At 37.9% G+C, this 288358-nt stretch overlaps 4 protein-coding genes and 3 pseudogenes across 4 annotated transcripts; 3 read left to right on the forward strand and 4 right to left on the reverse strand.

Annotated features, from left to right (window-relative positions):
- Positions 1 to 81238: 81238 nt before the first annotated feature.
- Positions 81239 to 88152, forward strand: LOC134476857 (cytochrome P450 2A13-like). Its single transcript, XM_063252792.1, has 9 exons — positions 81239 to 81488; positions 81769 to 81931; positions 82976 to 83125; positions 83375 to 83535; positions 84724 to 84900; positions 85840 to 85981; positions 86396 to 86583; positions 87071 to 87212; positions 87706 to 88152. Exons 1-9 carry the CDS (start codon positions 81258 to 81260, stop codon positions 87885 to 87887), a joined length of 1536 nt encoding a protein of 511 aa, XP_063108862.1. The 5' UTR covers positions 81239 to 81257; the 3' UTR covers positions 87888 to 88152.
- A 2745-nt stretch (positions 88153 to 90897) lies between these two features.
- On the reverse strand, positions 90898 to 153520 carry LOC134477076 (putative protein FAM10A4; annotated as a pseudogene).
- A 3123-nt stretch (positions 153521 to 156643) lies between these two features.
- On the forward strand, positions 156644 to 163202 carry LOC100718540 (cytochrome P450 2A13-like). Its single transcript, XM_063252791.1, has 9 exons — positions 156644 to 156889; positions 157162 to 157327; positions 158185 to 158334; positions 158583 to 158743; positions 159801 to 159977; positions 160882 to 161023; positions 161441 to 161628; positions 162121 to 162262; positions 162756 to 163202. The coding sequence occupies exons 1-9, from the start codon at positions 156659 to 156661 to the stop codon at positions 162935 to 162937; spliced, it is 1539 nt and encodes a 512-aa protein (XP_063108861.1). The 5' UTR covers positions 156644 to 156658; the 3' UTR covers positions 162938 to 163202.
- Positions 163203 to 165962: 2760 nt separating this feature from the next.
- LOC100718813 (putative protein FAM10A4) lies at positions 165963 to 197113 on the reverse strand (annotated as a pseudogene).
- A 1996-nt stretch (positions 197114 to 199109) lies between these two features.
- Positions 199110 to 209922, forward strand: LOC100719089 (hsc70-interacting protein-like; annotated as a pseudogene).
- Positions 209923 to 216245: 6323 nt separating this feature from the next.
- On the reverse strand, positions 216246 to 225546 carry LOC100728095 (cytochrome P450 2A13-like). The gene is given in 10 exon segments (XM_063252794.1): positions 216246 to 216688; positions 217216 to 217357; positions 217853 to 218040; positions 218455 to 218596; positions 219576 to 219752; positions 220815 to 220975; positions 221225 to 221244; positions 223919 to 224051; positions 224901 to 225063; positions 225330 to 225546. Coding segments are annotated over 10 exon segments (1488 nt in total). The 5' UTR covers positions 225510 to 225546; the 3' UTR covers positions 216246 to 216506.
- A 28044-nt stretch (positions 225547 to 253590) lies between these two features.
- On the reverse strand, positions 253591 to 261045 carry LOC100719371 (cytochrome P450 2A13). The gene is made up of 9 exons (XM_013159452.3): positions 260822 to 261045; positions 260419 to 260581; positions 259502 to 259651; positions 259130 to 259290; positions 258110 to 258286; positions 256982 to 257123; positions 256352 to 256539; positions 255864 to 256005; positions 253591 to 255315 (listed from the first exon to the last, which is right to left on the reverse strand). The coding sequence occupies exons 1-9, from the start codon at positions 260999 to 261001 to the stop codon at positions 255134 to 255136; spliced, it is 1485 nt and encodes a 494-aa protein (XP_013014906.3). The 5' UTR covers positions 261002 to 261045; the 3' UTR covers positions 253591 to 255133.
- Positions 261046 to 288358: the final 27313 nt, after the last annotated feature.

Below are 288358 nucleotides of genomic sequence, written 5' to 3' on the forward strand. Positions count from 1 at the left end.
CTCACAGTGTTCCCTCTTTCTTTTTTATAAATTTTACTTTAAGGAGGGTAAAACTAAGCATAACAAAGCTGATAAGAAAACCATGTAAGTTACACAAATTTCAATCAAGACAACATGAGATCATCTGTGGCTATCATATTGTCTCTTGTTTTCTTTTTTTTAAATTTTATTTAAGGAGTAAAAATCAAAAAACAGAAAAAGGGTACAAGTTATACAGAATTTCAGAAAAAGTAAACAGTAGGAAATCACTAGTAAATTACATATTGTCACCTTAGAAATAGTTGTTGAAGTTACAAAACTAAAGCATATAGAGGGCACTTTCAAACAGTGAGACTGCAAACAGTTTTGTTTAATGGTCCAACAAAATGCAGTAATATGGTTATCCTATACACTTAAATATATATGCAGTTATATCTTTTAGAGAACTTTCTTTTCCTTTCTTTTATACAATGACAATTACACATTTTGGGTTTTATTACTCCCATAGTTCTTACTATGTTTTTTTAAAAGAAAATAAAACCGAATGTGACATACCAGGACAGAGTCAGTCAAATCAAAAGGATGGACATAATACATAATGTAAAAACAAAATACAAGGTGATCAACAATGGTTACCATAATGCCTCTTGCTATCTTAAAAAGAATTGCCTATATCTTCAGTTATAATAAAATTGTACAAAACAGTAAAGAATAAGATCAATAAAACCAAACATTGGAGACATTAGAGGACTTCAAAAGAAGATAGTAGTCAACCAGAATGGGTGTCACAATGAAGCTTATTGTCTTCATAGTTGTTGCCTATACTTTCAAACTTGGTACTATCAAGCATAACAGAATAGAGGAAAATCAGTCAGAACAAGATGGTGAGAGCAATACAGAGTTTCAAATCAAGTTAATAGGAAATCAAAGTGGGTTACTATAATATATCCTACTATTTTTTATTTATTTTTCCCTTAATTAAATGGATAAACATGAAAAAGTAGACGAGAAAAAGGAGATTGAGATAAAAAAAGAGCATAACAACAAAACAGTGCAAGTCAAAACATAGCCCTTTGAGCAAAATAGTGTTTCACCACAAGATAATCTCGACATAATAGTAGTTACCATAGTGTCTCTTCCCTTAAAATCTTTGGGTATAACTTCGTATACTGTAGCATCAAACTTATCAAGACAATGTAAAACTGTTCAAGAGAATGACAGTATTACAGGGTATTTAGAATCAACTAACAGAAAATGAACAATGGTTTCTGTATAATCTCTTTGTCTATAAAAGTTTTTGTTTATATTATCACATATAATAAAATCCAATAAGATACCACTCGTTAAAACTGATGGAGACAGAAGAACAAAAGCTTGATGAGACTTCAAAACAAGAGGATATTAAATCAGCACTACCTATAATGGTCTCTTGTTTTCTCCAAAATGGCTGTTCCTACCATCCAACCTTCTCTGCCTCATTTCTGTTGAGCTCTTTTTCTGTCATTAGTTGTCAGTTTGTCCTCTTCATTTTGCTTTCTGCTCCATTCATTGTGGCTGCTCTGCCACTGTTTCTGGAATCTTGGTATTTTTCATTTTTAGAATATCCTGCAGTAATCTCAGTAGAGTTGAATTGCTGGTTTCAAATTCCCCTAGTTCCTCTTTATCCTGGAAGCACCTTGTTTTTCCATCAATTTCTAGGGAGAGTTGTGCAGGATATATCAATCTTGGCTGGAGGTTATTATCTTTCAAAGCTTGAATTATTTTCCCCCACGCTCTTCATGATTTGATGGTTTGTGCCAAGAAGTCTGCTGTAATTCTGCTGGGTGTTCCCTTGTAAGTGATCTGTTTCTTGTCTCTGACGGCTTTTAATATTCTGTTCTTATATTGGATTTCTGGAATTTTGATTTTATATGCCTGGGTGTAGCTCTGTTTGTGTTGTAGGTGGCTGGGGTCCTGTATGCCTCAGACATCTGAGTATCTTTACCTTTTGCTAAATTAGGAAAATTCTCCTGGATTATTTCTGTGAATAGCTTTTGTAGTTCATTTGTTTGAGTCCCTACTTCTTCTTTTATGTTCTTAATTCTTAAGTTATAGATCCTCTTATCATCTTCTAGTCTTTATATTATTGTTGTTTGTTTTCTTGTTATTTTATAGAAGTTTTTCATTTCATGCTCCCACCTTACAAAACTGTTCTCCAGTTCTGATAATCTATCATTAGTTTCTGTCAAGCTGTTATGCCAGCTTTCAATACAGTTTTTTGTTTCCTGGTAATCTCTTTGAACCTGCTTCATGTATTCTACGTTTTCTCTATTTTCTCCATCAAACAATTCTCACCTTTTTTTTCTATTCTTCCATTCCACCATCTGTTTTTTCTTGGGTGGTGCTTAGCATTTCTCTAATTATTATACTTATTTCTTGCTTTATTTCATTAAATACTTCATTTTTGAACTGGTCTATGAGGCTCCGGAAATACTGCTTTATGTCTGTTGATGCCCTGTTGGATATTGCATGTTTTCTGTCTTCATTCTCTTTTGCATTTACCTTTCCTGGGTCAGTGTTCTCAGGACTGGGGATTGAGGACCCTTTCTTGTTGCTCCCTTTTCCCATACCTTTTGTTCCTTCCATACAAGCATATGTAGGGGGCCCAGTTTTTTTTCTCTTTGTCTGCTACAGGTTGTTTGAATTCACTGGCTAGGTGCTCCCACCCACTGCAGTGTACTAGGGAGACACAGACCTGGGAAGCCTCTGCTGGGCCTGCCCCTCCAGGTAAACCTACTGAATGCTTCACTGCTAGGGTGCACCACCCGGCACAGGGGCCTGATTTGGGCTAGCCTACTGGATCTTAGTTCATGGTGTCACCAGGCCAAGTGCTCCCCACCACTCCCACTTGAGAGGGTAATATGCCACTAAAGTCATTGCAGGGCCGTGTTCTGGCTAGTCTGCTTGTTCCCACAATGTCCTCTGTTGGAGCCTCCTAGTCTATGAAAGGTCTCCATTTCTCTCACTCACCGCAGGTCGATGCAGGGCTCCCTGCCAGTCCCACTCTTAATGCCATTTGGTTTGCTGATTCCAGCTCTCAGAGCTTCATGTATCTCTCTCCCTGCCCCGTGGATTGGGATGCATTAGCGGCAGCAGGAAATTCAAATCATGGCTTCCAATGGTGTGGGATCCAGCTTCCGTACTGAGATTTTTTCTGTTCTTGTTATAGCATCAGGATTGCATTTCCAGTTGGTTTCTCTCAGCTTAGTTCATTCCTGGGTTGGCAGGGTACATCTCCCCTCGTGTAGGACTCCTCACACGGCATCGCTCTGGATTCTAAACTGGTAATCTCAGAGAGCCTCCATGACTGCTGTTATTTGTCCTCCCAGAACTCTAGACAAGTTTTGATGCCATGGTTATGAGGGACGCCAGCACCCTGTCCTGAAGATTTTTCACAATGTACGCTTTCACTAATCCTTTAATGTAAGGTTGTCTTCTTCCCATCTGGACTGGGGGTTGCTACCTTTCTTGTTCCTCGCTGAATTCCCAGTGCCTTGGATGGTGGTGCAACTTGCTCTATGTCACCCTGGTTGCTCCCTGCCTGGGGGTGGAAAGGAAGGAGGGAGGATGAGGAATGGGAGTCGGTCTCAGAAAACAGCTGCAGTACAACGACTCTGGAGCTGTCTCTTGTTTTCTTGTAAATAGTTTTCTGTATCTTCACACACAATGAATTCATTCAAAACAAAATAGTAATAAACTGATCAGAAAAGAATGATGAAGGCATTTTAGGTCTTCAAAATCAGACAATATGGGGGGGGCAATAAAGATGGTGGATAGATAACAACTGGCTACAGAAGTTCCTGGATATAGTCAACTTAGAATTCAACATAAGACAGAGTGAGGAGCCCCAAACAGACAGAGATGAATTCTCTCATCCCAAGAAGAAATTAAGGTGACTTGCCGACCATCTGAGGTCCTGCCGTGACTGGCCAACGCTGTTAGTTGCTGAGAGGTTCTGCCATGACTTGCCTTGAGATCCTGCCGTGACTGGCTGGGGTCCTGCCACAACTGCCTAAAGCCCCACCACGACTGGCTGGGGTCCCACTGTGACTGGCCAGGGTCCCACCACAACTTGCCAAGCCATCTGAGGTCCTACTGCTTCAACTCACTGGAGTCACAGTTAATTGACTTCAGGGGTCAGCAAGCCAAATGGAGAGCTTAGTTGGTGGGGAGCCTACATCGACCTGTGGTGAGCAATGGGTGAGCAATAGGTGTGAAGTCATTCCATAAATAGGGGGGCCCTGGAAGACAACATTCTGGGATTGGGCAGAACTGGTAAGTGCAAAGGGAAGCAGTGACTTCAGTCAATTGTTCCCTTCACGAAGTGGGATTGGTTGAGTGAGCTAGGCCTGGGTTATGTGACCTGGCTGAGACCCAATAGGTTATCCGAGGTCAAGCCCCCACAGCAGTGGTGCACACTAACCACACTGGCCCAGTGGGGCCTCAGAGGTTCGGCTGGTCTGGAGGGAGGTGGCAAAAATAATACAGTAGTGGAGGCCACAGTAGCTTGACTGATCTGGAAGGGAGTGGCCAGTGTATGCTGTTCCTGTCTGCAACTCACTAACACAGTGCAGTATGAAAGGTCATCTAGATAGCGCACTTAAGAAGAATTGTAACCAACAAAGAAAGAAACTGGGGCCTCCTGGAAGAAGCAAAAAAGATGGGAAGAGGCAGCAACAACAAAACATCCCCAGGCCCCAACCCTGAGAACACTGACCCAGGACAGGTAAATAAATACAAAGGAGAATGAGAACAGAAAACAAGCAATATCAGACACAGTGCCAATGAACATAAAGAGATATATTCAGAACCTCATAGATGAGTTCAAAAGTGAGATATTTAGCCAAATAAAGAAAGATATAAGAATATTAATAAAAGAGATTCTAAGCACCCCTCAAGCAGACACAGATGGAAGAAGGGAGGAACTCAAACACAGGAGAGAACCATTTGGTGAAGAATATAAAAAAATATAGAATACATGAAGCAGATTCAGAGATCACCAGGAAATTAAGAACTATATGGAAAGATGGCAAATCAGCTTGAAAGAAACTAAGGATAGATTATCAAAACTGCAGGACAATTTTGCAGTGTGGGAATATGAAAGGGAAAATTTTTTTAAAAAAAAACAAGGAAACAAGCATTAATAATGCAAGAGCTACAAGATGACAAAAGGATCTATAACTTGAGAATAAAGAATGTAAATGAAGAAGCTGGGATACAAACAAAGGAACTACATAAGGTATTCACAGAAATAATTAAGGAAAACTTCCCAAACATGGGAAAAGGAAATGATATTCCAATATATGAGGCCTACAGAACTCCAGTCACTTACAACCAAAACAGAGCTACCCCCAGGCATATAATAATAAACTTCCAGAAATTCAATATAAAAACAGAATATTAAAAGCTATTAGAGACAAGAAACAGATAAGCTACAGAGGAAGGCCCATCAGAATAATGGCAGACTTCTCGACACAAACCATCAAGTCAAGAAGGGCCTGGAGCAAAATAGTCTAAGCCCTGAAAGAAAATAACCTCCATTCCAGATTGATATACCCTGCTAAACTGTCTCTAGAAATTAATGGAGAAACAAGATGCTTCCAAGACAAAGAGGAACTTGGGAAATTTGCAACCACCAATCCAACTCTACAGAGAATACTGCAGGGCATTGTAGAGAGAGAGAGAAAAGTACTAGGATTCCAGGAACAGTGGCAGAGAAGCCTCAATGAATGGAGCAGAAAACAGAATGAAGAAGATAAGCAGACAACTGACAGCAAAAAAGAGCATAACAGAAATGAGGCAGAGAAGATTTTATTCAAAACTGATATGATTGATAGTATCAAGTCTGAGAGTATAGGCAACTACACTGAAGATGACAAGACTCAACGATACACATTCTGCTTTGATAACTGCCGGTTTTTGAAGTTCTATACTATATACAATGTTGTGTTTTTATTATTACTGTTATGTACTGACATATTCAATTATACTATGTCTGATGATATAGCCAATTCTATTGTAGATAACAAGAGACAACACAGAAACTATTGTAGAACGATTTGTACAATGGTCTTATATGTTTATTTCATTTCATGTACTTATAGGAATATGTTTTGTTTTGTCTTGCTTTATTTTGTTTCTCCCTCTAATATAGAAAGGATAGAAATACATGTTAAGACTCATGCATGTGTAGAATCTATAAACAGTTTATGAGAACTGATCATATGACACATGATGAAGTGAACAGATACTTTGAAGAAAAAGAGATGCTAAAATACTGAGTGCTGATCCTGGAGTGTCATAATGTGAAACCCAGCAATAGTATTATTCTTTGTTCAGAGTGATATTAGCCTTCTTGGGTTTATTCAATCTCAACATAATTGAAGATATGGATAATTGCATGTATGTTTAAGTGTATTTGATTGATAACCATATTTCTAAGTTTTTGTTGGATAGTTGAACAGAACTGGTTGCAATCTTACTGTTTGAAACCCACTTTATAAGCTCCACTTTTGTATCTTGAATAAGTTTTTGTAAGGAGACAATCTGTAATCATCAACTAGTGATTTCTGACTGATTATTTATTCTTTGAAATTATGTATTATTTCTACCCATTTTCTGCTTTGTTTAATCTTTCTTTAAATTAAATTTAAAAAAAGACACTACAGTACCCATTTGTGAACATGGAGTATCATAATGTGAAATCCAGCAATACTATTATTCTTTGTGCAAAATGATTTTAAGCTGCTTTAGTTTGTTTAATCTAAACATAAATGAAGCCATGGATAACTGCATGTATGTTCAAGTGTATAGGATTGACAACCATGTTACTAAGTTTTTGTTGGACAGTTGAACAGAACTGTTTGTGATCTCACTGTTTGAATTCCCACTTTACATGTTTCAGTTTTGTTTCTTGAACAACTATTTGTAAAATGACAATATGTAAATATCAACTAGTGATTTCTAACTGTTTATTTTTCTCTGAATGTATTATTTCTACCTATTTTCTGCTTCATTTAGTCTTTCTTTAAATAAAATAAAAAAACAGACAATATGGAAATCAACAATGGATGCCATAATGTCTCTCATTCTCTTCCAAATAGCTGTCCATACTTTCATGTATGTTGAAATTAAACAATACAAAATGGAATAAAATTACTCTGAACAAAGAATAATAGTACTGCTGGATTTCATAGCATCACATTATGGAATCAGCACTGGATACCACTGTACCTTTTTTTCCTCACAGTAGCTATTCATTTCATCATGCATTGTATAATCAGTTCTCATAAACTGTTTAGCAGAAGTTCTATGCACATATGAGTCTCTACATGTATAACTATCCTTTCTGTATTAGGGGAAATACAAAGCAAATCAAAACAAATTCTTAGAAAGCACAAAACAAAAAAGAGAAATAAATAATAATAGCAAAGAATCCAAAACACTGACAATATAGGCCTTCAAGGTGGTAGGCACATATCTAGGGTTAATATTTTACATAATGATCTTCAAGAGCTCCTCAGATCGTCATACAATAATGTTCACAATTGTTCCAATCCTTTGAATGTTAACTTTTTGTTTCAGGAACTTATGTAGAATTTGTAGCACAATCATCTTAGGTATCCTGTATGTTTACATTATTTTTGATACGTTTTCTTTTCCCCTCTTTTTCCTTTTTCCTCATTTTTCCTGTGGTTATTTTTTCTCTTTAAGCAGATTCTTATCTTTTCACTGTATTTATTGGTTATTTTGTATCTTATGTACTCTTACTATTTCTTATACTAGAAAAAGTATACAGTATTTACACATGTGAGTTTGATTTATTTCACTTGTGAGTATGGTCTTGAGTTGCATTCATTTACTTATAAATATCTCAATTTGTACAGCCTATGGTTGGATCTGGTTTCTTGATCCATTTTGCTAGCCTGTTTCTTTAATTGGTGAATTGAGGCCATTTACACTAATGGTTACAACTGATATATATTGGTTTACTTTTGATGTGTTATCTTTCTGTTGTTAATTCTTTACCTTTTCATTCTATTTAATTGTTTGCCTTGCTTAGTGGTTTTTCCCTATGTCTATCTAGATTGTCTTTCAGTATTTTTTGCAGGGTTGATTTGGTGGTCATGAAGCTCTTCAGCTGTTTCTTGTTGTGGAAGTATCTTATCTCTCCACCCATTTGCAAGGACAGTTTTTAAAGGTACATCAGTCTGGGTTGGAAGTTATTTACCTTAGGATCTGAAATACTTCACTTCATTGTTTGTGTTGAGAAGTCTGCTGTAATTCTGATAGTCTTTCCTTTATAGGTGATCTGTCTCTTCTCTCTAGCAGCTTTTAATATTCTGTTCTTATGTTGGATTTCTGGGAGGTTGATTATTATTTGTCTGGGTGTAGTTTTATTTTGGTTATGGTTATTTGGAGTTCTATATGTTTCACTGATCTGTATGTCAGTTTCCATTCTCATGTTTGGGAAATTTTCAGCTATTACTTCTGTGAATAGCCTCTTGATATCATTTGCATTGTCACCTTCTTTTTCATTTATACCTATCATGTTGTTTTTATATACCTATTATGTTGTTTTTCTTTGCATCACCTTTCAGCTGTTGAATTGTTATTTCCTGATTATTTGTTATTTTTAAAAGATCTTTCTTTACTGTTCACTAGCTGCAATTTTTTTTTTGAGGTCTGAAATTTTGTCTTCATTTTTGTTGAGGTGGTTTTTCCAATTTGAGATGGAATTTTTATTTCCTGTATATCTCTTTGAATCTGCTTCATAAATTCTGTTTCTTGTATTGTTCATTCAGGGTTTCCATCTTTTTCATTGTTCCTCTAATTTTTTAACTATGTCTTCTTTAGATGTGTTCAGCATTTATTTCATTACTTTAATCATTTCTTCTTTTATCTGGGAGATTATTTCTGATTTGAATTCTTTTGTACCTTCCCAGCATTGTTTCTTTACTTCAGTTGTTATCATTTCAGGAATTTCAGGTGTATGGCTTACATTTTCTTCTATGTTAATGTCTCCTCGGTTTGCTAGGGTTGGGCTGGAAATTTGAGATTTCATTTTGCCCTTTCCTTTTGTCATTTTCCTATGTTTTCAGGCTTCAAACAATGTTCCAAAGCTCCCCCCATGTGCTGGGAATCATCTGGCCCACTTTTGGCTCCAGGGAAGGCTGCTACCTGGAAACTGCTACCTGCTTGGAGTTCTGTGGCATGGCTGAGTTATTCCTGCTGTGACCCCCTGTGCATCCTCTAGTGATTTGGGATACTGGGCATGGTCTTATTGGCTGTGACTGATGTTGCAAACATTCCCCCAAGTACTGGGAATTATCTTGCATACATTCAGCTGATGAGACTGGATTCAGGTCCATGGTAGCTGCTTGGAAGTCACTGGGCACAGCCCAGATTGATTCCTGGCAACCTGTTGTGCATCTTCTGGTGATTTGGGATACTGGGACTGGTCTTATTGGCTGGGAACAATGTTCCAAAGCTTCTCTTGTTTGCTGAGAATCAACTCATGTATGTCTGGCTCCTGAAATTCAGTGCCCACTCTTTCAGTGAGAAGTCAACTGGAACAGGGGGGCACCATAGTGGTGAAGATCACTGCTGCTCAGCTACTGCTGTGTTAATTACTCAGCTCCATTCCTCAAGGCATTAGACATTCCACTGGACTATGTAATTGTGGAGCAATCTGCTTTCTCTTTCTAAATAGTTCTGGTACTAGGTTTAAGTCATTGGGTTTCTCCTTCATGACATCCTGTGTTTTCATCTGCTTCTCCCTTCGCTCCATTTCCAAGCATCTGTACTTCCCAGTACACATATGCTGACCTTTCTGCCTGTGTCATTGCCTCTAGTCCCTGTGATTAAATTGGCTGACATCAGAGTGTAACCCCAAAATGTAATGAGATATGATATTTAGACTGAGTAAATAGAACATAAAATTAAAGAATTATACTATCAATAAATGCTCTTTTGCTATGTTTCTCAAAACACAAAGCTTACACATGGTAGTGTAATGTATTTTTGATGGGAAATTAACAATGGTTATTATATTGCATACTGTTATTATCAATAAAGTAGCTCAGCTTACCAGAAATAGCAGGTAAAACTGATCAAACAACATAAGCAATAACTGTTCCTTTCAATGACCTAATACAATTAGTAGTATGATTATTTTAGCTATCTTTAGCTATGATTATTTTAGCTACCTAATATATATAAGTATATATATGTATATTCTGTGCATGGGATAATTTGAATTCTTTTTCATTTACTGAAGCTTGTTCTATGTGCTGGAATGTGGTCTATTTTAGACAACATCCCATGCACAGCTGAGAATGTGTATTCTGATGTTGGGTGGAATACTGTCTAACCATTTAGTAAGCCTAGTTGTTCATAATTTTGGTTCAGTCTAATTTTTTTGCTGATTTTTTTTTACTTGATCTATGTGACAATGGGGCCTTATGTTTCTCCATTACAATGCTGGTATTATTTATTTTACTTTTCATGCGTATTTATGTTTCTCTTACATAGTTGAGTGCTTGCAAATTTGGTGCATATATATCTATGATTGTTTTCTCTTTATCTTGAATTCTTCTCCTAACAAGTATGTAGTGAACTTCTTCATCTCCTTTGATCATTCTTGGTTTAAAATTTACAATGTCTACAAACAGAATAGCTACCCCTGCTTTTTTTTCTGGGTTCCTGTCACATGGAATATTATTTTCCATACTTTAACTTTTCAGTCTATGAATTTTTTAAGTTAAATGTTTCTTGTGTACAGCATATTGTTGGAACTTGTTTCTTAATTTACTTTGCCAATTTTTTTATTGGTGAATTGAGGTCATAACTGACATGCCTTGGCTTATCCTTGTTATGTTATATTCCTGCTGTTGGTTCCCTGTTTTGCCTCTCTGTTTAATTGCTTTCTTTTTCTCGTGGTTTCTTTCTATTGCTATTTTTGGAATTGTGGTCATAATTATGTCTGCCTAAAATATTTTTTAATACCTTTTATAGGATTTGTTTGGTGGTCATGAATGTATTCAGTTATTCATTGTCAGGAAAGTATCCTATTTCTTCACTAATTTTTAAAGTTAATTTTGCAGCGTACCCCAAACTGGATTGAAAGTTGTTTTCTTTTAGGACTGGAAATACTTCACAACAAGGTCTTCTTGACTTGAGGGTTTCTAGTGAAAAGTCTGCCATGATTCAGATGAGCTTTCTATTACAGGCAATCCATTTCTTTTCTCTGACAGCTTTTACTATTCTTTTCTTGTGCTAAGTTTCTGAGATCTAATTGTATGTTAGGGTATATATTTATTTGGATCATCACTACCTGGAGTTCTACATGCATCACTTATCTGTATATCAAATTCTTAGTCAATGTTCGGGAAATTTTCTAGTATTAATTCTGCAAGTAGTCTTTTTTATGTCATTTATGTTGACCAGTGCTTTTTCATTGACACAAATCAAACTTACATTGTTTTACTTTGCATCATTTTTTAGCTATTGAATTGTTTTTTACTGATTCCTTGTTATTTTTTTTAGACATCTTTGCTTTTGTGATTGCTATCTATGATACTTCAAGGTCTGGAAGTCTATGTTCAGTTTCATTCAAGCTGTTTTGCCAGCTTTCAATGGAATTTTTAGTTTCCTGGATATCTCTTTGAATCTCTTTTATACATTCTAATTGTTTCCTATATTGTTCATTCAAGGTTTCCATAATTTTCCTATGCTTCTTTACTTCTTTCTGTGTCTTCTTTAGATATGCTCAGTAATTCTTTCATTTAAAAAGTGAAATTTCATTTTTTTTACCTCAGAGATTATTTTTGATCTGATTTCCTCTGGATCCTCTGTTTCTTTACTTCAGTTACTATTATTTTAGAAATTTCAGGTATGTGACTTCCAATTTATTTGATGTCAGTATCTCCTGGAGTTTTTCTGGGTGGGCAGAAGATATGAGATTACACTTTGCTCATTCATCTTGAAATTTTCTATTTCACATATTTTTTCATCCTTGTTAGTGTTGGTGGTAGGTAGCAGTATCGCTAGTATCAGGGCCTCTCAAGGAAACACCTGTTCTTCAGGAATATCTTCCGTGTGTAGGAATTTCTTGGTTTGTGTCTGTCCTAAGATCCTACCTTCTCAGTTAATTGAGAGTGGAATGTTGGTTTGTGTTTAGCTCAAGCTTGGTCTTTTGGTTTAGGGTTGTGATGGGGTTATTATCCCAGAGCTTCCCAATATTGTTACACAAGGAGAACAACTGATTACAACAGATGCGATATCCTAGGCTACAGTAGTAAAATTAAGAACAATGATAGCATCAAGCATGGTTTAAAAATTGACAAACTGATAACTATTGATTTTGGACCTTAGACCACAGCAATAAATTAGGAGTTTGCATGCAATGTGCTTCCCCTTGTTAGATTATTACCCTGGGTTCCTCATGATGAACTGATGGCCAAGTCCCTGGCACTTCATGCACTGGAAGACCATCCCACTGTGTAGGGGAATGGGCCAGACTCCTAAGTTCCTCCAGAACACAGTGAGATTCCTGGGGGTAGAGGATGAATTTTTATTAATTAATTTTTGGGTGACAGATGGTTTACATATAGAACCACAACAGATTTTGTCTGTGGTGCTTGAAATCTACAATTTTATTGAACTTCCTCATTAGTGCTTTCAATTGCTTTCAGGTTAATGCTTTAAATTTTTTCACCTATATTTTAAACTGGAAGACTTTCTTTTTTCTTCTCTAAATGTTCTGGGTAGACCTTCCAGAACTATGAGAAGTAGCATTGGAAAAAGCACATATTTTTATTTTTAGCTTTCTGGTCTTAAGGTTGAAACTTCCAGTGTGTTGCCACTGCAAGGTGTGTGTAATGTTTGTGTGTTGTAAGAAACATGTTTTTTTTTTTTTTCCGGCTTGAGGAAGCTCCTGTCTATGACTAGTATTCTGACTGTTTTTATCATAAAAGTGTGTTGAATTTTGTAAAATGCCTTGGCTGAATAAATTAAGATACTGTGTAGTTTTTTCTTCTTTTTTCTTTTGGTATATCATACTGAGGTATTATTTGTTTTTGTTTCAGTACTGGGGATCAAGCCCAGGACTCTAAAAATTGTGCTGAATTCCAAGTTTTGTTTTTGTTTTGAGATAACATCTTGCTGAATTGCCTTGACAGAACTCAAAATTGTAATCTACAACTTCTGTCTATCAAAGTGCTGGAACTATAGCATGCACCAACATGTCCCACGATGATGCTGAATCACTTCGCATTACATGGTTGAAACACTTTGTTGAATCTCTTTGAATTATAAGATTATTTCACATAGTCATTGTGCTTACCTTTTCTTTTTTTATTTTTATTTTGAAAAGTATAAAACCAAATGAGAAAAAAAAAAAAACAAAAAAGGGGTCATTCAAAACAAAAGGATGGACATACTGCATAATTTCAAACCACAATATAAAGTGTTCTACAATGATTATCATGGTGTCTTTTGTTATCTTCAATAGAATTGCCCGTGTCATCAGGTACAATAAAATTGAACATAGCGCTATGAAACAAAATCAATAAGAACAAAACGCTGGAGGGAGAAGCCGCCAGCACACCTGAGCCACCTTGGACTGCTGCTGCTGGCCCGCTCATCATCTGGGAACTCTGGTAAAGCCCTCTGCATGCCTGAACTCCCTAGAAATGCTGCTGCTGGGCCTGCCCCATGGTTGGGAACACGTGGGACTACCCTGGCAACCTGAGTCACCTCGGATCAACACTGCATGTCCACCCTTTCGGAATCAGACTGCCTCCTAGATCTAGTACTGCAGTTGATCTTTGCATCCAACCCCTTCTCCCAGAATCTTGGACTACTGTGGATTGCTGTGCTGGCTAGAAGGGAGACTCAGGAACCCTTTACCCAAATAGAAGACCTCAGCAGGATCTAGTCAGTGTTGTGAGTTTACCCCTAAATAGTGGTCTGCATTGGTTAAATAGGAGTGGAGGTGAAACTCCCTCCAACTGTAATACTTTGGCAAACCTTGCAAGAGAGTGTTTAATCCCCTCCTTCACACTGAGAACATCAGACAAGTTGAGGAGTGTGCCAATGACACCACACCCAACATGGAAAAAGTTAAGAGTTTATGAGACCCTCAGTGACACAATAGGGCCTCAGCTGACACAAACACTATAGACAGGGAGATCTGGTGACCTGTAACAACCTGAAGACATAGAAACAGCAGGAACTAAGGGTTGATCTACATCAATACTTCTAGGCTAGTTAGCCCAGAAAGAATGTAAGACTCACTCAGTATCAGATGCCTTATAGGAGGAATTCATGAGGCTGGCTCTTCTCTTCATTGTGGTACCCAGCAATTGGAAAAATATCAACCACACAGTAGGACCCTAAACTAAAGACAGTTGAGACTGTTGGGATTTAAAAACCAAATGTTTACCAAAAAGGTGAAAATGACAAAATGAAAAGGCAAAATGCAATCTCAAAATTCTAGTCCATCAGAAGCAAATATAAGTGACATTGAAATAGGGGACTTTAAAAGTCATACACCAGAGATCTGGGGTGCCCTCACTGGCCTCTCTGCGTGTCTGGAGGACTCTGGATTTCTGCGCCCAGACTGCTGGAGTTCCCTCAGGCTTCCAGGTGCAGTGAAGGAGAGAGGTGGGTTTGAGGCTTCCACATCAGCCTCCCCATTCCCGGCTTCATTTGGAGACCTGCTGAGCTCCCGATAGGTGGGCTGGCCCACACTACCAGCCTAGCCCAGCCTGTTTAGCTGCCGCGCCTGGCCATAGGTCTGCAGAGGAGGAGCTGGGCAGATCTGGGGTGCCCTCACTGGCCTCTCTGCATGTCTGGAGGACTCTGGATATCTGCGCCCAGTCTGCTGGAGTTCCCTCAGGCTTCCAGGTGCAGTGAAGGGGAGAGGTGGGTTTGAGGCTTCCACATCAGCCTCCCCATTCCTGGCTTCATTTGGAGACCTGCTGAGCTCCCGATAGGTGGGCTGGCCCACACTACCAGCCTAGCCCAGCCTGTTTAGCTGCCGCGCCTGGCCATAGGTCTGCAGAGGAGGAGCTGGGCAGATCTGGGGTGCCCTCACCGGCCTCTCTGCGTGTCTGGAGGACTGTGGATATCTCTGCAACCAGGGAGGGTCCACAGGTTCCTGAAGCACTGCGGCCTGTGGTGAGTACCCTAACCCGGCTGCGATTGAAGAACTGTGGAGCTTCCAAGGGGCAGGTGGGCGCACAGTGTCCCTGAGGCCCAGCTTGTCTGGAACTGCGGAGTTCTGAGCAGGCAGAGGAGGGCCACTGGTTCTGTAGGCCTAATGGCTTGGAGTAGCGCAGCGCCAGAGTCCCAGTAGCTCCAAACATAGAAGGGGATTTTCAACAGATCCTGAGGAAGCTTTCAAATAACACTTGAAACACAGAAATATAGGAAAATGACAAAACGAAAGACCAAATTACAACCTCAAACCTCCAACCCATCTCAAGAAACCCTAGGAGCGATGTAAATAGAAGAAAATATATCCCATTCACCTCATATATCGGACACAATAGCCACTGAAATTGACAAGCAAATCCAGGAAGCTTTAAAGAAATTCAAACTTGAAATAATCTCCCAGATAAAAGAAGAAATGATAAAAGAAATGAAAGAGATTCTAAATATATCTAAAGAAAACACAGATAAAAAATTGGAGGAACTAAACAAAAAGATAGAATCCCTAGACGAGCAATATAAGGAACAAAGAGAATACATAATGCAGATGCACAGAGATATACAGGAAATAAAAAACTCCACTGAAAGTTGTAAAAACCGCCTTAATGAAAGTGAAGATAGAATTTCAGACCTTGAAGACAGGATTGCAGCTAGTGAACAGGAAAGGAAAGATCTTTTGAAAATAACAAGGAACCAGGAAACAACAATTCAACAACTGCAAGACGATGCAAAGAAGAATAACATAAGAATGATAGGGATTAATGAAAGAGAGGGAGACAACATGAAGGATGTCAGGAGGATATTTAGAGAAGTAATAGCTGAAAATTTCCCAAGCATGAGATCAGAAACTGACATCAGGATCAGTGAAGCATATAGAACTCCAAACAGTCATAACCAAAATAAAACTACACCCAGACATATAATAGTCACCATCCCAGAAATCCAACACAAGAATAGATTATTAAAAGCTGTCAGAGAGAAAAGACAAATCACTTATAAAGGAAAACCTATCAGAATCACAGCAGACTTCTCAGCACAAACGATAAAGTCAAGAAGAGCATGGAGTGAAGTATTCCAGATCCTAAAGCAAAATGATTTCCAACCAAGACTGATATATCCTGCAAAACTATCATTCAAAATAGATGGTGCAATACGATACTTCCATGAAAAAGAACAGCTGAAGAACTTCATGAACACCAAACCAACCCTGCAAAAAATATTGAAAGACAGTTTAGATACACAAAGGAAAAAACCACTAAGCAAAGCAAATAATTAAACAGAACAGAAAGATAAAGATGCAACAGCAGAGAGATAACATTCCTACAATTAACCAGCATTTAACAGTAATAACCATTAATGTAAATGGTCTCAATGCACCAATCAAAAGAAACAGACTAGCAGAATGGATCAAGAAACAAAATCCAACCATATGCTGTTTACAGGAAACCCATCTAACCCAGAAAGATACTCACAGACTGAAAGTCAAAGGATGGAAAACAATTCTTCATGCAGCAGGAATCCAAAAAAAGGCAGGAGTAGCCATTCTGTTTGCAGACAACGTGAACTTTAAACCAACAATGACCATAAAGGACAAAGAAGGTCACTACATATTTGTAAGGGGAAAACTCCAAGAGGAAGAGATAACTATCTTAAATATATACGCACCAAACTCCAGAGCACCCAGTTATATAAAACAATTATTAACAGAAATGAAAACTCAAATTATCAGTAACACAATTGTAACAGGAGACCTTAATACACCACTGACACCAAGGGACAGATCAACCAGACAGAAAATGAGCAAAGAAATAACAGAACTGAATCACACCTGTGAACAAATGGGTTTGATAGACATATACAGAATGTTCCACCCAACAACATCAGAATACACATTCTTCTCAGCAGTACATGGATCATTTTCTAAAATAGACCATATATTAGCTCACAGAACATATTTAAGCAAATGCAAAAGAGTTGAAATCATCCCTTGCATATTATCGGATCATAGCGCTCTGAAATTAGAAATTAATGACAAAGGATACTGCAAAAATTCCGCAAACACATGGAAACTAAATAACACACTCTTGAGTAATCAGTGGGTCACAGAAGAAATTAAAGAAGAAATTAAACAATACCTAAAAGAAAATAAAAATGCAGATACAACTTACCGGAATCTGTGGGATGCAATCAAAGCCGTTCTGAGAGGAAAATTTATTGCACTGAGTTCCCACATCAGGAAAACAGAACGAATACAAATAAATAACTTGATGCTATACCTCAAACAGCTAGAAAAAGAAGAGCAAGTCAAGCCCAAAGCCAAAAGAAGAGAGGAAATTATAAAAATCAGAGCAGAAATCAATGCAATAGAGACTAAGAAAACAATCCAAAGAATCAATGAATCAAAGAGTTGGTTCTTTGAAAGAATAAATAAAATTGATAAGCCCCTAGCCAACCTTATTAAAAAAAGGAAAGAAAAAGCTCAAATTCATGCAATAAGAAATGAAAAAGGAGAAATCACTACAGACCCAATAAAAATACAGAGGATCATCAACACCTATTTCGAAAACCTCTACTCTCAAAAGTTTGATAACACAGAAGAAATAGACAGATTCTTAGAAGCATATGAAGTACCAAAGCTAGATCAAGAGGATATAAAACTGTTGAATAACCCAATCTCTGCTAATGAAATTGAGAATGTAATTGGGTCCTTGCCCACCAAGAAGAGCCCAGGCCCAGATGGATTCACTGCAGAATTCTACAAGAAATATAAAGAAGACCTAATGACGACACTCCTCAAACTATTCAATGAAATTGAAAGGGAAGCAATCCTTCCTAAGTCATTCCTGGAAGCAAATATTACTCTAGTACCAAAACCTGAGAAAGACCCAACTATAAAAGAGAACTATAGACCGATCTCCCTAATGAACACAGATGCAAAAATCCTCAATAAAATATTGGCAAATAGGATCCAGCAAATCATCAAGAAGATTATACACCATGACCAGGTGGGATTCATCCCAGGAATGCAAGGATGGTTCAACATACGCAAATCAATAAATGTAATCCACCATATCAATAAAGCCAAAAATAAGAATCACATGATCATCTCTATAGATGCAGAAAAAGCCTTCGATAAGGTCCAACACTTATTCATGATAAGAACTTTACAGAAAATTGGAATAAATGGTCTTTACCTCAATATAATAAAGGCCATTTATGACAAACCAACAGCCAGCATCATACTAAATGGCCAAAAATTGAAAGCCTTTACTTTAAAGTCGGGTACAAGACAAGGATGTCCTTTATCACCACTCCTATTTAATATAGTACTAGAAGTACTAGCCAGAGCAATTTGGCAAGAAAGAGAAATAAAAGGGGTAAAGATAGGAAAAGAAGAAGTTAAATTATCATTGTTTGCAGATGACATGATACTCTACATAGAAGACCCCCTAAACTCCATTGAAATACTCTTAGATACAATAAATAAATTCAGTAATGTGGCTGGATACAAAATCAATACTCAGAAATCAATAGCATTCCTATACACGAACAACAAAATTACAGAGAGGGAAATAAGAGAAACTGGACTATTCACATTAGCAAGCAAAAAAATGAAATATTTAGGAATTACTCTTACAAAAGAAGTGAAAGACTTATACAGTGAAAATTATAATACACTGAAAAAGGAAATTGAAGATGATCTCAGAAAATGGAAAGACATCCCTTGCTCATGGATAGGAAGAACAAACATTGTGAAAATGGCCATTCTCCCAAAACTGTTATACAGATTCAATGCAATCCCAATAGAAATACCATCAACATACCTTATAGATCTAGAGAAATCACTCCTAAATTTCATCTGGAACCAGAAGAGACCTAGAATCGCAAAGGCAATTCTAAGCAGCAAAGACAAAGCAGGAGGCATCACAATCCCTGACTTGAAGTTATACTACAAAGCAACAGTAGTAAAATCAACATGGTATTGGAATCAAAACAGAGCTGAAGATCAGTGGAATAGATTAGAAGATACAACCACAACTACGAACACACTCAACCACCTTATTTTTGATAAAGGAGCCAAGCAGGTTCACTGGAAGAATGACAGTCTCTTTAATAAATGGTGCTGGAAAAACTGGCTCTCCATTTGCTGAAAACTAAAGCTAGACCCATGTCTATCACCATGTACTAAATTAAAATGTAAATGGGTCAAAGATCTGAATATTAAAACAGAAACACTAAATCTATTGGAAGACAAAATAGGTAGAAACCTTGGAGACATAGGAGTAGGTAAAGAATTCATGAACAGGACTCAAACCGCACGGGAAATACTTCCCAGAATCAATAACTGGGACCACTTCTTATTAAAAAGTTTCTGCATGTCAAAAGAAATCTCCAGCATAGTGAAAAGAAAACCCACAAACTGGGAAAAGATTTTAGTGAACTCTCTCTCAGACAAGGGCCTCTTGTCTAAAACATACAAAGAATTAAAAAAACTCAGACCTCCGAAATTCAAAGATCCAATCCAAAAATGGGCATCTGTCATGAATATGCAATTCTCAGATGAAGAAATGCAAATGGAAAATAAATACATGAAAAAATGCTCATCATCATTGGTCATTAGAGAAATGCAAATTAAAACCACACTGAGATACCATCTCACTCCTGAAAGAATGGCCAGGATCAAGAAAACCGACAACAAATGCTGGAGAGGCTGTGGGGAAAAAGGAACTCTCCTGCACTGCTGGTGGGAGTGTAGACTGGTACAGCCTTTGTGGAGATCTGTTTGGAGATTTCTCAAAAAGTTGGGACTGGAAATCCCATTTATTCCAGCTATTCCACTTCTAGGCATATTCCCAGAAGAACTGAAAGCATCATACCACAGTGATATATGTGCACCTATGTTTATAGCAGCACAATTTGTAATCACCAGATCTTGGAAACAACCCAAGTGCCCATCAACTGAGGAATGGATAAAAAAGTTGTGGTATTTCTATACAATGGAGTATTATTCAGCTATAAAGAAGGATCACATTGAGATATTTATCAATAAATGGGCACAGCTTGAGACCATACTCATAAGTGAAATAAATCAATCTCGCATGTGTGAATACCGAATAGTTTCCCTAATGTAAGTAATGATTGAAATATATAAAAATATGTGGTAATCATGATTCCCCATTAGGTGGCCTTGAAGCCTTATAAAGTTTTCACTCATTAATTAGAAAGGCTTTATTCTGGGCTTCTTGATATGAAAATATTTGAAGCTAGAGTATATGAAGTTTTACCCAAATATTTCAAGGAAAAAGACACTATGGTAACTACTATTAAGTCAGGTTATAAGGTGGTGAAGTAGTAGGTTATTGAAACAGTCATGCTGTGACCTCTATTGTTATATTGTTATGTACTGTTTTATCTCAATCTCCCCCTTATTGTTTCAAAAAAAATTATTTAGTCATTTCTTATGTTTGTCTTAATTAAATAAAAAATTCAAAAAAATTAGGATATATAAATAGTAACTCTTTTCGATTTCCTATTAACTTGTTTTGAAGTCCTGTAGTACTCCCACGATCTTGTTTTGACTGATTAGACTCTGTTCCATTCTATATGATAGTATCAAGTTTGAAGACATAGGCAACTACTTTGAAGACAATAAGATTCACTAAGATACCCATTCTGGTTTGACTATTGTCTTCTTTGGAAGTCCTGTAATGCTACAATGCCTAAGTTTTATTGGTCTTGTTCTCTACTGTTTTGTCCAACTTTATAATATCTAATAAGATAGACAATTCTTTTTAAGGAAACAAGGGACAACGTTGATAACCATTGTTGATAAACTTGTACTCTGTTCTACACCATGTGCTATGTCTATCCTTGGTATTGACTGACAGCTTTGTTTTGCCATATTTGACTGTATTCTCCCCCCCCCCCCCAAAGAAAGTAATAAGTGATCTGGCCTGCAGATCAACAAGTTCGGAACTCCTGGAGGAGAAACGGGGATTAAACAAAAGACATGGGGGAGACAAAAAAGAGACGAATGCAAGTTGATGTTAACCCAATCAAGCCTCCGGTTTATTGAGAAAATAATCACACCTTTTGTAGGCTAAGGGCGGGAGCTGGGACAGGAAGAGGTTAAACAGATGAATACAACAGGGTTACCATCACATCCGGATAAGTGACGTAAGCAGAAGAGGATTATGGTTAATGTAGGCAGACGCAGTGCCCATAGGAGAGAGAGATCTAGGCAGCAATGCCTGTCACTCGGCTCCCTACATCTCCTCCCTTTTTATATTATTTAATTAAGAGTATGGCAGGCCCTGTGAGGACAGCGTCTGTCTTAGGTCAAGGACCTCATTGTATGAACCCAACCAGGCCTTACCCGTCATGGGCTTGTAGAACAGCAGTTGGTCCTGTGCCTGTCTTAGGTGGCCGTTGGAATTAACATGCATGTCCTTGTTGCCCGTCTCTGACTGCCTGTCCATTGCCCCAGGGCAGTCAGGCTGCATCATCATATGGGCCACTCGTGGGAATTCCTTCCCTGTAGGTTTGTTGATCTGCCAACTCCAGCTGATGATAGTGTGCCTGAATGGGCTTTGCCATAAATACGTCTATCCAGTTATTAATGAACATCATAATCCTCTGAAAAATACAAGACTCACAGAAATGAGAAACAATAGGTCAACTAGGGGACCCAAAAGTGGGACTAGGTAAGGGAAAAACTCCCCCCCCCCCAAATCAAGGAGAAGGGGTTGACAGTCATTTGTTGGTGTCTCTGTATGAAGTCATTCTCCTGTGTCTTGGAGCATGCCTTGTATAACACTGGATGTAGTCTATTTGGCTGGCGTATGTTCTTCCAGATCGAGAAGAGCCTCTTCCACAGTCATGGGGTTCTGTGCATGGCTGTCAGCAGTTGCAGTCTGTTTGGCAGGGGTCAAAATCCACCATGGGTGTGGTGTGGCCCAAGAAGGCTGGTTAAGCAGCATAAGGCTCCAGGGAGATGTGTCACCTGTAAGAGAACACAGGGGATTGTGCCTCAGGAAATAACATTATTCCTGGGCGTTACATGGGGTCTTTGAAGAACTGTCTACTTGCTTTACGAGGCGTTCAGGTAGCCATCTAGCTTCTCTATCTTGTTGAGAGTAAACACACACTGAACCTCGTCCCCAGATAAGGACTGGATCAGGGCCATTCCACACATTGGTTAGTGGGTCTCTCCATAAAACAGATGCAAACCATGTTTGAGTCTGAGTATGCCAAAACCGAGATGCTGCGGAGCAGCCTGAAGCATCCAGGGTCAGAAAATTTAAAATAAAAAGAGCATGTGAAAGGACATTTCTAGGGGACCCCTGGGTGGGGTACCATGTCTCCCTTTTTATTTTATCTATGGTGAATTTAAGAGAACGATGTGTACGTTCAACAATGTCTTGTCCCTGAGGATTGTAAGGTATACCTGTAGTGTGGAGGATATTAAGGCTTTTACAAAATTGAGCAAAGGAGGTGTTGGTATAGCCAGGGCCATTATCGGTCTTAAGCTGTTGAGGACATCCCAGAACTGAGAAGGCTGATAGCATATGGGCTATAATGTGTTTAGCAGCTTCTCCAGTCTGGAGAGTGGCAAAAATGAAGCCACTATAAGTGTCAATGATGACATGTACATATTTTAGATTGCCAAACTCATTGAAATGGGTAACATTCATTTGCCATAAGGCATTAGGAATTAAACCTCTAGGGTTGACTCCTAGGTGTTGAACAGGTGAGTGGATAGCACAAGATGGGCAATTTTTTATAATTTGTCTGGCTTGCTCACGGGTAATTTTGTAGAGAAGGCGGAGGGTGTGAGCATTGAGGTGATGTAGCTGGTGGGCTTGTTGAGCCTCAGACACCTTGGAGTCCTGAGCCATAAAAACCTGTGCTCGTACAGCAACATCAGCCAAATGATTTCCTTGGGCAAGAGGCCCTGGGAGGTTGGAATGAGCTCGCAGATGACCAATAAAGAACTTATGACAGCGAAGCCGTATGAAGCATTGTAATTGTTTGAACAGATTTGCAGCTGGGGAAGCATGACATATAATAGCAACAGTCTCTAATAATGGAACAGACTGAGCAAGGTAAGCACTGTCAGTATACAAATTAAATGGTTGGTCAGAGTAAGCAGCAAAAGCCGCAAGAATAGCTTCTAACTCTGCTAATTGTGCAGAGGAAGTATCTGCCTGGAGGGTAGAAACATTGTCTTGAGATACATAAGCAGCTCTTCCAGAGGATGAGCCATCAGTGAATAAAACCAGGGCACCCGGAAGGGGTTGTGAAGCTGTGACTTTAGGGAATATAAATGAGTGACGATTAGCAAAGTCAACTAGCTTATTTGGAGGGTAATGATTGTCAATAGTCCCTGAATAGGAAGTTAAGGCAATAGGCCACACTTCAGTACTCTGAAGTAGCTAATCTATTTGGTCTTTTGTAAAAGGTTGAATGATAATGTCTGGTTCTTTGCCAAAGTAACATTTTCCCTGCTTTCTACCCTGGATTATTAGGTCTGAGACAGCTTGGAAATAAGGCAAAAGTGTTCTTTTTGGAGAGACTGGTAAATGGACCCACATGAGGGGAGCTTGTTGCCAGAACACTGCTGTAGGGCAAAGCTTTGTATTAAAAATGAGAAACTGTAAAGGCTCATTGTAGTCCATAAAGGAAACAGTTTGTTGAGCAATAGCCTCTTCTACTTTACTGAGCGCTCTCCTGGCATCAGGTGTAAGCTCTCGGGGGGAAGTTGGATCTATGTCTCCCCGAAGCAGTGCATAAAGGGGCTGTAAATCATGTTTAGTTAGTTTTAAAAATGGTATGAGCCAATTAATATCTCCCAATAGTTTTTGGAAGTCATGAAGTGTAAAGGAATAGAGAATAAGCAATCTTTAAGATCTATGACAATTTTAAAAAATCCCAAAGGAATGGCACTGAGTGAGGGGAGGCCTGGCTGTAGGGGCCCCATTAAGACCATTGTCTTATTTATCGCCCTAAGGTCTTGTAGCAGCCTCCACTTTCCTGACCTTTTTCAGATAACAAAGATAGGTGTGTTTTAAGGGGAATTACTAGGAACAATGTGGCCTGCATCTAACTGGTTCTGCACCAGCTGCCTTGCGGCTGCAAGCTTTTCAGAGTTAAGGTTGTTTTTAAAGGCTTATATGAATCCCCAATTTGCCATGGAGGTACACGGAGTGGCGGGCTGCCATCCTGGGACCTGCTGATCACGTCAACAGGTGGAAGTGGTGGCAGATCACCATGTATGAGGACCTCTAACAGGCCATCATTCTCTGCATCTGAGAAATCAGAGGCTTCAGATTTTTCTGAGGACGGTTTTGAGGTAGATTTAAGGGAGTCGCGCAAGGCAGCCTCACCCAGTGCAACTGTCTCCTCAACCTGAGGGTCTGCATGCCTCTGAGCAAGCAGCTCAGAAATTAAATTCCAATATGTAAAGGTGGTCACAGGAACCTTTTCTGGACTGAAAACTCTATAATAATCTTTTAAAACATCTCTTACTGTATTCCACCTCTTGGTATCTATAGAACCCTCTAGGGCAAACCTTATGAATAAATTGAAAATACTGTAATAATTCTTTTTTTTTCAACCCTTATCTCTCTTGTCTTTAATGCCTTTATAAGGCCTCCGACGAACACTTCGTGTTCGCTCAATACTTGACCCATGTCGGGAAAGGGAAATGGGGTTGCCGTTCATTCACCGTGACTCGGGCAGGACGTCGAGTAGTCGTCTGCGCAGGTCTCGGCACTTGACTTAATGTCCTGTTGCTTTAAACTTTAATCCTTGATTCAGTTTACTCATTCCTCGGCCGAGGTCTCTGGTTCAATTTGCTTTCACTTTCGGTTTAAGCCGGCTGTCTCTCGAACGGCTCCCTCGTTAACTTCTCCGTGCCAGGGGCCCCACGTTGGGCGCCACTTGATCCGGCCTGCAGATCAACAAGTTCGGAACTCCTGGAGGAGAAACGGGGATTAAACAAAAGACATGGGGGAGACAAAAAAGAGACGAAGGCAAGTTGATGTTAACCCAATCAAGCCTCCGGTTTATTGAGAAAATAATCACACCTTTTATAGGCTAAGGGCGGGAGCTGGGACAGGAAGAGGTTAAACAGATGAATACAACAGGGTTACCATCACATCCGGATAAGTGACGTAAACAGAAGAGGATTATGGTTAATGTAGGCAGACGCAGTGCCCATAGGAGAAAGAGAGAGAGAGATCTAGGCAGCAATGCCTGTCACTCGGCTCCCTACAAATAAGCACTAAGGAGTAATAAAATCCAAGATGTGTAAATTTTGTTGTAAAAAAGAGAGGGGAAAAAAAAAAGAAAAAGAGCTCTAACGGATATAACAGCAAGTGTGTTTGGGGGTGTTAAATAGCTGACTTTATCAATGTTTTTGGAACATTGAACACAGCTGTTTGCAGTCTCCCTGTTTGAATGTCCACCTTGTGTTCTTTGATACTGTGATTTGAGGAACTATTTTCAAGAAAATAGTGTGTAATCTACTAGCAGGTAATTTCTTACTGTTATGGTTTTTTGTTTTGTTTTGTTCTGTTTTGTTTTGTAGTTCTGTATTGCGTGTACCCTTACGCTGCTTTGGTTTGTTTTGTGTTTTTCTCTTTTTCCTCTTAAAAAAGAAAAAAAGTCATACACCAGAAATCTCTGAAAAGATAGCAAATGAATTAAAAAATCCATGAGACTGTGGAGGAACTCAAATAAAAATATTTTTTTTACATAAAGACAGAAATAACAACCTTAGTAAATAAGACATAGCTAGAGAAGAAATAGATAAAAAATTACAGAAGCATGGGAATTGATTGAAACTTTGAATGAACAATGAAGAAAACAAGCAGAATCCATGAAACAAATTCAAAGGGATATCTAAGAACAACAAATTGTATTGAATTTTGGTAAAATTGTTAAATTGAAGCTGAGGGTAGAATTTCAGATCTTGAGGCCAGGATCACAGATAGAGATCATGAAAGGGTAGAACTTATGAAAACAACAAGAAGCACCAAATGACAATCCAGTAGCTTCAAGATGATGTCAAGAGAAACAAGGTAAATAGACATCAGTGAGGATGCAGGTGAAAGCACAAAGGACATAACTAAGCTGTTCACAGAACAATGGCAGATAATTCCCAATCATGGGGAAAATCTGATACACAAATAAGTGAGGCATCTATAATGCCAAACAGTGATAACCAATATATATTTACACCCAGAAATATAATAATTAAGATCCCAGACATACAGCATAAATAAAATGCTAAAAGCTGTTAGAGAAAAAACAAACTCACTTATCAAGAGTGATATTAGAATCATGGCAGAGTTTTCAGCACAAACCCTCAAGTTAAGATGAACTTCGAGTGAAGTATTGCAACCCCTAAAAGAAAAAACTGTCAATCCAGACTAGTGTACCTAGCAAAACTGTCTTTCATATTTAATGGAGAAACAAGATACTTCTGTGTCAATGAAAACTGAAGAAATTTGTGTCCACCAAACCAACCCAAGAAAGAGTCCTGAAAGACATGCTAGATAGAAATAACATGATCACAATCTCTAGAACTACAAGAGAAAAAACTGCTGGCTGGACAAGAAAATAAACAAGGGAAAAAGCAGGAAACCAATATTAGGAGCACAACATGGCACAATCAAGTGAATACGTATCAGTGATATCCATATATGTAAATGGGCTCAATTCACCTATTAAAAAACACATTGACAGAATGGATCAAGAAATGGGATCCCACAATATCCTGATTACAAGAAACACATTTGAGTATAAAAGAAAATCATAGATTAAAAGTTAAAGGATGAAAAACAGTATTCCATGCAACAAGAACAAACCAAAAAGTAGGATTAGCTATTCCATTTGCAGACAATGTGAACTTCAAACCTAAAAGGATTAAAAGCAAAAAAGAAGGACACTACATACTTGTAAGTGGAAAACTACAAGAGGAAGAACTAACAATTATGAATATATATGCACCAAATACAGGAGCACCCAACTATATAAGAAAAATACTAATGGACATGAAAAATCAATATACAAGAACACAATTGTAATAGGAGACTTTAACACCCCACAGTCACAAAGAGATAGATGAACTAGACAAAAAGTCAGCAAAGAAATAACAGAACTGAATCATACCTGTGAGCAAATGGATTTAGTGGATGTTTCTAGAGTGTTCCACCCAATCACATCAGAATATGTATTCTTCTCAGTTGCACATGGCACATTATCCAAAATAGACCATATATTAAACCATAAAGCATTCTTAACTAAATGCAAAGGTATTGAAATCATCCAATGCATAATATCTGATCATAGTGCACTAAAATTGTAAATCAATGAAAAATACCCTGAAAAACCTGCATAAATGCATGGAAATTAAACAACAACCTTCTGAATAACCTGTGGGTTACAGATGAAATTAAAGAAGAAACAAAACAATAGTTACAATACAATGAAAATGCAGATAAAACATACTGTAACCTATAGGATGCAATGAAAGCAGTCCTAAGAGGGAAATAATAGTAGTGAATAGTCACAGTAAGAAAACTGAATGATATAAATAACTTAATGCTACATCTCAAGCTTCTACAAAAGTAAGAGCAAGTCAATACCAAAGCTCATAGAAGAGAGGAAATTGTAAAGATTAGAGCAGAAACTAATGCAATTGAAACCAAAAAACAATACAAAGAATTAATGAATCAGAGTTCTTGTTTTTTGAGAGAACAAACAAAATTGAAAAACCTTTTGCCAAAATTATCAAGAAAAAGAAAGAAAAACATCAAACCCATGCATTAAGGACTGAAAGATGGAAATTACTACAGATCCTATGGAAATTCAAAAGATCATGAACACGTACTTTGAAAATCTCTACTCATAAGGGGTGGAAAACACAGAACATATGGACATATTTCTAGGAACATATGAGCTACCAAAGCTCAATCACGAAGATTTAACAATTTTCAATAACCCAATATCAGCCACTGAAATAGAAAACATGATTAAAAACTTACCAACAAAGAAAAGCTCAGGTCCTGATGGATTCACAGATGAATTCTATAAAAAATTTAGAGAATATTTAACTCCAATAATCCTTAAAACTCTTCAATGAAATTGAAAGAGAAGCATCCCTCCCTAACTCATTCATGGAGGCAAGTGTCACTGTGATACCAAAACCAGAGAAAGACCCAACCAAAAAGGCGAACTATATACCAATCTCATTAATGAATATTGATGCAAAGATTCACAATAAAACATTGGCAAATAGAATGGAGCAAATCATTAAGAATATTATAAACCACGACCAAATGAGGTTTATTCCAGGAATGCAGGGATGGTTCCACATACGCAAATCAATAAATCTAATACACCACATCAACAGAGTAAAAAATAAGAATCACATGACTGTCTTAGTAGATGCAGAAAAAGTTTTCAATAAACTCCAACACACTTTCATGATAAAAAAAATCTACATAAACTCAGAATAGACAGTATGTACCTACCTAAATCTCATAAAGACCATCTATGATAAGCCAATGGCCAACATTATACTAAATGGACAAAAACAGAAAGCCTTCACTCTAAAATCAGGAACAAGACAAGGATTTCCACTATTACCACTCCTATTCAATATAGTTCTGGAAATATTAGCCAGAAAAATCAGACAACATGGAGAAATGAAAGGAATAAAAATAGGAGAGAAATAAGTTAAATTATCACTATTTGCAGATGACATGATAGTCTACATACAAGACCCCAAAACTCCATTAAAAGACTACTAAAAGTAATAAACAAATTCAGCAGCATCGCTGGATACAAAGTCAACACTCACAAATCAGTAGCATTCCTGTACTCAAAAATTTCACTAAGAGAGAAATTATGGAAATATTGTCTTTCACAATAGCATCTTAAAAAATGAAATACCTAAGAATCAACCTAACCAACAATAGAAACTTATAGTGCTCTAAAAAAAGAGATTGAAGAGGATATTAGAAAATGGGAGGATGTTCCTTGCTCTTGGTTAGGAAGAACCAACAATGTGAAAATTGCCATACTCCCAAAACTGTTATACAGCTTCAGTGCAATCCCAATCAAAATACCATTAACATATCTTACAGATCTAGAAAAAAATATTGCTAAAATTCATCTGGAAACAGAAGAAAGCTACAATAGCAAAGGCAATTTTGGGCAACAAAGGCAAGGGAGGAAGCATCTCAATTCATGACTTGAAATTATACTACAAAGCCACAGTAATAAAATCAGCATGTTACTGGCAAAGAAATAGACCTCAGGATCAATGGAACAGATTAGAGGATGCAAGCACTACTACAAAGACACTCAGCCACCTGATATTTGACAAAGGGGCTAAACATGTTCACTGGAAAAAATAGCCTCTTTAATAAGTGGGGTTGGAAAAACTGGCTTTCCAGATGTAAAAGAGCGAAAATAGACCTATGCCTATCACCATACACTAAACTAAAGTCAAAATGGATCAAGGATCTAAATATTAAACAGAAACACTGAATCTACTGAGAGACAAAGTAGGCAAAAATCTTGGAGACATAAGAGTAGGGAGAAAATTCATGAATGAAATGCAAATTGCCTAGGAAATACTTCAAAGCATCAACAACTGGGATCTCTTATCTATTAATAAAAATTTTTTGCACTTCAAAAGAAATCACCAAAACAGTGAAAAGAAAACCCAAAGAATGGGAAAGAATTTTAGCCAATAATCCCTCAAACAAAGGACTTATATCCAGAACACATAAAGAATTTTAAAAAATCAGATCCCCCAAATTCAAAGACTGTCTTCAAAAGCGGCCACTGAGGACACACAGTTCTCAAATGAAGATATACAAATGGCAAATAAATACACGAAGAAATGTCCACCATCACTGGTCATTTAAGAAATTCAAATTAGAACAGCATTGAGATTTCATCTCACCCTGGAAAGAATGGCTGTTACCAACAATACTGACAACAGATGTTGTTGAGGCTGCAGGAAAAAAGGAAAAGTGAACACTTCACTGTTGGTGGGAGTGCAGACTGGTGCAACCACTTTGGAAATCAATATAGAGATATCTCCAATTCTAGGATTGGAACTTCCATTCAATCCAGCTATTCCCCTCCTGGGTGTTTTCCCAGAAAAATTGAATAAATCATGTCACAGTGATATATGTGCACCCGTGTTCATAGCAGCACAATTTGTGATAGCTAAAGTTTGGAAACAACCAAAATTCACATCAACAGCATATTGGATGAAAAGATGTGGTATTTTTATACAGTGGAATAGTATTCAGCTATTCTTGGGGCCTTTATAAGTAAATGGAGGCAACTTGTGAATGTCTTCATTAGTGAAATAAAGAAGACTCACAGTAGTAAATATCACATTGTGTCTCTAGTGTAAAAAATAATAACTAACAGAATAATGGTATCAAAAGTATGATAGATATAAAAGTATAATAGTTATAATAGAGATTGTAAAAATGGAAGTGAAGTGCTCTAACAGATATAACAGTAAATATAGTTTGCAAGATGACCATATTACTGAGTTTTTGTTAGATCATTGAACAGAAGAGTTTGCATTGTGGATGTTTGAGTTTCTAACCACTTTTTTTGCTTTCATTTTGTAATATTACCAAATATTCTTATGATGACAGTATGTAATGTATCAACTAGCAATTTTATGATGTTAATTTTTTAAAAATTATGCATTATACTTTTTTATTTTTTCTATTTTGTTTTTAAAAAAATTTCTTTTCTTTCTTTCTTTAAATAAAATAAAAAAGTTTTAAAAATCCAATGGAGACATTATAGGGTTTCAAAAGAGGGTAATAGTCAAACCAGAATGAGTATCATAGTGAATCTGATTGTCTTCAGAGTAGTTGCCTATACTCTTAGACTTGTACTATCAAACATAACAGATTCGAATAAAATCAGTCAAGACAAGGAAGTGATTGGACAAGACAAATTCAAATAACATTAGTCAAAACAAGGCAGTGAAAGCAATATAGGGTTTCAGATTAATTTAATAGGAATTAAATTTAAATTAAATTTTTAAATTTAATAGGAATAAAATATTTACTGTAGTATATCCTACTATCTTTGGGATTGCTGTTTATGCCCTTAAATCTAGTACAAGTAGACAAACTGGAAAAAAATATAACCAAACTACACAGAGCAATGAAAGCATTATGAGTCTCAAATCATGATACAAGATTAACAATGTCCACTGCCTTGCCTTTTTAGACAATTCCTCCCCTTTCACTTTCCCAGGGTGCACTGTAAATTTTGTATCTCACTAACTCTTCAAGTTTTTAGATTAGGGAGGCAATCTGTAATTACTTACATGGTTCTGAACCTTTTTACCCCTGAGCTTGATCTCAAGTTGTATCCATTTATCTACAAGAGCCTCAAGGTTTTTCTTCTGCATAGCTGAGTAGTTCTCCATTGTATAAAAGTGTTATGTCTTTCCAACCAACTGCAGCTGATGGGTGAGTTACTGCCACTTTTTTATGGTTCCCTTTCACAAAAAGCATTATTTTCTTATCTTTGACTTTCAGTCCATAAACCTTCTTTCAGGTTAAATATATTTCTTATATAGAGCATCTCAGGACCCTATCTCCTGTTCCACCCTGTCTGTGTTTCTTTTTATAATTGTATCCAGGTCATCCATGTTAGTGACTATGGCCAAGCTTCTCTGCCTCATCTCTGGCATGCTATTTTTCTGCCACTGGTTGTCTACTTTCCCCCTTTATTTCACTGTCTGCACTATTCAGAAAGTCTCCTCTATTGCTGTTCTTGAAACCATGGTCTTTTTCTGTCTCTCTCTCGAAGGTTGTTCAGTATTTTTTTGTAGGGTTGGATTGGAGGTCATGAACTCCCCCAGCTCCTCTTTGTCATGGAAGCATCTTGTTTCTCCATTAATTTTGAGAGATAGTTTTTCAGGGTCCATCAATATGGCTTGGAGGTAAATTTCTTTCAGGGCTTGGAATACTTCATTTCAACCTCTTCTTGATTTGATGATTTGTGTTGAGAAGTCTGTTATTATTCTGATGGGTTTTCCTTTATAGTTGACCTGTTTCTTTTCTCTTACAGATTTTAATATTCTGTTCTCATGTTGGGTTCCTGGGATCTTGATTATTATATGTCTATACCCAAAATAGACCTATTTTGGTTATAGCTGTCTAGAGGTCTGTATGCCTCAAATGTCTGTATATAATTGCCTTTTCCTATGCTTGGGAAGTTTGCTTCTATTATTTCTGTAAATAGCCTTTGTATTTCATTTGTATTTACCCTTGATTCTTTACTCACATTTTTTATTCTTAATTTATAGGTTTTCTTGTCATCTTGTAGCCTTTGTATTGTAACTTCTTGGTTCCTTGTTATTTTTCAGAGATATTTCTTTTTTGTGATTACACATTGCCAACTTGTCTTCAAAGTTTGATAGTCTATCTTTAGATTCTTTCAAGCAGTTTTGCCAGCTTTCAATGGAGTTTTTAGTTTCCTGGTAGTCATTCAATCCATTTTGCCATCTTTCTATATAATTTTTAAATTTTCTGTATATCTCTTTGAATTTCTTTCAAGAATTATACTTCTTTTCTATATTGTTCATTCAAGCATTCCATCATTTTCTCTTCCCCCTGTACTTGTTTATATATGTCTTCTCTAGCTATGCTTAGTAACCCCTTTATGAAGGTTGTCATTTTTTCCTTTATGTGAGAGATTATTTCTAATCTGATTTCCTCTGTAGCCTCTTGGACTAACTTATTTATTGCACTTGTTATGTTTTCAGAAACTTCAGGTGTATTACTTTTAATGTTCTCTGTTTCAGTGTCTCCTATACTTAATCCTGGTGGAATGGATGTTTGAGATTGCATTTTACTTTTTCATTTTGTTATTTTCATCTTTTCAATCACATGAGTCTCAAGTGTCAGTAGTGTGTGACTTTGGGTCCTACTCTGCAGGTGATGTTTGTCTAATTGTTTGGTCCCTCAATGAAGGAGAGGGGCAATTTACCTGGATTTTTACTGCAGGTCCTGTTGCGTGAGTCTTATATTTTTCTTAGGCTCTTTAGCCTAGGAGTATTGATGTAAGTCAGCCCTTAGTTTCTATTGTTATTATGATTTCAGGCTATTCCAGGCCACCAGACCTACCTGGCTATAGTGTGCACCACACCTGGAACCCTACTACATCACTGGTAGCCCTTTTGAATACCTCTGATTTGGGACAGGCTTTGTTAGCCCTGTCCTGAACCCACCTGGAGCTCTCTCTGTGCAAGAATGACTCACCCACTCTCTTGTCAGGCTCACCAATGTCCTACATCTGTGGGGGATTTCATTGCCACTCCTGTTTATCCACTGAAGCCCTCTATTTAAAGGAGAATCTCACAGTACTGTTATAAGCTCACTGAAATCCTCTGTCTGGGTGAGGGGTTGCTGATGCTCCCACCAGCCCACCAAAGTTCTGCAGGTGATAGATGGGGTCAATGATTGTCTATGGACTGCTGTGGTCTTTTGGGTCAGTGAGGGAGGGTGATCAATGATCCTGCTGGAACTTAGGTCAGTGGAGTGAGGAGGAAGGGAAGCCAATTATCCCACCTACCCCATAGGTCTATGGGGCAAGGAGCAGAAATCTAACTTTTACCAGCATAGTATTTGACCATAGTACAATGACATTGGAAATTCATGACAAAATAAACCACAAAAACTCCATAAATACATAGAAATTAAATAATACCTTCCTGATCAACCAATGGGACACAGATGAAATTAAGGAAGAAACTAAACAATATCTACAATTAAATGAAAATACGGATACAACATGGTGCAACCTGTGGGACACAATGAAAGAAGTCCTAAGAAGGAAATTTATAACAGTGAATTCTCATATCAGGAACACAGAAAGAAAGCAAATAAACATAATATTGCACCTCAGGCTTTTAGAAAAGGAAGAGCAAATCATGCCCAAAGCCCACAAAATGGAGGAAATTATTAAGGGCAGAGCAGAAATTAATGCAATTGCAACTAATAAAACAATACTATGAGTCAATGAATAGAAGAGGTGATTTTTTGAAAAATTAAGGAAAATCAGTAAAGCCTTAGTCAACCTTATTTAAAAAGGGTAAAAAAGAATCACATTTTTGATATCAGAAATGAAAAATGTCAAATCAGTAAGGATATTGTGAGACTCAGAAATCATCAATATCTTTTTTTCAGAATAGAACAATTTAAGCAACATAGTGTTCACCACAAGATAACCCGACATAACAGTACTTATCATAGTGTCTCTTTCCTTGAAATATCTGAGTATACCTTCATATACTATAGCATCAAACATAAAAAGACACTGTAAAACCATTCAAGAAAATGAAAGTATTGCAGGGTATTTAGATAACTAACAGAAAATGAACAATGGTTTCTGTATAATCTCCTTGTCTATAAAAAATTTTGTATATACTATCACATATAATAAAACCCAATAAGATACAACATGATAAAACTGATGGAGACAGAAGAATGAAAGCTTGATGGGACTTCAAAACAAGATGATATTATATGATCACTAGCTGTTATAATGTCTTGTTTTCTTCAAAATAACTTCTCATACCATCACAGACAATAAAATAAAAAAACCTGGGAAAAAAGCATTCCAAATAGTGAATGAAAACATAAATCTTCAAAGCAATATAATGGGGAATCATGATTTTCACATACTTTTATGTATGTATTCTTACCATTTCTTATACTAGATAAACTATTCAGCATTTATACATGTGAATTTGAATTATTTCACTTATGAGTGTGGTCTCAAGCTGCATCAAATTATTTATAAATATCTCAATATGATCATTCTTTATAGCTGAGTAGTACTCCATTATATAAAAATACCACAGCTTTTTAATCCATTCCTCAGTTGATGGACACGGGTTGTTTCTAAGATCTGGTGATTACAAATTGTGCTGCTATAAACATGGATGCACATATACGTCATTTCAGGACGTTTTCAGTTCTTCTGGGAATATGCCTAGAATTGGGATAGCTTGAACAAATGGGAGTTTCAATTCCAGCTTTTTGAGAAATCTCCAGACTGATTTCCACATTGGTTACACCAGTCCACACTCCCACCAACAGTGCAGGAGAGTTCCTTTTCCCCCACAGCCTCTCTGGCATTTGTTGTTGTTGTTTTTCTTGATCCTGGCCATTAATTCAGGAGTGAGAGGAAATCTCAGTGTGGTTTTAATTTGCATTTCTCCAATGAGTAATGATGATGAACATTTTTTCATGTATTTATTTGCCATTTGGATTTCTTCATCTGAGAAGTGTGTATTCATCTCAGATGCCCATTTTTGGATTGGATCCTTGAATTTTGGGGGTCTGATTTTTCAAAGTTCTTTACATGTTTTAGACAGAAGTCCTTTGTCTGAGAGAAAGTTCACTAAGATTTTTTCCCCAGTTTGTGGGCTTTCTTTTCACTATGATGGAGATTGCTTTTGACGTGCAGAAACTTTTTTTTAAAAATTTTATTTAAAAGGAAAAAGAGAAAAACACAAAACAAAACAAAGCAGTGTTAGGGTTCAAGTAATACAGAACTACAAAAAAAAAAAAAAACAAACTAGTAAGAAATCACCAGTTAATAGATTACATATTATCATCTTAGAGATAGTTGCTCAAATCACAGTATCAAAGCATACAAAGTGGACATTCAAACAGTGAGACTGCAAACACTTGTGTTCAATGATCCAACCAAAAACATTAATATGGTCAGCTATTTAACACCCCTAAACACACTTGCTGTTGTATCCTTTAGAGCTCTTTTTTTCCCTCTCTTTTTACAACAAAATTTACACATTTTGGGTTTTATTATTCCTTAGTTCTTATTACTTTTTTGGGGGAGAGAATAAAGTCAAATATGGCAAAACAGAGCTGTCAGTCAAAACCAAGGATAGACATAGCACATGATGTAAAACAGAGTACAAGGTTATCGACAATGGTTATCAACAATGTCTCTTGTTTCCTTAAAAAGAATTGTCTATCTCATTAGATATTATAAAGTTGAACAAAACAATAGAGAACAAGACCAATAAAACTTAAGCATTGTAAACATTACAGGACTTCCAAAGGAGACAATAGTCAAACCAGAATGAGCATCTTAGTGAATCTTATTGGCTTCAAAGTAGTTGCCTATACCCTCAAACTTGATAGTATCATACAGAATGGAACAGAGTCTAATCAGTCAAAACAAGATAGTGGGAGTATTACAGGACTTCAAAACAAGTTAATAGGAAATCAAAAAAAGTTACTATTATATATCCTGCTAATTTTTTAAATTTTTCCCCTTAATTAAAACAAATATAAGAAATAACTAAATAATTTTTTTAAAGAATAAGGGAGAGATTGAGATAAAACAGGACATAACAATATAACAATACAGGTCAAAGCATAACTGTTTCAGCCACCCAGTGGTTCACCACCAAATAACCCAACTTAATAGTAGTTACCATAGTGTCTATCTTTTTCCTTGAAATATTTGAATAAAATTTCATATACTATAGCTTCAAATATTTCCATATCAAGAAGCCCAGAATATAGCCTTTCCAATTAATAAGTGAAAACTTTATAAGGCTTCAAGGCCACATAATGGGGAATCATGATTACCACATATTTTTATATATTTGAATCATTACTTACATTAGGGAAACTATTCAGTATTCACACATGTGAGATTGGTTTATTTCACTTATGAGTATGGTCTCAAGCTGCGCCCATTTATTGATAAATATCTCAATGTGATCCTTCTGTATAGCTGAATAATACTCCATTGTATAGAAATACCACAACTTTTTTATCCATTCCTCAGTTGATGGACACTTGGGTTGTTTCCGAGATCTGGCAATTACAAATTGTGCTGCTATAAACATAGGTTCACATATATCACTGTGGTATGATGCTTTCAATTCTTCTGGGAATATGCCTAAAGTGGAATAGCTGGAAACAAATGGGACTTCCAATCCCAGGTTTTTGAGAAATCTCCAGACTGACCTCCACAAAGGCTGCACCAGTCTACACTCCCACCAACAGTGTAGGAAAGTTCCTTTTTCCCCACAGCCTCTCTGGCATTTGTTGTTGTTGTTTTTCTTGATCCTGGCCATTAATTCAGGAGTGAGATGAAATCTCAGTGTGGTTTTAATTTGCATTTCTCCAATGAGTAATGATGATGAACATTTTTTCATGTATTTATTTGCCATTTGGATTTCTTCATCTGAGAAGTGTGTACTCATCTCAGATGCCCATTTTTGGATTGGATCCTTGAATTTTGGGGGTCTGATTTTTCAAAGTTCTTTACATGTTTTAGACAGAAGTCCTTTGTCTGAGAGAAAGTTCACTAAGATTTTTTCCCCAGTTTGTGGGCTTTCTTTTCACTATGATGGAGATTGCTTTTGTTGTTGTTGGTTTTCCTGATCCTGGCCATTCTTTCAGGAGTGAGATGGTATCTCAGTGTGGTTTTAATTTGCATTGCTTTAATGAGTAATGATGATGAACATTTTTTCATGTATTTATTTGCCATTTGCATTTCTTCATCTGAGAATTATAAAGACCATCTATTCCAATTTTATGTAAAGTTCTTATCATGAATAAATGTTGGACCTTATCGAAGGCTTTTTCTGCATCTATAGAAATGATGATGTGATTCTTACTTTTGGCTTTATTGATATGGTGGATTACATTTATTGATTTGCGTATGTTGAACCATCCTTGCATTCCTTGGATGAATCCCACTTGGTCATGGTGTATAATCTTCTTGATGATTTGCTGCATCCTATTTGCCAATATATTGAGGATTTTTGCATCTGTGTTCATTAGGGAGATCGGTCTATAGTTCTCTTTTATAGTTGGGTCTTTCTCAGGTTTTGGTACTAGAGTAATATTTGCTTCCAGGAATGACTTAGGAAGGATTGCTTCCCTTTGAATTTCATTGAATAGTTTGAGGAGTGTCGGCATTAGGTCTCCTTTGTATTTCTTGTAGAATTCTGCAGTGAATCCATCTGGGCCTGGGCTCTTCTTTGTGGGTAAGGACTTAATTACATTTTCAATTTAATTAACAGAGACTGGGTTATTCAACAGTTTTACATCCTCTTGATCTAGCTTTGGTACTTTGTATGTTTCTAAGAATCTGTCTATTTCTTCTGTGTTGTCAAACTTTTGAGAGTAGAGGTTTTCGAAATAGGTGTTGATGATCTGTATTTCTATTGGGTCTGTAGTGATTTCACCTTTTCCATTTCTTATTGCATGAATTTGAGCTTTTTCTTCCCTTTTTAAAATAAGGCTGGCTAGGGGCTTATCGATTTTATTCATTCTTTCAAAGAACCAACTCTTTGATTCGTTGATTCGTTGGATTGTTTTCTTAGTCTCTATTGCATTTATTTCTGCTCTGATTTTTATAATTTCCCCTCTTCTTTTGGCTTTGGGCTTGACTTGCTCTTCTTTTTCTAGCCGTTTGAGGTGTAGCATCAAATTATTTATTTGTATTCGTTCTGTTTTCCTGATGTGGGAACTCAGTGCTATAAATTTTCCTCTGAGGAGGGCTTTCATTGCACCCCACAAATTCCGCTAAGTTTTATCTGCATTTTCATTTTCTTGTAGGTATTTAATTTATTCTTCAATCACTTCTGTGACCCACTGATTACTCAAGACTGTGTTATTTAGTTTCCATGTGTTTGTGGGATTTTTGCAGTATCTTTTATCATTAATTTCTAATTTCAGAGCGCTATGATCCGATAACATGCAAGGGATGATTTCAACTCTTATGCATTTGTTTAAATATGTTCTGTGAGCTAATATATGGTCTATTTTAGAGAATGATCCATGTACTGCTGAGATGAATGTGTATTCTGCTGTTGTTGGTTGGAACATTCTGTATATGTCTATCAAACCCATTTGTTCACAGGTGTGATACAGTTCTGTTATTTCTTCACTCATTTTCTGTCTGGTTGATCTGTCCTTTGGTGTCAATGGCGTAATAAGATCTCCTGTTAAAATTGTGTTACTGATAATTTGAGTTTTCATTTCTGTTAATAGTTGTCTTATATAACTGCGTGCTCTGGAGTTTGGTGCGTATATATTTAGGATCGTTTTCTCTTCCTCTTGGAGTTTTCCCCTAACGAGTATGTAGTGACCTTCTTTGTCCTTTATGGTCATTGTTGGTTTAAAGTTCACGTTGTCTGCCAACAGAATGGCTACTCCTGCCTTTTTTTGGATTCCTGCTGCATGAAGAATTGTTTTCCATCCTTTGACTTTCAGTCTGTGAGTATCCTTCTGGGCTAGATGGGTTTCCTGTAAACAGCATATGGATGGATTTTGTTTCCAGATCCATTCTGCTAGTCTGTTTCTTTTGATTGGTGCATTGAGACCATTTACATTAATGGTTATTACTGTTAAATGCTGCTTTATAGTTGACATGTTATCTCTCTGCTGTTGCATCTTTATCCTTCTCTTCTGTTTAATTATTTGTTTTACTTAGTGTTTTTTTCCTTTGTGTATCTAAACTGTCTTTCAATGTTTTTTGCAGGGTTGGTTTGGTGTTCATGAAGTTCTTCAGCTGTTCTTTGTCGTGGAAGTATCGTATTTCACCATCAATTTTGAATGATAGTTTTGCAGGATATATCAGTCTAGGTTGGAAATCATTTTGCTTTAGGATCTGGAATACTTCACTCCATGCTCTTCTTGACTTTATTGTTTGGGCTGAGAAGTCTGCTGTGATTCTGATAGCTTTTCCTTTATCAGTGATCTGTCTTTTCTCTCTGACAGGTTTTAATAATCTATTCTTGTGCTGGATTTCTGGGATGGTGATTATTATATGTCTGGGTGTAGTTTTATTTTGGTTATGACTGTTTGGAGTTCTATATGCTTCACTGATCCTGATGTCAGTTTCTGATCTCATGCTTGGGAAATTTTCAGCTATTACTTCTCTAAATATCCTCTTGACATCCTTTATGTTGTCTCCTTCTTTTTCATTAATCCCTATCATTCTTATGTTATTCTTCTTTGCATCATCTTGTAGTTGTTGAATTGTTGTTTCCTGATTCCTTGTTATTTTTAAAAGATCTTTCCTTTCCTGTTCACTAGCTGCAATCCTGTCTTGAAGGTCTGGAATTCTATCTTCACTTTCATTAAGGCAGTTTTTACAACTTTCAGTGGAGTTTTTTATTTCCGGTATATCTCTGTGCATCTGCATTATGTATTCTCTTTGTTTCTTATAGTTCTCGTCTACGGATTCTATCTTTTTGTTTAGTTCCTCCAATTTTTTATCTGTGTTTTATTTAGATATATTTAGAATCTCTTTCATTTCTTTTATCATTTCTTCTTTTATCTGGGAGATTATTTCAAGTTTGAATTTCTTTAAAGCTTCCTGGAGTTGCTTGTCAATTTCAGTAGGTATTTTGTCTGATATTTGAGGTGGATGGCATATATTTTATTCTTTATACATTGCTCCTAGGGTTTCTTGAGATGGGCTTGAGGTTTGAGGTTGTAATTTGGTCTTTCATTTTGTCATTTTCCTATATTTCTGTGTTTCAAGTGTTATTTAAAAGCTTCCTCAGGATCTGTTGAAAATCCCCTTCTATGTTTGCAGCTACTGAGACTCTGGCACCACAGTACCCCAAGCCACTGGGCCTGCCGAACCAATGGCCCTCTCTGCCTGCTTAGAACTCTGCAGTTCCAGACAAGCTGGGCCTCAGGGACACTGTGCACCCACCTGCCCCTTGGAAGCTCCACAGCTCTCCAATTGCAGCCGGGTTATGTTACTCACCACAGGCCGCAGTGCCTCAGGAACCTGTGATCCCTCCCTGCTTGCAGAGATATCCACAGTCCTCCAGACACATGGAGAGGTCGATGCAGGCACCCCAGATCCGCCCAGCCCCTCCTCTGCACACGGATGGCTGGGCGCGGCATTGAAACAGGCTGGGCTCTGGGGATAGTGTTTGCCCGCCCACCCGTTGGAAGCTCAGCAGTTCTCCAAGTGCAGCCGGGATGGGGAGGCGGATGTAGAGGCCTCAAACCCACTTCTCCAGTTCACTGCACCCGGAAGCCTGGAGGGTCCGAAACAGTCTGAGATTTGGGGAGAGTGTGCTGAGCACTCACCACAGGCTGCGGTGCCTCAGGAACTTGCAATCCCTCCCTGCTTGCAGAGATATCCACAGTCCTCCAGACACATGGAGAGGCCGATGCAGGCCCAGTTATGGTTCTAAAAACAAAGCATGTGTCACCCAAGAATGAATTGATAGAGATTCAACCCTCCACCCTCAGTACTCTCAGTGTGCTCTGGAGGAATCTAGGTGTCTGGCCCATTCTCCTACACACTGGGATGATCCACCAGTGCATGAATTTCCAGTTACTTGGTCATCAGCTCTTCCACATGAATCCAACATAAATATACTATAACAAGAGGAAGCACTTTTCATGAAAACTACTAATTTGTGACTATGGTCTAAAGTACAAAATCAGTAGTTATCAGTTTGTCAGTTTCTAAACTATGCCTAATGCTATCATTGTTGCTAAATGTACTCCTGTAGCTAGGATATCACATCTGTTGTAATCAGTTCTTCCCCTTTGTGTAACAATATTGGGAAGCTCCACACCAAAAGAGATACCAACATTTCACTCTCAGTTAACTGAGAAGGTAGGTAGGATCTTGGGACAGACACAGACCAAGAAACTCCTACTCACAGAAGATATCCCTAAAGAACAGTCTTTTCCGTGAGAGGGTTTGATACTAGTGATACTGCTACCTACCACTAAAACTCACAAGGATAATAAAAATTTTTGAAATAGAAAATGTCAAGGCAAGGGAGTGAAATGCAATTCCTTTTTTGCATCGTTTTAAAAAATTTTATTTTATTTTAAAGAGATTAAGACAAAACAGGACATAACAAAGCAGATCAGAACAGAACAATGTAAGCAACACAGAATTTCACTAGAAGACAACCTATAATTAACAGTAACTACCACAATGTCTCTTTGAAATAGTTGAGTATAACTTCATATACAATAGTAACAAACATAACAAAACAGTATAAAACCATTCAAGAGAATGAGAGTATCACAGGGCATTCAGAACCAAATAACAGAAAAATACAATGGCTACTATATTATCTCATTTTCCATAGAAAATTTGTTTGTTTATACTTTCACATGTAATACAATCCAATAAGGTACAACATGATAGAGCCAAAGTAAACAGAAGAGCAAAAACATGGTAGGACTTCATAGTATGATGATATTATACCAGTACTGGCTGTTATAATGACTTGTTTCCCTCAAATTAGCTGTTCATACCATCACAGTTAGTAAAATCAAACAAACAAGGACAAACCCATTGCAACTAACCAATGCTATCATTATAAGGTTTCAGAACAATGTAATGAGGAATCATGATTACCATAAACTCTTATGTACTCTTACTATTTCTTACACTAGGGAGAATATATGGTGTTTATACATGTGAGTTTGATTTATTTCACTTATGAGTATGGTATAAATTTGCATCCATTTATTAGTAAATATCTCAATGTGATCATTATTTAAGGCTGAGTAGTACTCCATTGTATAAAAATACTACAGCTTTTTTATCCATTCCTCAGCTGATGGATACTTAGGTTATTTCCAAGATCTGGCTGTTACAAATTGTGCTGCTATAAACATGGGTACACATATATCACTGTGATATGATAGTTTCAGTTCTTCTGGGAATATGCCCCAAAGTGGAATAGTTCAGTCAAATGGGGCCTCCAATCCTAGATTTTTGAGAAATCTCCAGACTGACCTCCACAATGGTTGCACCAGTCTACACTCCCACCAACAGTGCAGGAGAGTTCCTTTTTCCCGACTGACTCTCCAGCATTTGTTGTTGGTAGTTTTCTTGATCCTGGCCATTCTTTTAGGAGTGAGATGGAATCTCAGTGTTGTTTTAGTTTGCATTGCTTTAATGAGTAATGATGATGAACACTTTTTCATGTATTTATCTGCCATTTGTATTTCTTCATCTGAGAACTGTGTATTCATCTCAGATGCCCATTTTTAGATAGGGTCTTTGAATTTTGGGGATCTGATTTTTAAAAATTCTTTATACATTTTGGACAGAAATCCTTTGTCTGAGGGAGACTTCACTAAGATCTTTTCCCAGTTTGTGGGTTTTCTTTTCAGTATGCTGGAGATTTCTTTTGACATGCAGAAACTTTTTTATAGGATGTGATTCCAGTTATTGATTCTGGGAAGTAGTTCCCATGCAGTTTGACTCCTGTTCATGAATTCTCTACCTTCCCCAGTATCTTCAAGATGTTTACCTATTTTGTGTCCCAACAGATTTTGTGTTTTGGTTTTAATATTGAGATCCGTGTTCCATTTAGATTTTAGTTTAGTATATGGTGATAGGAATGGTTCTAGTTTTAGTTTTTGGCATGTTGAGAGCCAGTTTTTCCAACACCATTTATTATAGAGACTTTCATTTTTCCCGTGAACATGTTTGGCCTTTCTACATCAAAGATAAGGTGGTTGAGTGTGTTGGTAGTTGTGGGTGTATTTTCGTCTATTCAATTGATCTTCACCTCTGTTTTATTCCAGTAACATGTTGATTTTATTACAGTAGCTTTGTGGTATAACTTCAAATCAGGGATTGTGATGCCTCCTGCCTTGCCTTTGCTGCTTAGAATTGCCTTTGCTCTTCTAGGTCTCTTCTGGTTCCAGAAGAATTTACGAGTGATTTCTCTTGGTATATGAGGTATGTGGATGGTATTTTTATTGGGATTGCATTGAATCTGTGTAACAGTTTTGGGAGAATGTCCATTTTCACAATATTTATTCTCCCTGTCCGTGAACAAGGGATGTTTTATATTTTCTGAGATTATCTTCAATTTCTTTTTTCAGTGTGTTATAGTTTTCTCTGTATAGAGCTTTTACTTCTTTCATGAGATTAATTCCTAAGTATTTCATTTTTTGGATGCTAGTATGAAGAGTGTTGCTTCTTTTATTTGTCTCTCTGTAATTTTGTTGTTAGTGTATAGAAATGCAATTGATTTTTGAACATTGATTTTATACCCAGCCACATTACTGAATTTATTTATTATATCCAGGAGTCTTTTAATGGAATTTTGGGGGTCTTCTGTGTAGAGTAACATGCCATCTGCAGATAATGATAATTTAACTTCCTCTTTTCCTATCCTTGCCCTTTTTATTTCTCTCTCTTATCTAATTGCTCTAGATAGTATTTCCAGTAGTATATTGCATAGGAGATGTGATAAGGGACATCCTTGTCTTGTGCCTGATTTTAAGGTAAAGGCTTTCAGTTTTTGGCCATTTAATATGATGCTGGCTGTTGGTTTGTCATAGATGGCCTTTATCATATTGAGGAAAAGACCATTTATTCCAATTTTCCGTAAGGTTCTTATCATAAATGAGTGTTGGACCTTATCAAAAGCTTTTTCTGCATCTATGGAAATGATCATGTGATTCTTCATTTTGGCTTTATTGATATGGTGGATTACATTTATTGATTTACATATGTTGAACCATCCTTGCATGCCTGGGATGAATCTCACTTGGATGTGGTGTATAATCCTCTTGATGATTTGCTGCATCCTGTTTGTAAGTATTTTATTGAGGATTTTTGCATCTGTGTTCATTAGGGAGATTGGCCTGCAGTTCACTTTTTTATATGAGTCTTTTTCATGTTTTGGTACTAGAGTTATATTTGCATCCAGCAATGACTTAGGAAGAATTGCTTCTCTTTCTACTTCATTGAAAGTTTTGAGGAGTGTCAGTATTAAATCTTCTTTGTATTTCTTATAAAATTCCACAGTGAATCCATCTGGGCCTGGCCTTTCTTTGTAGCTAAGGACTTAATTACATTTTCAATTTCATTAATATAAATTGGGTTATTCAGCAGTTTTACATCTTCTTGACCCAGCTTTGGTACTTTATGTGTTTCTAGGAATCTTTCCATTTTTTCTGTGTTATAAAACCTAGGGGAGTAGAGGTTTTTGAAACAGGTGTTGATGATGTTCTCTATTTCCATAGAGTCTGTAGTGATTTCACCTTTTTTAGTACTTATTGCATGAATTTGAGCTTATTCTTTCCTTTTTAATTAGGTTGACTAGAGGCTTATCAATTATACTTATTCTTTCAAAGAACCAACTCTTGGATTCATTGATTGTTTGGATTGTTTTCTTAGTCTCTATTTCATTGATTTCTGCTCTGATTTTTATAATTTCCTCCCTTGTTTTGGCTTTGGACTTGTCTTGCTATTCTTTTTGTAGATGTTTGAGGTGTAGTATCAGGTTGTTTATTTGTATTCATTCTGTTTTCCTAATGTGGGAACTCAGTGCAATAAGTTTTCCTTTGAGGACACTTTTCAATGCATCCCACAAATTCTGGTAAGTTGTATTTGTATTTTCATTTTTTTGTAGGTGTTGTTTAAATCCTTTTTAAATTTCTGCTGTAATCCACTGATTGTCAAAGAGTGTATCATTCAATTTCCATGTTTTTGAGGGGTTTTTCCATTTACTTTTATCATTAATTTCTAGTTTCATGGTGCTATGATCCAGTAACATGCATGGGATAGTTTCAACTCTTTTGCATTTATTTAAATACATTCTGTGGGGGGCTGGGTATTTAGCTCAGCAGCATAAGCGCCTGCCTTGCAAGCAGGCAGTCATGTGTTCGATCCCCGCTACTGATAAAAAGGAAAAAGACAAAAAAAATGTTCTGTGAGGTAGTATGTGGTGTATTTTAGAGAATATCCCATGTACAGCTGAGAACAATGTGTATTCTTATGTTGTTGGATGGAACACGCTACATATGCCTATCAAGTCCATTTGTTCACAAGTATGATTCAGTTCTGTTATTTCTTTGCTGATTTTCTGTCTGGTTGATCCTTCCCTTGATTTCAATGGTGTGTTAAGGTTTCCTGTTATAATTGTGGTATCGTTTATGTGATTTTTCATTTTTTTTATTTTTTTTTAATTTAAGAGGAAAAAGAGAAAAACACAAAACAAAACAAAGCAGTGTAAGGTTACACATAATACAGAACTACAAAAAAAAACATAACAGTAAGAAATCACCTGTTAATAGATTACATATTATCATCTTGGAAATAGTTGCTCAAATCACAGTATCAAAGAATACAAAGTAGACATTCAAACAGAGAGACTGCAAACAGCTGTGTTGTTTTGAAGTCCTGTAATACTCCCAAGATCTTGTTTTGACTGATTAGACTCTGTTCCATTCTGTGCGATAGTAGCAAGTCTGAGGGCATAGGCAACTAATTTGAAGGCAATAAGATTCACAAAGATGCCCATTCTGGTTTGACTATTGTCTCCTTTGGAAGTCCTGTAATGTTCACAATGCCTAAGTTTTATTGGTCTTGTTCTCCACTGTTTTGTCCAACTTTATAATATCTAATGAGATAGACAATTCTTTTTAAGGAAACAAGAGACAATGTTGATAACCATTGTTAATAACCTTGTACTCTGTTCTACATCATGTGCTATGTCTATCCTTGGTTTTTACTGACAGCTTTGTTTTGCCATATTTGACTTTATTCTCCCCCCCCCAAAGTAATAAGAACTAAGGAGTGATTTTTCATTTTTATTAATACTTGCTTTGTATAACTGAATGCTCTGGAATATGGTACAAATATGTTTAAGATTGTTATCTCTTCCTCTTTTTAAAAAATTTTATTTAAGGAGAAAAAGAAAAAAAAGCAGAAAAAGGGTACAAGTTATACAGATTTACAGAAAAAAATAAACAGTAGGAAAGCACTAGTTTAATGGATTATATATTGTCATCTTAGAAATAGTTGTTCAAGATACAAAATTAAAGCTTATAAAGTGGACATTCCAACAGTGAGACTACAATCAGTTCTGTTCAATGGTTCAACAAAACTCAGTAATATCATTATCTGTCTTATACATTTAAATATACATGCAGTTCTATCGTTTAGAGCATTTTCTTTTCCCCTCTTTTGTACAATGACAATTACATATTTTGGGTTTTGTTGTTCCCACAGTTCTTATTACTTTTTTGGAAGAGAGTAAAACCAAATGTGACATGACAGAACAGAGTCAGTCAAATCAAAAGGGTGCACATAATAGATAATGTAAAAGCATAATACAAGGTGATCAACAATGGTTACCATAATGCCTCCTGCTATCTCTAATAGAATTGCCTAGATCATCAGTTATAATAAAATTGAGCAAAACAGTAAGAATGAAACCAACAAAACCAAAACATTGGAGACATTATAGGTCTTCAAAAGTAGATAATAGTCAACCAGAATGGGTGTCATAATGAATCCCACTATCTTCACAGCTGTTGCCTAAACTTTTGAACCTGGTACTATCAAGCAAAACAGAATAGAGGAACATCAGTGAAAACAAGATGATGAGAGCAATACAGGGCTTCAAATCAAGATAATGGAAAGTCAAAGTGGGTTACTATAATATATTCTGCTTTTTAAAATTTGTTTTTCCCTTAATTAAAAGGATAAAAATAAAAAAAGTAAATAACAAAATGGAGATTGAGATAAAAGAGGGCATAACAGCAAAACAGTGCAGATCAAAACATAACCATTTAAGCAAAATAGTGTTTCACCACAAGATAATCCCGACATAAAAGTAGTTACCATATTGTCTCTTTCCTTGAAATCTATGAGTATAACTTGGTACACTGTAGCATCAAATATATCAAAACAATGTAAAACCATTTAAGAGAATGACAGTATTACAGGGTATTTAGAATCAACTAACGGAAAATAAACAATGGTTCCTGTATAATCTCCTTGTCTATAAAAGTTTTTGTTTATACTATCACATATAATAAAATCCAATAAGATACAACCTGTTTAGACCAATGGAGACAGAAGAACAAAAGCTTGATGTGACTTCAACGCAAGGTGATACTAAATCAGTGCTACCTCTTAAGATGTCATTTTCTCCAAAATAGCTGTTCCTATCATCCAATCTTCTCTGCCTCATTTCTGTTGAGCTCTTTTTCTGTCATTAGTTGTCAGTGTGTCTTTTTCATTTTGTTTTCTGCTCCATTCATTATGGCCTCTTTGCCACTATTTCTGGATTCTTCATATTTTTCTTTTTTAGAATATCCTGCAGTATTCTCTGTAGAGTTGAATTGGTGGTTGCATATTCCCCTAGTTCCTCTTTATCCTGAAAGCATCTTGTTTTTCCATCATTTTCCAGGGATAGTTGTGTAGGATATATCAATCTTGGCTGGAAGTTATTATCTTTCAAAACTTGAATTATTTCCTCCCATGCTCTTCGTGATTTGGTTAGTGACGAGAAGTCTGCTGTAACTCTGTTGGGTGTTCCCTTGTAAGTGATCTGTTTCTTGTCTCTTTTAATATTCTGTTCTTGTATTGGATCTAGAATTTTGATTATTATATGCCTGGGTGTAGCTCTGTTTGGGTTGTAGGTGGCTGGCATCCTGTATGCTTCATACAACTGAGTATCTTTAGCTTTTGCTAAATTAGGAAAATTCTCCTGGATTATTTCTGTGAGTAGCTTTTGTAGTTCATTTGTTTGTGTCCCTACTTCTTCTTTTATGTTCTTAATTCTTAAGTTGTAGACCCTCTTATCATCTTCTAGTCTTTGTATTATTGCTGTTTGTTTCTTTGTTATTTTTAAGAAGTTTTCATTTCATGCTCCCGTATTACAAATCTGCCCTCCAGTTCAGATAATCTGTCCTTAGTTTCTTTCAAGTTGTTATGCCAGTTTTTGATAGAGTTTTTAGTTTCCTGGTAACCTCTGTGAACCTGCTTCACGTATTCTATGCTTTCTCTATTTTCTCCATCAAACAATTCTCCCCTCGTTTTCTGTTCTTCCATTCCACCATCTGTTTTTTCTTGGGTGGTTATTAGCATTTCTCTAACCATTCTGCTTATGTCTAGCTTCAGGTCATTAGTAACTTCATTCCTGAACTTGTCTATGAAGCTCTGGAGATAGCACTTTACATCTATTAGTGCTGTGTCTGGTATTGCCTCTTTCTCAGGATTGGGGGCCGAGGAGCCTTTCTTGTTGCTGCCTCTTCCCATATTCTTTGTTCCTTATATATGCAAGCGTATATAGGAGGCCCGGCTTGCTTCCTTGTCAGCCACAGTCTGATTGAATTGCGCCAGCTAGGTGTTCCCGCCCACTGCAGTGCACCAGGAAGTTGCAGACTGGGTAGCCTATCTGGGGCCTGACCCTCCAGGTCGACTACCTTCAGGCACTGGGACCTGGGTTGTGCTTGCCTACTGGCTCTCAGCCAGCAGCATCATGTAGGCTAGGCACTGCTCACCAATCCCGCTTGAGAGGGGGATACGTGACTGAAGTCACTACAGCGCCCTGTTCCTGCAATTCTGCCCAGTCCCAGAATGTCCTCTGTTGGAGTCTCCTAGACCATGGAAGAGTCCCAGTTTCTCTCACTCACCGCAGGTTGGTGCACAGCTCCCCGCCCGTCCTGCTTTCAACTCTGTTCACCAATTCCCGTTCTTAGAGCTTTCACGCATCTCTCTCCCTGCCGAGCTGATGCAGACGCTGCAGCAGTGGCGGGAAACCCAATTCATGGCTTTCAATGGTGCAGGCTCCAGCTTCCACACTGAGGCTTTTCTGTTCCTGTTATAGCACCAGGATTGCATTCCCAATTGGTTTCTTTCAGCCCAGTTCATTCTTGGGTCAGCAGGGCATATCTCTTCTTGCTTATGATTCCTTACTCTGCACCATTCCTGAATTCTAAGCTGGGTCTTTCAGAGAGCCTCCGTAGCTGCTGCTATTGGTCCGCCATGTTCTCCGAAGTCCATCTCTTCCTCTTGAAGTTTTCCCCTAACGAGTAGTTAGTGACTTTCTTTATCTCTTAGGATCATTCTTGGTTTGAAGTTCACATTGTCTGCTAACAGAATAGCTACCTCTGCTTTTTTTGGGGTCCCTGTTGCATGTAGTATAGTTTTCCATCCTTTGACTTTCAGCCTGTGAGTTTCCTTTTGTTTTAGATGGTTTTTTTGTATAGAACATATGGTTTGGTATTGTTTCTTGATCCATTCTGCCAGTCTGTTTCTTTTAATTGAGACCATTTACATTAATGGTTATTATTGTTATATATTGTTTTATTTTTGACGTTATTTTTTTTTTTTTTTGCTGTTGCATCTTTATCTTTCCATTCTGTTTAACTGTCTACCTTGTTTAGTGGTTTTTTTCCAATGTGTATCTAAACTGTCTTTCAGTATTTTTTGCAGGGTTGACTTGGTGAACATGAAGTTCTTCAGCTGTTCTTTGTCATGGAAGTATCTTATTTCTCCGTTGATTTTGAAGGAAAGTTTTTCAGAGTACATCAATCTAGGTTGGAAATCATTTTCCTTTAGGATCTGAAATAGTTCACTCTATGCTCTTTTTGACTTCATTGTTTGTGCTAAGTGTGCTGTGATTCTGAAAAGCTTTTCTCTATAGGTGATCTGTCTTTGCTCTCTAACAGCTTTTAACATTCTATTTTTAAGTTGGATTTCTGGGATGGTGACTATTATATGTCTGGGTATATATTTGTTTTGGTTATGACTATTCAGAGTTCTATATGCTTCACTAATCCTAATGTCAGTTTCCATTCTAATGTTTGGGAAATTTTCATCTATTACTTTTGTGAATAGCCTCTTGATGTCATTTGTGTTTTCCCCTTCTTTTTCATTTATCCTTATCAATCTTATGTTGTTTTTCTTTGAGTCATCTTGCAGCTCTTGGATTATTTCCTGATTCCTTATTATTTTTAAGAGATCTTTCCTTTCTTGTTCAGCAGGTTCAGTCTTGTCTTTGGCATCTGAAATTCTGTCTTCCCTTTCCTTGAGGCATTTTTTTTGTCTTTTTCCTTTTTATTGGTACTGGGGATCGAACTCACGACTGCCTGCTTACAAGGCAGGCACTTATGCCACTGAGCTAAATCCCCAGCCCCCTTGAGGCAGTTTTTACAACTTTCAATGAAATTTTTGATTTCCTGTATATCTCTTTGAATCTGCTTTATGTATTCTTTTTTTTTCTTATATTGTTCATCCAGGGACTCTATCTTTTTTTTTGTTCCTCTAATTTTTTAACTGTGTCTTCTTTAGATGTGTTCAGCATTTCTGTCATTACTTTTTATCATTTCTTCTGTTACCTGGAAAATTATTTCTCATTTGAATTCCTTTAAAGCTTCTTGTAGTTGCTACTTTTCTTCAGTTACTATTATTTTAGGATTTTCAGGCATATGGCCTATATTTTCTGCTATGTACATGACTCCTAGGTTTTCTTGGGATGGGATGGATGTCTGAGATTACATTTTGGTTTTTCATTTTGTCATTTTCCCATATTCCCGTGTTTCAAGTGTTGTTCCAACGCTTCCCCTGGGTGTGCTGGAAATTGTCTCTTATATCCTGGGCTTCTGATATTCCTCTGATAGCTTAGCTCCTTTCTTGGGAAGTGAGGTCCCCAGATTAAAAGAACATTACCAGGGGAGCCATAGGCAGGGCTAAAGCCTCCTCAAGCTCTGCAGCTCTCCATTCCAGCAGCAAAGCTTCCTTCACTGAAAGAAGGCCACCAGACAAGGTCTAAGCAGGCCAGAATTCTGCCAACCTAATGTAGTGTGGCTGTAAGCTGGGCAGGTCCCCCATCACCAAGAGCAAGGATCTCACACTCTCCCAGGGATCAGATGTTGTGCAGGCATCCAGCTCCTAGGTGGCAAAGCTCCCTGTGCTAAAAAATGTCACTTGCCTGGCCTAGATAGGCCCCAAACCTTCTCCACAGTACAGCTCCCTCCTCCAGACAGCAGCAGTGGCTGCAGCACCCCCCAGATCCAGAGATGGTTGCTTACAAGGCCCAAGCAGGCCTCGCAGGGAAGCTCCCTCCTCCCGACACTGGCTGGGGTAGTGGCAATGCTCACTGGACTGAGTCATGGTCACTGGCAAGGCCCGACCAGGTCTCAAAGGGCAGTTCCCTCCTTTCGATGCTGGCTGCAGTGGTGATGTTTCCTGGACAGAGACATGCTCTCTGGCCGAAATGCAATCTCATATCTTCAGGTGGCCCAGAAAAAGTCCAGGAGAGATATTTATATTCAATAAGTTGGAAGTCACACACCTGAAATTTCTTTTTTTAAAAATTTTATTTAAAAGGAAAAAGAGAAAAAAACAAAACAAAACAAAGCAGTGTAAGGGTACAAGTAATACAGAACTATATAAAAAAACAGTAAGAAATCACCAGTTAATAGATTACACATTATCATCTTAGAGATAGTTGCTAAAGTCACAGTATCAAAGCATACAAAGTGGACATTCAAACAGTGAAACTGTAAACAGTTGTGTTCAATGATCCAACCAAAAACATTAAGATGGTCATCTATTTAACACCCCTAAACACACTTGCAGTTGTATCCTTTAGAGCACTTTTTTTTCATTTCTTTTTTACAACGAAATCTACACATTTTGGGTTTATTACTCCTTAGTTCTTATTACTTTTTTTTGGAAGGGAATAAAGTCAAATATGGCAAAACAAAGCTGTCAGTCAAAACCAAGGACAGACATAGCACAAAATGATAGCAACTGAAGAAACAATGCCATGAGGCTCCAGAGGAAATCAGATCAGAAATATTGTTTCAGATAAGAAAAGAAATGACAAAATTTCTCTTTTTTAAAAGAAAGAATTGCTGAGCATATCTAAAGAAGACACAAAAAATAGACGAGCATAAAAAATCATGGAAACCTTGAATGAACAATACAGGCACGAATTAGAATGCATGAAAGAGATTAAAAGAGATATCCAGGAAATTAAAAATTCCATTGAAAGCTTGCGAAACAGCTTGAACGAAACTGAACATAGACTTCCAGACCTTGAATTATAATGGACAGCAGTCACAAAAGGAAAGGGAAAGATGTCTTAAAAATAACAAGGGATCAGCAGAAAGAATTTCAACAGCTGCAAAATGATGCAAAGGAAAACAATGTAAGTTTGATTTGTGTCAATGAAAAAGCAAAGGTCAACATAGATGGCATAAAAAGACAACTTGCAAAATAATACTAGAAAATTTACAAAGCATCGACAAAGAATCTGATATACAAATAAGTGATGCATGAAGAACTCCATGTAGTGATGATCCAAATAAATCTATACCTAGACATATGGTAAGATCTCAGAAATTCAGCATAAGAAAAGAATACTAAAAGCTGTTAGAGAAAAGAAATGAATTGCTTGTAAAAGAAAACTCATTTGAATAATGAATCACCACAAACTCTCAAGTCAAGAAGACCTTGGAGTGAAGCACTTCCTGTCTGAAAAGAAAACAACTTTCAATCCAATTGGCGTACCCTGCAAAATTAACTTTAAAAATTAGTGGAGATATAGGACACTTTTCTGACAAAGAATAACTGAAGAAATTCGTGACCACCAAAAAAATCCTATAAAAAATACTGAAAGGTATTATAGATAGAGATAACTATGAGCACAATTCCAAATATAGTGATAGAAAGAAACGACAAGACAGGGAAAGCAATTAAACAGAGAGGGAAAACAGGGAACCAACAGCCAGAATATAACATAAAAAGAATAAGCCAAAACGTGTCAGCTGTAACCATTAATATAAATGGCCTCAATTCACCAATAAAAAAAACTGGCAGAGAAGTTTAAGAAACAAAGTCCAACAATATGCTGTACACAAGAAACACATTTAACTCAAAAGGAAATTTGCAGACTTAAAGTCAAAGGATGGAAAACAATATTCCATGTGACAAGAACCCAGAAAAAAAAGTAGAGGTAGCTATTATGTTTGCAGACAATGTAAATTTCAAACCAAGAATGATCAAAAGAGATAAAGAAATTCACTGCATACTTCTTAGAAGAAGAATTCGAGAGAAAGATAACAATCATAAATATATATACATCAAATTTGGGAGCACCGAATTATATAACAGAAATATAAATATACATGACAAATATAATAAGCAATATCAGAAGTGTAATGAGGGAACTTAAGGTCCCATTGTCACAAATAGAAAGAACAAATAGAAAAAAAGGCAGTGAAGAATTAACACAACAGCACCAAAATTTATGAATAACTAGGCTTAAGTAGATGGTTACACAGTGTTCCACCCAACATCAGAATACACATTCTCAGCTGCACATGGTAAGTTCTCAAAAATAGATAGTATTCTGGTCCAAAGAACAGCTTAAGTAAATACAAAGGAATTGAAATTATCCCATGAAAATTACACACACACACACACACACACACACACACACACACACACACGCTAGCTAAAATAATCATACCAGTAATTCTATTAGTTCATTGGGAGGAGAAAACTCAGCATATGTCACTGGGAAGTACAGATACTTGGAAATGGAGAGTAGGGACAAATAGACAAAAACACAGGATGCCAATGTGAAGGAGAAACCCACCAAATTAAACCCAGTATCAGAACTATTTAGAAAGAGAAGCCAGATTGTTCCACAGTTCAGTTAACACAGCAGTAGCTGAGCAGCAGTTATATGCACCACTGGCCATGCCAACCTGTTCCCATGTGTTAATTTCTCACTGAAAAAGGGGGCACTTCGAGTGAAATATTCACAACCAGGGAATTAGAGAAACATAAATCCAGAGAATTAAGCACTGGGATGTGACTGAGAAAGGAGTGGTAGGCTCTTGGGAAAATGAAAAACGAGGACACTATCCTGACTAAGAACCTGAATCCAGACACAGAGAAAGCCAAGGCTCATTGTGTCACAGAGACAAGGAACAGTTTCAATCATTGGAGTCTGTGGGAGGATAAAAGACGTCTGGAGCAGTGCCAAATCAAGTAAATACCCATTGATCTACCAAACACTGGCAAGTTCTGCACCCAGCTTGTATATTGCCTGCTGCCAGCCCTTTGTTACCAGCATAGGAAGCCTCCCACTCCCAGTGAAAAGCTGCTGAATGCCACGAGCTCTAGTCATCACTGAGTTTGTAAACTGAATAGTGATTTTTTGTGGAATGTAGTCAGAGTGTGGGGTACAGGTAGCGAACCAGAGAGGAGTGGCCAGAGAGAGTTGAACAGGACACTCAGTAGAAATGATCTACAAAGAGCATATCTGAACTGCTGCAATGGTGATTATCACAGAAGAAAGGGGGCAGAGACTGAGGTGTTTCCTTCAGAAATCAGCAGAAGAACCAGTGCTTCATCAGCCACACTGCTCTCCCTAGATGATATCATTTATAAGACTGAGGTGGGAAAAAATTAGCTACCATATCCACAGAAAACAAAGCAGAACACTGCCTGCGGATGCAACCTGAAAGTTCACTACCCTGGACCTCTTTGACCTAAGTTAAAGTTTCTCCACTTAACGAATGAAGGGGAGAGCACACTGTTCCAATTCTGACTGTTGTATGAATAGGACTGAGAGAGCTGGACTTTTGCATTTTTATATGTGTGGTTGTTTTGATTCTTTCTCTCTTTCCTCCTTTGATATGTATGGAAGATGCTCATAAATGTGAGAAGGTAGAAAAGAATTAGTGCTTTAGTTTAAACAGTATTTTTCATGGATATGACAGGTTAATACTTCCAAAAATAATGTATATAGACACTGTCGATGCAAGTTTTCTATCAGCATATATCAATATTCCAATCTTCACGCAGCTTTCTTCCTTCACCAATTATACTTTCATCTATTGTCATCCTTTTTCCTATCCCTGAAAATATACTCTCTCTATATATAATAAATACACCAGACCAGGTGGGCAGGTAAACAGAAAGGGAAAGGGTCAGCAATAGGAAATTAAGAATTTGAGCCAAAAAGATACAAAAATCAATGAATTCAAGAAATGGTTGCTTGAAACAGAAAAGACAGTCAATCATACCTAAAAAAACAAAGACTCAAATTAGCATGTAAAAATGAAATAACAATGGTTACTAGTGAAATCCAGATTATTAGTAACTTCTTTTGTTATGGACAACAGACCAAACATAGAAAGAAACAGCACCTAGGAGGTTTAGGAGGCAGTTTATTATGCTAGTGGTCCTGACTGGGATTTCTCCCCAAAGAGTCGGAGCCCTTTCTGGTAGGCTTTTGAAAATTGTATGGGGAAATGCAAGGAGGAGGTACAGAGGCAGCTTCAGTGCATTATGATTGAAGGTTTGGATGACATCTTTGAATTGCTAAGGGAGTTTAAGCATTTCAGGTTGTATCCTAGGGCCACCAGCATGGGTTAAATAGAGCAGGAAATGTCCTGTTACATTTTAAGTTACATCTCAAGGCCACCAGTTAGATAAGCTAACACAAAGAAAGGAGTGTCCTATCATCAGGCTTGTCCATGCATGGATATGTCTGCCTGTTCCCAGTGGGCATCTTTGGCAGGCTTCATTTAAATATTTTAATTACCCTTCACTTTCAAAACCCCAAATCCAATAAATTGGAGAATTCAGAAGAAGTGGATAGGTTCATACTTATAAAATGAATTACAAAAATTGAACTAAGAAGATGTAAGATTATTTATCCAAATACAGGCTCCCTATGGAACATGGCTCAGGTGGTGACCATGAATACCAAGTTTTAACACTTTCTCTTCCCTTAAGTGTTAGCCTGAACTGCCCTTAGGGACCTCCAGAAACTCCCTGGAAGACAAAACTGCATCTCCATTGGGAGCCTCCAGTTCCGATTCTCACTTCCTCAACCAAAACAATTTTTCAACCACTATATTCTTTTAGCCTTCCCACTCAGACTGTTTGCTCCTTGTGTCTCCTCCAGACTTGGTACTTCAGTGGGTTCAACTCCATTTTCAAAAACTTTTATGTCACTCAGAACATGGGAACTTCCAAGTATCCGCAACGGTTTTCCTTTGTGACATGTGAGAGGCACATCCTTCAAACTACTGCATTAAGAGAAGGAGCCTATGTCACGTGAACATTTTTTTTCTCAGAGAATACAAACCCCCATATCCACCAGAGTTTTGTCTAAAGGTAGGTAGCTCTCGTTTTCCCAATTTTTCTGTATCAGAGCCATGAACTTCAAAACCTCCAGAACTTCTTTTGTAGAGGACATCATATCCTATGTCTACTATGTAGAAAAATTGTCTCTAAACTCAGGTCATTCTACTTGTGATAACACTGATGTACTTTTAGTACACATAGCTGACAGGGCAATGAAGTGTTTCCTACGCTGCAGTCTGTGTAGAGAGAACTTGTTATAGTTTGTGTCTAGGTGTCTGTGCAAAGTAATGCTCCCAGGTAGTGGTTTTCAGAGCTGTCTGGGTACAGATTGTGGGATGTGGGATTAATTCATGGTGCATTGGTAGGATCAAGGGCCCTAGCATTAAGAGTGTGGGTGTACCTGCACTAAAATAGGCTGGATAAAATTTGAGGTAGAAAGAAACTGTAGGCATCCCTTGTTGCTTTCATTGTCTTCTGGAAGCCATGAATTATTTCTCCTATGTGATTCCTGTCTTCCACCCACCCTGCTTGGAGCCTGTTGACTAAGGATTGTAGTCTATAAATTGTGAACTAAATAAATTTTTCCTCCTTTCCTTTGAGTTTTGAGCATTTTATCTCAGCAATGAAAAAAGTAACTATGACAGAATTTGGTATTGAGAATGGAGCCATTGTTGCAAACTGTACCTGATCATGTAGAAAAAGAGGAGAGTCAGAAAAGATTTAGAAGTGCCAGTTGGAAAGGTAGAGCTAGAACCCTGGACACTACTTGATGGGAGATTCTGTGCAAGGTCCAGGAGCCAAGGACCGCATTTTCTTTATCCATTCATCTGGGACAGGTAACCTGTTTGCATACTTTATTTTATTTTATTTAAAGAAAAGGAAACGAAAAAAAATACATGGAGATAAAAAAAAAAGGGTAGAAATAATACAAAATTACAGACAAACAAAAGGTAAGAAATTGCCGGTTGATAAGTTACACATTGTCATCTTCGAAATAGCTGTTCAGGTTATAGAATTAAAGTATTTAGAATGACATTCAAAAAGTGACCCTACAAACCATTCTGCTTTATGATCGAACAAAAGCTCCGTAATATGATTATCAGTCCTACACATTTGTTTTACATCTCAAAGAGGGTAAGATTAAACATATCAAAACAGAACAGAACATTTAAAAAAAATAAACAATTTAAAGAAATACAGATTTCAAAGCAAGTCCACTGGAGATCTTCATTATCTAACTGTCTCTAGCTTCTTACAAATAGTTGTCCCTATCTTCACCCACTTTATATACTTATTGCATATTATAGAACTAATCAAATCATTACAGGATGATGAAGTCTTTTTAGGTCCTCAAGTTCCAAATTAGGGAAGACAATAGTAACTACCATCGCATCTCTCATTCTCTTTGTGATAGCCGTCCCCGTCTCTGCATATGCTGAAGTTGAACTCAAGAAACCAGTCCAATGTCATTCTAATCAGCAAACAGTAGATTGCTAGAATTTATATTATAATGCTACAAAATAAGCCTCGGGTTTCTCAGCGTCTCTTCCTCAGAGATGCTATCTGTTACTTACATCTTGCTTTATATAATCTGTTCCCGTAAATAATTAAAAAAAAACAACCCATGTGTGAATTTCTACCTATATATCTATCCTCTCTGTATTATAGGGAAAACCAAGTCATAGCAAGACAGCAAAACAATTTCCTAGAAAAACATGCAATGGATAAGACATATAAGACTACAATATAAATGATCTTCCATAGCTACTATGTTTTCTCTTGTTATTTTCAATAGATTTGTCCACAACACTGGCTTATTATAGTTAAACATACTATCACCTATTTTTATAAAAACTTAACTTTGACAGCATTGTAGGATTTGAGAGCTGTTACTAATTCATACCAGTATGGATATCCTTTACATCTTGTCATGCTCAGAGTAGTTTCCTCTACTTTTAGGGTTGATACTAACAAGCATACCAATTTCAAATAGAATCAGCCAAGGCCAACCTTGGCTTATGATTCAGATACAATTAAGATCAGTCATAGTAAGACAATGTAAGTAATACAGGATTTCATTTTAAGTTAATAGGAAAGTAAGGATAATTACCATGGTATAACCTGCTATTTTTGGTTCTAGAGGTCTGTGTCCTCAAATCAGACATGAGTGGACAGACCAGAACAAATTAAATTCAATCTAAATATGGCACTAGGACTACTGTGTCTTTTAAATCATTATACACCATTAGCAATGACCTCTCCTTTTTTTAAAATATAGTTTCAGAGCTGTCTATACTAAAGACTATAGCTTACCATCTCTGCCTCATGTCTGCTATAATTTGTCCACCTTATTCTCTCATTCCATTGTCTGCCCCGTTCACTGAGGCCTCTCTGCCACTGTTGCTGGAATCCTGGTATCTCTTCCTCTCTTTCTCTGTAATGTCCTTCAGCGCTCTCTGTAGAGTTGGATTGGTGGCCACGAACTCCCACAGTTCCTCCTTGTCTTGAAAGTATCCTATTTCTTCATTAATTTTGAGAGAGAGTTTTGATGGGTATATGAACTTTGGTTGCATATTTTTTTCTTTCAGGACTTGGAGTATTTCTCCCCACTCCCTTCTTGACTTAAGAGTTTGTGTTGATAAGTCTGCTGTTATTTTGATACTTTTCCCTTTATAGGTAACCTGCATCTTTTCTCTGGCTGCTTTTAATATTCTGTTCTTTTGGTGGATTTCTGGGATCTCGATTATTATATGTCTAGGCATAGATCTGTTTTGGTTGTAGGTAGCTGGTGTTCTGTATGCTTCTTTTATCTGGATATCATTTCTTTTTGCTATACATGGGAAATTTTGCTTTAATATATCTGTGAATATTTTTTGTATTTCATTTTTGGATGCTCCTGCTTCCTCACTCACATTCTTTATTCTTAGGTTATGTATCTTTTTGTCATCCTCCAGTTTTTGAATTGCTTCTTTCTGGTTCCTTGTTATTTTTAAGAGGCTTTTTCTTTCACGTTCATATGCCCTAAATCTCTCTTCAAGTTTCAGAAGGCTGTCTTTAGTTTCTGTCAAGGCATTTTGCCAGTGTTCAATGGAGTTTTTAGTTTCCTGGTATTCTCTTTGGATCTGTTTCATGTATTCTAAGTTATGTTTAAATTCTTCTTCAGATGCTTCTCTTTCTTTTCTGATTTCCTCAGTTCTTCCATCTGTGTTCTCTTGGGCGGGGCTTGTCATTTCTTTAATTAATCTCTTTATATCTTGCCTTACTTGGATCAGGAGTACAGCTTTAAATTCCTCTATGAGATCATGTAGGTACTTTTTAATTTTGGCTGATGCTGTGTCGAGTAATGGATGGTTACTATGCTTGGTCTCTTCAGTGTTTAGTTCTCCTGGGCTTATTTTCTCCTGTTGGGCAGCTAGAGATTTTTTTTTTTATCTCTTGTCATGTTTCTGGTTTCTTTCAGACTGTCCTGGAGTTCTCTGTCCCTCTCCGAATTGCTTAGGGCCTTTCAGAAGCATGCTGGCTTGAGTTTTTGCTGTCCTCCCCAATTTACTGTTATCTGGGGTAGGCTTGGATGCAGGGGCGGTACAGGCTAGTCTCTAGCCTCTGTGCCAGTTAATTCATAAATTAGGCTGTACTTTCTGGTTGTCACTGAGTTGTGACTATTTTGTATCCGCTTATTGGGCCCCAAGCAGAGGCTTGGTTTAGCCCCAGGAGCTCCTGCTAGTTCTCTTTGTACCAGAAGCAGCTGAGTAATGTCACTATGGCACAGGGTTCTGCCCAAATCCCAGCCATTCTCTTCCAAACCTCTCTGTGACAGGAGCACCAGAAAAGCAGATCTGCCCAAAACCAAGATGTCTCCCACTAAGTTTTCTGTGTGGAGCTGAAGCCAGCACGTAATCAGGGTCTGCCAGTTTTCAAGATGTCTTCCACCAGCCCTTCCTACAGGGGGACCTGGTGATGTCACCGCGCTGCAGTTTCTGCTGCCAGGCTAAAATGTCTGCTGCCAGACTCTGTGTTATTGATTTCCCCGTGGTGGCGGGCCAGGTGTTCTCTGGCCAACTCCAGCAGCCTCGGGGTTCCAGGTACTCACCAGAGTCCAGCGCAGGTCCTCATTCTTGGACCACCACACACGTAGTTGCCCATCTTTCCCCCACTCCTGGCACAGTGCGGAATGGTGCACAGCGTGCGCTCCCGGCACAGCGCAGAACGGTCAGATATCTGTGCACCGTTTAGATTTGAAACGCCAGATCCTTGTACATCTCCTTTGGTGCAGCGGTGCAGTCCTGGCTGCTACTCGGAATCCCGGGTCTCAGTTTCCCGCAGTCACCAAAAGCAACACAGCTTTTCCTGCTGGGTCCACGGGTCAGTTTGTTGATTTAAAGGCCTGGGATTTGCAGCCTCTCGTTATCAGCGTTCACGGTCTCAGCACAACTTTAAATCCTCCAGCTGTACTGTCTTGGTTAAGAAGAATCGCTGTCGATTTGTCTGGCCCTCTCCATGTTGTCATTTTTTAGCTTCTAGTATGAATTCTCTGAAGAGACTCTTCGCTTGATCCCCTAGCAAGCCGCCATTTTTTTCCCCTCGTGACTACTGTTTTTAACAGGCTTGAATTTTGCTCTGGCACTTCAGAGGACTCCAAATGCTTTGGAATGTCCCTTATCTCACCTTCCTGTTCACATGTCTTTCCCCATTCCACAACCCAAGTACTGGCTGGTGACCTCAGATTTAGCATCCAGCACAGGCTCCCTAGAGCCAGACCCCTCCATGGCACTAGTCCAGGGTAACTGCACGGACTTTAGCCTCCATACTTTATTGAGTTGCAAATTTTGCTACTACAATCATGGTTATGCACATGCCATAATAGTATGTCATCTTTTACTCCTTCAGGAAAGTACCCAGGAGAGTGTGACTATGTGAAATGCAGTTTCTATTTTTAGTTTAGCTGTTTGTGTGTGTGTAACCATCCTGATTTTCACATGGCTGCACTAGTTTAGATCCCACCAACAATGCTAAGTGACTCCTTTTCCCATCACATTCTTACCAGCATTTGGTTTTTTTCCCTGTTTTTTTTATCATACTCTGACTGAAGTAAGTAGACTTTTAAGATAGACTTGTTTTGATTTTCGTTTCCCCAGTGGTTAAAATACTGAACGTGTATCGACTTTTGATCCTATTACAGGTGGCATTGGGAATCTGTTCAGAAAGTCCTTGCTTATGTCTCCAGCTTCAACGGTCTTCTTAATTTTCTGACCCATCATTTCCACTGTTTTTGTTTATAAATAATTATTCAATCCACTCTGATTTGATTTTAGTATGTTGACAAATACATATGTAATTTTCATTCTTTTGCACTTATAGAACCAGTTTACCTAACACCATTTGTCTTTTCTCCAGCATTTGTTTCTATTATCTTTGTCTACAATTTTTAACAGTTTCTTATAATACTCTGGAATCTGATAGTATCCATTATAATTTCATTTTTAAAATTTCTAATTATGTTGATACTCATTTTTTAATGTTCTTTTTTCTAAGTTTGCCTAAGAGTTTGTCTATCTTATTAATCTTTTTGTTTGTCGGTTTTGGTTTGATTTTTTGAGACAGTGTCTTGCTATGTAGTCCAGGCTAACCTTGAACTTACTATGTAGCAGGGCAGGCCTCAAACTTGTGATCCTCCTCCTCAGCCTCCCAAGTGCTAAGATTATAGGTGTATGCCACACACCTGGCCTGTTTATCATTTTGAAGAACCAGTCATTTAAATCATTAACAATGTGAACATTTTACTTCTCATTTAATTAATTTCTGCTCTGATCTTTATAATATTTTCATTAAACTCATGCCAGGTTTGGATTGCTCATGTTTTTCTAAGGCCATGAGATTCACCACTAGGTTATTTATTTAAGACGGTTGGACTTTTTTAATATGTGTATTCACACCTAAAAATTTGTCATAGAAGTCACTTGATTGTGTCCTACAGGTTTTAGTGTGTTGTAAATTTATTGTCACTTTAGGAATGTTTTAATTTTTCTGTGACCCACTGACTAATAATATATTAATCTCCACCTTCTTGCTTAGTTTCTGTTGTTTCTCTTCCTGTTTATTTCTAGTTTCACTGCAATAAAATCTGACTATATTTCTTTTTTTAAATTTTATTTAAGGAGAAAAAAGAAAAAAACAGAAAAAAGGTACAAGTTATACAGAATTTCACAAAAAATAAACAGTAGGAAATCACTAGTTAATTACATATTGTCATCTTAGAAATAGTTGTTCAAGTTACAAAATTAAAGCATATAGAGGGGGCTACTGAACAGTGAGATTGCAAACAGTTTTGTTCAGTGATCCAACAAAACTCAGTAATATGGCTATCTATCTTATACACTTAAATATGTATGCACTTATATCTTTTAGAGAACTTTCTTTTCCTTTCTTTTGTACAATGACAAGTACGCATTTTGGGTTTTATTACTCCCACAGTTCTTATTACTTTTTTTTTGAAGAAAGTAAAACCAAATTTGACATACCAGGACAGAGTCAGTCAAATCAAAAGGATGGACATAATACATAATGTAAAAACAAAATACAAGGTGATCAACAATGGTTACCATAATGCCTCTTGTTATCTTAAAAAGAATTGCGTATATCATTAGTTATAATAAAATTGAACAAAACAGTAAAGAATAAGACCAATAAAACCAAAACATTGGAGACATTAGAGGACTTCAAAAGAAGATAATAGTCAACCAGAATGGACTTCACAATATATCTTATTGTCTTCATAGTTGTTGCCTATATTTTCAAACTTGGTACTATCAAGCATAAGAGAATAGAGAAAAATCAGTCACAACAAGATGGTGAGAGCAATACAGAGTTTCAAATCAAGTTAATAGGAAATCAAAGTGGGTTACTATAATATATTCTGCTATTTTTTATTTATTTTTCCCTTAATGAAAAGGATAAACATGAAAAAGTAGATAATAAAAAGGAGATTGAGTTAAAAAAGAGGGCATAACAACAAAACAGCACAGGTCAAAACATAGCCCTCTAAGCAAAATAGTGTTTCACCACAAGATAATCTCGATATGATAGTAGTTACCATAGTGTCTCTTCCCTTAAAATCTTTAGGTATAACTTCGTATACTGTAGCATTAAACATATCAAGACAATGTAAAACCATTCAAGAGAATGACAGTATTACAGGGTATTTAGAATCAACTAACAGAAAATGAACAATGGTTTCTGTATAATCTCCTTGTCTGTAAAAGTTTTTGTTTATATTATCACATATAATAAAATCCAATAACATACAATATGTTAAAACCGATGGAGACAGAAGAACAAAAGCTTGATGGGACTTCAAAACAAGAGGATATTAAATCAGCACTACCTATTATGATGTCTTGTTTTCTGCAAAATGGCTGTTCCTACCATCCAACCTTCTCTGCCTCATTTCTGTTGAGCTCTTTTCTGTCATTAGTTGTCAGTTTGTCCTCTTGATCTCGCTTTCTGCTCCATTCATTGTGGCCTCTCTGCCACTGTTTCTGGAATCTTGGTATTTTTCATTTTTAGAATATCCTGTAGTAATCTCTGTAGAGTTGAATTGGTGGTTTCAAATTCCCCTAGTTCCTCTTTATCCTGGAAGCACCTTGTTTTTCCATCAATTTCTAGGGAGAGTTGTGCAGGATATATCAATCTTGGCTGTAGGTTATTATCTTTCAAAGCTTGAATTATTTCCCCCCATGCTCTTCGTGATTTGATGGTTTGTGCTGAGAAGTCTGCTGTAATTCTGATGGGTGTTCCCTTGTAAGTGATCTGTTTCTTGTCTCTGATGGCTTTTAATATTCTGTTCTTATATTGGATTTCTGGAATTTTGATTATTATGTGTCTGGGTGTAGCTCTGTTTGGGTTGTAGGTGGCTGGGGTCCTCTATGCCTCATACATCTGAGTACCTTTACCTTTTGCTAAATTAGGGAAATTCTCCTGGATTATTTCTGTGAATAGCTTTTGTATTTCATTTGTTTGAGTCCCTACTTCTTCTTTTATGTTCTTAATTCTTAAGTTATAGATCCTCTTATCATCTTCTAGCCTTTGTACTATTGCTGTTTGTTTTCTTGTTATTTTAAAGAAGTGTTTCATTTCATGCTCCCACCTTACAAATCTGTCCTCCAGTTCTGATAATCTATCCTTAGTTTCTTTCTTTCAAGCTGTTATGCCAGCTTTCAATAGAGTTTTTAGTTTCCTGGTAATCTCTTTGAACCTGTTTGTACGTATTCTATGTTTTTTCAATTTTCTCCATCAAACAATTCTCCCCTTTTTTTCCGTTCTTCCATTCCACCATCTGTTTTTTTCTTGTGCAGTGCTTAGCATTTCTCTAACTATTCTACTTATTTCTTGCTTTATTTCATGTAATACTTCATTTTTGAACTCGTCTATGAGGCTCCTGAGACACGGCTTTATGTCTGTTGGTGCCGTGTCTGATATTGCATGTTTTCTGTGTTCATTCTCTTTTGCATTTACCTTTCCTGGATCAGTGTTCTCAGGATTGTGGACTGAAGACCCTTTCTTGTTGCTCCTTTTTCCCATACTTTTTGTTCCTTCCATACCAGCGTATGTAGGAGGCCCAGTTTTTTTTTCTCTTAATCTGACTATATTTTGATTCTTCTCTATTCATTTAAATATGGCTTATGGCCTAAAATATGATCTATTTTGATTAAAATTCCATGTGATGCTGAGAAAAAGGCACATTTTTGTTGTTGGATGAAACACTCTGTAGATACCTGGTAACTTCACTATTTGGATGGAATGGTTAACTCTGAGATTTCTTTGTTTTGATATTTTGCTTGGTACATCTGTCTATTTGTGAGATTTGGATATTGAAATCTCCCACAATGAATGTGTTTGTTTCTATCTGTCCTTTTAAAGCCAGAAGTTTATTTTTATGAGTCTGAATGCACTGACATTAGTGCATATATATTTGTAATTGTTATCTCCCATTGTTGAATTTTTTTCTTTCTAGCCTGTTGTGACAATTTTTATCTCTGTTGATTAGTTTTGGTTTGAAATCTGTAGCATCTGAAAATAAGATATCTATTATGCTTGCTTTTGGGGCTCTGATTGTACAGATAACAATTCCTATCTTTTCACCTAATTAATTTTCTGTGGATGTGTTCTGACTCTTTTTTTTAGTCTTTTTAAAAAATTTTATTTAAAGAAAGACTAAAAATCAGAAAATAGTTAGAAATAATACATACATTCACAGAAAAAATAAACAGCAAGAAATTACTAGTTAGGGGTTTGGAATTTAGCTCAGTGGCATAAGCCCCTGCCTTGCAAGCAGGTGGTTTTGAGTTTGATCCCTGGTACTGATAAAAATAAAAGAAATTACTAGTTGATGTTTACATATTATCATTTTACAAATAGTTGTTCAAGATACAAAAGCATAACATGTAAAGTGGGAATTCAAACAGCGAGACTGCAAACAGTTCTGTTTAACTGTCCAACAAAAGCTTAGTAACATGGTTGTCAATCCTATACACTTAAACTCATTCTGTTCGTAGTAGCTGTCTTTATCTTTATCTTTATGTATGCTGAAATTAACATAAGAAACTAGACTAATATCACTCTGAACAGTGAATAATAGTTTTGCTAGATTTTATATCATAATGTTACAAAATTAGCACTGTGTTTCTTAGTCTCTTCTTCTTCAGAGTATCTGTTCATTAGGTCATGCATTATGTAATCTGTTCCTGTAAACTGTTTAGAAATTCTCCCCATGTGTGAATCTCTAGATATATATCTATCCTTTCTGTATTATAGGGGAAAACAGATCATAACAAGACAAAAAACCAAATTCTTAGGAAAACCTGAAATGAAAAAGCCATATAAAACCACATCTTTAGGGGATCTACAGTAGTACTGTGCTTTCTCTTGTTATTTTCAAGAGTTGTCCACATCATCAGACATATAATAATTGAACATAGCATTACATAGCTATTTTAATAAAAACACAACTTTGAAGACATTGTAGGACTTCAAAATCAGTTAACAATCAAACCAGAGTAGGTATGCTATTACATCTTGTCATCTCCAGAGTGGTTGCCTCCACTCTTAGACTCAATATTATCAAGCATACCAAATTTGCATAAAATCAGCCAAGGCAAAACAGCAGTTTAACAAACCAGCTTCAGTAAGATCAGTCACAGTAAGACAATTTAAGTAATAGAGGGCTTCAGTTTAAGTTAATAGGAAATTAAGGATAGTCATTGTGGTGCTAACCTGCTATTTTTGGGTCAGCTGTTTGTGCCCTCAAATCTCAGATGAGTAGACAGGCTGGAACAAAATGTAATCAAACTAAACAGAGTGATATGACTACTGTGGCTTTTAAATCCTGATACACTTTTAACAATGTCCTCTCCCTTCCTTTTTTAGGCAATTCCTTACCTTTACCCATATCAGGATGATTTGTGTATTTTGGGTTCCACTAGCTTTTTTAGTTTTTAGACTAGGGGGTCAACTTTTTATCTGTCTGAGTGGTGCTGATGCGTTATACCCCTGAGTTTGATCTTGAGATATACTCTTTTACTTACTAAAGCCACAAGGTTTTCCTTGCTTCTAGCTTTGTAGTTCTACACTGTGCAAAAGTGTCATAACTTTCCAGCCTATCTGTGGCTGCTGGACAAGTTGTCCCTATTTCTCTCTGGTTCCTTGTCACCTAGAGCTTTGTTTTCTCATCTTTGACTTTCACTTTATTAACCTTCTTTCAAGTTGAGTATATTTCCTATTCAGAGCATCTTGATGGATCCTCCTTCCTAATCTACTCTGCCTGTGTTTCTTTTTGTTAGCATATCTAGGCTATCCATGTTAAAAATTATAGCCCACCTTCTCTGTCTCAACTCTGCTATTCTATTTTTCTGCTATTATTTGTCCATGTTTTCTCTTTCATTCCACTGTCCTCCTTGTTCACTGAGGCCTCTCTGCCACTGTTGCTGGAATCCTGGTATTTTCTCTCTCTCTCTCTCTCTCTCTCTCTCTCTCTCTCTCTGTCTCTCTCTCTGTCTCTCTTTCTCTTTCTCTCGAATATCCTTCAGTATTTTCTGTAGGTTTGTGTTGGTGGCCATGAACTCCCACAGTTCCTCTTTGTCTTGGAAACATCTTGTTTCTCCATTAATTTTGTGACAGAGATTTTCTGAGTACATTAATTTTGGTTGGAGGTTATTTTCCTTCAGGGCTTGGACTATTTTCCCCCAGGCTCTTCTTGATTTAATAGTTTGTGTTGATAAGCCTGTCATTATTTTGATGATTTGTCCTTTGTAGGTGACCTGCTTCTTTTCTCTGGTCACTTTTAATATTCTGTTCTTGTGGTGGATTTCTGGAATCTTGATTATCATATGTCTGGGTGTAGATCTGTTTTGGTTGTGGTTTGCTGGAGTTCTGTATGTGTCATTCATCTGGAAATCCTTTCTTTTTCCTATACTTCAGAAGTTTTCCTTAATTATTTCTGTGAATAGACTTTGTAATTCATTTGTGGTTAATCCTGATTCTTTGCTTACATTTTTTATTCTTAAGTTATAGATCCTCTTGTCATCTTCTAGTCTTTGAATTGTTATTTCTCAGTTCCTTGTTATTTTTAATAGATCTTTTCTTTCACAATCACACATTGTAAATCTCTCTCCAAATTTCAAAGGGCTAACTTTTGTTTCTGTCAAGGCATTTTCCCAGCTTTCAGTGGAGTTTTTAGTTTCCTGGTAGTCTCTTTGGATCTGTTTCATGTATTCTAGATTTTGTTTACATTCCTCACCAAAGGTTTCTCTTCCTTTTCTGGGTTTCTCCCTTCTTCCCTCTGTGTTTTCTTGAGAGGGGCTTAGCATTTCTTTAATTAACTTTTTTATTTCTTGTCTCACTTGGGTTAGAATTTCAGTTTTAAGTTCATCTATGAAGTCATGAATGTATTTCTTCATGTCTGCTGATGTTGTGGCTAGCATTGCATGGTTTCTGGACTGGTTCTCTTCCATATCTACCTCTCCTGGGCTTATTTTCCCAGAGTCAGTGGTTGGAGGTTTTGTCTTATCTTTTGCTCTTGTCATGTTTATGGATTCTTTCAGACAGTTGTGTGGAGGAGGTCTCAGGCCATGTCTGTATTACTTACAGTTTTTCTAAAGCATGCTGGCTGGGGGCTTGCTGCTCTCTCCAGTTGGCTGATATCTGAGGTGGTGCACAGGGACACTGTGGGTTGGCCCCTCCCCTCTGAGGCAGTCAACTTGCAAGTGCCCTTAGCACTTTATGCTGTGCTGTGGCAGAAGTCACAGGGTCAGAACAACCAATAATCCCTGGCCATTGGTTCCCAACCAGCAGCATGGTTCAGCCCAAGGTGTCCCCACCAATCCTCTCTGGGCTAGAGGTGGTTGACTGATGTCAGTGTGGTGCTAGGCTCTGCCCTACTCCAAGATGTCTTCCAGTCAGCCTCCCATGCCACGGGACCCAATTTCCATCTCTCACCAAGAGCCAATAAAGCTCTCTACCTTGGCTCCACTCCACACTGTGCCGCCAAGGGCCCAGGGCCCAGGACTCACTAACTCCATTATCGGTAGCCATGGCATTGGTGTGGCCTTGAATCGTCCAACTCCATGGTGCACTCAGCACAGCATGAAATGGGTCTCAGTGAGCGTGTCGGGCTTCAGCCCTCCACCTGCACTTTTCCTACCTTTTCCTAATTTTATTTATCTTTCCGTTTCCTCCTGGGTTAGTGAGAATTGTTCTCCAATCATCTGGCCCTCTCCATGTTGTCAGATTCTAGCATCTGGGCTGTTTTCCCCGGAGAGGTTCTCTATCCAACTTCCTAGCAAGCCACCATTTTTTCCCCTGCATCTCTATCTTTGATTTTAAGCATCATTTCTTTTGCACTTGAGAATTTTTTTTCTGTATACCCTTTTGCACTTGTGTTTTCACTTCTGTTGTTATAATTCCACTGTCTGACTTTCAATTTCATCTGTCTCGTTAAGTTTTGGGTTTGTCCTGAGTGAGCTAGCAGACTAGGGTTGCATTTTGCTTCTGCATCGTGTCATTTTTTATTTTCTCCTTTTTATTTTAGTTTGTTTTCTGTGTTGGTGCTTGCCAATTTCTTATCATAGATAGCTTTAGCATTAAAATTTAGGCTTCTCTAGGAAATGTCTATTCTTCAGGGATGTCCTCTAGGTCTAGGTAGTTCTTTAAAGCTATCCCAAGAAGCTTCCTTTCCAATTTAAAGGATACAAAGTTGCTCTTTAGATCAACATTCAATGACTTGCTACTGGATTCTGGTGGTGTTTATGATCCCATGCAAGTACAGTGTTATCATACAGGGGAGAAAAACTGATTATAACATATGTGACATTCTGGCTAAAGTAGTATAATTAGTAATAACAGTTTGAAGTAAGTTTAACTATTGAACAACTTTTGGTAACAATTAACCTGCTACCTTTCACCCAGGAGCAATCTCCAAAGTTATATAACAAAATCACATCTAAACTATGTACTTGCATACAGTGGAGTAAGTTTACCCTTCTTTGGGAGTTAGAAGTTAAGATAGGTAGGGGACAGAATGAGTGAGGTCAAATATGGTAGGGTCAAAGCTGGAAGCCAAAGAATGGTCAGCATTGTTTTGAGAAACTGGAGGATGAAGGAGGGAGAAAATGAAATAGAATGTGAAGGAATAATCACAAAAATTTTCAACAATGTTTATGCACTTGAAAGTTTAAATTCAAGAAATAGTTGACAGAGAAAGAGTAGCAATAGAAGAAAATTAAAAACAAAGATAAGAAACCTCTAGACATTAATAAAAAAGTAGGAAGAAACAGAAAGATAAGGAAAATGAAAAGAAGAAAAGAAAGGCAAAAAAAGAGACCAGAGAAAGCGAGAACAAAAGCCCCCAAAATAAACATAGCCACGAAATACAACACCAAACAAGACAACACCCGACCTGAAGGAAAGTGATAGCCAATCAGACAAACAAGGAAAAACAAAAGTAGCAAAATACCTCTAATGTGTACAGTTCTGTGATAGGGTCCATGATGGACCTCAGAAATGTGCTGGGTATGGAGCTGACCGTAGCCTCTGGATGGGGGCCCTAGGACTGGTCTTCCATTGGTGGAGTTCTCCAGAGTCCCTTGCTGGCTCTTCACTGCTGCTGCAGACACTTCCATGTTGCTGGTCTCACTGGTTACTCCACCCTCCAAAGGCAGTGCACCCACATGCCCAGGCTTGGTTGTCCTGGGTCTCTGGCTACGGTGAGGGGGAGTTGGTGAGTGTGCCTATCAAAGGCATGTGTGTGCCTGCACGTCCAGGCCTGCAATCCTCCAGATCCCAGTACTGAGGCACAGAAAAAGAAGAAATACAAGGCTTGAAAAACATCAATTCTCCTTTAAGGACTCCTCCTTATTTCTAACATGTTTATTCCATTGTTCTTGCCACTGTCTGAAGCAGTTCTGGAAGTTCTCTTTCTCTTTTTTTTTTTATTTAAGAGGAAAAAGAGAAAAACACAAAACAAACCAAAGCGGCGTAAGGGTACATGCAATACAGAACTACAAAACAAAACAAAACAAAACAAAAAACCATAACAGTAAGAAATTACCTGCTAGTAGATTACACACTATTTTCTTGAAAATAGTTCCTCAAATCACAGTATCAAAGAACACAAGGTGGACATTCAAACAGGGAGACTGCAAACAGCTGTGTTCAATGTTCCAAAAACATTGATAAAGTCAGCTATTTAACACCCCCAAACACACTTGCTGTTATATCCGTTAGAGCTCCTTTTCTTTTTTTTTTTTCCCTCTCTTTTTTACAACAAAATTTACACATCTTGGATTTTATTACTCCTTAGTGCTTATTACTTTCTTTGGGGGGGGAAGAATACAGTCAAATATGGCAAAACAAAGCTGTCAGTCAATACCAAGGATAGACGTAGCACATGGTGTAGAACAGAGTACAAGTTTATCAACAATGGTTATCAACGTTGTCCCTTGTTTCCTTAAAAAGAATTGTCTATCTTATTAGATATTATAAAGTTGGACAAAACAGTAGAGAACAAGACCAATAAAACTTAGGCATTGTAAACATTACAGGACTTCCAAAGAAGACAATAGTCAAACCAGAATGGGTATCTTAGTGAATCTTATTGTCTTCAAAGTAGTTGCCTATGTCTTCAAACTTGATACTATCATATAGAATGGAACAGAGTCTAATCAGTCAAAACAAGATCGTGGGAGTACTACAGGACTTCAAAACAAGTTAATAGGAAATCGAAAAGAGTTACTATTTATATATCCTAATTTTTTTGAATTTTTTCTTTAATTAAGACAAACATAAGAAATGACTAAATAATTTTTTTTTGAAACAATAAGGGGGAGATTGAGATAAAACAGGACATAACAATATAACAATAGAGGTCACAGCATGACTGTTTCAATAACCTAGTACTTCACCACCATATAACCTGACTTAATAGTAGTTACCATGGTGTCTTTTTCCTTGAAATATTTGGGTAAAACTTCATATACTCTAGCTTCAAATATTTTCATATCAAGAAGCCCAGAATAAAGCCTTTCTAATTAATGAGTGAAAACTTTATAAGGCTTCAAGGCCACCTAATGGGGAATCATGATTACCACATATTTTTATATATTTGAATCATTACTTACATTAGGGAAACTATTCGGTATTCACACATGCGAGATTGATTTATTTCACTTATGAGTATGGTCTCAAGCTGTGCCCATTTATTGATAAATATCTCAATGTGATCCTTCTTTATAGCTGAATAATACTCCATTGTATAGAAATACCACAACTTTTTTATCCATTCCTCAGTTGATGGGCACTTGGGTTGTTTCCAAGATCTGGCGATTACAAATTGTGCTGCTATAAACATAGGTGCACATATATCACTGTGGTATGATGCTTTCAGTTCTTCTGGGAATATGCCTAGAAGTGGAATAGCTGGAATAAATGGGATTTCCAGTCCCAACTTTTTGAGAAATCTCCAGACAGGTCTCCACAAAGGCTGTACCAGTCTACACTCCCACCAGCAGTGCAGGAGAGTTCCTTTTTCCCCACAGCCTCTCCAGCATTTGTTGTCGGTTTTCTTGATCCTGGCCATTCTTTCAGGAGTGAGATGGTATCTCAGTGTGGTTTTAATTTGCATTTCTCTAATGACCAATGATGATGAACATTTTTTCATGTATTTATTTGCCATTTGCATTTCTTCATCTGAGAATTGCATATTCATCTCAGATGCCCATTTTTGGATTGGATCTTTGAATTTCGGAGGTCTGAGTTTCTTTAATTCTTTGTATGTTTTAGACAAGAGGCCCTTGTCTGAGAGAGAGTTCACTAAAATCTTTTCCCAGTTTTTGGGTTTTCTTTTCACTATGCTGGAGATTTCTTTTGACATGCAGAAACTTTTTAATAAGAAGTGGTCCCAGTTATTGATTCTGGGAAGTATTTCCCGTGCGGTTTGAGTCCTGTTCATGAATTCTTTACCTACTCCTATGTCTCCAAGGTTTCTACCTATTTTGTCTTCCAATAGATTTAGTGTTTCTGTTTTAATATTCAGATCTTTGACCCATTTAGATTTTAATTTAGTACATGGTGATAGACATGGGTCTAGCTTTAGTTTTCGGCAAATGGAGAGCCAGTTTTTCCAGCACCATTTATTAAAGAGACTGTCGTTCTTCCAGTGAACCTGCTTGGCTCCTTTATCAAAAATTAGGTGGTTGAGTGTGTTCGTAGTTGTGGTTGTATCTTCTAATCTATTCCACTGATCTTCAGCTCTGTTTTGATTCCAATACCATGTTGATTTTACTACTGTTGCTTTGTAGTATAACTTCAAGTCAGGGATTGTGATGCCTCCTGCTTTGTCTTTGCTGCTTAGAATTGCCTTTGCGATTCTAGGTCTCTTCTGGTTCCAGATGAAATTTAGGAGTGATTTCTCTAGATCTATAAGGTATGTTGATGGTATTTCTATTGGGATTGCATTGAATCTGTATAACAGTTTTGGGAGAATGGCCATTTTCACAATGTTTGTTCTTCCTATCCATGAGCAAGGGATGTCTTTCCATTTTCTGAGATCATCTTCAATTTCCTTTTTCAGTGTATTATAATTTTCACTGTATAAGTCTTTCACTTCTTTCGTAAGAGTAATTCCTAAATATTTCATTTTTTTGCTTGCTAATGTGAATAGTCCAGTTTCTCTTATTTCCCTCTCTGTAATTTTGTTGTTCGTGTATAGGAATGCTATTGATTTCTGAGTATTGATTTTGTATCCAGCCACATTACTGAATTTATTTATTGTATCTAAGAGTATTTCAATGGAGTTTAGGGGGTCTTCTATGTAGAGTATCATGTCATCTGCAAACAATGATAATTTAACTTCTTCTTTTCCTATCTTTACCCCTTTTATTTCTCTTTCTTGCCTAATTGCTCTGGCTAGTACTTCCAGTACTATATTAAATAGGAGTGGTGATAAAGGACATCCTTGTCTTGTACCCGATTTTAAAGTAAAGGCTTTCAATTTTTGGCCATTTAGTATGATGCTGGCTGTTGGTTTGTCATAAATGGCCTTTATTATATTGAGGTAAAGACCATTTATTCCAATTTTCTGTAAAGTTCTTATCATGAATAAGTGTTGGACCTTATCGAAGGCTTTTTCTGCATCTATAGAGATGATCATGTGATTCTTATTTTTGGCTTTATTGATATGGTGGATTACATTTATTGATTTGCGTATGTTGAACCATCCTTGCATTCCTGGGATGAATCCCACCTGGTCATGGTGTATAATCTTCTTGATGATTTGCTGGATCCTATTTGCCAATATTTTATTGAGGATTTTTGCATCTGTGTTCATTAGGGAGATCGGTCTATAGTTCTCTTTTATAGTTGGGTCTTTCTCAGGTTTTGGTACTAGAGTAATATTTGCTTCCAGGAATGACTTAGGAAGGATTGCTTCCCTTTCAATTTCATTGAAGAGTTTGAGGAGTGTCGTCATTAGGTCTTCTTTGTATTTCTTGTAGAATTCTGCAGTGAATCCATCTGGGCCTGGGTTCTTCTTGGTGGGCAAGGACCCAATTACATTCTCAATTTCATTAGCAGAGATTGGGTTATTCAACAGTTTTATATCCTCTTGATCTAGCTTTGGTACTTCATATGCTTCTAAGAATCTGTCTATTTCTTCTGTGTTATCAAACTTTTGAGAGTAGAGGTTTTCGAAATAGGTGTTGATGATCCTCTGTATTTCTATTGGGTCTGTAGTGATTTCTCCTTTTTCATTTATATTGCATGAATTTGAGCTTTTTCTTTCCTTTTTTAAATAAGGTTGGCTAGGGGCTTATCGATTTTATGTATTCTTTCAAAGAACCAACTCTTTGATTCGTTGATTCTTTGGATTGTTTTCTTAGTCTCTATTGCATTGATTTCTGCTCTGATTCTTATAATTTCCTCTCTTCTTTTGGCTTTGGGCTTGACTTGCTCTTCTTTTTCTAGCTGTTTGAGGTGTAGCATCAAGTTATTTACTTGTATTCGTTCTGTTTTCCTGATGTGGGAACTCAGTGCAATAAATTTTCCTCTCAGAACGGCTTTCATTGCATCCCACAGATTCCGGTAAGTTGTATCTGCATTTTTATTTTCTTTTAGGTATTGTTTAATTTCTTCTTTAATTTCTTCTGTGACCCACTGATTACTCAAGAGTGTGTTATTTAGTTTCCATGTGTTTGCGGAATTTTTGCAGTATCCTTTGTCATTAATTTCTAATTTCAGAGCGCTATGATCCGATAATATGCAAGGGATGATTTCAACTCTTTTGCATTTGCTTAAATATGTTCTGTGAGCTAATATATGGTCTATTTTAGAAAATGATCCATGTACTGCTGAGAAGAATGTGTATTCTGATGTTGTTGGGTGGAACATTCTGTATATGTCTATCAAACCCATTTGTTCACAGGTGTGATTCAGTTCTGTTATTTCTTTGCTCATTTTCTGTCTGGTTGATCTGTCCCTTGGTGTCAGTGGTGTATTAAGGTCTCCTGTTACAATTGTGTTACTGATAATTTGAGTTTTCATTTCTGTTAATAATTGTTTTATATAACTGGGTGCTCTGGAGTTTGGTGCGTATATATTTAAGATAGTTATCTCTTCCTCTTGGAGTTTTCCCCTTACGAGTATGTAGTGACCTTCTTTGTCCTTTATGGTCATTGTTGGTTTAAAGTTCACGTTGTCTGCAAACAGAATGGCTACTCCTGCCTTTTTTTGGATTCCTGCTGCATGAAGAATTGTTTTCCATCCTTTGACTTTCAGTCTGTGAGTATCTTTCTGGGTTAGATGGGTTTCCTGTAAACAGCATATGGTTGGATTTTGTTTCTTGATCCATTCTGCTAGTCTGTTTCTTTTGATTGGTGCATTGAGACCATTTACATTAATGGTTATTACTGTTAAATGCTGGTTAATTGTAGGAATGTTATCTCTCTGCTGTTGCATCTTTATCTTTCGGTTCTGTTTAATTATTTGCTTTGCTTAGTGGTTTTTTCCTTTGTGTATCTAAACTGTTTTTCAATATTTTTTGCAGGGTTGGTTTGGTGTTCATGAAGTTCTTCAGCTGTTCTTTGTCATGGAAGTATTGTATTGCACCATCTATTTTGAATGATAGTTTTGCAGGATATATCAGTCTTGGTTGGAAATCATTTTGCTTTAGGATCTGGAATACTTCACTCCATGCTCTTCTTGACTTTATCGTTTGTGCTGAGAAGTCTGCTGTGATTCTGATAGGTTTTCCTTTATAAGTGATCTGTCTTTTCTCTCTGACAGCTTTTAATAATCTATTCTTGTGTTGGATTTCTGGGATGGTGACTATTATATGCCTGGGTGTAGTTTTATTTTGGTTATGACTGTTTGGAGTTCTATATGCTTCACTGATCCTGATGTCAGTTTCTGATCTCATGCTTGGGAAATTTTCAGCTATTACTTCTCTAAATATCCTCCTGACATCCTTCATGTTGTCTCCCTCTCTTTCATTAATCCCTATCATTCTTATGTTATTCTTCTTTGCATCGTCTTGCAGTTGTTGAATTGTTGTTTCCTGGTTCCTTGTTATTTTCAAAAGATCTTTCCTTTCCTGTTCACTAGCTGCAATCCTGTCTTCAAGGTCTGAAATTCTATCTTCACTTTCATTAAGGCGGTTTTTACAACTTTCAGTGGAGTTTTTTATTTCCTGTATATCTCTGTGCATCTGCATTATGTATTCTGTTTGTTTCTTATATTGCTCGTCTAGGGATTCTATCTTTTTGTTTAGTTCCTCCAATTTTTTATCTGTGTTTTCTTTAGATATATTTAGAATCTCTTTCATTTCTTTTATCATTTCTTCTTTTATCTGGGAGATTATTTCGAGTTTGAATTTCTTTAAAGCTTCCTGGAGTTGCTTGTCAATTTCAGTGGCTATTGTGTCCGATATATGAGGTGGATGGGATATATTTTCTTCTATATACATCGCTCCTAGGGTTTCTTGAGATGGGCTGGAGGTTTGAGGTTGTAATTTGGTCTTTCGTTTTGTCATTTTCCTATATTTCTGTGTTTCAAGTGTTACTTGAAAGCTTCCTCAGGATCTGTTGAAAATCCCCTTCTATGTTTGGAGCTACTGGGACTCTGGCGCCGCGCTACTCCAAGCCATTAGGCCTACAGAACCAGTGGCCCTCCTCTGCCTGCTCAGAACTCCGCAGTTCCAGACAAGCTGGGCCTCAGGGACACTGTGCGCCCACCTGCCCCTTGGAAGCTCCACAGTTCTTCAATCGCAGCCGGGTTAGGGTACTCACCACAGGCCGCAGTGCTTCAGGAACCTGTGGACCCTCCCTGGTTGCAGAGATATCCACAGTCCTCCAGACACGCAGAGAGGCCAGTGAGGGCACCCCAGATCTGCCCAGCTCCTCCTCTGCAGACCTGTGGCCAGGCGCGGCAGCTAAACAGGCTGGGCTAGGCTGGTAGTGTGGGCCAGCCCACCTATCGGGAGCTCAGCAGGTCTCCAAATGAAGCCGGGAATGGGGAGGCTGATGTGGAAGCCTTAAACCCACCTCTCTCCTTCACTGTACCTGGAAGCCTGAGGGAACTCCAGCAGTCTGGGTGCAGAAATCCAGAGTCCTCCAGACACGTAGAGAGGCCAGTCAGTTCTCTTTCTCTTCCTTAGTTGCATTGTCAGGACTGCCTTGATGCACTGACACAGTTCAAAACAGTTACTGTTCATGGTCATTTCCACTCCGAGGAATGTCCAGAAGTCACACAATGCCAGGTAAAGTAAATAAGGTAGACAATGATACACTGTAATGTTTATAGGAGCCCTCCTATCAATTAATAGCATTTGGCTACAGCATTCACTGTAATTTTAGTCATATCTCAGAAAGACATTTATTAAAGGGGGCTGTCAATTCCTCGAGAACATAAGCATTGCATTGTGCATCATCTAAGAAAAAAAAAGAAAGTGAACTTCCAGAATTTCTTTAGAAAGTGGCAAGAATGAGGAGACAAGTGTGTTTAAAGGGAGGCAGAGTGTGTTGAAGGGAAGTAATGACCAAATGACTTTTATTGCAATAATTTTAACAATATAAAGTCATTGCGTATTTGAGCACCCTTTGTCTTCTTGGATTCTCCACTAGATCTGTTTAGAGTCTTGTCTACAGCTACAGCTCTTTGGCACATGTCCCTCTGTGTAACTAGAGATACAGATCTCCCATTCCAGGTTTCAGAGAGTAAGAAAGGCCCAACATACAGACCTTGTGCATCTGCAGTACTATTCCATGCTAACCTGCTCAGTCCTACCCTGGATAACTCAAGTCGCTTGTCTGACTATTCACTGCATTTCCTGGGTCCTCATTCATTCAGAAATAAACTGTCTACACTGCCATATCTTTCTTTTTCAGTCATAAAGAAGAACCCTTGCTTGCAGTAAGCCCTGAGATAAGATGTAATTAGCATCAGGTGATTTTATATTTGGTGATCTTGTTCTAACCCTCCTGTCCACCTCTTCTGTGTTCCAAATCAACAAAAATAACTCCTTTCTCAGCTTTATGCTCTGTCCTTTGTTTCCATCCTGAGATTCCAACCTAGATTACTTTCATCAAAAATGTCAGTCCAGAAAGGGCTAAACTTGACCACATCCACTTGCCCAAATATTACATATTCAAGGCAGGTAGTATCTATGGCTGACGATCAAAGCTTACCCAATCTCTATCTGGTGCCCTTGTCGAAGTGTACCTGAGAGCTATTTCAGGGCCCTAAATTTCCTGCTTACATTCTACCTAATGTTCATGTCAAAATCAGCTGTAGTGAACCTCATAGCCTATACCAAACCACATTTAGATGCTCTTGAAAGCAACCTCAATGATAGCTTGCTCCATGCTCTGAGTGAGCTTGGCACAGAGGTGGATCTAATAATATATTTTTGGTATAAACCACAGTTACTGCTTGCCTACTTTGGGGTCATCTTCGCGCTATACTGTTGCCCCTCATTCTCAGGGTCCACCAGATACTGAAAGCACCATAAGGCTATTGTCTGTGCCTACTGTTCATGTCAGTCTCAGCATTCATAGGCAGCTAGTGTTGGTCTCAATGTGAACTAGGGTGTAATGGGCCAGGAAATGAAAGGAGAAAGGAAATGAGTTCCAACTCCAACTCCATTGCTGGCTACCTTAGTGACCAGAGTGAGGCTAATGATTTACAAACCCCTTCAGATAAAGTCTCAAAGATTATGTGTGCATTCACTTGTTCTTCCTGGAACATCAGAAACTCTAGGAGGGTAATAGTTACTATTATTAAAGGAAAATTTCAAGGACAGGAAGATGAAAGGGTCACTCTTCCATTCTCTGCTCCCAACCTCAGCATCCCAGGTTCAATTTTGGTTCCTTACCCTGGAGTTTACCTATGTCTTTCCTGCTGGAGTGGATTTCCTATAACTTTTCATTAGAGTCCTGAAGACCCCTGAAGAAAAATAAATACCCTGAAATATGACACCACATTTCCAAATGCTGCTTACTTATGTAGGAAAACAAAGCCCATAATGAGGAAACAGCAAACGTGGAGTAGAATAGATAGGAGTTTAAGCACTTTAGCTTAAAGTCTTCTGATGTACTTACTCCATGTCCAGCCTCAGTGTTCTGTCCTAAGTACATTAATAACAAAATTAGCTAAGTGCCTGGGTCAAAATCTAGTGGAGCTTTTTATAACTTAGTATCTTTGGGAAAGCTAGAACTGTCCACAATATGTGTGATAGTTAAGAGCATTTCACAAGACCTGGTCAGTCCTTTTGCAAACTGTGATCACAGTGATATTCTCATCTTATCTTGATCCCAGTCTCACAAGGGCAGTGGATATTTAGACTCTTAAGGGATCCATTCTGGATGCACTTTGAAGATTCCACAAAGGATTCTAGGTGTTAATAGATAGTATGGGGCCAAACTCAAGCAGGTCAACCTCTAGACTCAGATGTTGACTCTAGGATTTGGCTGGAATTTTCATATACTTGTACAAACTACACATCCACAGTTCTGAGCCTTCTCACTCAAGACCCTCAAATAACTAATCATGAAATCCTCCTTCTAGAATCCTCTAATTTTATACCCATGTGCACCAACAATCGTAAATCTACAGCCACATGCATGTCACATCCAATGAAATCCAATGCTTTTTCTTTATCATAGTTCTCAAAATTGACATTTGTAAAGGCCCTTCCCAAAATGGATTTAAACCTCCAGAGCTCAACTACCTAACTGTGAAATATTCCAATGTTTTCAATTCTTGAGCAAATTTCTTACCCCTATTTATCTTCATTTCTCAAATTGTTCCTCTTCCAGGGTAAATATTTACAGTAAAGACACTATTTGTGAATCTGCTCAAATATCCCACCCCAATCTAGCTGCAGGTAGCACAAACTAGGCTGGGTGCATGTTGGGGGTGTGGTTGGGAGGTGAAAGGAAATGATTAAATAAAGAAGAACAAAGTCCACACTTCCTTGTCAAGGAGTATAAATGAAAAAGCCTCTCAGCCATCACCATATGATTGTGAATCTCACTGCAAATATGCTGGCCTCAGGGATACTCTTGTTGATTCTGCTAACTTGCTTGGGTGTAGTGGCCTTGATGTCTGTCTGGAAACAGAGAACGGTCTGGGGGAAGCTGCCTCCTGGACCCACTCCACTGCCTCTCATTGGAAACTACTTGCAGTTGGACACAAAGAAGATGTACAGCTGCCTCATGAAGGTATCTTCAGGCTAGGGGATGCATGGAATGTGACGGTCATTGGAGTTTGTGTATTTTGGCTGAGACTTGGGGGAAGCTTACTTAACAGAATAAGTCAGCTTAGGGTGGGGGAATTTTGAAGGTTAAGCAACTAAATGCTCGCCAGGAAAAAAATGTATCTTGGGGTGTTTGGTGCCTTGGCTGTCAGAGGCTGGGAGAAACGCATCGTAGGATCCAGTTCTGCGTACTTGTCCTATTCAGAGAATAACTCATCTAATCATTCTCACTCATTTCCCACCAGATGAGCAAGCTCTATGGCCCAGTGTTCACCATCTATCTGGGATTTCGCCGGGTGGTGGTGCTGTGTGGATATGACGCAATAAAGGAGGCTCTGGTGGACCAGGCTGAGGACTTTAGTGGGAGAGGCGAACATGTCACCTTCAACAGGCTCATCCAAGGCTATGGTGAGGGGGACATCAAGAGGGTAAAAGTGGCCCAATAGATTTGGTGTGCCTAGTTTCCCCTGCCTTCTCAGCTGAACCACCTGTGCACACAGTGTTGTGCACATATTTTTCTGGCGGCCTTCTCCACATGTTATCTCTCCCTGTGTCATTCCTCAACTTGTTTGTTGTTGTTGTTTATCGGTACTAGGGATCGAACTCACCACTGCCTGCTTGCAAGGCAGTTGCTTATGCCGCTGAGCTAAATCCCCAGCCTCCATCTCCAACTTGTTTTAACCTTCTCTGTCTTAATCTCTCCCCTGTCTCTCTGTCCCTGTCTCCCTGTTCTCTCTCAGGACACGTTGTCTCCTTCTCTGGATAATTTCTCTCCTTTTTTTTTCTTTTCTTTTTTATTGGTACTGAGGATGGAATGCACACTTGCAAGTTAGGCACTTATGCCACTGAGCTAAATCCCCAGCCCCGATATATTGATTTCTTAGAATGTCTTCTGATTTTTATAATGGAATCCTGTTTCTCTAATTGTGTCTGACATCTTTTTTCCTTTAGCTTTTGTTTTTTCCCATGATTGTTTCTGTCTTCCTCTCCCACTTCTTCCACTGCTGGAATCTTATACCATGTCTGCTTCAAGGTTGTGTTGTTTTTAGGGCAACACTTTCTCATTTCAGAAGGTTTCTGTTTCTCATTTGCTGTTTTCTGTCTTATCCAGCTCAGTTTACAATTTTTCACAATTTTGTATCAACCTACAGGTACAAAAATAACCTCACTCTGCTGCTTCTGTCCCTCTCTCCCTTTGCTCTTTATTTCTTCCACCCAATGAAACATCTAGTCACTGTTTCTCTACACCAACCTTGCCTCTCCATGCCTTCCTTCGGATTATCTTCTTCCAAAAAATATCTTTCTTTCCATATATGTCTGATTCTGGCTCTGGGTTTGTACTTGATCTGTATTCATCCCAGTCCTTTCCTATTAGGAACCCCCTTCATGAGTGGTTTGTGGCCTTCCCAGTCTTTCTCTGACCTCTTCTTAACTTTCCAATCACCTCCACAGGCGTGACATTCAGCAACGGGGAGAGGTCCAAGCAACTTCGACGTTTCTCCATTTCTACACTGAGAGACTTTGGTGTGGGCAAACGTGGCATTGAGGAGAGAATCAAGGAAGAAGCAGAATACCTCCTCCAGGCCATTCAGGGCACACGTGGTAAGCAGGGACCCTAATGTGCTTGGAAAGGAGAAGGAAACACCTGACAAGAAGGACCTGTGCTGTGTGCAGTGGGATGGTGACATACCTGGGGGAAGACTCCTGGTTTTGCAGACCTGGGGTCCAATGATAACTATGTATATTTGGTTCAATGCTGCAGCACCTCCTCAAATGGTCAGCCTGGCATCACTCCATCCAATTGGCTCATTCCCAATTCCTGACTCTTTCTGATTCTACACCATTCTGCAGGTGCCTTCATCGATCCCAACTACTACCTGAGAAAATCGGTCTCCAATGTCATGAATTCCATTGTCTTTGGAGATCGCTTTGACTATGAGGATGAAGAGTTCCTTTCACTGCTACAAATGACAATGGGAATCAACAGATTTTTAGCCTCACCTGTGGGACAGGTAACATTCCAGCCTTGCCTTCCACCTGCAGTCTACTTGTCAATAACATCCAGAGGGCAACAGATGTCCCAAGCATCCACCCTCTTGCAAAGTCCTCTCCAGGCCAGCCCCACTGTTGGACTACTCACAAGCTGCACCAGGCTTGGATAGAGGCCTACTACCCATCTCTATGGATTCCTGGATATCTCAACAGAGCATTCCCAAACAACCTGGAAGGGTGATATTTATCCTCCTCTCAGCTGAGCAGGTGGTCACATCGAACTTACCTGCTTATCTTGAGCAGATGTTCCCTATTTAGTCCTTCTGAATATTTTAACATCTGATTTAACCACTTAAGTTATTTCTGAATACCAGAAACTTGATGCTACAAATTTCAGGTTACCAAAATAATTTGAGTTCTATACACCTATAACAAACCAGCCCACTGGTATATCTATACAAGTGTCTGATACTCATCACACTTAACTACACAAAGGACTGCACAGGTACCAGAGCCAAGATAACTAAACATGTAAGTATTTGGCCATGTTACTGCCTCTAGCACTTAATCTTTGCTCTCCAACCAGCTCACTCACTCACCTTATACAGGTGCCCCTACACAGTCCAGTGGAATATCTAAAAATAAGAATAGATATCCCCTATTTGAGCACCTAAATTACAGGCCCATAATGCCTGCATACCAGAAAATCAGCACCCAATTTAAATAAAAGAGTCCTACTAGATAACTGACTACAACTTAGCCAGTCTTAAGGCCTGAACACCTAAGTAGGTGATCCACAGTTACAATCCCACCTGAATTCCTCAAGACCTGGATTTCTCCATTCCCAAACTATTGAAATTTCTTAACCTGTGTGCCTCAAACCATCTCACTTTAACTTTTTTTTTGTCTTTTTCTTTTTTATCGGTACCAGGGATCGAACTCACAACTGCCTGCTTGCAAGCCAGGCGCTTATGCCGCTGAGCTAAATCCCCAGCCTGTCACTTAACTTTTTGCACAATGATCCCCACAACTTAACTCACATGTAAAATTTCATATCCCCCCTCCCACAATGGGCCTAAAATAAATATGTAAATATTGTATAGGTTCCTGCCCCCAAAGATTTCCTTGCCCTGAGACAGTTCCCATTCCCACTGGCTACTGACAACTGATGGCTGTCTCTTTGTTGTATTCTTTTTTTCCACTTCCAGCTCTATGAGATATTTTATTCAGTGATGAAACACTTGCCAGGACCACAGCAAGAAGCCTTCAAGAACATGCAGGGATTGGAGAACTTTATGATCAAGAAGGTGGAGCAGAACCAGCGCACACTGGATCCCAATGCCCCACGAAACCTCATTGACTCCTTTCTCATTCGCATGCAGGAGGTACATGCAACAGTCAGGGTGGAAAGGTTCAAAGCTGGGTAGAGGGCAAATCAAGGTAGTGAGGAAGGAAGAACTGAAGGACATTCAAATTGGCTCCCCATCATAATAAATGTCTCAATCTCAATCATAATCGAACTTTGTGTCTTATCTCCTGAGCCCTTATTCAATGCAGAAGAAGTACAAGGAAATCATAATAACAACCATGTCTACAAGAGTACCATGTGCCAGGCAGTGCTTTATAAAAGTTCCATGATATTTACCTATTAATAATCATACAGTTCTTGAGCAATGTTATTTTACTGCACCATTTTACACATGCGTAAACTGCAGCCAAGAGTGTAAGTAGCTCTCCTGAAACCACAGCAAAAAGTGGTAGACTCTAGCTCTGACTGTAAGCTGGTGTTTTTTGTTACCCTGCCCTAAATTTTGCTGCCTTGATTATTAGATAAACCTGTGTGGACAGGTGTCCTGGCTTTACTATATGATCTTGAAAGGGAACCACAGCCATCTGGATATCAGTCTTCATCCTTTCAAGAAAGGGAAATTTTTTCAAAGGATCTAAACTATGGAATCTGAACGTCAAAGAATCAATGCAGGGAAATCTTCCATATGAATATTCAGGATATTTTGGGAAAGAATAGGACACTGCCATCCAAAATTTTGTACCGTGTTCTCAGAATATTTGACCTTAAATCACTTGAGACATGTCTTCTTGATATTTCTGACCCTCCTTTTCTATAAGTGTCCCAACCATTGAAAAAGCTGATGATTAAAGAACAGATAGTCATGTGGGAAAAGAACATGCCAAGAATATTTTGGGCAGACCAGGTAGCCTGGATAAAGGCTTGGAAACTTAGACAAGTATGTCCAAGGAAAAACTCCAGAAGGTCCTCAAGGGTATAATAAATGGTCTCAGACTGATGATCTCTCTTGCTGCAGGAGAAGAAGAACCCCAACACAGAATTCCACATGAAGAACCTGGTGATGACCATACTGAGCCTATTCTTTGCAGGCACAGAGACTGTCAGCTCAACTCTGCGTTTTGGCTTCCTGCTGTTCATGAAGTACCCAGAAGTGGAGGGTACGACCAAGGGAATATGGAGGTGTGGGACACAGATTCTCCAAACTCACCTGAGCTTGCAGTAGCTATTTCACCTCTCCAGATTCTGGGTCCTCTTACACACCCTGATGTGCAAAGATGGGCAGCTATCAAATTACTGAGATTGTCGAAATGATTTGTAAAGTCTCCTCTGCTGAGACCACTTTGTGCCAAGTCCCCTCTACCAAGGGCTACCCTGAATATTTTTCTCTTCTGTTTCCTCTAAAGTTCTTGCACAAACATAGTATAGAGTTGGTCGGGTAATAAGATGGGCATCTTTTTTGAAAGTCCTACATGCACACATAGATAATTGTCATATATATAGTTCTATATATTTGAACTGTTGTCCTGATGTGATACCCCTGGATGCCAAAATATATTCCATTCCTCCTGCAGCCAAGGTCCATGAGGAGATTGACCGAGTGATTGGAAAGAACCGACAACCCCAGTTCGAGGACCGAATGAAGATGCCCTATATGGAGGCAGTGATACATGAGATCCAAAGATTTGCAAACTTTACCCCCATGGGTATATCTCGCAGGATCACGAAAAACACCATATTTCAGGACTTCTTTCTTCCCAAGGTGCTGCCTTGCCAACTCTAGAGGAATATCCAATCATTCCCTGGAATATCAATACCCCATCTCCATTAGAAGATTTCCAGCTCACACCCACTTCTGTGATCCAAGGACTCTTTAACTACTATGCCCCTTTAACCTTTCCACAAGTAATTTCCTAATTTCTGTGTCTTCTCCAATCTTAAAACCTCAAGGGACTTAGCTTCAATATCCCCAAGGTCCCTATACAAGTATATGGAAGCCTCCAAATTCTCCCAAACTCCTTCTTTGACAATCATGACCTATGTACTCCTCAATCATCAGAAATGAGAAACCTGTTTCATTTAAACATCTTTCCTCAAGGAATATGAACACGTAAAATTATTCTCTCAGAAAACACCAACTGCATTTATCCTAAAACTTCTCCTAGGTCACTCTAATTCCCCCTCCTAACAATTTTATGCTTTCTCCTATCTCAGCCCTGCTTATCAATATTCTTTCTCTTCCCTGACAGGGCACTGAAGTGTTCCCTATGCTGGGTTCTGTGCTGACAGATTCTAATTTCTTCTCCAACCCAGAAGATTTCAATCCTCAGCATTTTCTGGATGATAAGGGCCAGTTTAAAAAGAATGATGGTTTTATACCCTTTTCCCTTGGTAAGAGAACAGTGTTTGCTTCCAGGCCATCACTAAAAGCAAGAGGAGCAGCTTATTACTGGTTTCCTCTATCAGGTGCAGCCTAGTATGCTTATCAAGCTGGGAAGTTACTGTGCAGTATACCTCTCAACCAACGAAGTATGGGCCCTCAAACCCGTATTATCAAATATGTGTATCAAATCAAGGAGTGAGTTTATCAAAGCCCTTTCAGGCTTGTGGACAGGAAATGCTAGCACTACACCCATGTCGAGAGTCTATTTGGGAAGAATGGGCATCTAAACTTCCATTTGCTACAATCGGGCATGGATCAATTGCACGAGCATCACCTAATGTACAAGGGAAACAGGCTCAGACAGGATGAAAACCACCCCAAGATCTCTCACACCAAATTGTTTGAAATACCTCCCTGGGAGGACATAGCATGGTGGTGTTACAGAGCATGTTATAAATGAATGCTCATTTCATCTGTATCTCTCCCTCCTCTGCTCTTCAGGAAAGAGGAACTGTTTTGGGGAAGGCCTCGCTAGAATGGAGCTCTTTCTCTTCTTTACCATCATTATGCAGAATTTCCGGTTCAAGTCCCCACAAGCACCTGAAGATATCTATGTGTCTCCAAAACCTGTGGGATTTACCAGGATCATGACATCTTTCACCATGAGCTTCCTTCCCCGCTGATCCAGGAGTGAGGCAGGGATGGGCAAGTTGATAGGGCAAGGGGAAAAGGGAGGGACAAAGGGTGCGCCTAAAGGTAGGGGCGTGGCCAAGGAACCTGACTAATATTACATAGAAATGAAGGGCCAAGAGGGATACAGCAAGGAGAACAGGCTTCTTGCTTTGCCAAAGGCAGAGTCTTCCAACTGGATGAAGTGAAAAGCATATATTGTGCTATGCATGATTATAATAATAATTATGATAATAAATTACAGCTATTATTCATTGAGCAGTATTCTGTGTTTGCTCTGTGGTAAAAGCATCCCATGATGTCCTCATGTATTGTCCTCAAATACATCCAAGGAGAAACATTGTTTATGCTATTTTTACAGCTGAAATCACTAAGAGAAAGTTTAATTCATTAGCTCAGTTCCCAAAGAACAATGCTGTACAGCAAATTACTGAACACATATCTAGGTGTTCAGCACAGACCTGTAGGAAACAGTTTGGAAAGCCACCCCAAAGCTCCCTTCCCAGGGGACCTTGCAGAGCCCTGGCAGGCCATTACTCTGGTTTCACCCCTCACTTATTGACATTCTTGCTCATTCACACACTGCTTGCACAGAAGAGCATCACATTCTGTGCTCCTCACCTAGTAAGACCACTGTGTCTGAGTCAGACTCAGCCAGGGATGTAGGAATTTGACCTCTTAATTATATGTGTGTAAGGAAAAAAAAAATTTTCATACAAGGCCAGGAGAACTTTGGACCAACGCATAGCTATGACTATTTTATTTTTACCCTTTTTTTTCTTTTTATCGGTACCAGGGATCAAACTCACGACTGCCTGCTTGCAAGGCAGGTGCTTATGCCAGTGAGTTATATCCCAGACCCTATAGCTATGACTATTATGCATTCATATGCACAGTAGTGCACCCAAGTGTGCGATTCCATATTCTCCTCAGGAAAGGCCTGAATACCTATGCTGCCATGGCATTCTCTCCTCTTTTCAATTAAAAAAAATAGAATAATAAAATTTCAAAACAAGGTAGGAGGTCGATAATAACAATTAATATATTATGCATTGTTATCTTCAAAGTAGTTGCTCATATTACAAGATATAGGCATGAAAATCTGATGAAAATAATATAAAAGAAATCTGTCTGTTCAGTGAACTAATTGAAGTTAGTACTATAACTATCTATAACTATAACTGTAACTATTCCCCATAGTGGAAATAAGATGAAACATTTATTTGGTATTTTGGACAAGAACAGATCTAAAAAACCCAACTGCACTGTGGCTTAGAAGAAAGATCATCCCTTCAGCACATTGTAAGGTTTAAAGGAAAACTGCACAAGGCTACATATTACATAAAACATTGTATAAAACTGCCGTTGCCTTTCTGGTATCAGTCCCTGCCCAGATTATATTCCAACACTGGTATTCCCAATAGTTACACTGAATATATCATGTTTAAAAAAAAGAAAGAAAAGTAAAACCTTTAAAAAGCCACATCAAAGTGACTTAGTAACTATATATCCAACTCAAACTTTATCTTCTTAAATGAGATTTGCTGCCCACAAAAAAGAAAAACAGAACTTTATTTCACTCAGATTGGAATCATAAATCTTCAAACTTAAGCATCTTTCTTGCCCAATAATTCAAAGGAAAAATCTAAAATGATTAATAGAGATAAATGTAGAAATTTACAGACATTTTAAATTTGTTTTAAATGTTTTGTAAAGTTTAAAAAGTAGGCTTTGTAATTCCTAGTAGGAAAACATTATCTGAATAAATACCCTAATGGCAAACCATTGTAAAGCACTTCAGCTCCATTTTGTGCAGAGGGGAAGGATTATCTTAGAAGCACCCCACCTCCCTTGATGAGTAGGTCAGAGGTACACTGATTTGTATCATTGTGACATCCATTAAGTAATCTAGGTTGCTTTTCTTTTAGTAAGGGCTTTTTCAGAGGAGCATTATGCTTGACCTCCAAAGTTGGCTGACAATTTACCGATGAGATTCATAACCTTTGGATTACAGTGGCATTTTGACATACATAAAGTATTCTGAGCCACATCCTGGAAGGCCACCATAACATCTGGATCCTGCATGTTACAAGTACCTCTGGATCCCTATGAATCTCACTGAGCCCAGACATTCCTGCCATGCCTGCTCCCATTCCAGATATCCCTCCTGGGAAATTACAAGGCATTTCCCAAGGAAAACTGCTGTACACTGCAAAAAAACAGCTTCCTCATCCTGTGCTATGTTTGCCAAAGCCCAAGTTATATGACCAAATTACCTGTCAATTCCCTTTGCAAACACAACTATTTTCTACAACCGGACACCCTGGGGCACAGACTGCACTGTTGTAAAGTAACTGTAGAGCTGTCATACTGTTCTGTATGCGCCATATTCCTGGGTGACCTGATTGATATGTTAACCACTGTTCCCCTCTGAAAGGGACAGATATTATCTAAAAATTAAATGCTGAAATTAGCTGACAAAAGACTATAAATTCCTTGGGAATCTTCTCTGTCCTCAAGCAAAGGGAAACAAAGGTCTTCCTCATTCCTTAGCTGACCAAGGATGGTAAATTCCTGCGAAATTTCTCTGTCTTCAAGCAAAGGGGAACAAAGGATTTTTTCATTCTTGTTCCACACCCATCATTTACTTTGTAATAGTTCTTTCCATAATTTCCTCATTCCTGTTCCCTATAAATCATTTACTTTGTAGTTGTTCTTTCTATAGAAGTCTGTCAAAATTTTAACCCAGTTACATAGCTTTGCAAACTCTAACTGCACTGTGTTGCTGGTGCTGGCCTAAATAAAAGTGCTCTTTTTCCTTCAAAAAGACATCTTGCCCCATTTTTAGGACAACATTTTGGTGTCTCATTTTTGGGGTACAACAAAAACCACCTGGAAAAGAGCCAATCTAAGTTCCTGATTGTCATCTGGCTTCTTCCTCCTTCTGAGCCTTCCCATGCTCTTCTCCAGCCTTCTTAACCTTTCTGTTATTTCTTTGATCTTTCATTCTTCACGTGTTCACTCATACCTTGTTCAATATTCAGCAATTTTCTGGTCCCTTGGCTGAACTTCTTTTAGCATTGCACTTGCATCCTCATCATAATCCAGTTTACAAGCAAGGGCAAGGTCATGGGCTGCTTCTTCCCAATGGCCCAGAAGTCTGTGTTCTTTCCCTTGCCACTTGTACAGTTGGGCTGAATCAGGTTTTATTTCTGTCACAATCTTGAAGGACAGCATTTGTCTTGTGCAATTTGGTGAGGACACTGGCTCTTTTGGCACACAGAATGGCCAAGCGAGGAGTGAGCTTGATGGGATCTGTGAGCAAGTCAATGGCTTTCTGTAGTTCACCATTTTTCAAAACATCAATGGCTTCCTTTCTTTTCCTTGCTTGATCAATCTCAGTTATCTCTACATTTTCATCTTCCATTTTTTTGAGGGGGTATCAGTTTCTGGTTCAATTACACATTCATGGTCGATCTCTAGATCACTCTCCTCACTGACGGCTCATCTGTCTCTATGTTTTTCTCCATCTTATTGTTTTTAGATTGGTGATATTATCTTCTGATTTAGCTTTATGAGTAGCAGGTGTTATTTTACCCCCACAAGCTCTCCACCCTCTCAGGAAGCTCGTCTCCTCACTGTATAGGATGCTCCAACCTTACCCAGTATCATTGTTAGGGCCGACGCCGCAGGGAAAGAGACCCCAAGGACTCAACTCTTGGTGAGGGAAAAAAGTTTATTTCCATGCGCATGGGGTCCTCCAGGCAAATGAGTGCGGAGGGCCTCGAGGGGAATTTGTGCAGGGTTTTTAAGGGCACAAGCAGGAAGTAAGCAGGTTTACAGAAGCAGATAGCATTGGTTAATTTTGAACGGTGCAGGACTTGGCAGATGCTGATTCGAGGGGTCTGGGGCTGAGTAACCATGGAGACTGAGGGCCCTGGTCTGATCTCAGAGTGCCAGGTACAACTCGGTCTCGTTTGAATAGCACCTTTATCTTTACAGAGGACAGATCACCTTGTGGTTAATGACTAGCAGATGCATTCCTTCCTGTCCTGCCCCGATATCTCAAGGAGGAATTAGGGAGTGGAACATTCCTTACTGCTCTGTTCTATAGCTCGGGGGGGTTATATTACAAACGGGGAGTCGATTGTCTCATTCCCCCCTTTTTCTTGTGGATGACCTCTAATCTTAGAGGTATGTTGTAGCTAGGGGTTCATATTGTTGACCTATGACCATTACTTTGACCTGAGAAACTTGTCCCCTTATGAATTGGGTAATCCAGTTAATGAGGCAAGGGACAATGGCTAGGATTAGGATTAAGGCCACTAATGGTCCTATCAAGGGAAGGAGATAGGGGAGAATTCCGTTTTACATTTTTCAAAGGGGGCTCCCAAACAAAGATCTTTAATAATTGTTTTTTTGCTTACAGGGGGACCAAAGCCGCCGTGCAAGGTCGGCATCAATGTTATTAAAATCAAAACAAGCAAGCTAAAAACAGTTCATGACCTGCATAATCTAACTATGCTTTAGTCAATTTTTAACTTTAAGGGTTACCAGTCTGTTGTGTAGTCCACTGAGTATGTCCCTCGTTGTCTGCTGTTTCCAGTGGCTTTACATGAGTGTAGTAAATCCACGCAGTTTTTCCTGCTACCTTGATGGCAGTGGGGGTACTGAGCACCACGGTGAAAGGTCCTTCTCAGTGGGGTTCAAGGGAGTCACGGTGGTGACATCAAACCAAGACTGGAGTCCTTGGGGCCTTGGTCTCTGAAGGCGGGTCCAAGTGTTTTTGTCTAAACAGCTGGTGGATCCAGGCCAACACAGGTTGGAGTGTCTGTAGGGACTTAAGATCTCGATTAGTAATTTCAGCTAATTTGTCTTCTGACAATCTTGGAACCAGTGGTGGGGGCCTCCCAAACATGGCTTTAAAGGGGGAAGTTTTAGAAACATATGGGGTATATCTAGCTCTTAACAGTGCAAAGGGAAGAAGGCTCATCCAATTATCGCCAGTTTTTGAAAACAGCTTAGCTAAAATGTCCTTGAGACTTTGGTTCATACGTTCTACTTGCCCTGAACTTTGTGGCTGATAGACACAGTGGAGTTTTAATTAATCTTTAATGCCTGGGCTAACTTTTGGGTGACTAGGGCTATGAAAGCCAGGCCATTATCGGACCCCATTGATAGTGGGAGGCCAAATCAAGGTATGATCTCATGCGATAGCCTTTTAACTACCACTAAGGCTGACTCAGACTTAGTAGGGAAAGCCTCTACCCAGCCAGTAAAAATGTTTATTAATACCAAGAGATAGCGGTGTCCCTGTAAATTAAGTTTTACCATGTCCATGAAGTCTATTTTCCAATGTTCTCCTGGAACAATTCCTTGATGTCAGGTGGTCTCCAGTGCAGAGCTCTTGGCTGAGTTGACTAACAAGCACTGTGGGCATCTAGAGCTCGAAGAGGTGGTCAGTTTGTAGAGTTTTGGAATAAAATACTGAGTTCTGGACAAATCCACAAGTTTAGTTTTTTTTTTAAACGAGTAGTCTGGCGAGCCTGGTATAACAGCTCCTGCCCTAGTGTCTCCGGTAACTGTACTTGTATATCAGGTAACTGGTATTAGCCCCTTGGGGTGGGAGACTTTACTCCAAGTTGAGATGCCAACTGTAGGTCTTTCTTTGTGTAGACTGGTTCTGACAAGATCAGAGGACTAGTATCAGAGCAGTTACTTTCTTGGTTGACCCCCTCTGATGTGGTTGCCATTTTTCCAGCGGCTTGGTCTGCCAAACTGTTTGACAGTGTCATCTCCTGTCTGGTGAGCCTTGTAATGAATAGCAACCCATTGAGGCAGCCAGAGAGCTGCCAGCAAGTCTAGAATCTGTGGAGCATTTTTAGATGGCTTCCACGTATATGTACAGTAGCAAAGGGATATCTTCAGTAAAAAAAAAAATGTTTACCCTCTTTTCCGTGGCTAGTTTTAGCCTCTCAGTCAAAGCAACAAGCTCCGCCTTTTGGGCAGAAGTGCCAGGCTCTACCCGCTTAACCCAGAGTACCTACTTTTCGGTGGTCACTGCTGCCTCGGCCACTCGTTTGCCGTTTTGGATGAGGCTGCTTTCATCGAACAGTTGTCGGCATTTCCCAAAAGCTGGTCAGTAAGATCAGCCTGTAGGTTCTGCTGCAGTTCGAGGATGTCAGCACACTCATGGAGAGAGGTGTCCTTTGTTCCTCCGGGTCATCATCAGGCATAAGGGTGGCTGGGTTTAAAGCTGAAGAAGTCTTGAATATCATTGACTCTGGGTCTAGAAGCAGGGCTTGACAGTAGAATTCTGGTGTTTGAGAGCCTTTTTTCAGGAGGGGTTTTGATAAGAGTCTCTAAACTGTGAGAGGTTACCACAGAAATCACTTGCCCAAAGTGTGTTTCTTCGCTTCCTTAAGTAACATTGTCACAGTAGCTAGTATTTTAAGGCAGGGGGCCATACTCCTGTTACTGAATCAAGTCTTTTGGAGAGGTAGGCTATAGGCCTCTTTCAAGGGCCAATGTCCTGAGTTAGGACTCTTTTGGCAATGTCCCTGAGTTTATCTATGAACAAGATGAAAGGCTTGGTAATGTCAGGGAGTCCCAGGGCTGGGGCCTCTGTCAAGGCCCGCTTGAGCTGCTGGAAGGCCTGTTCACATTCATCAGTACAGTTCAGCAAATTTTGAGTTTCTCCCTTATGGGAGTCATATAGAGGCAAGCTTTTCAGTAAAATTTAGCCTACAGTATCCAACTGTCTCCAGAAAGTCTCGTCTGTTTTTTAAAAGTTTTTCTCTTGTAGAGCAATTTTAACACCTTGGCTATCTTTTTGTAAATTTTTTAGTTCTCAAAGACCTTTTTGTGCTATCTCTATTAACTGGCTGAGGGGCATTTCCTTAAACCTCTCAAACCTTTGTAATTTTTGTCTAACATGTGGGGCCGACTGAGTTACAAAGAGAACAACTGGCAATATTGGGAAACCTCCTTACCTCTGAATGTCCAGTCAGGGTGGCACAAAAGGAGAACATGGTTTTGGCATTCCGGATCAGAGAGCCAGCTTCATCTGGATGGCACACCACTTTTTGTCCAAGGGTGTCACGTGGCAGGCCATCATTTTACTGAAATTATATTCTTAACAAAAAGGGCTTTTTCATAGGTAACAAAATTGTGCTGCATAATCTCCCAGATGTTCACAGTACATGCAAGAACTTGTATCTTATTTCTAGTATCACCTATAATCTCATTTTAATGGAAACATTTTGCAGCAAAGTACAATCTTATGTATACTTTTACCAAAACTGATCTAATACTGTCAAATTCTGAACACATTTACTTCTTGTCAAACCTGTTATTTGTAGTACTATAAACCAAGACAAATAAAATTCACATCCTCTTGAGCCTTCTACAACTTACAATAATACCTCTCAAACTAAGCTTTAATCTTTTTCTACATTCTGGCATAGCCAGACACCTTTATTTGAAGACCACTCTCTTTGTCCCTCTTTTTACTATTACCAGTCAATTACCTTTTTTCTCACTTCTCAGACAACATCAAAACTCTCAACAAAACCCTTGAAGTCACCTTCTAGTAGTCCAAAACATACTTATTTACCACATAAAAATGCTGTATTTTAAAAACAAAACTGTAACCTTTTAACTGGCTCAAATACAGTACCGCCTGGTTTTTACTTGGCAAAGTTGACATGACTCTTAACAACCATAGATATACATATATATGTGCACATGTTTACATTTTCACCAGAGAGAAAAAAATACTCCTTTTAAAAGGCATGCCGAGGTTGCAAGCAATCAATTGAAGTCTTACATATTAAACAAGGCACCACAACATTAAAGACACAAACAAAGGGAGCTTCTTGCACAGTTTGGTGAGCTAAAGGAAATAATTGAATCTAATAAGCCATATGGATCCCGCAACAGAAATGGGCAACAAGCCCCTAAGTTAGTAACAAGTTTAAACAGGCAACCAAGGAGAGGGCGGAGGAAGGAAGGGTTTTACCCACGGTGGGGGCTCTTTCCTGAGGTCCTGCCATACCAAGATGTAGGCGTGCTGGTCAGGTTGGCCCTCTCATCCAGGGCGGAAGATGATGTTCTTAACTGCTAAGATGAGGGGATGGTGGAAAGTCCCCTCCGGTGGCCAACCCACGGAGAATGTGGGCCACTCAGATGAGCAGAAAGTCTGCCATTTACTTTTTTTTAACCTGTAAGGAGAGATTGTGAGCCCTCTCTCGAACCTCCGACCAATGGTCGAGGGTGAGGGACAATGGGGATGATGTCGTCTGTCCCATGATGTTCTGAAGACAAAGAGTGGTTAGCGTACGCGTGACACAACAAATAACCGATCACAACAGTCACAACACACAGGACAAACAGGCCGGCCACCTCACTCTCACGCATCAGTTTCACTCCAAACGAGCCACCTTACAGGGTGTCTCCAGATTGGCCCGGATGAGTCACCTCAGAGGGTGTCTCCGAATTGGCCCGGACGGACCACAGATTGGGAATGAAATTCCCCAGACTGATAGGAAAATCCTATCGCAGACAGTGAGTCACGGAAAACCATGTGGGGCGTCCCCCGATCACCCAAGAACAGAGAACAGATAACAAAAACAGGTAACAAAAATTGCCCCTAGATCGGAGCTGTTTGGCTTGGAGTGTAAAATACCGGTAGATTGATCCCCAGAGTAAAAATAAGAAATAAGAAGCGACCGGTCGTACTCACCCACCGCAGAGCCGTTGAGGTCACCTCCTGTGAGACGTGCTATCTCGCTGGGGCCTCCAAGATGTTAGGGCCGACGCCGCAGGGAAAGAGACCCCAAGGACTCAACTTTTGGTGAGGGAAAAAAGTTTATTTCCATGCGCATGGGGTCCTCCAGGCAAACGAGTGCGGAGGGCCTCAAGGGGAATTTGTGCAGGGTTTTTAAGGGCACAAGCAGGAAGTAAGCAGGTTTACAGAAGCAGATCGCATTGGTTAATTTTGAATGGCGCAGGACTTGGCAGATGCTGATTCGAGGGGTCTGGGGCTGAGTAACCATGGAGACTGAGGGCCCTGGTCTGATCTCAGAGTGCCAGGTACAACTCGGTCTCGTTTGAATAGCACCTTTATCTTTACAGAGGACAGATCACCTTGTGGTTAATGACTAGCAGATGCATTCCTTCCTGTCCTGCCCCGATATCTCAAGGAGGAATTAGGGAGTGGAACATTCCTTACTGCTCTGTTCTATAGCTCGGGGGGGGGGTTATATTACAAACGGGGAGTCGATTCTCTCATCATGAAGTCCAAAACTCATTTACTTTGTGGGGATCTGTGGTTTGCATGGCACGAGCTGCAGCTGTGGAGGCTGGGGCCCAATCCCAGACCCAGACCCAGGCTCTGTGAGGCAATGCAGAAGTGGGTAATTACTGTGAGGCAGAACTGACTAGAATTTCCAGAAGAATGAATATATTTATATATTCTTCTTTCCCATTCTGTGGGTTTTCTTATCATTCTGTTGGTTATTTATTTTGAAGTGCAAAAACTTTTCAATAATATGAGATCCCAATTGTTGATAGTTTGAAGTGTTCCGTGCAATTTGTGTTTTATTCATGAAATCTCTGACTACCCCTATGACTCCAAGATCTCTACATAACTTATCTTCAAAAGATTTAGTGTTTCTGTATTAATATTTAGGTCTTTGAACCATTAGACTTCAGTGTTGTGCATGGTGATCATCATGGGTCTAGTTTCAGTCTTTGGCATGTGGAGAACCAATTTTTCCAAAATCATTTATTAAACAGGCTATCCTTTTTCTAGTGAAAATGTTTAGCCCCTTTGTAAAATATCAGGTGGCCAAGTGTATTTGTAGTTGTGTTTTCATCTTTTATTCTGTTGCATTGATCCTCTGGTCTATTTATTTGCCAGTACTATGCTGATTTTATCACTGTGGGTTTGCAGTATAGTTTCAAGTGAGGAACTGAGATACCTTCTGCCTAGTCTTTTTGCCCAGAACTGCCTTTGCTATTCTAGGTTTCTTCTGTCTCTAAATGAATTTTAGAACTGTTTTTTCTAGATTTGTGAGGTATGTTGATGATGTTTTGATTGGGATTGCATTAAATCTGTATAACAGTTTTGGGAGTATATCCATTTTCCCAATGTTGGTTCTTCCTAGCCCAGAACAAGGAATATCCTTCCATTTTCTAATATCCTCTTCCATCTCATTTTTTAGTGCATGATAATTTTCAGCATATAGGTCTTTTATATTCTTAGGTAGGTTGATTCCTAGTGTTTGGAGACCTATGTTGAATAGGAGTGGGGATAGTGGACATCTTTGTCTTGTTCCTGATTTTAAAGTGAATGCTCTCAGTTTTTGTCCTTTTAGTATAAAGTTGACTGTTGGTTTGTCATAGGTGGCCTTTATGAGATTGAGTTAGACACGGTGTCTTCCAAATTTCTGAAGGGCTTTTATCATGAACATGTGTTGGAACTTATCAGAAGATTTTTCTGCATCTAGAGAGATATTCATATGGCTTTTGTTTTTGGCTCTGTTGATGTGTTGTATTTCATTTATGTTAAACCATCCCTGCATTTCGAGAATGAATCCCACTTGGTCATGACAGATAATCTTCTTGATGATTTGCTGCATTCTATTTGCCAGTATTTTTATTGAGAATGTTTGCATTAATGTTCATTACTGAGACTGCCTATAGTTCTCCGTTTTGGTTGAGTATTTCTCTGGTTTTGGTATCAGTGTAATTCTTGCCTTCAGGAATGATTTAGGGAGGATTGCTTCCTTTTCAATTTCATTGAAAAATTTGAAGAGTATTAGCATCAAATCTTCTCTAAATTTCTTGTAGAATTCAGCTGTGACTTCATCAGGACTTGGGTTTTTCTTTGTTAGTAAATTTTTAATTACATTTTCCATTTCAATAGCTGATAAGGGGTTATTCAAAACCACTCTATCTTATTCATTGAGCTTTGGTAGTTGTTTCTAGAAATCTGTCCATTTCCTCTGTGTTTTCCACTCTATGTGAGTAGAGATATTCCAATCAGGTATTCATAATCTTTTGAATTTCCATTGTATTTGTAGTATTTTCCTTCTTTTTAGTCCTTATTGTGTGAATTTGGGTTGTTTTTTCTTTCCTTTTCCTGATAAGATTGGCTAGAGGTTTGTCAATTTTGTTTATTCTCTCAAAAAAACCAGCTTTTTGATTCATTAATTCTTTGTAGTTTTTGAAGTTTCAATTGCATTGATTTCTACTACAATTTTTACGTTTTCCTCTCTTATGTAAGCTTTGGATTTAACTTGCTCTTCTTTTTCTAGAAGCTTGAGATCAAGCATTAGGTTGTTTATTTGTTTTTATTTTGTATTCTTGATATGACAATTTGTTGCTCTTAATTTCCCTCTTAAGACCTCTTTCATTGTATCCCACTGATTATAGTTGTGTTATAGTTATATGTTGTTTCCATATTTTCATTTAATTGTAGATGTTGCTCCATTTTTTCTTTAATTTCATTTGTAGTCCACTGGTTGTTCAGAAGATTATATAATTTTCCATGTATTTATGAAGTTTTTGCAAATTATGCCATTAATTTTCAATTTCAATGTGCTATGATCAGATTTTACACATGGAATAACTTCAAATCTTTGCATTTACTTAATTTGATGGGATAATATATGGTCTAATTTGATGGGATAATATATGTCACATATGCAGCTTAGAAGAATATGTATTTTAATGTGACTGGGTAAAACAGTGTAAACATCGACTAAGTCCAATTGCTTGCAGATATGATTCAGTTCTACTATTTCTTTGCTGACTTTTTGTCTTTTTGATCTATATCTTTGTGACAATGTGGTGTTAAGGTCCCCTGTTACAGCATTTATGTTCGTGGGTATTTGGTTTTAGTTGTCCATTAGTATTTGTCTTATAAAGTTGGGTGCTCCTGTATTTGGTGCATATATGTTATAATTGTTAGTTCTTGCTCCTAAATTTTTCCATTAATGAGTATGTAGTGACCATCGTTAACCCTTTTAATCATTTTAGGCTTGAAGTTCACATTGTCTGGAAATAGAATAGTTAGCACTGCTTTTATCTGGGTTCCTGTTGCATGGAATACTGTTTCCCATTCTTTGACTTTTAATCTATGTTTCCTTTTGGGTATGATGTGTTTCTTGTATACAGCGTATTGTAGGATCCTGTTTCTTGATCCATTTTGCAACCTATTTATTTTGATACGTGAATTGAGGCCATTTACATTTATGTACGTAACTGATATGTACAGGCTCGACTTTTCTGTGTTATGTTCCAGTGGTTTGCTTCCTGCTTTCCCCTTGTTTTATTGCTTGTTCTGCCTGGTGAGTTTTTTCTGTTTTTCCTCTGGAGACTTTTGTCATTTTTATATCTACCTAGTGTGTCTTTCAATACTCTTTGTAGGGTTGGCTTGGTAGACATAAATTTCTTCAATTGTCCTTTGTCATGGAAGTATCTTGTTTCTACATTAAATTTGAATGAAAATTTTTCTGGGTACATCTTTCTGGGTTGAAAGTTGTTTTCTTTAAGGGCTTGAAATACCTCACTACAAGCTCCTCTTGACTTGTAGATTTGTGCTGAAAAGTCTGCTGTGCTTCTTATGGACTTTCCTTGACAGCTGAGTTGTGTCTTTCCTCTAACAGCTTTTAGGATTCTGTTTTTATGTTGTATGTCATAATTATTTTATGTCTGGGTATAGCCTTATGTTGGTTGTAATTGGTGTTATATGTCTCATTTATTTGCATATCAGATTTGATTTTCTCCATGTTTGGCAAATTTTCTGCTATTCCTTCTTTGAATATTTTAGTGATGTCATTTGCATTGAGCCTGCATCTTCACTGATGTCTATTAATCTTTTGTTGTTGCTCTTGGCATCGTCTTGAAGCTGCTGGATTTTCATTTCATGCTGCTTTGTTATTTTTAAAGGTTCTATCTTTTCATGGTCACTAATTGTGATCCTGTCCTCAATGTCCAAATTCATATCCTCAGCTTCATTTAAACAGTTTTGCCAGCTTTGACTGGACCTTTTTGTTTCTTGGATGTCTTTTTGAGTTTGTTTTATGAATTCTGATTATTTTCTATACCGTTCATTTAAGGTTTCAATCAGTGCCCCACAGTCCTGTACTTTTTCTCTATTTCTTCTTTAGCTGCACTCAACAACTCTTTTACTAAGGTTGTTATTTCTATCTTTCCGTGGGAGAGTACTCCTCATTTCATTTCCTCTATAGTTGTTTTTTTTTCTTTCACTCACTACTCATTAGGAGGTTTTCTCCTAATGAGTATGTAGTGATCTTCTTTATCTCTTAGGATCATTGTTGGTTTGAGATTTACCTTGTCTGCAAACAGAATAGCTACCCTTGCTTTTTTTCTCGGTTCCTGTTGCATGAAGTATTGTTTTCCATCCTTTGACTTTCAGTCTCTAGTATTCTTTTGGGTTCAGTGGGTTTCTTGTAGACAACATATGGTTGGATGTTTTTTCTTGATCCACTCTGCCAGACTGTTTATTTTAATTGGTGAATTGAGATCATTGAAATTAATGTTTATAACTGTTATATGTTGGCTTATTGTTTACATACTATCTTGTTGCTGTTGCATCTTTATCTTTCCATTCTGTTTGTCTGCTTTGCTTAGTGGTTTATTCAAAGTATATCTAATCTGTCTTTCAGTATTCTTTGCATGATTGGTTTGGTTTTATGAAGTTCTTCAGCTGTTCTTTGTCATCGAAGTATCTTATTTCTCCATCAATTTTGAAGGACAGTTTTTCAGGGTACATCAGTCTAGTTTGGAAATCATTTTCCTTTAGGGTCTCAAATACTTCACTCCATGCTCTTCTTGCCTTTATTGTTTGTGCTGAGAAGTCTACTGTGATTTTGATAGGTTTATTTTGTATCTGTCTTTTCTCTCTCTGACAGCTTTTAATATTCTATTTTTATGTTGGATTTCTGGGATGGTGATTTTTATATGTTTGCGTGTAGTCTTCTTTTGTTTATGGCTATTTGGAGTTCTTTTTTTTTTTTTTTTGTCTTTTTCATTTTTATTGGTACCAGGTAGTTCTATATGCTTTGCTAATCCTGATGTCAGTTTCCATTCTCATGTTTGGGAAATTTTCAGCTATTACTTCTCTAAGTATCCTTTTGACATCCTTTATGTTGTCCCCTTCTTTTTCATTAATCCCTATCAATCTTATGCTGTTTTTCTTCATGTCATCTTGCACTTGTTGAATTGTTATTTACTGATTCCTTGTTATTTTTAAAAGATCTTTCCTTTTGTGTTTACTAGCTGCAGTCCTGTCTTCAAGGTCTGAAATCCTATCTTCACTTTTATTGATGTGGTTTTTTACAACTTTCAATGGAATTTTTGATTTCCTGTATATATCTTTGTATCTTCTTTATATATTCTGTTTGTTTCTTATATTGTTCACCCAGGGATTCTATGTTTTTGTTTAGTTCCTCCAATTTTTTTAACTGTGTCTGCTGTAGATATGTTCAGCATCTCTTTCCTTTCTTTTGCCATTTATTCTTTTTTCTGGGAGATTATTTTTAGTTTGAATTCCTTTGAAGCTTCCCAGAGTTCCTTTTTTATTTCTGTTGCTATTATGTCAGGTATTTCAGGTGTATGGCACATATTTTCTTCTGTGCACAAAGCTCCTAGGGTTTCTTGGGTTGGGCTGGAGTTTTGAGATTGTATTTTGGTCTTTCGTTTTGTCATTTTCCTACATTTATGTGTTTCAAGTGTTATTCCAACACTTCCCCAGGGCCTGTTTGAAATTCTCTTGTTTGCCCTCAGCTCCTGGGACTCTGGCCACCCAGTTACCCAGACTAAGAGCAGGTCACTGGGGGTGGGGTTGGCAGGCCCAAGCCCTGAGTGGCAGGTCGAGTGTTGCAGGCAGCTGTGGAGTTCTCTGGCTCCTGGGAACAAGATCTCAAAATCCTGGGTTCAGGCTGGTGCAGGGACAGTGATCTCAGGCTGCCCAGTCTCCAGAACTTAGGGCGCAGGCAGCCACAAATCCCTGGAGTCTGCCAAACACAGTAGGAAGCCATGAAATTGGGCAGGTAGGTTCAAGACCAGCTGAACTGGTCCAGTGGAGCAGGAAGCTGCGAAGCTTCCCATCCTGGGCCGGAGTGAGGGTGTTAAACTTCCTGGGCTAAGCGTATGGTTTGGGACACTCACCCCATGCTGCCCAGCATCTAGAACTGAGGGCGCCAGCAGGCCCAAAAGCCCAGAGTCCACCAAGCATGGGAGGATGCAGGGATATTGGTGCAGGCTGACTCAAGACCCTGCTGAGCTGGTCCAGTGCAGCAGGAAGCCTTGGAGCTCCCTGGTTGGGCCAGAGTCAGGATCCCAAACTCCCCAGGCTCGAGTGATGGTGCAGAGGCACTCACCCCAGGCTGCCCAGCCTCCAAGTGCAGAACCAAGTGCAGTAGCAGGCCTAAAATCCCAGAGTCTGTCAAGCACAGCAGGAAGCAGGAAAGTTAGTGCAGGCTGGCCCAAGGCCCACTAAGCTGCTCCAGTGCAGCAGGAAGTCACAGAGTTCCCTGGCCAGGCCAGAGTGAGGATACCAAAATCCCTGGCTCCAATCATCAATATCTACTCTGAGAATCTTTACACTTATAGGATAAAAAGCAGAGAAGAAGTGGACAGATTCTTAGATATGTATGAATTACCAAAGTTGCATCAAGAAGATATAAAATTTCTCAATAACCTAGTGTATAAATAAAGGAAATTGAATATGTAATTAAAATCTTACCCGCAATGTAAAGCCAGATCATGATGATTCAATGTTGAATTCTAAAAGAAATTAAGAGATCTAATGCCAATACTCTTCAAATTCTTTAATGAAATAACAAAGGAAGCAAGTCTCTGTAACTCATTCCTGGATAGAAGTATTATCCCTGATACCAAAATCCAGAAGACTCAGTGAAAAAAGAGAACTACAGGCCAATCTCTTTAATGGACATAGATGCCAAAAATCTGAATAAAATACAGCAAACAGAATGCAGCAAATTATCAGGAAGATCATATATCATGTATTGATCCCAGGAATGCAGAGATGGTTCATAGGCAAATCAATAAATGTAATACACCATATCAACAGAACCAAGACAAAAACTGTATGATGCATAAAAAGCTTTTAAGAAAGTGCAAGGTCCATTCAAAATAAAAAAAAACAAAAACAAAGAAAAGTGTACATTGGTGCAACTACCATGGAAATCAGTGTGGAGAATCTTTAAAAACTGGGATTGGAGGTTGCACTGGATACAGTTATTACCCTGCTTGGATTCTTCCCAGGAGCATTAAAAACATTTTACCACAGTAACATATGTGCACCCATATTTATAGCAGTGCAATTGTTAGTAGCTTGATCTTGGAAATGACCCAAATGTCCCAAAATGGACAAAAAGGAAGTATTTTTTATTTATAATGGAATTCTACTCAGTCATAAGGAAAGATAAATTGAAAGCTTTTGTAGATAAATTGATGCACCAGAGACCATACTCACAAACGAAATAAATCAGACTTGAATGTACAAACACTGTATTGCCTCCTTACTGTAAGAAGCTACATGTATGAATAGAATTATAACATATAGCATGTATATGAATATATGATGGTTAAGAGAAATTATATGTATGGATATAATTGTATTATAACATGTAGCATATATTTGAATTTATGATGGTTAGATTTTTTAAAACTCCAAGGAAAATTGCAATGTATGGTTTTATCTCAATCTAATAAAAGCCACCTATGACATACAAATGCCAATATTATACTAAATGGACACAAAATGAATACTTTCACTGTTAAATCAGGAATAAGGCAAGGATATCCACTATCATCACTTCTCTTCAATATAGTTCTGAATACATTATCCAGAACAATTAGACAAGAGAGAAATAACCAGGAATAAATCTAGAAGAGGAAAATGTTAAAATTTCATTATTCACAGATGACAAGACTCTCTACAAAGAAGACCTTAAAACCTCCAAATAAAGATTTGTATATTTAATAACCAAAATCAGTGATATATCTGGATAAAAAGTCAACACTCAAATATCAATAGAATTCCTGTACACACACACACAAGATATTCACTGAGCAAGAAATTAGGAATTAGAGAGAGGAGGGGAGATATATTTAAGCAAAGAATAAATGATTTACACATTGATTCCTACAATACTCTGAAAAAAATAATTACAAAGGATATCAGAAAATGGAAAGACAACTCTTATTCTTGGATAGTAAGAACTAACATAGCAAAAATGGTTCTATTCCATAAACTCTTTCACAGATTTAATGCAGTTCCAATCAAAATATCACTGGCATGGCTCACAGAACTAGGAAAGCATTTCTAAATTTATTTGAAAACAGAAGTGACTTAGAATAGCAAAAGAAAGTCTGAGCAACAAATAAAGGACAAGCAGAATCAAAATTCCTGACTTGAAATTACACTACAAAGCTACTGAGATAAAACCATCATGGTTTTGGCAAAAAGTCAATAAGGAAATAAATAGATAAACAGACCTGAGGACCAGTGAAAGAGATTAAAATATGCAGGCACAACTACAAACGCATTCAACTATCTTCTTTTTAAAAGGGTTCAAACTCGAGAGGCCCAGTGATCTGGCACTTTCCCCTGATTCCAGCTAGTTTGGGACCCTCACTTGGCCTGGCCAGGAAACCTCGTGGCTTACGGGTGTACTGGAGCAGTGCAGCGGGTCTGGGGCACCAGTATCAGACTCCCTATTCCTGGCTGTGTTTGGCTGACTGTAGACATCTAAGCAAGCAGGTGGGCACCATCAGTTCCAGAGGCCCAGTGGCCTGGCATAAGTGCCCCGTGCACTTTTCCCTGATTCCAGCTAGTTTAGGACCCTTGCTCAGCCCTGGCCAGGGAACCTTGCAGCTTCCAGGTGCACTGGAGCAGGGGAGCTGGTCCAGGGCACCAGCATCTGCCTCCCCATTCCTGACTGTGCTTGGTGGACTGTGAAGTCTAAGCAAGCAGGCGGGCACCATCAGTTCCAGAAGCTGGTGTTGAGCCAGCCTGTTTCACACCCAGTGACCCTCTATCAATCCACAGAACTGGGTGTCAGAGTCCCAAGAGCTGAGGGCATAGAAGAGGATTTCCAACAGACCCTGGGGAGGCCTTAGAATAGCATTCAAAACACTTGAAATACAGAAATAGAGGAAAATGACAAAATGAAAGACCAAATTACAGTCTCAAACTTCCAGCCCATCCAAAGAAACCTTAGGAATGATTTACATAGAAGAAAATATATACCATACACCTGAAATATGGGCATATAATGTATAACAATGACCGATTGTTATATATCCAATGTCCAATTGGACATATAACAATAAACCAACATATAACAGTTATAACCATTAATGTAAATGGTCTTAATGTACCAATTAAAAGAAACAAACTGGCAGAATGAAATAAGAAATGAAATCCAACCATATGCTCTCTAGAAGAAACCCATCTAACCCAAGAGGATACTCACAGAGTGAAACTAAAAGGATGGAAAAAAAAATAATTCATGCAACAGGAACCCCCAAAAAAGCAGGAGTAGCCATTCTGTTTGCAGACAATGTGAACTTTAAACCAATAATGAGCAGAAGAGATAAATAAGGTCACTACATACTTGTTAGGGGAAGACTTCAAGAGGAAGAGATAACTATCTTAAATATATATGCACCAAATTCCAGAGTACCCAGTTATACAAAAAAAGTATTAACAGAAATGAAAAATCAAATTATCAGTAACACAATTGTAACTGTGTTACACACCATTGGCACCAAGGGACAGACCAACCAGACAGAAAATCAGCAAAGAAACAACAGAACTGAATCACATACATGAACAAATGGACTTGATAGACATATACAGAGTGTTCTATCCAACAACATAGGAATACACATTCTTCTCAGCAGTACACGGATCATTCTCTAAAATAGACCATATATTAGCTCACACAACATATTTAAATAAATGCAAAAGAGTTGAAATCATCCCTTGCATGTTATCAAATCATAGAGCTTTGAAATTAGAAACTAATGATAAAAGGTACTGCAAAAATCCCACAAACACATGAAACTGAATAACACACTCTTGAGTAATCAGTGGGTCACAGGGGAAATTAAAGAAGAAATTAAACAACACCTACAAGAAAATGAAAATACAAATACAACTTACCAGAATCTGTGGGATGCAATGAAAGCCATTCTCAGAGGAAAATTTATAGCACTGAGTTCCCACATCAGGAAAACAGAATAAATACTAATCAATAATCTGATGTTACACCTCAAACATCTAGAAAAAGAAGAGCAAGTCAAGCATAAAGCCAAAAGAAGAGAGGAAATTATAAAAGTCAGAGCAGAAATCAGTGCAATAGAGACTAAGAAAACAAGCCAAAGAATCTATGAATCAAAGAGTTGGTTCTTTGACAGAATAAATTGATAAGCTCCTCACCAACCTTATTTAAAAAAGGGACGAAAAAGCTCAAATTCATGCAATAAGAAATGAAAAAGGTGAAATCACTACAGACTCTATAGAAATACAGAAGATGATCAACACCTATTTTGAAAACCTCTACTCTCAGAGGTTTGATAACACAAAGAAATAGATAGATTCCTAGAGACATAAGTACCAAAGCTAGGTCAAGAAGATGTAAAACTGCTGAATAATCCAACTTCTATTAATGAAATTGAAAATGTAAATTAAGTCTTTACCTACAAAGAAGAGCCCAGGCCCAGACGGATTCACTGCAGAATTCTACAAGAAATACAAAGAAGACCTAATGCGGACACTCCTCAAACTCTTCAACGAAATTGAAAGGGAAGCAATCCTTCCTAAGTCATTCTTGGAAGCAAATATTGCTCTGATAACAAAACCTGAGAAAGGCCGAACTAAAAAAAAGAACTATAGACTGATGTCCCTAATGAACACAGATGCAAAAATCCTCAATAAAATATTGGCAAATAGGATGCAGCAAGTTATCAAGAAGATTATACACCATGACCAAGTAGGATTCATCCCAGGCATGCAGGTATGGTTCAACATACATAAATCAATAAATGTAATCCACTGTATCAATAAAGCCAAAAGTAAGAATCACATAATCGATTCTGTAGATGCAGAAAAAGCTTTTGATAAGGTCCAACATACATACATGTTAAGAACTTTACAGAAAATTGGAATAGATGGTCTTTACCTCAATATAATAAAGGCCATCTACGACAAACCAACAGCCACTATCATACTAAATGGCCAAAAATTGAAAGCCTTTACTTTAAAATCAGGCACAAGACAAGCATGTCCTTTAACACCACTCATATTTAATATAGTAGTGGAAATACTAGGCAGAACATTTAGACAAGAGAGAGAAATAAAAGAGGCAAAGGTAGGAAAAAAGAAGTTAAATTATCGTTGTTTGCAGATGACATGATACTCTACATAAAGACCCCCAAAACTCCATTAAAGAACTCCTACATATAATAAATGCAGAACAGAATAGAGAAAAATCAGTCTAAACAAGATGGTAGGAGCAAAACAGGGCTTCAAATCAAATTAATAGGAAATCAAAATGTTACTATAATATATACTGCTAATTTTTTGATTTTTTCCCCTTAATTAAAAAATAATAAAAAATAAATAATTTTTAAAAGGGGGGTTTGATATAAAAGGTGGCATAGTAGCATAACAATACAGGTCAAAACATAACAATTTCAGCAACTTAGTGCTTCACCACAAGATAACCTGACTTAATAGTAGTTACCATAGTATCTAACTTCTTTGAAATATATGAGTATAACTTCATGTACTATGGCTTCAACCATATCAAGGCAGTGTGAAACCATTCAAGAGGATGACAGTATTACAGGGTATTTAGAATAAGCTAACAGAAAATGAACAATGGTTTCCATATTATCTCTTTGCCTATAAAAATTTTTGTTTATACTATCACATATAATAAAATCCAATAAGATACCACATGATAAAACAAATGGGAGACAGAAGAACAACAGTTTGGTGGGACTTCAAAACAAGATGATATTGAATCGGCGCTAGCTATTACCATGTCTTGTTTTCTTCAAAATAGCTGTTCATATCAATACAGGCAATAATATCAAACAGCCCAGAAGAAAGCCATTCCAATTAATGAGTGAAAATTTTATGAGGCTTCAAAGCCACATAATGGGGAATCATTATTACCACATATATATATATATATATATATATATATATATATATATATATATATTATTTAAAAGGAAAAAGAGAAAAACACAAAACAAAACAAAGCAGTGTAAGGTTACACATAATACAGAACTACAAAAAAATACATAACAGTAAGAAATCACCTGTTAATAGATTACATATTATCATCTTGGAAATAGTTGCTTAAATCACAGTATCAAAGAATACAAAGTAGACATTCAAACAGAGAGACTGCAAACAGCTGTGTTCAATGATCCAAAAACATTAATATAGTCAGCTATTTAACACCCCTAGACACACTTGCTGTTATATCCGTTAGAGCTCTTTTTTTTTCCTCCCTCTCTTTTTTACAACAAAATTTACACATTTTGGATTTTATTACTCCTTAGTTCTTATTACTTTTTTTGGGGGGAGAAAATAAAGTCAAATATGGCAAAACAAAGCTGTCAGTAAAAACCAAGGATAGACATAGCACATGATGTAGAACAGAGTACAAGGTTATTAACAATGGTTATCAACGTTGTCTCTTGTTTCCTTAAAAAGAATTGTCTATCTCATTAGATATTATAAAGTTGGACAAAACAGTAGAGAACAAGACCAATAAAACTTAGGCATTGTAAACATTACAGGACTTCCAAAGGAGACAATAGTCAAACCAGAATGGGCATCTTTGTGAATCTTATTGCCTTCAAAGTAGTTGCCTATACCCTCAGACTTGATACTATCACACAGAATGGAACAGAGTCTAATCAGTCAAAACAAGATCGTGGGAGTATTATAGGACTTCAAAACAAGTTAATAGGAAATCGAAAAGAGTTACTATTATATATCCTAATTTTTAAAATTTTTCCCTTAATTAAAATAAACATAAGAAATAACTAAATAATCTTTTAAAGAATAGTAGTTACCATAGTGTCTTTTTCCTTGAAATATTTGGATAAAACTTCATATACTATAGCTTCAAATATTTCCATATCAAGAAGCCCAGAATAAAGCCTTTCTAATTAATAAGTGAAAATTTTATAAGGCTTCAAGGCCACATAATGGGGAATCATGATTACCACATATTTTTATATATTTGAATCATTACTTACATTAGGGAAACTATTAGGTATTCATACATGCGAGATTGATTTATTTCACTTATGAGTATGGTCTCAAGCTACGCCTAGTTATTGATAAATATCTCAATGTGATCCTTCTTTATAGCTAAATAATACTCCATTGTATAGAAATACCACAACTTTTCTATCCATTCCTCAGTTGATGGACACTTGGGTTGTTTCCAAGATCTGGCGATTACAGATTGTGCTGCTATAAACATAGGTGCACATATATCACTGTGGTATGATGCTTTCAGTTCTTCTGGGAATATGCCTAGAAGTGGAATAGCTGGAATAAATGGGATTTCCAATCCCAACTTTTTGAGAAACCTCCAGACAGACCTCCACAAAGGCTGTACCAGTCTACACTCCCACCAACAGTGCAGGAGAGTTCCTTTTTCCCCACAGCCTCTCCAGCATTTGTTGTTGTTGGTTTTCTTGATCCTGGCCATTCTTTCAGGAGTGAGATGGTATCTCAGTGTGGTTTTAATTTGCATTTCTCTAATGACCAATGATGATGAGTATTTTTTCATGTATTTATTTGCCATTTGCATTTCTTCATCTGAGAATTGCGTATTCATCTCAGATGCCCATTTTTGGATTGGATCTTTGAATTTTGGAGGTCTGAGTTTTTTTAATTCTTTATATGTTTTAGACAAGAGTCCCTCGTCTGAGAGAGAGTTCACTAAAATCTTTTCCCAGTTTGTGGGTTTTCTTTTCACTATGCTGGAGATTTCTTTTGACATGCAGAAACTTTTTAATAAGAAGTGGTCCCAGTTATTGATTCTGGGAAGTATTTCCCGTGCGGTTTGAGTCCTGTTCATGAATTCTCTACCTACTCCTATGTCTCCAAGGTTTCTACCCAATTTGTCTTTGAATAGATTTAGTGTTTCTGTTTTAATATTCAGATCTTTGACCCATTTAGATTTTAATTTAGTACATGGTGATAGACATGGGTCTAGCTTTAGTTTTCGGCAAATGGAGAGCCAGTTTTTCCAGCACCATTTATTAAAGAGACTGTCGTTCTTCCAGTGAACCTGCTTGGCTCCTTTATCAAAGATAAGGTGGTTGAGTGTGTTTGTAGTTGTGGTTGTATCTTCTAATCTATTCCATTGATCTTCAGCTCTGTTTTGATTCCAATACCATGTTGATTTTACTACTGTTGCTTTGTAGTATAATTTCAAGCCAGGGATTGTGATACCTCCTGCTTTGTCTTTGCTGCTTAGAATTGCCTTTGCAATTCTAGGTCTCTTCTGGTTCCAGATGAAATTTAGGAGTGATTTGTCTAGATCTATAAGGTATGTTGATGGTATTTCTATTGGGATTGCATTGAATCTGTATAAGAGTTTTGGGAGAATGGCCATCTTCACAATGTTTGTTCTTCCTATCCACGAGCAAGGGATGTCTTTCCATTTTCTGAGATCATCTTCAATTTCTTTTTTCAGTGTATTATAATTTTCACTGTATAAGTCTTTCACTTCTTTTGTAAGAGTAATTCCTAAGTATTTCATTTTTTTGCTTGCTAATGTGAATAGTCTAGTTTCTCTTATTTCCCTCTCTGTGATTTTGTTGTTTGTGTATAGGAATGCTGTTGATTTCTGAGTATTGATTTTGTATCCAGCCACATTACTGAATTTATTTATTGTATCTAAGAGTCTTTCAATGGAGCTTAGGGGGTCTTCTATGTAGAGTATCATGTCATCTGCAAACAATGACAACTTAAATTCTTCTTTTCCTATCTTTACCCCTTTTATTTCTCTTTCTTTCCTAATTGCTCTGGCTAGTACTTCCAGTACTATATTAAATAGGAGTGGTGATAAAGGACATCCTTGTCTTGTGCCTGATTTTAAAGTAAAGGCTTTCAATTTTTGGCCATTTAGTATGATGCTGGCTGTTGGTTTGTCATAAATGGCCTTTATTATATTGAGGTAAAGACCATGTATTCCAATTTTCTGTAGAGTTTTTATCATGAATAAATGTTGGACTTTATTGAAGGCTTTTTCTGCATCTATAGAAATGATCATGTGATTCTTATTTTTGGCTTTATTGATATGGTGGATTACATTTATTGATTTGCATATGTTGAACCATCCTTGCATTCCTGGGATGAATCCCACTTGGTCATGGTGTATAATCTTCTTGATGATTTGCTGGATCCTATTTTCCAATATTTTATTGAGGATTTTTGCATCTGTGTTCATTAGGGAGATCGGTCTATAGTTTTCTTTTTTAGTTGGGTCTTTCTCAGGTTTTGGTACTAGAGTAATATTTGCTTCCAGGAATGACTTAGGAAGGATTGCTTCCCTTCAAATTTCATTGAATAGTTTGAGGAGTGTCGGCATTAGGTCTTCTTTGTATTTCTTGTAGAATTCTGCAGTGAATCCATCTGGGCCTGGGCTCTTCTTGGTGGGTAAGGACTTAATTACATTTTCAATTTCAGTAACAGAGATTGGGTTATTCAACAGTTTTACATCCTCTTGATCTAGCTTTGGCACTTCATATGCTTCTAAGAATCTGTCTATTTCTTCTGCGTTATCAAACTTTTGAGAGTAGAGGTTTTCGAAACAGGTGTTGATGATCTTCTGTATTTCTATTGGGTCTGTAGTGATTTCTCCTTTTTCATTTTTTATTGCATGAATTTGAGCTTTTTCTTCCCTTTTTAAAATAAGGTTGGCTAGGGGCTTATCGATTTTATTTATTCTTTCAAAGAACCAACTCTTTGATTTGTTGATTCTTTGGATTGTTTTCTTAGTCTCTATTGCATTGATTTCTGCTCTGATTTTTATAATTTCCTCTCTTCTTTTGGCTTTGGGCTTGACTTGCTCTTCTTTTTCTAGCTGTTTGAGGTGTAGCATCAAGTTATTTATTTGTATTCGTTCTGTTTTCCTGATGTGGGAACTCAATGCAATTAATTTTCCTCTCAGAACGGCTTTAATTGCATCCCACAGATTCCGGTAAGATGTATCTGCATTTTCATTTTCTTTTAGGTATTGTTTGATTTCTTCTTTAATTTCTTCTGTGACCCACTGATTACTCAAGAGTGTGTTATTCAGTTTCCATGTGTTTGTGGGATTTTTGCAGTATCTTTTATCATTAATTTCTAATTTCAGAGCACTATGATCCAATAACATGCAAGGGATGATTTCAGCTCTTTTGCACTTGTTTAAATATGTTCTGTGAGCTAATATATGGTCTATTTTAGAAAATGATCCATGTACTGCTGAGAAGAATGTGTATTGTGATGTTGTTGGGTGGAACATTCTGTATATGTCTATCAAACCCATTTGTTCACAGGTGTGATTCAGTTCTGTTATTTCTTTGCTCATTTTCTGTCTGGTTGATCTGTCCCTTGGTGTCAATGGCGTATTAAGGTCTCCTGTTACAATTGTGTTACTGATAATTTGAGTTTTCATTTCTGTTAATAATTGTTTTATATAACTGGGTGCTCTGGAGTTTGGTGCCTATATATTTAAGATAGTTATCTCTTCCTCTTCGAGTTTTCCCCTTACAAATATGTAGTGACCTTCTTTATCCTTTATGGTCATTGTTGGTTTAAAGCTCACGTTGTCTGCAAACAGAATGGCTACTCCTGCCTTTTTTTGGATTCTTGCTGCATGAAGAATTGTTTTCCATCCTTTGACTTTCAGTCTGTGAGTATCCTTCTGGGTTAGATGGGTTTCCTGTAAACAGCATATGGTTGGATTTTGTTTCTTGATCCATTCTGCTAGTCTGTTTCTTTTGGTTGGTGCATTGAGACCATTTACATTAATGGTTATTACTGTTAAATGTTGGTTAATTGTAGGAATCTTATCTCTCTGCTGTTGCATCTTTATCTTTCTGTTCTGTTTAATTATTTGCTTTGCTTAGTGGTTTTTTCCTTTGTGTATCTAAACTGTCTTTCAATATTTTTTGCAGGGTTGGTTTGGTGTTCATGAAGTTCTTCAGCTGTTCTTTGTCATGGAAGTATCGTATTTCACCATCTATTTTAAATGATAGTTTTGCCGGATATATCAGTCTAGGTTGGAAATCATTTTGCTTTAGGATCTGGAATACTTCACTCCATGTTCTACTTGACTTTATTGTTTGTGATGAGAAGTCTGCTGTGATTCTGATAGGTTTTCCTTTATAAGTGATCTGTCTTTTCTCTCTGACAGCTTTTAATAATCTATTCTTGTGTTGGATTTCTGGGATGGTGATGATTATATGTCTGGGTGTAGTTTTATTTTGGTTATGACTATTTGGATTTCTATATGCTTCACTGATCCTGATGTCAGTTTCTGATCTCATGCTTGAGAAATTTTCAGCTATTACTTCTCTAAATATCCTCTTGATGTCCTTTATGTTGTCCCCTTCTTTTTCATTAATCCCTATCATTCTTATGTTATTCTTCTTTGCATCATCTTGTGGTTGTTGAATTGTTGTTTCCTGATTCCTTGTTATTTTTAAAAGATCTTTCCTTTCCTGTTCACTAGCTGCGATCCTGTCTTCAAGGTCTGAAATTCTATCTTTACTTTCATTCATGCAGTTTTTACAACTTTCAGTGGAGTTTTTTATTTCCTGTACATCTCTGTGCATCTGCATTATGTATTCTGTTTGTTTCTTATATTGCTCGTCTAGGGATTCTATCTTTTTGTTTAGTTCCTCCAATTTTTTATCTGTGTTTTCTTTAGATATATTTAGAATCTCTTTCATTTCTTTTATCATTTCTTCTTTTATCTGGGATATTATTTCGAGTTTGAATTTATTTAAAGTTTCCTGGAGTTGCTTGTCAACTTCAGTAGCTATTGTGTCTGACATATGAGGTGGATGGGATATATTTTCTTCTAAATACATTCCTCCTAGGGTTTCCTGAGATGGGCTGGAGGTTTGAGGTTGTAATTTGGTCTTTCATTTTGTCATTTTCCTATATTTCTGTGTTTCAAGTGTTATTTGAAAGCTTCCTCAGGATCTGTTGAAAATCCCCTTCTATGTTTGGAGCTACTGAGACTCTGGCACCATGCTACCCCAAGGCATTGGTCCTGCAGAACCAATGGCCCTCCTCTGCTTGTTCAGAACTCCGCAGTTCCAGACAAGCTGGGCCTCAGGCACACTGTGCACCCACCTGCCCCTTGGAAGCTCCACAGCTCTTCAATCACAGCTGGGTTAGGGTACTCACCACAGGCCGCAGTGCCTCAGGAGCCTGTGATCCCTCCCTGCTTGCAGAGATATCCACAGTCCTCCAGACAAAGGAAGGGGCTTCTCCAGGCACTCCAGATCCTCCCAGCTCCTCCTCTGCACGCCGATAGCTAGGCGAGGCTGGGCTCGGGGGATAGTGTAGGCCCGCCCACCTGTTGGGAGCTCAGCAGACCTCCAAGTGTAGCCAGGATGGGGAGGCGGCTGTAGTGGCCTCTAACCCACTGCTCCTCTTCACTGCACCCAGAAGCCTGAGGGGTCTGGAACAGTCTGAGATTTGGGCAGACTGTGCTGGGCACTCACCACAGGCCGAGGTGCCTCAGGAACCTGCGATCCCTCCCTGCTTGCAGAAATATTCCTATTTTTATATATTTGAATCATTTCTTACAATAGGTAAACTATTTGGTCTTCATATATGTGAGTTTGATTTATTGCACTTATAAGCATGGTCTCAAGCTGCATCCATTTATTTATAAATCTCTCAATCTGATCCTTCTTTATAGCTGAGTAGTACTCCATTGTATAACAACATCACACCTTTTTTATCTATTCCTCAGTTGATGGACACTTAGGTTGTTTCCAAGATCTGGGAATTACAAATTGTGCTGCTATAAACATGGATGCTCATATATCACTGTAGTGTGATGCTTTCAGTTCTTCTGGGAATATGCCTAGAAGGGGGTTGGCTCGAACAAATGGGACTTCTTTTTTTTATTTAAAGAGAAAAAAGAAATGAATTTAAAAAATCACAGCAGTAAAAGGGTACAAATAATACAGAATTTTGAGAAAACATACATTAAGAAATCACTAATTAATAGGCTACATATTGTCATCTTAGAAACAGTTGTCCAGATTATAAAATTAAAGCATATAAAGTGGACATTCATACAGTGAGATTGCAGACAGTTCCATTCAATGATCCAACAAAAGCTCAGCAATATGGTTTCCCATCCTACACACTCAAACATACATGCAGTTATATTCCTTAGACCATCTTCCTTTCTTCTGTGTTTTACAATAACAATTACAATATTGGGTTTTTTTTACTCCCACAGTTCTTACTACTTTTCTTTGAAGAGAATAAAACAAAACGTGACTAACAAAATAGAGTCGGTTAGAACAGAAGGATGAGCATAGAACATGATGCAAAAATAGAATATCAGGTGATCAAAAGTGGTTACCATTGTGCCAAGAAGCAACTGCAGAAAGATAACATGTCAACAATAAACCAATATGTAATAGTTATAACCATTAATAGACATGGTCTCAATGCACCAATGAAAAGAAACAGACTGACAGAATGGATCAAGAAACAAAATTCAACCATATGCTCTCTATAAGAAACCCATCTAACCAAAAGGGTACTCACAGACTGAAAGTCAAAGGAAGGAAAACAATACTTCATGCAATAGGAACCCAAGAAAAAGCGGGGTAGCTATTTTGTTGGCAGAGAATATGAATTTCAAATCAATAACGATCAGAAGGGTCACTACATACTGGAAACTTCAAGAGGAAGTGATAACTATTTAAATATATGCACCAAATTCCAGAGCACCCAGTTATATAAAACAAGTATTAACAGAAATGAAAAACCAAATTAGCAGTAATAAAATTAATATAGCAGATCTTAACACACCATTGACACCAATGGACAGATCAACCAGACAGAAAATCAGCAAAGAAATAAAAGAACTGAATCACACCTGTGAACAAATGGACTTGATAGACATATACAGACTGTTCCACCCAACAACAACAGAATATACATTCTTCTCAGCAGCACATGGGTCACTCTCTAAAACAGACCATATATTAGCTCACAGAACATATTTAAATAAATGCAGAAGGGTTGAAATTATCTCGTCCATGCTATTGGACCATAGCACTATGAAATTAGAAATTAATGATAAAAGATACTGCAAAAATCATACAAACACATGGAAACTGAATAACACAGTCTCGAGTGATGGGAAGGTCCCAGAGGAAATTAAAGAAGAAACTAAACAATACAACAAACAAATGAGAACCCAAATACAACTTACTGGAATCTGTGGGGTGCAATGAAAGCTGTCCTCAGAAGAAAATTTATTGCACTGAGTTCTCACATCAGGAAAACAGAACAAATACAAATAAATAACCTGATGTTACACCTCAAATATCTAGAAAAAAAAAGAATGAGTCAAGCCCAAAGCCAAAAGAACAGAGGAAATTATAAAAATCAGAGCAGAAATTAATGCAATAGAGACTAAAAAAATCCAAAAAATCAATTAATCAAAGATTTTTTTCTTTGAAAGAATAAATAAAATCAATAAGCTCCTATCCAACCTTATTCAAAAAAGGGAAGAAAAAGCTCAAATTCATGCAATAGGAATGAAAACAGTGAAATCACTACAGACCCTTTAGAAATACAGAAGACCATCAACATCTATTTTGAAAACCTCTATTCTCAAAAGTTTGATAACACAGAGGAAATAGATTCCTGGAATCGTATGAAGTACCAAAGCTAGGGCATGAAGATGTAAAACTGCTGAGTAACCCAATTTCTATTAATAAAACTGAAAATGTAATTAAGTCTTTACCTATAAAGAAGAGCCCAGGCCCAGATGGATTCACTGCAGAATTCTACAAGAAATACAAAGAAGACCTAATGCGGACACTCCTCAAACTCTTCAATGAAATTGAAAGGGAAGCAATCCTTCCTAAGTCATTCCTGGAAGCAAATATTGCTCTGATAACAAAACCTGAGAAAGGCCGAACTAAAAAAAAGAACTATAGACTGATGTCCCTAATGAACACAGATGCAAAAATCCTCAATAAAATATTGGCAAATAGGATGCAGCAAATCAGAAGATCATACACCATGACCCAGTGGCATTCATCCCAGACATGTAGGGATGGTTCAACATAATTAATCAATAAATGTAATCCACCATATCATTGGAGCCAAAAGTAAGAGTCACATGATCATTTCTATAGATGCAGAAAAAGCTTTTGATAAGGGCCAACATTCATTTATGATAAGAACCATGCAGAAAATTGGAATGGATGGTCTTTATCAAAATATAATAAAGTCCTTCTATGACAGACCAACAGCCACTATCATACTAAATGGCCAAAAATTGAAGGCCTTTACCTTAAAATCAGGCACAAGACAAGGATGTCCCTTATCATTACTCCTATTTAATATAATAGTGGAAATACTAGCCAGAGCAATTAGACAAGAGAGAGAAAGGAATGGAATAAATATAGGAAAATAAGAAGTTACATTTTGAAGATGACATGATACTTTACATAGGAGACCCCATTGGGAGACTCCTAGATATAATAAATAGATTCAGCAATGTGGCTGGATAAAATCAATACTCAAAAATCAATAGCATTCCTATACACGAACAACAAAATCATAGAGAGAGAAATAACAGAAGCCACACCCTTCAGACTAGCAACCAAAATAATGAAATATTTAGGAACTGATTTCACAAAAGAAGCGAAAGACATATACAGGGAAAATTATAATGCACTGAAAAATGGAATTGAAAATGATCTCAGAAAATGAAACATCCCTTGCTCATGGATAGGAAGAATAAATATTGTGAAAATGGCCATTCTCCCAAAACTGTTATACAGATTCAATGCAATCCTGATAAAAATACCATCAACATAACTCATAGATCAAGAGAAATCATTCCTAAAATTCATCTGGAGGAAGAAGAGACCTAGAATAGCAAGGACAGTTCTAAGCAGCAAAGGCAAGGCAGGAGGCATCGCATCCCTGACTTGAAGTTATACTACAGAGCAAGTATAGTAAAATTAACATGGTACTGGAACCAAAACAGAGCCAAAGATCAGTAGAATAGATTGGAAGATACAACCACAACTACAAACCCATTCAACTACCTTATCTTTGATAAAGGGGTCAAACATGTTCAGTGGAAGAACGACAGTCTCTTTAATAAATGGTGTTGAAAAAACTGGCTCTGCATACGCCGAAAACTAAAACTAGACCCATGCCTATCACCATGTACTAAAATAAAATCTAAATGGATCAAAGATATAAATATTAAAGCAGAAACACTAAATCTATTGAAAGACAAATTGGGTAAAAACCTTGAAGACATAGGGATAGGTAGAGAATTCATGAACAGGATTCAAACTGCATGTGAAATACTTTCCAGAGTCAATAACTGGGATCACCTCTTATTAAAAGGTTTCTGCACGTCAAAAGAAATGTCCAGCATAGTGAAAATAAAACCCGCAAACTGGGAAAAAAATCTTAGTGAACTTCCCCTCAGACAAAGGACTTCTCTCTAAAATATATAAAGAATTACAAAAAATCGGACCCCCAAAATTCAAAGACCCAATCCATAAATGGGCGTCTAAGATGAATACACAATTCTCAGATGAAGAAATACAAATGGCAAATAAATACATGAAAAAAATCTTCATCATCTTTAGGCATGAGAGAAACTGAACTTCAAACCACACTGAGATTTCATCTCACTCCTTAAAGAATGGCCAAGCTCAAGAAAACCACTAACAACAAATGCTGGAGAGGCTGTGGGGAAAAAGGAACTCTGCTACACTGTTGCGGGGAGTGTAAACTGGTGCAACTATTGTGGAGGTCAGTGTGGTGATTCCTCTGAAAGCTGGGATTGGAAGTCCCATTTGTTCCAGCTATTCCACTTCTAGGCATATTGCCAGAAGAACTGAAAGCATCATGTCACAGAGATATATATGCACCCATGTTTATAGCAGCACAATTTGTAATAGCCAGACCTTGGAAACAACCTAAGTGTCATCAACTGAGGAATGGATAAAAAAAGTTGTGGTATTTATACAATGGAGTACTACTCAGCTATAACGAATGATCACATTGAGATATTTATAAATAAATGGATGCAGCTTGAGACCATACTCATAAATGAAATAAATCAAATTCACATGTATAGATACTGAATAGTTTCCCTAGTGTAAGAAATGATAAGAATACATAACAGTATGTGGTAATCATGATTCCCAGTCATATTGGTTTGAAGCTATATAAAATTTTCACTCATTAATTGGAATTCTTTTAATCTGGGTTGTTCGATTTTATTGTTTGTGATAGTATGAAAGCTATTTTTAAGAAAATAAGACATCATAATAGCTAGTGCTGATTTAATATCATCTTGTTTTGAAGTCCCATTAAGCTGTTGTTCATCTATTTCCCTTGATTTTAACATGTCGTATCTTACTATATTTTACTATATGTGATAGTATAAATAAAATTTTTATAGGCAAGGAGATATTATAGAAACAGTTGTTCATTTTCTGTGAGATGGTTCTAAATACCCCATAATTATTTCATTCTCTTGAATGGCTTCACACTGTCTTGATATGTTTGATGCTATAGTATATGAAGTTATACTCAAATAATTCAAGGAAAGAGACACTATGGTGACTATTATTATGTTAGTTTATCTGATGGTGAAACACAACAATGCTTAAATTGTTTAGTTCTGACCTGTGTTGTTCTGTTTTGCCCTCTTTTATCTCAATCTCCCCCCCTTTTTAAAAAAATTTATTTTTTTTAATTAAGGGAAAACTAAATTTAAAAACAGCAGGATATATTATAGTAACTTTTTTGTTTTCCTTTCAACCTGATTTGAACCCCAGTATTGCTCTCCCCATCTTGTTCTGACTGATTTTACTGTAATTCTGTTTTGTTTGGTAGTATCAATTTGAGGGTATAGGCAATCACTTTGAAGGCAATAAGATTTACTATGATGCCCAGTATGGCTTGACTATTATCTTCTTTTGAAGTCCTGTAAGGTCTCCAATGTAGGTTTTATTGGTCTTTTTTCTGAACTGTTTTGTTCAATTTTATTATACCTGATGATATAGGCAACTGTTTTTAAGATAACAAGAGGCATAATGGTAACCACTTTTGATCACCTGGTATTCTGTTTTTGCATCATGTACTATGTCCATCCTTCTGTTCTAACTGACTGTTTTGCTTTGTCACATTTGGTTTTTTGTTTCTCTTAAAAAAATTATAAGAACTGTGGGAGTAATAAAACCCAAAAAGTGACATTGTTATTGAAAAAAGAGAGGAAAAGAAAGTGATCTAAAGATATAACTGCCTGTATATTTAAGTGTGTAGGCTAGAAAACCATATAACTGAGTTTTTGTTGAATCTCTGAACAGAACTCTCTGCAATCTAACTGTATGAATGTCCATTTTGTATGCTTTAATTTTTCTGTTTCTAAGATGAGAATATGTAATCTATTAAGTAGTGATTTATTACTGTATATTTTTTTTTCTTGAAATTCTGTTTTACTTGTACCCTTTTACTGCTTTGTTTTTTCTCTTTAAATAAAAAAATTTTTAAAAAAAGAACAGAATGCTAAAAGCTGTCAGACAAAAGAAAAAATCACCTACAAAGAAAACCCATCAGAATCATGCCAGACTTCTCAACACAAACCAGCAGTTCAAGGGCTTGGAGCAAAATATTCCAAATCCTGAAAGAAAATAACCTCCAACCAAGATTGATGGATCCTGCAAAACTGTCTCTCAAAATTAATGCAGAAACAAGATGCTTCCATGACAAAGAGGAACTGGGGAGTGCGTGATCACCAATCCAACCCTACAAAAAATACTGAAGGACATTTGAGAGAAGAAGAAAAAAGACCATGGCTTCAAGAATAGCAACAGAGGAGACTATGTGATTGGGGCAGACAGTGAAATGAAGGAGGAAAGCAGACAAACAATGGCAGAAAAATAGCATGGCAGAGATGGAGCAGAGAAGGTTGGCCATAGTTGCTAACATGGATGACCCTGATACACTTATAAAAAGAAACACAAACAGGGTGGATCAGGAGATAGGGTCCAGTAAGATGCTCCATATAAGAAATATATTTAACCTGAAAGAAGATTTAAGGTCAAACAGGAAATTAATGCTCTATGTGACAGGGAACCAGAAAAAAATGGGAGTAGCTTGCCCATTAGCTGAAGATTGGTTGGGAAGACATATCACTTATATACAAAGAAGAACTACTCAGCTATGTGGAAAGAAAACCTTGAGGCTCTTGTAAGTAAATGGATACAACTTGAGACCAAGCTCAAGGGTAAAAAGGTTCAGAACCACTTAGGTGAATGGTAGGTTGCCTCCATAACCTAAAATCTGGAGGAGTTAGTGGGATACAAAATGTACAGTGCATGCTGGAAAAGTGAAAGGAGATTGTCTAAATAGGGAAGGCAGGGGACATTTGTTATCTTGTATCATCATTTGAAACCCATATTGCTTTCATCATTCTCTTTAGTTTGGTTATATTCTGTTCCATTTTGCCTACTTGTACTAGATTTGAGGGCACAGACAGCTATTCCAGACGTATTATTATATACTACAGTAAACATATTTAATCTCCTATTAAGTTAACCTGAAACCCTGTATTGCTTTCACTGCCTGTTTTGATTGATGTTATAGGAAACTGTCTTCTCAGATCACTGTCTTGCCTTGACTGATTTTATTCAAATCTGTTATGTTTGATAGTATCAAGTTCTTAGTATAGGCAACTACTCTGAAGTCAATTAGATTCCGTATGATACCTATTCTGGCTTGACTATTACCCTGTTTTGAAGTCCTATAATATCTGCAATGGTATGTTTTTATAATTTTGTTCCATAGTACTATGTTCAATTTTATTGTCCCTGATGATATGGGCAATTCTATCAAAGATAACAAGAAACGTTTGGTAACCATTGTAGATCACCTTGTATTGTAATTTTAAATTACGTACTATGTCCATCCTTTTGTTTTGATTGACCCCGTTTTGTTTTTTTTCTTTTCTTATTTTGTTTTATTCTTTTCAAAATAAAAATTTTAAAAAGGTAAACACTATGCCTATGTGAAACAATCCTACAATTCAAAGTGATTCAACAGTGATTCAACCATATAATGCAAGGTGACTGAACATCAGTGTGGGACATAATGTTGCATGCCCATAATAGTCCTAGCACTTTGACAGACAGAAGTTGCAGATTACAATTTTGAGTTCTGTCAAAGCAACTAGCAAAATGTTATCTCAAAATACAAACAAAGTTTGGAATGTAGCTCAGTGGTTAAACCCGTGAGCTTGATCCCCAGGACCGAAATGAAAGTAATCAATATCTCAGTATGATATACCAAAAATAAAAAGAAGAAAAAAAACTCCACCGAATCTCAATTGATTCAGCTAAAGCACACTACACAATTCAAAACTCTTTTATAATAAAAGCATTCAGAAAGCTAGTCTTAGGAGCTTCCTCAAGCTGGTAAAAAAACATGTTTGTTACATAATACTCACATTACACACACCTTTCAGCAGCAAAAACCTGAAAGTTTCAACATTAAGATTGAGAAGCTAAGCACTCCAGATTTAGCTCAGCGGCATAAGTGCCTGCTTTGCAAGCGCACAGTCGTGAGTTCCATCCCTGGTTCCAAAAAAAAAAAAAAAAAAAAAAAAAAGATTGGGAAGCTAAAAATACATTCTTTTCCACTGCTACTTTTCATAGTTCTGGAAGATCTACCCAGAACACTTAGACGAGAAGAAAGAAACTCTTCAATTTAAAATAGAGGTGAAAAAATTTAAAGCATCAACATGAAAGCTATTGAAAGCACTAAAGATTTCAACAAAATTGTAGGTTGGTTACAAGCACCACAGACAAAATCAGTTATGGTTCTAAAAACAAAGCATGTGTCACCCAAGAATGAATTGATAGAGATTCAACCCTCCACCCTCAGTAATCTCAGTGTGCTCTGGAGGAATCTAGGTGTCTGGCCCATTCTCCTACACACTGGGATGACCCACCAGTGCATGAAGTTCCAGTTACTTGGTCATCAGCTCATCCACATGAATCCAACATAAATATACTGTAACAAGAGGAAGCACTTTGCATGAAAACTACTAATTTGTGACTATGGTCTAAAGTACAAAATCAGTAGTTATCAGTTTGTCAGTTTCTAAACTATGCCTAATGCTATCATTGTTGCTAAATGTACTCCTGTAGCTAGGATATCACATCTGTTGTAATCAGTTGTTCCCCTTTGTGTAACAATATTGGGAAGCTCCACACCAAAAGAGATACCAACATTCCACTTTCAGTTAACTGAGAAGGTAGGTAGGATCTTGGGACAGACACAGACCAAGAAACTCCTACTCACAGAAGATATCCCTAAAGAACAGTCTTTTCCGTGAGAGGGTTTGATACTAGTGATACTGCTACCTACCACTAAAACTCACAAGAATAATAAAAATTTTTGAAATAGAAAATGTTAAGGCAAGGGAGTGAAATGCAATTCCTTTTTTGCATCTTTTTTAAAAATTTTATTTTATTTTAAAGAGATTAAGACAAAACAGGACATAACAAAGCAGACCAGAACACAACAATGTAAGCAACATAGAATTTCACTAGAAGACAACCCATACTTAACTGTAACTACCACAATGTCTCTTTGAAATAGTTGAGTATAACTTCATATACAATAGTAACAAACATAACAAAATAGTATAAAACCATTCAAGAGAATGAGAGTATCACAGGGCATTCAGAACCAAATAACAGAAAAAAACAGTGGCTACTATATTATCTCATTTTCCATAGAAAATTTGTTTGTTTGTACTTTCACATGTAATACAATCCAATAAGGTACAACATGATAGAGCCAAAGTAAACAGAAGAGCAAAAACATGGTAGGACTTCATAGTATGATGATATTATACCAGTACTGGCTATTATAATGACTTGTTTCCCTCAAATTAGCTGTTCATACCATCACAGTTAGTAAAATCAAACAAACAAGGACAAACCCATTACAACTAACCAATGCTATCATTATAAGGTTTCAGAACAATGTAATGAGGAATCATGATTACCATAAACTCTTATGTACTCTTACTATTTCTTACACTAGGGAAAATATATGGTGTTTATACATGTGAGTTTGATTTATTTCACTTATGAGTATGGTACAAATTTGCATCTATTTATTAGTAAATATCTCAATGTGATCATTATTTAAGGCTGAGTAGTACTCCATTGTATAAAAATACTACAGCTTTTTTATCCATTCCTCAGCTGATGGATACTTAGGTTATTTCCAAAATCTGGCTGTTACAAATTGTGCTGCTATAAACATGGGTACACATATATCACTGTGATATGATAGTTTCAGTTCTTCTGGGAATATGCCCCAAAGTGGAATAGTTCAGTCAAATGGGGCCTCCAATCCTAGATTTTTGAGAAATCTCCAGACTGACCTCCACAATGGTTGCACCAGTCTACACTCCCACCAACAGTGCAGGAGAGTTCCTTTTTCCCGACTGACTCTCCAGCATTTGTTGTTGGTAGTTTTCTTGATCCTGGCCATTCTTTTAGGAGTGAGATGGAATCTCAGTGTTGTTTTAGTTTGCATTGCTTTAATGAGTAATGATGATGAACACTTTTTCATGTATTTATCTGCCATTTGTATTTCTTCATCTGAGAACTGTGTATTCATCTCCCATTTTTAGATAGGGTCTTTGAATTTTGGAGATCTGATTTTTAAAAATTCTTTATATGTTTTGGACAGAAATCCTTTGTCTGAGAGAGATTTCACTAAGACCTTTTCCCAGTTTGTGGGTTTTCTTTTCAGTATGCTGGAGATTTCTTTTGACATGCAGAAACTTTTTAATAGGATGTGATTCCAGTTATTGATTCTGGGAAGTAGTTCCCATGTAGTTTGACTCCTGTTCATGAATTCTCTACCTACCCCAGTATCTTCAAGATGTTTACCTATTTTGTCTTCCAACAGATTTTGTGTTTTGGTTTTAATATTCAGATCCTTGTTCCATTTAGATTTTAGTTTAGTATATGGTGATAGGAATGGTTCTAGTTTTAGTTTTTGGCATGTTGAGAGCCAGTTTTTCCAACACCATTTATTATAGAGACTTTCATTTTTCCCGTGAACATGTTTGGCCTTTCTACATCAAAGATAAGGTGGTTGAGTGTGTTGGTAGTTGTTGGTGTATTTTCTAGTCTATTCCATTGATCTTCACCTCTGTTTTATTCCAGTAACATGTTGATTTTATTACAGTAGCTTTGTGGTATAATTTCAAGTCAGGGATTGTGATGCCTCCTGCCTTGCCTTTGCTGCTTAGAATTGCCTTTGCTCTTCTAGGTCTCTTCTGGTTCCAGAAGAATTTACGAGTGATTTCTCTTGGTATATGAGGTATGTGGATGGTATTTTTATTGGGATTGCATTGAATCTGTGTAACAGTTTTGGGAGAATGTCCATTTTCACAATATTTATTCTCCCTATCCGTGAACAAGGTATGTTTTATATTTTCTGAGATTATCTTCAATTTCTTTTTTCAGTGTGTTATAGTTTTCTCTGTATAGAGCTTTTACTTCTTTCATGAGATTAATTCCTAAGTATTTCATTTTTTTTGGATGCTAGTATGAAGAGTGTTGCTTCTTTTATTTGTCTCTCTGTAATTTTGTTGTTAGTATATAGAAATGCAATTGATTTTTGAACATTGATTTTGTACCCAGCTACATTACTGAATTTATTTATTATATCAAGGAGTCTTTCAATGGAATTTTGGGGGTCTTCTGTGTAGAGTAACATGCCATCTGCAGATAATGATAATTTAACTTCCTCTTTTCCTATCCTTGCCATTTTTATTTCTCTCTCTTATCTAATTGCTCTAGATAGTATTTCCAGTAGTATATTGCATAGGAGATGTGATAAGGGACATCCTTGTCTTGTGCCTGATTTTAAGGTAAAGGCTTTCAGTTTTTGGCCATTTAATATGATGCTGGCTGTTGGTTTGTCATAGATGGCCTTATCATATTGAGGAAAAGACCATTTATTCCAATTTTTGCATCTGTGTTTATTAGGGAGATTGGCCTGCAGTTCACTTTTTTATATGAGTCTTCTTCATGTTTTGGTACTAGAGTTATATTTGCATCCAACAATGACTTAGGAAGAATTGCTTTTCTTTCTACTTCATTGAAAGTTTTGAGGAGTGTCAGCATTAAATCTTCTTTTTATTTCTTATAAAATTCCACAGTGAATCCATCTGGGCCTGGCCTTTCTTTGTAGCTAAGGACTTAATTACATTTTCAATTTCATTAATATAAATTGGGTTATTCAGCAGTTTTACATCTTCTTGACCCAGCTTTGGTACTTCATGTGTTTCTAGGAATCTTTCCATTTTTTCTGTGTTATAAAACCTAGGGGAGTAGAGGTTTTTGAAACAGGTGTTGATGATGTTCTCTATTTCCATAGAGTCTGTAGTGATTTCACCTTTTTTAGTACTTATTGCATGAATTTGAGCTTATTCTTTCCTTTTTAATTAGGTTGACTAGAGGCTTACCAATTATATTTATTCTTTCAAAGAACCAACTCTTGGATTCATTGATTCTTTGGATTGTTTTCTTAGTTTCTATTGCATTGATTTCTGCTCTGATTTTTATAATTTCCTCCCTTGTTTTGGCTTTGGACTTGTCTTGCTATTCTTTTTGTAGATGTTTGAGGTGTAGTATCAGGTTGTTTATTTGTATTCGTTCTGTCTTCCTGATGTGGGAACTCAGTGCAATAAGTTTTCCTTTGAGGACACATTTCAATGCATCCCACAAATTCTGGTAAGTTGTATTTGTATTTTCATTTTTTTGTAGGTGTTGTTTAAATCCTTCTTTAATTTCTGCTGTAATCCATTGATTGTCAAAGAGTGTATCATTCAATTTCCATGTTTTTGAGGGGTTTTTCCATTTACTTTTATCATTAATTTCTAGTTTCATGGTGCTATGATCCGGTAACATGCATGGGATAGTTCCAACTCTTTTGCATTTATTTAAATACGTTCTGTGGGGGGCAGGGGATTTAGCTCAGCAGCATAAGCGCCTGCCTTGCAAGCAGGCAGTTATGTGTTCAATCCCCGCTACTGATAAAAAGGAAAAAGACAAAAAAAAATTTCTGTGAGGTAGTATGTGGTGTATTTTAGAGAATATCCCTTGTACAGCTGAGAACAATGTGTATTCTTATGTTGTTGGATGGAACACGCTACATATGCCTATCAAGTCCATTTGTTCACAAGTATGATTCAGTTCTGTTATTTCTTTGCTGATTTTCTGTCTGGTTGATCCTTCCCTTGATGTCAATGGTGTGTTAAGGTTTCCTGTTATAACTGTGGTATCGTTTATGTGATTTTTTATTTCTATTAATACTTGCTTTGTATAACTGAATGCTCTGGAATATGGTACAAATATGTTTAAGATTGTTATCTCTTCCTCTTTTTTAAAAATTTTATTTAAGGAGAAAACGAAAAAAAGCAGAAAAAGGGTACAAGTTATACAGATTTACAGAAAAATATAAACAGTAGGAAAGCACTAGTTTAATGGATTACAGATTGTCATCTTAGAAATGGTTGTTCAAGATACAAAATTAAAGCTTATAAAGTGGACATTCCAACAGTGAGACTACAATCAGTTCTGTTCAATGGTTCAACAAAACTCAGTAATATCATTATCTGTCTTATACACTTAAATATACATGCAGTTCTATTGTTTAGAGCATTTTCTTTTCCTCTCTTTTGTACAATGACAATTACATATTTTGGGTTTTGTTGCTCCCACAGGTCTTATTACTTTTTTGGAAGAGAGTAAAACCAAATGTGACATGACAGAACAGAGTCAGTCAAATCAAAAGGGTGCACATAATAGATAATGTAAAAGCATAATACAAGGTGATCAACAATGGTTACCATAATGCCTCCTGCTGTCTCTAATAGAATTGCCTATATCATCAGTTATAATAAAATTGAACAAAACAGTAAGAACGAAACCAACAAAACCAAAACATTGGAGACATTACAGGTCTTCAAAAGTAGATAATAGTCAACCAGAATGGGTGTCATAATGAATCCCACTATCTTCACAGCTGTTGCCTAAACTTTTGAACCTTGTACTATCAAGCAAAACAGAATAGAGGAACATCAGTGAAAACAAGATGATGAGAGCAATACAGGGCTTCAAATCAAGATAATGGAAAGTCAAAGTGGGTTAATATAATATATTCTGCTTTTTAAAATTTATTTTTCCCTTAATTAAAAGGATAAAAATAAAAAAAGTAAATAACAAAATGGAGATTGAGATAAAAGAGGGCGTAACAGCAAAACAGTGCAGATCAAAACATAACCATTTAAGCAAAATAGTGTTTCACCACAAGATAATCCCGACATAAAAGTAGTTACCATATTGTCTCTTTCCTTGAAATCTATGAGTATAACTTGGTACACTGTAGCATCAAATATATCAAAACAATGTAAAACCATTTAAGAGAATGACAGTATTACAGGGTATTTAGAATCAACTAACAGAAAATGAACAATGGTTTCTGTATAATCTCCTTGTCTATAAAAGTTTTTGTTTATACTATCACATATAATAAAATCCAATAAGATACAACCTGTTTAGACCAATGGAGACAGAAGAACAAAAGCTTGATGAGACTTCAACGCAAGGTGATACTAAATCAGTACTACCTCTTAAGACGTCATTTTCTCCAAAATAGCTGTTCCTATCATCCAATCTTCTCTGCCTCATTTCTGTTGAGCTCTTTTTCTGTCATTAGTTGTCAGTGTGTCTTCTTCATTTTGTTTTCTGCTCCATTCATTGTGGCCTGTTTGCCACTATTTCTGGATTCTTCATATTTTTCTTTTTTAGAATATCCTGCAGTATTCTCTGTAGAGTTGAATTGGTGGTTGCATATTCCCCTAGTTCCTCTTTATCCTAGAAGCATCTTGTTTTTCCATCAATTTCCAGGGATAGTTGTGCAGGATATATCAATCTTGGCTGGAGGTTATTATCTTTCAAAGCTTGAATTATTTCCTCCCATGCTCTTTGTGATTTGGTTTGTGCCGAGAAGTCTGCTGTAAGTCTGATGGGTGTTCCCTTGTAAGTGATCTGTTTCTTGTCTCTTTTAATATTTTGTTCTTGTATTGGATCTAGAATTTTGATTATTATATGCCTGGGTGTAGCTCTGTTTGGGTTGTAGGTGGCTGGGGTCCTGTATGCTTCATACAACTGAGTGTCTTTACCTTTTGCTAAATTAGGGAAATTCTCCTGGATTATTTCTGTGAATAGCTTTTGCAGTTCATTTGTTTGTGTCCCTACTTCTTCTTTTATGTTCTTAATTCTTAAGTTGTAGACCCTCTTATCATCTTCTAGTCTTTGTATTATTGCTGTTTGTTTCTTTGTTATTTTTAAGAAGTTTTTCATTTCATGCTCCCATATTACAAATCTGTCCTCCAGTTCAGATAATCTGTCCTTAGTTTCTTTCAAGCTGTTATGCCAGTTTTTGATAGAGTTTTTAGTTTCCTGGTAATCTCTTTGAACCTGCTTCACGTATTCTATGCTTTCTCTATTTTCTCCATCAAACAATTCTCCCCTCTTTTTCTGTTCTTCCATTCCACCATCTGTTTTTTCTTGGGTGGTGCTTAGCATTTCTCTAACTATTCTGCTTATGTCTAGCTTCAGGTCATTAATAACTTCATTCCTGAATTTGTCTTTGAGGCTCTGGAGATAGCACTTTACATCTATTGGTGCTGTGTCTGCTATTGCCTCTTTCTCAGGATTGGGGGCCGAGGAGCCTTTCTTGTTGCTGCCTCTTCCCATATTCTTTGTTCCTTATATATGCAAGCATATATAGGAGGCCCAGCTTGCTTCCCTGTCAGCCACAGTCTGATTGAATTGCACCGGCTAGGTGTTCCCGCCCACCGCAGTGCACCAGGAAGTTGCAGACCGGGCAGCCTATGTGGGGCCCGCCCCTCCCGGTCAACCTACCGTCAGGCACTGGGACCTGGGCTGTGCTAGCCTACTGGGTCTCAGCCAGCAGCGTCATGTAGGCTAGGCACTGCTCACCAATCCTGTTTGAGAGGGGGATACGTGACTGAAGTCACTACAGTGCCCTGTTCCTGCAATTCTGCCCAGTCCCAGAATGTCCTCTGTTGGAGTCTCCTAGACCATGGAAGAGTCCCAGTTTCTCTCACTCACCGCAGGTTGGTGCATAGCTCCCCGTCCATCCTGCTTTCAACTCCATTCACCAATTCCTGTTCTTAGAGCTTTCACGCATCTCTCTCCCTGCCGAGCTGATGCAGACGCTGCAGCAGTGCTGGGAAACCCAATTCATGGCTTTCAATGGTGCAGGCTCCAGCTTCCACACTGAGGCTTTTCTGTTCCTGTTATAGCACCAGGATTGCATTCCCAATTGGTTTCTTTCAGCCTAGTTCGTTCTTGGGTCATTAGGGCATATCTCCTCTTGCTTATGATTCCTTACTCTGCACCATTCCTGAATTCTAAGCTGGGTTTTTCAGAGAGCCTCCGTAGCTGCTGCTATTGGTCTGCCATGTTCTCCGAAGTCCATCTCTTCCTCTTGAAGTTTTCCCCTAACCAGTAGTTAGTGACTTTCTTTATCTCTTAGGATCATTCTTGGTTTGAAGTTCACATTGTCTGCTAACAGAATAGCTACCTCTGCTTTTTTGGCGGTCCCTGTTGCATGTAGTATTGTTTTCCATCCTTTGACTTTCAGCCTGTGAGTTTCCTTTTGTTTTAGATGGGTTTTTTTGTATAGAACATATGGTTTGGTATTGTTTCTTGATCCATTCTGCCAGTCTGTGTCTTTTAATTGAGACCATTTCCATTAATGGTTATTATTGTTATACATTGTTTTATTTTTGACATGTTATTTTTTTTTTGCTGTTGCATCTTTATCTTTCCATTCTGTTTAATTGTCTACCTTGTGTAGTGGGTTTTTTCCTATGTGTATCTAAACTGTCTTTCAGTATTCTTGCAGGGTTGACTTGGTGAACATGAAGTTCTTCAGCTGTTCTTTGTCATGGAAGTATCTTATTTCTCCATTGATTTTGAAGGAAATTTTTCAGGGTACATCAGTCTAGGTTGGAAATCATTTTCCTTTAGGATCTGAAATAGTTCACTCTATGCTCTTTTTGACTTCATTGTTTGTGCTAAGTGTGCTGTGATTCTGAAAAGCTTTTCTCTATAGGTGATCTGTCTTTGCTCTCTCTGACAGCTTTTAACATTCTATTTTTAAGTTGGATTTCTGGGATCGTGACTATTATATGTCTGGGTATAGATTTGTTTTGGTTATGACTATTCAGAGTTCTATATGCTTCACTAATCCTAATGTCAGTTTCCATTCTAATGTTTGGGAAATTTTCATCTATTACTTTTGTGAATAGCCTCTTGATGTCATTTTTGTTGTCCCCTTCTTTTTCATTTATCCCTATCAATCTTATGTTGTTTTTCTTTGAATCATCTTGCAGCTCTTGGATTATTTCCTGATTCCTTATTATTTTTAAGAGATCTCTCCTTTCCTGTTCAGCAGGTTCAGTCTTGTCTTTGGCATCTGAAATTCTGTCTTCCCTTTCCTTGAGGCATTTTTTTTGTCTTTTTCCTTTTTATTGGTACTGGGGATCGAACTCACGACTGCCTGCTTACAAGGCAGGCACTTATGCCACTGAGCTAAATCCCCAGCCTCCTTGAGGCAGTTTTTACAACTTTCACTGAAATTTTTAATTTCCTGTATTTTTCTTTGAATCTGCTTTATGTATTCTTTTTTTTCTTATATTGTTCATCCAGGGACTCTATCTTTTTTTTTTGTTCCTCTAATTTTTTAACTGTGTCTTCTTTACATGTGTTCAGCATCTCTGTCATTACTTTTTACCGTTTCTTCTGTTACCTGGAAAATTATTTCTCATTTGAATTCCTTTAAAGCTTCTTGTAGTTGCTACTTTTCTTCAGTTACTCTTATTTTAGGATTTTCAGGTATATGGCCTATATTTTCTGCTATGTACATGACTCCTAGGTTTTCTTGGGGTGGGATGGATGTCTGAGATTGCATTTATTTTTTCATTTTGTCATTTTCCCATATTCCCGTGTTTCAAGTGTTGTTCCAACGCTTCCCCTGGGTTTGTTGGAAATTGTCTCTTATGTCCTGGGCTTATGATATTCTTCTGGTAGCTTAGCTCCTTTCTTGGGAAGTGAGGTCCCCAGATTAAAAGAACATTACCAGGGGAGCCATAGGCAGGGCTAAAGCCTCCTCAAGCTCTGCAGCTCTCCCCTCTAGCACCAAAGCTTCCTGCACTGAAAGAAGGCCACCAGACAAGTCTAGGCAGGCCAGAATTCTGCCAACCCAATGTAGTGTGGCTGTAAGCTGGGCAGGTCCCCCATCACCAAGAGCAAGGATTTCACACTGTCTCAGGGATCAAATGTTGTGCAGGCATCCAGCTCCTAGGTGGCAAAGCTCCCTGTGCTGAAAAAATGTCACTTGCCTTTGGAAATTTTCATCTATTACTTTTGTGAATAGCCTCTTGATGTCATTTGTGTTGTTCCCTTCTTTTTCATTTATCCCGATCAATCTTATGTTGTTTTTCTTTGAGTCATCTTGCAGCTCTTGGATTATTTCCTGATTCCTTATTCCAAACCTTCTCCACAGTACAGCTCCCTCCTCTAGACAGCAGCAGTGGCTGCAGCACCCCCCAGATCCAGAGATGGTTGCTAACAAGGCCCAAGCAGGCCTCGCAGGGCAGCTCCCTCCTCCCGACACTGGCTGGGGTAGTGGCAATGCTCACTGGACTGAGTCATGGTCACTGGCAAGGCCCGACCAGGTCTCAAAGGGCAGTTCCCTCCTTTCGATGCTGGCTGGAGTGGTGATGTTTCCTGGACAAAGACACGCTCTCTGGCCGAAATGCAATCTCATATCTTCAGCTGGCCCAGAAAAAGTCCAGGAGAGATATTTATATTCAATAAGTTGGAAGTCACACACCTGAAATTTCTTCTTTTTTTTAAAATTTTATTTAAAAGGAAAAAGAGAAAAAACAAAACAAAACAAAGCAGTGTAAGAGTATAAGTAATACAGAACTACATAAAAAAAAACAGTAAGAAATCACCAGTTAACAGATTACACATTATCATCTTAGAGATAGTTGCTGAAGTCACAGTATCAAAGCATACAAAGTGGACATTCAAACAGTGAAACTGCAAACAGTTGTGTTCAATGATCCAACCAAAAACATTAATATGGTCATCTATTTAACACCCCTAAACACACTTGCAGTTGTATCCTTTAGAGCACTTTTTTTTCCATTTCTTTTTTACAACAAAATCTACACATTTTGGGTTTTATTACTCCTTAGTTCTTATTACTTTTTTTTGGAAGGGAATAAAGTCAAATATGGCAAAACAAAGCTGTCAGTCAAAACCAAGGACAGACATCGCACAAAATGATAGCAACTGAAGTAAGGAAACAATGCCATGAGGCTCCAGAGGAAATAAGATCAGAAATATTGTTTCAGATAAGAAAAGAAATGACAAAATTTCTCTTTATTAAAAGAAAGAATTGCTGAGCATATCTAAAGAAGACACAAAAAATAGATGAGCGTAAACAATCATGGAAACCTTGAATGAACAATACAGGCACGAATTAGAATGCAAGAAAGAGATTAAAAGAGATATCCAGGAAATTAAAAATTCCATTGAAAGCTTGCAAAACAGCTTGAACGAAACTAAACATAGACTTCCAGACCTTGAATTATAATGGACAGCAGTCACAAAAGGAAAGGGAAAGATGTCTTAAAAATAACAAGGGATCAGCAGAAAGAATTTCAACAGCTGCAAAATGATGCAAAGAAAAACAATGTAAGTTTGATTTGTGTCAATGAAAAAGCAAAGGTCAACATAAATGGCATAAAAAGACAACTTGCAAAATAATACTAGAAAATTTATAAAGCATCGACAAAGAATCTGATATACAAATAAGTGATGCATGAAGAACTCCATGTAGTGATGATCCAAATAAATCTATACCTAGACATATGGTAAGATCTCAGAAATTCAGCACAAGAAAAGAATACTAAAAGCTGTTAGAGAAAAGAAATGAATTGCTTGTAAAAGAAAACTCATTTGAATAATGAATCACCACAAACTCTCAAGTCAAGACCTTGGAGTGAAGCACTTCCTGTCCTAAAAGAAAACAACTTTCAATCCAGTTTGGACTACCCTGCAAAATTAACTTTAAAAATTAGTGGAGAAATAGGACACTTTCCTGACAAAGAATAACTGAAGAAATTCGTGACCACCAAAATAATCCTATAAAATATACTGAAAGGTATTATAGATAGAGATAACTGTGACCACAATTCCAAATATAGTGATAGAAAGAAACTACAAGACAGGGAAAGCAATTAAACAGAGAGAGAAAACAGGGAACCAACAGCCAGAATATAACATAAAAAGAATAAGCCAAAACGTGTCAGCTGTAACCATTAATATAAACGGCCTCAATTCACCAATAAAAAAACTGGCAGAGAAGATTAAGAAACAAAATCCAACAATATTCTGTACACAAGAAACACATTTAACTCAAAAGGAAATTTGCAGACTTAAAGTCAAAGGATGGAAAACAATATTCCATGTGAGAAGAACCCAGAAAAAAAGTAGAGGTAGCTATTATGTTTGCAGACAATGTAAATTTCAAATCAAGAATGATCAAAAGAGATAAAGAAATTCACTGCATACTTCTTAGAAGAAGAATTCGAGAGAAAGATAACAATCATAAATATATATACATCAAATTTGGGAGCACTGAATTATATAACAGAAACATAAATATACATGACAAATATAATAAGCAATACCAGAAGTGTAATGGGGGAACTTAAGGTCCCATTTTCACAAATAGATAGAACAAATAGGAAAAAAAGGCAGTGAAGAATTAACACAACAGTACCAAAATTTATGAATAACTAGGCTTAAGTAGATGGTTAGACAGTGTTCCACCCAACATCAGAATACACATTCTCAGCTGCACATGGTATGTTCTCAAAAATAGATCGTATTCTAGTCCAAAGAACAGCTTAAGTAAATACAAAGGAATTGAAATTATCCCATGAAAAATACACACACACACACACACACACACACACACACACACACAAGCTAGCTAAAATAATCATACCAGTAATTCTATTAGTTCATTGGGAGGAACAGTTAGTGCTTATGGTGTTTGATCTGTTTTATCTGCTATGTCTGGTAATCTGAGCAACTATTTTGAAAATAACAGTATGTAATACACTGTTAATTTCCCATCAAAAATACATTATACTAACTACTACCATATATAAGCATTGTTTTTTAAGAAACATGGAAAAAAGCATTTATTGATTGTGTAATTCTTTAATTTTATGTTCTCATTTACCTAATCTAGATATCATCATATCTTATAACAGTTTTGGGCTCACCCTGGTGTCAGCCACTTTAATCACAGGTGAGTAAAGGCAGTGACACATGCAGAAAACTCAGCATATGTCGCTGGGAAGTACAGATACTTGGAAATGGAGAGTAGGGAGAAGCAGACCAAAATACAGGATGTCAATCTGAAGGAGAAGCCCACCAAATTAAACCCAGTATCAGAACTATTTAGAAAGAGAAGCCAGATTGTTCCACAGTTCAGTTAACACAGCAGCAGCTGAGCAGCAGTTATATGCACCACTGACCATGCCAACCTGTTCCCATCTGTTAATTTCTCACTGAAAAAGGGGGCACTGTGAGTAAAATATTCACAACCAGGGAATTAGAGAAACATAAAGCCAGAGAATTAAGCACTGGGATGTGACTGAGAAAGGAGTGGTAGGCTCTTGGGAAAATGAAAAATGAGGACACCATCCTGACTAAGAACCTGAATCCAGACACAGAGAAAGCCAAGGCTCACTGTGTCACAGAGTCAAGGAGCACTTTCAATCATTGGAGTCTGTGGGAGGATAAAAGACGTCTGGAGCAGTGCCAAATCAAGTAAATACCCACTGATCTACCAAACACTGGCAAGTTCTGCACCCAGCTTGTGTATTGTCTGCTGCCTGCCCTTTGTTACCAGCATAGGAAGCCTCCCATTCCCAGTGAAAAGCTGCTGAATGCCACGAGCTCTAGTCATCACCGAGTTTGTAAACTGAATAGTGATTTTTTGTGGAATGTAGTCAGAGTGAGGGGTACAGGTAGCGAACCAGAGAGGAGTGGCCAGAGAGAGTTGAACAGGACACTCAGTAGAAATGATATACAAAGAGCAGATCTGAACTGCTGCAATGGTGATTATCACAGAAGAAAGGGGGCAGAGACTGAGGTGTTTCCTTCAGAAGAACCAGTGCTTCATCAGCCACACTGCTCTCCCTAGATGATATCATTTGTAAGACTGAGGTGGGAAAAAATTAGCTACCATATCCACAGAAAACAAAGCAGAACACTGCCTGTGGATGCAACCTGAAAGTTCAGTACCCTGAACCTCTTTGACCTAAGTTAAAGTTTCTCCACTTAACGAATGAAGGGGAGAGCACACTGGTCCAATTCTGACTGTGGTATGAATAGGACTGAGAGAGCTGGACTTTTGCATTTTTATATGTGTGGTTGTTTTGATTCTTTCTCTCTTTCCTCCTTTTATCTGATATGTATGGGAGATGCTCATAAATGTGAGAAGGTAGAAAAGAATTAGTGCTTTAGTTTAAACAGTATTTTTCATGGATATGACAGGTTAATACTTCCAAAAATAATGTATATAGACACTGTCGATGCAAGTTTTCTATCAGCATATATCAATATTCCAATCTTCACGCAGCTTTCTTCCTTCTCCAATTATACTTTCATCTATTGTCATCCTTTTTCCTATCCCTGAAAATATACTCTCTCTATATATAATAAATACACCAGACCAGGTGGGCAGGTAAACAGAAAGGGGGAATTGTCAGCAATAGGAAATTAAGAATTTGAGCCAAAAAGATACAAAAATCAATGAATTCAAGAAATGGTTGCTTGAAACAGAAAAGACAGTCAATCATACCTAAAAAAAAAAGACTCAAATTAGTATGTAAAGATGAAATAACAATGGTTACTAGTGAAATCCAGATTATTAGTAACTTCTTTTGTTATGGAAAACAGACCAAACATAGAAAGAAACAGCACCTAGGAGGTTTAGGAGGCAGTTTATTATGCTAGTGGTCCTGACTGGGATTTCTCCCCAAAGAGTCGGAGCCCTTCCTGATAGGCTTTTGAAAATTGTATGGGGAAATGCAAGGAGGAGGTACAGAGGCAGCTTCAGTGCATTATGATTGAAGGTTTGGATGACATCTTTGAATTGCTAAGGGAGTTTAAGCATTTCAGGTTGTATCCTAGGGCCACCAGCATGGGTTAAATAGAGCAGGAAATGTCCTGTTACATTTTAAGTTACATCTCAAGGCCATCAGTTAGATAAGCTAACACAAAGAAAGGAGTGTCCTATTATCAGGCTTGTCCATACATGGATATGTCTGCCTGTTCCCAGTGGGCATCTTTGGCAGGCTTCATTTAAATATTTTAATTACCCTTCACTTTCAAAACCCCAAATCCAATAAATTGGAGAATTCAGAAGAAGTGGATAGGTTCATACTTATAAAATGAATTACAAAAATTGAACTAAGAAGATGTAAGATTATTTATCCAAATACAGGCTCCCTATGGAACATGGCTCAGGTGGTGACCATGAATACCAAGTTTTAACACTTTCTCTTCCCTTAAGTGTTAGCCTGAACTGCCCTTAGGGACCTCCAGAAACACTCCCTGGGAAGATAAAACTGCATCTCCATTGGAAGCCTCCAGTCCCGATTCTCACTTCCTCAACCAAAACAATTTTTCAACCACTATATTCTTTTAGCCTTCCCACTCAGACTGTTTGCTCCTTGTGTCTCCTCCAGACTTGGTACCTTAGTGGGTTCAACTCCATTTTCAAAAACTTTTATGTCACTCAGAACATGGGAACTTCCAAGTATCCGCAACGGTTTTCCTTTGTGACATGTGAGAGGCACATCCTTCAAACTACTGCACTAAGAGAAGGAGCCTATGTCACGTGAATATTTTTTTTCTCAGAGAATACAAACCCCCATATCCACCAGAGTTTTGTCTAAAGGTAGGTAGCTCTCGTTTTCCCAATTTTTCTGTATCAGAGCCATGAACTTCAAAACCTCCAGAACTTCTTTTGTAGAGGACATCATATCCTATGTCTACTATGTAGAAAAATTGTCTCTAAACTCAGGTCATTCTACTTGTGATAACACTGATGTACTTTTAGTACACATAGCTGACAGGGCAATGAAGTGTTTCCTACGCTGCAGTCTGTGTAGAGAGAACTTGTTATAGTTTGTGTCTAGGTGTCTGTGCAAAGTAATGCTCCCAGGTAGTGGTTTTCAGAGCTGTCTGGGTACAGATTGTGGGATGTGGGATTAATTCATGGTGCATTGGTAGGATCAAAGGGCACTAGCATTAAGAGTGTGGGTGTACCTGCACTAAAATAGGCTGGACAAAATTTGAGATAGAAAGAAACTGTAGGCATCCCTTGTTGCTTTCGTTGTCTTCTGGGAGCCATGAATTATTTCTCCTATGTGATTCCTGTCTTCCACCCACCCTGCTTGGAGCCTGTTGACTAAGGATTGTAGTCTATAAATTGTGAACTAAATAAATTTTTCCCCCTTTCCTTTGAGTTTTGAGCATTTTATCTCAGCAATGAAAAAAGTAACTATGACAGAATTTGGTATTGAGAATGGAGCCATTGTTGCAAACTGTCCTGATCATGTAGAAAAAGAGGAGAGTCAGAAAAGATTTAGAAGTGCCAATTGGAAAGGTAGAGCTAGAACCCTGGACACAACCTGATGGGAGATTCTGTGCAAGGTCCAGGAGCCAAGGACCGCATTTTCTTTATCCATGCATCTGGGACAGGTAACCTGTTTGCATACTTTATTTTATTTTATTTAAAGAAAAGGAAACAAAAAAAAATACATGGAGATAAAAAAAGGGTAGAAATAATACAAAATTACAGAGAAACAAAAGGTAAGAAATTGCCGGTTGATAAGTTACACATTGTCATCTTCGAAATAGCTGTTCAGGTTATAGAATTAAAGTATTTAGAATGACATTCAAAAAGTGACCCTACAAACCATTCTGCTTTATGATCGAACAAAAGCTCCGTAATATGATTAACAGTCCTACACATTTGTTTTACATCTCAAAGAGGGTAAGATTAAACATATCCAAACACAACAGAACATTTAAAAAAAAATAAACAATTTAAAGAAATACAGATTTCAAAGCAAGTCCACTGGAGATCTTCATTATCTAACTGTCTCTAGCTTCTTACAAATAGTTGTCCCTATCTTCACCCACTTTATATACTTATTGCATATTATAGAACTAATCAAATCATTACAGGATGATGAAGTCTTTTTAGGTCCTCAAGTTCCAAATTAGGGAAGACAATAGTAACTACCATCGCATCTCTCATTCTCTTTGTGATAGCCGTCCCCATCTCTGCATATGCTGAAGTTGAACTCAAGAAACCAGTCCAATGTCATTCTAATCAGCAAACAATAGATTGCTAGAATTTATATTATAATGCTACAAAATAAGCCTCGGGTCTCTCAGTGTCTCTTCCTCACAGATCCTATCTGTTCCTTACATCTTGCTTTATATAATCTGTTCCTGTAAATAATTAAAAAAAAAACAACCCATGTGTGAATTTCTACCTATATATCTATCCTCTCTGTATATTGGGAAAACCAAGTCATAGCAAGACAGCAAAACAATTTCCTAGAAAAACATGCAATGGATAAGACATATAAGACTACAATATAAATGATCTTCCGTAGCTACTATGTTTTCTCTTGTTATTTTCAATAGATTTGTCCACAACACTGGCTTATTATAGTTAAACATACTATCACCTATTTTTATAAAAACTTAACTTTGACAGCATTGTAGGATTTGAGAGCTGTTACTAATTCATACCAGTATGGATATCCTTTACATCTTGTCATGCTCAGAGTAGTTTCCTCTACTTTTAGGGTTGATACTAACAAGCATACCAATTTCAAATAGAATCAGCCAAGGCCAACCTTGGCTTATGATTCAGATACAATTAAGATCAGTCATAGTAAGACAATGTAAGTAATACAGGATTTCATGTTAAGTTAATAGGAAAGTAAGGATAATTACCATGGTATAACCTGCTATTTTTGGTTCTAGAGGTCTGTGTCCTCAAATCAGACATGAGTGGACAGACCAGAACAAATTTAATTCAATCTAAATATGGCACTAGGACTACTGTGTCTTTTAAATCATTATACACCATTAGCAATGACCTCTCCTTTTTTTAAAATATAGTTTCAGAGCTGTCTATACTAAAGACTATAGCTTACCATCTCTGCCTCATGTCTGCTATAATTTGTCCACCTTATTCCCTCATTCCATTGTCTGCCCCGTTCACTGAGGCCTCTCTGCCACTGTTGCTGGAATCCTGGTATCTCTTCCTCTCTTTCTCTGTAATGTCCTTCAGCGCTCTCTGTAGAGTTGGATTGGTGGCCACGAACTCCCACAGTTCCTCCTTGTCTTGAAAGTATCTTATTTCTTCATTAATTTTGAGAGAGAGTTTTGATGGGTATATGAACTTTGGTTGCATATTTTTTTCTTTCAGGACTTGGAGTATTTCTCCCCACTCCCTTCTTGACTTAAGAGTTTGTGTTGATAAGTCTGCTGTTATTTTGATAGTTTTCCCTTTATAGGTAACCTGCATCTTTTCTCTGGCTGCTTTTAATATTCTGTTTTTTTGGTGGATTTCTGGGATCTCGATTATTATATGTCTAGGCGTAGATCTGTTTTGGTTGTAGGTAGCTGGTGTTCTGTATGCTTCTTTTATCTGGATATCATTTCTTTTTGCTATACATGGGAAATTTTGCTTTAATATATCTGTGAATATTCTTTGTATTTCATTTTTGGATGCTCCTGCTTCCTCACTCACATTCTTTATTCTTAGGTTATGTATCTTTTTGTCATCTTCCAGTTTTTGAATTGCTTCTTTCTGGTTCCTTGTTATTTTTAAGAGGATTTTTCTTTCACGTTCATATGCCCTAAATCTCTCTTCAAGTTTCAGAAGGCTGTCTTTAGTTTCTGTCAAGGCATTTTGCCAGTGTTCAATGGAGTTTTTAGTTTCCTGGTATTCTCTTTGGATCTGTTTCATGTATTCTAAGTTATGTTTAAATTCTTCTTCAGATGCTTCTCTTTCTTTTCTGATTTCCTCAGTTCTTCCATCTGTGTTCTCTTGGGCGGGGCTTGTCATTTCTTTAATTAATCTCTTTATATCTTGCCTTACTTGGATCAGGAGTACAGCTTTAAATTCCTCTATGAGATCATGTAGGTACTTTTTAATTTTGGCTGATGCTGTGTCGAGTAATGGATGGTTACTATGCTTGTTCTCTTCAGTGTTTAGTTCTCCTGGGCTTATTTTCTCCTGTTGGGCAGCTGGAGTTTTTTTTTTTTAATTTTTATCTCTTGTCATGTTTCTGGTTTCTTTCAGACTGTCCTGGAGTTCTCTGGCCCTCTCCGAATTGCTTAGGGCCTTTCGGAAGTGTGCTGGCTTGAGTTTTTGCTGTCCTCCCCAATTTACTGTTATCTGGGGTAGGCTTGGATGCAGGGGCGGTACAGGCTAGTCTCTAGCCTCTGTGCCAGTTAATTCATAAATTAGGCTGTACTTTCTGGTTGTCACTGAGTTGTGACTATTTTGTATCCGCTTATTGGGCCCCAAGCAGAGGCTTGGTTTAGCCCCAGGAGCTCCTGCTAGTTCTCTTTGTACCAGAAGCAGCTGAGTAATGTCACTATGGCACAGGGTTCTGCCCAAATCCCAGCCATTCTCTTCCAAACCTCTCTGTGACAGGAGCACCAGAAAAGCAGATCTGCCCAAAACCAAGATGTCTCCCACTAAGTTTTCTGTGTGGAGCTGAAGCCAGCACGTAATCAGGCTCTGCCAGTTTTCAAGATGTCTTCCACCAGCCCTTCCTACAGGGGGACCTGGTGATGTCACCGCGCTGCAGTTTCTGCTGCCAGGCTAAAATGTCTGCTGCCAGACTCTGTGTTATTGATTTCCCCGTGGTGGTGGGCCAGGTGTTCTCTGGCCAACTCCAGCAGCCTCGGGGTTCCAGGTACTCACCAGAGTCCAGCGCAGGTCCTCATTCCGGGACCACTGCACACCAAGCTGCCCATCTTTCCCACACTCCCAGCACAGCGCGGAATGGTGCACAGCGTGCGCTCCCGGCACAGCGCAGAACGGTCAGATATCTGTGCACCATTTAGATTTGAAACGCCAGATCCTTGTACATCTCCTTTGGTGCAGCGGTGCAGTCCTGGCTGCTACTCGGAATCCCGGGTCTCAGTTTCCCGCAGTCACCAAAAGCAACACAGCTTTTCCTGCTGGGTCCACGGGTCAGTTTGTTGATTTAAAGGCCTGGGATTTGCAGCCTCTCGTTATCAGCGTTCACGGTCTCAGCACAACTTTAAATCCTCCAGCTGTACTGTCTTGGTTAAGAAGAATCGCTGTCGATTTGTCTGGCCCTCTCCATGTTGTCATTTTTTAGCTTCTAGTATGAATTCTCTGAAGAGACTCTTCGCTTGATCCCCTAGCAAGCCGCCATTTTTTTCCCCTCGTGACTACTGTTTTTAACAGGCTTGAATTTTGCTCTGGCACTTCAGAGGACTCCAAATGCTTTGGAATGTCCCTTATCTCACCTTCCTGTTCACATGTCTTTCCCCATTCCACAACCCAAGTACTGGCTGGTGACCTCAGATTTAGCATCCAGCACAGGCTCCCTAGAGCCAGACCCCTCCATGGCACTAGTCCAGGGTAACTGCACGGACTTTAGCCTCCATACTTTATTGAGTTGCAAATTTTGCTACTAAAATCATGGTTATGCACATGCCATAATAGTATGTCATCTTTTACTCCTTCAGGAAAGTACCCAGGAGAGTGTGACTATGTGAAATGCAGTTTCTATTTTTAGTTTAGCTGTTTGTGTGTGTGTAACCATCCTGATTTTCACATGGCTGCACTAGTTTAGATCCCACCAACAATGCTAAGTGACTCCTTTTCCCATCACATTCTTACCAGCATTTGGTTTTTTTCCCTGTTTTTTTTTATCATACTCTGACTGAAGTAAGTAGACTTTTAAGATAGACTTGTTTTGATTTTCGTTTCCCCAGTGGTTAAAATACTGAACGTGTATCGACTTTTGATCCTATTACAGGTGGCAATGGGAATCTGTTCAGAAAGTCCTTGCTTATGTCTCCAGCTTCAACGGTCTTCTTAATTTTCTGACCCATCATTTCCACTGTTTTTGTTTATAAATAATTATTCAATCCACTCTGATTTGATTTTAGTATGTTGACAAATACATATGTAATTTTCATTCTTTTGCACTTATAGAACCAGTTTACCTAACACCATTTGTCTTTTCTCCAGCATTTGTTTCTATTATCTTTGTCTACAATTTTTAACAGTTTCTTATAATACTCTGGAATCTGATAGTATCCATTATAATTTCATTTTTAAAATTTCTAATTATGTTGATACTCATTTTTTAATGTTCTTTTTTCTAAGTTTGCCTAAGAGTTTGTCTATCTTATTAATCTTTTTGTTTGTCGGTTTTGGTTTGATTTTTTGAGACAGTGTCTTGCTATGTAGTCCAGGCTAACCTTGAACTTACTATGTAGCAGGGCAGGCCTCAAACTTGTGATCCTCCTCCTCAGCCTCCCAAGTGCTAAGATTATAGGTGTATGCCACACACCTGGCCTGTTTATCATTTTGAAGAACCAGTCATTTAAATCATTAACAATGTGAACATTTTACTTCTCATTTAATTAATTTCTGCTCTGATCTTTATAATATTTTCATTAAACTCATGCCAGGTTTGGATTGCTCATGTTTTTCTAAGGCCATGAGATTCACCACTAGGTTATTTATTTAAGACGGTTGGACTTTTTTAATATGTGTATTCACACCTAAAAATTTGTCATAGAAGTCACTTGATTGTGTCCTACAGGTTTTAGTGTGTTGTAAATTTATTGTCACTTTAGGAATGTTTTAATTTTTCTGTGACCCACTGACTAATAATATATTAATCTCCACCTTCTTGCTTAGTTTCTGTTGTTTCTCTTCCTGTTTATTTCTAGTTTCACTGCAATAAAATCTGACTATATTTCTTTTTTTAAATTTTATTTAAGGAGAAAAAAGAAAAAAACAGAAAAAAGGTACAAGTTATACAGAATTTCACAAAAAATAAACAGTAGGAAATCACTAGTTAATTACATATTGTCATCTTAGAAATAGTTGTTCAAGTTACAAAATTAAAGCATATAGAGGGGGCTACTGAACAGTGAGATTGCAAACAGTTTTGTTCAGTGATCCAACAAAACTCAGTAATATGGCTATCTATCTTATACACTTAAATATGTATGCACTTATATCTTTTAGAGAACTTTCTTTTCCTTTCTTTTGTACAATGACAAGTACGCATTTTGGGTTTTATTACTCCCACAGTTCTTATTATTTTTTTTTTGAAGAAAGTAAAACCAAATTTGACATACCAGGACAGAGTCAGTCAAATCAAAAGGATGGACATAATACATAATGTAAAAACAAAATACAAGGTGATCAACAATGGTTACCATAATGCCTCTTGTTATCTTAAAAAGAATTGCGTATATCATTAGTTATAATAAAATTGAACAAAACAGTAAAGAATAAGACCAATAAAACCAAAACATTGGAGACATTAGAGGACTTCAAAAGAAGATAATAGTCAACCAGAATGGACTTCACAATATATCTTATTGTCTTCATAGTTGTTGCCTATATTTTCAAACTTGGTACTATCAAGCATAAGAGAATAGAGAAAAATCAGTCACAACAAGATGGTGAGAGCAATACAGAGTTTCAAATCAAGTTAATAGGAAATCAAAGTGGGTTACTATAATATATTCTGCTATTTTTTATTTATTTTTCCCTTAATGAAAAGGATAAACATGAAAAAGTAGATAATAAAAAGGAGATTGAGTTAAAAAAGAGGGCATAACAACAAAACAGCACAGGTCAAAACATAGCCCTCTAAGCAAAATAGTGTTTCACCACAAGATAATCTCGATATGATAGTAGTTACCATAGTGTCTCTTCCCTTAAAATCTTTGGGTATAACTTCGTATACTGTAGCATTAAACATATCATGACAATGTAAAACCATTCAAGAGAATGACAGTATTACAGGGTATTTAGAATCAACTAACTGAAAATGAACAATGGTTTCTGTATAATCTCCTTGTCTGTAAAAGTTTTTGTTTATATTATCACATATAATAAAATCCAATAACATACAATATGTTAAAACCGATGGAGACAGAAGAACAAAAGCTTGATGGGACTTCAAAACAAGAGGATATTAAATCAGCACTACCTATTATGATGTCTTGTTTTCTGCAAAATGGCTGTTCCTAACATCCAACCTTCTCTGCCTCATTTCTGTTGAGCTCTTTTCTGTCATTAGTTGTCAGTTTGTCCTCTTGATCTCGCTTTCTGCTCCATTCATTGTGGCCTCTCTGCCACTGTTTCTGGAATCTTGGTATTTTTCATTTTTAGAATATCCTGTAGTAATCTCTGTAGAGTTGAATTGGTGGTTTCAAATTCCCCTAGTTCCTCTTTATCCTGGAAGCACCTTGTTTTTCCATCAATTTCTAGGGAGAGTTGTGCAGGATATATCAATCTTGGCTGGAGGTTATTATCTTTCAAAGCTTGAATTATTTCCCCCCATGCTCTTCGTGATTTGATGGTTTGTGCCGAGAAGTCTGCTGTAATTCTGATGGGTGTTCCCTTGTAAGTGATCTGTTTCTTGTCTCTGATGGTTTTTAATATTCTGTTCTTATATTGGATTTCTGGAATTTTGATTATTATGTGTCTGGGTGTAGCTCTGTTTGGGTTGTAGGTGGCTGGGGTCCTCTATGCCTCATACATCTGAGTACCTTTACCTTTTGCTAAATTAGGGAAATTCTCCTGGATTATTTCTGTGAATAGCTTTTGTATTTCATTTGTTTGAGTCCCTACTTCTTCTTTTATGTTCTTAATTCTTAAGTTATAGATCCTCTTATCATCTTCTAGCCTTTGTACTATTGCTGTTTGTTTTCTTGTTATTTTTAAGAAGTTTTTCATTTCATGCTCCCACCTTACAAATCTGTCCTCCAGTTCTGATAATCTATCCTTAGTTTCTTTCTTTCAAGCTGTTATGCCAGCTTTCAATAGAGTTTTTAGTTTCCTGGTAATCTCTTTGAACCTGTTTCACGTATTCTATGTTTTTTCAATTTTCTCCATCAAACAATTCTCTCCTTTTTTTCTGTTCTTCCATTCCATCATCTGTTTTTTTCTTGGGCAGTGCTTAGCATTTCTCTAACTATTCTACTTATTTCTTGCTTTATTTCATGTAATACTTCATTTTTGAACTCGTCTATGAGGCTCCGAAGACACGGCTTTATGTCTGTTGGTGCCGTGTCTGATATTGCATGTTTTCTGTGTTCATTCTCTTTTGCATTTACCTTTCCTGGATCAGTGTTCTCAGGATTGGGGACTGAAGACCCTTTCTTGTTGCTTCCTTTTCCCATACTTTTTGTTCCTTCCATACCAGCGTATGTAGGAGGCCCAGTTTTTTTTTCTCTTAACCTGACTATATTTTGATTCTTCTCTATTCATTTAAATATGGCTTATGGCCTAAAATATGATCTATTTTGATTAAAATTCCATGTGATGCTGAGAAAAATTCACGTTTTTGTTGTTGGATGAAACACTCTGTAGATACCTGGTAACTTCACTATTTCGATGGAGTGGTTAACTCTGAGATTTCTTTGTTTTGATATTTTGCTTGGTAGATCTATCTATTTGTGAGATTTGGATATTGAAATCTCCCACAATGAATGTGTTTGTTTCTATCTGTCCTTTTAAAGCCAGAAGTTTATTTTTATGAGTCTGAATGCACTGACATTAGTGCATATATAATTGTAATTGTTATCTCCCATTGTTGAATTTTTTTCTTTCTAGCCTGTTGTGACAATTTTTGTCTCTGTTGATTAGTTTTGGTTTGAAATCTGTAGCATCTGAAAATAAGATATCTGTTATGCTTGCTTTTGGGCCTCTGATTGTACAGATAACAATTCCCATCTTTTCACCTAATTAATTTTCTGTGGATGTGTTCTGACTCTTTTTTTTTTTAGTCTTTTTAAAAAATTTTATTTAAAGAAAGACTAGAAATCAGAAAATAGTTAGAAATAATACATACATTCACAGAAAAAATAAACAGCAAGAAATTACTAGTTAGGGGTTTGGAATTTAGCTCAGTGGCATAAGCCCCTGCCTTGCAAGCAGGTGGTTTTGAGTTCGATCCTCGGTACCGATAAAAATAAAAGAAATTACTAGTTGATGTTTACATATTATCATTTTACAAATAGTTGTTCAAGATACAAAAGCATAACATGTAAAGTGGGAATTCAAACAGCGAGACTGCAAACAGTTCTGTTTAACTGTCCAACAAAAGCTTAGTAACATGGTTGTCAATCCTATACACTTAAACTCATTCTCTTCGTAGTAGCTGTCTTTATCTTTATGTATGCTGAAATTGAACATAAGAGACTAGACTAATATCACTCTGAACAGTGAATAATAGTTTTGCTAGATTTTATATCATAATGTTACAGAATTAGCACTGTGTTTCTTAGTCTCTTCTTCTTCAGAGTATCTGTTCATTAGGTCATGCATTATGTAATCTGTTCCTGTAAACTGTTTAGAAATTCTCCCCATGTGTGAATCTCTAGATATATATCTATCCTTTCTGTATTATAGGGGAAAACAGATCATAACAAGACACAAAACCGAATTCTTAGGAAAACCTGAAATGAAAAAGCCATATAGAACCACATCTTTAGGGGATGGATCTACAGTAGTTACTGTGCTTTCTCTTGTTATTTTCAAGAGTTGTCCACATCATCAGACATATAATAATTGAACATAGCATTACATAGCTATTTTAATAAAAACACAACTTTGAACATTGTAGGACTTCAAAAGCAGTTAACAATCAAACCAGAGTAGGTATGCTATTACATCTTGTCATCTCCAGAGTGGTTGCCTCCACTCTTAGACTCGATATTATCAAGCATACCAAATTTGCATAAAATCAGCCAAGGCAAAACAGCAGTTTAACAAACCAGCTTCAATAAGGTCAGTCACAGTAAGACAATTTAAGTAATAGAGGGCTTCAGTTTAAGTTAATAGGAAATTAAGGATAGTCATTGTGGTGCTAACCTGCTATTTTTGGGTCAGCTGTTTGTGCCCTCAAATCTCAGATGAGTAGACAGACCAGAACAAAATGTAATCAAACTAAACAGAGTGATATGACTGCTGTGGCTTTTAAATCCTGATACACTTTTAACAATGTCCTCTCCCTTCCTTTTTTAGGCAATTCCTTACCTTTACCCATATCAGGATGATTTGTGTATTTTGGGTTCCACTAGCTTCTTTAGTTTTAAGACTAGGGGGTTAACTTTTTATCTGTCTGAGTGATGCTGATCCGTTATACCCCTGAGCTTGATCTTGAGATATACTCTTTTACTTACTAAAGCCACAAGGTTTTCCTTGCTTCTGGCTTTGTAGTTCTACACTGCGCAAAAGTGTCATAACTTTCCAGCCTATCTGTGGCTGCTGGACAAGTTGTCCCTATTTCTGTCTGGTTCCTTGTCACTTAGAGCTTTGTTTTCTCATCTTTGACTTTCACTTTATTAACCTTCTTTCAAGTTGAGTATATTTCCTATTCAGAGCATCTTGATGGACCCTCCTTCCTAATCTACTCTGCCTGTGTTTCTTTTTGTTAGCATATCTAGGCTATCCATGTTAAAAATTATAGCCCACCTTCTCTGTCTCAACTCTGCTATTCTATTTTTCTGCTATTATTTGTCCATTTTTTCTCCTTCATTCCACTGTCCTCCTTGTTCACTGAGGCCTCTCTGCCACTGTTGCTGGAATCCTGGTATTTTCTCTCTCTCTCTCTAGAATATCCTTCAGTATTTTCTGTAGGTTCGTGTTGTAGGCCATGAACTCCCACAGTTCCTCTTTGTCTTGGAAACATCTTGTTTCTCCATTAATTTTGTGACAGAGATTTTCTGAGTACATTAATTTTGGTTGGAGGTTATTTTCTTTCAGGGCTTGGACTATTTCCCCCCAGGCTGTTCTTGATTTAATAGTTTGTGTTGATAAGCCTGTCATTATTTTGATAATTTGTCCTTTGTAGGTGACCTGCTTCTTTTCTCTGGTCACTTTTAATATTCTGTTCTTGTGGTGGATTTCTGGAATCTTGATTATCATATGTCTGGGTGTAGATCTGTTTTGGTTGTGGTTTGCTGGAGTTCTGTATGTGTCATTCATCTGGAAATCCTTTCTTTTTCCTATACTTCAGAAGTTTTCCTTAATTATTTCTGTGAATAGTCTTTGTAATTCATTTGTGGTTAATCCTGATTCTTTGCTTACATTTTTTATTCTTAATTTATAGATCCTCTTGTCATCTTCTAGTCTTTGAATTGTTATTTCTCAGTTCCTTGTTATTTTTAATAGATCTTTTCTTTCACAATCACACATTGTAAATCTCTCTCCAAATTTCAAAAGGCTAACTTTTGTTTCTGTCAAGGCATTTTCCCAGCTTTCAGTGGAGTTTTTAGTTTCCTGGTAGTCTCTTTGGATCTGTTTCACGTATTCTAGATTTTGTTTACATTCCTCACCAAAGGTTTCTCTTCCTTTTCTGGGTTTCTCCCTTCTTCCCTCTGTGTTTTCTTGAGAGGGGCTTAGCATTTCTTTAATTAACCTTTTAATTTCTTGTCTCACTTGAGTTAGAATTTCAGTTTTAAGTTCATCTATGAAGTCATGAATGTATTTCTTCATGTCTGCTGATGTTGTGGCTAGCATTGCATGATTTCTGGACTGGTTCTCTTCCATATCTACCTCTCCTGGGCTTATTTTCCCAGAGTCAGTGGCTGGAGGTTTTGTCTTATCTTTTGCTCTTGTCATGTTTATGGATTCTTTCAGACGGTTGTGTGGAGGAGGTCTCAGGCCATGTCTGTATTACTTACAGTTTTTCTAATGCGTGCTGGCTGGGGGCTTGCTGCTCTCTCCAGTTTGCTGATATCTGAGGTGGTGCACAGGGACACTGTGGGTTGGCCCCTCCCCTCTGAGGCAGTCAACTTGCAAGTGCCCTTAGCACTTTATGCTGTGCTGTGGCAGAAGTCACAGGGTCGGAACAACCAATAATCCCTGGCTATTGGTTCCCAACCAGCAGCGTGGTTCAGCCCAAGGTGTCCCCACCAATCCTCTCTGTGCTAGGGGTGGTTGACTGATGTCAGTGTGGTGCCGGGCTCTGCCCTACTCCAAGATGTCTTCCAGTCAGCCTCCCATGCCATGGGACCCAATTTCCAGCTCTCACCAAGAGCCAATAAAGCTCTTTACCTTGGCTCCACTCCACACTGTGCCGCATCTTCTGCCAAGGGCCCGGGACTCACTAACTCCATTATAGGCAGCCACAGCTTTGGTGTGGCCTTGAATCGTCCAACTCCGTGGTGCACTCAGCACAGCATGAAATGGGTCTCAGTGAGCGTGTCGGGCTTCAGCCCTCCACCCGTGTTTTTCCTACCTTTTCCTAATTGTATTTATCTTTCTGTTTCCTCCTGGGTTAGTGAGAATTGTTCTCCAGTCATCTGGCCCTCTCCATGTTGTCAGATTCTAGCATCTGGGCTGTTTTCCCCGGAGAGGTTCTCTATCCAACTTCCTAGCAAGCCACCATTTTTTTCCCCTGCATCTCTATCTTTGATTTTAAGCATCATTTCTTTTGTACTTGAGAACTTTTTTTTCTGTATACCTTTTTGCACTTGTGTTTTCACTTCTGTTGTTATAATTCCACTGTCTGACTTTCAATTTCATCTGTCTCATTAAGTTTTGGGTTTGTCCTGAGTGAGCTAGCGGACTAGGGTTGCATTTTGCTTCTGCATCGTGTCATTTTTTATTTTCTCCTTTTTATTTTAGTTTGTTTTCTATGTTGGTGCTTGCCAATTTCTTATCATAGATAGCTTTATCATTAAAATTTAGGCTTCTCTAGGAAATGTCTATTCTTCAGGGATGTCCTCTAGGTGTAGGTAGGTCTTTACAGCTATCCCAAGAAGCTTCCTTTCCAATTTAAAGGATACAAAGTTGCTCTTTAGCTCAACATTCAATGACTTGCTACTGGATTCTGGTGGTGTTTATGATCCCATGCAAGTACAGTGTTATCATACAGGGGAGAAAAACTGTTTATAACATATGTGACATTCTGGCTAAAGTAGTATAATTAGTAATAACAGTTTCAAGTAATTTTAACTATTGAACAACTTTGGTAACAATTAACCTGCTACCTTTCACCTAGGAGCAATCTCCAAAGTTATATAACAAAATCACATCTAAACTATGTACTTGCATGCAGTGGAGTAAGTTTACCCTTCTTTGGGAGTTAGAAGTTAAGATAGGTAGGGGACAGAATGAGTGAGGTCAAATATGGTAGGGTCAAAGCTGGAAGTCAAAGAATGGTCAGCATTGTTTTGAGAAACCGGAGGATGAAGGAGGGAAAAAATGAAATAGAATGTGAAGGAATAATCACAAAAATTTTCAACAATGTTTATGCACTTGAAAGTTTAAATTCAAGAAATAGTTGACAGAGAAAGAGTAGCAATAGAAGAAAATTAAAAACAAAGATAAGAAACCTCTAGACATTAATAAAAAAGTAGGAAGAAACAGAAAGATAAGGAAAATGAAAAGAAGAAAAGAAAGGCAAAAAAAGAGACCAGAGAAAGTGAGAACAAAAGCCCCCAAAATAAACATAACCATGAAATACAACACCAAACAACACAACACCCGACCTGAAGGAAAGTGATAGCCAATCAGACAAACAAGGAAAAACAAAAGTAGCAAAATACCTCTAATGTGTACAGTTCTGTGATAGGGTCCATGATGGACCTCAGAAATGTGCTGGGTATGGAGCTGACCGTAGCCTCTGGATGGGGGCCCTAGGACTGGTGTTCCATTTGTGGAGTTCTCCAGAGTCCCTTGCTGGCTCTTCACTGCTGCTGCAGACACTTCCATGTTGCTGGTCTCACTGGTTACTCCACCCTCCAAAGGCAGTGCACCCACATGCCCAGGCTTGGTTGTCCTGGGTCTCTGGCTAGGGTGAGGGGGAGTTGGTGAGTGTGCCTATCAAAGGCATGTGTGTGCCTGCACATCCAGGCCTGCAATCCTCCAGATCCCAGTACTGAGGCATAGAAAAAGAAGAAATACAAGGCTTGAAAAACATCAATTCTCCTTTAAGGACTCCTCCTTATTTCTAACATGTTTATTCCATTGTTCTTGCCACTGTCTGAAGCAGTTCTGGAAGTTCTCTTTCTCTTCCTTAGTTGCATTGTCAGGACTGCCTTGATGCACTGACACAGTTCAAAACAGTTACTGTTCATGGTCATTTCCACTCCGAAGAATGTCCAGAAGTCACACAATGCCAGGTAAAGTAAATAAGGTAGACAATGATACACTGTAATGTTTATAGGAGCCCTCCTATCAATTAACAGCATTTGGCTACAGCATTCACTGTAATTTTAGTCATATCTCAGAAAGACATTTATTAAAGGGGGCTCTCAATTCCTCGAGAACATAAGCATTGCAGTGTGCATCATCTAAGAAAAAAAAAGAAAGTGAACTTCCAGAATTTCTTTAGAAAGTGGCAAAAATGAGGAGACAAGTGTGTTTAAAGGGAGGCAGAGTGTGTTGAAGGGAAGTAATGACCAAATGTCTTTTATTGCAATAATTTTAACAATATAAAGTCATTGCGTATTTGAGCACCCTTTGTCTTCTTGGATTCTCTACTAGATCTGTTTAGAGTCTTGTCTACAGCTACAGCTCTTTGGCACATGTCCCTCTGTGTAACTAGAGATACAGATCTCCCATTCCAGGTTTCAGAGAGTAAGAAAGGCCCAACATACAGACCTTGTGCATCTGCAGTACTATTCCATGCTAACCTGCTCAGTCCTACCCTGGATAACTCACGTCGCTTGTCTGACTATTCACTGCATTTCCTGGCTCCTCATTCATTCAGAAATAAACTGTCTACACTGCCATATCTTTCTTTTTCAGTCATAAAGAAGAACCCTTGCTTGCAGTAAGCCCTGAGATAAGATGTAATTAGCATCAGGTGATTTTATATTTGGTGATCTTGTTCTAACCCTCCTGTCCACCTCTTCTGTGTTCCAAATCAACAAAAATAACTCCTTTCTCAACTTTATGCTCTGTCCTTTGTTTCCATCCTGAGATTCCAACCTAGATTACTTTCATCAAAAATGTCAGTCCAGAAAGGGCTAAACTTGACCACATCCACTTGCCCAAATATTACATACTCCAGGCAGGTAGTCTATGGCTGACGATCAAAGCTTACCCAATCTCTATCTGGTGCCCTTGTCGAAGTGTACCTGAGAGCTATTTCAGGGCCCTAAATTTCCTGCTTACATTCTACCTAATGTTCATGTCAAAATCAGCTGTAGTGAACCTCATAGCCTATACCAAACCACATTTAGATGCTCTTGAAAGCAACCTCAATGATAGCTTGCTCCATGCTCTGGGTGAGCTTGGCACAGAGGTGGATCTAATAATATATTTTTGGTATAAACCACAGTTACTGCTTGCCTGCTTTGGGTCATCTTCACGCTATACTGTTGCCCCTCATTCTCAGGGTCCACCAGATACTGACAGCACCATAAGGCTATTGTCTGTGCCTACTGTTCTTGTCAGTCTCAGCATTCATAGGCAGCTAGTGTTGGTCTCAATGTGAACTAGGGTGTAATGGGCCAGGAAATGAAAGGAGAAAGGAAATGAGTTCCAACTCCAACTCCATTGCTGGCTACCTTAGTGACCAGAGTGAGGCTAATGATTTACAAACCCCTTCAGATAAAGTCTCAAAGATTATGTGTGCATTCACTTGTTCTTCCTGGAACATCAGAAACTCTAGGAGGGTAATAGTTACTATTATTAAAGGAAAATTTCAAGGACAGGAAGATGAAAGGGTCACTCTTCCATTCTCTGCTCCCAACCTCAGCATCCCAGGGTCAATTTTGGTTCCTTACCCTGGAGTTTACCTATGTCTTTCTTGCTGGAGTGGATTTCCTATAACTTTTCATTAGAGCCCTGAACACCCCTGAAGAAAAATAAACACCCTGAAATATGACATTGCATTCTCAAATGCTGCTTACTTATGTAGGAAAACAAAGCCCATAATGAGGAAACAGCAAATGTGGAGTAGAATAGATAGGAGTTTAAGCACTTTAGCTTAAAGCCTTCTGATGTACTTGCTCCATGTCCAGCCTCAGTGTTCTGTCCTAAGTACATTAATAACAAAATTAGCTAAGTGCCTGGGTCAAAATCTAGTGGAGCTTTTTATAACTTAGTATCTTTGGGAAAGCTAGAACTGTCCACAATATGTGTGATAGTTAAGAGCATTTCACAAGACCTGATCAGTCCTTCTGCAAACTGTGATCACAGTGATATTCTCATCTTATCTTGATCCCAGTCACATAAGGGTAGTGGATATTTAGACTCTTAAGGGATCCATTCTGGATGCACCTTGAAGATTCCACAAAGGATTCTAGGTGTTAATAGATAGTATGGGGCCAAACTCAAGCAGGTCAACCTCTAGGCTCAGATGTTGACTCCAGGATTTGACTGGAATTTTCATATGCTTGTACAAACTACACATCCACGGTTCTGAGCCTTCTCACTCAAGACCCTCAAATAACTAATCATGAAATCCTCCTTCTAGAATCCTCTAATTTTATACCCATGTTCACCAACAATCGCAAATCTACAGCCACATTCATGTCACATCCAATGAAATCCAATGTTTTTTCTTTATCATAGATCTCAAAATTGACATTTGTGAAGGCCCTTCCCAAACTAGATTTAAACCTCCAGAACTCAAGTACCTAACTGTGAAATATTCTAATGTTTTCAATTCTTGAGCAAATTTCTTACCCCTATTTATCTTCATTTCTCAAATTGTTCCTCTTCCAGGGTAAATATTTACAGTAAAGACACTATTTGTGAATCTGCTCAAATATCCCACCCCAATCTAGCTGCAGGTAGCACAAACTAGGCTGGGTGCATGTTGGGGGTGTGGTTGGGAGGTGAAAGGAAATGATTAAATAAAGACGAACAAAGTCCACACTTCCTTGTCAAGGAGTATAAATGAAAAAGCCTCTCAGCCATCACCATATGATTGTGAATCTCACTGCAAATATGCTGGCCTCAGGGATACTCTTGTTGATTCTGCTAACTTGCTTGGGTGTAATGGCCTTGATGTCTGTCTGGAAACAGAGAACGCTCTGGGGAAAGCTGCCTCCTGGACCCACTCCACTGCCTCTCATTGGAAACTACTTGCAGGTGGACATAAATAAGATGTACAGCTGCCTCATGAAGGTAACTTCAGGCAAGGGGATGCATGGCTGTGGTAGAGTTTGTGTATTTTGTAGGACACTTAGAGGAAGGGTACTCATCAGAATAAGGCAGCCGTAGGAGGGGGATTTTGAAGATTAAGCAACTAAATACTAGCCAGGAAAAAAATGTATCTTGGGGTGTTCGATGCCTTGACTGTCAGAGGCTGGGTGGAAATGCATCGTAGGATCTAGTTCTGGGCGCTTGTCCTATTCAGAGAATAACTGATCTAATCATTCTCACCCATTCCCCACCAGATGAGCAAGCTCTATGGCCCAGTGTTCACCATCTATCTGGGACTTCGCCGGGTGGTTGTGCTGTGTGGATATGATGCAATAAAGGAGGCTTTGGTGGACCAGGCTGAGGATTTTAGTGGGAGAAGTGAAAATTTCACCTTCAACAGGCTCTTCTTCCAAGGCTATGGTGAGGGGGACATCAAGAGGGAAAAAGTGGCCCAGTAGATTTGGTGTGGTTGTTTTCCCTGCTTTCTCAATGGACCCACCTGTGCACACAATGTTGTGTACAGATTTTTCTGGTGGCCTTCTCCACATGTTATCTCTCCCTGTGCCATTCTCTGACTTATTTTAACCTTCTCTGTCCTAATTTCTCCCCTTGTCTCTCTGTCTCTGTCTCTCTGTTCTCTCTCAGTACACGTTGTCTCTTTCTCTGGATATGTCCATGTCTTAGAACATCTTCTGATTCTTATAGTAGAATCCTGCTCCTCTAACTGTATCTGGCATCTTTTTTGCTCATCTTTAGCTGCTGTGCTTTCCCATGATTGTTTCTGTCTTCATCTCCCACTTCTTCTACTGTTAGAACTTTGCACAATGTCTACTTTAAGGTTGCATTGCTTTTGGGGCAACACTTTCTCATTTCAGATGGTTTTGGTTTGTCTTTTGCTGTTTTTCTCTCTTATCCAGTTCAGTTTATAATTTTTCACAATTTTGTATCAACCTACAGGTACAAAAATAATCTCACTCCCTTTTCTTCTGTCCTGATCTCCCATTACTCTATTTCCTTCTTCCAGTGAAATGTCTCTGAGTCATTTTTTTCTCTACACCTACTTTGCCTCTCCTTGTCTTCCTTCTGATTGTATTCTTCCAAATCAGTATCTTTCTCTTTCCATTTATGTCGGATCCTGGCTCTGAGTTTGTAGCTGTAATACCCTAATTCTAGATCTGTATTCATACAGTCCTTTTCTACTGAGAGCTTCCTTTGTGGGTAGTTTCTGGCCTTCCTGGTCTTTCTCTGACCTGTTAGCTTTTCATTCACCTCCCCAGGTGAGAGATTTAGGAACTGGGAGTTTTCCAAGCAACTTCGGTGTTTCTCCATTTCTACACTGAAGGATTTTGGTGTGGGCAAACGTGGCATTGAGGAGAGAATCAAGGAAGAAGCAGGATACCTTATTGAGGCCATTCAGGCCACACGTGGTAAGCAGGGACCCTAACGTGCTTGGAAAGGAGAAGGAAACACCTGACAAGAAGGACCTGTGCTGTGTGCAGCGGGATGGGGACATATCTGGGGGAAGGCTCCAGGTGTTGCAGACCTTGGGTCTAATGATAACTACGTATATTTGGCTCAACACTGTAGCACCTCCTCAAATGGTCAGCCCGACTCCCTCCATCCATTTGGCTCACTCCCAATTCCTGTCTCTTCCTGATTCTGTGCCATTTTACAGGAGCCTTCATCGATCCCACCTTCTACCTGAGCAAATCGGTCTCCAATGTCATGAATTCCATTGTCTTTGGAGACCGCTTTGAATATGAGGACAAAGAGTTCCTTTCACTGCTACAATTAACTCAGAGAATCAAGAGATTTTCAGCCTCACCTGTGGGACAGGTAACATATTCCAGCATTGCCTTCTACCCACAATCAACCTGTCAGTAACATCCAGAGGGAAACAGATGTCCCAAGCTTCCACCTTCTACAAAGTCCTCTGCAGGCCAGCACCCACTGTAGGACAACTCACAAGTTACACCACACTTGGAAAGATGCTTAATACCTTATCTCTATAGATTCTTGGATATCTCAACCGATCATCTCCAAACAACCTGGAGGAATGATACTTGTCCTCCTCTCAGCACTCACCTAAGCAGGTGTTCCCATCCAAAGTTACCTTTATCTTGAGAAGATGTTCCCAATTTTGTCTTACTGAATGTTGTAACAACTATGTAAGTGACTACTTCAGCTATTTCTGAATACCTGAAACTGGATGTTGTACATTTCAGGTTACCAAAATAATTTAAGTTCTATATAACAGAGCAGCCCACTGGTATATCTAGAAAGTGTCTGACATTCATCTCACTTATTTACACAAAGGACTGCACAAATACAAGAGCCAAGATAACTAAACATGAAAGTATTTGGGCATGTTACTCCCTCTAGCACTTAACCCTTGCTCTCCAACCCAGCTCACTCACTCCCCTTATGCAGGTACCCCTATGCAGCCAGAAAAGCTATCCTCTATTAGAGCACCTAAACTAAAGCCCCACTTTATGCCTGCACACCAGAAAAATCAGCCCCCAATTTAAATAAAAGAGCCCAACTAGAAAATGGACTACAACTTAGCCAATCTTAAAGCCTGAACACCTAAGCAGGTAATCCACAATTACAATCCCACCTGAATGCCTTGAGGCCTGGTTTTGTCTATTCCCAAATCATTGAAATTTCTGAACATGTGTACCTCAAATCATCTCACTTAATTTTTGCACAAAGATCCCCACACTTAACCCCCATGTAAAATTTCACATTTTTTCCACTGGCCCTAAGCTAAATATGTAAATATTGTATAGATTCCTGCCCCAAAGATTTCCTTGCCCTGAAACAGTTCCCACTACTACTGGCTCCTGAGAACTGACAGCTGTCTCTCTGTTGTACTCTCTTTTTCCACTTCCAGCTTTATGAGATATTTTATTCAGTGATGAAACACTTGCCAGGACCACAGCAAGAAGCCTTTAAAAACATGCAGGGGTTGAAGAACTTTATGATCAAGAAGGTGGAGCAGAACCAGCGCACACTGGATCCCAATGCACCACGAAACCTCATTGACTCCTTTCTCATTCGCATGCAGGAGGTACATGCGACAGTCAGGGTGGAAAGTATCAAAGCTGGGAAGAGGGTAAATTAAGGTAGGGAGGAAGAAGGACCTGAACCACATTCAAATTGGTTCCCCATTGTAAGAATCCTCTTAATCTCAATCATAATTGAACTTTGTGTCTCGTCTACTGAAGCCTAATTCAATGCAGAACAAGTACAAAGTTATCATAATAGTAACCATGTCTATAGGAGTACATGTGCTAGGCAGTGCTTTATCATATTTCCATGATATTTTCCTATTAACACCCATAATGGTTCTTGAGCAATGTTATTTTATTGCACCATTTTACACATGGGTAAACTGCAGCCAAGAGTGTCAGCAGCTTTCCTGAAACCACAGCAATAAGTGGTAGATTCTACCTCTGACTGTAAAGCTGGTGTTTTCAGTTACCCTGTTCTAAACTTTGCTACCTTGATTGTCAGGTAAATCTGTGTGGACAGGTGTCCTGGCCTTACTGTGTGATGTTTGAAGGGAACTTCAGCCAACTGGATATCAACCTTCAAACCTGTGAGAAAGGGAAAATTTTTTCAAAGGTTCATAGTGTTCTCAGAAAATTTGACTGAATCACTTGAGACATGCCTTCTTGACATTTCTAATCCTCCTTCTACATCTCATTCCGTTTCTCTATAAGCATCCCTACAACTGAAAAAACTGATAATGAAAGAAAGGATAGTCATCCAGGAAAAGAGCATGACAAGAGCATTTTGGGGAGACCAGGTGGACTGGATAAAAGCCTGGAAACTCTAGGGAGCATGGCAAATCTAGAGTACCTCTTCCTACCTTAGATTTGAACCTAAGATAAGCGTGCCCAAGGCAAAACTCCAGAAGATCCTCGAGGATGGAATAAATGGTCTCAGACAGATGATCTCTCTTACTGCAGGAGAAGAAGAATCCCAACACTGAATTCGACATGGAGAACCTGTTGATGACCATACTGACCCTATTCTATGCAGGCACAGAGACTGTCAGCTCAGTTCTGCGCTTTGGCTTCCTGCTGTTCATGAAGTACCCAGAAGTGGAAGGTAAGTCCGAGGAGGCAGGGAGCTGTGGGACACAGATTCTTCAAATTCACCTGAGCTTGTAGCAGGTACTTAACCTCTCCAGATTCTGGGTCCTCTTACACACCCTGATGTGCAGAGATGGGCAGCTATCAAAATATTGAAATTGTCAAAATTGTTGGTAAACTCTCCTCTGGTGAGACCACTTTGACCCACATTGCCTCTCCCAAGGGCTACCTTGAATATTTTTCTCCTCTGTTTTTTCTACAATTCTTGCACAAACACAGTAACTAGAGTTGGTCAGATAATATGATGGGCATCTGTTGTGAAAGTGCTACATGCACACATAAATATTTGTCATACATACAGTTCTACATATTTGGAGTGATGTTCCTGATGTGAGGCCCCTGGATGCCAAAATATATTCCACTTCTCCCACAGCCAAGGTCCATGAGGAGATTGACCGAGTGATTGGAAAGAACCGACAACCCCAGTTCGAGGACCGGATGAAGATGCCCTACCTGGAGGCAGTGATACATGAGATCCAAAGATTTGCAAACTTTGCCCCCGTGGGTGTATCTCGCAAGATCACCAAGAACACTACATTTCGGGATTTCTTTCTTCCCAAGGTGCTGCCTTGCCCACTCTAGAGGAATAGCCAACCATTCCCTGGAGTCTCAATACCCCATATCCATCAGAAGATCTCCAGCTCATACCACACCTCTTCAATCAAAGGACTCCTTAACTACTATGCTCCTTTAGCCTTTCCATAAGTAATTTCTTAATTTCTGTGTCTCCCCCACTGTTAATGCATCAGGGGCTTAACTTCTATGTCCCCAAGGTACCTATAGAAGTATATGGGAACCTTCAAGTGCTCCTAACCTCCTGCCTTGACAGTCATGGACTCTGTACCCTTCAATCATCAGAAATAAGAACCCTGTTTCGTTTAAACATCTTGTCTCAAGGAATATGCACCCATAAAATTCCTTCCATAGAACACACCAACACCATTTACCCCAAAACATCTCCTAGGTCCCTCCAATTCCCCTCTAACACCTTTATGCTTTCTGCACACTCCTATGTCAGCACTGCTTATCAATATTCTTTCTCCTCCCTGACAGGGCACTGAAGTGTTCCCTATGCTGGGTTCTGTGCTGACAGACTATAGTTTCTTCTCCAACCCAGAAGATTTCAACCCTCAGCATTTTCTGGATGAGAAGGGCCAGTTTAAAAAGAATGATGGTTTTATACCCTTTTCCCTTGGTAAGAGAACAATGTTTGCTTCCAGGCCATCACTAAAACCAAGAGGAGCAGCTTATTACTGGTTTCCTCTATCAGGTGCAGCCTAGTATGCTTATCAAGCTGGGAAGTTACTGTGCAATATACCTCTCAACCAACAAAATATGGGCCCTCAAACCCATATTATCAAATATGTGTATCAAATCAAGGAGTGAGATTATCAAAGCCCTTTCAGGCTTGTGGACAGGAAATGCTAGCACTACACCCATGTTGAGAGTCTATTTGGGAAGAATGGGCATCTAAACTTCCATTTGCTACAATCGGGCATGGATCAATTGCACCAGCATCACCTAATGTACAAGGGAAACAGGCTCAGACAGGATGAAAACCTCCCTAAGATCTCTCACACCAAATTGTTTGAAATACCTCCCCGGGAGGACATAGCATGGTGGTGTTACAGAGCAAGTTATAAATGAATGCTCATTTCATCTGTATCTCTCCCTCCTCTGCTCTTCAGGAAAGAGGAACTGTTTTGGGGAAGGCCTCGCTAGAATGGAGCTCTTTCTCTTCTTTGCCATCATTATGCAGAATTTCCGGTTCAAGTCCCCACAAGCACCTGAAGATATCTATGTGTCTCCAAAACCTGTGGGATTTAGCAGGGTTGTGCCGTATTTCACCATGAGCTTCCTTCCCCGCTGATCCAGGAGTGAGGCAGGGATGGGCAAGTTGGTAGGGCAAGGGGAAAAGGGAGGGACAAAGGGTAGGCCTAAAGGTAGGGGCGTGGCCAAGGAACCTGACTAATATTACATACAAATGAAGGGCCAAGAGGGATAGGGCAAGGAGAACAGGCTTCTTGCTTTGCCAAAGGCAGAGTCTTCCAACTGGATGAAGTGAAAAGCATACATTGTGCTATGCATGATTATAATAATAATTATGATAATAAATTACAGCTATTATTCATTGAGCAGTATTCTGTGTTTGCTCTGTGGTAAAAGCATCCCATGATGTCCTCATGTATTGTCCTCAAATACATCCAAGGAGAAACATTGTTTATGCTATTTTTACAGCTGAAATCACTGAGAGAAAGTTTAATTCATTAGCTCAGTTCCCAAAGAACAATGCTGTACAGCAAATTACTGAACACATATCTAGGTGTTCAGCACAGACCCCTAGGGAAGAGTTTGGAAAGCCACCCCAAAGCTCCCTTCCCAGGGGACCTTGCAGAGCCCTGGTAGGCAATTACTCTGGTTTCACCCCTCACTTATTCACATTCTTGCTCATTCACACACTGCTTGCACAGAAGTGCATCACATTCTGTGCTCCTCACCTAGTAAGACCACTGTGTCTGAGTCAGACTCAGCCAGGGATGTAGGAATTTGACCTCTTAATTATATGTGTGTAAGGAAAAAAAACATTTTCATACAAGGCCAGGAGAACTTTGGACCAATGCATAGCTATGACTACTTTGTTTTTACTCTTTTTTTTCTTTTTATCGGTACCAGGGATCAAACTCACGACTGCCTGCTTGCAAGGCAGGTGCTTATGCCAGTGAGCTATATCCCCAGACCCTATAGCTATGACTATTATGCATTCATATGCACAGTAGTGCACCCAACTGTGCAATTCCATATTCTCCTCAGGAAAGGCCTGAATACCTATGCTGCCATGGCATTCTCTCCTCTTTTCAATTAAAAAAAATAGAATAATAAAATTTCAAAACAAGGTAGGAGGTCGATAATAACAATTAATATATTATGCATTGTTATCTTCAAAGTAGTTGCTCATATTACAAGATATAGGCATGAAAATCTGATGAAAATAATATAAAAGAAATCTGTCTGTTCAGTGAACTAATTGAAGTTAGTACTATAACTATCTATAACTATAACTGTAACTATTCCCCATAGTGGAAATAAGATGAAACATTTATTTGGTATTTTGGACAAGAACAGATCTAAAAAACCCAACTGCACTGTGGCTTAGAAGAAAGATCATCCCTTCAGCACATTGTAAGGTTTAAAGGAAAACTGCACAAGGCTACATATTACATAAAACATTGTGTAAAACTGCCGTTGCCTTTCTGGTATCAGTCCCTGCCCAGATTATATTCCAACACTGGTATTCCCAATAGTCACACTGCATATATCATCTTTTAAAAAAAGAAAGAAAAGTAAAACCTTTAAAAAGCCACATCAAAATGACTTAATAACTATATATCCAACTCAAACTTTATCTTCTTAAATGAGATTTGCTGCCCACAAAAAAGAAAAACAGAACTTTATTTCACTCAGATTGGAATCATGAATCTTCAAACTTAAGCATCTTTCTTGCCCAATAATTCAAAGGAAAAATCCAAAATGATTAATAGAGATAAATGTAGACGTTTACAGACATTTTAAATTTGTTTTAAATGTTTTGTAAAGTTTAAAAAATAGGCTTTGTAATTCCTAGTAGGAAAACATTATCTGAATAAATACCCTAATGGCAAACCATTGTAAAGCACTTCAGCTCCATTTTGTGCAGAGGGGAAGGATTATCTTAGAAGCACCCCACCTCCCTTGATGAGTAGGTCAGAGGTACACTGATTTGTATCATTGTGACATCCATTAAGTAATCTAGGTTGCTTTTCTTTTAGTAAGGGCTTTTTCAGAGGAGCATTATGCTTGACCTCCAAATTTGGCTGACAGTTTACTGACGAAATTCATAACCTTTGGATTACAGTGGCATTTTGACATACATAAAGTATTCTGAGCCACATCCTGGAAGGCCACCATAACATCTGGATCCTGCATGTTGCAAGTACCTCTGGATCACTGTGAATCTCACTGAGCCCAGACATTCCTGCCATGCCTGCTTCCATTCCAGATGTCCCTCCTGGGAAATTACAAGGCATTTCCCAAGGAAAACTGCTGTACACTGCAAAAAAACAGCTTCCTCATCCTGTGCTATGTTTGCCAAAGCCCAAGTTATATGACCAAATTACCTGTAAATTCCCTTTGCAAACACAACTATTTTCCACAAAGGGACACCCTGGGGCACAGACCACATTGTTGTAAAATAACTATAGAGCTGTCATACTGTTCTGTATGCGCCATATTCCTGGGTGACCTGATTGATATGTTAACCATTGTTCCCCTCTGCAAGGGACAGATAGTATCTAAAAATTAAATGCTGAAATTAGCTGACAAAAGACTATAAATTCCTGGGAATCTTCTCTGTCCTCAAGCAAAGGGAAACAAAGGTCTTCCTCATTCCTTAGCTGACCAAGGATTGTAAATTCCTGCGAAATTTCTCTGTCTTCAAGCAAAGGGGAACAAAGGATTTCCTCATTCCTGTTCCAAACCCATCATTTACTTTGTAATAGTTCTTTCCATAATTTCCTCATTTCTGTTCCCTATAAATCATTTACTTAGCAGTTGTTCTTTCTATAGAAGTCTGTCAAAATTTTAACCCAGTTACATAGCTTTGCAAACTCTAACTGCACTGTGTTGCTGATGCTGGCCTAAATAAAAGTGCTCTTTTTCCTTTAAAAAGACGTCTTGCCCCATTTTTAGGACAACATTTTGGTGTCTCATTTTTGGGGTACAACAAAAACCACCTGGAAAAGAGCCAATCTAAGTTCCTGATTGTCATCTGGCTTCTTCCTCCTTCTGAGCCTTCCCATGCTCTTCTCCAGCCTTCTTAACCTTTCTGTTCTTTCTTTGATCTTTCATTCTTCACATGTTCACTCATACCTTGTTCAATATTCAGCAATTTTCTGGTCCCTTGGCTGAACTTCTTTTAGCATTGCACTTGCATCCTCATCATAATCCAGTTTACAAGCAAGGGCAAGGTCATGGGCTGCTTCTTCCCCATGGCCCAGAAGTCTGTGTTCTTTCCCTTGCCACTTGTACAGTTGGGCTGAATCAGGTTTTATTTCTGTCACAATCTTGAAGGACAGCATTTGTCTTGTGCAATTTGATGAGGACACTGGCTCTTTTGGCACACAGAATGGCCAAGCGAGGAGTGAGCTTGATGGGATCTGTGAGCAAGTCAATGGCTTTCTGTAGTTCACCATTTTTCAAAACATCAATGGCTTCCTTTCTTTTCCTTGCTTGATCAATCTCAGTTATCTCTACATTTTCATCTTCCATTTTTTTGAGGGGGTATCAGTTTCTGGTTCAATTACACCTTCATGGTCGATCTCTAGATTACTCTCCTCACTGACGGCTCATCTGTCTCTATGTTTTTCTCCATCTTATTGTTTTTAGATTGGTGATATTATCTTCTGATTTAGCTTTATGAGTAGCAGGTGTTATTTTACCCCCACAAGCTCTCCACCCTCTCAGGAAGCTCATCTCCTCACTGTATAGGATGCTCCAACCTTACCCAGTATCATGAAGTCCAAAACTCATTTACTTTGTGGGGATCTGTGGTTTGCATGGCACGAGCTGCAGCTGTGGAGGCTGGGGCCCAATCCCAGACCCAGACCCAGACTCTGTGAGGCAATGCAGAAGTGGGTAATTACTGTGAGGCAGAACTGACTAGAATTTCCAGAAGAATGAATATATTTATATATTCTTCTTTCCCATTCTGTGGGTTTTCTTATCATTCTGTTGGTTATTTATTTTGAAGTGCAAAAACTTTTCAATAATATGAGATCCCAATTGTTGATAGTTTGAAGTGTTCCCGTGCAATTTGTGTCTTATTCATGAATTCTCTTACTACCCCTATGACTCCAAGACCTCTACCTAACTTATCTTCAAAAGATTTAGTGTTTCTGTATTAATATTTAGGTCTTTGAACCATTAGACTTCAGTGTTGTGCATGGTGATGGTCATGGGTCTAGTTTCAGTCTTTGGCATGTGGAGAACCAATTTTTCCAAAATCATTTATTAAACAGGCTATGCTTTTTCTAGTGAAAATGTTTAGCCCCTTTGTAAAATATCAGGTGGCCAAGTGTATTTGTAGTTGTGTTTTCATCTTTTATTCTGTTGCATTGATCCTCTGGTCTATTTATTTGCCAGTACTATGCTGATTTTATCACTGTGGGTTTGCAGTATAGTTTCAAGTGAGGAACTGAGATACCTTCTGCCTAGTCTTTTTGCCCAGAACTGCCTTTGCTATTCTAGGTTTCTTCTGTCTCTAAATGAATTTTAGAACTGTTTTTTCTAGATCTGTGAGGTATGTTGATGATGTTTTGATTGGGATTGCATTAAATCTGTATAACAGTTTTGGGAGTATATCCATTTTCCCAATGTTGGTTCTTCCTAGCCCAGAACAAGGAATACCCTTCCATTTTCTAATATCCTCTTCCATCTCATTTTTTAGTGCATGATAATTTTCAGCATATAGGTCTTTTATATTCTTAGGTAGGTTGATTCCTAGTGTTTGGAGACCTATGTTGAATAGGAGTGGGGATAGTGGACATCTTTGTCTTGTTCCTGATTTTAAGTGAATGCTCTCAGTTTTTGTCCTTTTAGTATAAAGTTGACTGTTGGTTTGTCATAGGTGGCCTTTATGAGATTGAGTTAGACACTGTGTCTTCCAAATTTCTGAAGGGCTTTTATCATGAACATGTGTTGGAACTTATCAGAAGATTTTTCTGCATCTAGAGAGATATTCATATGGCTTTTGTTTTTGGCTCTGTTGATGTGTTGTATTTCATTTATGTTAAACCATCCCTGCATTTCGAGAATGAATCCCACTTGGTCATGACAGATAATCTTCTTGATGATTTGCTGCATTCTATTTGCCAGTATTATTATTGAGAATGTTTGCATTAATGTTCATTACTGAGACTGCCTATAGTTCTCCGTTTTGGTTGAGTATTTCTCTGGTTTTGGTATCAGTGTAATTCTTGCCTTCAGGAATGATTTAGGGAGGATTGCTTCCTTTTCAATTTCATTGAAAAATTTGAAGAGTATTAGCATCAAATCTTCTCTAAATTTCTTGTAGAATTCAGCTGTGAATTCATCAGGACTTGGGTTTTTCTTTGTTAGTAAATTTTTAGTTACATTTTCAATTTCAATAGCTGATAAGGGGTTATTCAAAACCACTCTATCTTATTCATTGAGCTTTGGTAGTTGTTTCTAGAAATCTGTCCATTTCCTCTGTGTTTTCCACTCTATGTGAGTAGAGATATTCCAATCAGGTATTCATAATCTTTTGAATTTCCATTGTATCTGTAGTATTTTCCTTCTTTTTAGTCCTTATTGTGTGAATTTGGGTTGTTTTTTCTTTCCTTTTCCTGATAAGATTAGCTAGAGGTTTGTCAATTTTGTTTATTCTCTCAAAAAACCAGCTTTTTGATTCATTAATTCTTTGTAGTTTTTGAAGTTTCAATTGCATTGATTTCTACTACAATCTTTACATTTTCCTCTCTTATGTAAGCTTTGGATTTAACTTGCTCTTCTTTTTCTAGAAGCTTGAGATCAAGCATTAGGTTGTTTATTTGTGTTTATTCTGTATTCTTGATATGACAATTTATTGCTCTTAATTTCCCTCTTAAGACCTCTTTCATTGTATCCCACTGATTATAGTTTTGTTATAGTTATATGTTGTTTCCATATTTTCATTTAATTCTGGATATTGCTCTACTTTTTCTTTAATTTCATTTGTAGTCCACTGGTTGTTCAGAAGGTTATATAATTTTCCATGTATTTATGAAGTTTTTGCAAATTTTGCCATTAATTTTCAATTTCAATGTGCTATGATCAGATTTTACACATGGAATAACTTCAAATCTTTGCATTTACTTAATTTGATGGGATAATATACGGTCTAATTTGATGGGATAATATATGTCACATATGCAGCTTAGAAGAATATGTATTTTAATGTGACTGGGTAGAACAGTGTAAACATCGACTAAGTCCAATTGCTTGCAGATATGATTCAGTTCTACTATTTCTTTGCTGACTTTTTGTCTATTTGATCTATCTCTTTGTGACAATGTGGTGTTAAGGTCCCCTGTTACAGCATTTATGTTCTTGGGTATTTGGTTTTAGTTGTCCATTAGTATTTGTCTTATAAAGTTGGGTGCTCCTGTATTTGGTGCATATATGTTATAATTGTTAGTTCTTGCTCCTAAATTTTTCCATTAATGAGTATGTAGTGACCATCGTTAACCCTTTTAATCATTTTAGGCTTGAAGTTCACATTGTCTGGAAATAGAATAGTTAGCACTGCTTTTATCTGGGTTCCTGTTGCATGGAATACTGTTTCCCATCCTTTGACTTTTAATCTATGTTTCCTTTTGGGTATGGTGTGTTTCTTGTATACAGCGTATTGTAGGATCCTGTTTCTTGATCCATTTTGCAACCTATTTATTTTGATACGTGAATTGAGGCCATTTACATTTATGTACGTAACTGATATGTACAGGCTCGACTTTTCTGTGTTATGTTCCAGTGGTTTGCTTCCTGCTTTCCCCTTGTTTTATTGCTTGTTCTGCCTGGTTAGTTTTTTCTGTTGTTCCTCTGGAGACTTTTGTCATTTTTATATCTACCTAGTGTGTCTTTCAATACTCTTTCTAGGGTTGGCTTGGTAGACATGAATTTCTTCAATTGTCCTTTGTCATGGAAGTATCTTGTTTCTACATTAAATTTGAATGAAAATTTTTCTGGGTACATCTTTCTGGGTTGAAAGTTGTTTTCTTTAAGGGCTTGAAATACCTCACTACAAGCTCCTCTTGACTTGTAGATTGTGCTGAAAAGTCTGCTGTGCTTCTTATGGACTTTCCTTGACAGCTGAGTTGTGTCTTTCCTCTAACAGCTTTTAGGATTCTGTTTTAATGTTGTATGTCATAATTATTTTATGTCTGGGTATAGCCTTATGTTGGTTGTAATTGGTGTTCTATATGTCTCACTTATTTGCGTATCAGATTTTCTCCATGTTTGGTAAATTTTCTGCCATTACTTCTTTGAATATTTTAGTGATGTCATTTGCATTGAGCCTGCATCTTCACTGATGTCTATTAATCTTTTGTTGTTGCTCTTGGCATCATCTTGAAGCTGCTGTGTTTTCATTTCATGCTGCTTTGTTATTTTTAAAGGTTCTATCTTTTCATGATCACTAATTGTGGTCCTGTCCTCAATGTCCAAATTCATATCGTCAGCTTCATTTAAACAGTTTTGCCAGCTTTGACTAGAACTTTTTGTTTCTTGGATGTCTTTTTGAGTTTGTTTTATGAATTCTGCTTATTTTCTATACTGTTCATTTAAGGTTTCAATCAGTGCCCCACAGTCCTGTACTTTTTCTCTATTTCTTCTTTAGCTGCACTCAACAACTCTTTTACTAAGGTTGTTATTTCTATCTTTCCAGGGGAGAGTACTCCTCATTTCATTTCCTCTATAGTTGTTTTTTTTTCTTTCACTCGCTATCTTTTCAGAGATTTCCAGTGGGTTACTTTTGAAGTCCTCTATTTCAACGTCTCCTGCACTTGCTCTTGGTGGACTAGATGTTTGAAATTGCATTTTGTTTTTTTGTTTTGCCATTTCCCCCTATTTAGTTAATATTTGTTCCTTCAGTCCCATAGCATCAACTGTTGGCAGTGTGTATCGTGACTTGGGGTCCTAATGCAAGATTGATGTTTGTCCAATTGCTGGGTCCCAGAATGAATAGGTGGGCCAGTCACCTGACTTCCCACTGCAGGGCCTTTTGGATTAGTCCTGTATTTTTCCTGTGCTACAAGCCTAGTAGTAGTGATGTAGGTCAACTTTTAGTTCCTCCTATTATTTTACCTTCAGGTTATTCTAGGTTATCTAAACAGTCTGTCTACAGTGTTTATGTCAGCTGAGGCCTACAGTATCCCTATTGTGTGCCTTCTAAGCCCCTTTGATTTTCTCCAAGTTGGGGGAGTTCTTATTGGCACACTCCTCATCTGGCCTGATGTTCTCTGTATGCAGGAAGGAGTCACCCATACTCTTTTCCGAATCACCAAATTCTTAAAATTAGTTGGAAGGAAGTTTACTACAGGCCCTATTTACCCACTGTATGCCTCTATTTTAGTGACATACTCATGACACTAACGAGCCTGCTGAGATCTTCTATTTGGGTTAGGCAGTTACTGAACCTCTCTTGAAGCTAGCACAGTTAATCTGCTGTAATCTGAGGTTCCTGGAGAAAGGGTAGGAGCTGAAGATCAATAGTAGTATTAGATCCAGGAGGTAGAGCATGTCCCCAAGGGGCCATCAGATGTCCTGTGTCCCTTTGCTCACTGGGCAGAGGCCAATGCCCCAGGGTGGTGTGGCATTCCTCAGTACTGGCTGGAGTGACTCAGGAAGCATGTGGTTGTGCTGGTGGTCCCTTTTTTTTCCCTTTCTTTCCTGCTTTTATTTTTCATCGTCTTTCTCTTTCTTCCTTCTTTTTTTTTCCATCTAGGTTTCTTATCTTTGTTTTTCATTTTCTTCTAATGGTACTATTTCTCTGTCTTCAACTATTTCTTAAATTTAAATTTTCAAGAGAGTAAAATTGTTGCTTCCCTTTCTGATGACTCCTTCACATTGTTTTTCATTCTTTCCTTCCTGCATCCTCCAGTTTCTCAAAACACTGATGACCATTCTTTGACTTGCAGCTTTGATTCTGCCATATTTGACCTCACTCTTCACTTTATCCTGACCCTACCCATCTTAGCTCCCAATTCCAAAGAAGGATAAGCACAATCCACTACATACAAGCATGTGGTATTGGTGTGATGTTATATATCTTTAGAGATAGGGTTAGAGGTAGGATGTTAATTGTTACCAAAGTTCTTCAGTAGTTAAACTTACTTGAAATTATTATTACTATTTGTACTTCTTTAGCCAGGATGTGACATATGTTAAATCTGTTTTTCTCCTCTGTATGATAATGCTGTGCTTCCATGGGATTGTAACCATCACCACAGTCCAGTAGTGAGGCACTAAATGCTGTGCCAAACAGCAACTCTGCATCCTTTAAATTGGGAAGGAAGGTTCTTTGGATAGCTATAAAGAAATACCTACTTCTAGAGGACATACCTGAAGAAAAGACATTTCCTAGAAAAGCCTCAATACTACTGATAAAGCTAGCAATGATAAAAATTGGCAAACACCAACATAGAAAGCAAAATAAAATAAAAAAGAGAAAATATAAAGTGACACAATGCAGAAGGAGAAGGCAACCCTAGTCTTCCAGCTCATCCAGGACTAACCCAGCACATAATGAGATAGAAAGTCAGACAATGGAATGATAACATCAGAAGTGAAAAACAAGTCGGAAAAGATGTACAGAAAATAATTTCTCAAGTACCAAAGAAATGATGTTTAAAATCAAAGGTAGAGAAAACATAAATAAAAAAATGAATGGGCCTAGAGGAATAATGGAAACAAAACAATGACCGACATGCACAGAAATGGAATTTGTGAAGCAGATACAAATGGAGCTGTAAGAGATTAAAACTTCCACTGAAAACACATGCAACAGATTGAATGAAGAGGATAGAATTTCAGATATTGAAGAGAGAACCATAGCTAGCGGTCATGAAAAGAATGGTATCTTTAAATTAGCAAGAGATCGTGAAGAATCAAACTCCATTAATATGAAGTTATTAAGAATAACCTAAGACTGATTGAGGTCAATGAGATAGTTGGAGACAATGCAAATACCATTAAAAAAAACCCATAGACATAATGGCAGAAAACTTCCCAATCATGGATAAAGAATTTGACATACAAATAATGAGGCAAATAGAACTTCAAATAGCTATAACTAAAATAAAACTACACCAGGACATACAGTAAGCAACATTCCAGAAATTCAACACAAGAACGGAATGCTAAAAGCTGTAGAGAAAAGAAACATATCATCATTAAAGGAAAGCCCATCAGAATCATGGTAAATTTCTCAAACCCAATACTCAAGCGGAGAAAACTTTGAAGTATTTTAAGTCCTAAAAGAAAACAACTTCTAAGGCAGATTTATGTACCCTGAAAAAACATTTCAAAACTAATGGAGACATAAGATATTTGCATGACAAAAACAACTGAAGATGTTCATGACCACCAAACCAACCCTGCAAAGAGTATTAGAGTATTCTAGACAGTGATAAAAATGACTACAATTTCAAGAACAATAACAGAAAGGAACCATAGTCAGGGCAAGCAGTTAAACAGAGAGGAATAGCAGGGAACCAACAGCAGACAAATGTTATTTCAAATAAATGCAAATCAGCTGTATTCATCAATATAAATGCATTATCACATAGCAAATATACTTGGTGTAAAAGAAATCAGCAAAAAAAATGGAGAGAAGAGACTAATACTAAACATGGGTATTGCATAAAAAACCAAAAAGTATCATGAGAGGTGTAAATCCAGTTCTATCAGTAATTACATTAAATGTAAATGAATTAGCAGTACAGGCAAACTACAGCAATTTCAGAATGGATTTTTAAAATGATTCCAATATTTGCTATTTACTAGATGCATTTTAGATTCAAAAGTACAAATAGCTGGGAAGTAAAAGGCTAGAAAAAGATATGTCTTGTGAAAAATAGATGGAGTAGCTAAGTTAATAGCAAAACAGACATTAAAACAAGCAAAACTATTACTATAAAAGATGCCAGCCCTCTCTTGTGAGTTGGTACCATTCACAGACTGTGAGAAAGGAGAACAAAAAGTCAACAAGGAGCTAAAACCAGGTCCTCTGAGTTGGCGCCATGCATGGGCTCCTGGTGGAGAACCAGACGTTAGCCTCTTCCAGCACACAGGAAGGGAGGCAATATGAGCCAATATCCCACCCCACCCCCAGCCCTATAAGTCACCCGCTGATCTGGAGAAACATAGGCTGCAATGAGAGCTATTGAGGTAAAATACAATGTAGTGCTTATAGTGTTTACTCTGCAGGCTTAAAGCTAGTAGTCTGATTATCTATTCAGAGATACCAATATACAGTATAGCAACTATTGGAGCTCTCCTTCTGAAGGTACTAGCCATTGATAATTCACAATTATTTTGTTTTGAAGCCCTATATCATTTTCATTGTTTTGTTTGTTTGGATTTTATTCTGCTTTATCTTGTTTGGTTTTATTATATCTAATAGCATGGGCAGCTATTTTAAAGATGATAAGATATATTATGGTAGCCATTTTGGATTTACTGTTCTCTTATTTTGAAGTCCTGTATTGCTTTCTTGGTAATGTTCTGTTTTGTTAGATTTTACTGTGTATGCAGGTGTGAGCAGCTATTTTTAGGACAAGAGGCATTATAGTAATCATTGTTGATTTCTTATTTTTTTGTTTTGGAATACTGAGTCATTTACACTGTCTTGTTTTAATTGCTTTATTCTTTTTTATTTCCTTGGTTTAATTCTCTTTAAAATAAGTTTTTAAAAAATATTAGAGAGCCAGGGGTTTAGCTTAGTTTCACAAACACCATCCTGACAAGCGTGAAGTTGTGGTTGGATTCCTGGTAAAAAAAACCACAAAAATTACTAGAGATAAAGTAGAGTGTTTTAAATTTAACAGAGTCAGTCCATCAAGAAAACATACATCACTTCTTGACCTTTTGAATAAGATCTGTTCTTATCAGTTTATTGTCTGCTATATTCACTGATGACAATATATTAAATGGAGTTTTTGAGCTGTAAGATGGAATAAAGAAAAAAATAGAAAACTATTCTAAAGGTATAAAGTAGTTCTTCATAGAAGTTACAGTAGCAGGTTTTCTAAATCTGGATTAAGAATTCAATATTTAAGTAAAAGATGCATATAGAACCCCAAATAACCCTGACCAGAAAAGACCCTATCCACACCTCATCACAACTCAAATAGAAATTCAACACAAAGAGTACATAATAAAAATTTTGTACTGCTTTACCATAAAGATGGATAAATTTGAAAAATTGTTAGGAAAAAGGAATGCACTTTGAAACTATAATGTGACATGAAATAAATCAGACCTAAATGCTAAAATCTTGCATAAATCCTCTTAAGTGAAAAATCCAAAGTATGAGTAACTGACAAAAATGTATGGACAAGAGAATTATGGAGATAAGTCTTTTGCAAATGAGAAGGAGCTCTAGAGATAGAGGGATGGGGAGGGAAGGGAAAGAAAAATGAACAAGACTTGCTAAGTGCATGTGTCTACTCCCTGAACTGAAAAAACAGCAAATTATCTCTAAAGACAAACTTGTCAGAATAACAGCAGATTTTCAGCGCAAGAAATAAAATTTAGGAAACATTGGAGAGAAGTTTTAAGGCCTTAAAAGGAAATAACTATCACTGTGTACTTCTACACACTGCAAAATCAGCCTTCAAATTTATGGAAAATTAATCAATTTATATTAAACTTTCCAAATAAATACATCAGCACCAGAAAAGCATTGCAGAATATCCTCAAGGGAATACTAGATAGAGGCATGGAATCCCCTAGCACAAACAAGTCCAAAGGGGAAAAGTAACTAGGAGAACAGTCACTTGCATACTTGAGAAATAAATTGTATTGAAAGAACAATTTACAGTATAAAGCTAACTTACTAACTTACAGAGACATAATCTTTGATTATGCCAGACATTGAGTATTGGATTACACTATTATTACAGCACATGATACCCCCAAAACTTACATTAACATTAAATGTGTTTTATTATTGAAGAATATGATTACAGTTTTTTTTTAATTTTAAGGAGAAAAAAGAAAAAAAAACAGAAAAAGGGTACAAGTTATACAGAATTTCACAAAAAATAAACAGTAGGAAATCACTAGTTAATTACATATTGTCATCTTAGAAATAGTTGTGGAAGTTACAAAATTAAAGCACATAGAGGGCACTTTCAAACAGTGAGACTGCAAACAGTTTTGTTCAATGATCCAACAAAACTCAATAATATGGTTACCTATCTTATACACTTAAATATATATGTAGTTATATCTTTTAGAGAACTTTCTTTTCCCTTCTTTTTTACAATGACCATTATACACTTTGGGTTTTATTACTCCCACAGTTCTTACTACTTTTTTTTGAAGAAAGTAAAACCAAATGTGACATATCAGGACAGAGTCAGTCAAATCAAAAGGATGGACATAATACATAATGTAAAAACAAAATACAAGGTGATCAACAATGGTTACCATAATGCCTCTTGTTATCTTAAAAAGAATTGCCTATATCATTAGTTATAATAAAATTGAACAAAACAGTAAAGAATAAGACCAATAAAACCAAAACATTGGAGACATTAGAGGACTTCAAAAGAAGATAATAGTCAACCAGAATGGGCGTCACAATGGATCTTATTGTCTTCATAGTTGTTGCCTATACTTTCAAACTTGGTACTATCAAGCATAACAGAATAGAGAAAAATCAGTCAAAACAAGATGGTGAGAGCAATACAGAGTTTCAAATCAAGTTAATAGGAAATCAAAGTGGGTTAGTATAATATATTCTGCTACTTTTTATTTATTTTTCCCTTAATTAAAAGGATAAAAATGAAAAAGTAGATAATAAAAAGGAGATTGAGATAAAAAAGAGGGCATAACAACAAAACAGCACAGGTCAAAACATAGCCATTTAAGCAAAATAGTGTTTCACCACAAGATAATCTCGACATAATAGTAGTTACCATAGTGTCTCTTCCCTTAAAATCTTTGGGTATAACTTCGTATACTGTAGCATCAGACATATCAAGACAATGTACAATCGTTCAAGAGAATGATGAGTTCAAAAATTAAGTATTTAATGAAATAAAGCAAGAAATAAGTAGAATAATTAGAGAAATGCTAAGCACCGCCCAAGAAAAAACAGATGGTGGAATGGAAGTACAGTTTTTTTTTTAAAGGAAAAATAGATGAGTCAGGCCAGGAAAAATAATGCAATTGACAGAATTCAATAAATACCTTATCATAGTAACACTCAGTGTTAATGGTTTTAGCTCCTCAAAGACATAATTTTGATCTATAGATCAAAATAAATAAAAGCATAACCTGCAAGATTTCAGAACTCATCCAAAGAAAAATATTTAGGTGAAAAGCAAAAGAATGGGTATTGTTATCTGTACAATCAGAGCCCCAAAATCAAGCATAGTAGATATCTTATTTTCAGACACTACAGATTTCAAACCAAAACTAATCAGAAGAGACAAAAATGATCATGCTAGACTGGAAAGAGAAATGGGAGATAACAATTACAAATACATATGCAATAATGTCAGTGCACTCAGATTCATAAAACTAAAACTTTTGGCTCTAAAAGGACAGATAGAAACAAACACATTCATTGTGGGAGATGTCAATATCCAAATCTCACAAATAGACAGATGTACCAAGCAAAATGTCAAAACAAAGAAATCTCAGAGATAACCACACCATCGAACTAGTGAGGTTACCAGGTATCTACAGTGTTTCATCCAACAACAAAAATGTGCATTTTCTCAGCATCACATGGAATTTTAATCAAAATAGATCATATTTTAGGCCATAAGCCATATTTAAATGAATAAAGAAGAATCAAAATATAGTCAGATTATTTTGTGGTGAAACTAGAAATAAACAGGAAGAGAAACAACAGAAACTAAGCAAGAAGGTGGAAATTAATATATTATTAGTCAGTGGATCACAGAAAAATTAAAACATTCCTAAACTCAAGTGACAATGGAAGTACAACACATGAAAACCCGTAGGACACAATAAAGTCAGTTCTAAGACAAATTTATAGATGTGAACGTGCACATTAAAAGAGTTCAGCAGTCTTATTTTTCTTTTTTAAAATTTTATTTGAAAGAGATTAAGACAAATGAGAACAGAACAAAGCAGATCAGAACAATGTAACACAGTACTTCATAACAAGACAACACAATATTAACAGCAGCTACCATAATGTCTCTTTCTTTGAAATAGTTGAGCATACCTTCACATACAATAGTATCAAACACAACAAAATAGTATAAAACCACTCAAGAGGATGAAAGTATTACAGGGCATTCAGAACCAAATAGCAGAAAATGAACAATGGCTACTCTATTATCTCATTTTCCATAAAAATTTGCTTATACTCTCACACATATTAAAATTCCATAAGATACAATACGATAGAACCAATGGAAACAGAAAACCAAAAGCATGGTAGGACTTCAAAGCAAGATATTAAAGCAGCAATGACTGTCATAATGTCTTGTTTTCTTCAAAATAGCTGCCCACCATAAAATCAAACAAAACAGAATAAAACCATTCCAACTAATAAATTTAAACTTTATTAGGATTAAAAGCAATGTAATGGAGAATCATTATTACCATAAAATCTCATGTATTCTTAACATTTCTTACACAAGGGAGAATATATGGTATTTATACAAGTGAGTTTGATTTATTACTCTCATAAGTACAGTCTCAAGTTGTGCCCATTTATTTATAAATATCTCAATGTGATCATTCTTTATAGCTGTGTAGTACCCCATTGTATACAAATACCACAACTGTTTTATCCATTCCTCAATTTATCCATTCCTTAGATTGTTTCCAAGATCTGACTATTACAAATTGTGCTGCTATAAACATAGGTGCACATATATCACATATATCAGTTCTTCTGGGAATATGCCTAGAAGTAGAATAGCTGAATGAAATGGGGCTTTCAATTCCAGGTTTTTGAGAAATCTCCAGACTGATGTCCACAGTGGTTGCACCAGTCAACACTCCCACCAGCAGTGCATGAGAGTTCCTTTTTCCCAACAGCCTCTCCAGCATTTGTTGTTGGTAGTTTTCTTGATCCTGGCCATTGTTTCTGGAGTCAGATGGAATCTCAAAGTTGTTTTAATTTGCATTTCTCTAATGACCAATGATGATGAACATTTTTTCATGTATTTATTTGCCATTTGTATTTCTTTATCTGAGAACTGTGTATTCATCTCAGATGCCCAATTTTGGATTGGGTCTTTGAATTTCAGGGGCCCAATTTTTTAATACTTTACATGTTTTAGACAGAAGTCCTTTGTCTGAGGGACAGTACACGATGATTTTTTCCCAGTTTATGGGTTTTTCCACTATGCTGGAGATTTCACTTGACATGCCAAAACTTTGTAATAAGACATGATCCCAGTTATTGATTTTGGGAAGTATTTCCTGTGTGGTTCAATTCTTATTGGTTAATTCTCCACCTACCTCTATATCTTCAAAATTTTTACCTAGTTTATCATCCAATAGATTTACTTATTTATTTATTTATTTTAATTTTTAAAAAATTTTATTTAAGGAGAAAAAGAAAAAAAGCAGAGAAAGGGTACAAGTTATACAGATTTACAGAAAAAAATAAACAGTAGGAAATCACTAGTTAATGGATTACATTTTGTCATCTCAGAAACAATTGTTCAAGTTGCAAAATTAAAGCTTATAAAGTGGACATTCCAACAGTGAGACTGCAAACAGTTCTTTTCAATGATCCAACAAAACTCAGTAATATCATTATCTATCTTATACACTTAAATATACATGCATCTATATCATTTAGAGCACTTTCTTTTCCTCTCTTTTGTACAATGACAATTACACATTTTGGGTTTTGTTGCTCCCACAGTTCTTATTACTTTTTTGGAAGAGAGTAGAACCAAATGTGACATAACAGAACAGTCAGTCAAATCAAAAGGGTGGACATAATAGATAATGTAAAAGCATAATACTAGGTGGTCAACAATGGTTACCATAATGCCTCCCGCTATCTGTAATAGAATTGCCTATATCATTAGTTATAATAAAATTGAACAAAACAGTAAAGAACAAAACCAACAAAACCAAAACATTGGAGACATTATAGGTCTTCAAAAGTAGATAATAGTCAACCAGAATGGGCATCAAAATGAATCCCACTATCTTCACAGCTGTTGCCTAAACTTTCGAACCTGGTACTATCAAGCAAAACAGAATAGAGGATCATCAGTCAAAACAAGTTGGTGAGAGCAATACAGGGCTTTAAATCAAGATAATGGAAAGTCAAAGTGGGTTACTATAATATATCCTGGTATTTTTAATTTATTTTTTCCTTAATTAAAAGGATAAAAAAGTAAATAATTAAATGGAGATTGAGATAAAAGAGGGCACAACAGCAAATCAGCGCAGTAAAAACATAACCATTTAAACAAAATAGTGTTTCACTACAAGATTATCCTGACATAAAAGTAGTTACCATATTGTCCCTTTCCTTGAAATCTTTGAGCATAACTTCGTATACTGTAGCATCAAATATATCAAAACAATGTAAAACCATTCAAGAGAATGACAATATTACAGGGTATTTAGAATCAGCTAACAGAAAATAAACAATGGTTTCTGTATAATCTCTTTGTCTATAAAAGGTTTTGCTTATACTATCATATATAATAAAATCCAATAAGTTACCACCTGTTTAGACCAATGGAGACAGAAGAACAAAAGCTTGATGAGACTTCAACACTAGATGATACTAAATCAATATTACCTGTTAAGACGTCATTTTCTCCAAAATAGCTGTTCCTATCATCCAATCTTCTCTGCCTCATTTCTGTTGAGCTCTTTTTCTGTCATTAGTTGTCAGTGTGTCTTCTTCATTTTGTTTTCTGCTCCATTCATTGTGGCCTCTCTGCCACTACTTCTGGATTCTTCGTATTTTTCTTTTTTAGAATATCCTGCAGTATTCTCTGTAGAGTTGAATTGGTGGTTGCATATTCCCCTCATTCCTCTTTATCCTGGAAGCACCTTGTTTTTCCATCAATTTTCAGGGATAGTTGTGCAGGATATATCAATCTTGGCTGGAGATTATTATCTTTCAAAGCTTGAATTATTTCCCCCCACGCTCTTCATGATTTGATGGTTTGTGCAGAGAAATCTGCTGTAATTCTGATGGGTGTTCCCTTGTAAGTGATCTGTTTCTTTTCTCTGACGGCTTTTAGTATTCTGTTCTTGTATTGGATTTCTGGAATTTTTATTATTATGTGCCTGGGTGTTGTTCTGTTTGAGTTGTAGGTGGCTGGGGTCCTGTATGCTTCATACAACTGAGTATCTTTACCTTTTGCTAAATTAGGAAAATTCTCCTGGATTATTTCTGTGAGTAGCTTTTGTAGTTCATTTGTTTGTGTCCCTACTTCTTCTTTTATGTTCTTAATTCTTAAATTATAGACCCTCTTATCATCTTCTAGTCTTTGTATTATTGCTGTTTGTTTCTTTGTTACTTTTAAGAAGTTTTTCATTTCATGCTCCCATATTACAAATCTGCCCTCCAGTTCAGATAATCTGTCCTTAGTTTCTTTCAAGCTGTTAGGCCAGTTTTCAATAGACTTTTTAGTTTCCTGGTATTCTCTTTGAACCTGCTTCACATATTCTATGCTTTCTCTATTTTCTCCATTAAACAATTCTCCCCTCTTTTTTCTGTTCTTCCATTCCACCATCTGTTTTTTTCTTGGGTGGTGCTTAGCATTTATCTAACTATTCTGCTTATGTCTAGCTTCAGGTCATTAGTAACTTCATTCCTGAACTTGTCTATGAGGCTCTCGAGATAGCGCTTTATGTCTATTTGTGCTGTGTCTGCTATTGCCTCTTTCTCAGGATTGGGGGCCGAGGACCCTTTTTTGTTGCTGCCTCTTCCCATATTCTTTGTTCCTTATATATGCAAGCATATATAGGAGGCCCAGCTTCCTTCCCTGTCAGTTACAGTCTGATTGAATTGCACCAGCTAGGTGTTCCTGCCCACTGCAGCACACCAGGAAGTTGCAGACCAGGCAGCCTATGGGGGGCCCACCCCTCCAGGTCACCTTCAGGAGCTGGGACCTGGGTTGTGCTAGCCTACTGGGTCTCAGCCAGCAGCATCACGTGGGCTAGGCACTGCTCAACAATCCCGCTTGAGAGGGGGATTAGTGACTGAAGTCACTGCAGCACCCTGTTCCCGCAAGTCTGCCCGGTCCCAGTATGTCCTCTGTTGGAGTCTCCTAGACCGTTTTCCCTCACTCACTGGAGGTGGATGCAGGGCTCCCCGCCCGTCCCGCTCTCAACTCTGTTCACCAATTCCCGTTCTCAGAGCTTCCGCATGTCTCTCTCCCTGCCGAGCCGATGCTGACGCAGCTGCGGCGATGGGAAACCCAAATCGCGGCTTCCAATGGCACCCAGCTTCCACGCTGAGGCTTTAGCTGTTCCTGTTATAGCACCAGGATTGCATTCCCAGTTGTTTTCTCTCAGCCCAGTTCATTCTTGGGTCACCGGGGCATATCTCCTCTTGCTTATGATTCCTTACTCAGCACCATTCTTGAATTCTAAGCTGGGTGTTTCAGAGAGCCTCCAAGTAGCTGCTGCTATCTGTCTGCCATGTTCTCCATCCAATAGATTTAGTGTTTCAGTTTTCATATACAGATCTTTGAGCCCTTTAGATTTCAGTTTAGTATATGGTGATAAGCATGGGTCTAGTTTTAGTTTTTGGCATATGGAGAGCCAGTTTTTTCAGCATAATTTATTATAGAGACTGTCATTGTTTCAGTGAATATATTTGGCCCCTTTATCAAAGATAAGGCAGTTGAGTGTGTTTTTAGCTGTGATTGTATCTTCCATTCTATTCATTTGATCTTCAGATCTGTTTTTGTTCCAGTACCATGTTGATTTTATTACAGTAGCTTTGTAGTATAACTTCAAGTCAGGGATTGTGATGCCTCCTGCCTTGCCTTTGCTGCTTAGAATTGCCTTTGATCTTCCTGGTCTCTTCTGGCTCTAGATGAATTTTAGGAGTGATTTCTCGAGATCTATGAGGTATATTGATGGTATTTTTATTGGAATTGTATTGAATCTGTATAAGAGTTTTGGGAGAATGGCCATTTTCACAATATTTATTCTTCCTATCCTTGAACCGAGGATGTCTTTACATTTTCTGAGATCCACTTCAATTTCTTTTTTCAAGGCATTTTTATTTTTCTTGTATGGATCTTTTACTTCTTTCATTAGATTAATTCCTAAGTATTTCAATTTTTTGGGTGCTAGTGTGAAGGGTGTGGCTTTTCGTTTTTCTCAGTGATTTTGTTGTTAGTGTATAGGAATGCTATTGATTTTTCATTATTGACTTTGTATCCAGCCACATTGGGAAATTTATTTATGATACATAGCATTCTTTCAATTGAGTTTTGGGCATCTTATATGTAGAGTATCATGTCATCTGCAAATAATGATAATTTAACTCCATCTTTTCCCATGTTTACTCCTTTTATTTCTCATCCTCTTACAAATAGTTGCTCAAGATACAAAAGTGAAACATACAAAGTGGGGATTCAAACTGCAAATACTAGTCAGTTGCTCTGACTAGTATTTCCAGTACTATGTTGAATAGGAGTGGTGATAATGGACATCCTTGTCTTGTACCTGATTTTAAGGTAAAAGCCTTCAGTTTTGGGGCATGTAATATGATACTGGCTGTTGGTTTGTGATAGGTGGCTTTTGTCATATTGAGGCAAAGACCATCTATTCTGGTTCTCTCTAAAGTTCTTATCATGAATGAGTGTTGTACCTTATCAAAAGCTTTTTCTGCATCTACAGAAATAATCATGTGATTCTTACTTTTGGCTCTATTGATATGGTGGATTACATTTATTGATTTACATATGTTGAACCATCCCTGCATGCCTGGGATGAACCCAATTTGGTCATGGTGTATAATCTTCTGGATGATTTCCTGCATCCTGCTTGCCAATATTTTATTGAGGATTTTTGCATCTATGTTCATTAGGGAGATTGGCCTGTAGTTCTCTTTTATAGTTGAGTCTTTCATAGGTTTTGGTCCTACAGTAATATTTGCTTCCAGGAGTGACTTAGGAAGAATTGCTTCCCTTTCAGTTTCATTGAAGATTTTGAAGCATGTCAGCATTGTCTTCTTTGTTTTTTGTAGAAGTGCACAGTGAATCCGGCTGGGCCTGGGTTTTTCTTTGTAGGTAAGGACTAAATTACATTGTCAATTTCATTAATAAAATTGGGTTATGCAACAGTTGTACATCTTCTTGACCCACCTTAGGTAGTTCATTTATTTCTAGGAATCTGTCCATTTCTTCTGTGCTGTTGAACTTATAAGAGTAGTGATTTTTGAAATAGGTGTTGATGATCTTCTGTATTTCCACAGAGTCTGTAGTGATTTCACCTTTTTCATTTGTTTTTTAAGATTTTATTTAAAGAAAGACTAAATCAACAGAAAATGGATGGAAATAGTACATACTTTTAAAGAAAAAAAAATAAACAGTACTAATTCACTAGTTGATTATTACATATTGTCCTCTTACAAATAGTTGCTCAAGATACAAAAGTGAAACATACAAAGTGGGGATTCAAACAGCAAAACTGCAAGTGGTTCTGTTCAGCTATCCAACAAAACCTTAGTAATATGGTTATCAATCCAATATACTTAGACATATGTGCAGTTATCCATATCTTCATTTATGTTGAGATAAAAAACCACAGCAGGCTAAAATCACTCTGAGCAAGGAATAATAGTATTCCTGGATTTCACATCATGACACTACAGGATAAGCACTTAGTACTCTAGTGTCTCTTTTCCTTCAAAGTATTTGTTCATTTCATCATGTGTTATAAGATCAGTTCTTGTAAACTGTTTATAGGTTCTATGCATGCATGGGTCTTAACATGTATTTCTATCCTTTCTATATTAGAGGGAGAAACAAAAAAAGCAAGACAAAACAAAATATATGCCTATAAAGACATGAAATGAAAAAGACATATAAAACCACTTTCCAAGGAGTTCTACAATGGTTACTGTGTTGTCTCTTGTTATTTTCAATAGAATTGTCTATATTATCAGACATAGGATAATTGAATGTAGCAGTACTTAACAATATTAATAAAAACCAAACTTTTTAGATAGTGTAAAACTTCAAAAACATGTAGTAATCAAACCAGAGTGGGTATCGTAGTGAATCTTGTTTTACAGGGTATATCAATCTGGGCTGTAGAGTATTTTCTTTCAGTGTAGTTGCCTATACTCTCAGACTTGATACTACCAATCATAACAGTTTTGAATAAAGTCTCTCTAAACCAAACAGCAATCAAACAAACCAGACTTACCTAAGATCAGTCATGATAAAACAGTATAAGTTACTCAGGGCTCCAGATTAAGTTAATAGGAAATTAAAGATGATCTATACTATATCCTGTTATTTTGGGGACACCTGTCTGTGCCCTCAGATCTAGTGCAAGTAGACAAACTGGGACAGAATATCATCTACCTAAGCAGAGCTGTGTGAGTAATGTGGGTTTTAAATCATGATACACTAGTCACAATATCCTCTGCCATCTTTTTAAGACTATTCCTCCCTTTTCACTCCCGCAGGGTGCACTGTGCTTTTTTGGGTCTCACCAACACCCTCAGTTTTTAGATTGGGGGGCAACCTGCTATTTACCTTAGTAGTTCTGATCCTTCTCCTTCCTGGACTTGATCTCTAGTTGTATTCCTTTACCTATTAATGCCTGTCTTTCCAACCTATCTACAAATACTGCTTGAGTTGCCCCTATTACTCTGATTCCCTGGCAAATAGAGAATGTTTTCTCATATTTGATTTTTGGTCCATAAACCCTTGATCAGGTTAATTATATTTCCTATGAAGAGTATCTCAGTGGACCCTACCTCCTGATATACTCTGCCTGTGTTTATTTATTTATTTTTTTACTTTTCTTTTTTTTTGTGTGTATCACGCCATCTATTTTAGAGATTGTAGCCTACCTTTTCTGTCTCATTTCTGTTGTGCTCTTTTTCTGCCATTAGTTGTCTGCTTTTCTTCTTCATTCCACTTTCTGTTCCATTCATTGAGGCCTATCTGTCACTGTGCCTGGAATCCTGGTACTTTTCTCTCTATACATAATGTCCTTTAGTATTCTCTGCAGAGTTGTATTGGTGGTCATGAATTTCCTCAGTTCCTGTTTGTCTTAGAAGCATCTTGTTTCTCCATTAGTTTCTAGAGAGAGTTTTACAGGGTATATCAATCTGGGCTGTAGGGTATTTTCTTTCAGGCCTTGGCATACTTTGCTCCAATCTCTTCTTGATTTGATAATCTGTGTCAAGAAATCTGCCATGATTTTGATGGGTTTTCCTTTATAGGTTATCTTTCTTTTCTCTGATGGTTTTTAGTATTCTGGTCTTATATTGAATTTCTGAGATCTTGATTATTTTATGCCTGGGTGTAGCTCTGCTTTGGTTGTAGGTAGCTGGAGTTCTGTATGCCTCATACATGTGAATATCATTTTCTTTTCTGATGCTTTGGAAGTTTCCCTTAATCATTTCTGTGAATAGCCTTTGTATCCCTGCTTCTTCACATTCTATTTTTTTGTCTTTTTATTTTTCTTTTTTATCAGTATCAGGGATCGAACTCATGACTGCATGCTTGCAAGGCAGGTGCTTATGCCACTGAGCTAAATCTCCAGCCCCTACATTCCTTATTCTTAAGCCATAGATCCTCTTGTCATCTTCTATCCTTTGTATTGTTACTGCCTGTTTCCTTGTTATTTTTAAGAAATTTTTCCTTTCTTGATCCCACATTGCAAACCTGTCCTCCAGTTTGGATAGTCTATCTTTAGTTCCTTTCAGTTTTGCCAGATTTCAATGGATTTTTTATTTCCTGGTAATCTGTTTGAACCTGCTTCATATATTCTATGTTTTCTTTATATTCTTCATCAAACACTTCTCTACTTTTTTGTGCTCCTCCATTCTTCCATCTGTGTATTCTTGAGAGGTGCTTAGCATTTCTTTTGTTAATCTACTTATATCTTGCTTTACTTGGTTAAATATTTCACTTTTGAACTAGTCTATGAGGTCCCAAAGATATCTCTTTATGTCCACTGATGCTGTGTCTGATATTGCATCTCCTCAATCTCTTTTTTATTTACCTCTCTTGGATCAATGTTCTCAGGGTTGGTGGCTAGGAACTTTTTCTTGTTGCTTCCTCTTCTCATATTTATTCTTTCTTCCATACAGTTGTGCAGAGGAAGTCCCAGTCCCTTTCCTTGTTGGTTATGGTTCTTCTGAAGCATGCTGGCTAGGTGATTCTGCCTACTTCAGTGTGTGACTGAAGAGCAAGAGGGGGCTTTGTATGCTGGCTCCTCCCTTCCATGTTAGTCAACCTACTGAGGCCTTCACTGCTTTAGTGTGCACCACACGTAGGGAATTGGTTTGGGTCTCAGCCAGGGCATGACCCAGGCCAAGCATACCGCACCAATCTAATCTGGGAAGGGAACAACCAAATGAAGTCACTGCTGTTCCTTGTTCTTGCCAGTGCTGCCCAATAACCAAAATGTCATCACATTGGTGTTCATTTCCCATGGAAGAGTTTTATTCCCGTCACTCACCCGGTCAGTGCAGGTCCTTGCCAACTCCATTCTCCATTAAGTTTACTGACCTCCATCTTCAGTGTGACTGCACTTCACTGTGACTGCAGTTCCAGTGAGTGAAAGCAGTGGGAATTCTGGTGTGTGAGAGCACAGAATCTTAGCTGCCTCAATTATATCCCCGGGACTGCAAGTTTGACTGGTTCTTTTTGCTTTAGTTTCTTCATGGGTTGAAAGAATCCATCTCCCTCTGTCTAGAATTTCCCACGCTGTATTATTTTGGAAACTGAGTTGTCTGTCTCAAGGAGCCTCTGTAATCTGCTATTATCCATCTGCCATCTTTACTGGAAGCCCCTCACCATTTTTACTTCTTAAGGCATGAATTTGAGCTTTTCCTTTCCTTTTTTTAGTGATGTTCGCTAGGGGCTTGTCAATTTTATTTATTCTTTCAAAGAACCAACTCTTTGATGCATCAGTTCATTGGATTGTTTTCCTAGTCTCTATTGCATTAATTTCTACTTTGATTTTTATAATTTCCTGCCTTATTTTGCCTTTGGGCTTGACTTGCTCTTCTTTTTCTAGATGTTTGAGGTGTAGCATCAGGTTGTTTATTTGTGTTCATTTTGTTTTCCTTATGTGGGAACTCAGTGCAATAAATTTTCCTCTGAGGAACACCTTCAGGACACCCCACAGATTCCAGTAAGTTGTATTTTCATTTGCATGTAGATATTGTTTAATTTCTTCTTTAATTTCCCCTGTGACCCACTGATTGCCCAAGTGTATTATTCAATTTCCATATGTTTGTGGGATTTTTGTAATTTCATTTATCATTAATTTCTAGTTTCATGGCCCTATGATCTGATAACATGCATGGGATAATTTCAGCTCCTTTGCATTCATTTAAATATGTTCTGTGGTCTAGTATATGGTCTATTTTAGAGAATGACCTATGTACTGCTGAGAAGAATGTATATTTTGATGTTGTTGGATGGAATAATCTGTAGACATCTATCAAATCCATTTGTTTATTGGTGTGATTCTGTTATGTTGTTTGCTTGTTGGTTTTCTGCCTGGTTGATCTGTCCCTAGGTGTCAATGGTGTGTTAAGGTCTCCTGTTATAGTTGTGTTATTGCTTGTTTGATTTTTCATTTCTGTTATTACTTGTTTTGTATAGCTCAGTGTTCGGGAATTTGGTGCATATGTATTTGAGGTTATTATCTCTTCCTCTTGAAGTTTTCCCCTAACTAACATTTAGTGACCTTCTTTATCTTTTTGGACCAGTTTTGGTTTGAAATTCACATTGTCTACAAAAAGAATAGCTATCCCCACTTTTTATGGGTTCCTGTTGCATGAAGTATTGTTTTCCATCATTTGACTTTCAGTCTATGAGTTTTGCTTTGTATTAGATGGGCTTCTTATAGACAGCATATGGTTGAATATTGTTTCTTGATTCATTCTGCCAGTCTGTTTCTTTTAATTGTTGAATTGAGACCATTTACTTTAATGGTTACAAGTGTTATACGTTTGTTTATTGTTGACATGTTATCTTTGTGCTGTTGTATCTTTACCTCTCTATTCTGTTTAATTGTTTGCCTTGCTTAGTGGGTTTTTCCTATGTGTATCTAGAATGTCTTTCAGGATTCTTTGCAGGGTTGGTTTGGTGATCATGAAGTTCTTCAGCTGTTCTTTGTCATGGAAGAGTCTTATTTCTCCATCCATTTTGAAGGACAGTTTTGCAGGTTGGAAGTTGTGTTCTTTATTATCTGAAATATTTTAACCCATGCTCCTGTTGATTTTGTTCTTTGGTTTGGGTTGAGAAGTCTTCTGTGATTCTGATAGGTTTTCCTTTGTAGGTGACTTTTTTTTCCCTCTCTAACAGCTTTTAATATTTTGTTCTTATGTTGGATTTCTGGGATGGTGATTTTTATATGTCTGGGTGTAGTTTTATTTTGTTTATGGCTATTTGGGGTCTCATATGTTTCACTAATCCATATGTCTGTTTCCATTCCCTGTTTGGGAAATTTTTAGGTATTACTTCTGTAAAAAGCCTCTTGATATCATTTGTGTTGTCCCCTTCTTTTTCATTTATCTCTATTAATCTTATGTTGTTTTTCTTTGCATCATCTTGCAGCTGTTGAATTGTTATTTCTTGATTTCTTATTATTTTCAAAAGATCATTCCTTTCCAGTTCACTAGCTGCAGTCTTGTCTTCATGGTCTGAAACTGTATCTTCACTTTCGTGGAGGTGCTTTTGACAACTTTCAATGGAATTTTTGATTTCCTGTATATCTTCTTGAATCTGCTTAATGTATTCTGTTTATTTCTTATATTGTTCATTCAGAGATTCTATCTTTTTTTCTTTGTTCTTCTAATTTTATAACTTTTTCTTCTTTAGATGTGTTCAGCATCTCTTTCATTACTTTTATCATTTCTTCTTTTACCTGGGAGATTATTTCTAATTTGAATTCCTTTAAAACTTCCCAGATTTGCATCTTTATTACAGTTGCTCTTACGTCAGGTATTTTATGTATATGGCATATATTTTCCTCTATGTTCATGGCTCCTAGGCTTTCTTGGGATGGGCTGGAGGCTTGATACTGCATTTGGGTCTTTTGTCTTGTCATTTTTCTATATTTTTATGTTTCAAGTGATGTTCCAAAGCTTCCCCTGGGTGTTTGGAAATCACCTCCCTAGACCCTTGGCTCCTGGGACTGAATGGAGGTTGGTGAGCATTGTCCAGTTAGACCCACAGGTCCTCCATGCCAACTCTGATGATCCAGGAGCTAGGTAGTCTCCTAATCACTGTGCCTGGTGATCCATAGAACTCCCTGGAAATCTCCTGTGTGCTCTCAGCTCCTCTGATTAAAGAAGGTCTCTGGGCATGGTCTAGTCTGGCCTATAAACGTACCAAGCCTAGTCCAGTTTGGCTGGAATCTGGGCAGGTAATTAACCCTAGCAGTTTTAAATAAATAACCTAATGGTGAATCTCAAGGTCATAGAAAAACATGAGCAGTTCAAACCTGGCATGAGTTTAATGAAAACATTATAAAAAGCTGAGCAGAAATTAATCAATATGAGAATTAAAAAATTCAAATTGTTAATGAGTCAAGTGGTTGGTTCTTTAAAATGATAAACAGGCCAGGTGTGGGGCATACACCTATAATTGTAGCAATTGGGAGACTGAGGTAGGAGGATCACAAGTTTGAGGCCTGCCCTGCTACATAGTAAGTTCAAGGTTAGCCTGGATTACATAGGAAGACCCTGTCTCAAAAAAATGAAACCAATATAGACAAACAAATAATAAACAAGATAGACAAACTCTTAGCCAAACTTAGAAAAAAAAGAACAGAACAAAATTAGTATCAATATAATTAGAAACTTAAAAATGAAACCATAATGGATATTATCACAATATAGAGGATTGTAAGAAAATTTTTAAAAATATAGACAAAGAGACTAAAAACAAATTCTGGAGAAAAGACAGTTTCTCTAAGAAATGGTGTTAGAAAAACTGGTTTTATATGTGTAAAAGAATGAAAACTACGTATGTATCTGTCCACTTGTACTAAAATCATATCAGAGTGGATTTAATAATTAGATATAAACAGAAAAACAGTGGAAATGATGGGACAGAAAATTAGGAAGACAGTTGAAGCTGGAGACATAAGGAAGGACTTTCTGAACAGAATTCCAGTGCCACCTGAAATAATATCAAAAGTTGATAAAGTTCAGTATTTTAACCACTAGGGAAATGCAAATCTAAACAACCCTATCTTAAGAATCTATCTTACCTTCACTCAGAATATCATCAAAAATAGGAAAAAACCAAATACTGGGAAGAATGTGTGGGAAAAAGGAGTCCCTGAACATTGTTGATGGGAATGTAAACTAGTGCAACTAATCTGAAAATCAGAATGGTGATGCATAAAAAACAAACAAACAAAAGAAAGCCAGTTAAACTAAAAATAGAAACTGTATTTCACATAGTTAACCTACCCTGAAGGAGTTAAAGATGTCATACTATTACGGCACATGCATAAACATGTTTGTAGTAGCAAAATTTGCAACTCAATAAAGTATGCAAATAAGCTACCTATCCAACATGAATACATAAAGAAAAGGTGATATATATATATATACACAATGAGGTCCTTGGCTCCTGGACCTTGAACAGAGTCTCCAATCAAGTAGTGTCAGGAGTTCTAGCTCTATCTTTTCAGTTGGCATTTCTAATGTTTCCTAACTCTCTCCTTTCTGCACATGATCAGGTACAGTTTGCAACAATGGCTCCACTCAGTACCAAATTCTGTCATAGTTACTTTTCTCATTGCTGAGACAAAGTGCTCATCACTCAAAGGTAAAGGAGAAAAAAGTTTATTTAGTTCACAATTTGTAGAGACTACAATCCCTAGTCTACTGGCTCCAAGGCAGGGTGGGTAGAAGACAGGAATCACAGAGAATAAACAATTCATGGCTCCCAGAAGACAACAAAAGCAACAAAGGATGACTATAGCTCTTTCTATCTCATATTTTATCCAGGCTATTTTAGTGCAGGTACACCCACACCCTTAATGCTAGTGCCCTTGGTCCTACCATTGCACCATGAATTAATCCCACATCATACAATCTGTATCCAGCCAGCTCTGAAAAAAACACTACCTGGGAGCATTACTTTGCGGAGACACCTAGAGACAAACTATAACAAGTTCTCGCCACACAAACTCCAGCATAGAAAACACGTCAGTGCCCGGTCAGCTGTGTGTGCTGAAAGTACATCAGTGTTATCACAAGGAAGTAGAATGCCCTGAGTTTAGAGACAATTTTTCTACATAGTAGACATAGGATATGATGTCTTCTACAAAAGAAGTTCTGGAGGTTTTGAAAGTTCATGGCCCTTATACAGAAAATTGGGAAAGTGAGAAATGTCTACATTTAGGCAAAATTCTGGTGGATATGGGGGTTCATATTCTCTGAGAAAATAGTGTTCATGTGACCCAGGTTCTATCTCTTAGTATGGTGGTTTGAAGGATGTGCCTCGCACATCTCACAAAGGCAAACTCTTGAGGATAGTTGGAGGTTCCCACGTCCTGCATGAGACAGAAATTTTGTGGAAACGGAGTTGAACTCACTGAAGCACCAAGTCTGGCGAAGACGCAGTCAAAAAAGAACTGCAGGCCATTGTCCCTAATGAGCATAGATGCCAAAAATCTGAATTAAATACTAGCCAAGAGAATGCAGCAAATTATCAGGAAATTTATATATCATGAGCAAGTGTATTCATTCCAGGAATGCAGAGATGGTTCAATATAGGCAAATCAATAAATGTAGTACACTATATTTATAGAACCATGGCAAAAACCATATAATCATCTCAGTAGATGCATAAAAAGCTTTTAACAATGTCCAAATTCATTAATAATAAAAATCAGAGAAAAGTATACATTTGTGCAACTACTATGAAAATCAGTGTGCAGATTCTTTAAAATCTAGGACTGGAGGTTGCATTTGACACAGTTATTATCCTCCTGGGTTTCTTCCCAGAAGCATTAAAAACTTTTTACCCAGGGACATATGTGCATCCATGGTCAGTAGTAGCTAGATCTTGGAAACAACCTAATTTCCAACAATGGAAGAATGAATAAAAAGGATTTTTTTTTACAATGGAGTTCTACGTAGCCACAAGGAATGATAAACTCAAGGCTTTTGTGGATAAATTGATGCACAAGAGACTATACTCACAAATGAAATAAATCAGACTTGAATATGTGAACACTGTATTGCCTTCCTACTGTAAGAAGTTATATGTATGAATATAATTACACTATAATATATAGCATATATATGAATATATGATGGTTAAGATTTTTAAAACTCCAAGGAAAATTGGAATATATGGTTTTTATCTCAATCTATAAAAGCTACCTATGACATACAAATGCCAATATCATACTAAATGGACACAAACTGAAAACTTTCACTGTTATATCAGGAATGAGGCAAGGATATCCACTACCATCACTTCTCGTCAATATAGTTCTGAAAACATTAGCCAGAGCAATTAGACAAGAGAGAAATAACAGGAACAAAGCTAGAAAAGGAAAAAGATAAAATTTCATTATTCACAGATGACATGACACTGTACAAAGACCCAAAAACTCCACATAAAGATTTCTATATTTAATAACCAAATTCAGTGATATAGCTAGATATAAAGTCAATATTCAAATATAAATAGAATTCCTGTACACAAACAAGATATTCACTGAGGAAGAAATTATTAAAATAGAGAAAGGGAGGGAGAACATTAAGCATTAATCTAATAGAAGAATAAAAGTTTTATTCATTGAATACTACTACTCTGAAGAAAAGACTACAACGGATATCAGAATATGGAAAGACATCATTTAATCCTGGATAGTAGGAATTAACATAGTAAAAATGGCTTTACTCCCTAAATTCTTTCACAGATTAAATGCAATTCCAAACAAAATATCACTGTCAAGCCTAACAGAATTAGGAAAACATTTCTAAAGTGTATTTGGAACCAGAAGTGACCTAGAATAGAGAAATCATAATCCCTGACTTGAAATTACACTACATAGCTACTGTGATAAAATCATCATGGCACTGGCAAAAATCAATGAGGAAATAAATAGATAAACAGACCTGAGGATCAGTAGAACAGATTAGAGTATGCAAACACAACTACAAATATACTCAGCCACCTTCTTAGAAAAAGGGTTCAAACTTGTTCTCTGGAATAAAGATAGTCTGCTTCATAAATAATGCTGGAAAAATTGGCTGTTTACATGCTAAAGACAAAAACTAGATCCATGTCTGTGACCGTGCACTCAACCAAAGTATAAATGCATCAAGGATCTAAATATTAAGTCAGAAATGCTAAGTATACTGAAAGAGAAATAGGAAGAAATCTTAAAGGCATAGTTGTAGGCAAAGGCTGCAAGAAAAAATAAACACTTAGAAATCACTACATGATAAATTACATACTGTTATCTTAGAAATAATAGTTCAAGTTACAAAATTAAAGCATACAAAGTGGACATTCAAACAGTGAGACCGCAAACAGTTCTGATCAAAGATCCAACAAAAGCTTAGTAATATGGCCGTCTATCTTGCACACTTAAACATACATGAGTTATATCCTTTTAGAGCACTTTCTTTTCCTTTCTTTTTTACAATAACAATGGCACATTTTGGGTTTTATTACTCCTACAATTCTTATTACTTTTTACAATACCGGCACAATGTGATATTTATAAATATTAGTCTTATTTATTCCACTTATGAGAATTGCCTCCATTTACCTATGAAGGCCTCCAGTTCATCCTTTTTTTATAGTGGAGTAATATTCTATTGTGTAAAATATCACATATATTTCATCCATTCTGCAGTTGATGAGCGTTTTGCTTGTTTCCAAGATTTAGCTACTACAAATTGTGCTTCTATGAACATGGGTGCTCTTATATCACTGTGACATGATCTTTTCAGGATTTCTGGGAAAACACCAAGGAGGGGAATAGCTGGGTTGAATGGAACTTCCAATCCTAGTCTTCTGAAAAATCTCCATACTGATTTCCATAGTGGCTGCACCAGTCTACACTCCCACCAGCAATGGAGCAGTGTTCCTTTTCCCCCAGCAGCCTCACCTACACCTGTTATCAGTTATTTACTTGACGGGAACTATTCTTCCTGGAATGAGATGAAATCTCAATGCTGTTTTAGTTTGCATTTTTTGAATGACCAGTGATGGTGAACATTTCTTCATGTATTTATTTGCAATTTGTATACCTTTATCTGAGAACTGTGTGTTCATCTCAGATGCCCATTTTTGGAGAGGGTCTTTAAATTTGAGGGTCTTGATTTTTTTTAGTTCTTTATATGTTCTCAATATAAGTCCTTTGTCTGAGGAGTTGCTGGCTATAATTCTTTTCCATTCTGTGAGTTTTCTTTTCACTCTGTTGGTGATTTCTTTGAAGTGCAGAAACTTTTCAATAATATGAGATTCCAGTTGTTGATTCTTTGAAGTGTTTCCCATGCAGTTTGCACTTAGTTTATGAATTGTCTGCCTATCTCTACCTACCTTGTATTCTAGTAGATTTATTGTTTCTGTTTTAATATTTACATCTTTGATCCATTTAGACTTTGGTTTTGTGCATGGCAATATGCATGGGTCTAGCTTCCGTCTTTGGAAATGGGAAAGCCAGTTTTTGATTGGAGAATTTTGATGCCCATATTTTGTCTGAATACCTACCTTAAAGATAACAGTTTGAAATGTATTAACTATTGTTACTCACTCTTTATTTTGTTATGAAATTTGTTTTATTTTTCCCTAAAATAAAAATTACATCAATAATATTCTGGAAAAAATAGTCTTGTTGATTTTGTTATTTGGTTCATGTATAGTTAACATTTTCTTTGGCCTAGTTTCTTCAAGTCTTAAAGCTATATGCCCACCAAAAATGAGAATACTTGGTACCTATTGAGGACTTCTAGATAGACCCTCTGGGGAGTATCTACAACTGCCAATCACAACTACAACCTCCTGCAGCAGAAGTAGCCAGAAGAGTCATTGCCACTTGCCTCTTCATGACAGGTAGAAGGACCTCTTCAGAGGGGGGATATTAGAGACAACTAAGATAGGTAAAATATTATAGGCAGTCAGGCAGGGCTAGAATCTTGAGGGAGTCAGTGTAGAGGATAAAAAAGTGTTGCATCTATGCCTACGGTACAATTACTGAAGGCCAGACCTCAAGATAAGTGTGTAATGATTGGGCCTGTATATCATCCCTGGGGATATGATAATTGATATCACCTGGTCCAATAAAATCTAGATAGACATCAGTCACCCTGATAGGTGATCACAATGCTCCTGATATATATCTTCCTAAAAAGAACTTTTGTTCTTTCTATGTACACTTGTTACATGGCCTACATTTCCAGTGGACCAATATTACCTAAGTGGCTATACTTGTAATGTTATTGATTGGTCGTAGTTTTGAACCATGTTGTGCTCACCTCATGATTTTAATCTATAAAACTTGCTTTTTGAAGTGAGCTCACTGGTCAGCCATACTTTATTTTAAAGAGAATAAACCCAATGAAATAAAATAGAATAAAGCCAATCAAAACAATACAGTTAAAATGATACAGTATTTCAAAACAAGATAATATGAAATCAGCAATGGCTACCATAATATCTCTTATCTTCAGAATAGCTGTACATGCCATCAGATAAAATAAAAGCAAACAAAACAAAACAAAATATAAACAAACCAAACAAAACATGATGCAGGACTTTAAAGCAAGATGGTAGGGAATTAACAATGGTTACCACCTTCAGAAGGAAATCTCCCATAGTTGCTATACTGCATGTTGTTATCCTCTAAACAGATGCTCAGCCTAATGGCTTTAGGTTTGCAAATTCAATCAAACTAACACAGGCATTAAGTTGTTTTTATATTTTAGTAGATATCATCTCAACCTGTGTTTCTCTGAATCAGTTTACCAGTTACTTAATGGGGTGGAGGCACTAGGCACATTTTGTCTCCCAGCCTGCATGCTGGCTGGCTCACAGAAAGGGTCGGCCCAGCCCATGACTGCCACTCACTCACAGGAAGAAGTTGACTTCTTGGTTCCCTCACTGGGCCACATGGCTACCTGTCACTTTTTGTTTCCTTCCATCCTCTGAATAAAATGTTACTATTCTTCAATATCATTGTTCTTTAGAATTCACCATTGGGTCTTTTTTTATTTTTTATTTTTATCTTTTTCCTTTTTATCAGTACTGGGAATCGAACTCACGACTCCCTGCTTTGAAGGCAGGCGCTTATGCCCCTGAGCTAAATCCTCAGCCCCTGGGTCTTCTTTTTAGTCCAATCAGATATTGTGTATCTTTGGTTGACAAATTATGACCATATACACTTAGGGTTATTACAAAAAGTTATACACTAGTGTTATAGTTTGTGTCTATCTCTCCCTCAAAGACTAATGTAGTTTTAGATGGGGCTTTTTCAGATGTGGCTGAATATATAGTATGTGATGTTGGGATTAAGAAGATGTGTTTACTAAATTAGTCTACTGTTTGATTTGGCACTGGGTTTAAGGGGCAGAAAGATGCTGTTAAGGTCTCTTGTGGCTTTTGTTACCTTTTGCCTCATATGCCCATGTGACCTGTGCCACTCTGCCCTTGAACCTGCCAACTATGAACTGAAATTTCTTTAAACTGAAAGACAAATAAACCTTTCTTCCTTTGAGTGTCAGGTATTTTGTTTTAGTAATGAGCAAAGTAACTATGACAGCATTTGCTACCATGCAAGGAAGTTGTTATTGCGATTCTACCTGATCATGTAGTTAAGGAGCCTTTGGAAATGGCTTATAGGAAGAGTTCAGAAAGATTCAGAGATGTCAGCTGAAAAGGTGGAACTGGAACTCATCAGGCTGCAGTGTATGGGAGATTCTGCCAGAGTTTAGATGACCAAAAAGCCAATAAAGATGAGGCTTGGAGGATTCTGTTGTGAAGAAGGACTTTACTAATTGCTGGACCCCAGACAATGTGTGTTACATCTTGCAGAAAATTTGAATTTTGCTGATGTCCAGAAACTCTGCCTGAGACTAAGATTAGGGTTGGAAGACTAACTAATCTGGCAGAAGAAGTTTCAAGGCAGTCTAACATTCAGGAACTAGCATTGCCAGCGTTAGAAGCTTTCAGCAAGATTTTTGTTGAGAATCAAGAGCAATGAGCTCAGCAGAAAGATTTAAAACATTTTGAGTCCAGCTAGAAAGAAAACTCTAGTAAAACTGTGAACTGCATAGACAGAGCTCAGGAGATCTTCACTGCTGAGCAGGAAGAAGAGAATGGAAAAGATAGCCTGAGGAAATCACAAAAAGCAACGTAACTCCAACCTTCGCACCCTTAGACTTTCAAAGGTGATGAATTTGCTTTGAGAAGAGAGCCCCATAGCACCATGTTCCTGGAACGTGGTGGCCTAGGGAAGCTGTTCCTCAAGGTTTTGTTCATAGGCACTCAACCCCTACATCCAAGAAAAAAGAAAGCCTGGCAACTGCTACAGCTGGCAGCAGACCTTGGCACAGGCATGTAGCTCTGGTTTTAGGTGAATGCAGAATTAAAGACTTTTGGCTTCAAGAAGGCACCTATCCAGATTTCAGAAGAAGTCTTGGGAACCCAGGCAGTATGCTTCTGAGAAGGTAGTGTGTGAAGCTATGAATGTGAAGTCACAGTTGCTTAGAAGACTCCAGAAGTGTAATGTGGTACCACTGAGGCAAGTAGAGATCATCTGAAGAATCCTGCAATGAGGGAGCAGAGCCAGTTCCAGAGAGAAGAAACCATGAGAGTTACAACTACTTGAACTTCTGTAGCAGTGAAGCCACTCAAGTCCTTTTGGAGTCCATGTCTTGCCACAGATTGCTTCAGATGCGGCACATGTGTCTTAGTTACTTTTTATTTGTTGTTGAGCCAAAATACCTGAAGCCCAATGTTGGGAAAGGAAAGGTTTATTTCTAACAGTTTTTGGAGGTTTCAGTCCATACTCAGTTGGTTCCAAGGCAGAGTGGTATGGCTGGGCTGCAGTTCATGGCAGCTGCAAACCGCAAGCAAAAACTGGAAAAAGACAGTGAGGCACACCTTATTCCTGCCATTACATTACATCCTGGCTTCATCAGGATGTAAGGTGTAGCACCGACACCAGTAATCAAAGAGCTAGCCAGTGAACCAATTACAAATGCCCAATGCAAATGCATGAGGCCTTGGGACCACAGACATAAACCATGACAACACGGAACAGGATTTAATGCTTGCCCTATTGAATTTTGCACTTTCTTTCATCCTATTCCTTTATATTTCCCTATTTGTGTCTTTTGGAGTGGTAATGTGTATCTTATGTAATGTATGTTGAAAAAGTTTATCTTCTTTTCATTTGTATAGGGACTCACAGATAAGAGATTTCCTTAAATCTCAGAGAAGCCTGGGGACTTAGACTTTTCAGCAATAACTTTTAGGATTTTGGCAATTCTTAGAAATGCGATAGACTGTTTGGACACCTTCTGGGTGCAGCGGATTGGCTGGGCAGGTCTGGGGTGCCTACATTCCGCCTCCCTGTGTGTCTGGAGGACTCTGGATTTCTAAGCAAGCAGGCCAGCATCACCAGTTCCAGAGGCTCTGCATCCTGGGGTAAGTGCCCCGTGCACACTCCCCTGAGCCCAGCTTGTTGGGGACCCTCAAGACTTCCTGGTGCAGTGAAACAGCTAGGCGGGTTGGAGCTGCCTACATCTGCCTCCCTGTTCCAGCTGCGCTTGGAGAACTGTGGAGTTCCAGGCAAGCAGGTTGGCGCACACTGACCCCCCAGCCCAGCTTGTTTGGGACTGCGGAGTTCTAAGCAAGCAATTAGCGCCACGGGTTCCAGAGGCCCAGAGGCCTGGGGGAACTGGGTGCCAGAGTCCTAGGAGCTGTGAACAAGGAGTGGATTTCCAACAGACCCTGAGGAAGCTTTCGAATAACACTTGAAACACAGAAATATATAAAAGTGACAAAATGAAAGACCAAATTACAACCTGAAACCTCCAGCCCATCTCAAGAAACCCAAGGAGCGATGTATATAGAAGAAAATATATACCATACACCTCAAATATGGGACATAATAGCTACTGAAATAAACAAGCAACTCCAGGAAACTTTAAAGGAATTCAAACACAAAATAATCAACCAGGTAAAAGAAGAAATGATAAAAGAAATGAAAGAGATGCTGAACATATCTAAAGAAAACACAATTTAAAAAATTGGAGGAACTAAACAAAAAGATAGAATTCCTACATGAGCAATATAAGAAACAAACAGAATACATAAAGCAGATGCACAGAGATATACAGGAAATCAAAAACTCCACTGAAAGCTGTAAAAACTGCCTCAATACATTATGGTAACCATTGTTAATCACCTTGTATTTTGTTTTTACATTATGTATTATGTCCATCCTTTTGATTTGACTGACTCTGTCCTGGTATGTCACATTTGATTTTACTTTCTTAAAAAAAAAAGTATTAAGAACTGTGGGAGCAGTGAAATCCAAGATGTGTAACTGTCGTTGTACGGAAGAAGGGAGGGGAGAGTTCTCTGGGGGATATAACTGCATGTATGTTTGCGTGTGTAGGATGGATAACCATATTGCTGAGTTTTGTTGGATCCATTGAACAAAACTGTTTGCAGTCTCACTGTTCGAAGGTCCCCTCTGTATGCTTTAATTTTGTAACTTCAACAACTATTTCTAAGATGACAATATGTAATTAACTAGTGATTTCCTACTTATTTTTTTTGAAATTATGTATAACTTGTACACTTTTTCTCTTTTTTTCTCTTTTCTCCTTAAATAAAATTAAAAAAAACCCGCCTCAATTAAAGTGAAGATAGAATTTCAGACCCTGAAGACAGGATTGCAGCTAGTGAACAGGAAAGGAAAGATCTTTTAAAAATAACAAAGAATCAGGAAACAACAATTCAACAACTGCAAGATGATGCAAAGAAAAAGAACATAAGATTCATAGAGATTAATGAAAAAGAAGGGGACAACATAAAGGACATCAAGAGGATATTTAGAGAAGTAATAGCTGAAAATTTCCCAAGCATGAGATCAGAAAGCGACGTCAGGTTCAGTGAAGCATATAGAACTCCAAATAGTCATAACCAAAATAAAACTACACCCAGACATATAATAATCACCATCCCAGAAATCCAACACAAGAATAGAATATTAAAAGCTGTTAGAGAGAAAAGACAGATCACTTATAAAGGAAAACCTACCAGAATCATAGCAGACTTCTCAGCACAAACAATAAAGTCAAGAAGAGCATGGAGTGAAGTATTCCAGATCTTAAAGCAAAATGATTTCCAACCTAGACTGATGTACTCTGAAAAACTAACATTCAAAATTGATGGTGAAATAAGATAATTCCATGACAAAGAACAGCTGAAGAACTTTATGATCACCAAGCCAACCCTGCAAAAAATATTGAAAGACCATTTAGATACACAAAGGAAAAAACCACTAAGCAAAGCAGATAATTAAACAGAACAGAAAGATAAAGATGCAACAGCAGAAAGATAGCATGTGAGCAATAAATCAATATATAACAGTTATAATCATTAATGTAAATGTCTCAATGCACCAATTAAAAGAAACAGACTGGCAGAATGGATCAAGAAACAAAATCCAACCATATGCTACTTACAGGAAACCAGAAGGATCTGACCCAGAAGGATACTCACAGACGGAAAGTCAAAGGATAAAAAACAATACTTCACACAACAGGAATCAAAAAAAAAAAAAAAAAAAGCAGGAGCAGCCAACCTGTTTGCAGACAATGTGAACTTTAAACCAACAATGATCAGAAAAGCAAAGGTCACTACATACTCCTTAGGGGAAAACACCAAGAGGAAGAGATAACTATCGTAAATATATATGGACCAAATTCCAGAAAACCCAGTTATATAAAACAACTCTTAACAGAAATGCAAACTTTGTAACAGGAGACCTTAACACACAATAGACAACAAGGGATAGATCAACCAGACAGAAAATCAGCAAAGAAATAACAGAACTGAATCACACCTGTGAACAAATGGACTTGATAGACATATGCAGAATGTTCCAGTGAACAACACCACAATACACATTCTTCTCAGCAGTATATGGGGCATTCCCTAAAATAGACTATATATTAGCTCACAGAACATATTTAAATAAATGCAAAAGAGTTGAAATCATCCCTTGCATGTTATCAGATCATAGTACTTTGAAATTAGAAATTACTGATAAAAGATACTGCAAAATTCCCACAAACACATGGAAACTGAATAACACACTCTTGAGTAATCAGTGGGTCACAGAGGAAATAAAAGAAGAAATTAAACAATACCTACAAGAAAACAAAAATACAGATACAACTTACCAGAATCTGTGGGACGCAATGAAAGCCTTCCTCAGAGGAAAATTTATTGCACTGAGTTCCCACATCAGGAAAATAGAAGGAATACAAATAAATAACCTGATGCTACACCTCAAACAGGTAGAAAAAGAAGAGCAAGCCAAGCCCAAAACCAAAAGAAGGAGAAAATTATAAAAATCAAAGCAGAAATCAACACAATAGAGACTAAGAAAACAATCCAAAGAATCAACAAATCAAAGAGTTGGTTATTTGAAAAAATAAATAAAATTCATAAGCCCCTAGCCAAACTTGCTAAAAAAAAGGGAAGAGAAAGCTCAAATTCATGCAATAAGAAATGAAAAAGGCGAAATCACTACAGACTCTATTGAAATACAAAAGATCATCAACACATATTTCGAAAGCCTCCACTCTCAGAGGTTTGATAACACAGAAGAAATAGACAGATTCTTAGAAACATATGAAGTACCAAAGCTAGGTCAAGAAGATGTAAAACTGCTGAATAACCCAATTTCTATTCATGAAATTGAAAATGTAAAGTCCATACCTACAAAGAAGAGCCCAGGCCCAGAAGGATTCACTGTGTAATTCTACAAGAAATACCAAGAAGACCTAATGCTGACACTCCTCAAACTATTCAATGAAATTGAAAGGGAAGCAATCCTTCCTAAGTCGTTCCTGGAAGCAAATATGGCTCTATTGTCAAAACCTGAGAAAGACCCAACTAAAAAAGAGAACTATAGGCCAATCTCCCTAATGAACACCGATGCAAAAATCCCCATTAAATATTGGCAAATAGGATGCAGGAAATCATCAAGAAGATTATACATCATGACCAAGTGGGATTCATCTCTGGCATGCAGGGATGGTTCAATATACATAAATCAATAAATGTAATCCACCATATCAATAAAGTCAAAAGTAAGAATCACATGATCATTTCTATAGATGCAGAATAAGCTTTCAATAAGGTCCAACATTCAGAAAATTGGAATAGATAGTCTTTACCTCAATATAATAAAGGCCATCTACAACAAACCAACAGCCAGTGTCATACTAAGTGGCCAAAATTTGAAGGCCTTTACTTTAAAATCAGATACAAGACAAGGATGTCCTTTATCACCACTTCTATTTAGTATAGTGAAAGACCTATACAGGGAAAATTCTAATACACTGAAAAAAATTGAAGAAGATCTCAAAAAATGGAAAGACATCCCTTGCTCGTGGATAGGAAGAATAAACATTGTGAAAATGGCCATTCTCTCAAAGCTGTTATACAGATTAAATGCAATCCCAATAAAAATACCATCAACATACCTCATAGATCTAGAGAAATCACTCCTAAAATTCATCTGGAACCAGAAGAGACCTAGAATAGCAAAGGCAATTCTAAGCATCAAATGCAAAGCAGAAGGCACCACAATCCCTGACATGAAGTTATACTACAAAGCAACCGTAGTAAAATCAACATGGTACTGGAATCAAAACAGGGCCAAAGATCAATGGAATAGATTAGAAGATACAATCACAACTACAAACACATTCAACCACCTTATCTTTGATAAAGGAGCCAAGCAGGTTCACTGGAAGAACGACAGTCTCTTTAAAAAATGGTGTTGGAAAAACTGGCTCTCTATTTGCCGAAAACTAAAGCTAGACCCATGTCTATCACCATGTACTAAATTAAAATCGAAATGGATCAAAGATCTGAATGTTAAAACAGAAACACTAAATCTATTGGATGACATATTGCATAGAAACCTTGAAAACATAGGAGTAGGTAGAGAATTCATGAACAAGACTCAAACTGCATGGGAAATACTTCCCAAAATCTATAACTAGGACCACCTCATATTAAAAAGTTTCTGCATGTCAAAAAAAAATCTCCAGCATAGTGAAAAGAAAACCCACAAAGTGGGAAAAGCTCTTAGGGAACTCCCCCTCAGACAAGGGACTTTTGTCTAAAACATATAAAGAATTAAAAAAAAAACCCAGGTCCCCCAAATTTAAAGATCCAATCCAAAAATGGGCATCCTAGATGAATACACACTTGTCAGATGAAGAAATACAAATGGCAAATAAATACATGAAAAATGTTCATCATCATTAGTCATTAGAGAACTGCAATTAAAAACCACCCTGAGATTCCATCTCACTCCTGAAAGAATGGCCAGTATCAAGAAAACCAACAACAACAAATTCTGGAGAGGCTGTGGGGAAAAAGGAAATCTCCTGCACTGTTGGTGGCAGTGTAGACTGGTACAACCTTTGTGGAGGTCTGTCTGGAGGTTTCTCAAAAAACTGTAATTGGAAGTCCCATTTGTTCCAGCTATTCCACTTCTAGGCATATTCCCAGAAGAACTGAAAGCATCATACCACAGTGATATATGTGCACCTATGTTTATAGCAGCACAATCTGTAATCGTCAGATCTTGGAAACAACCCAAGTGTCCATCAACTGAGGAATGCATAAAAAAGTTGTGGTATTTTTATACAATGGAGTACTACTCAGCTATAAAGAAGGGTCACATTGAGACATTTATAAATATCTCAACTTGAGACCATAATCATAAGTGAAGTAATTCAAACTCATATGTGTGAATACCAAATAGTTTTCCTAGTGTAAGAAATGATTCAAATATATAAAAGTATGTGGTAATCATGATTCCCCATTATGTGGCCTTGAAGCCTTATTAAGTTTTCACTCATTAATTGGAATGGCTTTATTCTGGGCTATTTGATATTATTGTCTGTGATGAAATGAACAGCCATTTTGAAGAAAACAAGACATCATAATATCTAATGTTGACTTAATATAATCTTGTTTTGAAGCCCCACCAAACTATTGCTTCTTCTATCTCCATTGCTTTTATCATGTTGTATCTTACTGGATTTTATTATATGTGATAGTATAAGCAAAAATTGTTTCAAAGAAAAAGACACTATGGTAACTACTATTAAGTCCAGTTATTTGGTGATGAAGCACTAGGTTGCTGAAATTGTTATGCTTTGACCTGTATTGTTATGCTGTTATATCCTCTTTTATCTCAATCTCTCTCTTATTCATTAAAAATCATTTGTTTATTTATTTTATTATTTTTTAATTAAGAGGAAAAAATAAAAAAAATTAGCAGGATATATTATAGTAACTTTTTTGATTTCCTATTAACTTAATTTGAAGTCCTGTATTACTCCCACTATCTTGTTTTGACTGATTAGACTCTTTTCCATTCTGTTTGATATTATCAAGTTTGAGCGTATAGGCAACTACTTTGAAGGCAATAAGATTCACTATGATGCCCGTTCTGGTTTTACTATTATGTTCTTTTGAAGTCCCGTAATGTTTACAATGTTTAGGTTTTATTGGTCTTGTTCTGTACTGTTTTGTTCAACTTTATAATACCTAATGATATAGGCAATTCTTTTTAAGGAAGCAGGAGGCATTGTGGTAACCATTGTTGATAACCTTGTACTCTATTTTTACATCATGTGCTATGTCTATACTTGGTTTTGACCAACGGATTTGTTTTGTCATATTTGGTTTTATTCTCTTCCAAAAATAAAATTAATAAGAACTATGGGAGTAATAAAACCCAAAATATGTAAATTTTGTTGTAAAAAAGAGAGGAAAAAAAGTGCTCTAAAGGATACAACTGCAAGTGTGTTTTGGTGTGTTAGGATAGATGACCATATTACTGAGTTTTTGTTGGATCATTGAACACAACTGTTTGCAATCTCACTGTTTGAATGTCAACTTTGTATACTTTGATCCTGTGAATTGAGCAACTATTTCTAAGATGACAATGTGTAATCTATTAACTGGTGATTTCTTAGTGTTTTTTTTTTTGTAGTTCTGTATTACCTGTACCCTTACAGTGTTTTGTTTTGTTTTTCCTCTTTTTCCTTTTAAGTAAAAAAAAGAAATGCAATAGACATTTTTTACTTAAAGGTAAATGAGTTTTTGGGAGCCAGGGGCAGAATGTTACAATTTGTGTGTAGATGTACCCTCAGAGCCTCATATAGTCTAGATGCAGCTTTTTCATAAATGGCTATATCTAGAGTGTGTGATGCTGGGATTAAGTGTTCTTGGATCCCTTCTCTTTATTTTCTGGGAGTAATATTTTTCTTTTGTTGCCCTGGCTCTACTTATTTGCAGAGTTGTGGAGAAGGCACTTTTATTCTACCACCTTAGCTCCAAAGATCACTATTCTGTCAAAGATTTAATGTCTAAAGTATTTAAACTGACTCATGTAAAAATAGATATAAAGTTTTGACCTTATCTGAGGCTTACGGCTGATCTCATAACAAAACATTCTTGCATTTAGAATGACATGGCAGCTATACTACCAAAATGATTACACCGATTTAATGCAATCCCAATCAAAAAATACCATTAGCATACCTCACAGAACTATAGATAATATTCTTAAAATTCATTTGGCACCAGAAGTGACCTAGAAGAGCAAAATCAGTTCTGGGCAAGACAGAAGGCATCACAGTCTGACTTGAAATTGTACTACAGAGCCACTGTGGTAAAATCACACCAAACTAGTAAAAAAATAAAAAACAACAACCACATTTGAGAATCAGTGGAGCAAATTACAAGATGCAGCCACAACTACAAATACACTCAGTCTCGTTATCTTTGCAAAAGGGATCAAACATGTTCACTGGAAGAAAGATAGCCTCTTTAATAAATGGTGCAGGATAAATTGGCTTGCAACATGCCAGAGACTGAAAGTAGACCCATGTCTATCACCATGCACTAAACTAAAGCTGAAATGGTTCAAGGATCTAAATATTAAGACAGAAGTGCTAAATCTACTGAAAGAGAGATAGGAGGAAACTTGAAGGTATAGGTATAGGTATAGGTATATGTAGAGACCAGAATGAAACTCAGACTGCAGGGAGTGTACTTCAATGAATCAACAACCAGGATCTCATCTTATTAAAAAGCTTTCGCATACAAAAAGAAATCACCAGCAGAGGGAAAAGACAATCCAGAAGGTGGGAAAATATTGTATCCACCTGTCTCCCAGACAAAGGACTTCTACCTAGAGCACACAAAGAATTTGAAAAAAAAGACAACCCTAAATTCAAAGATCCAATCAAAAATGGGAATCTGAGATGAATACTCACTTCTCACATTAAGAAGTACAAATAGTAAAGAAATATATGAGAAACGTTCAACAACAGTGGTTGTTGGAGAGATACAAATTAAAACAACACTGAGATTCCATCTCACCCCAAAAAGAATGGGTATATCAAGAAATCAACCAATAACAAATACTGAAAGGGCTGGGGAGAAAGGAGCATGTCTCTACTATTGGTGAAGGGTACATGATACAGCCATGTGGAAATCAATATGGAGATTTCTCAAAAAACTAGTAATAGAGGCCCTATTCAATTTAGCTGTTGTCCTTATGGGTATTTTCTAAGAAGCAAAAAAATATTACAGTGATATATGTACACTCATGTTTATAGCAGCACATTTTGTGATAGCTAATTTAGCTGAAAACAACCCAAATGTTCATTAACTGGGGAATGGATAAAAAAGTAGTGTTTTTACACAATGGTACTACAAAGCTATAGTGAAGGACAAACTTGAGACTTGTATAAGTAAATGGATCCAACTTGACACCCTACTCATAAGTGAAGTAAATCAGACTTGCATATGTAAACATCATACTGTCTCTGTACTGTGAGACATTGAAAAAGTCAGTAAAATCCTAAATATATAATAGATATTCTGAAATGGTAAAAAACTATTCAAAACAAAAGATAAAGTGGGATGGTGGAAACCAAAGCAGGAAGGAAAAGGAAAAAAAATATATATATATATCAACTGGATGTTCTAGTCAGTTCTGCCTCCCAGTAATTCCCCTCTTCTGCACTGTCTCTCCCAGGCCACATCCTGCTCTGGGATTGGCCCCCAGCCTGGATAGCTGCAGCCTGTGGCATGCAGACCAAGGACCCCCCAAAGTAAATAAGGTTTGGGACTTCGTGAAAATGTGTAAGATTGATGTATCCTGTACAGGGAGGAGAGAACTTCCTGAGGGAATGGGGGGAGCATTTGTCGGGGTAAAGTAACACCTGCCAGTGTACCCCCAAAAAACAAGCCCCCAAGATGTTGTTCAAAAGTGAGGCAAGATATCTTTAAAAAGAAGTGCTTTATTTTAGCTGGTACTCAGCAACACAGTCTGCATTGGAATCTGCAAAACTGTGTAACCAGGTTAGGTTACAGGGAGTTTTAAAAGAGAAAACCACAAAGAAGAGAAAAGGGAGGGAGCTTATAGAAAAAGGGAGTTAATCTCTGCAAAATGTTTATGACCAGGGTCAGTTGGTCCCAGGACTGAGTGTTTTACAATCAGTGGTCACCAAATGTTTTACAATCAAGGGTCAGAATTGCTGTTCTGGAAGGGGATAATTCACAAGAAATGAGAGTTGAAGGACAGGTGAGGGTAATGATGCTTACAGAACAGGATAATAGCACTTTAATTAGGTTACAACACCTGCTACACATAAAGCTAAACCAGAAGAAAGTATCACTGGACTAAAAACAGTAGGAAGATGGAGGAAAACATAGCGACAGAGGAGCCCTCAGTGAGGAAAGTGATGTAGAGATCGACAATGAAGGTGTAATTGAACCAGTTAATTATACCCCTCAAAAAATGGGAGATGAAAATGTAGAGACAACTGAGGAGAAGACAGATTGAGCAATGAAAAGGAAAGGGAGAGCATCGATTCTTCGAATGATGGTGAACTACAGAAAGCCATTGACTTGCTCACAGATGCCATCAAGCTCACTCCTCGCTTGGCCATTCTGCATGCCAAAAGAGCCAGTGTCCTCATCAAATTACACAAGACAAATGCTGTCCTTCAAGATTGTGACAGAAATAAAACCTGTTTCAGCCCAACTGTAAAAGTGGCAAGAGAAAGAACACAGACTTCTGGGCCATTGGGAAGAAGCCTGTGACCTTGCCCTTGCTTGTAAACTGGATTATGATGAGGATGCAAGTGCAATGCTAAAAGAAGTTCAGCCAAGGGACCAGAAAATTGCTGAATATTGGAGAAGGTATGAGCGAAGACGTGAAGAATGAGAGATCAAAGAAAGAATAGAAAGGGTTAAGAAGGCTGGAGAAGAACTTGGCAAGGCCCAGAGGGAGGAAAAAGCCAGTGATCATCAGGAGCTTAGAATGGCTCTTTTCCAGGTGATTTTCCTAGTGATTTCCCAGGAGGAATACCTGAAATGGGAGCAGGCATGGCAGGAATGCCTGGGCTCAGTGAGATTCATAGTGATCCAGAGGTCCTTGCACCATGCAGGATCCAGATGTTATGGTGGCCTTCCAGGATGTGGCTCAGAATACTGCAAATATGTCAAAATACCACTGTAATCCAAAGGTATAAATCTCATCAGTAAACTGTCAGCCAAATTCGGAGGTCAAGCATGATGCTCCTCTGACAAAGCCCTTCCTAAAAGAAAAGCAATCTAGATCACTTAATGGATGTCACAATGATACAAAGCAGTGTACCTCTGACTTTCTCATCAAGGGAGGTGGGGTGCTTCTAAGATAATCCTTCCCCTCTGCACAAAATGGAGCTGAAGTGCTTTACAATGGTTTGCCATTAGAATATTCATTCAGATAATGTTTTTCTACTAGGAATTACAAAATTTAATGATACAGGCAGAAAAATAACAGACTCCAAAGAATTTAAAAAATTTTAAAAAGTGCTTTATTAGCTGAGCTCAGTGGCAACATTGTCCCAGAAAAGTAGCCAGGGAAATACAGGCCGAGTGAGGTGCTGCAGGGAGCTATAAAACAACAAGCTGCATGGGCAGTGGTCAGGGTCTGAGGATCAGGTTGGTTCCATAAAAGGTAACTTGTTGAATTTTTCTCAGAATATGTAGGTTTCACGGACATCGGGAATGGGATGAGCATTTACAGGAAGCAAGGAAATAGGGAGGGAGTTACACAGTGGTGTGTTCCAGAAGGGAAACCAGCCATAAGGCCACACTGGCTAACAATCATAGCACCTTTTGAAGTCATGGTTATAAAGTTGCAACTTAACTGACAGTTATACAAGTTTTACAGGAAGAGAACAAGTTATAATAAGTGTAGTACATTTTGGGTTTTGAGCTTATAACCTCCCCCACTGCTTTTGGTCATTGAGTCAAATCTTTGACTCTGTTGCATAATCATATGTAGGTAACTGGTTATATCTTTTTTGTCTAAGTATAAATATTTTAACACCTTGAAATCGGTACTGGATGTGATTTGGAAGGCACTTAATAATACATGGCCCGATGGTTAAAGCAAGTAAGAAGAGAACAATTGGCCCCATTAGAGCTGAGAGTAGGGTGGTCAACCAGGGGGAAAGTGAGAATAGATTTTGAAACCAATTCTGGTCATGCTGTTGCTGTTGTTCTCATTCATGGAGTCTTTTCCTAAGCTTGTTTATGCTGTCTCATATGACTCCAGAGTGACTGGTATAGAAACAGCAAGCTTTTCCTAATGTTACACATAGATCACCTTCCTTCATAAATAATAAGTCTAAGCCCCTATGGTTTTGGAGAACCATTTCAGTTAGGGAACCTAGTGATTCCTCTAGTTTGGATACTGAATGTTCTAGGGCTGCTAGATCTCTATCTATGAGAGCACTTAATTCTTGTCCCCAATTGTTAGACTAATAGTCTGGAGTGTTATAGCAGCAGATAGACCTAGCCCCACAAGGATGGGTATTAAGACAGGGGCTGCATGTGGTGACTGGGAGAGATCAGATTTTAAATTTAGATGCTCTCGTCCACTTGTGTCTGAATACAAATAAACCTGGGGAAACACATGAATCAAAGTGCATAATTCAGCTTGCTTAGCAAAGACATCTAACACAACACAGGGAGTCAGTCTAGAGGTATAGGTGAACCAAGATCCTTTGGGAGCCTCCAAATGCTGGCCTGATGAATGTGAAACATTTGTTACCACAATAGGGTTAAGACAGAGATCTCAACAAGGGCTAAAGTTAAGGTCATAGGCAGCAGATCAGATGCAAGTTCTATTTCCTTGAGCATTCTTTAGAGTTAGGGTAGGTCCTTGTGGGTTAGTTGGGTATCCTGAGAGGTTAATAGTTCTGTAATTAGGACAGCATGGGGAGTGGTATTTTGGCTATAGGTTCACCTGTCAAGGCATTTGTTAGTTCCCAGGTGCAAAGGGATGGGTCATGTTTAAGGAATAGCATAAGCATTGTCCAACAAGCCAACATTATCAGGAACATTTCGGCAATCTGAGTTTCAGGAGATGTTCAGTCTGAGTAATAGTCCACTTATTTGTATCCTGGGTATCTGGAGGGAGGACTTTGATGTGTAAGTGATGTATCCAGGTGGGTTTTTCAGCCACTTTGACAGTGGTGGGAGTGCTGAGAACAATGGTGTATGGTTCAATCCAATGTGGTTCAAGGGAGGAGTTGCAAGAATGGCGTTTTAGTAACACTCAATCTCCTGGGCTTGTGGCCAGAGGGGTCTCTGCTGTGCACAGCTTGGCTTGATGGTCTCAGAAGAGTTGGTGGATGGAAGTCAGCACAGTTTGAAGAGCCTGTAGAGACTTAATTCAACTGTGGTTAGTAGTCTCTGCCAAATGAGTACTATCAAGGCAGGGGACGAAGGGTGGCAGTCTCCCATAGATTGTCTCAAAAGGGGTTATTCCATTTATATATGGAGTACAATGTGCACACAGGATGGCAAAAGGAAGGAGACTCACGCAGTTTCCACCAGACTCTAAAATCAATTTACCAAGCATCTCTTTTAGAGTTCGGTTCACCCTTTCAACTCGACCTGAACGTTGGGATGGTAGGCACAGTGAAATTTTCAATCAATTTGTAGTAATTGAGCAACTTTATTAATGATAGAATCTGTGAAAGCCGGGCCATTGTCAGACCCCATAGATAAGGGGAGGCCAAATCTAGGAACTATTTTATATAAAAGCTTTTTGATAACAATCGAGGCTGATTTGGTCTTCATCAGGTATCCTTCCATCCATTCTGTGAAAGTGTCCACCAAAACCAGCAAATACTTATGTCCATGTAGTCCTGGCCTTTTCATGTCCATGAAATTAATTTCCCAGTGTTCTGGAAAAGTTCCCTGGTATCAAATTCCCTTTGAGATAGTGGTGACTTTGGTACTTACTTGTAGACATTGTGGGCATCTTTGACTGACTTCCTTTGCCAATTGAGTTAGCTTGGGAATGAAGTACCTGTTCTGAAGTAACTCAGCCAATTTTGAGCCTCCTAGGTGTGAGGCCTGGTGGATTTGAAGAATCAAGTCTCTTCCTAAGGCAGTGGTATTGACATTCGTCTGTCTGGCAATTGAAACCAATTTTCGAGGGGCTCTTGTTTTGCTCTCAATTGTCTAGCTAGCTCCTGATCTGACTTGGAATACACCAATTGAGGCAAACAAGGGGTGTCAAAATTGGCAGCAAATGTGCCATAGTCTATACAGATGACTTTAGAGCTGCTTCTTGAGCACTCCTGTCAGCGAGTGCATTTCCTGCTTGGATCTGTTCCTGTCAGGTGGCCCTACAATGCACCACTTCTATAGATTTGGGGGGCCAGACAGCGGCTAAAAAGTCCAGGATAAAAGGAGCATCCTTAATCTTTGAACCAGCAGATGTTAAGAGTCCTCTCTCTTGAGAGATTGCCCCATGTACATGAATGGTAGCAAAAGTGTAATGGTTATCCATGTAGATAGTTGCCCTTAGATCCTTAGCCAACTTTAGGGCTACCATGAGGGCAATAACTTTGGCCCTTTGAGCGGAGGTGGCGTGATTCATGGTTTGGGCCCAAATTACTTGTGTTTGAGTGATTATGGCCACCCCTGCTACGTGTTTACCTTCAAAAAGGAAGCTGCTACCATCGGTAAAATATTCAACATCTGGATTCTCTAATGGAAGATCAGTAAGGTCTTGACAAAGACCGGCAGTGGTAGAGAGCAAGGCCATGCAATCATAGCTGGGTACCTGTGAGTCATCATCTGGCAGCAGAGTTGCTGGGTTTAAGATGGTAGTCTCCTTGAATTCAAGAAGGTCAGAGTTAAGCAGGAGAGTCTAGTTTTGTACAATTCTCACACTTGAGAACCATTGGGTCGACCCTGAGGAGGGTTTCAATTGCACGAGGAGCCACAACTTGGAATTTCTGTCCAAAAGTTAGTTTATTTACCTCTTTTACTATCAAGGCAATGGCTGCAATGTCTCAAAGGCAATTCAGCCAGCCCAAAGAAACTGAGTCAAGTCATCTGAGTCAGTTCCCCTTAGCTATTCCTCACTGTTCTGCAATGAACAGTAAAAATGGTTTGGTCAAATCTGGCAATGCCAACGCTGGGGCTTGAGTAAGGGCCAATTTTAGTTTTGGGGTTGCTTGGCTTTCCCTCTCATTCCAAATGGGTGGGTCAGAAGGGGTTCCCCCAGTTGCAGTGTGGAAGGGTTGTAACAACTCACCAAAGTCCAGTATCAACCAGGAAATCTATGGGTTGCCCCTCCCTATAGTTAAGGTTACCCAGGGCTCAGGGCGAGCAGACTAATCCTGAAATTGTCATTCTTTTTCCAATAGGACTCCAGGAGTTGGTTTCCCCTTTCTCCAATTTGGCCTTTAACTTTGGACAATCCTTTTTTAATGGCCTAATTTTCTTTGCAATGTGCACATTGATTCTTGTCTAGTGGAGCTCTTGTTTGATGGTCTTTTCTCTTTTTGCCTTGAGTATGTCCTTCTGCTAGTACAGCCAAGATTTTGGTTAATTTCCTCTTGTGGGTCTTCCCTGTTGTCAAAAACCTTTTGAGCTACCTCTATCAACTGACATATCACCATCCCTTCAAAGCCCTCTAATTTTTGCAACTTTTGTTTAATCTCAGGGGCCGACTGAGAGATGAATGCTATATTAATAGGTCCTCTATTCTCTGACGCCTCCAGGTCTATAGGTGTATATATATGATAGGCCTCTAAGAGGCGCTCAAAGAAAGCTGACAGAGACTCAGAAGCCTTACCTCAGTAACTGGGTAAGTTTGTGGGCTTTCCTGCGGCAGCTCCAAGTGCAATGAGAAGAGTCTAGTGGTACCTATCAAGAGCCTCTTTACCTCCATCTGTGTTGGGGTCCCAGTTAGGGTGGGTCAAAGGGAAAACAGCATCGAGCCTCATTAGATCTGAAGTGGGCTGTTTGTCAGTGTCAAGAACAGATCGACGTGCCAAGGTACAAATCTGCTCGTGTTCCTAGGATGTGAAAAGAGTCTGCAAGAGCTCTTGGCAGTCACCACAGCACATTTTGGGTTTTTGAACTTATAGCACTTAAATACTATTTAAACTTTTAAAAATATTTTGAAAAAAAGTTTAAAGGTTCTGTTAAATCCTATTTTTTATTAGTCATTTTAGACTTTTTCTTTGAATTATCAGGCAAGGAAGATGCTTAAGTATGATGATGCTCTAATATGCGTGAAATAAAGTTCTGTTTTTTCTTTTAGTAGGAATCAAATTGTCATTTAAGAAGATAAGGTTTGGGGCTGGGGATTTAGCTTAGCGGCATAAGCACCTGTCTTGCAAGCAGGCAGTCGTGAGTTCAATTCCTGGTACTGATAAAAAAGGAAAAAGACAAAAAAAAAAAAAAAGAAGATAAAGTTTGAGTTGGGTATATGATTACTAAAGGCATTTTGATGTGGCTTTTTAAAGGTTTTGCTTTTATTTCTTTTTTTTTAAAGATTATTTCTTTCAGTGTCACTTTTGGGAACACCAGTGTTAGACTATGATCTGGGCAGGGACTGGTATCACTAGGGCAGCAGCAGTCTTATACAATGTTTTATGCAATATGTGGCCTTGTACAGTTTGCCTTTAAATCTTACAATGTGCTGAAGGATGATCTTTTTTTCTAAGCCACAGTGCAGTTGGTTTTTTTTAGCTTTGTTCTTGTCCAAAACACCAAATAAATGTTTCATATTATTTCCACTAGGGGGAAAAAGATAGAATACTAATTTCTATTAGTTTACTGAACAGATAGATTTGTGTTTATATTATTTTGATTAGTTTTTCATGACTATATATTGTAATATAAGCAATTACTTTGAAGACAATATGTATTGTATTAACTTGTTATCTTCCTCCTAACTTGTTTTGAATTTTATCAATTTATTGTTTTTTAAATTAAAAAGAGAGAGAATGTCATGGCAGCATAGGTATTCAGGCCTTTCCTAAGGAGAATATGCCATCGCACACTTGGGTGCACTACTGTGCATATGAATGCGTAATAGTCATAGCTGTGCGTTGCTCCAAAGTTCTTCTGGCCTTGTGTGAAAATGTTTTTTTCCTTATACGCACATCATCAAGAGGTCAAATTCCTGCATCCCAGGCTGTCTCTAAATCAGGCACAGTGGTCTTTCTAGGTGTGGAGCACAGAATGTGATGCTCTTGTGTGCAAGCAGTGTGTGAATGAGCAAGAATGTGAATAAGTGAGGGGTGAAACCAGAGTAATTGCCTACCAGGGCTCTGCAAGGTCCCCTGGGAAGGGAGCTTTGGGGTGGCTTTCCAAACTGTTCCCTAGGGGTCTGTGCACAGATATGTGTTCAGTAATTTGCTGTATAGCCATGTCCTTAGGTGCCTGAGCTACTGACATAAACTTTCTAAGTCACAGTGGGCTTCAGCTATAAAATTGGCATAAACGCTGTTTCTCTTTGGATGTGTTTGTGGACAACACATGAGGACATCACGGGATGCTTTTACCACAGAGCAAACACAGAATACTGCTCAATGAATAATAGCTGTAATTTATTATCATAATTATTATTATAATCATGCATAGCACAATGTATGCTTTTCACTTCATTCAGTTGGAAGACTCTGCCTTTGGCAAAGCAAGAAGCCTGTTCTCCTTGCCCTATCCCTCTTGGCCCTTCATTTCTATGTAATATTAGTCAGGTTCTTTGGCCACGCCCCTACCTTTAGGCCCATCCTTTGTCCCTCCCTTTTCCCCTTGCCCAACCAACTTGCCCATCCCTGCCTCACTCCTGGATCAGCGGGGAAGGAAGCTCATGGTGAAAGATGGCACAATCCTGGTAAAGCCCATAGGTTTTGGGGACACATAGATATCTTCAGGTGCTTGTGGGGACTTGAACCGGAAATTCTGCATGATGGTGGTAAAGAAGAGAAAGAGCTCCATTCTAGTCAGGCCTTCCCCAAAACAGTTCCTCTTTCCTGAAGAGCAGAGGAGGGAGAGATACAGATGAAATGAGCATTCATTTATACCTTGATCCATACCACCACCATGCTATGTCCTCCCAGGGAGGTGTTCCAAACTATTTGGTGTGAAAGGTCTTGGGGAGGCTTTAATCCTTTCTAAACTTGTTTCGCTTGTACATTAGGTGGCGGTGGTGCAATTGATCCATGCCAGATTACAGCAAATGGAAGTTCAGATGCCCATTCTTCCCAAATAGACTCTCAACATGGTTGCAGTGCTAGCATCTCCTGTCCACAAGCCTGAAGAATGGGCTGTGTATTCTTAGAAAATCTCTGAATGGGCTTTGATAATCTCTCTCTTTGATTTGATACAGATATTTGATATTTATGGGTTTGAGGGCCCGTATTTTGTTGGTTGAGAGGTATATGGAACAGAAACTTCCCAGCTTGAAAAGCATACTAGGCTGCACCTGATAGAGGAAACCAGTAATAAGCTGCTCCTCTTGCTTTTAGTGATGGCCTGGAAGCAAACACTGTTCCCTTACCAAGGGAAAAGGGTATAAAACCATCATTCTTTTTAAACTGGCCCTTCTCATCCAGAAAATGCTGAGGGTTGAAATCTTCTGGGTCGGAGAAGAAATTATAATCTGTCAGCACAGAACCCAGCATAGGGAACACTTCAGTGCCCTGTCAGGGAAGAGAAAGAATATTGATAAGCAGGGTTGAGATAGGAGAAAGCATAAAGGTGTTAGAGGGAGAATTAGAGTGACTTAGGTGAAGTTTTAGGGTAAATTATGTTGGTATGTTCTGTGGAAGGAATTTTATTCCTTGAGACAAGATGCTTAAATGAAATAGCATTCTTATTTCTGATGATTGAGGAGTACATAGTTCATGACTGTCAAGGAAGGAGGTTGGGAGAAGTTGGATATGTACTTCTGTACATATTACATATAGTATTACATATACTTCTATAGGAACCTTGGGGACATTAAAGTTAAGCTCTTGAGGCATTAAGACTGGGGGAGACACAGAAATTACTTGTAGGAAGGCTAACGGGGCATAGTAGTTAAGGAGTTCTTTGATTGAAGTTGTAGTATGTGAACTGGAAATCTTCTGATGGATACGGCGTATGGAAACTCCAGGGAATGGTTGGATATTCCTCTAGAGTGGGCAGGGCAGCACCTTAGGAAGAAAGAAATCCCGAAATGTGGTGTTCTTGGTGATCTTGCGAGATATACCCATGGGGGCAAGGTTTGCAAATCTTTGGATCTCATGTATCACTGCCTCCATATAGGGCATCTTCATCCGGTCCTCGAACTGAGGTTGTCGGTTCTTTCCAATCACTCAGTCAATCTCCTCATGGACCTTGGCTGAAGGAGAAGTGGAATATATTTTGGCATGCAGAGGCCTCACATCAGGGACAACAGTCTATATATGTAGAACTATATGCATGACAAATATCCATATGTGCATGTAGGACTTGCACAACAGACTTCCATCATATTATCTGACCAACTCTTGTTAATGTGTTTGTGTAAGAATTGTAGAGAAAGCAGAAGAGAAAAATATTCAAGATAGCCCTTGGCAGAGGGGTCTGGGCACAAAGTGGTCTCAGCAGAGGAGAGTTTACAAATCATTTCAGACAATCTCAATATTTTATTAGCTAATGAGACTCTGCAGGATGTGTAAGAGGACACAGAGTCTGGAGAGATGAAATACCTGCTGCAAGCTCAGGTGAGTTTGGAGAATCTGTGTCCCACAACTCCCTGCCTCCTGGGTCTTACCCTCCACTTCTGGGTACTTCATGAACAGAAGGAAGCCAAAGTGCAGAGTTGTGCTAACAGTCTCTGAGCCTGCAAAGAATAGGCTTAGTGTGGTCATCACCAGGTTTTTCATGTGGAATTCTGTGTTGGGATACTCCTTCTCCTGCAATAAAAGAGATCATGAGTCTGAGACCAATTACGACACCTTTGAGGACTTCTAGAGTTTTTCCTTGGATACACCTATCTAAGATTGGAAGAAGGATTGTGACCTGCCTGTTCTGTATAGTTTCCAGGCCTTTATCCAGGCTGTCTGGTATTCCCAAAATGCTCTTGCCATGTTCTTTTCCTGGATGACTATCTGTTCTTTAATTATCAGCTTTTTCACTGGTAGGAATGTTTACAAAGAATGAGGGTCAGAAGTGTCAAGAAGGCATGTCTCAGTTGATTTAAGGTCAAATATTCTGAGAACATATTGCAAAATTTTGGGTGAGAGTGCCCTATTCTTTTCTAAAACCTCTTGAATCTTCATGTGGAAGATTTCCCTGCATTGATTCTTTGAAGTTCAGATTCCATAGTTTAGATCCTTTGAAATAAGATGTCCTTTCTTCACATGCTGGAGATTGATATCCAGATGCCTGTTGTTCCCTGTCAAAATCACATAGTAAAGCTAGGACCCCTGTCCACACAGGTTTATCGATAATCAGGGTAGCAAAGTTTCAAGTAGAGTAACTGAAAATACCAGCTTTACAGTCAGACCTAGAGTCTAAAAGTTTTTGCTGTGGCTTTAGGGAATCTGCTTATACTCTTGACTGCAGTTTGCCTATGTGTAAAATGGTGCGATATAAAATACCATTGCTCAGGAACCATTATGGGGTTAATAGGTAAATATCATGGAACACTTAAAAAGCATTGCGTGGCACATAGTACTTCTCTAGACATGGTTGCTATTTTCTTGTGGACAAATGCTATTTCCTTTTGAATTAGAGCTCAGTAGATGAGACACAAAGTTCAATTATGATTGAGATTAAGAGCTTTATTATAATGGGGAACCAATTTGAATGTCCTTCAGTTCTTCCTTCCTCCTTACCTTGATTTACCCTCTGCCCGGCTTTGATACTTTCCACCCTGACTGTTGCATGTACCTCCTGCATGCGAATGAGAAAGGAGTCAATGAGGTTTCGTGGTGCATTGGGATCCAGTGTGCGCTGGTTCTGCTCCACCTTCTTGATTATAAAGTTCTCCAATTCCTGCATGTTCTTAAAGGCTTCTTGCTGTGGCCCTGGCAAGTGCTTCATCACTGAATAAAATATCTCATAAAGCTGGAAGTGGAAAAAGAGAGTACAACAGAGAGACAGTGTCAGTTCTCAGGAGCCAGTAGTAGTGGGAACTGTTTCAGGGCAAGGAAATCTTTGGGGCAGGAATCTATACAATATTTACATATTTAGCTTAGGGCCAGTGGAAAAAATGTGAAATTTTACATGGGGGTTAACTGTGGGTATCTTTGTGCAAAAATTAAGTGAAATGATTTGAGGTACACATGTTCAGAAATTTCAATGATTTGGGAATAGACAAAACCAGGCCTCAAGGCATTCAGGTGGGATTGTAATTGTGGATTACCTGCTTAGGTGTTCAGGCTTTAAGATTGGCTAAGTTGTAGTCCATTTTCTAGTTGGGCTCTTTTATTTAAATTGGGGGCTGATTTTTCTGGTGTGCAGGCATAAAGTGGGGCTTTAGTTTAGGTGCTCTAATAGAGGATAGCTTTTCTGGCTGCATAGGGGTACCTCCATAAGGGGAGTGAGTGAGCTGGGTTGGAGAGCAAGGGTTAAGTGCTAGAGGGAGTAACATGCCCAAATACTTTCATGTTTAGTTATCTTGGCTCTTGTATTTGTGCAGTCCTTTGTGTAAATAAGTGAGATGAATGTCAGACACTTTCTAGATATACCAGTGGGCTGGTCTGTTATAGGTATATAGAACTTAAATTATTTTGGTAACCTGAAATGTGCAACATCAAGTTTCAGGTATTCAGAAATAGCTGAAGTAGTCACTTACATAGTTGTTACAACATTCAGTAAGACAAAATTGGGAACATCTTCTCAAGATAAAGGTAACTTTGGATGGGAACACCTACTTAGGTGAGTGCTGAGAGGAGGACAAGTATTATTCCTCCAGGTTGTTTGGAGATGATCGGTTGAGATATCCAAGAATCTATAGAGATAGGGTATTGAGCCTCTTTCCAAGTGTGGTGTAACTTGTGAGTTGTCCTACAGTGGGTGCTGGCCTGCAGAGGACTTTGTAGAAGGTGGAAGCTTGGGACATCTGTTTCCCTCTGGATGTTACTGACAGGTTGATTGTGGGTGGAAGGCAATGCTGGAATATGTTACCTGTCCCACAGGTGAGGCTGAAAATCTCTTGATGCCCTGAGTTAATTGTAGCAGTGAAAGGAACTCTTTGTCCTCATATTCAAAGCGGTCTCCAAAGACAATGGAATTCATGACATTGGAGACTGATTTGCTCAGGTAGAAGGTGGGATCGATGAAGGCTCCTGTAAAATGGCACAGAATCAGGAAGAGACAGGAATTGGGAGTGAGCCAATTGGATGGAGGGAGTCAGGCTGACCATTTGAGGAGGTGCTACAGTGTTGAGCCAAAAATACGTAGTTATCATTAGACCCAAGGTCTGCAACACCAGGAGCCTTCCCCCAGATATGTCCCCATCCCGCTGCACACAGCACAGGTCCTTCCTGTCAGGTGTTTTCCTTCTCCTTTCCAAGCACGTTAGGGTCCCTGCTTACCACGTGTGGCCTGAATAAACCTGGGCCCTGGGTGGCGCGCACCTACAGGGTTTGTAGACTCCTCTCAGGCTCACGCGTAAGTGGCGGATTCCTTGGGCCTCACGCGGTGAGTAACATATTAAAAAATGGGAAACATGCTAGGTAGCGGCACTAAGAGTGAGGGTGGTTGCGGGGAAAGCTCTCAAGAGCTTACAAAAGTACGCAGGGTATTTGAGCAGGCCCAGTCAGGGAGCTCCCGAGAGGGGTCCGTCAAGGGGAACAAAGATGCTAAGGAGGAGGACGGGGCTCAAGCCTCGGAGTCGTCTGACTCCGAGGACGAGGGAAGGTTGAATGGTGAGGAGGCCAAAGAGACCAGCTGTCAGGGGCCTAAGTCGCTTGATGGGGAGACGCAAGGCTCTTTCGCTGCGTTGTGCCGCGAATTGCGCTCCGCTCAGCTAGGCTTACGAAAAAGCAGAGAGCTTCTGAGTGCCCCCTGGCAGGGGAGGGAGACAGAACCTTCCGCTCCGCCCTGGAACTCGTTCCCGGAAGCGGTCCCTCGCCGCGATGCCGCCGCATGGGAACTCCCCCCTCTTCCGTCAGTACAGGAAATAACGCACAGGCCGCCATTTTCTGTTCAGCCACGGCCGCCATCTTATGATGCTCCGCCACCGGCGGAACGTTATTTCCACAGACAGCTGTGGCATGGGGGTCGTGTGTCTAATGAAGACCACCCGTTCCCAGGGATAGATAGCAGCCCCTATGGGATATATCCTGTACAGATGGCCATGGGTCAGGGACGTAATGTGTGGGAACCCTTTGAAATAAAGCAGATTAGAGAACTTAAAAATGCAGTTACAACCTTTGGGCCGACTGCGCCTTACACCATTGCCATGCTGGAGAACCTGTCTTCTGGGCCCCTTACCCCCGCGGATTGGGTCCAGTTGGCAAAAGCCTGCCTGCCCTCGGGTAGTTACCTAGACTGCTCATATCATATTTGCAACTGCAGAGACAGGCAAAAAGGTATCTAATGTGATTAATCATTGCCTAGCGGCTTGGGCCGCATGGGGCAAACCCAAAATATTAAAAACAGATAATGGACCAGCCTACACAGGAAAAGCCTTCAGTGAACTCTGCAAAACTATGGAAGTTCAATTAAAACATGGTATCCCATACAATCCCCAAGGTCAAGGAATCATTGAGAGGGCTCATAGAAGCCTCAAAGAAATTTTACAAAAACAAAAAGGGGGAGTAGGCCAAGGCCTGGCCCCAAAGGCACGATTATCCATGGCACTATTCACACACAATTTTTTAAATTTAAATAATGATAATTGCTCCCCAGCTATGGAGCACTGCAACCCTTCCCCCAACCATAAAGGGTGGGTTAAATGGAAAGATGTCCTAACAGGACAATGGATGGGCCCGGATCTGGTGGTTAGCTGGAACAGAGGCGCGGTTTGTGTTTTCCCACAGGAACCGGGACGAGAACCACTGTGGGTACCGGAGAGACTGACACGGGCAACAAAGCCCTCGACTGAAGATCAGACCTGCCCTACCGGAGATCCATCACAGACCAACCAACAAGATGAATAGAAATAGCGGTAGCCCAAAATGGACAAAAAGATCCTCAGGCATATGCATGGCTCGCTCGCCTAGCCTACGACCGAGTCTAGGGACGGTGAGCTTCCCACACTCCTCCTCTAAAAAATTATGACATAGCTGGGTAGGAGAGTCAATGACGGGTAAGAGCGTACTCCCCCGGTGCGACTCAACCTAAGCCAGGCCCTACCCCATCCTGCACGTAAGCCGCTGGACTGTTAGATGCTGCCCAGGTCTAAATTTCTCTCCGAGGGGATTTCTTTACGGAGAGGAAATGAGTGCAAGCTTGTGTGCATCCAGGTTCCGTCCAGTTTGTGCCTGGCCCTAGAAAAAGGACGAGGGCCTCAGGGCCTTGGCAGACCATGGGACGGCCGACCAGGGTCTAAGCCAAGGACCTACGGTGGGCCTACGCATAGGGCATAAGCCTCTGCACCCAGTCCAGGAAGGGCTACGATGCGCACATTCATAAAAAATAAAAAAGGGGGAGATGTTGGGAGCCACAGCACCACTAGGTCACCCTGAGTGACGGACGTGAGGCCTGTAGGAAAGAGCAAAGCCTGAGCTAGATTACCCCTCCCATCGAGTGTGCTAAGATGGCGCTTATCTCCTGCTTGGTAAACAACCCGCCCTGTAAGATCTCCTGCTTCACAACCCGCCCTGTAAGATAGTCTGCCTAGCAACAACTGATGTTAGCCAATCAGCCCGCATCGCGCGCTTTGAACTGATTGGCCACTGTAACCCTATAAAAGTGAGTGCCTCTCCCGCCACGAAAAAAGAAGAAGCAGAAGAAGCACGCAAGGAGCCGCGGAGAGTGGACCGGTAGAGGCTTCGGGACAGACTGTAGGAAGAAGCACGCAAGGAGCCGCGGAGAGCGGACCAACAGAGGCTTCGGCCGGGAGGATTCCCGGGGCAGGCTGTACGGAGAAGGAAAATAAAAGAAAAGGTTGTCCACTGCCAGACTTTGTTGTGTGTCCTTCCTGCCGGCCGAGAGTGACACCGACATCTGGTGGCCCGTACGGGGAACTGATCACCCCCGAGACGTGGCAGTGGACAACGCTCCAACGCAGAGCTGCAAGACAGGTGAGTAGAGGATAAACCTGGGCCCTGGGTGGCGCGCACCTCAATAATACCTATCCTGCTTCTTCCTTGATTCGCTCTTCAATGCCACGTTTACCCACACCGAAGTCCCTCAGTGTACAAATGGAGAAACGCCGAAGTTGCTTGGACCTCTCCCCGTTGCTGAATGAAACACCTGGGAAGGTGGGTGGAAAGCTAAGAAGAGGTCAGAAAAGGCTGGGAAGGACAAAACAACCCATGAAGGGCACTCCCATAGAAAAGGACTGGAATGAATACAAATCAAGAGTAGGAGTGTTACAGCAACAAACTCAAAGCCAGAATCAGACATATATGGAAAGCGAAAGATATTGATTTGGAGGAAGACAATCAGAAGGACGACATGGAGAGGCCAGGTAGGTGTAGAGAAACAAAGACTCAGAGACATTTCAGTGGAAGAAGAAAATAAAGAGTAAAGGGAAAAAGGGACAGAAGCAGAGGGAGTGAGATTATTTTGGTATCTGTAGGTTGATAAAAAGAAATGTGAAAAATTGTAAAGCTTGATAAGAGAGAAAAAAAGCAAAAGAGAAACAGAAACCTTCTAAAATGAGAAAGTGTTGCCCTAAAAGCAATGCAACCTTAAAGCAGACATTGTGTAAGATTCTAGCAGTGGAAGAAGTGGGAGAAGAAGACAGAAGCAATCATGGGAAAGCACAGCAGCTAAAGATGATAAAAACAGATGTCAGATACATTAAAGAAGCCCAGTTCCATGACAAGAATCAGAAGATGTTCTAAGACATGAATAGATCCATAGAAAGAGACAACGTGTACTGACAGAGAACAGGGAGACAGGAACAGAGAAACAAGGGGAGAAATTAGGACAGAGAAGGTTAAAACATGTTGGGGACTGACACAGGAAGGGGTAACATATGGAGAAGGCCATCAGAAAAATCTCTGCACAACACTGTGTTGGGTCAGCTGAGAAGGCAGAGGAAACTAAGCACACCAAATCTACTGGGCCACTTTTTCCCTCTTGATGTCCCCTCACCATAGCCTTGGAAGAGCCTGTTGAAGGTGAAATTTTCACCTCTCCCACTAAAATCCTCAGCCTGGTCCACCAGAGCCTCCTTTATTGCATCATATCCACACAGCACAACCACCCGGCGAAGTCCCAGATAGATGGTGAACACTGGGCCATAGAGCTTGCTCATCTGGGGGGGAATGGGTGAGAATGATTAGATCAGTTATTCTCTGACAAGTACGCAGAACTGGATCCTACGATGCGTTTCTCCCAGCCTCTGACAGCCAAGGCACCGAACACCCCAAGATACATTTTTTTCCTCGCGAGCATTTAGTTGCTTAACCTTCAAAATTCCCCCACCCTAAGGCTGATTTATTCTGCTTCCCCCAAGTCTCAGCCAAAATACACAAACTCCAATGACCGTCACATTCCATGCATCCCCTGGCCTGAAGATACCTTCATGAGGCAGCTGTACATCTTCTTTGTGTTCAACTGCAGGTAGTTCCCAATGAGTGGAAGTGGGATGGGTCCAGGAGGCAGCTTTCCCTGGAGCTTCCTCTGTTTCCAGACAGACATTAAGGCCATTACACTCAGGCAAGTTAGCAGACTCAGCAGAAGCATCCCTGAGGCCAGCATATTTGCAGGGAGATTCACAGTCAGATGGTGATGACTATGTTTTTACATTTATACTCCCTGAGATGGAATTGTGACCTTTGTTCTTGTTTATTTAATTGATTCATTCACCTCCCCTCCACACCTCTAACATCCGCTCAGCCTAGATTTTGTGACTTGCAGGTAGGTGGGGGTGGGATGTTTGAGCAGGTTCACAGTGTCTTTACAGTGAATTTTCAGCCCTGGAATAGGAAGAATCTAAGAACTGAAGGTAAATAGAGGTAAGAAATTTTCTCAAGAATTGAAAACATTGGAATATTTTCATAGTTGTGCAGTTGAGCATTGGATGTGGAAATCCGGGTTGGGAAAGGCTTTCGAAAATGTCAATTTTGAAATCTATTCATTGGATGAATTGTGAATGTGGTTGTAGATTTGGGATTTTTGGTGAAGATGGATATACATTTAGAGGATTCTAGATGGAGGATTCCAGGATGTTATTTGAGGGTCATGAATGAAAAAGACTAAAACTGTGGATGTGGAGTTTATAGAAGTATATGAAAATGCCAGTCAAACCCCGGAGTCAACATCTGAGCCTAGAGGTTGACTTGCTAGAGTCTGGCCCCATACTATCTGTTACAACCTAGAATCCTTTGTGGAACCTTCAAAGTACATCCAGCATGGTCCCTGTAAAAGAGTGAATATCCACTGCCCTTTTGTGACTGGGATCAAGGTAGATGATGGGAGGCACATTTCGCTGGAATGTTTTGCATAAGATGAGAATATCACTGCGGTCACAGTTTGCAAACGGACTGACCAGGTCTTGTGAAATACTCATAACAATCACACATATTTTGAACAGCTCCAACTTAGCCAAGGATACTAAGTTATGAAAAGCTCCACTAGATTTTGACCCAGCCACTTAGGAACATTCACAAACTTTGTTGGTTCATTTCTGTTGTTGTGTTATTTTTGTTTAATGTACTTAGGACAGAACACTGAGGCTAGGCATGGAGCACGTACATCAAAAGACTTTATGCCAAAGTACTTAAACTCCTGTCTATTCTACTCTGCACTTGCAGTTTCCCCATTGTGGGCTTTGTTTCCTGGCACAAGGAATGGCAGCATTTGGAAGTGGAATGTCATATTTCAAGGTGTTAATTCTCCCTCAGGGGTGTTCAAGGCTCTTTCAAACAGTCATAGGAAAGCCACTCCCGCAGGAAAGACATAGGTAAACTCCAAGATAAGGAACGAAAATTGACCCTGGGAAACTGAGGTTGGGAGCAGAGAAGGGATGAGTGACCCTAACATCTCTCTGTCCTTGAAATTTTCCTTTAATAATAAATATAATAATTGTTTCCCTCCTGTGAGTATCTTGTGTTCCAGGAATGCACACATAATCTTTTGAGTTTTTATCTGAAAGGGTTTGTAAATCATTAACCTCACTGTGGTCACTAAAGTAGTAAGTGTTGGAGTTGGAAGTGGAACTCTTTTCCTTTTCTGGCCCATCTTCTCCTAGTTCACATTGAGACCAACATTAGCTGTCTATGAATGCTGAGACTGTCATGAACAGTAGACACAGACAATAGCCTGACTGTGCTATCAGTATCTGGTGGACCCTTAGAATGAGGGTTAACAGGATAGCACTAAGATTACCCTAATGCAGGCATTGGAATAGTCAAGCAGTTACTGTGATTTATACCAAAAATATATTATTAGATCACCTCTGTGCCAAGCTTACTCTGAGTATGGAGCAAGCTATCATTGAGGTTGCCTTCAAGAGCATCTAAATGTGGTTTGATACAGACTTTGAAGTTCTCCACAGCTGATTTTGACATGAACATTAGGTAGAATGTAAGCAGGCAACTTAGGATCCTGACATTGTCCTCAGGTAGACTTTCCTAGGGCACCAGGTAGAGATTGGATAGGCTTTGATGGTCAGCTATAGCTGCTACCTGCCTTGAGTATTTAAAATTTGGGCAAGTGGATGTGGGCAAGTTTAGCTATTTCTGGACTAGCATTTTTGAGGAAAGTAATCTAGGTTGCTGGATTCTGAAATCTCAGTGTAGAAACGAATGTCAGAGCACAAAGCTGAGAAAGGAGTTATTTTTGTTGACTTGGAACACAGGAGAGGTAGACAGCAAGATTAGCACAAGATCACCAAATATAAAAATCACCTGATGCTAATTACCAAGTTTCATCAGGGCTGACCCCAGACAAGTGTTTTTCTTCCTCCCTCTTTATAATTGAAAAAGAAAGAGATGGCAGTGTAGACAGTTTACTCCTCAATGAAGGCAGAACCAGTAAATGCAGTGAATTGTCAGACAGGCTCTTTGAGACTTGAGGCTCCTTGAGGGTAAGACTGAGCAGGTTTGCATGGAATAGTACTGCAGGTACCCGGGGTATGCATGTCGGGCCTTGATTATTCTCTAATTTCAGTCTTTGGCATGTGGAGAGCCAGTTTTTCCAATACCAGTTATTAAAGGTGCTCTCCTTCTTCCAGTGAACATGGTTAGCCCTTTGTCCAATATCAGGTGGCTGAGTGTCTTTATAGTTGTGCTTGCACCTTCTAATCTGTTCCATTGATCCTCAGGTCTATTTCTTTGCCAGAACCATGCTGATTTTATCCCTGTAGCACTGTAGTATAGTTTCAAATCCGGAATTGATATTCCTCCTGCCTTCCCTTTGTTACCCAGAATGGCCTTTGGTGTATTCCAGGCTACTTGTCTTTCCAAAAGAATCTTAGGAGTGTTTTCTCTAGATATGTAAAGTATATTAATGGTATTTTTATTAGGATTGCATTAAATCTGTGTAGCAGTTTTGGGACTATGGCCATTTTCACAAAGTTGGTTCTTCCTAGCCAAGATCAAGGAATATGCTTCCATTTTCTAATACCCTCTTCAATCTCATTTGTTAGCCTAGCATAATTTTCAGCATATATATCTTTTACATTCATAGTTAGGTTGATTCCTAACTATTTAATTTTTTCAGATATTATTGTGAAGGGCTATATTTACTTTTTAAAATTTTATTTAAAAGGAAAAAGAGAAAAACACAAAACAAAACAAAGCGGTGTAAGGGTACACGTAATACAGAACTACAAAAAAAAAAAACAGTAAGAAATCACCTGTTAATAGATTACATATTATCATCTTAGAAATAGTTGCTCAAATCACAGTATCAAAGAATACAAAGTGGACATTCAAACAGAGAGACTGCGAACAGCTGTGTTCAATGATCAAAAAACATTGATATAATCAGCTATTTAACACCCCTAAACACACTTGCTGTTATATCCATTAGAGCTCTTTTTTCCCCTCTCTTTTTTACAACAAAATTTACACATTTTGGATTTTATTACTCCTTAGTTCTTATTACTTTTTTTGGGGGGGGGAGAGAATAAAGTCAAATATGGCAAAACAAAGCTGTCAGTCAAAACCAAGGATAGACATAGCACATGATGTAAAACAGAGTATAAGGTTATCAACAATGGTTATCAACATTGTCTCTTGTTTCCTTAAAAAGAATTGTCTATCTCATTAGATATTATAAAGTTGAACAAAACAGTAGAGAACAAGACCAATAAAACTTAGGCATTGTAAACATTACAGGACTTCCAAAGGAGACAATAGTCAAACCAGAATGGGCATCTTAGTGAATCTTATTGCCTTCAAAGTAGTTGCCTATACCCTCAAACTTGATACTATCATACAGAATGGAACAGAGTCTAATCAGTCAAAACAAGATCGTGGGAGTATTACAGGACTTCAAAACAAGTTAATAGGAAATCAAAAAGAGTTACTATTATATATCCTGCTAATTTTTTAAATTTTTCCCCTTAATTAAAACAAACATAAGAAATAACTAAATAATTTTTTAAAGAATAAGGGAGAGATTGAGATAAAACAGGACATAACAATATAACAATACAGGTCAAAGCATGACTGTTTCAGCAACCTAGTGCTTCACCACCAAATAACCCGACTTAATAGTAGTTACCATAGTGTCTGTCTTTTTCCTTGAAATATTTGGATAAAACTTCATATACTGTAGCTTCAAATATTTCCATATCAAGAAGCCCAGAATAAAGCCTTTCTAATTAATAAGTGAAAACTTTATAAGGCTTCAAGGCCACATAATGGGGAATCATGATTACCACATATTTTTATATATTTGAATCATTACTTACATTAGGGAAACTATTCGGTATTCACACATGCGAGATTGATTTATTTCACTTATGAGTATGGTCTCAAGCTGCGCCCATTTATTGATAAATATCTCAATGTGATCCTACTTTATAGCTAAATAATACTCCATTGTATAGAAATACCACAACTTTTTTATCCATTCCTCAGTTGATGGACACTTGAGTTGTTTCCAAGATCTGGCGATTACAGATTGTGCTGCTATAAACATAGGTGCACATATATCACTGTGGTATGATGCTTTCAGTTCTTCTGGGAATATGCCTAGAAGTGGAATAGCTGGAATAAATGGGATTTCCAATCCCAACTTTTTGAGAAATCTCCAGACAGACCTCCACAAAGGCTGTACCAGTCTACACTCCCACCAACAGTGCAGGAGAGTTCCTTTTCCCCCACAGCCTCTCCAGCATTTGTTGTTGTTGGTTTTCTTGATCCTGGCCATTCTTTCAGGAGTGAGATGGTATCTCAGTGTGGTTTTAATTTGCATTTCTCTAATGACCAATGATGATGAACTTTTTTTTATGTATTTATTTGCCATTTGCATTTCTTCATCTGAGAATTGCGTATTCATCTCAGATGGAAGGGCTATATTTACATAATTTCTCTTTCGGTGAGATTTTTGTTTGTGTATAGGAATGCTACTGATTTTTGAGTGCTGAAAAATTCAGCCACACTCTTGAATTTGTTGTTACCTCTAGTAGTCTTTTAAAGGAGTATTTTGGGTCTTTTATATGGAGTATCATGTCATCTGCAAATAGTGATAATTTAACTTTATGCCATTTATTTCTCTCTCTTGTCTGATTGCCCTGGCTAGTGTTTCCAGAACTATATGGAAGAGGAGTGGTGATAGTAGACATTCTTGTCTTGTTCCTGATTTTAAAGTGAAAGTTTTCAGTTTTTGTCCATTTAGTATAAAATTGATTGCTGGTTTGTCAAAGATTTATAGGCCTTTATAGATAGACATTGTGTATTCCAAGTTTCTGAAGGATTTTTTTAATCATAAACATGTGTTAGACTTTATCAAAAGCTTTTTCTGCATCTGTTGAGATGACCATGTGGTTTTTGTTTTTGGCTCTGTTGATGTGGTATATTACACTTATTGATCTGTATATGTTAAACCATCCTGCTTTCCTGGAATGAATCCCACTTGGTTGTGATTTATAATCTTCTTGATGATTTGCTGATTTATATTTGCCAGTATTTTATTGAGAATGTTTGCATCAATGTTCATTACTGGAATTGGCCTATAGTTCTCCTTTTTGGTTGGGTCTTGCTCTGATTTTGGTATCAGAGTAATACTTGCCTCCAAGAATGATTTAGGAAGGATTGCTTCCCTTTCAATTTCATTGAAGAGTTTAAGGAGTATTGGCATCAAATCTTCTCTAAATTTCTTGTGGAATTCATCCGTGACTCCATCAGGACCAGGGATTTTCTTTGTTGGTAATTTTTAAATTACATTTTCAATTTCAATAGCTGATACTGGGTTATTCATAATTGCTATATCTTCTTGGTTGAGCTTTGGTGGTTCATATGTTTCTAGAAACCTGTCCATTTCTTCTGTGCTTTCCACTCTATGTGAGTAGAGACTTTCAAAATAGATATTCATGATCTTTTGAATTTCCATGTGATCTGTAGTAATTTCCCCCTTTTTCAGTCCTTATGGCGTGAATTTGAGTTTTTTCTTTCTTTTTCTTTATTAGGTTAGGTAGAGGTTTGTCAGTTTTTCTTATTCTCTTAAAAACCAGCTTTTTGATTCATTAATTCTTTGTATTGTTTTTTAGTTTCAATTGCATTAATTTCTGTGCTAATTTTTACAATTTCCTCTCTTCTATGAGATTTGGATTTAACTTGCTTTTATTTTTCTAGAACTTTGAGATGAAATATTAGGTCACTTGTATTCTTTCTGTTTTCATGATATGACAATTTATTGCTATATATTTCCCTCTTAAGATCACTTTCATTGAATTGCACAGATTACAGTATGTTGTTTACACATTTTTATTGAACTGTAGGTATTGCTTTATTTCTTCTTTAATTTCATCTGTACCCCACTAGTTGTTCAAAAGGTTGTTATTTAATTTCCATATGTTTATGTGAGTTTTGCAATTTCTTTTGCCAGTGTGCTACGGTGAGAAATTATGCATGGAATAATTTCAATACTTTTTCAGTTACTTAAGAGTGTTTTACAGGATAATACATGGTGTGTTTTGGAGAATGTCCCATGCACAGCTGAGAAGAATGTGTATTCTGATATGGTTGAGTGGAGCACTCTAGAAACATCTAGTAAGTCCAATTGATCACAGGTATGATTAAGTTCTATTATTTCTTTGCTGACTTTTTGTCTAGTTGATATATCTCTTTGTGTCAATGGGCTGTTAAGGTCTGCTGTTATAATCCTGATCTTGTGTATTTGGTTTTTCATGTCCATTAGTATCTGTCTTATATAGTTGGGTGCTCCTGTATTTGGTGCCTATATATTTATAATTGTTAGTAATTCCTCTTGAATTTTTTCACTAACAAGTATGTAGTGACCTTCTTTATCTCTTTTAATCATTTTAGATTTGAAGTTCACATTGTCTGCAAATAGGATTGTTACCCCTGCTTTTTTCTGGGTTCCTATTGCATGGAATACTGTTTTCCATCCTTTGACTTTTAATTAATGAGTTTCCTTTTGGGTAAGATGTGTTTCTTGTATATAGCATATTGTGGGGTCTTGTTTCTTGATCCATTCTGTCAACCTATTTCTTTTGATAGGTGAATTGAGCATTTACATTATGCATATCACTGACATGTACTGTCTTGACTTTGCCATGTTATGTTCCAGTTATTTGCTTTCTGCATTTCCCCCTTGTTCAATTGCTTGTCCTACCTGGTGGTTTCTTTCTGTTGTTGTTCTGGGGATTGTGGTCATTTTTATTTCTACTTAGTATGTCTTTCGATACTCTTTATAGGTTTGGTGGTTCAGTTGTTCTTTGTCATGGAAGTATCTTGTTTCTCCATTAAATTTGAATGAAATTTTTGCTCTGTATATAATCTGGGTTAAAAGTTGTTTTCTTTCAGGGCTTCAAATGCATCACTCCAACCTCCTCTTGACTTGAGAATTTGTGGTGAAAAGTTTGCTATGATTCTAATGGGCTTTCCTTGATGAGTCAGTTGTATATTTTCTCTAATAGCTTTTAGTATTCTGTTTTTATGCTGTGTGTCTAAGATCTTAATTATTATATGTCTTGATGTAGATTTATGTTGGTTGTGACTCTTTGGCATTCTGTATGCCTCACTTATCTGCATATCAGATTTTTCCCCACGTTTGGGAAATTTTCTGCTATTACTTCTTTGAATATTTTAGTGATGTCATTTGTATTGACTCCTGCATATTCCCTGATGCCTATTAATCTTTTGTTGTTGCTCTTGGCATCATCTTGAAGCTTCTAGATTTTTCATTTCACACTGCTTTATTATTTGTAAAAGTTCTATCCTTTCACAATCACTAATTGCAATCCTGTCCTCAATACTGAAAATCTGTCCTCAGCTTCATTATTCAGTTTTGCCAGCTTTGAATAGAAATTTTTGTTTCTTGGATGTCTCTTTGAGTTTGTCTTATGAGTTCTACTTGTTTTCTATATTGCTCATTCAGTGTTTCAATCAGTTTCCCATTCTCATATACTTTTTCTCTATTTCTTCTTTAGCAGCACTCAGCAATTCTTTTACTAAGGTTGTTATTTCTACCTTTACATGGGATAGTACTCCTAATTTCATTTCCTCTATAGCTTCATGGAGTTGTTTTTTTCCTTTCACTCGCTATCTTCTTAGAGATTTCCAGTGTGTTACTTTTGAGGTGCTCTATTTCAGTGTCTTCTGTTTGCTCCTGGTGTACTAGATGTGAGAAATTGCATTTTGCTTTTTTGTTTCGCCATTTCCCCCTTTTGAATTAATATTTCATTCTTCAATCCCACTAGTGTCAACTGTTGGTAATATGTATGTTGGGGTCCTAATGTAAGGTTGATGTTTGTCCAATTTCTGGGTCCCACAATGAATAGGTAGGCCAGTCACCTGACTTCCTCCTATAGTGCCTGTTTTGTGAATCCTATATTTTTCCTGGGCTACAAGCCTAGTAGTATTGATGTAGGTCAACTTTTAGTTTCTCCTATTACTTTACCTTCAGGTTATTGTAGGTCAACAAATCTGCCTGCTATAGTGTTTTTGTTGGATGAGGCCCTTCTGTGTCCCTATTGTGTGCCTGTGTCTCTCATAAGCCCTTATGATTTTCTCCAAACTGGAAGAGTTCATATTGGCACACTCCTCATCCTGCCTGATGTTTTCTGTATGCAGGAAGGAGTCACCCACACTCTTGTCAGATTCACCAAGGTCTTACAGTTAGTTGGAGGGAGGTTTACTATGGGCCCTATTTATCCACTGTACGCCTCTATTTTAGGAGCACACTCACCACACTGACTGGAGCCTAATGAAATCTTCTGTTTGGTGAGGCAGTTAATGAATCTCCCTTCAAGTTAGCACAGTTAATCTGCTGTAGTCAAAAGTTTTGGGAGAAAGGGTAGGAGCTGAAGATCAGCAGCAGTATTAGGTTGAGAAGGTAGGGAGTGTCCCCAAGGGGCCAGCAGCTGTCCTGGGCCCCTTGTTCACTGGGCACGGGCCAGGGTTCCAGGGCAGAGTGGCATTCCTTAGTGCAGGCTGGAGGGACTCAGGAAGCATGTGGCTATGTGAGTGGTCTGGGTTTTGTTGTCTTTCTTTCCTTTGCATTTTCCTTATCATTTTCTTTCTTCCTTCTTGTTTTTTACTGTCTAGGTTTCTTATCTTTCTTTTTTATTTTCTTCTAATGATACTATTTCTCTGTCTTCAGTTATTTCTTAAATTTAAACTTTCAAGTGAGTAAACATTGTCGCTTCCCTTTCTGATTACTCCTTTACATTCTATCCCTGCTGCATCCTTCAGTTTCTCAAAACTCTGCTGACCATTCTCTGACTTATACCTTTGACTCTACCATATTTGACCTCACTCATTACTTTATCCCCTATCCATCTTAACCCCCAATTCCAAAGAAGGGGGAACTCCCTCCACTGCATACAAGTACATGGTATCGGTGTGATTTTGTTATATATCTTTAGTGATTGCTCCTAGGTGAGAGGTAGCAGGTTAATTGCTACCAAAGTTTTTCAGTAGTTAAACTTACTTGAAATTATTATTACTAATTGTACTTCTTCATCCAGGATGTCACATATATTATAATTGGTTTTTCTCCTCCATATGAAAATGCTGTTCTTGCATGGGATCATAATCATTACCACAATCCAGTAGTGAAGCATTGAATGCTGAGCCAAATAGGAACTGTGCATCCTTTAAATTGGGAAGTTAGATTTTTGGGATAGCTATAAAGAACTACTTACATCTAGGGGACATTCCTGAAGAATAGACCTCTCCTAGAGAAAATTCAATACTAATGATAAAGCTGTCTATGATAAGAAATTAGTGAGCGCTAACATAGAAAACAAAATAAAATATAAAAGAGAAAATAAAAGGTGACACAATACAGAAAGAAAAGGAAACCCTATTCCCCAAGCTCACCCAGGACAAGCCAAAAAGTTAATGAGATAGAAAGTCAGACAATGGAATGATAACAACAGAAGTGACAAAATAGTGTAAAAATGTACAGAAAATAATTTCTCAGGTACAAAAGAAATGATGTTTAAAATCAAAGATACAGAAACCATAGATAAAAGAATAAATGGGCCTAGAAGAATAATGGAAACAAAAAATGGCCAACATAGAACAGAAATGAAATCCATGAAGCAGATCCAAGTGGAACTCTAAGAAATTAAAACTGTCACTGAAAACACATGCAACAGATTGAATGGAGAGGATAGAATTTCTAATATTGAAGAAAGCGCTATAGCTAGTGATCATGAGAATGGTACATTAAAAATAGCAAGAGATCATGAAAAAATCAAACACCAATAATATGAAGTTACAGAGAATAACCTAAGACTTATTGAGGTCAATGAGATAACTGGAGACAGTGCAAATACCATTAAAAATCCCACGGACATAATGGCAGAAAACTTTCCAGTCATGGATAAAGAATTTGACATGCAAATAATGAAGCAAATAGAACTTGAAATAGCTGTAACTAAAATAAAACCACACCAAGACATATAACAGTCAACATTCCAGAAATTCAGCATAAAAACAGAATGCTGAAAACTGTTAGAGAAAAGAAGCAGATCATCCTTTAAGGACAAGCCATCAGAATCATGGCAGACTTCTCTACACAAATCCTCAAGTAAAGAAAACTTTGGAGTGAAGTATTTCAAGTCCTAAAAGAAAACAACTTCTAAGACAGATTTATGTACCCTGAAAATAATATTTCAAAATTAATGAAGAAATAAGATACTGGCATGACAAAAAACAACTGAAGACATTCATGACCACCAAACCAACACTGCAAAGAGTACTGAAATATTCTAGACAGAGATAAAAATGATTACAGTTCTAAGAACAGTAACAGGATGCCCTGTGACCTTCTCTGGAACCGGGAACCCAGAAACTCAGCTGGTGGCTGGAGTGAGTCCACTCCCCCATCCAGAGCCCAGGAGACTGTGTTAAAATCACTGCGCCCAGAGCTCAAGGGCCCACCCAGAGCCCAGCCACACTAGGCTGCGCTTGGCCTGGCAGGTTTCAGGCCTGCCCAGGACATGCCCAGTGACCTTCTCTGAAATTGGGAACCCGGAAACTCAGCTGGCAACTGGGGTTAGTTTGCATGTTGTCCTGCTCCAGGGACATTGTGTTAAGATCATCACTCCCAGAGCTCAAGGACCTGCCCAGAGCCCAGCCACACTACACTAGCTTTGGGAGGTTTTTCAGCATGAGTAAATTATCCCCAGCGACCTTCTTCAATTATGGGAGTTGAGAGGAGGTGAAGTGAGTTCCAGGGCATAGGTGTTTGCCTGGGGAGAGATTTAGCCCATCATCCACAGTGGGTAGGTGCCTGCTTAGCTAACTGGAATACTGAAGGTAGCATGGGAGGGCCTGAGGGCCTGAATGGACCATGCTTAGCAACCTCCATTCAGTCCCAGGCAGCCTAGGGCATAGGAGACAATTTCCAACACATCTCGGGCAAGCCTTAGAAAAACACTTGAAACACAGAAATACAGAAAAATGACAAAATGAAATACCAAAATGCAATCTCAAACCTCCAGCACATCCCAAGAAAGCCTAGGAGCCATGTATATAGAAGACAATATATGCCATACACCTAAAATATCTGTAATAATAGCAACTGAAATAAAGAAGAAACTCCAGGATGCTTTAAAAGAATTCAAACTAGAAATAATCTCCCAGGTAAAAGAAGAAATGATAAAAGTAATGAAAGAGATACTGAACACATCTAAAGAAGACACAGTTAAAAAAAATTAGTGGAACAAAACAAAAATATAGAATTCCTGGATGAACAATTTAAGAAACAAACAGAATACATGAAGCAGATTCAAAGAGAAACACAGGAAATCAAAAATTCCACTGAAAGTTGTCAAAACTGACTCAATGAAAGTGAAGATAGAATTTCAGACCTTGAAGACAAGATTGCAGCAAGTGAACAGGAAAGGAAAGATCTGTTTAAAAAAAAGGAGTCAGGAAATAATAATTCAACAGCTGCAAGACAATGCAAAGAAAAACAACATAAGATTAATAGGGATAAATGGAAAAGAAGGGAACAACACAAATGATATCAAAAGGCTATTCACAGAAGTCATAGCTGAAAAAAATTTCCCAAACATGAGAATGGAAACTGACATTAGGAATAGTAAATCATATAGAACTCCAAATAGCCATAACTAAAATAAAACTACACCCAGGCATATAATAATCACCATCCCAGAAATCCAACATAAGAATACAATGCTAAAAACTGTCAGAGAGAAAAGACAGACACCTATAAAGGAAAGACTATCAGAATCACAGCAGACTTCTCAACACAAACAATGAAGTCAAGAAGAGCATGAAGTGAAGTATTTCAGATCCTAAAGGAAAATGATTTTCAACCTAAACTGATGTACCCTGAAAAACTGCCCTTCAAAATCGATGAGAAATAAGAGACTTCCATGACAAAGAACAGCTGAAGAATTTCATGAACACCAAGCCAACCCTGCAAAGAATACTGAAAGACAGTCTACATACACTAAGCAATGTAGACAACTAAAAAATCACTAAGCAAGGTAGACAACTAAACAGATTAGAAAGATAAAGATTCAACAGAAGAAAGATAATATGTCAACAATAAGCCAATATAAATATGTTATAACCATCAATGTAAATGGTCTCAGTTCACCAATTAAAAGAAACAGACTGGCTGAATGGATCAAGAAACAACATCCAACCATATGCTGTCTGCAAGAAACCCATCTAACCCAAAAGGAAACACAGACTGAAAGTCAAAGGATGGAAAACTACTTCACGTAACAGGAACTGAAAAACAAGTGGGTGTAACTATTTTGTTTGCAGATAATGTGAACTTCAAACCAAGAATGATCCTAAGAGATAGAGAAGGTCACTAAATACTGGTTAGAGGAAAACTTCAAGAGGAAGAGATAACTGTCTTAAATACATATGCACCAAATTCCAGAGCACCCAGCTATACAAAACAAGTATTAATAGAAATAAAAAATCAAATTAGCAATAACACAATTATAACAGTAGACATTAACACACCACTGACACCAAGGGACAGATCAACCAGACAGAAAATCAGCAAAGAAATAACAGAACTGAATCACACCTGTGAACAAATGGACTTGGTAGACATATACAGAGTGTTCCATCCCGCAACATCAGAATACACGTTCTTCTCAGCAACACATGGGACATTCTTTAAAATAGACCATATACTAGCTCACAGAACATATTTAAATCAATGCAACAGAATGGATATTATCCCATGCAAGTTATCAGATCATAGTACCATGAAACTAGAAATTAATGATAAAAGGTACTGCAAAAATCCCACAAACACATGGAAATTGAACAATACACTCTTGAGCAATCAGTGGGGCACAGAGGAAATTAAAGAAGAAATTAAACAATACCTACAAGCAAACGAAAATACAAATACAACTTACCGGAATCTGTGGGATGCAATGAAAGCAATCCTCAGAGGAAAATTTATTGCACCAAGTTCCCACATCAGGAAAACAGAATGAATATAAATCAACAACCTGCTGCTACACCTCAAACATCCAGAAAAAGAAGAGCAAGTCAAGCCCAAAGCCAAAAGAGGAGAGGAAATTATAAAAATCAGTGCGGAAATTAATACGATAAAGACTAATAATAACAATCCAAAAAATCAATGAATCAAAGAGTTGGTTCTTTGAAATAATAAATAAAATTGATAAGCCCCTAGCAAACCTTATTAAAAAGAGGAAAGAAAGAGCTCAAATTCATGCAATAAGAAATGAAAAAGGCAAAAGAACTACAGGCTCTGTGGCAAGACAGAAGATCATCAACACCTATTTCAAAAACCTCTACTCTCAAAGGTTCGATAACACAGAAGAAATGGACAGATTCCTAGAAATATATGAATTAGCAAAGCTGGGTCAAGAAGATGTAAAACTGCTGAACAACCCAATTTCTATTCATGAAATTGAAAATGTAATTAAGTCGTTACCTACAAAGAAGAGCCCAGGCCCAGATGGATTCACTGCAGAATTCTACAACAAATACAAAGAAGACTTATTGCTGACACTGCTCAAACTCTTCAAAGAAATCAAAAGGAAAGCAATTCTTACTAAGTCATTCCTGGAAGCAAATGTTACTCTAGTACCAAAATCTGAGAAAGGCCCAACTAAAAGAGAACTACAGGCCAATCTCCCTAATGAATATAGAATCAAAAATCCTCAATAAAATATTGGCAAACAGGATGCAGCAAATCATCAAGAAGATTATACATCATGACCAAGTGGGATTCATCCCAGGCATGCAGGGATGGTTCAATGTACGTAAGTCAATAAGTGTAATACACCATATCAATAAAGGCAAAAGTAAGAATCAGATAATCATCTCTATAGATGCAGAAAAAGCTTCCGATAAGATCCAACACTCATTCATGATAATAACCTTACAGAAAATTAGAATAGATGGTCATTACCTCAATATGAAAAAGGCTATGTATGACAAACCTACAGCCATCATCATATTAAATGGCCAAAAATTGAAGGCCTTTACCTTAAAATCAGGCACAAGACAAGGATGTCCCTTATCACCGCTCCAATTTAAGATAAGAGTGCAAACACTAGCCAGAACAATAAGAAAAAGGAGAGAAATAAAAGGGGTTAAGATAGGAAAAGAGGAAGTTAAATTCTCATTATTTGCAGATGACATGATACTCTACTTAGAAGACCCTCAAAAGTCCATTGAAAGACTTTTAGATATAATAAATAAATTCAGCAATGTAGCTGGATACAAAATCAATACTCAAAAATCAATAGCATTTCTATACGCTAACAACAAAATCACTGAGAAAGAAATAAAAGAAGCCATCCCCTTCACACTAACATGCAAAAAATGAAATAGGAATTAATCTCACAAATTAGTAAAAGATCTATACGAGGAAAATTATAATACTCTGAAAAAAGAAATTGAAGGCAATCTCAGAAAATGGAAAGATATCCCTTGCTCATGGATAAGAAGAATAAATATTGTAAAAATGGCCATTCTCCCAAAATTGTTATACAGATTCAATGCAATCCCAATGAAAATACCATCAACATACCTCATTAGATCTAGAGAAATCACTCCTAAAATTCAGCTGGAACCAGAAAAGACCTGGTATAACAAAAGATATTCTAAGCAGCAAAGGCAAGTCAGGAGGCATCACAATCGCTGATTTGAAATTATACTACAAAGCAAGTGTAATAAAATCAACGTGGTACTGGAATCAAAGCAGAGCTGAACATCAATGGAATAGATTAGAAGATACAACCACAACTACCAACACACTCAATCACCTTATCTTTGATAAAGGGCCAAAATGTTCACTGGAAGAAGGACAGTCTCTTTAATAAATGGTGCTGGAAAAACTGGCTCTCCACATGCTGAAAACTGAAACTGGACCCATGCCTATCAAAGATGGATCAAAGATCTGAATATTAAAACAGAAACATTAACTCTGTTGGAAGACAAATTAAGTAAAAACCTTACACAGGGGCAGGTAAAGAGTTCATGAACAGGAATCAAACTGCACAGGAAATACTTCCCAGAATCAATAGCAGGGATTATGTGCTATTAAAAAGTTTCTGCATGTCAAAAGAAATCTTGATTTTATTCTCTTTAAAATAAGATTTAAAAATATTAGAGACCCAGGGATTTAGCTCCGTGGCACAAGCACCTGCCTGACAAGTGTGAAGTCATGAGTTGGATCCCGATACCAAAACAAAACAAGACAAAATTACTAGAGATAAAATAGAATGTTTTAAATGAACAGAGTCAGTCCATCAAGTAGACATATACATCACTTCTTGAACTTTTGTGTAAGATCTGTCCTTATCAGTTTATTGTCTGATACATTCGCTATCTGAGGACAATATATTAAATGGAGTTTTTGAGCTGTGAGATGGAATAAATAAAAAAATAGAAGACTCTTCTAAAGGTATAAAGTAGTTATTCACAGAAATCAGAGTACCAGATTTTCCAAATCTGGATTAAGAATTCAATATTCAAGTAAAAGGTACATATAGAACACCAAATAGCCATGACCAGAAAAGACCCTATCCACAACTCGTCACAGCCCAAATAGAAATTCAACACAAAGAGAACATAATAAAAATTTTGTAGTGATCTACCATAAAGATGAATAAATCTGTGACATTGGTGGGAAAAAAGAATTTACTTTGGAACTGCAATGTGACATGAAATAAATCAGACATAAATGCTAAAATCTCACATAAATTCTCTTATATAAGAAATCCAAAGTATAAGTAGCTGACAAAATAGACAAGAGAATCACAGAGATAGGTCCTTTGCAAATGAGAAGGGGCTCTAGAGATAGTGGGAGGGGGAAGAAGGGGAAGAAAAATTAAAAAAAACATATTGAGTGCATATATCTATTCCCTGAATTGAAAAAACAGCAAATAACACCTAAAGACAAACTTAACAGAAAAACAGCTTTTCAGCACAAGAAATAAAATTTAGCAGAGATTGAAAAGAAGTTTTAAGGCCTTAAGAAGAAACAACTATCAGCCCAAAATTATACAATTTGTAAAATCAGCCTTTAAATTTATGGAAAATTAATAAATTTGAAAAAAATTCCAAATAAATACATCAGCACCAGAAGAGCATTTCAGAAAATACTCAACGGAATACTATATAAAGATTTGGAAGCCACCAGCAAAAACAAGTTCAAAGGGGAAAAAAAAACTAGGAGAAAAGTCAATTGCATACTAGAGAAATAAATTGCACTGAAAAAGCAAAATTTACAGTATAAAGCTAATTTTATAACTTACAAGGACTTATAATCTTTGTGATTACGCTAGAGATTGAGTATTAATTTAAATGAAAAAAACTATTATTACAGCACATGATACCCCAAAAGCTTACATTAATGTTAACTATGTTTTATTATTAAAGAATATCCTTACAGTTTTTTAAAAAAGGAAAAATAAAGGAGTCAGCATTGGAAAAATAATGCAACTGACAGAATTCAATAAATACCTTATCATAGTAACACACATTGTTAATGGTCTTAACTCCTCAGTCGAAAGACATAGATTGAGAGATGGATCAAAAAAATAAAAGCATAACCTGCAAGATTTCAGAACTCATCCACAGAAAAATACTTAGGTGAAAAGCAAAAGAATAGATATTGTTATCTGTACAACCAAAGCCCCAAAAGCAAGCATAATAGATACCTTATTTTCAGACACTACAGATTTCAAACCAAAACTAATCAGAAGAGACAAAAATGGTCACAACAGGCTAGAAAGAAAAAAATTCAACAATGGGAGATAATAATTATAAATATGTATGCACTAATGTCAGTGCACTCAGATTCATAAAACTAAAACTTCTGGCTCTAAAAGGACAGATAGAAACAAATACATTCATTGTGGAAGATTTCAATATCCAAATCTCACAAATAGATCTACCAAGCAAAATATCAAAACAAAGAAATCTCAGAGTTAACCACTCCATCGAAATAGTGAAGTTACCAGGTATCTACAGAGTGTTTCATCCAACAACAAAATGTGCATTTTTCTCAGCATCACATGGAATTTTAACCAAAATAGATCATATTTTAGGCCATAAGCCATATTTAAATAGATAGAGAAGTATCAAAATATAGTCAGATTATATTGCAGTGAAACTAGAAATAAACAGGAAAAGAAACAACAGAAATTAAGCAATAAGGTGGAGATTAATATATTATTAGTTGACGGATCACAGAAAAATTAAAACATTCCTAAACTTAAGTGACAATGGAATTACAACACACTAAAATCTGTAGGACACAATCAAGTCAGTTCTATGACAAATTTGTAGGTGTGAATGTACACATTAAAAGAGTTCAACTGTCTTAAATAAATAACCTAATGGTGAATCTCAAGGTCATAGAAAAACATGAGCAATCAAAACCTGGCATGAGTTTAATGAAAATATTATAAAGATCAGAGCAGAAATTAATATGAGAATTAAAATATTCACATTGTTAATGATTTAAATGACTGGTTCTTCAAAATGATAAACAGGCCAGGTGTGTGGCATACACCTATAATCTTAGCACTTGGGAGGTTGAGGCAGGAGGATCACAAGTTTGAGGCCTTCCCTGCTACATAGTAAGTTCAAGATTAGCCTGGACTACATAGCAAGACCCTGTCTCAAAAAATCCATCCAAAGCAGACAAACAAACAAAAACATAAACAAGATAGACAAACTCTTAGCCAAACTGAGAAAAAAAAGAACAGAAAAAGTTAGTACCAATGTAATTAGAAATTTAAAAAATGAAACTATAATGGATACTATCAAAATCCAGAGGATTATATGAAACTTTTAAAAATTGTAGACAAAGAGAATAAAAACAAATGCTGGAGAAAAGACAGTTTCTCTAACAAATGGTGTTAGGAAAACTGGTTCTATAAGTGCAAAAGAATGAAAACTACATATGTATCTGTCAACTTGTACTAAAATCAAATCAGAGTGGATTGAGTAAATAGATATAAACAGAAAAACAGTGGAAATGATGGGACCGAAAATTAAGAAGACAGTTGAAGCTGGAGACATAAGGAAGGCCTTTCTGAACAGATTTCCAATGCCACCTGAAATAGGATCAAAAGTCGATACAAGTTTAGTACTTTAACCACTGAGGAAATGAAAATGGAAACAACCCTATTTTAAGAGTCTATGTTACTTCAATCAGAATATCATCAAAAGCAGAAAAAAAAATGCTGGTAAGAATGTGAGGGGAAAAGGAGCCCCTGAGCATTGTTGGTGGGAATGTAAACTAGTGCAGCCATGTGAAAATCAGAATGGACACACACACACACACACACACACACACGCACACACACACACGCACACACACACACAGCTAAACTGAAAATAGAAACTGCATTTCACATAGTCACACTGTCCTGGGTACGTTCCTGAAGGAGTTAAAGATGTCATACTATTGTGGCACATGCATAACCATGATTGTAGTAGCTAAATTTGCAACTCAATAAAGTATGCAAACAGGCTACCTGTCCCAGATGAATGGATAAAGAAAATGTGGTGTATATATACACAATGAGGTCCTTGGCTCCTGGACCTTGCACAGAATTTCCCATCAAGTAGTGTCAGGTGTTCTAGCTCTGCTTTTCCAGTTGGCATTTCTAAATCTTTTCTAACTCTCTCCTTTCTCCACATGATCAGGTACAGTTTGCAACAATGGCTCCAATCAGTACCAAATTCTGTCATTTTCTCATTGCTGAAACAAAATACTCAACACTCAAAGGTAAAGGAGAAAAAGTTTATTTAGTCCACAATTTGTAGAGACTACAATCCCTAGTCAACTGACTCCAAGGCAGGGGGGTGGAAGACAGGAGTCATAGAGAAGAAATAATTCATGGCTCCCAGAAGACAACAAAAGCAACAAGGGATGGTTACAGCTCTTTCTATCTCATATTTTATCCAGGCTATTTTAGTGCAGGTACACCCGCAGCCTTAATGCTAGTGCCCTTGGTCCTATCATTGCACCATGAATTAATCCCGCATCACACAATCTATACTCAGCCAGCTTGAAAAAACACTATCTGGGAGCATTACTCATCTTACTAGTTAACCAGTGCTAGTTGTCAGTCACTAGTTTCCTGAAACAAGTTAACCATCGCTGGTTACTTGTTATTAGTTAATAAGAGTTAATCATCACTAGTTTAAGATTACTGGTTACCAATTACTAGTTTGCTGACACCAGTTATTCACTAGTTAATCATTATTGGTTACCAGTTACTAGCTGATATATTAGTTACCCCTCACTAATTAACCATTGCTGGTTACTTTCTACTAGTTAACCAATACTGGTGAACAAAACTAATGAATATTAGTTAATGCTAGTTGCCAATTACTGTTTATAGTTAATCAACCCAGAACTGGTTAACCAATACTTGTTAACAATCACTGATCACCTGCTACATAACCTGTTCCTAGTTGAACTAGTTACAAAGAACTAGGTAGCCATTACTAATCACAAGCTAGTATATTCCAGATACTAATTAACTTTTTGCTGGTATCTTGTTACTAGTTGCCATTTCCTAGTTAACTAATACTACCTATTATGATTAGCCATCACTAGTTGTGTGTCACTGGTTATGAGTTACTAGTAACCACAACTAGTTACCCACAACTAGTTCTCCAATACTATTGGTTGGTTTCCTACTACTAGTAATCAGTCACTAGTTAACCAATACTAGTTATTATTGGTCAGTCGTCACTGGTTGCCAATTCTATACTTCTCTGGTTTCTGAATTATTGTGATGCTAGGTTCTAGGAATGACTTTGGAGAACTCATTCCCATTCCATTTCATTAAAGAGTTTGAGGAATAAGTACATGAGATCTTCCATTAAGCTATTGTACATTTTTGCTGTGAATCCTTGGGTTCTAATAGTTAGTATATTTGTATTACTGCTTCAATACTATTTTCTGCTTTTGGATTATTCCATGGTCTTACATTTTTTTAGTTCAATTTTTATAATTCATTTTATACATAGGAGCCTATCCACTTCTTGTGAATTCTCCAATTTATTGGAGCTCAGGTTTTGAAATTGAAGGGTAATTAAAAACTTTAAATGAAGCCTGCCAAGGATGCCCACTGGGAACAGGCAGACATGTCCACGTCTGGACACTCTTTCTTTGTGTAAGTTTATCTAAATGATGGTCTTGAGATGTAACTTAAAATGTAACAGGATATTTCTTTCTCTGTATAACCCATGCTTTGTATACCTGATGGCCTTACAATATAACCTGAAATGTTTAAACTCCCTTAGCAACCCAGAGCTGTCATCCAAACCTTCCAATCATAATGCACTAAAGCTGCCTCTGTACCTCCTCCTTGCTTTCCCCACTACAGTTTTCAAAAGCCCATCAAGTAGGGCTCTGACTCTTTGGGGGAGAAATCCCAGTTACACCCACCAGTGTAATAAACTGCTTCCTAAACCTCCTTGGTGCTGTTTCTTCCCATGTTTGATCTGTTTTCCATAACAAAAGAAGTTACTAATAATCTGGATTTCAGTAGTATTCATTGTGCTTTCATTTTTTTTTCATACTAAGTTGAGTCTTTTTTTAGGCAAGGTTGACTGTTTTTCATTTTTCAAGCAACTAGTTCTTCAATTCATTGATTCTTTGTATCTTTTTTGCTCAATTTCATTAATTTCCTATTGCTGACCCTTTCCCCAATATGTTTACCTGCTCCCCCAGCCTGGTGTATTTATTATATATAGAGAGAATATATTTTCAGAGGTAGGAAAAAGGTTGTCAATAGATGTAAGCATAATTGGAGATGGAAGAAAGCTGTGTGAAGATTGGAATCAATAAATATCCTGATAGAAAACTTGCATCAAAAGTATCTATCTACATTATTTTTGGAAGTATTAACCTGTCATGTCCATGAGAAATACTGTTTAAACTAAAGTGCTAATGCTCTTTTTTATGTTTCTCAAAAGACAAAGCTTCTACATGGTGGTATAATGTATTTTTTTTGTCTTTTTCCTTTTTATTGGTACCGGGGATCGAACTCACGATTGCCTGCTTGCAAGGCAGGCGCTTATGCCGCTGAGCTAAAATCCCCGGCCCCATAATGTATTTTTGATGGAAAATTAACAATGGTTATTATATTGCATACTGTTACCATCAAAATAGTTGCTCAGATGACCAGATATAGCAGGTAAAACTGATCAAACAGCATAAGTACTAACTGTTCCTTTCAGTGAATGGAATTAGCAGTATGATTATTTTAGCTATCTTGTGTGTGTGAATATATGTATGTATATATATATATATATATATATATATATATATATATTATGCATGGGATAATTTCAATTCCTTTTCATTTACTTAAGCTTGTTCTATGTACTAGAATATGGTGTATTTTAGAGAATATTCCATGTGCAGCTGAGAATGTGTGTTCTGATGTTGGGTGGAACACTGTCTAACCATCTACTAAGCCTAGTTGTTTATAATTTTGGTTCAGTTCTTCTATTTCTTTGCTGATTTTTTCTATCTGTTCTATGTGACAGTGGGGTCTTAAGTTCCCCCATTACAATTCTGGTAATACTTATTTTATTTTTCATGTGTATTTATATTTCTCTTATATAGTTGTGTGCTCCCAAATTTGGTGTATATATATTTATGATCGTTATCTCTTTCTCTGTAATTCTTGCCATAACAAGTATGTAGTGAACTTCTTTATCTCTTTTGATCATTCTTGGTTTGAAATTTACATTGTCTGCAAGCAGAATAGCTACCCCTGCTTTTTTTCTGGGTTCCTGTCACATGGAATATTGTTTTCCATCCTTTGACTTTAAGTCTATGAATTTCCTTTTGAGTTAAATGTGTTTCTTGTATACAGCATATTGTTGGATTTTGTTTCTTAATCTTGTCTGCCAGTTTTTTATTGGTCAATTGAGGCCATTTATATTAAGGGTTATAGCTGACACATATTGGCTTATCCTTATTATGTTATATTCTTGCTGTTGGTTCCATTTTCCCTCTCTGTTTAATCACATTCCCTGTCTTGTGGTTTCTTCCTATTATTAGTTTTGGAATTGTGGTCATAATTATCTCTGTCTAGAATATCTTTCAGTACCTTTTATAGGATTTGTTTGGTGGTCATTAATTTCTTCAGTTATTCATTGTGAGGGAAGTATTTTGTTTCTCCACTAATTTTCAAAGCTAGTTCTGCAGGGTACACGAATTTGGGTTAGAAGTTGTTTTCTTTTGGGACTGGAAATACTTCACAACAAAGTCCTCTTGACTTGAGGGTTTGTGGGGAGAAGTCTGCCATGATTCAGGTGAACTTTCTTTTACAGGCAATCCATTTTTTTTCTAATAGCTTTAAGTATTCTTTTCTTGTGTTAAGTTTCTAAGATCTTATCATATGTCTGGGTATACATTTATGTTGATCATCACTACCTGGAGTTTTACGTACACCACGATTTTGTATATCAGATTCTTTGTCAATGCTTGGGAAATTTTCTAGTATTACTTCTGCAGGTAGTCTTTCTATGTCATTTATGTTGACCTTTGCTTTTTCATTCACACAAATCAAACTTAAGTTGTTTTTCTTTGCATCATTTTTCAGCCGTTGAACTGCTTTTTCCTGATCCTTTGTTATTTTTAAGATACTTTTGCTTTTATGATTGCTATCCATGATACTTCAAGGTCTGGAAGTCTATGTTCAGTTTCATTCAAGCTGTTTTGCCAGCTTCCAATGAAATTTTTAATTCCCTGAATGTCTCTTTGAATCTGTTTCATGCATGCTAATTCTTGCCTATATTGTTCATTCAAAGTTTCCATAATTTTCCTGTGTTCCTCTATTTTTATCTGTGTCTTTTAAAGATATGTTCAGCAATTATTTCATTTATAAAAAGAAATTTTTTCATTTCTTTTTTTACTTTTTTACAGAGTTTATATCTGATCTGATATACTCTGCAGCCTCATGGTATTGCTTCTTTACTTCAGCTGCTATTATTTTAGAAATTTCAGGTATGTGACTTCAAATTTATTCTTTGTCAATATCTCCTGGATTTTTTCTGGGTGGGCTAAAGACATAAGATTGCATTTTGCTCATTTGTCTGGACCTTTTCTATTTCAAAAATTTTTATTTTGTTTTCTGTTATGATCCTTGTGAGTTTTGGTGGTAGGTAGCACTATCACTATATCAAGGCCTCTCAAAGAAAAGTCTGTTCTTCATGGATATTTTCTGTGTATAGCACTTTCTTGGTTTGTGTCTGTTTCAAGACCTTACTTTCTCAGTTAATTGAGAGTGGAATGTTGGTTTCTGTTTGGCTCGTCCCGAGTCTTTTGGTATAGGGCTGTGTTGGGATTATTATCCCAGAGCTTCCTAATATTGTTACACAAGGCAGAACAACTGATTACAACAGATGCGATATCCTAGCTACAATTAGCAACAATGATGGAATCAAGCACAGTTTAGAAACTGACAAACTGATAAGAACTGATTTTGTACCTTAGACCGTAGTCCTAAGTTAGTAGCTTGCATGCAAAGTGCTTCCCCTTGTTAGAGTATATTTACCCTGGGTTCCTCTGGGTGAGCTGATGGCCAAGGCCATGGCACTTCCTGCACTGGATGCCCATCCCACTGTGTAGGGGAATGGGCCAGACACCTAGGTTCCTCCAGATCACATTGAGATTCCTAGGGGTGGAGGGTTGAATCTTTATCAGTTCATTTTTGGGTGACACACAGTTTGTGTCTAGAACCACAACAGATTTTGTCTGTGGTGTTTGTAACCTAAAATTTTGTTGAACTTCTTTATAAATGCTTTCAATAGCTTTTATGTTTATGCTTCAAATTTTTTCACCTCTATTTTAAATTGGAAGACTTTCTTTGTTCTTGTCTAAATGTTCTGGGTAGACCTTCCAGAGCTATGAGAAGCAGCAGTGGAAAAAGCATGTATTTTTAGCTTCCCAATCTTAAGGTTGAAACTTTCAGTCTTGTGCCACTGAAAGGTGTATGTAATGTGAATATGTTATAATAAACATCTTTTTTTTCCCAGCTTGAGGAAGCTCCTGTTTCTGAGTGTTTTTATCATAAAAGAGTGTTGAATTATGTAAGATCTGAATAAATTGAGATACTGTGTGGTTTCTTTTTATTTTTAGTATATCATACTTTTTATTTTCTTTTTATTTTTAGTATATCATACTGAGATATTGTTTGTTTTTGTTTTAGTAATGGGGATTAAGCCCAGGACCTTAACCACTGAGCTACATTCCAAACTTTGATTTTGTTTTGAGATAGCATCTTGCTGAGTGGGCCTTGACAGAACTCAGTTGGAATCCTGTAACTTCTGCCTATCAAAGCGCTAGGACAATGGGCATTCACCATCATGTCCCACACTGATGTTGAATCACTTTGCATGATAGGGTTATTTCACATAGTCATGGTGTTTACTTTTTCAATATACCATTGAATTTGATAAATTAGGATTGTGCTGAGGGTTTTTGTTTGTATGTTTTTCAAGAATGTGGATCTGCAATTTTACTTTGATTATAAAGTCTGTACCTTGTGCAACTTTTGATTTTAATAATTTTCACTGCAGGTTTTCTATGATCTATATTATTAACCCTTGCTCTTTATTAATTCCTTGTGCTGGTTTTAGTTTAATCTTCTCTTCTTATTCATATCCTTTGTAATGTGTGGTGGATTAACTAATGAATTGACTTGTAACACCAGGCTGAACTGAATCAGCATGCTGCTGGTTATGGATAGCCCATCTGAGAATTGCTGCCAACAGTATAAAAGAAAAACTGGAGGGGAAAATGCTGTGCTGTTGATTATCTTGGAGAAGAGGAATCCTGCTGTCATGCTGGCTTTCACTGGAGGAGCTTGGGTACTCATTGCCACCGAGGATGGCTGCAGTTCTCTTTAAGGAATCTCTGAACCTTACCTTGAGCATTGTTTCCAGTATCCAGGAAAGATCCTTTAGCCTGCTAGTACAAATTCTTTATTTCACTAGTACAGACTTTTTTTCTTCCACCACTGACCTTTTGCCCTTCCCAGTACTGATCTGTGGGTCATAGATTAATTTACCCTCCTTGAAGCTGAGGTTACCCCAGGGCCTTTGTGCTCTACGGGGCCATCTGATTGTTCTGGAGGAAGCCTTACAAATGTTTGTGTTAAAGGAAATTAATGCAGGACATTGAGTCTCAGTGGAATGCTGCTAGGACAACAAGACACCTTGCTAAGAAGTATCCAAAGGAATGGTAAACATGTAGGCCAGGCATAGCCAAAAAAAAGGTCAGTGGAATAGTTAAACAATTAAGTTTTCACCACTCTGTATTTTGCCCTTCTGACATCCTTCTGCGTTGTAAAAAAAAAAAATGCTGTAATCAAAAGCCAGAGAAAAGTGTAATTTGGGCTTTGGTCCTAGAGACTGTAGCATCCTGATCTCATAACTTTGTCTCTCCCTTATTTACTTTTCATCCACCACACTTCATTTTTGGGACCAATACAGACTTGCATTAGACATTGTCATAAAGTCTAGACTTCCAGCTGGACTGGTGGAGGACACTGCCATGGGCTCTAGGTCTTCAGCTGGACTCATGCAGGACATTGATGTGGGATCCTGACCCTCAGCTGGATTCTTTGGATCTCAAGTGTATGGACAGATCTCTTGCACTCTTCTGCATTTGACTTTTTGGGTGAATATTATAAAATAGTCCCATAATTATGTGTCTTCTATTAAGTCTGCAAAATTTTACTACCATATACTATAGAGTTAAATCATTGATTTGATGAATGTCAAAACATTATGTCATATAAAATATATGATAATTTGCCATTTAAAATAAATTAATCTGGTTTTTAAAGTTATTATATCTTTCATCATTTTTAATATGTCTTTTTGCTTTTAATTTGCTGCTGTCCACTCAGATGCATTTGCTGGATTCCGTATGTTTTATATATTATGTTTTGTTTTCATCTTTTATTATTTTATATAGTTTATATATTCTTCCATCTACTGTTTATAAATAAATATTGTTTCATTGTCATGTTCAGCCATTTCACAATATATACATATATCTAAACATGGTAAACTGCTTCATAAATTGCAATTTTATTTGCCCATTAAAAGATATTTTAAGTGTGAGTTTTAAAATTTCCACGTATTTGTGAGTTTTGCAGTTTCTCCCTGCAGTCAATTTACTTTAGCAGTGCTTTTTGACTATTTGGTTTGTTATTCACAGAGTGAGAAATCATTTACTAAATACCAATGGAACACTTGTAGTTGAAACTTCACAAACCCAATTGTCAGTAAAATCTCAACCTTCATGAAATAGTACATTCTACTGGAGTGGAAAATGTAGTTTCATGATTTTAAAGTAGATTGCATCTGAGAGTAACATATCTGTGACTTTCAGTCTATTACAGAAATAGTAGCTCTCAATCTATTACAGAATAGTACTATTTCAGAGAATACAGTCATTTACATTGTCTGCAACTCAGAAGTTCAAGGGGAATGAAAAAAGAGAGACAACCTATACTCCAAAACTATCCTTATCTAAATCCCCAGTCCTTAGTTCCCCTCGTCCCACATCTCTGATGTCAGCCTTTGGGGACCATAAGGAATTCCCTGCTGTACAGCCTGAACCTTGACTACAATGAGGACAGCTCTGGGACCCTCCTCCCCAAGCTGTACCCTGTTCAATGCAGCACTGAGGCACATGATGAAAACCCATACAGATACCAGCCATGAACAGATGCAGAGAGTATAACATATACAGAAATGTGTAAAGATGAGTTCAGAAGAAAAAAACAAATAAGGGAAGAGATGCAGAGATAGAGAATAGAGAAGGGACAGAGGGAGATAAGGAAGGGAAAAGAGAGGAAAAGATGAAGAGGAAGAGTCAAGCAACAAGAATAAGAGACCTCTTATTACACTTTCTCCAGTGTCTCTCAGTATCTACAGTCTTTTGTCCCATTCCCTGTGTCTCTCTCTGCTCTTCTGTCCTTGTGTAAGTCACTTGCTGTGTAGAAATTTCAGTCTCTAGGCTCAGTTTCTCTGGGTCTCCCTTTAGGGTTTTCTGGCAGCCTCTAGTCTCTGTTACTCTGTAGTATTTTTTCTCTTTCTCTTCTATCTCATCTCTCTGGATGACTGTAAAACCATTTTTCTTTTAAAACTTTATAAGAGTAAGGTCTGGCTTTGCTCAGGCAGGGAGAGGGAGGGAAGTTCCCAAATATTCTTACTCCCTTTCCCTGTATAGATGTAAATCATGGAAAGTTTATACCAGAGACTGTAAAAGCAAAAGGGATCTCAGAAAGACTCAGTTCCATCTCCTGTAATTTAGAGATTAATACTATCACATACACTAATATCACAAGCCATCACTATATCATAATAGTTTTTGGTGAGAGATTCATCATGGTAGATTAGAGTCAGCAGAGCACTTCAGTTGCTTTGAGGACACTTGTCAGGATCTGAAATTGTGCATGAATAAGGCAATCACAAAGAAAGTATAGTATCTATATATAATGGAATACTACTCAATCATTTAAAAAATGACAAATTTGAGACATTTGTTGGAAAATGAATGCACCTGGAAAATATAATATTGAGTGAAATAAATCAGACATACAAGCTTAGTAACTTTTCTTTCCTTGCTGAGACAAAATGCCTGACATCCAAGGTTGAAGGAGGAGAGGTTTATTTAACTCACAGGTTTTAGAGGTTTCAATCCATAATGGGCTGGCTCTAAGCAGAGTAGCCTGGCAGCAGAAGACACCAAAACCAGCAAGAGAAGAGGAAACAGCAAGCCTCTTTCTGTTCCTTATATTGTATATAAACTACACACCCTAAGGTAGGTGTAGCACTCACACTCTTAATCCCAGTATAAGATCATAAATCAGTCACAAACTCTAGATTCAGCCACCTCTAAACAGTCCATCTACCATGACTGCATGAGACTCTAGGGAGGACATCCAGACACAAACCATAACAAATACCATATGATAGTTTTCATTTGAGTAAGGCAAAATACAAAGAGCAAAATGAGAGAGAAATAGAAGGAAGCAAGCAGATAGTTTGCTTGCAAATGGAAAGAGGTCAGGAAACTACAGGCAAGAGGAAAATGGGAAGACAAGAAGAAGTAAGAAAAATTAAGATATGCCATGTACAGGAACCAAATAACCACATTGACTGTAAATGTTACATGTCACAACCATGAACTGAAAAGAATAACAACAAGGCTCCTCTTGTCATCTCACTCCCACAGAACAGTTGGTGTTAGCCCTGAAAGAGTTTCAGAGCTGAGAGTGTCTGGAGAAGCGTGAACTAGGTGTGGGTGACTAGACTGTGGCTTCTGTCAGCACCCCAGAACACCTTCATGATACACTGCTTTCCCCCACATTTAGGTTTGAGGATTATGTGAATTTATGAGGCCTACTAGCTACTGTGCCTTACCCAAGAGGCACGTCTCACTGGTAACATTCACTTGCTCCAATCCCTCGTTCTATTCATGACTCTTTCTGAGAAGGAACATTGGGTTTGAAGGATGTAAGTTCCCCACTGCCAAAAGGCTTGGAATTTGATTCCCAAAGATATGTGCAGGGAAACCTCTGATAAAAATTCTGAGTGCCAAGAATTCCAGGCATGAATGACCCAAAGGTTTTGAGTCTAAGATATCTGAATCTTAGATATCTGAGATTCCAAGATTTTTAATTTTAGCTTCGGTAGTTGTGGTGATAGTTTGGTTACTCCACAGTTCTTAAGATTTCTTGAACAGAGTTTGCTGAAGCCTCTTAAGGAGACATGCACATGGATGAGTGCAGTTTGATTCTGATGGGTTGGGAACCAACACATCGGTAATGATATTTTTCTATAGGTTTATCCTTATCCTTATTTTAGAAAGCACAAGTAAGCCCATTCATAGATTCTATGTTGTAAGACATAGATAAAATAAATTGAGAAACATGATAATGATAGCTAATTATGAATCCTGTAGGGTTCAGAGAACAGGAGACCCCTTCCCATTTTTTGATCTCTATTATAGTCCTTATAATAGGATGAATTCTCTGAGTGTCTGCATGGGAAAGCTTTTTGTGTAGCGCTTGTTTGTGGAAACATAGAGATCCCAGGCCCCAACATTTCTCTCAGCCATATTCTACCCACTAGCCACTCTCATAGCCCTGTCCCACCCCCCTTCCTTCCCGTCTCTGCCTTGGCACAGCCGACTTAGCGAAGCAGGAAACTCATGGTGTAGTTGGGTGGGATGGTGGCAAAGCCCACATGTTTTGGGGACACATCAATTTCCTTGGGCACCTGTGGGGACTTGAAACGGAAGTTCTGCATGATGGTGGTGAGGAAAAGGAAGAGCTCCATTCTAGCCAGGCCTTCTCCAAAACAGTATCGCTTTCCTGAGGAGGAGAAGAAAGAAGGGTGCTGCTGAAACGAGGGCTCGCTGAAACCTCCCTTTACACTGAAGCCCAGTCACATTGTCCTGGGAAATAAAGGCTGCATTATTGTGGCCTGAGAGGCCTTTCCAGAAGCCTTGAAATCTCTCAGAGCTTCAGTTTCCTTGTACATGAAGTAGAGTGATTGATGTCAGGCTCTAGCAACAGGAAGTTTAGATGCCCCTTCTCTTCAAATATACACTTAAGCATGGGCCTAAGTCTCTTTTCTTAGAATCTGAAAAATTGATTGTGTATCCTTGGAAAAATCTAACTCACTCTGCCCATTCACTTTCTGTCTCTAAATGATGTTTAATCATCTCTTTCATTTTTCCTGGGTATAGACACATGATACACATTAGAAGCTGGGTTTTAAGAGGTTTCCCAAACAGTAGAATCCAAGAGAAACTTCCCAGCTAGAGAAAGACACAGGCTGCACCTTACATAAGGGGAACCCAAAGAAGCTGTCCCCAATGGTCTGGGCAGTATTTAAGCAGCAAGAAATAGACTCTTACCAATGGAAAAGGGCACAAAAGCATCGCTCTTCTTAAACTGTCCGTTCTCATCCAGGAAGTGCTGAGGGTAGAAATCTCGGGGGTTGGAGAAGAACTTGGGGTCTCTCAGCACAGAGCCCAGCATAGGGAACACTTCAGTGCCCTGGCAGGGAAGAGGGAATTGCTAAGAGTTGAGAGATGAATGTGTTGAAAGGTGTTAGAGGGCTCCCTAGTGAAGGAAATTGGGAAGCACAGAGTTAGCAGCTCTGGAGAATGTCTGAGTCCCTGAGACAGGAGTTAAATTCTCTGAGGCATCAGAGGGAGAGAGACAAGGGATACAGTGATCTCTGAATGCCAACAATAAGAATATATAGTGGTTGAGGAAATCCTTGATTGAGGGAGTAGGACATGAGCAGGGAAGCTTCTAATGGGGATAGGGTGGTAGAGCCCCAGGGAATGGATCAATGATCCCTGTGTAGTGCACTGTATAGGGCACTGTATAGTGGCACCTTGGGAATGAGGAAGTCTCGAAACTTGGTGTCCTTGGTGACCCTGCGAGCCAGGCCCATGGGAATCATGTCTCCAAATCTTTGGATCTCATGGATCACTGCCTCTGTGTAGGGCATCTTGGCCCTGTCTTCAAACTTAGGCTGACGGTTCTTGCCAATCACTCGGTCAATCTCCTCATGGATCTTGGCTAGAGGGAAAGAGTGAATGTATTAGGTAATCAGGGGTATGGACACAAGTGATTTATAAAACTGGATGCATTACAAGCATCTATATACACAAGCTTGTAGACACTCAAAAAATGTTGCCATACACATTGCTGGAGCAGGATCCTGTTCATCTAATCATGCCAACATCAGAGGTGAGGCAAAAAGAAGGGGATGACCAGGGATGTGGGAGGAAGCTAGCAGTGAGCTTAGCACAGAAGAATTTTCCTGATCAGTTCACACCCTTCCATGATTTTATCAACTAGCGAAATTCAGCTTCTTTCTATCTGCTCAGTACTGCCTTATCTCTGCACAGGAGGGTGTGTCTGAGTGTCCAGGGACCTGGAAGAAGTGGGGTCCTTGTAGAGCAGGTTCACGGGAGTTGAAGGATTTGTAGTCTCCACTTCCCTGCTTCCTCTGCCTTACCCTCCACCTCTGGGTGCTTCATGAGCAGAAGGAAACCATAGCGCAGGGTCGTGCTGACAGTCTCTGTGCCCGCAAAGAAGAGGTTTAGTGTAGTCAGTACCAAGTTCTTCATGTAGAACTCTGTGTTGGGGTTCTGCTTCTCCTGCAGGGAAAGAGGGCTTTCAGTGAGGCCTAGTCTCATGCCCTTGGAGTTCTACTTTGACCCAATTCTCTCATAAACAGGCCTAAAGTTGGAACGGGGACCCCCGATCTGCCAGGCCCTCTCCAGTTTCCAGGCCTTTACCCAGGCTGCTGCCTCTGCCTGAAATGCTCTTCCACACTCTTCATGTAGGTGGCCATCTGTTATTTAATGATCAGCTCAGTCATCATTTTTTAAATGGTAGGAATATTTAGAAAATTAGGGTTAAGGAACTGCTCTGAGAAAGATGGGCAGAAATGTCAAGGTGGAGTGAGTCAGTGAGAGTAAGGAAGTGTTTCTGGGACAGACTGAGGACTTTGAGTGACAGCATCCTTTGCTATACTAAACATCTTGAGGCTTCTTGTGGAAGAATCCTTTCCTTTGAAACTTTTAATTTTATACTGCATAAAACTTCATCTCCAATATGCACAGATGGAAGGCTGAGGAGATACGAGGGTGAGGACCTTCCATTTAGTACACCTGTGAGGCCAGCCACCTGTCCAAACAGGTGTATCTGATGACTAGGGTACAAAAGGATACAGAGCATAGTGGTCAAGGGCACCAGTCTAAGAGAGAACAGGTTTGAGCTAGAGCTCACTGCTTCCTTGTGACCCCAGGGAAGCCATGTACGCTCTCTGGTCTACAGTTTCCTCGTTTGTAAAATTGGAGTCATAATAACAAAACCCTGTTAAAGATCTGTTATGATTAAAAGATACCATCAAGAACTTATAATATAATTCCTGGCTTGCAGCAGTGTTGTACAGGCAGTTACTGTCATAATTTTCATGCACAAATTCTACCTGTGCATAAGGACCCAGGAAATGGAAAAATGGTATTTAATCATGACTGGGATGGTGAAGATCATTTTGGTGAGGGGTCCTGTGAATGGGTTCCTGCTCCCCTCCTCCCTACCTGGCTTTGGCCCTCCCCACCCTGGCTGTTGGTTGCACCTCCAGCATGCGGATAAGAAAGGAGTCAATGAAGTCCCTTGGGGAATTGGGGTCCAGTGTGCGCTGGTTCTGCTCCACCTTCTTGGTTATGAAGTCCTCAAGCCCCTGAAGCTCTTTAAAGGCTTGTTGCTGCGGTCCTGGCAGGTGCTTCATTACTGAAGAGAACATCTCATAGAGCTGAGGGTTGTGGAGAGAGGAAGCAAAGAAAAGAAACCTGTCAGTGCCAGGACCCAGTGGATGAAAACTGTCTCAGGGCAAGGAAAGCATGGGAATCAGGCGGTTTTCTAGGTGTTTAGGATTCAGGTGGGATTGGATGGCACCATATATATAAATTTTCATAAAGGTTAAGTATGAGGGTTATTGTCCAAGAGTTTAGGTGCAATGGCCTGGAGTACACATATTGGTTTCAGGTATTCAGGTAAGGATGCACTGCAAGATACCTGGTTGTGGAGATTTTCCAGTAGGATTCTCATGAGAGGTCATTTATTTATGTGTTTAGGCATTCAGGAAAGCTCAACTGGGGACAGTTGTTCATATGTTTATAGGATTTGGATTGGAGATTTCTTAAATATTTTCAGGAATAAAAGAAGGGCTGGTGTTCAGGTGTGAAAGTAAGGGGAATACCGTTCACCTGTCTAATATTCAAGTGAGCTGCACAGAAAAATTTTTTTGTATATGAGTGAGTTGTGTTAAATGACACTTCTTTGGGTGTTTGGGGAACATCCTGCCCTGGCTATTCATATGTGGAATCTTAATTTCAGCACCTGTCCACGTGCTCAGGCATTTAAGCATCTAGCTTGTCCACAGGTTCTCTTTTGGGGCACCTTGAGATATCCAGATGTCCTTGGAGACTGGATATTGGACACCTGTGCTGGGTTCTGGTGGAACTGCTGTTGTCTCCCTCAGTGACAGATTTTTTTAGGGGACCTTGTGTGGAGGGGGTGGGTGGTTGGGACACCTGAGGCTGGGTGGGGACGGGGTTGGCAGGTCGTAGCAGGGAACTTAGAGCCAGCAGCTTACCTGCCCGGTGGAGGTAGCCGTGAACTGGAAGCTCCCCAGCATCATGCGCAACAGCGACAGGAACTCTTTGTCCTCGTACTCAAAGCGGTCCCCGAAGACAATGGAGCTGATGACATTGGAGACTGTACGGCTCAGGTAGAAGGTGGGATCAATGAACGCGCCTGCAGGGTTTGGGAGGGAGGAAACGGCGGGGAGATGGGGCTGCCTTAAGAGAGGTGGATACAGAACTGCAGGGATCAGCCGAACTCCTGGCGCCAGACCGCAAGCAGGAAGCCTGACATTCTTCTCCCACCCAGTTCCCAGCCTGCCTGCAGGCGCAGGCCTTGCACTTCTTTCCCTCTCCTTCCCGAGCCCTGCGCAGCTACAGCTCACCACGCGTGTCCCGGAAAGCCTGGATGAGGAAGCCCGCCTCCTCCTGGATGCGTTCCTCGATGCCGCGCTTGCCCACGCCAAAGTCCCGCAGCGTGGTGATGGAAAAGCGCCGGAGTTGTTTGGCGCGCTCTCCGTTGCTGAACGCAACACCTGCGGAGGTGAGTGCATGGAAAGGGAGTTGTCAGAAAGGAGGGCGGGAGGAAGACACGGACCACCTCAAAGGACTCCTGGAAAGGTGTGAGGTTGTGCAGAGATAGAGGGAGATGCATACAGAACCAGAGGGCTGCACTGCTAGAGATACAGACTCTAGATGAGAAACCTATAAAAAGACATAGAGACCACATCAAAGAAAGCAATCAGAGGAGCAACCTAGTGGCAATACAGACGCAGCAGACACAGAGACTCCAATAAAAGGCAGGATGGAAAGAATGAGAGTGAAAAGGTGGATGACAGAAGGAGGGGAAGTGAGGCTGCAGAGCTGGAGGTGGAAGTCCAAATTGCGAAGGACTCCAAACTGAACTGGAAAAGAAAGAAAAATAGGGGGAGAAAAACAGAGACAACACGGAGAGAAGAGAGCTAGTTGCCAGGAGAGAGGGAAGGAGGTTTGGGAGTGGACATTTTCTGAGATTCTGGCACAGAGAACAAGAAAGGGAGGAAAAGGGAAAGAGGATTATAAGCACAAAAGCCAAGGATGACAAAAAGAAAAATCAAATAAAGTTAGAGGAAAATGTTACCAACAGGATCATTAGGCACAGAAACTCTAGGATCAGAAGCAAGCATATTAGAGGCAACAGGCATGTGGAGGAAAGAGAAGAGCCTCCACAGTCTTGATTGGGCAGATGAGGCAGTGGGAAACGTTGGGGAAACTGAGACCACCGTCTTCCTGGACACACTCACCCATGTGATGCCCCCCTTACCATAGCCTTTAAAGAGCCAGTCGAAGGTGGCCTGCTCGCCTCGCCCACTGAATTCCTCAGCCTGGTCCACCAGAGCCTCCTTTACTGCATCCTGTCCACACAGCACCACGATCCGGCGAGGCCCCAGGTGAATTGTGAACACAGGGCCATAGCGCTCGCTGATCTGGTGGGAGTGGGTGGAAGTGGTTACAGGGGCCACTGTCTGTACGGACGGAGTACCCAGAAGTCAAGTACCAGAGTGTAGTTCTTCCAGTCAAGGGACTGAAGACCTGGTTGGTGAACCTTCAAAACAAACTTATTCTAAGATTCTGGTTCACTGTACCAATCTCTGACACAAATCCTTAGCTAAATGGGTAGACCCCAACAACCTGCCAGTTTCACTCATCCCCCTGCCTGGTGACACCTTCATGAGGGAATTGTACATCTGCTCCGTGTTCAGCTGCAGGTAGTTCCCAATGAAGGGCAGTGGAGTGGGTCCAGGAGGCAGCTTCCCCAAGAGCTTCCTCCGTCGCCAGACAGACATCAAAACCATTACACTCAGGCAGGCTAGCAAAGCTACCACAAGCAGCCCTGAGGCCAGCATGATGGCAGTGAGGGTAACAGACAAATGGCGATGGATGAGATGGTTTGCCTTTATACTCCCTGGAAGAGACCGCCTTTGGTCCTGATTATATAATTGTCACATTTCACCTCCTAACTATGCTTCCTGGTGTGCACCCCACCTACTTTGGCTCACAGCCAGGAAATGAGAAGGTGAATATCTGAGAACATTAACAGGGAGTAGCCTCTTTACCGCAGAGGAAGTATACCAAGGCTGTGGGTTACAAAGAGGTGGGGGCAGTAGATAAATTCCATAACTGAAAACTTTGGAATATTTGCATGGGAACTTCTGGGCTTTGGATAAAGATCTCAGAGTGAGAAGGACCCCAAAGCATGGGTTGTAGAGTCTCAAGAGAGGTGAATTCTAAGGACTTAGTTTCATTGACATAAGACATGATGTGTGACTATGGATTTGGGAGACTTCTAATGAGGAGTGACTTCTAATGAGGAGACTTCTAATGAGGTTTTATAGATGGCAGGAGAGGAAATTCCAAGAATATGGCTTTGAGAGTCCTATTCTCAAAGGAAGGAACCAAAGGAACCAAAATTTTGGGTGTGATGAAGTTCCCAGGAGAAAAAGTGTATGGAAGATCAAGTCCAGCAGAATCCTGAAGTGTGCACCTAAATCCAGGTATATTGACCTGGTTGACTTTGGCCCTGTGCTGTCTCTTGTATCCAGAGTCCTCATGGGAACATCAAACTAAGGCCAGGATGGACACCATAGAACTTAAGGCCTCCATTGCTTATGTGTGTCTGGGAAGAGAGTGGAAGATGAGTCACATTTCAGTGAAGCTTTACACAGAATTAGAGAAAAACACCTCCTGGTCATCATTGGCACAGGGACTGACCAGGCATTGGCAAAGAATAACAACCACAAAATTGATGGAAAATCCTAATTTCCCTAATTTTAAAAAGCTCCACTGAACCTCCCAGGTCATTAGGGAAGCTCACTGGGTTCATTGAACCATTTCTATTGTTGTTATTGTTATCATGAATGTTTTCTATTCATAGATGTGTGCACTAAGGTCATTATAGAGAGGGAGGCAGGAAGCACATGTAAGAAAGGGACACATACAGCAAGGGGCTTAACCTTCTGTCTCTCCTACTTTCAGTCTCCCCTTTCTGGACTTTGATTTTCCCACCCATTGCAAGGGAATATTTCAGGAACTGAAGGTCATATTTAAAAGTGTGCTTAATCCTTATGGGTGATTCTTGATTTCTCCAGGCCTGTTGTTAGAAGGCAGAAGAAACTCTAGCAGCAGATATTTAATTAAACACCAGGAAGAATTAAAGTGGACCCTGTGAAGGTCAGGGTAGAGAAAGGATGAATGGTCCTATTGTCTTCTTTTCTTCTGCAGGCTTTTGGTGAGCTCGTGGAATTCTAGGAAGATTGTTAAATCTATGTGTGCATGATCTTTTGAATTTTGTAATCTTTGTACTGGTTTATAATCTACCTCACTGAGGCCACCAATGTAGTAAGTGAGGGAATTCTCCCCTTTTCCTTTCTATTCCTGGCCTAGGCTACCCCAGGGGGCTAAATGAGGACCAAACTTAACAGGAGGTTGATACCAAAATTGGCATCAGCAGTGGGTTACCCTGGCAGATACAGATATTGGTGTCGAGTACACCCTGGCAGGGAAGGGCATCAGCCTGGCACTGAGATTGCCTCCAAGTATATACCCTGCTGGGAATAGGGAAGAATCTGGCCCTGAATTTGACACCAAGAGAATAATAGAACCAACCTCTGTGGAGCCAAAAGGGTTCTGACAGTGGTCCTGAGTGTTCATTAATGTTGCCTTCAATAAAGTCTAAGGCTGACACTTTTCAGGCTCTGAAGTTGGTCCCAGGAGATACTGACATGAACATTAGGGGGGTACTGAGATTAGTCTTATGTGGGCTTGAGATAGACCTCAGGTAGACCCTGGGAAGGAGCCAATGTGGACACTGGGCACCAGGTGGGCTTTGATGGTTATACCTCCAGGGTTGCACCCTGTCTCAGTAACTGTGACTTTGGACAAGTGGAGGAGGGGGCATTGGCACTCCCAGGACTTATCTTGCTCTACTGGTTCTATGCTGCTGGATTTTGATACTTGTGGGGAGAGAACAAAGCAGAGACGCAAGTTGTTGGTATTGGAAGAAAAAGAAGTAGAGAGGAGGATTAGCACAGGCTTGGCAGGTACTAATCACATAATCTTGATTACCAGGCTGCACCTGGGTTGGCTTTCGGCCTGGCTCTCTCTTCCCTCTCTTGGGGAGGACAGAGGGAGAAATTCAGAGAACTTGTTTCTCAGTGAAGTTGGCACCAAAAGGGCCCTGATTGTTTAGACAGGCTCCCATGGGCTTTTGGGTTAGAGGTAAAAATGGGAGAAGTACTCGGGGCCACAAAGTTCAAGTGTGTTTATCTTTGGAACTTTTATTGAAACATGGAGAAAGAGATAAATATCTGAATCACAAAGAAGGGGCACATGCTAGTGGCCATGTCTTGTGACATGCTTGAAGACCAATCTAGTGGTGAACCCAAGAAATTTCCTCCCTCTCATTGGACCTCTGTTTCCTTTTCTGCATAAATGGACTCCTATTTGGATGAGTGGTTAATGGCAATGTTAGGGCATGAATTAGAGTCCTAATCTTATCCCTCTTTTGTGCGATCTTGAACAGGTGACTACTTTGGCTGCCTATGAGGATGACCTTTGAGCCCTATAAAGGACAACATCTATCTGTTAGGTTATTTTGGTGAAGGTATATAAATTAATTCATGCTTAGTTCAAAGCAGAAAGTGCACAGTAAATGTTAGCTACTTTATTAGAACTTAGTAATTCATAAGAAGAAACAGGTGAGAGTTTCTCTAAGCCTGTAATGGTGAACCTTTCAGAGACAAGTGCCCAAACTGCAACCAAAATCCACTTATTTTCACTAAGTGCTAGCATTGCAACTAAACCTAAATGCTGAGTTTTAGTTTAGGGAAAAAAACTCATATATTAGCATCTTTTGTCATAAAATAAAAACAATTAACATATGTGCCATAGGTTTGCCACCACCGCTTTAGGCTCTATCTTGGCTTTTACATTTTCTGGCTTCCCAAAGCTTCTTTTTGGGGAAAGGATAAGGGAGAGAGTTTTTTGGGGACACTCCTTCCCCAGTCCTTCTTTAACCCAGCCAAAAATTAACACTCCCTGCAAGCTATGAATAGGAAGTGGACCTCTGAAGTAGTCTCCTAGAAGTCTGGTGCATTAGGAACATCTAAAGATGAGTAAACTAGGAGCCAGTGATTTAGCTCAGTGGCATAAGTGGCTCCCTGGCAACTGCAAGGTTGTGAGTTCAATCCCTGGTACTAAAGAAAAAAGTGAATAAACTAGCATTCGACACTCAAATAGTTCTGCATGGGCCTGGAGCCTACACAAGACTTGGACCTTGTCTGCCTTCCCTTATTTGTGACACTCTACTCATTTTTTTTCTTTATCTTCTCCTGAAAGTCAGCCTTCTTCATAAGTTTCTAGTGTGCTTCTAGATGTCTGTGTGCTGGTATCATTTTGTTCAGTGCTTTTTCACAGATGTCTCTGACGTGATTATCCTTATTTGTCTTCTTGTGTGTGCGTGCTCAGGCTTTCTGTCTATCATATGTTTCATTGTTTCCATGTTTACAGAGTAATTTATGTACGCACCACCTTTGTGGGGTGTACGTTTGTGCATAAGTAAATATTCAGTTTATGTTTACATATGTACATCTACATGTCTAAAGGAGCATGTATGTGTCCATGTCAATATGCCTAAATTCCGCCAGTCTTTGCATCTGTCTATATCTATAATCCATGCACGTGCTTTGGAATAGGTTATTTGGAGGAGATCTACAGTGTATACTTAAGTCCAATTTGCTGCATAACTGTGTAGTTACACATGTGTGCATGCCTAAGTGAGTGGCTAGTTATAAGTATATGGATTTTTTGTGTATATTCTAGAGTTAATTATGTGTGGAGGCCATGTTGTGTACAGCTGACCATCTGATATTTGGCAATAGTTAGTTGTATTTGGATTGAAACATAATCCTGGCTCAGCTCCATTTCTTCTTTTGAAAAAAATTCTTTTATTTTTCAAAGTATTTACTTTCCTTGGTTTTTAAGAGTCTTAGCAGGTGAAAAGCTTTCATGTAACAGGTGTGCCCTTGAGAGTTCCAAAGGGTGATAGCTTTCCACTGGATAAATTTAAATATCCCCTCAGAAAATTCTTTTTCTCACGGTATCAGCTCCAGTCTGCTAAGCTATTCAACGCATTTAACAGTCATTCATTAAATTAATCAATGTTCACTGAACAGTGCTAACCCTCTGCCTGCTGACACAGAGGTGACCAGAGGATGCCGGGACTTCCCTTACTGGGAACTCATTTGTAAGAAGGAGACAGACTCATCATCAAACAGTGATAGCTTAGAATGAACAGTGCTGTGGAGGAAGGTAATGGACAGAGGCAGGGATCAGGGAGCAGAGGGTAAGACACGGTGTCTGGAGGAAACCAGAAATGGCATTGCCAAATGTACCTGAAAATATATACTTTATAGATTGTCTTAAATAAGTCTTTTCTCTCTCTTTTTAATTGAGGTGAAATAACATAAAATAGTCATTTCACAATGAATAACTTGTTAGCAAAATCTTGAGAGAGGCTTCCTGTTTTAAGTTAAGTACCAGTGTGGATAATACAGATATCATTCGTTAAACTTATTTTTTTGTGTGAAAAGTTGATGAGCATGATCTTAATGAAGGTCACTGCAGCATGCCCATGAGGTTGATTTTATGATTCCTGATCTGTGAATGAGTTAAATAAAGCTTCCACAATTGGAAGTTACTTGCTTTGGCTTTCACGGCTAATGAGGTTAGCAACTGAACACGACCTTCTATAACCAGTGCTTTGAACTTCTCAGACTCATCTTTTTGACTTTATAAAGCATCTGTGATTCTTGCAAAACTGTCCTGCAAATATGAAGTAAAAGACTCTGGAATGTTAGAAAAATTTTAAAAGTTTTTCAATAGGAGAGAGGTTTGACTTGCTATCATTTTTGCATTCCTTGGCACTTTACCCAAGTACCTGGTCAAACAGTGTGGCACCCATGCAACTGGAAATGAGGTTATGGACCCAGAGAACAGGAGTTGTCAGTGTGAAAAGTTTGCTTTAGATTTACCTAGGGCATGAACCAGAAAACAAAGAGCACCTGGGTCAGCCACGTGAAGAAGTTGCTACAGCCCATAAAAACACCAAGTTCCTAGACAATCCACGTAATGGGTTGCTAGGTGAGGGGCTGAAATTGATATCATCTTTTCTGGTATGTAAATAAACACACTGCATGGTAGAGCAGTGTGTTTCCTCCTGTCAGGAGAGTAAGGGCTCCACCTGACCCCAGCTTTGTCTCTTTTTTGTTTTTCTCATCCTCCCGTGGTCCTTAACCCCAAGAACCTCAGGAGCCACATGGGTCGTGCCACTTACTGTCTCGTTGTTTGGACAGTTTGTGCGGAAGCCACAGGAATGCTTCCCAGCCAGGATCGTGGGAGGAGGATGCAGAATAGAAAGAAGGGAAAATCTATGATAGATGACAGGGATGAAGGGGACAAACTTAAAGGAAAAGGACTTTTAAGTTATATTTTTAATTAACAAAAAGTCTACATACGATGGTGTGTAACAATGTTTTGATATGGGTATACATTGCAAAATGAAAAATTCAAGTTGATTAATGTAGGAACTACTTCACATTCTTATTTTTGTGGTGAGAAAAGTCAAAATCTCTCAGAAATTTTCAAAATTACAATATGGAGATTCCTCAAAAATTAAAAATAGAAATTCTATTAAACTTTCTGGGTATCCTCCTGAGTTAAAGACAGTGATCCATGTACATCTGCATTTATAGCAGCACATAGTGAAATAGTGATATATTGTAATAATAGTAAATAATAGTAAAATATTGAAAGTATTTTATTCCTCAACAGGTGAATAGATAAAGTATAGTATTTATATCCAATGGAATACTACTGTGCCATAAAGCAGAATACATTTGAATCATTTGTAGGAAAATGAAGGCACCTGGAGACCACAATGTTAAATGAAATAATCAGATGCACAAGCTTAAATAACACATGGTTTCTCTTACATGAAAATTCTAAAATTTAAATAAAGAACAAAACAAAATATAAATGATAGGAAGTAGTAAGATAAGTCTTTCTTAAGTGGGAAGAGGATCAAGAGTTTGAAGGAGAGAGGCTGGAGAAGGACAAGGGAATGGAAAAGAATTAGGATGTGTTATGCCCAGGTACCAACTTCCCACAATGAATGGAAGCATTACACACTGCAAACACATACTAATAAAAACTAAAAATTGGAAAACTACAATATTTTGTTATTATTTATAACAAAATAATTCAATTGCTATACAATAGATCCTCTCAACATTCCTTTTTTTAAACTCACAATTATCCTTTGACCAACATCTTCCCCAATTCTCCTACTTCAGTTCCTGGCAAACCACCATTCTATTTGCCTATGAGTTTAGCTTTTTTAAGATTGTACATCTCAGGGAGAGTATATGGTATTTGTCTTGTAAATGAGAAAGAATATTTTTGTGAGCATAAAGGGGTCATGACCTGCACGAAGGAGTTTCTGTTTCTGGGAGTGGTTGAGTAGCTTCATTGGATCAAGCTTCCAAATATAAACCCTAAATAAAACATTGCAAGAAAAACACTCCATCAATTGCTTGAAGTCACTGGAGTGGGGGAGCAGGTGGATACTTAGAGAGAGGAAAAAGATGATTTCTGAGTTTTTTCTTAAAAAAAAAAACAGACTTTGTCCTGAAGGCAAGGCCTCAGGACATCTTGTAAGGTAGCAAAACTCCAAGAGAAATTTGGCAGTATTTATAATTTGAGAAACAGAAAAGGGAGTTTAGGGTAATTGGTTATGGCACCTGTTGAGAATGGTAGTAAAATATCAGAAAAGAATGAGACAGAGAATAAATCCAAATTCTGTGTATAAATCTTGCTATAAACACTAGTTTTTCCATAATATGATGACTTTAACTCTTTTGAGAAGATATCTCGCTGGGAAATATCTGGATTGAATGGAATTTCTATTTTTAGTTTTTAAAGGAATCTTCATACTGAATGTAATGGTTTTATAGTTTACATCCCCACTAACAATAAAAGAATATTGCTTTTTCACCATGACCTCATCAGCTTTTGTTTTTTGATTTCTTGATATTTGCCATTCTTTCAGGAGTCAGATGAAATATTAGTGATGTTTACACTTGTCTCTCTCTAATGGCCAATGATATTAAACAATTTTTCATTCATTTATGGGCTATTTCTCTTTCTTCTTAGAAGAAGAATTAGTTGTCCTTTTTGATTGAGTCTTTTATTTGGGGGGTCTAATTTTTTGTAGTTTGTATATTCTAGATATCAGGCCCCTGAGGTGTAGCTGGCAAACTTTTTTTACATTCTGTAGGTTGTCTGTTCACCCTATTGGTTGTCTTCTTTGCTGTGCAGAATCTTTTTAATTGGATATTATTCCATTTGTTGATTCTTGATCCTAGTTCTGTCTTCAGGGCTCTGCATAGAAACTCCTGGTCTACACTTGTGACTTCAAGAGCTTTGCCTATCTTATCTTCCAACAGGTTATTTCCTTTTTTGATATTTAAATATTTTATCCTTTTTTATTTTAGTTAATACATCATGAAGGGTATGGATTAAGCTGCAGTTTTCTGTATGTGGATAGCCAGTTTTCCAGTACCATTTGCTAAAGATGCTGTCTTAGTTACTTTTTACTCGTTGCTGAGACAAAATACCTCAAGCCCAAGTTGGGAAAGGAAAGGTTTATTTCTTACGGTTTTTGGAGGTTTTAGTCCACACTCAGTTGGCTCCAAGGCAGGCAGGCACGACTGGGCCGCAGTTCATGGTGGCTGCAAACAGCAAGCAGGAACCAGCAAGAGCAAGACACACATTCTTCCTGCCATTACATCACATCCTGTCTCCACCCCTATGTGGGTGTAGCACTGACCTCATCAATCCAAACACTAGACAATGAGCCAATCACAAATGCACAATGCAAACTCATGAGGCCTGGGGGACACAGATATAAACCATGACAGATGACTTATTTCCTCCAGCATGTTTTTGGTTCATTTGTCAAAGATCAGGTGGCTGAATATGCCTAGGGTCGTTGTTAATCTGCATTTTCTATTCTGTTCCACTGATACACTGTGTTAATGTCATGCTGCTTTTATGATGGTAGTTTTGTAATATAACTTGAAATCTGCAATTGTGATGCCTCCTGCTTGGCTTTTATTGTCCAGAATTGTTCTTGCTATTCTAGATCTCTTCTGATTTTATATGAATTTTGGGATTGTTTTTCTACTTTGTGAGAAATACTATTGGTGCTTTGAGATTGCATTAAATCCATATATCAGTTATAATTAATGCAGTCATTTTGACAATATTGGTTCTTCCCATCCAGGAACAGAGAATATCTTTCCATTTTTCTGATAAACTTTTGGATTTTTCTCTTCCAGAGTTATGTATTTTTCATTGTATAGGTCTTTAACTTTTTTGATTAGGTTAATTCCTAAGTGTTTAATTTTATAATACTATTAAGAATAACATCCTTTTTCTCATTTTTTCTCAATGTGTTTATTATTGGTATAAGAAATGTTATTGATATTTGTGTGTTGGTTCTATATTCTGCTACCTTGCAGACCTTGTTTATTAATTCTAGAATTTTTTGGTGGAATTTTTCAGTTCTCAATATAAAGGATCATGTCATCTATACACTGTGATAATTTGATTTCTTTTTTCCTTTAAATATCCCTTTTATTTCTTTCAATTGCTTGATTGATCAGGGTAATATTTTGAGTACTACACTGAACAGGAGTGGTGACAGTAAAAATTCTTGTCATGTCATTAATTTAAAGGAAAATATTTTATCTTCTCTCTATTTTCTTTTTTAATGAGATAAACAAGTCTGTTTTTAATTTAAGGAGAAAAATAACAAAATTTCAAAACATGATAATTACAGAGAAATAATGGCTAATACATGGTTTATTGTTATTTTTAAGTTACTCAGAGTACAAATCTGTGTTTGTCTAAACCATATTAGTACAAAGCATTCTTTTCAATGAACTAAGTGAAATTAAGATAACTATCTTAACTATGCATGTGTAATTTTTTCTGCTCACACTAAGGAGACAAAAAATGTTTATTCTTGTGAGTTTGATTTATTTCACTTATGAGTATGGTCTCAAGTTGCATCTATTTACCTATAAACACCTCAGGTTTATCCTTCTTTATGTCCAAGTAGTATTCCACTATATAAAAATACATCTTTTTAAAAAGTTTTTATTTTAAAGAGAATAAAACCAAGCAAAACAAAACAGAACAAATCAAATCAAAACAAAACAGTGTATGTGACATGCAATAGGAAATAAACAACGGTTACCATAATGCTACCTGCAGTCTTCAAAATAGCTGCCCATTCCTTCAGACATAGTAAAAATCAAAGAAAACAGAACAGAATAGAACCAATTAAAAAAAACAATGAATTCAATACAGGACATCAAAACAAAGTAATAGTAAATCCAAAATGGCTACCATAATAGATCTTATTATCTTTGAAATAGCTGCCCATGCCATCAGAAACAATAAAATCAAACAAAATAAAACAGAACAAACTCCAACTCAACAAAGCATTGAAAATGATACAAGACTTCAAAACAAGATGATAGGGAATCAACAATGGCTATCGCCCTCACAAGATTTCCCATTGATGCTATATTTCATATTGTTATCTTCTGAGTAGATGATCAGAGCCTCAGCTTTAGACCTGCGAAGTCAGTGAAACACTAAACATTACAAGCATTAAATTATATTCCATCTCAGTAGCCATTATGGCAGCCTGGCTTTCTCTGGATCAGCATGTTGCTTATGATAGAGGTGGGGAGCAGTTGGCTTTTCTTGTTTTCCAGCCTGCATACAGGAAGGGGCTGGCATCTGGCTCTTCCCTCAGCAGCCCACACATGGTGCCAATTTGTAGGGAAGTCTTCTTGCTCCCTTCTCCCACAACCTGCAAATGGTGCTGATTCACAGGAAAAGGCTGACACCTCAATAACACATCTTTTTCATCTCTCCTTGACAGATGGGCATTTAGGCTCTTTCCAAGATCTAGTTGTTACAAATTGTGCTGCTATAAACATGAGTGTACATGTATCACTGTGGAATGATGTTTTTTTTAAAATTCTTTTGGGAAGATACCCAGAGAGGGAATAGCTGGGTCAGATGGGACCTTTAATTCTCATTTTTGAGCAATCTCAACACTGATTTCCACAGTGGTTGCATAGTCTACACTCCCACCAATAGTGAAGAAGGTTTTTTTCCCCCATGACACCTCCAGCTTTGTTATTGGTTGATTTCTTGATGATGGCCATTCTTTCTGGGGTGAGATGGAGTCTCAGTGTTGTTTTAATTTGCATTTTCCAAATGACCAGTGATGTTGAATACTTCTCATATATTTATTTGCTATTTGTATTTCTTCATCTGAGAAGTGTGTGTGTTCATTTCAGATGCTCATTTTTGGTTTGGGTATTTAAATTTGGGAGGTCTGATTGTTTTAGTTCTTTCTATGTTCATAATAGCAATCCTTTGCCCAAGGAACAGCCTACCCACACCATGGGTTGTCTCTTTACTCTGTTGGCAGTTTCTCTTGCTGTGCTAAAGCTTTTTAATGAGGGTCCAGTTTGGATTCTTTGTGATAGTTTCTGTGTGACTAGGGTTTAATTCATAAAATCTTTGCCTACACCAATGTCTTCAAGAGTTTTACCTATTCTATATCCCAGGAGATTTTATGTTTCTGTTTTAATATTTAGATCATTGGCCCATTCCAAATTTAGTTTAGTACATGGTGAAAGATATGGATCCAATTTTAATCTTCAGCATGTGCAGAGTCAGTTTTTTCAACACCATTTATTCATGAAGCTATCTTTCTTCCAGTAAATGTGTTTGGCACCTTTGTCAAAGATAAAGTGGTTTAGTGTGTCTGAAGTTGTTTCTGCATCTTGTAATCTGTTCTATTAATCTTCTGATCTGTTTGTTTGCCAGTATCATGCTTTTTTTATTATAGTAGTTTGTAGTATAGTTTCCAGTCAGGTATTGTAATGCTCCCTGTCTTGTCTTTGTTGCCTAGAATTACCTTTGGTATTCTAGGTCCTTCCTGGTTCCAGATGAATTTTATAATTGTTTTCTCTAATTCTGTGAGATATGGAATTTTGATTGAATTTGCCCTTACTTGTGTTTCAGTTATTTGGGATGAAATGAACATACCACCCCAGTATAGGACATCCAGTCAAAGTATGTTAATACACTTTCAGGTTTATGGTGGTATGATTGTCATATAATTGTGTTATAACAGTTGTAGGTACCTAAACACTGTGCTGTCCAGATAATATCACTCTAATGACCACAGATTAAGCATTGATGACTTATAAAGCACATCTATAAAAAAGGACATTCTACTTAAATTATATTGTATTAAAAGATAAAAACTCTAGGTAACCATTTCTTTAATAGTCTATAATTAGATAAATGCAACTAGGTAAAAGTAATTTTACACTAAAATGGGAATTTAGGATATTTCTAGAAGATGGCAGATCAATAAGTAGCAAGGTAAAGAGCCTCTCTGAGAGAAAGAGCTCAGATGCTAGAATATACCACCATGGAGAAGACCAGATGACAGTAGAGGAATTCTCATGACCCAGGAAGAAACTAAGGAAAAAGAAAAAGAAAAAAAAAGAAAAGAAAAACATGGACAGAAGGCTGGAGTCACATGTGCTCTCACCAGAGCTGGTCCAACTTGCAGTTGTGGTGCTCTCTCTAGAGGCAGTCTAACTCATGGTCATTGTGCTCTCGTTGGCACACTGAAATTGGGAGTTGGCAAGTCCAATGGAGAACAGAGCCAGTCTGGTGACCTCCACTAACCCACAGTAAGTGCTTGGAATTTGGCATTCCCAGGAGAGGGGATGACCGATCAAATGACCTACTGGCATTGGGCAGGATAGGCCTGAACAAGGAACAGCAGTGACTTCAGTTGGCTGCTCCCTGTCCAGAGCAGACTAGGATCTGCTTGGGTTTGGTCACACCGCTGGCCAGGACCCAATAGCCAGGGATGAAATTGTCCCCGAAGTTGTCCTGAACTGGTTCCATCTGCAAGGCACACTAATGTAGTGAAGGCTCCCATTGGTTGACTGGCTTGGAGGGGAGGTGCCAGCCTACACCACCACTGCTTGCACCTCAGTGACCAATGACAAACTGGAGAGGGCAGCAATCCCTAGCCAGCATGCTTCTGAAGAATCATAACCAATATGGAAAGGGACTGGGACCTCCACCATACCCCTGTATGGAAGAAACCAGAAACATGACAAAAGAAAAAAATAAGAAAAAGCCTCCAGCCCCCAACCCAGAGAATACAGGTCCAGGAGAGGTAAATACAGAAGAGATCAAGGGGAGGGCAGCAATATCAATATGCAATATCAGACACAGCATCAGCTGATGTAAAGAAATATCTTCATGGCATTATAGACTAATTTGGAACAGAAAAACTAATACAAGTAAACAAGATATAAAAAGATTAATAAAAGAAATGCTAAACACCTTTCAAGAGGACACAGATGGAAGAATGGAGAAACACAGAAAAAGGAGAGAAACCTTTGATGAAGAATATTTTTAAAAACCTAAAATACATGAAACAGATCCAAAGAGACTACCAGGAAATTAAAAACTCCATTGAAAGCTGGCAAAATTGCCTGAAATAAAATAAAAATAGATTAACAAAACTTTAAGATAGGTTTGCAATGTGTAATCATGAAAGAAAAGATTTAAAAATAACAAGGAAACAGGCAGTAACAATACAAAGGCTAGAAGACAACAACAGGATCTATAACTTAATAATCAAAACTATAAGTGAAGAATCAGGGGTAAACACAAAGGAAATATAAAGGCTATTTGCAGAAATAATTAAGGAAATCTTCCCAAGCAAAAAAAAAAAAAAAAAAAAAAAAGAAATAAAATGATATTCAGATGTATGAGGCATACAGAACTCCAGCCAGCTACAACCAAAAAAGATCTACAGCCAGACATATAATAATCAAGATTCCAAAAATTCATCACAAGAACAGAATATTAAAAGCCATCAGAGAAAAGAAACATATCACCTGTAAAGGAGAACCGATCAAAATCACGACAGACTTGACACAAACCATCAAATCAAGAAGCACTTCGAGTGAAGTATTCCAAGTCCCAAAAGAAATAACCTCCAACCCAGATTGATGTATCCTGAAAAATTATCTCTCAAAATTAATGGAGAAACAAGATGTTTCCATGACAAAGAGAAACTGTGGGAGTTCATGATCACCAATCCAACCCTACAAAAATTACTGAAAGACATTCTAGAGAGAGAGAGAGAGACAAAAATACCAGGATTTCAGAAACAGTGGCAGAGAGGCCTCAATGAACAGGAAAGCCAGTGGAATGAAGGGGAAAAGTAGACAACCAATGGCAGAAAAATAGCAGAGCAGAAATGAGGCAGAGAAGGTTGGCTATAACCTCTAACATAGATGGCCTTAATACAATAACAAAAAGAAACACAGGCAGAGTAGATCAGGAGATAGCGTCCATCCAGCTGCTCTGAATAGGAAATATAGTCAACCTGAAAGAGGGTTTATGGACCTAAAGTCAAATATGAGAAAACAATGGTCTATGTGACAGGCAACCAGAGAGAAATAGGGGTGGCTCATCCAGCAGCTGCAAATAGGTTGGGAAGTCATGACCCTTCTGTGCAGTGGAGAACTACTCAGCTATAATGAAAGAAGACCTGGAGGCTTTTGTAGGTAAAGGAATACAATTTAAGATCATGCCCAGTGGTAAAAAGATTTAGAGTCACTTAGGTAGTGGGTTGCTCCCCTAATCTAAAAACCAAAGGAGTTAGTGGGCCCCAAAATGTACAGTGCACCCTGTGAAAGTGAAAGGAGAGGAATTATCTTAAAAAAGAAGGCAGAGCACATTGTTAATAGTGTATCGGGATTTAAAATCCACATTATTCTCTTCTCTCTGTTGAGAGTGATTATATTCTGTTCTACTTGTACTAGCTTTGAGGTCACAGACAGCTATTCCAAAAATAGCAAGATATACTATGGTAACTATCCTTAATTTCATATTAACTTAATCTGAAGCCCTGTATAACTTACACTGTCTTATTATGACCAATCTTATTTGAATCTGGTTTGTTAGATCACTGTTTTGTCTTGACTAATTTTGATTCTTTTATGATTGATAGTATCAAGTCTGAGAGTATTGGCAACTACTTTGAAGACAAGATTCACTAGCATATCCATTCTGGTTTGACTATTACCTGCTTTTGAAGTCTTATAATGTCTCCAATGTGCTCTTTTTATTAATATTGTTATGTACTGATACGTTCAATTATACTATGCCTGATGATATAGACAATTCTATTGAAGATAACAAGAGACGTCATAGTAACAATTGCAGATCACCTTGTATTGTGGTTTTATATGTCTTTTTCATTTTATGTTTTTCTAGGAATTTATTTTGTCTTGTTTTGTTTCATTTTTCTCTCTAATACAGAAAGAATAGGCATACGTGTAGAGACACATGCATAGAATTTCTAAACAGTTTATGAAAATGATTATATAATGCACAATGAAATGAAAAACTGCTTCAAAGAAAAAGAGACACTGCAGTACCCAGTGCTAATTCCATAGTGCCATGATATGAAATCCAGCAATGCTATTATTCTTTGTTCACAGTGATTTTAGTGTGTTTTGTTTTGTTTAAGTTTAACACATGTGAAGGAATGGACATCTATTTTGAAGAGAATGAAAGACATTATGACAGCCATTGTTGACTTTCTTATTGTCTGGTCTTAAAGACCTAAAATGTGTTCATCATCCTGTTTGGATCAGTTTTATACTATGTTGTTTTGTATGAACTTACTGTATGTGAAGATATTTGGAAGAAAACAAGAGACAATATGATAGATAGTGAAGATCTCCAATTGCCTTGCTTTGAAATTTGTGTCTCTAACATTGTTTTCTTATGTTCTGTTTAATTTTACCCTCTTTAAAATAAAATTCAAAAAATAAAATATGAATATAAATGCATTTTTAGAAATATAAACCTAATGATTCTAATATAATAACATCATCATGATTATTATAATAAAATGCTATGCTTTTGTCCTTGGTCTGAAAATCTCCCTGGAAAGCTTCATAATTGTCATCTGTTAACAGTCTACATAAATTCAACTTCTAAGACCACCATCATTGGTAAAGAACAACTCAATTTTTTAAGTAACCAAAAATGTAGCAGTGTAAACACAAGAAATTATTGTAATAAAGCATATTGCTTTTCTAAAAGCCTAGTTTATAAGTTAACCATGAGTACTTTAACATGTTAAGAAAACTATTCTTTTTATGCTCTAATAAAATTTATTTTTAAAATTTTAAACATAAAAATTCCCTTTTAATTGTGCCAAACAAATATGTATAAAAATAAAATTTTAATAACATCTAATAAGACTGAGGAAAACCAAAAACAACCATCAGTGGGGAAAACAGAAGCAAATTGGTTCAGAAAGTTGTTTTTGCAGCCAAAAGAAAGTTTTTTTCCAGTAGTTTCACCAGCCAGAGCTCCTCCACTTATGGGCAATTTTTAAATTTATTATTTATAAAGTATAGAATGCTATTAGAACTTTAACTTTCAGTAAACTTAAAAAAGCAATCTTAAGCATATATATACATACTGGGATAGGATAAAAGAGAAAAGGAATAAGGGAAAAGATTATGTGAACATAAGTATACATACATATATGTATGTACCAATCTGTTAGTTCATCAAAAAGAACAGTTTTTGCTTTCATTATTTGTGTTCGATCATTTTTTTCATGCCTGAATCTTGTAACCTGAGCAACTGCTTTTGAGATAACAAAGCACAATGTATTACTAGTGTTAATTTCTTACTATTTTTTGAAATTCTGTATCATTTCTATCTTTTTGTTTTATGTTGTTTTGGTCTTCATTGCTTTTTAAATTAAAAAAATGTACATAATTTATGAAAGCACATTTAATAAACCAAAATCTATTATCTTTATATAAACTTTTAAAATCCAGGGATACTTGAATTTATATTTAGTAACTGATAGCTCAGACATTAGTATGAACATTTATAAGCATTGATTTCATTTATATTTACTTATTTCTCATTTTAACAATTACTCCAAACCAAAGCATAGCACAGTTAATATTTGAAACTGTCGTTATTTTTAAACAAAGCAAAACTTGAAGTTATTGTACAAAAAACACATTCAGATGTGTTTTTCAGATGGACATTCAGATAAAAACAATTTTGACAAAGATAAATACTCAATTGGCCAGCAATTTGGGCAAAACAATCTGGGCAAAGTTACCAACATTAAAGATGTCTTTACTCTTATCTTACCAACCTATTTAAATTAACTCACTGGTAAGCCATATGAGTTAAAGGCATGTAGAATAATTACATGAGTTTTGGAAAATAACATATACATATATGTACCAGAAAGTTAACATACAGAAACATACACATTAACCTAAGTCTTATGAGTATAACCTTCATGCTAACAAACTTTAAGGTTCTTATTTGCAAGTTTTGTGTAAATTTGAGCCTAGAAATTTTTATCCTCTAATATTTGGCTGAGTTTCTGACCCTTGAATATCTGTATAACCAGTTGTTATGGCTTGTGTCTAGATATCTCCCCAAAGCCTCATGTAGTCATAGGTAGATTTTTTCAGATGTGGTGGCTGGATCTAGAGTGTTGTGACACTGGGATTGATTCATGGTGCGATGCTAGGATCAAGGGCACTTGGATTAAGGATGTGAGTGCAACTTGCCCTAAGTTGCCTGGATAAGATATAGAGATAGAAAGAGCTGTGGTCATCCTTTGTTGCTTTACTACTTTATGCCCACCATGAATTCTTTCTGTTCTGTGATGCTTACCATGCCACCCTGCCTTGGAACCAGCCAATTATGCACTGGAACTTCTACAAGCTGTGCTAAATAAATGTTTCCTCCCTTAACTTTAGGTTAAACTTTGGGTTCCTTCTGTTAACTTCAGGTGTTTTTTTAAGCAATGAGAGAGAACTAAGTTACCAGGTATTTTTTGTTTGTTTTCTAACAGAACTAGAACCCCTATAAGAGCAAAAAATAAAAATAAATTGATATGAACCCCTAAAAAGTTCCTTAAAACTTGAGTGGCAACATCAAGCAGAAACTCCCAGGATTTGGAGGATGATTTATTTACACCAAAAGGCACTGATTGGGATCATTCCTAGAATATCAGGACCCAATCCCTGGTGGTCTAGGGCTTTTAGATGATGCACAAGTAGGAGGTATAGAAGAGAGACATAACAGCCTAGCAGTTCTTCTGATTAGCTAGAAGAATGAGATCATTGGTTACAAGGGCAGATTAATATTCACCAATTGATGAACTTGATACTGTAGTACAATCAGGCCTGTATTTTTGGTTATGCCCTTGTGGTTACAGGGGTCAGGAAAGTCATTACAAAGCCATGAGGCAAATACAGAGCTAGGCAGTTTCAAAGAAGCAAAGTTTAAAAAACAATCAATTTCTCTTACACAGTTTTATCGTTTCAGACAACAGCAGGCACTTTATTCAATAATTTAAAACAGATTAATAAGCAGATGAACTCATAAGAAAACATACCAAACATACAAAATAATTACATTAAGTCAAGGTACACCTCTATAGGTGCACTGGCCATACTGGTTTATAATGCAGTAACCCCTTTTCTTAGTCTTAGGTTTATACCTACAAACATTAGTCAGTTAGCACTCTTCCCAGGGGACATTATTTAGCACTTTTTTCCTCAGGAAAATCATAACCATAATTATTATAATACTAAAAGTATTTTTTGTTGTTAGCACCAGGGTTAAAATGAGACAAGTCACAAGAGAGAGAAGAGTAATAGACTGCTATGTGGAATCTTTGGTTATTTTCTGTCCTTGACATAAAACCAAGTTTGAGGACATGCCTTTCAGTCTTTACATATTTAAAGAAAAACAGAAAAATGTCAACTTTTTGTAATACTCCATTTAAAAATGATTCTCAATTTTGTAAAAAAACACACGAAGGTGACATTTTGGGATAGATATTGAATTATTCATAAACATTTAAAATGTATACTTTTGAAAAGCAATAAAGAGAAAAAGAATTGAAAAATACAGAACCTTTTAAGTTCCTGGGGTTTTGCTTCATGTGCAGTCCACCCCTACTTGTTTGAGATCATGCTGCACAAGCACCCTTCCCCAGGTTTCTCAGGATCACACTGCAAGCACAGCATTGAGACATCTCCAGGGTCAGACTACATAAGCATGTGAACCCTGCCCCAATTTCTGTCATGTCTATCCCAGGCACCCCTGCAAGCCATAGAGGAATCTATCTCTTGACCAGGCAGCATGGGCCAATCATATGGCTTTTTAGAATGATTTTTAAAATTTTATTTAAGGAGAAAAAGGAAAAAAAAAACAGAAAAAGGGTACAAGTTATACAGAATTTCAGAAAAAGTAAACAGTAGGAAATCACTAGTTAATTACATATTTTCATCTTAGAAATAGCTGTTCAAGTTACAAAATTAAAGCATACAGAGGTGACTTTCAAACAGGGAGACTGCAAACAGTTTTGTTCAATGATCCAACAAAACTCAGTAATATGGTTATCTATCTTACACACTTAAATATATATGCAGTTATATCCTTTAGAGCACTTTCTTTTCCTTTCTTTTGTACAATGACAAGTACACATTTTGGGTTTTATTACTCCCACAGTTCTTATGACTTTTTTTTTAAGAAAGTAAAACCAAATGTGACATAACAGGACAGAGTTAGTCAAATCAAAAGGATGCACATAATACATAATGTAAAAACAAAATACAAGTTGATCAACAATGGTTACCATAATATCTCTTGCTATCTTAAAAAGAATTGCCTATATCATCAGTTATAATAAAATTAAACAAAACACTAAAGAACAAAACCAATAAAACCAAAACATTGGAGACATTAGAGGACTTCAAAAGAAGATAATAGTCAACCAGAATGGGCATCATAGTGAATCTTATTGTCTTCATAGTTGTTGCCTATACTTTTGAACTTGCTACTATTAAGCATAACATAATAGAGGAAAATCAGTCAAAACAAGATGGTGAGAGCAATACAGGGTTTCAAATCAAGTTAATAGGAAATCAAAGTGGGTTTCTATAATACATCCTGCTATTTTTTATTTTTCCCTTAATTAAAAAGATAAAAATGAAAAAGTAGATAATAAAAAGGAGATTGAGATAAAAAAAAGAGGGCATAAGAACAAAACAGTGCAGGTCAAAACATAGCCATTTAAGCAAAATAGTGTTTCACCACAAAATAATCTTGACATAAAAGTAGTTACCATAGTATCTCTTTCCTTAAAATCTTCGTATAACTTTGTATACTCTAGCATCAAACGTATCAAGACAATGAAAAACCGTTCAAGAGAATGACAGTATTACAGGGTATTTAGAATCAACTAACAGAAAATGAACAATGGTTTCTGTATAATCTCCTTGTCTATAAAAGTTTTTGTTTATATTATCACATATAATAAAACCCAATATGATACAACAGGTTAAAACCGATGGAGACAGAAGAACAAAAGCTTGATGGGACCTCAAAACAAGAGGATATTAAATCAGCACTACCTATTATGATGTCTTGTTTTCTCCAAAATGGCTGTTCCTGCCATCTAACCTTCTCTGCCTCATTTCTGTTGAGCTCTTTTTCTGTCATTAGTTGTCAGTTTGTCCTCTTCATTTCACTTTCTGCTCCATTCATTGTGGCCGCTCTGCCACTGTTTCTGGAATCTTGGTATTTTCCTTTTTTAGAATATCCTGCAGTAATCTCTGTAGAGTTGACTTGGTGGTTTCAAATTCCCCTAGTTCCTCTTTATCCTGGAAGCACCTTGTTTTTCCATCAATTTCTAGGGAGTGTTGTGCAGGATATATCAATCTTGGCTGGATGTTATTATCTTTCAAAGCTTGAATTATTTCCCCCCACGCTCTTTGTGATTTGATGGTTTGTGCCGAGAAGTCTGCTGTAATTGTGATGGGTGTTCCCTTGTAAGTGATCTGTTTCTTGTCTCTGGCAGCTTTTAATATTCTGTCCTTATATTGGACTTCTGGAATTTTGATTATTATATGCCTGGGTGTAGCTCTGTTTGGGTTGTAGGTGGTTGGGGTCCTCTATGCCTCATACATCTGAGTATCTTTACCTTTTGCTAAATAAGGGAAATTCTCCTGAATTATTCCTGTGAATAACTTTTGTAGTTCATTTGTTTGAGTCCCTACTTCTTTTATGTTCTTAATTCTTAAGTTATAGATCATCTTATCATCTTCTAGCCTTTGTATTATTGCTATTTGTTTTCTTGTTATTTTTAAGAAGTTTTTCATTTCATGCTCCCACCTTACAAATCTGTCCTCCAGTTCTGATAATCTATCCTTAGTTTCTTTCAAGCTGTTATGCCAGCTTTCAATAGAGTTTTTAGTTTCCTGGTAATCTCTTTGAACCTGCTTCACATATTCTGTTTTCTCTATTTTCTCCATCAAACAATTCTCCCCTTTTTTTCTGTTCTTCCATTCCACCATCTGTTTTTTCTTGGGCAGTGCTTAGCATTTCTCTAACTATTCTACTTATTTCTTGCTTTATTTCATTAAATACTTCATTTTTCAACTTGTCTATGAGGCTCCGGAGATATCGCTTTATGTTTATTGGTGCCGTGTCTGATATTGCATGTTTTCTGTGTTCATTCTCTTTTGCATTTACCTTTCCTGCGTCAGTGTTCTCAGGATTGGGGACTGAGGACCCTTTCTTGTTGCTCCCTCTTCCCATACTTTTTGTTCCTTATATACAAGTGTATGTAGGAGGCCCAGGTTTTTTTTCTCTTTGTCTGTTACAGTTTGTTTGAATCCACCAGCTAGGTGTTCCCTCCCACTGCAGTGTACTAGGGAGACACAGAGCTGGGCAGCCTCTGCTGGGCCCATCCCTCCAGATCAACCTAGTGAATGCTTTACTGCTAGGGTGCACTGCCAGGTGCAGGGACCTGATTTGGGTTAGCCTACTGGATCTTAGTCCACGGTGTCACTAGGCCAAGCGCTCCCCACCAATCCTGCTTGATAGGGGAATATGCAACTAACGTCACTGCAGGGCCCTGTTCTGGCTAGTCTGCCCGTTCCCAGAATGTCCTCTGTTGGAGCCTCCTAGTCTATGAAAGGGTCCCCATTTCTCTCACTCACTGCAGGTCAATGCAGCGCTTGTTGCCAGTCCCGCTCTTAATGCTGTTTGGTTCGGTGATTCCCGCTCTCAGAGCTTTCCCACATTTCTCTCCCTGCTATGCTGATTGGGATGCAGCAGCAGCAGCGGGAAATTCAAATCACGGCTTCCAATGGCATGGGATCCAGCTCCAGAGCTGAGATTTTATCTGTTCCTGTTATAGTATCAGGATTGCATTTCCAGTTGGTTTCTCTCAGCTTAATTCATTCTTGGGTCAGCAGGGTACATCTCCCCTTGCTTAGGACTCTTCACAAGGCACCACTCCTGGATACTAAGCTGGTAATCTCAGAGAGCCTCTGTGGCTGCTGTTATTTGTCCACCATGTTCTCCCAGAAGTCCTCCTATGGCTTTTTAAAAGAAAATCTTAAAAAAAGTATTATTTGAAGAGGAAAAAAAAGCAAAACAGAAAACAGGGTACAAATAATACAGAACTTCAAAACAAATAAACCCTAACAAATCACTAGTCGACAAATTACATGTTATAATCCTAGAAATAAGTGTTCAAGTTACAAAATTACAATGTAGTCTGCCAGAGAAGGTGAGCTCCTCCAGACCATCCCAAGCCCAAGAGAGTTTAAGATCATGCCTCCCAGTGGTCAAGGACCTCCCCAGCTACCAGTCACACTAGACTAGGCTTGGGAGATTTTGTGGCCTAACTAGATTACACCCAGTGACCTCCTTCAATCAGGAGAGTTAAGAGCACAGGAAGTGAGTTCCAGCACATTGGTCCTTGCCCAGGGAGAGCTTTGGACCATTATCCACAGTGGTTAGGTGCCCTCCTAGCTTCCTGGAACAGTGGAGGTGGCACAGGAGGTCCTGTGGGCCAGACTGGACCATGCTCAGCAACCTCCATTCAGTCCCAGGAGCTAAGGGCATAGGAGATGATTTCTAACACACCCAGGGGAAGCCTTGGAACAACACTTGAAATGTGGAAATATAGGAAAATGACAAAACAAAGGACCAAAATGCAATCTCAAATCTCCCCATCCCAAGAAAGCCTAGGAGCCATGTACATAGAAGAAAATATGTGCCATATGCCTAAGCACCTGAAATAAAGAAGCAACTCAGGAAGATCTAAAGAAATTCAAACTGGAAATAATATTCCAGGTAAAATAAGAAATGATAAAAGTAATGACAGAGATGCTGAACACATCTAAAGAAGACACAGATAAAAAATTAGACGAACAAAACAAAAAGATAGAATCCCTGGATAAACAATATAACAGAAAAACAGAATGCATGAAGCAGATTCAAAGAGATATAAAGGAAATAAAAAATTCCATTGAAAGTTGTCACAGTCACCTCAATGAAAATGAAGATAGAATTTCAGATCTCAAAGATAAGATTCCAGCTAGTGAGCAGGAAATGAAAGATCTTTTAAAAAGAGCAAGGAATCAGGAAATAGCAATTCAATAGGTGCAAGATGATGCAAAGAAAAACAACATAAGATTCATAGAGATAAATGAAAAAGAAGGGGATAACACAAATGATATTAAGAGGCTATTTACAGAAGTAATAGCTGAAAAATTCCCAAACATGAGAATGGAAACTGCCATTAGGATTAGTGAAGCATATGGAACTCCAAATAATGAGGACCAAAATAAAACTACACCCAGATGTCTAACAATCACCATCCCAGAAATCCAAGATAAGAACAGAATATTAAAAGTTGATAGAGAGAAAACATAGCTCACCTATAAAGGAAAACCTACCAGAATCACAGCAGACTTATCAACACAAACAATGAAGTTAACAAGAGCATGGAGTGAAGTATTTCAGATCTTAAAGGAAAATGATTTCCAAACTAGAGTGATGTACCCTGCAAAACCATCCTTCAAAATACATGGAGAAATAAGATACTTCCATGACAAAGAACAGCTGAAGAACTTCATGATCACCAAGCCAACCCTGCAAAGAATACTGAAAGATAGTTTAGATACACATAGCAAAGCACACAATTAAACAGAATGGAAAGATGAAGATGCAACAGCAGAAAGATAACATGTCAACAATAAAGCAATATATAACAGTTATAACCATTAGTGTAAATAGTCTCAATGCATCACTTAAAAGAAACAGACTGGCAGAATAGATCAAGAAACAACATCCAACCATATGTTGTCTACAAGAAACCCATCTAACCCAAAAGGAAACTCACAGACTGAAAGTCAAAGGATGGAAAACAATACTTCATGCAACAAGAACTGAAAAAAAAAAGCATGGGTAACTATTCTGTTTGCAGACAATGTGAACTTCAAACTAAGATCCTAAGAGATAAAGAAAGTCACTACATACTGGTTAGGGGAAAACTTCAAGAGGAAAAGATAACAATCTTAAATACATATGCACCAAATTTCAGAGCACCCAGCTATACAAAGCAAGTATTGACAGAAATGAAAAATCAAATTATCAATAACACGGTTATAACAGAAGATCTTAACACATCACTGTCACCAAGGGACAGATCAACCAGACAGAAAATTAGCAAAGAAATAACAGAACTGAATCACACTTGTGAACACATGGACTTGATAGACATATACAGTGTGTTCCATTCAACAACATCAGAATATACATGGGACATTCTCTAAAATAGACCATATACTAGCCCACAGGACATATTTAAATCAAAGCAAAAGAATTGAAATTATCCCATGCATGTTAACAGATCATAGCAACATGAAACTAGAAATTAATAATAAAAGAAACTGTAAAAACCCCACAAACATATGGAAGTTGAATATACACTCTTCAGCAATCAGTGGGTCACAGGGGAAATTAAAGAAGAAATTAAACAGTACCTACAAGCAAATGAAAATACAAATACAACTTACTGGAATCCGTGGGATGCAATGAAAGCAGTCCTCAGAAGAAAATTTATTGCACTGAATTCCACATCACAAAAACAGAATGAATACAAATAAACAACCTGATGCTACACCTGCCTGGTGGTTTCTTTCTGTTGCGGTTCTAGAAATCATGGTCGTTTTAATCTCTATCTAATATGTCTTTCAATACTCTTTCTAGGGTCTGTTTGATGGACCTGAATTTCTTCAGTTGTTCTTTGTCATGGAAGTATCTTGTTTCTCCATTAAACTTGAATGAAAGTTTATCTGGGTACATCAAACTGGGTTGAAAGTTGTTTTCTTTCAGTGCTTGAAATACTTCACTCCAGGCTTGTCTTAACTTGAATATTTGTGCTGAAATATCTGCCATGATTCTAATGGGCTTTCCTTGATAGGTGAATTGTGTCTTTTCTCTAACAGCTTTTAGCCTTCTGTTTTTATGCTGTATGTCTGAATCTTAATTATTCTATGTCTAGGTGTGGATTTGTGTTGGTTGTGACTGCTTGGCATTCCATATGCCTCACTTATCTGCAGAAAGATAACATGTCAACAATAAACCAATATATAACAGTTATAACCATTAATGTAAATATTCTCAATGCATCACTTAAAAGAAACAGACTGGCAGAATAGATCAAGAAACAACATCCAGCCATATGTTGTCTACAAGAAACCCATCTAAACCAAAAGGAAACTCACAGACTGAAAGTCAAAGGATGGAAAACAATACTTCATAACAACATTTATCTGCATAACAGATTTTTTCCCTATGTTTGGGAAATTTTCTTCTATTACTTCTGTGAATAGTTTACCTATGTCATTTTAATTGACTCTTGCATCCTCACTGATGCCTATCAGTCTTATATTGCTTCCCTTTGCATCATCTTGAAGGTGTTGGGCTCTCATTTCATGCTGCTTTGTTATTTTTAAAAGTTCTATCATTTCATGCTCACTAATTGTGAACCTATGCTCTAGGCCCAAAATGCTATCCTCAGCTTCATTTAAATTGTTTTTACAGCTTTCAATAGAATTTTTTGTGTCTTAGATGTCCCTTTGAGTTTGTTTCATGAATTCTTCTTGTTTTCTATGTTGTTCATTCAAGTTTTCAATCAGTTTCCCATACTCCTGTACTTTTTTTATCTATTCTCTAGCTCCACTGAGCAACTCCTTTACTAAGGTTGTTATTTCTGTCTTTATGTGAGAGATTACTTCTAATTTGATTTCCTCTATAGACTCATGGAGTTTTTTTTTTATTTCACTTGCTGTCTTTTCATAGATTTCTGGTGTGTTACTTTTGAAGTCCTCTATTTCAATGTCTCCTGTATTTGTTCCTGATGTAGTAGATATTTGAGATTGCATTTTGCTTTTTCATTTTGCTATATTAATCCTTTTGGGTTAATATGTGGTCCTTCAATATTACTAGTGTCAACTGTTTGTAATGTTATCTTAGGGTCCTATTGTAAGGCTGATGTTTGTCCAATTGCTGGGTCCCACAATGAAGAGGTGGGCCATTCACATGAATTTCCAGTGCAGGGCTTGTTGGGTAAGTCCTATATTCTTCATAGGCTGACAAGCCTAGGAGTATTGATGGAAATTGACCCTTAATTCCTGCTGTTATTATGTCTTCAAGTTGATCAGAGTCACCAGATCTCTCTGTTTACAGTGTTTGTCTCAGGTGGGACCCTACTGTGTGTCTCATAGGCCCTTTTAATTTTCTCCAGGTTGGTGGAGGTCCTATTGGCACCCTCCTCAACCTACCTGATGTTCTCTGTGTGGTGGAAGAACTCATCCACCTGTTTGCCAAGCTCACCTATGGCCTGCTTCTGAAAGGGGCTTTGCTATTGCACCTGTTTACCCACTTAAGGTGGCAAATTCTATTCCTATTTTAGGGGCAAACTCACCTCACTGACGGAAGCCTGCTGAGTTCTTCTGTTTGGATGAGGGGTTATTGAGTCTCCTCTCAAAGTAGCATGTTTAATCCATGCAGTCCAAGGTTCTGGGAGGAGGTATGGGAGCTGAAGATGAACAGTAATAGTGGGTCCACGAGGTGGGGCGGTCCTCAATGGCAGTGGTTGGACTGCAGGGGCATGTGCAGCTGGCTGGAGTTCCTGGGTCCTGTGAGGTGGTCTTCTGTAATACCAGAAGTCACAGGAGGATCCCAGGTCTGGCCCAGCCCTGTGTGCACTGTTCCCTGGGTCCCTAGGTGGTCTGCCTGGAGGGTGAGAGTTGTGGGAGGGGCCAGATCTGGCCCAGCCCCACATGCACAGCTGGCTGGAATTCCTGCCCTATTGTTTTATAACCAGAAGACAAGCATTCCTGCCCTTGGCATACAGCTACTTGCAGATACTGATCCCCCCAAAGCATGCATAAAACTTGTTTACATGTTTACAATAGATCAGAAAGGCAGAAAAAAGAATTTTTATACAAAACTGGGCTTTATGCAGGGTCACTCCGAAAATTTTTATATGTAGGGACCTGTAACATATTTAAAGAGCTCATGTGGAGTTGTTTTTTTTAAAAAAAAAGAAAGAAGAAAGAAAGAAAGAAAGAAAGAAGGAAAGAATATGGAGATGTCAGTAACAATTAGAGAGCATACAATTTTTGTTATGGAGATAAACTTGAGGCTGAATTAGACAAGATAGAGAGGGAACAAGCTGACACTGGAGCAATCTCCCAGAAGATTCTGGGATTCTGAGACTCCAGAAGAATACTGTTAAAAACCATAGGGCTGGAGCAGATGATTCTAGGACTAACAATGGTAATGGCAGATTACCATTGGACAGTCACAGAGGGACGAATTGGAGCTCTTGTCATTGGCATGGGAGAAAAGCGTAGCAGGGGCAGTGAACACTGTTCTGCTGGCATACATTTTTAGGGTGTGGTTAAACAGGAATGTTTGTCCCTTTAGCCCCCACCCCCACCCCAGTGCAGTTTGGAACTGCTGACTAGGGAAGAGGAGAAACAGCTGGACTCTGACTAGCCTCACCAAGTCATGGAGTCACCAATAACTTTCTGTCCCAATCCATCAGCAGGAAACACAGGAAGCATGCACTT

Source organism: Cavia porcellus, unplaced genomic scaffold, assembly GCF_034190915.1.
Source record: "Cavia porcellus strain 051 isolate PalLab524CR breed Dunkin Hartley unplaced genomic scaffold, mCavPor4.1 scaffold_7, whole genome shotgun sequence".
NCBI classification, from domain to species: domain Eukaryota; kingdom Metazoa; phylum Chordata; class Mammalia; order Rodentia; family Caviidae; genus Cavia; species Cavia porcellus.

Excerpts from the sequence above, each read along its gene's own strand:
- LOC100719371 (XM_013159452.3), bottom strand. The coding sequence starts at position 261,001 with ATGCTGGCCTCAGGGCTGCTTGTGGTAGCTTTGCTAGCCTGCCTGAGT. Across the intron at positions 260,582-260,821 it reads TGTACAATTCCCTCATGAAG|ATCAGCGAGCGCTATGGCCC; the intron begins GTGTCACCAGGC and ends CACTCCCACCAG. Across the intron at positions 256,006-256,351 it reads GAGACTTCCTCATTCCCAAG|GGCACTGAAGTGTTCCCTAT; the intron begins GTGCCACTATAC and ends CTTCCCTGCCAG.
- LOC100718540 (XM_063252791.1), top strand. The coding sequence starts at position 156,659 with ATGAAAAAGCCTCTCAGCCATCACCATATGATTGTGAATCTCACTGCA. Across the intron at positions 156,890-157,161 it reads TGTACAGCTGCCTCATGAAG|ATGAGCAAGCTCTATGGCCC; the intron begins GTAACTTCAGGC and ends ATTCCCCACCAG. Across the intron at positions 158,335-158,582 it reads GGCCATTCAGGCCACACGTG|GAGCCTTCATCGATCCCACC; the intron begins GTAAGCAGGGAC and ends GCCATTTTACAG.
- LOC134476857 (XM_063252792.1), top strand. The coding sequence starts at position 81,258 with ATGAAAAAGCCTCTCAGCCATCACCATATGATTGTGAATCTCACTGCA. Across the intron at positions 83,126-83,374 it reads GGCCATTCAGGGCACACGTG|GTGCCTTCATCGATCCCAAC; the intron begins GTAAGCAGGGAC and ends ACCATTCTGCAG. Across the intron at positions 87,213-87,705 it reads TTTTATACCCTTTTCCCTTG|GAAAGAGGAACTGTTTTGGG; the intron begins GTAAGAGAACAG and ends TCTGCTCTTCAG.